Source organism: Haemorhous mexicanus, chromosome 9 (assembly GCF_027477595.1).
Source record: "Haemorhous mexicanus isolate bHaeMex1 chromosome 9, bHaeMex1.pri, whole genome shotgun sequence".
NCBI lineage: Eukaryota > Metazoa > Chordata > Aves > Passeriformes > Fringillidae > Haemorhous > Haemorhous mexicanus.
In genome coordinates this window covers 28,997,179-29,280,019 of record NC_082349.1, presented here as the reverse complement: position 1 = coordinate 29,280,019, position 282,841 = coordinate 28,997,179, and the positions used below count along the sequence as shown (strand labels likewise).

General features: G+C 50.3%; 1 protein-coding gene across 3 annotated transcripts; it reads left to right on the top strand.

Moving 5' to 3' along the window:
- Positions 1–131,239: 131,239 nt before the first annotated feature.
- Positions 131,240–263,469, top strand: PBX1 (PBX homeobox 1). 3 transcript variants are annotated; one of them, XM_059854721.1, is made up of 9 exons: positions 131,240–131,694; positions 134,211–134,284; positions 233,026–233,270; positions 237,269–237,459; positions 239,743–239,878; positions 242,890–243,049; positions 250,309–250,421; positions 251,946–252,035; positions 258,970–263,469. In XM_059854721.1, the coding sequence occupies exons 1-9, from the start codon at positions 131,504–131,506 to the stop codon at positions 259,060–259,062; spliced, it is 1,293 nt and encodes a 430-aa protein (XP_059710704.1). In that variant the 5' UTR covers positions 131,240–131,503; the 3' UTR covers positions 259,063–263,469. The 3 variants fall into 3 exon arrangements, with proteins under 3 accessions (XP_059710704.1, XP_059710706.1, XP_059710705.1); XM_059854722.1 differs by lacking the exon at positions 250,309–250,421 and having other exon boundaries at positions 131,241–131,694; XM_059854723.1 differs by lacking the exons at positions 250,309–250,421; positions 251,946–252,035.
- Positions 263,470–282,841: the final 19,372 nt, after the last annotated feature.

Below are 282,841 nucleotides of genomic sequence, written 5' to 3'. Positions count from 1 at the left end.
CCTGCTTGTTAACTCTGCTGGGAAAGGGTGTAAATAAGACCTCAATGAAATGATGTTTGCCTCCTGATTCTGGGGCTCTCCCCATGCCTCTATCCCTAGCAAAGGGGCTGTAAATTATTGTTTCCCACCATTTGTGAACAGCCTTTAATTGAGAGTTAGCACAGGACCAGTGGCTTGTCTCAGACACTTCTCTGCACAGAGGGATGCTATGCACTCCAAATTCTGACACCCTTTCTATATAAAGTCAATGAAAAAACCTGGTACAGCAAAAAGGCAGGAGGACTCCAGTCTCCTAAGAAAGAGGCATTAATTGGTGGTGACAGAAATGTAGTTTTTCCTGAGAATGGTATGTGCCTGACAGTATTCCACTCACCAAAGCAAACAAGCAGAAATTAGGACTTTCTGTCTCTTGTCCATGAGCCTTTTTGACTTGATATCTCCTTGTCTCTCCTCCTTTTAATTGCTCAGCTATTGTCCTATTAGTGTCAGCTCTTGGCGGGCGCAGGGGTTAGAGCTGAGATGCTCTGGCTGGTGCTCTGTGAAGTGTCAGCCTGGATAAATACAGGGCTTCTTTCTGTTCTCTCAAATTCCCTTTCCCACTCCCTCCTTACCTTTCAGATGCTGGAAAAAGCCAGGGAATGTTGGTGCAGGCTGTAGGTGCAGCCTTCCCTCCAAGCCCTTGGCTTGCTCGTGCTTGCAGCCCAGCTCTGTGACTCTCTGCTGCTCCAGAGCTGAGATCATGCTGGAAAACCAGCACAAGGTTTTTGCAATGAGATGATACTTCTTAGTCTGGGATCCTTGCAGACATTGAAAAATGCCTGGAAAACTCTCCTGGTAGTGGTGCTGCTGTGCTCCTGCCTCTCTGCCTGGGCAGAGCTGCCGCCTGACCTCTTGGTCCTGTGCTTTCACCTCGTGTCTGTGTGGTGGTCCAGAGGGGCTGGCAGTGGCTGGCTGCGTGCTTTTTATTCCCTCTCACTGTCCTGGTGACTGCACTGATGCTCTCTTGCAGCAAATTAACCTGTTGGGGAAAGTTTTCAACTTATTAACTTCGTATCCTGGCTGCTGACACCTCCCAGGAGGCTGATGCTTCCCAGGGATCCTGCTGGGAATGCAGGGTGGAGCTGCCTTTTGGTGGAGCTGCGGATGCAGGGCAAGGACTGGGAGGCATCAGAGGGCAGATGTGCATTCCAGGTTGAGCAGTTTCTCCCTGCTGCTGCAGTCTGCTGGGATGTGCTACAGATGAGATCGTCCTTGGAAAACTCTTCTTGCCAGAAGCAGCACAAAAATACTTTCTTGCTTCCTGGAAGAAGCACGGAGGGTGTCAAACCCAGCCTGCCAAGGAGCAAGGCCCATTGCCCTGGTGGCCTGTGGTTCTGCTGCCTCCCTCCCTCTTTGCCCTGGGGGCCTCAGAGCAGTGCCTGGCTGACCCTCCCTGCTCTGTTGGGAGCTGGGGACAATCCAAATGGATGTGCCCTGACCCAAGTGGCCCCTGCAATTAGTGCCAAGCAGGTCTGGAGCTCAGAGCAGTGAGATGAGGTCGAGATGCAGCAGCAGGGCTTCAGGGACCCCTTTGCTCACCCCACAGCCTGGATGAGCCAGAGATCCCAAGGACTAAGCAGGATGCAGCTCTGCCTTGAGAGATGCTTTGAAACAAGCAAACACGTGGGTGGGAAGGGAATTTGTGTTGCAGGGTGGATTTAATGCCTGGTGTTTTATAACCTGAGTGCCTTTTACCAACATGGTTTTACTATCCCCTCCCATCTTAATAGCTATTTTATAAATATTATTATGAAGAAGTCTTGGTGGTAATGCTAAAGGGAAGCTGGGCTTTGTTTTATCTGAATAGCTCTTGCTTCTAGCTTGGGATAAGAGCTGTAACACTGCAGAATGAAGCTGGGCTGGAACAAAAGGAAATCTATTCATTAACTTAAATCGTAGTAATTTTAGCATGACCCAAGAGGAGCCTGGTGAATCTAACCCTCTATTTTCCCACATCCTTCCTAGCAAGTGCCTTTCTTTCTCACTGAGGTTTGAGAGCTGACTCACTTCCAGACTGGAGTGAAATCTGGGGTGGATATTTTTTTTTCTCTAAGATTAGAGTCAATGCTGTTACAACAATTACAGTGGAAAGAGAAATTATTGCCATTGTTGATTTTAATGCGTGAAAGGCGAACTTAAGTTGTCCACTTACCAACTTCCTAGATGCTGGATTTATTTTTCTTTTTGTTGTTATGTGCAGTCACAGGTTCCTGTAAATGCTGCTGCTCACCGAGGGGGTAGGAATCACAGCTGAGACCTTGACTGCTTGATCCCTTATCATGTGAATGACTCTTTTCTAGAGCTGCACGTCTGCCTTTTTTAGGACTTGATAATTGGTGGTGGGGGTGAGAGGTCAAGGCAAGACCTAAGGGAAGAGAGGTGTAAGTGTCTGTTTGAGGCACACTGAAAGGGTCCTGCTGGTACCAAGGCAGGTGAGGAGTCCTGGTCCCTGGCCTCCTGCAGTGTGATCAGGGTGTGCAGGGTGCATCATTCCTGATGCAAAGAGACCTGGACCTTTCCATGGGCCAAAGCCAGGGCTCAGCTACCCTTGGCAAGTTTTTGTTGTCGGATGCCGCTTTTATTTTTTTAATTTTTCATTTCAGATTCAGCTACAGTTGTGAAAATGAGTGGACAGAGGGTTAATCCAGAGCAAAAAGGAGGGAATTTTTGGGGGCCAGAGGGCTAGAGGGTTGGGGATGCAGGAAGTCACAGGTATCTCTGCTTTCTCTCAGCTCCCCAGTCTGTAAAACGGGGGCAAGAAGGTTGACAACTTACATAAGAGCTACTGGCACACAGCATTTTGCAAAAGCTCCCAAAAAACCTTCTGGATGGCAAAGCACAATGGGAGCACAGACAGCCTCATCACTCAGACAGCAAACTCCTACATGTGAGAAGGCGAGCCGGGCGTTTGACGTAGCTGCTACCCAAATGCCAGCAGGTGACGAGCAGATGGGGCTGCCGGGCGCTTGTCTGAGGTCTGCCTGAGCAGAAGGTGGAGGGGGAGTGGAGATCTGAGTGCTGGGGCTTTTTTTTTTTTCCCTTTTTTTTTCCCTTCCCCTTGTGTGTGTTGTCGAAAGCTGCCACGTGGTTCTCACCAGAGATGTAAAAATAGAAGCTGTTGGCTTGCGCGGGGCTGCGGCTTTATCTGGGAGCTGAGGTGTCATGCTCTCCTGGTTATTTATAGGTGGCAGGCAAACCTTGGCGTTGGGAAGGATGAAAGTTTGACAAGAAAGTCTCACAGATATGTGTGCTTAGCAGAAAGATTTTCGAATGTAAAATCTGAAAAAGGAATGGAGATGGAAGCAAGTTTTGATATAGAAGAAAGTCAGTCTTACTGGATAACCAAGGAGGCAAAGGGTGTGTTAGTTAGAAGGGGTTTTTATGGCTTAGAGCAAAGGATAAACCCACCCCAAACAAGAAGATGTTTTTACCAAGCAGAAAGATGGCACAGGCAAACAAGTCATCAAATGTTGCAAATGTTACAGCAAAAAGGTCTCAGAATTTTCCACTGCAAGAAAACTGAAAAACAACTTCTAGCTTAAACTGTGATGTACTGACTGTGAGTGATTGGAGAACAGTAACATGAATATGGTAATGATAGTAGTTATGATAGGCTATGGACAATAGTTAAGGGATAGATTGGTTTTATTGTATGAAGATGCTCAGCAAAGAAAAGTCAATAATGCATTGTAACCAAACCCAAAGGGTCTCCAGGCCTGCCTGCAGCTGGAGCTGACAGCTGTGGGCACAGCTCTGTCACCCACGACCCTGGACTGCTGTAAGGTCTTGGATGGAATAAACTGCATTTTGGAGAGCTGCCTGGAGTCCTGCATCCCTCACCTTGGGAGAAGGATGAGAAGAGCAAAATGAGGAAAATGTTTCACACAGTGGTTTTGGGCCGTGCTGGTGCCCACTGGGAACCCTGGCTTTTTTCCTGGTGGGTGCCTCCACCAATCCTGCAAGGATTGTCCCATCTTTAGAGGGGCTCTACTCTCTGATCCATGTGTGTGACCTGCCTTGGGGACAATGTGGATTTAAACACATTTTATATGATTGGCTTTAAGGAATTTACAGCATAGTGTGGCTAAAGCTGATAGGGCAAGAAATGCTTAGAGTGTGTTGCAATTAGGAAATAGTTGTTGAATAAGTTTTTCTTCCTTATAAATCTCCAAATCTTTTATAATTTTTACAATTATAAAAATGACAACTCAAATTATAATTAAAACCAAAACAAAATTACTAACTGTACTAACTAATAGCTCAATAACTATTATACACACAAGGGAAGAAAAGATGGATGGATGGATGGATGGATGGATGGATGGATGGATGGATGGATGGATGGATAGATGGATGGATGGTTTGAAGGAGCTAATGAAGAGCAGTGCAAAGGACAGAGGCAGTGAGCAGCCAGCTTGATGTGGTGTTTTGGGAGTGGGGATCTTCTGTTCTAGTGGGGGAACCAGCAGAGCAGTGCTGTACCAGCTGCAGTCTGTAGTCCTTTTGTCTTACAGCCTCTTTCTGTACCCTGAGTGGTCCCAGCCATCTTGCACTGTGCAATTTCCAATATTTCTACTGCTCCTGCAATCCCTACTGTGTGGCTCAATGCAGCCCTCAGCTTGGAAGGGAATTGGAAAAAATTAATTGGGTATTAAAAGCCTTGGTGGGCTGACCCTGGGTGGGTGTCAGACATCCACCAAAGCCTCTTTCTCACTCCCCTCTGCAGCTAGATGGGGGAGAGGAAAAATAACAAAGGGTTCATGAGTTAAGTCTGGGAAAGGTCACTCACCAAATACCATCATGGGCAAAACAGACTCGAATTAGAGATATTCATTGGATTTGTTGCTAACAGAATCAGAGCAGGATAGTGAGAAGTAAAAACAGAGACTATAAACACCTTCTTCCCACCTTATATGCTGAGCATGGTGTCACGTGGTCTGGAACATCCCTTTGGTCACTTGGGGTCACTTGTCCTGGCTGTGCCTCCTCCCAGCCTCCCATGCACCCCCAGCCCCCTCACCATGTAAGTGGTGGCCATATAAGATGCAGAAATACCTCAGCTCTGTGTGAGCCCTGCCCAGCCACAAGGAAAACATCTCTGTGTTCAGCACAGATCCAAAAAGCAGCCCAGCACCAGCCTCTGTGAGACAAAACCTCTGCCCAGCTGGAAGCAGCACAGAGGCACAGCCCTGAGACCTGTTCCCACCAGAGAGGCTTCTTGTTGCTTCACCCTGCTCAGCCCTGATGCAGGAGAGACCAAGACAAGAGGGTGAGTCTGAGAATCCAAACCCCCTCCTGCCTGCAAATGTGGAGAAACATCCTGTGCTTTCCTGGGAAGGCATCCCTGCCCATCCAGGGCTGGGAACAAAATCCAGGGTCCCCTTACAGACTTCCTGAAGGGATTGTCCCACTCTGTCCCTTTCCCTGTGAGAGTTTGTGAGCCTTTAAGGATGAGATGCTCACAGGTCCCCAGCACTGGCATTGCTGTGATGGAGACAGGGGCCACCACACCTGGTGGTGCCTGGGAATAGGAGGCAAACAATTACAGCTGGAGAGGTCGTACAGCATTGTAATCCCGAAAAGAAACATTATGATTCATCATTCCTGATGTAATGTCATCTGTTTAATAAAGCTGTAACTCACTCTGGGCTCATTTTTAATGGGGCTATTTAGGTAATGGTGTTGGGTTTTCTCTTTCCCAACCTCCCCCCACTCCCATACTAAGTAGGATTTGGAGCGAGCACTTGGAAAGAGCTATTGTAGCCAAAGACTTTTTTTTTTATATTTACAATATCTTTCAGGCCATAGCTGAATGGGGTATTATTTATGTCAAATCACTACTTACCCTGAAATATGGGGGGAAGGAAAGCCAACAGCTGGATATGGTAATGAGTGAATAAACCATGTGTCTCTTTAATGATAGGGACATGAATTCGTGCCGCATGGGGAAACGGCCGGCGATAAGATGCCTTTGACTGGGGCTGACCACAGAGCAAGGGCACCCCAAAATTTATGTGGCTGGAGGGCTCCCTTGGCAGCTTGCTGAGAAGAGAGATGGTCTGATGGCCTGGGGTTGGCTTTGCTGCCTGTTCCCTGCGGGGGTGTCATCCACATGCAGGCACAGCAGTATTTGCTACCTCCAGCCTGGTGGCACAGCATGATTCTTCCCACGAAGAGCTGGGTTTGGTTTCTGTGGATGTCTCGGAAACCCAGAGTTCTTAAAAATCCAGAAAGGTCATTTTAGGAAGAAGTGGTGGGAGGGGGAGTGGCTGTGATACCAGTCCAGAGGGAGAGGCTGTAACTATTCTTGTGGTCTGGGATTTCTTCAGGGTGATTTTCTGTGTGTGTGGAGAGAAGCAGGTCTGGGGATGGGCATTTAGAATGCCTGTTGTTTGAACACCCACCAGTGACATCAGTCGTCTGTGTCCTCTCTGGAGCAGAGTGGCAGGAGTCTTTCTGTCTCTGGGGATGTGCTACAAGGGCACAGCCAGAGAGTGGGTGATTGATGCAAACTGTTAAAGGAAAGGGAAGATGCCAAGGGGAATTGCCTGAGGACAACGTTGAAGTAGGTGTGACTACACCAAACCTCTTTATGCATTCAGCCTCCTGCACCAGGGGCAAAGAGTTGTTTTCATTTTGTGGCAAACTGGGGTTTGTGTGAAGTTTTGGTGTGGGGTAAAGCTTTTACCACTGATTATTCCAAAGCTGAGTTCCACACTCCTGGACATGCGCAAACGTGGTGGGAGCTCTCCAGGCCTTCTGTGCTGTGTGCAATGGAGACATGGGGCACAAATTCCCTGTCTCACAGAGCTGATGCTCCACGGGGTGAGCACTGAGCTGCAGCCAGCTGGGCCCATTTCTCTTGAAATCAGTTGTGTGCCTGGCTCTTCATGCCTGTAAGAAGAAACCAGAGCTGCCAGATTGGATGGATAATTTCTGATATAGCAAATTCCTCTTGACAGTGGGCAAGAGCAGATGCTTTGGGAGTGTGTGAGAGCTGGGCAGACCCTTCCCACTTTATCTACCTGGCTTTGATGTAGGAACTGTCCCAAATTAAGGAGTCTCTTAATATCAAAAAGGACTTGACTTTCTGTGTGCGAATTATGTAACCTTTCAAAATCAATGTGTTCATTGTCCATACAGCTTATTGAAAAACCAAGTCATCCCTGCCCTCTACCACAGTTGTCCTGAAAGGGAGCCAGAACTGTAACTGGTTAGAGCCCCTTCAAAGATTCTTTAAATTGGTGTGAAAGTGTTGTTAAAAATATTGCACCTTGCCACCCATAGATTGCTTAGTTGGCAACCACACATAAAGGCCAGCAGCGTTTTATTTGAGGACGTGTTGTTTCATCCACATCTTTTTTACTTAATTCAAAAAGTGAGGTCACTGGTTTTAAGAAGCCAGAAATTAAAATAAAAATAACCTCAATGCCTGTACAGCTTTTGTGGCTGGCTGCACTTTGTATTTTTCCCCAAACTTTCTAGATGGAAACTCCCTGTTGTTTATCTGTCTCTCCCTTTATCATATCAGGAGTAAGAAAGGAAACAAATAAGGAAACTTGGGGAAAAAAAACACCAAACCACAACAAAAAAACCCCAAAACCATAAAAGCCTTAAAATATCCCCCGCTCAAAGCAGTTTCTACTTTTGTCCCATCCGGTGGTAATTTATGGCAGTGGAATTAGACAGATGCAGGAGCCAGCCCTGTGCTCTTTGGAGGAGCCAGGAAAGGCTGGGAAGGTGAGTCCTGTCTGGAGGAGAAGGGTGGCTTGTGTGCTATGGGGTCACCACGTTTCCTGCAGGGTCCTCCACTGTTTCTTTACAGGCTGGGTGTCCCGTGTGACTGCTGCTGAGCTGCATCCTGTTGGGACCAGGGGACTTGGTGCTCCATGGACCTGAAAGGAAGGTCAGGGGATGTCACATGAAGGTGCTTGGACTCCTGCCCGGCCTGGGGAGGTGAGCTGATATCTGGTGATGAAATGGTGAGTGAGGTATCATATGCTACAGCTCTGGGACAGGTCATGGATTTAATATTATTTTCTTCTGCTTCCTTGTCCGTGCTGGTCCTTCACCAGAATGGGGGTGATGGTTTTCATCTGCCTTTTGAAGAATTTTGGATCTGACATGTTCAACAGCTGAGACTTTGGTAGGGGATTATTGCCAATTTCCCTGTAGGCCTTCAAAATGTTCTTTGCTCTTGGTCTAACTCGATGTAGCTTGGCCTGGACACCTGTGCTCATGTCAGACACCACCTAATTCCACCCACGGGTTTGCTTTGGGCTCTTTGGAGCAGAGGGCTGCTCTTCATTACTCCAGCCCTGTGCAAGCAGCTGCTAAGGCTGAACATCTTTGGTGGAGTAAGAGGAAATTGTTTCTGCCTGCCTTTCATGTCTGAACTATCACTTGAGGAGCCCATGCTGCGACCTACCAGGGCTGTGCTCACACGGCTTAGAGTGGGAACCCAAACCAGCATGTGTCTCCTGAAACAAATACCAAAAATCTCATCTCATGAATGCTGTCGAGAATGTGAAATTTGTGGGTAAATCATAATGTGGTTCATGGGGTCAGCAGAGAAGGATAAACCTGCCACTTACAGATGTTCCAGGCAATAAAAAGGGACCGTAAAGAAAAGCCCCTTGTTGCCAGGCAAAGCCACAAGCATAGAACTGAGCCGTGGCTGAGGCCTCCCGCTTTCCTGGGAAGCAGGGAAGGGGTTAAGTGTGGAGCTGAGCGCTCAGCTTGCTCTGTATTATGTCCAGGTGGCATGACGTGTGAACAGACGAAAGATAAAAATCACAGCGGATAAAATCACAGAGGAAATGGCTCTGTCTGAGCCCAGATCACGACGCCTTGTGCTGACCCCACAACCTGAGCTCCATCAGTCAAGTTGTCCTTCCCTTGACTTCTCACCCCATGCTCTGCTGCTGCTGCTACTCCATAAAAGAGGAGGGTGGTGGGAGGAGGGGAGAGGCGGCTCAGCCCGATGACTAAGAGGGTCCGAGGACACAGGTCAAGTTCTTTCTGCTGGAGTCTGGAAGGGAAAGCTGAGTACTCTACCAGACCCTGCTATAAAATGATCTTCCCCATAAAAGGACTGCAAAGTAACTGGGAGGCGAGTGTGGTCCTGTCCTGCCTTGGCTGGGGATGGGGAGGGGGGTGGTGGAGCAGAGCCAGGCTGTCCCAGAGCCACGGAGCAGTAGCAGTGTCAGGGCCTGGGGCTTTGCCTGGGGAGGTGTCAGGTCTGTGACTTGTCTGTCAGTGGGTCCCTTCCCACCCAGCTCTGCTGACAGGAGGCCAGGGAAGAGACCAAACCACCCTGGGTAAGGATGCTGCTGCTGTGCCCTTGGTGCTTGGTCACCTTCGAGAGAGAAAGAAAGTCTTTGAGGGCTTGGATCAACTCTGTGGGCATCTCCGGGGGGGATGAATCTCCTCAGTCTCCTTCATCGGAGACAGGTGGCATCGGTGACAGAAATGGTGTGCCACTGTCCCAGAGCCAGGCAGCCACAGCTGTGGGCACAGGCACTCTCCAAGCTTCGCTCTCAAAGGAGCCATGTTCGCCGCAAGGGCCGGGGGATGCTGGAATTTGCTCCCTTTGTCTCATCCAAAAGTGTCTCGTTTTGGGGAAGGCCTTCTGGGCATGCTGCATAAGACATCTGTTTTACAGGGTGTTTAGGACAAGGCACAACTCAGCCTTCCCAAAACTGGGAAAGGCTGGGAAGTGGTTCCCAGTAGTAGCTGGCTGAGTTCCCCTGCCCTAATTATCTTTTGCAGCCCTGGGATTTGAGTGTGTTACCAATGACACTGTGCTGGGGCAATAAGAAGTGGGAGGGAGTTTTTAGGTGATTAAGCTGTAAATTTCTCTGAACATTTGAAAAAAAGGCGCTTTGCCTGTGGTATAAAGATGCAGGAAACCACAGCTCTGGTGGCTTCATGCCTGTTAGCAACTTGTATTTTCAATTCACCTTTACCTAGTTCCCTGTGTATTTTAGTTTAGTTAAACCCAGCAGAGTTTAATTGGAATTTTTGCACCAGAATGACCAAGCTGGTTTAGAGCTGGCACTCCCTGAGCTGCAGGTGGGCTTTGTTGGTAGAGATGCCTGCAGAGGTACTGGAGGCTGTTGCTGTCCCTGAGTTGCTGGGAACAGAGTTATGGCAGGAAAGTGCTTGGGCATCAGGTGCTGGGAGGCCTTCAGGCAAAAGGGGAGTGTGGCTGAGCTTGGCTTAAGTGTCTGGTGAGTCTGCTGCCCTGTCTCTGTGAAAATGATGCTGAAGGACCCAATGAACTGAGGTCAACAATATCTCATGATGACCCATCCCAGGGCTGGGTGCACCAGTGGTGATGCCAGGGGAAGGTGAAGGTTTAAAAATCCTGCTCCCCTGAGTCTGTGATTGTGATCGTTGCCTGCTCAGAGGGGCAGGGTGGGCACCTCCAGACAGAGACGTGACCTGGAACAAGGAGGATGGTGATGTACCCATTAAAAAGTGATTTAGAGCTTAATAAGCATCACACCTCTGCCTCCCCTTGCTGTGAGGAAGGTCAGGGTACGATGACCAGGCCCTGTCTATGAGCAAAGGTGTGTCTTGGCTTGACAGCATCTCTCGTGCCTTTGACAGTACGTGTGGTTCAGAAAGTGCAAGCAGCTGTTGACAAGACTAGACTTCCCTGTCCTGGCCAGGAAGGGCTATCCCAGGAGCACAGGCTTCAGCAAGGACGTGGGGAATGCCCACACAAACACACACGACTCTTTTGGGAGGCAAGATGCTTGTCTGTGAGCAAAGACACCTCTGTGTGTGGCACAAGGGGCAGCTGCATTTGGGGTCCACAGCAGGCTCTGCAGGTCGTGAGCAGACAGGGCAGCAGCTCTTCTGTGTGTGTCTGCTCCTGGAGAGGCTGGAGAGCATCACCACTCCTCCTCCCCAGGGAAAGTAGCTCCGTGGCACGACCTCCCACCTGGGGAAACGAGATCAGCAAATGACTCCTAAGTAGCATGTCCATCACTGTCAAATTGACCACGGATGTCAAGCGTGAGCCGGCTGTCCCCGCGGCGTGGCCGGAGCCAGCCCCTTAGCTGGCTGAGCCGAGCTGTGCTGACTCCCTGTGATAGCATTTTAATGTGAGGGATGACAGAGGCCTCCAAGTTAATGTCTGCAGAGAGGTGACAGTTTTGAATGTCAGCCAAAGTGGAAGGCCTGCCTGGAATTTCGCAGAGAGGGAAGAGGATGGGCGTGAAATTAGCCCAGGCAACCGTGTCTGCCGGCAGCCTCGCGGCGCTGATACCTGGTGCTCCCAAAGCTGGCAGCCTGAGCAGAGCCTTCCCCTCGGACCTCAAAGGGCCACCTACGTGTGTCTCTTCCCAGGAGGGTCTCCAAGGGCTGGAGAAGGGATTTGAGCCTGGAGCTCCCCGTTGCACTCCTGCAAGGACCATGGGGATGTGGAGACGGAGGCAGAAACGCCGTGCTGGCTATAGGAGGTGGGGATGAGGTGGGAGCCAAGCTGGTGTCTGCCCACCATTATTAAAAATAAGCAGTGCATGTATTTAGATGAAGCCTGGCTCTCAGGAGCTTGGCTGGCTGCCTGAACAGCCCCATGGAGTCCCACAAGGAAGGCACTCCTGGTGATTAAAATCTGATGGCAAAGAGCATCCGAGTAATTCCTAAACAGCTCGTTCACAAGAGGGAGTGAAATCCTCCTGATGCTCCCTGTGCAGGTGAGGAAATGGCCAGTAGAAATCAGCCCATGCCAAATGAGCAGGTATTCCTGTCCCCTTCCCCAGCCTAGGACCAGGAAGCTCACTTTGCTGTGCCTCAGTTTCCCTCCTCTCCATGGGCGTACAATCTGGGTTTCTGTATGGAGAAATATTGGAGAAAATAAATGGCTTCAGGGTTGCAAAGGGCCTGAAGACTGCAGGTGGGAGGCATTCCTGAAAGGAGACGAAAGCAATGACAAGATACTGAGCACAGCCAAGAGCTAGGCTGGATTTATTAAAGAAAAAATGAGGGAGATGTCTGTGGTCAGCTTGATAAATTGTCTCCCCCTCACAGCCGTGTTTCTGTGTTATTGTTCGCCTGTGATGGGATCTTGACAAACTCTTCCCCGGGCTCAGGGGCTAATTGCTGAGTTCACAGAGTTGCAGATGGTCTTCCATGCTGTCATCTGAGCTGGCACTAGGCTGAACTGGCAGTAGACTGACCATTGGGAAACCATTAATGGGTTTGTTTGGTAATGCAATACAGGGCACAGTATTTCCTTTTAAGTCCAGTAGAGCCCAAACTCTTCCATTTGCTGGAGAAGAGTCAATTTCTGTTTGTGTTCCTTGGGAAATCCTGTCTGTACTATGCAAAAGGATTTTCAGAAACCTGGTGTTGGACAGCCAGAAGATCAGGAAGAAGATGCTCTGCTTCTCCTTACTGCAAAAGCCCAGGGAGGAGGAAAAAGTTTGGTTGTCTGTGTTCCAGCAAGGCCATGACTTGGGAGCTCTGGTGGCCTGCTGTCACCCTGTAGGGACACCCTCTGACTTGAGTATTTGGGAAATCACAGCTTTGACACAAGAGAGCTTTGTGAGAGAAATTGCCTGGTTCCCAAAGCAGGATTTTGACTGAGAGCTGTTTGAATAGAAATCTGTCTTTCTATTTGTGGGTAGATAAGGCTGTGTAAGGAATGCTGTCAGATAAATAAACACAGGTGGCGGCTCAGGAGCAGCAGGATTGTAGTGGGCAAATCTCTTCAGAAAATATCTTCTGGATGTTGGAAGGTCCTAGGGATTCCAGGAGCTGCTAAACCAATCCTGTGTTACTGGGGTGGCTCCTCAGACTAGGCTGAGGTGGCGTTAACAGAAGTGGTGAGTTGTGGCTGCTCTTCTTGCCAGGGTTTCACTCCAGCTGACTACAGCCGTATGGAAAAGGAGATGAAGGATTTGTCCACCCCTTGCCTGAAGATAAGAGTCCTGCTTTGCTGTTGCACTGAGGGCAGAAGAGTGGCTGCAAACCAGTTACACAGAAAACCCCACCAGAACTTCTCACAGATATATCAAATGTCCATTATATGTAAAAAACAAACAGACAAACAAAAAAAAGAAAAACCACAAAAATTCCCACCAAAAAGCCAACACACCCACAAACGAAAAAACACTTCCAAGTGGGAAAAAATTGAACTGTGGACCCCCTAGTTCTCAGCACCCCAGAAGTTCAAGTTAGCGTTGGCTGGTTTTAGCTGGATACTGAAATGAAATTGTATTGGTGCTGAAAAAGCCTCTTAAAATAAGGAGAAAGTCTAAAATGAATCCTAAATTCCTTACTCTAAGTTTAATTCTGTCTTTATAAGCCTGGGAAATTGACTGGAGAAATGCTGGCCTTTGTTTAACTATTTTTCTTGGCAGCACTTTGATCTTTAGGTATCTCCTGGCCTTGACCTCAGCTCTTTCCCAGCCAGGCAGCCATGGAGGAATGCTGCAATTTGCAGGCTCTTAATCCCAATATATCAAATGCCAGTCTTGAGGAGCACTGCTGGAATCTGCTGGAGCTTTGACCTGTGCTGTCCTTGTCTGCACTGCTCCGTGGCTCCTCTGAGAACCTTGAAGGACTCTTCTCTGCCCAGGAGGTTGTGGACCCTTCTCCTGCATGGGAGGGATGTCACAGGGAGGCTCTGACTCCACCAGGAGGGTGTCTCTCCTCACCTCATGGTGGATAACCCCCCTGCCATCCCTGCTGGCACGCAGAGCACTCGCTTTCTTGCCCACCAGTTCATTTTGCAGAACCTGTTTTCTCCCAAAGTGTGGGTGGAAGCACTGTGGGAGAAGAAGACCTGTGTGGATTAAACTCCAGCTTGCTGCCATCCCTGCCTCCTGTGCTGAGAGCTGTGGCTGAGCAGGTTCCCCCTCCTCAGACTGAGGCTGGAGCTAACTCAGGGGAGAGATGTGTGCGGTCGTTTATCCTCCTCCTCGACAGATGGGATCCGACAGCTTCTTCCCTTATGCAGTCACAGACTCCACAGCTTGCATCTTTTCCCCTTTTCTGCCAGGAATAACTTTAAGGGGGGCTTTAAAAAATGGTTCATTAATGTTCTGGAAATGTTGTTTTGTGTGTGAATTGCAGGAACTATTTACAGTAACTTCTCAAATGAACCTTGCGAAAGGGGAATAATTTTCCTGTGTGCAAATCTCGCAGCCTTTTACTGCTCTGATTTTTATTTGGTTTTTTTTCCCCTTTTCCTGACAGCATCTACATTTTAAAGTTATGGCCCCAGGCTTAAGAAACCCAGTGTCTTTTTGGACCAGGTGAATTATGAATCAGCCTTGAACTCCCTTCATAGTGCTGAGTATTAATGTGTCCATATTGCAGAGGGTTAGTGACTTAGCCAGTGGGTTGAGCAGAGAGCAAAGAGGGGACTTGAGGTCTCCAAGTGTTTAAGGCAGGGCACTATATTCATTCCCTGCTAGACAGATGGGAGACAGTGAGGCCCACGGACCTTGGAGAAATTAATGGGGCTCTCTGAAAAAAAAAAAATCCTGCTTAGAAATGAAATGTTAGCTGCACTTCTGTGTGCTCTGTGTGGCTGCCTTTATTTTTATTGGTCCCTCATCCATTAAAGTTGTCACCTCCTGATGTCATCCCAACTTTCTGTGTTGGGAGAAGGCTTGGTGGAGGAGCCCTTCAATGAAACATGGGGATATTAGCCAGTTGTGCTGCCTGCATCTCGTTTTAATGGGGGTCATTAACCAATTATCAGCTTAACTGAAGGTACTTGCTGTAAATTTAATTAAAACTGATTATGTGAGGTGAGATTTTTCTTGGATGGGAGCTTTGGTGTGCCGTAAGGTGGGAGACAGCTTGCCCAGGCAGAGGGTCAGTGGGCAGGCAGCTGGCCTGGATGTGTGACTGGAACAGTTTGGTCAATATTTTGGTCTGGTTTTGTGGATCTTTCCTGCAGAAAACACGAGTTACCTGCAGATCCGGAGTTTCTGGAGAAAGATGCTTTAGATAATTCTGCAGCCCCCCTTGTCCCCAATATCCTGAGGCTTTTTCCTACCTCTCAAACCCATCCTGCTGGCTTTGGGTTTTGACTTGCATTTTTTATTGTTCCCTTTACATCAGCCCCTCTGCTGAAGCCAAACCTTGTCTCGTTGAGCTTGGCTCCTTGGCAAGTCTAAATCTTGCAAATACGTCCAGGTTCAGAAGAAAAACAGCTGTTAAGAATTTAGAATTGAAAACCAAAAGGAAATACAACATTTCCTTCTGGATAATTAATAGATTTTTTTTGATAGAATAGCACTGATATTTTTGTTGATATTTAGAAATAAGTGCTGTCACTGAAATGCTTCTTTTCAAATATAATTTTAATTGAATTTGAAGCAAAAGGCATTTCAAGATGAGGAAAACTGAACTGCTGGGCTCAGAAATATTGCAGATAGACATCTTTATTTTGCAGAATTAAAATACTTCAGTGTGAAGAGCTTTCAATGTGAAGGAGTCCAGAGTGATTTGAGGAGTATTTCAATGTTCCTGAATCTGCATTTTCCCCTGCTTATAGACGCAGTATGTGTGTGTGGTAATGGAACATTTTTTACCTACTTCCACAGTAAATGAGTAGCTAGCAGAGTTCTTTGGTGAAAAAACTTTGAATTTAAATAGACAAGCTGGCAGGTTATTTAATCTCTGGATAATTTTGCCTGCCAGCAGAAGAGTGTTTTTCACTTGCCCAACTCAGTCTTTGGCCAAGCCAAGAACTGAAGCTGGGTTTTCAGAGTCCTTGTCCCATGTCCCAAAACAAGATCCCTGTCTTCTCTCTTTGTCTGCGCATTGTGATAGATCACCCAAGTCTCCTGATATAATTTCTCTTCTGCTCCCTGACTGTATGATTTGAAACTTTTATAAACAGGCCATAGCAAATGCATGTGACACACAAAAATATGGGTATTCATCAAAGCAGCACAGCTGCTCCTGAAACAATGGTGCTAAGGAAGCCCATTCATACTAATTACAGCAGCACAAAGAATTGTGTTGCTAAATTTGCTGGCAGGTCCAAAAAATGCTTTGGCTTGACCTGAAACAGTCTCTTTTGGGGGAGCAGCTTTTGGCAAGTTGAAATGTTTTAGTTTCACTCTAGGAGCAGCGTTTTGTTCTGAAGCAAAGTGTTGGCTTTGAGTGGAGACGAAGAGTTAGAAGATGGAACTTTGGTTTCAAGTCCCAGTGAAGATTTTGTTTGTTTGTTTTGAAGGAAAGAATGTTTTCTCTCTTACCCTTGAGTTTGATTAAAAGGGATAAGTGGAATGGTGGTTTGGGCAGCTTGTTCTCCCCAGTTGGAACTCTTCAGCTGCTGGAAGATGGCCTGACCCTTCTGTAAGCACCAGGAGAAACAGCTCACTGAGGCTCAGAGGCCCAGGTGACCTGTCCCTTCTCTGCTTTGGCCCCAAAAATGTGCCGAGCTGATGACTCAGGTGAAGCCAAGTAGCCCTTATGTTCTGGGGGAGGACAGAGCAGGGGCAGTTCCTCTCCCAAATCTCTTTGTTCTGAGCCCAGAAGGAACAGAGTGTAATTACACTCCACATACCGATATTTCTGTGTACTCCTCTGATGGCGTTCCAACCGCACAATAATATTTTCCTTTCTGAAAATAGCAGCCTGATTTAGTGAGATCCTTGAATGTTTAGAAAGTCTGAAAATGCATAATTAAGGTATCCAGCCAACTCCCCCTTTTGCCTTGTAATTATTGTGTGTTGATAATCACCCCGAATGACTTCCACCACCCGCTCAAGCTTAACTTTGCCCCGCAGATCTGTCAAAACAGAGACGTGTATCAACATCTCAATTTGCTATTACGACTGAGGGAACAAACTTCCTTTCCTCTTCAGATGAATCGATTTTCAACGTAATTTCACAATCGTGCAGTGGGTAGAATGCACAGGCACAGCCTCTGCATGCCTTTCTCTTCAAAATCCTACCTGCATGAACCTCCTGCTTTATCATTGGGGTTGGGTACCTAGAACAGCCCCAAAGAGCTGCCTGGAGGGAGGGGCAGTAAAAGGCTAGCAGCCTCATGCCAGACATCTGAACTGAGGTGAAAAAGAAAAATGTTCCCAGCCCACATCAGCTCTGCTGGCTTCAGCAGGAGCTGCTTTGTTTGTGTGACAGGGTGCACGCTGGAGCCCGCGTGAGTTGATGGCAAAACTGTGCTTCATGTTGTTTCAGTCCTTGCTTTTATTAAGCAGCCATTTGGATGACATATGGAAATTAATGTTATATTTAGGCATGTTGTCCACGAAGACAGTTACAAAACTATTTTTAACCCTAATACTTTCACTAATCCTCCTAAAACCCACCAAGGGGCACTAACTCTTCTCCAGCAGAAGAGGAAGACTCAGCCGAGTCTTTAGGGGCGTATTTCTGGATGGGAAGATGTTTGCTAGAATAACCCATTCACTTCACTCTGATTCTGCTCTTATCTCAAGTTGCTCTGCCCTCCTTGCCAGCATCCCACTGATTCCTTTGGCTTGCCATACCCACAACCTTGCTGTAGCAAGTCCCAGGACTTGGCAAATGCCTCAGGCTGCTCGTGGCTCTGGCAAGCCTCAGCAGCTGTGTTGCAGATCTGTTCCAACACACATCTGTGTGGGGCTGTTCCTGTGCTGGCCGTGTCAAAATCTAGGGTGCTGCTCCTCCTGCATGCCCAGTGTTGCTCCAGGTGCTTGCTCCCAGGAACCCTAACCCCAACCCTGCCCACAAAGCACACCAGCCCACCAGCAGCACTCCTTTTTCCTTTTAAAGAAAGACTTTTTTCCAAGCCTTTGTGCAAGGGAGAAGCCATAAAGATGGGGTTAACAGCTGACATTGTGGATGGGCCATCCCAGTTGCCAACGGAGATGCGAAAGCACCACTGAAAGCTCTGAGATTGATTTCTTCAGGAGCTTTTGCGGAGAGGCCAGAGGCAGTGTGCCAAGATCTCCCAGGATGGCTCCTGTCTGGGGTATTGCAGCAGATTCCTGCTCATGAAACCCTTGCTGTAACCCACTGGGGTGTTCTGCGGGATGTCTGCAGAAGGATCCGTTCCTGCTCCAGGCATGGCCTCCCCCAGGGGCCAGCGTGTCACTGAAATGTGACTCCTCTGCTTGATCCAGCTGGTGGTGGGGAGGGAAGGAGCTCTCCACTCCCTCTGTAGCTCCACTCAGCCTCAGATAATCCAGCCTCTATTTTTGGCATTTTATCTATTCTTTTTTTATTTTTTTTTCCCTTTTTCCTTGGCGTCTCCTGCTGCCCCCCATCACCTCTGGGCCTTGGGAGATGTGCGTGCCTCCTCCCGTGGCTGTGCTGGGCAGCGAGCAGGGATGATTACCTTGCACTCCTGCTCTGCAAGTGCAGTGATGATGGCAATTTATCAGGCTGTTCCCTGGTGGACTGGACTTGACCTGGACACGAGAGTCTCGGTGCTTCCAAAGAGCTCCACTCACGTGGTGCCCACTCCAGCTTTCCTGGAAGGCAGGCGGATCTGGCGGGAACTGCCTGACAAGCTGCCGTGGATGCAAAATAACCTTCAGTTGGGGGGAAAAGAAAGGATAATGAGAAAGAAAAGAAACAGAAAAAACAGCCTTCTGCCCACGATCCCGTGGTAACCCTAGAAATATGGGCATTAACGTCCAGAGAGCTTTCTCCTCGGGATGAGGGGGGAGTTAATGGGTTTGGATTATTTGTGGTTATCTGGATTTCAGATTGACACCATAAATATTCAAACTCTGAACCTGGCTGGATGCAGCCGCTGTTGACTTTTGTATGACCTAGCTGGAAACTTTAAATCAGCTGTCGACTTGACTTTCAAGGGAGTGAAATGCTCCAAATCCACTAGATAGCATCTCCTTGGTGTTTTATTACCTCCTGAGAACCTCACTTTGGTAGGGACCCAACTCCAGCCTCCTATCAGAAAGCAGGGCTTTGTTCAGCTTGCAAAGTTGTTAAACCTGCCATGTGGGAATAAGGGTGTCCTACCTTGTGGCAACACACAGGGCTTATTATACTGAATGTACATGATTAATACACGAGCAAAATGAGTCCAGATGCAAGCCTAGCATTGTGTTATTAATGGGCTAACACAGATCTCTATCAATGGTGCTCTCTGTCTGCTGGATCACACTGGATGCTTTCAGTGGGCTTTTTTTTGGGGGGGGAGTGGTTTTTTTAAGCATTCCTTTGTCTTTTGAAATGGAGGTATAGAGCTTTGCTGAAGGCATTGAGTAGGTTTTGCTGCCAATGTAGAGTGTGCTGTTATTTTGGTCAAGAGTCCAGGGCTGGTTTGTAAAGTGCTGGGCGAGTCAGAAGTGACACACGGTGAGCAGTTGTGAGGGTGGGCCAGCAGTGGTGCCTTGGAGTAGCCACCTAAAACAGAGGCTAGACAAGATTAAGAGAATAAAAGTGGGTATTTATTGAAGGTCTTCAAGTAGCTACACCTTGGGCAGCCAAAAGCCTCCAAGGGGCTACACCCAGGATGGACCCTGGTCACGAGTTTTTCAGACAATTGTAAGTTTGGTCCATTCACATATCGGGGGTTAATCCTCCAATTACAGTTTCAGGTAATGAAGTCATATTCCCCCAGCTTGCTGCCTTCCAATTCACTTTTTGTTTATACTTTTTGGGGCCTGAGGCTGTAGGGTGTCCTTGAGTTTCAGGCCTAGAAAGGAATTATTTTACTGACCAATATGTGAAGACAATAGCTAACACTCTGTATGGAGTTTATAGAGTTACACACTAAGGGAATACAGGATCTGAAAAATATAAAAGCTACATCCTAAGGCATCAGCAGTGCCACCTTGAAGGGCACTCTCTTGCCCAGTGACAGAGCAGAGCAGCCCTCCAACACTAGATCCATCACAGCAAGCAGGGTGTTCAGCACTGCCAGCTTAATGACTGTCACAGTGGCCACAGTGGTGGTAAAGGCTATGGCCTTTGCTGGAGAAAGAGACTCAAAGAGCATTTTGGTGATTGCATGGTGGCAGTGGGGAGGGCAGTGACATAGCTGACGTGTCCCTGCTCTGCAGAGCTGGGCAGTGCCTCCAGGGGTGATGCTCTGAACAGTCAGAGGTGGATAAGCTGGGGCTGGATGTTTTGCCAGAGTTGAGAGGGAACCTGCAGTGTGGCAGGAGTCAAACCTCCAAATCTTTGTAGCCCCGTGGGAGATACCAGAGAGCTTTTGCCTCTTCTTCCCTCAGTTCCCAGCTGAGGGCTAACCTTCCCAAAGACGTGGCCGGGTTTGATTGCCCAGCCCCAAGGCTGGTCTGGTTCACAGCAGTGTGGGGCACTCAAACACCAACAGTGGTGTGGCATGAAGTGGTTTCAGGTCCACACAAAGTATGATTTTGAAAATGCAGGGGCTGGCAAGACCAGGCTGACAGCTTTTAGACTAATTGGTTTGATGGTCTGGACCTCTAATGTAATGTTTTATTACGTCCAACAGATTTCTGTTCCAAATTCCCTAAGGAGATCCCTAAAATAGCTGTTCAATGAAAAGCTTTTCCCTGCGGCTAAGTGAGAGGTGCTGGCATTTGAGAGATTTTGGAAAACCAGCCCCACAACCTTATGGATTATCTCCCATCTCCTTTGCTCTTCTGATGGTGAATCACAGGCAAATGGCTGGGAGTTGTGGTGGCCAGTGCTCCAGGTCCTCATTCCATCCCCACCTCTGCTGGGAAGGTGCTTTTTCCTGCGGTTCCTGCTCCTGATGCTTTGAGATCCCTCTCTGCAGAAGTCCCCAGAGACACGTGGACACCACACACACAGGGGTTTGGAAATCCCAGCATGGCCACAGCTGTCCTCTCATGTCTCCAGCCCACATGGTGTCTTGTCCTCCAGCCTGCAAGGCAGTGGGTTCCTGTAGGGCCACCTTCCTCCAAGCTCACTCGTGGTTATGAAGATGTCTGGGCTCTCTGGTACAGCCCCAGGTGCCTTGTGCTTTTAATACCATCTATGAGTTGCTCTCTGCCACCTAAGATTAATTGAATATGTAAAACAATAGGTGCAAGGAATTAATACGAGGCTTTGTAATACAAGATGACTTTTATTCTAGTTTGAATACTTCACACAGCAGCTATAAGTGCATTAGTTTTATTGATCTATATTCACAGAATTATTTAAATGTACCCTCTGGTGCTGAGTGTCAGGGATTTTCCAATGCTTGCCACTATGCATTTTTCATTAGAGGCTAGCAAAGGTAGATCCAAACTTTGACTGCCCAGGCAAGATTAATTTCATCTTGACAGCCCCAGCCAAACACAAGCAGAGTGTTTTGAGAGCTGACCACTAACCATGGTCTCACACCACGTCCCCTGGAGCGGTTTCCTGGGCTGCCTCCTCTGGGCTCTCCTGCCTCGTCAGCCTCTCAGTGCTGCCAGGGTACACTGGCTCCCAAACATCCTGGCTCCAGCAAGGCTTTTCTCGTGCATTTTGTTTTAAAGAATGAAAATGGATGGGTTCCTATATATAGCTGAAACTCTTGTATTAAAACCCTGTCTGTACCATGCATACTAAGCCTGGCCTGAGCTTTCAAGGTCAGATGTTTGGCAGGTGCCAGCACTCTGTAGCTGGTAGAACATTTCTTCCATCCAAATGTGACTGGATTGCCTTGTATTTAATCAGATTTCCCCCCCCCCCCCACTTTTGTCTAAAAATGTTCAGTTCATTCTCTTTCCCTTCCCTAGTGAGAAATTTAAAGGGGGAAAAAAAAAAAAAAGAAGAAAAATAACAACTTAATTTCTGGTGAAAAGCATTCTCAAGTTTTTCTTTTAATGATATTTCATGGTTGCCTCTAGCCAACTTAACTTGTTCAGCTTATAGAAAACTTAGGATGAGAAGGACTAAGCTTCCCAGAGAAAAACAAGATGTGATGGGGTTTTAGTGGTTAGAAGGGAGGCAGGTGGGAAGGCAGCTTTGCCCCCCAGGTTTGTCGTGAGGTTGGGTGAGGAGTGGGAGCTCCAGTAACCCCCCTTTCCTGCACTGGGCTGCTTGTTAAGGCCATGGGGAATCTCTGGTGTCTGGTAGGAGGCTGAGCTCACACTGCAGTCCTTTCTCCAGGGAGGACACTGAGAAGGTGTCTGTCCTTTAGCTGACAGCCTAGTGAGACTAAAACTCTCTGAGTTTGCTGTCTCTCTGCTAAATTGGGTTAAAATTAGCTGACAGGTTCCAAAGCGATTGAAACACAGAAGCCTACGGTGTAATTGCATAAGCCACTTTCCTTGGGAACCAAGCTCAAAAGCAGCTGCATGTTTTACAGCACTTATTATAACAATCATTCTGTGTCTGCTTCGATGTGCACGGCCCTGTCTTGATGTGAACTCCAGGAGTGCTGGAGGGGTACACAGCCTGTGGGCCTCCTTGGGAGGATGTGTGTGGATGCATGCAGCAGGAAAACCTTTGGGATTTGGGATCCCAGCCCTGCAGAGGTGCTGTTATCAACCCTGCTAGTGAGGCGGTGCCTGTTACCATCTAAAGTCTCCTCTGAAGCCAGCCTTGCTCCCCCTCTTTTGTCCTTGGGGCTGGAGGAAGGAGCTGTCAGGGGATGCTGCTGCCTCTGTGCTGTTTTGCCTTAGGGCTGCTGCTTTCCCATGAGAAGGTTCAAACTCCAACTCTCATCCTTTCAGGATCAGGGAGTGGGATCTCCTCTGGGCCTTGCAGCAGGGAAGTGCTGCCTGCTTCCTTGTCCTGTCCCAGCTGAAGGTGGCTGCAAAGCTGTCCCTGGAGAAGGCTGTGCCTCAGAGCTGGAGCAGGGGCATCGTTGCTTGCAGCCTTGCTGTGCAGGCGGCCCTCAGGTGTGTCTGCTCCTCCCAGGTGTGTCCTGTGCTCCAGAGCAAGGGCAGAGCCTCGCAGGGCTGTACAGTGTGGAGGGAGATTGCCTCTGCACTCTACAGACACCCGGAGGAAGAGCTTTGCTTTCAAATTTTAATGTATTTATTTCTTAATGAATGGAGGGGGTAGGATGGAAAGGTTGGGGTCGGATGGGCCCTGGCATCACCATGTCCCCGTGGCTCAGCATCCTCCCCGCAGCGGGGCCAGGAGGTGGAGCCGGGCTGGACATCCCTTCTCTCTTGCTGGTCCAGAGCCCTGCCGGGGCCAGCTGCCCCCAGCCCGGGGTGCCAGCCCCCAGAGCCTGCCAGGAGGCTGTGGCGGCGAGTTCGTGAACTTGGCTATGTTTTATAGCCACTAGAGGGGGGTCAGAGACTGCTGCCTTGGGCTGCCGGCTGCGGGGAAGCCCGGCTGGGGGGCTCGGGCTGTGCCCCACCCGGGCACGCAGCCCTTCCCCGGCTCTCAGCGTGTTCCCAGCGCCTTTCCCAGCCTTTCCCTGGGGAAGGACGGGCTGGCTGCCTCTGCTCCGCTTTCTCCCCATGGGGATGTTGTCGTGTGAGCCGCGCTGGGTTAGCCGGGAGCCGAGCTGGGGAGTCCCCGCAGCCCAGCGAGGGTTTGTCAGCTCAGCTGCAACAGCACTCTGTAACCCCTGAGCCAGCTGGTGTCCCTCAAAGTCTCCTCTTTGAGCCTCAAACCACCTGAGTGGTGTCCCCCAAAGTCTCCTCTTTGAGCCTCAAACCACCTGAGTGGTGTCCCCAAAATCTTCTCTTTGAGCCTCAAACCACCTGAGTGGTGTCCCCCAAAGTCTCCTCTTTGAGCCTCAAACCACCTGAGTGGTGTCCCCCAAAGTCTCCTCTTTGAGCCTCAAACCACCTGAGTGGTGTCCCCCAAAGTCTCCTCTTTGAGCCTCAAACCACCTGAGTGGTGTCCCCCAAAATCTTCTCTTTGAGCCTCAAACCACCTGAGGCTGCTCTGGGCAAGACCCCTCCCCCCCCCCCCAGCTCTTCTGGCCTTTCTTCCACCTCTCCTGGGTGGACATCCCTCCACTGAGCTGTGCTCCTCCGTGTCCCAGCAGGGAGCAGTCCCGTGGCTCTGCCAAGTGCCACCCCAGTGTCACCCCGGGTGCCCAGCCCAGGGTATGTGATTTCAGCCATTGCTGAAGGGCAGGCAGTGAGATTTGCCCAGGAACATCAGGCCATTGGGATCTCTGGAGCAATTTCAGCTGGCCAGGAGCAAGTCTGTTTATTGTCTCTGAAACCAGGCATTCGAGGTGCTCAATTTCCTTTGCTAGCAAAGCCCAGAGCAGTGTTTTGTGCCAAGATGAGAAGAGATGTTCAGAACACTTTTATAGCTCATTGTTTTCCCTCGTGGGCCCCTATATGTGATTTTTCTAAAGGGGGAGGAAGTGCTGGATTTTCCATTTCAAGGTGCTGCTCTCCAAATCCTGAGTGATATGAGCCATAACACTTGCAAACTTCTCACGGACATCTTGGCAAGGCTCAGCCAGCTTCTGAAGAGAGAGGAAAGGACGAAAAGAGCTTGATTTCCCTTTGTAGAGCCTGGCACATCATCGAGAGGGGCTTTTCTCCCTGGGAGCAACACACCACACGTGTGCTGCTGTCACATGGTGGATGTTCCTTGTGGCTCTGGAGCAGGATGAAAAAGCAGGTAACTCCTGGATGGCATCAAAATGATGTTCTAAGGTCTCCCACACTTGTTGCTGAGAGCATCCAGTCCCTACCACACCACAGGAACAGCCTGTTCTCCGTGTCCCTGGGAAGTGATGAGTGGTTGCATTAATGCACGGGAGGGATTTGGCCTCTCTACCCCTCGGCCTCCCCACAGCTCCGGGATCGTTTTAAGTGCAAGGCTGTGGATTATAAATTATACAGCATTTTAGAATCAGGAAAACATCTGCTGGGTGCTCTTTGCAGTGGACAGGGCCAGCCAAAGGCTCCAGGACACGACGCGTAGGGGTTGCACCAATCGCCACCTGTCTGCTCCTATAATCGAGTTGATTTTTTACGATCTTGACACCAGCTTTCAAGATGCATGATCTATGTGTTTATTTAGCTGTCTTTCCTGGCGTCCCTTAGTTTTGAACTCCTGTAAATCCTCCCACAGTTGGATTTCTGCACTTTTCAGAGATTACATTTCCTGACAGTACATTTCTCCTTCCCCCTCACTCCGTTGACAGCTCAGGCGAGGCTCCAGGGACCGAAGTGTTCAAACCTGGCTCTAGAAAGCTGAGCTCTGACACAGAGTGGGTCTAACTTGCCAGGGCTGAGGAACTGGTGCTGGTATAAGCAGGAGAAGTGACCCAAATACACTGCTTTGAGGTTGAAGTCCCCCTCCAGGTTCAAAATTGATCCAGGGGCTGTGTCAGCCTCTGAGACTTGTCCATATGTGGCCTCTGAGAGGCCCTGCTCATGTCATGTCTCCAGGCCATAAAGGTAAGTGGACTTGATGTGGCCAGAACAGCAACTTTTTATTAAAAAGCCCAAATTCTGGCTGGCAGGCAGAGAATTTTGCAGTTTGGTTTGTTTGGGTCCCCGTGGCCCTTGCTCACTGATGTTCTCATTTCAACAGGAGTTAACCCACTCAAGAGCTTCCAAGAGATCCCAGTTCCAATGATTCCCTGAAGGATCTCATTATAAATGCCCCTGTCCTCTTCTTTGGGGAAGTACAGCTAGTGCTGAACTCCACCAGCTTTCAGATGTTTACAGATGGATGAATACGTGCACACTATTGGAAAACAGGCAGAAGCCTTTGCTTTTTGTGCTTTCTTCTTCCAGCAAAGCAGGTGTTGTTGAGCAGAGCTATAGCCAAGAAACCTCTGAAATCTGTGGTATGCTTCCTACAACCCTTAGCCTCTGACTGCAGCAGCTGGAAACAAATCTCCATGGAAAACCTGTGTGACTTTTAAGGGTTAACATGGGCTCATCTGGCTTTCCAGGTGTGGTTTGCAACCAGCCTCCCTTTCCCAGCCTGTCCCAGCACCTTTTGTTCACTCCTTGTCCTCTTTTGCCCCCTCTGGCCCTTTTCTTATCCCTTTCACAGAGCTTTTCTGCCTGGTCCTCAGCCCCTGTGCTGCCTGCCACAGCCCCTTCCTTTCTCTGCTCCTTTTGAGAAGAAGAAGGGGAGACTTCCAGGATCCAGAGCCATCCCGGCTCTGCCCCATGTCCTGCCTATGCCACTTGATCCCTGACTCCCTCCCCAAACTTCTGAGCCACTAGTGACATGTGAATTAATTTATTTACAGCTTTAATACCTCTAGAAGGAGTTTTCTGCTTGACTGCATGCTGAGGGTTTCCCCATCTCTCAAAGAGGACTTCTGGCTCTGGCAGGTACTGTGCCTGATATTTTTCTGAAGCCAACATGAACTTATCCCAGGTACAAATTCATGTTTAAAGCCCTTGCACTTGTGCTTAGATCAAGTGGCATTCCCACCCACTGCTTCTGAGCTCCTCTGCTGCCTGCAGCAGCACTCAGAGGTGTCCAGATAAAAGGGATTTGAACATTCTGTGTATCTCAGGACAAAATTTTCCAGCTCTGTTACCAGGCCCCAGCTGTACCTGCTGTTTCACTCATCCCTCAGTGGTGCTCCCTCCCGCTCTGTGGTGCCATTTTAAACACCCAGCAGGAACAAAGCCCCTGGTAAAAGTCCAGTTTCCTCTGGCTTTGGGCTAAAATCTTCAGGTTTTCACCCACTAAAGATCTGTCTGGACAGTTGAACCTGTGGGTAGGTGACAACACACCAGTATGTGTGTGACAATGTCACTCTTGCTGCATCCTCACGCTGTACCTGACAGCAGCATGCTTTGATGCATTTGTGGGGCCATGACTGAGAAACCCACAGAGGTAGAAAGCATGTCCTGACCAATGTCTCTGCACTGGCTTCTTTTTCCCATCCTTTCCAGCATGATCCTCAGTGCCAGGTCCTCTCAGCCATCCTTGTCCAGTAGAGATGAGAAGAATTGATGACTCACTGTGGCATAATTTACCCCTCTGCATAATGAGATGTTGGAGGCTTTCTTTCACACTAGGCTGGAGTGTTGCCTTTATGGGCATCCTGAAGTCTTGGGCTTGAATGGAAACCCATCATCTCCCACTAGCAGGAGATTGGATACACCTCATCGTCACTTGTGAAAATTTTTGCCCGCCACGCAATTGCAGGAAAATAGGTGAGGAAAGATTGATCTGTAGGTATTAATTTTATGGGGTTGTGTGGAATCCACCTCCCATCAATTTGCCAACAGGTTAGGAGAGCCAATGTCCTTATCATTCCCCTCATTCTGGCAGGGAATAACCTGCCAAATGAGGTGTCCCTTTATAAGAGTGTTATCATGTAGAACAGCAAAGAGGATTTGCACCTCTAATGGCTCTGTGGTAATTTAGATGGCATTAATGCCTAGCTGAAGCCTGGGTCTTCTTGTGTTGCTCCTTGGGAGAGAGATCTGCCTGTGCTAAACTGCTCCAGGTGGGACATGGAATAGAAACGTGCTGGGAGCAAACAGGCTTCATGGTGAGGCAGCTGCAGGTTGAGAGCAGAGCCTGCCGCACCAGACTGCCTATATCACAAATAATTGAAGTCATGTTTGCCCCTGCAGGGCTGCTTGGGCTGCACCAAGGCCGTTGTGATCTGCCCACGTTGCATGTGTGTGCTCCTGGAACAAGTGGCTTAGATGGAGCTCCATCCCTCAGTGAATTCCTGTTGTCCCCATCCCGTTTTCCCCATGGTTCAGTGACCACCACGTTCAGTTCAGGGCTGATGAGCCTTGCCCAGCCCAGCTCTCACCACCAGCCTGTGCCTTCCCATCACATTTAGGCTGGAAAGGACCTTGCTTGGAAACTCTGCCTGCCACCAAGAGCTGGCAACGTGGCTTTCTAATGGTGTCACTGTCAGACTTTGCCCTCTAGGTCACATCTTTGGAGCCAGCACCCTTATTAGAAATACAACCCTTCTCTTCCCCCATATTTTTTTAAAAGTATCACTGAAAACTAAGGCACAGAGAAATGGAGCCCTTTGCCCAAGGTCATTAAGCAGCTGCAGAGTCTGGAGTAAGAGCACCCTGATTTCCTGGTTTTGTGTCACAAGTGTGAGCAGCTCTGATGACAGCAAGGGCTTATTTCAACATGCTTCTTGCTCTGTCCCTGAGTGCATCCCCCAGGGTGAGAGTGAAGTCAAGAGGCTGCTGCGAAAGGGTTATAGCCAACCTCTGATCACAACCGATTAATGACAGCCCCAGGGAGCGAAAGCCCTTGAGCTGCCAGGAAGGAGGTGAGCGTGGAAAAGTGGAGAAGGTTTAAATGCAGCAGTCAGAGTCCAAAGTAGAACAACAGCCGAGGAAACAGCTGTGCCTGGACACAGTGCAGGAATGGAGGGGATTCATCTATCCCCAGCAGGCTGGATCCAACCCTTCAATCCGCTCTGACCAGACTTGTTGCTCTGAACTTGCTGGTGAGAATTTGGGGCTTTTAAATTTGTTAGTTCAAATTAAGCAAAAAAATTTTACTGTGAGGGTGGGTTACTATTTAGCTGCAAGCAGACTGCAGCAGCATTGTGTGAGGGTGAGGAACACTTGTCAAACCAGGGAAACTGAGGCAGAGCACCAGGATGGAGTGGGCAGAGCCAGGACCAGGAGGAACACCTGCTTCTCCCCGCACCACCAGGCATCCAGCTTTGTGCTGGGCTCAGCAGAAATCTTGCCTTAATGTAATTAATGGATGAGCAGAGGTGTCTGCAAGAGGCTGTTTACGGGTGCAGAGGAGGGCATGCCGAGAAGATGCTCCATTCCCAGCTCCAACTGCTGCACAGCAGCATGACCCTGGGCCAGGATGTGCATGGCTCGGATGCTCTCCAGCTTTCCAGCTCTTCCATGAAGGGCTGAGAGCAAATTGGCTGCTAATCCAGACAGGGGCTGGCTGGACTCAGCACTACAAACTGCGGGATGGGTGAGGAAGCCCATGCTCCTGCTCCAACAGGTCCAATTCTGCTTGTTAGACCTTGTCAATAGTTCCCTGTCAAAATCAATTCTCTGCCAAGCAGATGTAGTTTTTTTGGTTGGTTTTTTCTTTTCTCTCTTTTTTTTTTTTTTCTTTCTCAGCCAAATTTTTTGCTTTTGGTGCTTGGGGCTTTTTTTACTATTTGCTTAAAAAACAACATTGAAAACAGGGTTGTCAGCTCTCGGAGTCTGAATCCGAAGGCTCAAGCCAGCAAGGTCTCCAAGTATATTTTTGATTTTATGTCAAAAGAAAAAAATAAAGAGAGGAAGGGAAGAAGTTTTTTAAGAACTGATTGTCATGGTGGAAAAACACATGTTAAAGAATGTCAGGAAAATTACTGGGGGCCTTATTTCTGTAAGACTCTTTGATGGCTTGTAGTTGTGAGTCTGAGGGTGGTTCAGATGGAGCAGAGCTTGTGGTTTTTGAGGTGGTCTTGTGGAGGAGTTTCACTTTGATGATCCTTGTGGGTCCATTCCAGCTCAGGATATTCTATGATTCTGCGAGCTTAGGGACAGGCAGCCCAGCTCTGGTGACATCTGAAGGTCCCTGTTAATGTGTCCCACTCCCTGTGCACATTATGAGGCCTGCTGGGTCTTCTCTGCTGGTTCAGCTCAATGGGCAAAGCTTGCACTCAACATTAAACACAACAGCTCCTCAATATAACAAAAAATGGTCTGGCTGGAGAAACGCTTCTTTCGTTAGGAAGCTTTGGGTAGAGTCTGTGCTCGGTCCCATGGGATTTGGAGCAGACAGCCTGGCTGGCAGAGGTGACAGGGAGGTGCTGTCCCACCCTGAGGGAGCACAGTGATGATTTTTGTCCTTCCCTGGCCCACTGGATGCCCACCTGGTGCTGGGTGAACATCTGTGGTGTCTCTGGCAGCACCATCCATGGTTTCATGGGCTGATGCTCTGGCTCACTGATCTCGGAGCTGCACGTGGACGTAGCTATGACTTGCACAAAGGAGGACCACACTGGGACCCAGAGGCTGGAGGGTGCCGTGCTCTGTGAGGATGCACAGAGGTGAGGGAGACCTGAGGGGATGAGCTGGCCCCAGGCTTGCCAAAGCTTTTGGGTGTTGCCAGAGCTAATGCAGGGCGCGCGTGCGCCTCTGGCGTGTGTTTATGCATGCAAAGAAGTGCCTGCTGGGGAAGGAGTGGAAGGCTTGTGATTTATCATTGCTCTGTAATGGGTGCCTTGCTTCTAGTGAAAGAGGTCAACATCCCTGAGAGATACCAAACCCCCTCCTTATTAACGTCCTGTTACAGCTAATGGCTTGGGGTAGGGCAAGCAGGTCTTACAAGGAAGGCATTAAAGAACAGCGCGACTTGGAAGGGAAGCCAAAGAATTTACAGCAATATTTACACAGAGGCTCTCCCCAGAGATAAGGAGGTACACAGTCAGCTCGGGAGATAAGCACAGCTGTGGGACCAGGCAGAGCAGGCACTGTTGTTTGTGCATCCTGAAGTTCAACGGGATCAGAAGCCAGAGCTGTGTGGTGCGGGAGAGGGGGATGTGAGCAGGACCACACACACCAGCTGGGACCTGGCCTCTGGAGGCACAGATGTTGTGTTTTCTCAGGGGCTTGCAGTGAGAAATGGGGCCAGCAGTGCTCCTTCAGACTCCTAGACCCAAGCCCCAAACCTGGGCTTGAAGGTATGGATTAATGCAAGTTAATGAGTGCAGTGTCCTGTCCTGGTGAAGATGTGGAGATCTGGCCCAGGTTCATGTCCCTGGCAGCCACCATCTGTCCTGTCCACCACCACATGTCACAGGTTGACAGCTGTTTCTCCAGCGGGTCCTGCTAGTGCAACCCAACTCCATCTCCAAGAGTTCACCTTCATTGAACATGGGGAGCCCTAGGGACACTTTTCACAGCCCAAAGGGAAAGGCAAACCTCTACATTTAATTTGAGGTGAGATACAATTCCTAGACAAGCATGTGTCCCAGGACAGGTTGTAAAAGGTCCCCCAACCTGGGGAGCAACTGAGTAACTTCATCTCTTTACTGTCCAGGTGATGTTGCAGTCAGCTCTCCCCTCCTTGGTTCTTTAGCTCCTCTTTTCCACCTTTCCTGTTGGCTCTGAGAGATGTGCAGTGCATCTGTGTTCAGTTGTCCCTCTGCTGTGCCGGCTGAAGATCCCTTAGACCATTCTCAGTCTTCTCCAGCCACTTGTTGCCAAACAATCCAAAATCTCATATCCTCATCTAGCAAAATCTCCTGACCCAAACCAGGCTGAAGGCAAAAGGAGTTTCCCTTGATTTTTTTTCCCATTGACAGCACCAGGCTTTGGATCTAGCCATGTGGAGAAACCAAATAAACCCTGTGCATAAGCCCTTACAGGAGAGCCCAGCCTGCTCCTTGTCCCCTTCCTGCATCAACCAGACACCTCCCCTCTCACTCCTTGTTCCTTTATGTGCTCAAATCACCCATGGCCACCACGTCATCCTGTGCTAGACAAGGTCTCCACAGTCCTCCCCAGCCCCTAATAGCACTTGGCCACTGATCTCCGAGCACTCCATCCATCATTTGACTAGCACATTATTTATTTACCGTGGGGGAGAGAAAGGAGTTGGGTTGTCTGGAGAAGTATTAAATTTTCATTTGTTCTCATTGATTCCTGAAAGGAAATTGCTGAGTTATGCCATCAGGTTGGACAATATGGAGAGCATCTACTGGAGGGGGGTACTGGGTGTGAAATAGGGGCAGAGTTGAGGTTGTTTTGAATATTAAATGGGAGTTACGGTGACCATTTAGCTGAGCAACCTGATGAAATACATCATCTGCTTCCCTCAGTCTCTGCTCTAGCTGCTTGCCCAGACTCTTCCCGTTTTCTCCTGCCATATGGGACACACGTGGTGCTGTTTCCTCCTGGCTGCTGGGTGAGGAGCTCTCTCTCACTCACAGGTTTCCCCACCGGCTCTGAAGCACCGTGCGTGTGCGTGGGAGTGACTTCTGGCGAGGGCTCCTTCCCCGTCTGCAGGAGCTGCTCGGCCTCTTCCAGCTCATCCCAGTCCGTTTGGAGACAGTTGCCTCACATATTTCTTCTCCAGGCATGTCTGTGCTCTCTCCCTCTGAATTTCCGCTGTGGTAGTTAGCACGTTATTTATGGCAATTTTTTCCTTTTTTTTTTTTTTAGTATGTACTAATATTGTAGGTTGCACAAGAATACTGGCTTTTCCATAGGGCTCCTTGTCATCCAAAAGCTGCTCATTTTTTCTTTCCCAGCCAGAACTGGCATCCCAGCCAACAGTGATGACTATGGTTCAGGTTTTCCATGCTTCAAATGATTACCATTCACGTTTTCCGTGCTTTGATGCCCAGCAAGGACTGGCTTGGAGTCTCAGCTGAGCACTGGCTCACATTACTTCATCTAAGTCCCATTTTCTAACCAAGTTAAACAAAAAGTGTCGTCTGAACCTCATCAAGAGACCAGGGTTGCCTTAACTTTTGGAGAAAGTCTTCAGTGAAAATGTTGAAATCTCATCTGAACAGGCTGGAGAAGAAATTCTCCTTGGTGAAAAGCCTCATTGCTGGGATTTTTGAGGACAGACACTCTTTTCTGGGTTAAAATGGTGACCTGTGTCTCATGCTGCCTGAGGATTGTGGGCTGGGGAAGTCCCCACATCTCTGAAGAGGTCACATCCATCTCCAGCCCCTCTGACCCTGCTTGTGCCTCAGGTCACAGTAAACCCTTAATTCAGGGAGCCACAATGTAGAAGTGGAATGTTTTTACTGGGGTTTTATTTTTGCAGTCTGGAGGATAATCAGGGGTCCTCGGGTTTCTGTGGGAGTTGAAAGAAAGGACAGAGCAAACTGGCACTGTTCCCAGTCCAAAATGTTTTCACTAATTGCATGCAACCTTCCTTACAGGAGAGAGAGGCGGCAAATACCACCGGCAGTTTAATTACCACTGTTGGTTCACGTTGATTTTATTTATGCTGCTCCCAGAGCTGTGTGTGAGCAGAGTGTGTGTGTGTGTGTGTGTGTGTGTGTGTGTGTGTGCAAGGTGGGATGCACAGGGAATCGTGGATGGCTTGAGGCTTGAGGGCAGGAGCTGAGGAGCATGTGTGTGTATATTTGGGGGTGTGGAGACTTTCCAAAGAGCCCTGAGGTACCAGGTGGCCGCACCCCAACACCCATGGCTGGTGTGGGTTGGAAAGGGACGGTGTGAAGATGGACACAGGTGTAAGGCTGAGACCCCTGGACTTCCAGGCCTGTTTCCCAGAACTGTTTGGCTTAGCCAGCAGGCTGACTCAACTCTGAGCCCCGTGGTGGTTGAGCTCCCCTTGCTATCCCTCCCCTCCTGGAACGCAATGCGCTTCCTCCCCATCCCGGAGGGGGGGAGAGAGCGGCACGGGAGGAATCCGACACGAGCAGGCTGATGGCTGCCGTCCCAGTGCAGGCTCAGCAAATGGGGCTTGTGATGGATGAATGTGCAGGGCAAGAAGTAATAAAATGGGCCCCAGTCATGTAATCTTCCATTAAAATGAAATGCATACCAGAAATGAGGCATTTCTGCAGCTTGTACCATCTCCCACGGAAGATCATGAATAAAAGAGGCAAGTGTACTGTTGACAGATGCCGGCATGCATAAAGGACAGTTCCTATAAAGGCAAAGCCCCGGCTAACAGATGGACTAAAGATGTGAGATGCAGGAAGATTTACCAGTCTAAATAATTCAAGGGAATGTCGTATGGGGAGGCAGTGCTGGAGAGGGGAGCCGGCAGAAGGTACAGATGGAAAGGCAGGCCAGGCCTTTCCCACAAACCCATTAAGAACATCGCTTGTCTGAGTGACAGTGTGTCGCACAAGGCACCAGCAGAGATGGGTGGATTTGCCTCCAGCACTCCTTCTACAAGGTCAGGAGAAGAGGTAATCTCAAAGGTTGCATCTATTTGAGGTTTGCCTCCTGCAAGGCTGCTTTCTCCAGCCTTCCTCCTCTCCCACCTCTTCTACTTCATCCCTTCCTCACCTGCTGCTGGGCAGAACACAAGCACAGAAATGTTTCTGTGGCCACAAGCAGAGGGTAGATATGGCAAAGGCATTCAGTGCTCCCATTGCTCTTCTCTGCCTTGCTCAGGTCCCTGGACATCCTTTGGACTTGGAAGGGGCCTGGGGGCTAATGCTGGGTGCCCTGTGCCCATTAGGGGCATTTGGTGGCTTTACAGAGCTTGGTGGACAGACATGGCTGTTGAGTGGCTTTTCCGTGCCCTGGCAATGGCAGCTTGAAAAATTTTGTGAATATGCCTGGCCACTAATAGGAAGCCTGAGAAGGGCTGGCTGGAGCATTGCAGCGTGCTGGGAGGGCTTTGGCAACGTGGGATGCAGGGATAAGCTGATGTAGGAAATGGCATAGAGGATGGGGCATTGTGGTGGCTGAGAGCAGGGCAGGGACTGCCCAGGGCCCCTCTCCCAGTGTTCCCTGGGAGCCTGGGGTTGGCTTTGGCGAATGTGAGACATTCTGGGAGAAGAGGGAGGATAAAGGGCAAGATGCAGAGGGTTAGATAGAAGTCAGTGGCAGCTGCTTGGCAGAGATTGTGCGCGCTCTCCGCTCGGAGAAGACGCCTTCCCCGGGCTCGTCAGCCGTCTGCAGCACGGCGATTAATCATTGGTGTCAGAATCCCTAATCCTATTCAATGGAAAACAAACAGCACGGCATCCAGCCCTGTGCTGAGCCCAAGCAATTAGCATGTTTACATGGGCTGGGGAAGCTCAACAAAGAATGGCCAACGGGGGCCACGGGAAATGAACCCTTGTCAGCCCCTGATGTTCCGAGCGCCTGGGATCCCCAGGCTCTGACTCAGGCCCAGGCTTGGAAATGTGGCTCCAAGCAGTTGGATGCAGCTACTTGCCACCAAAAAATGATTTTTCTTGATTAGGGCTCAGGTGTCTGTAAGTGTGGGCAGCTGCTGAGGTGCGGGGATGTGTCTGGTATGGATGGTCAGCTGGGAAAATGGGGATCTGGAGGAGATTAGGGGTTTGCTCCTGCTTAGGCTCTGAATCAGTAGCAAAAGTGGCAGCCAAAGCCTTTGCAATTCCAGCAAATTCATCCCTGATGCCAAGCCCTTATCCCCATTCCTCCTGCGCCTCTCAGGCCCTCCCCACTGGAGCTGCATCTCTCTCACTGGAATTTTGTAATCTCTTTGGATGCTCTGGGTTAGGATTGGGCTCTGCAGGGCCAGGGATGTGCAGGACCAACAAACCTGCTGTGCCGGCCCTGTCCCTGGGGGGCTCGGGTCCCTCACATTGGCTTCAAGGAGATTTGAGAGGTGGCTTGCAAGGAAAGATGCAGGACTAACCAGACATATCTGTCCCTTGTGTGTTCTGTCCCCAGGGCCTTGCAGCAGCTGCCTCAGAAGAAAACCTTTCCCAAAACCAAGAGAAACAAAAAGCTTCCTCAAAGTGGATGGAGATGCTGCACGGACTGCCCTGCCTGAGCATCTCTGCCCTGCTCTGGATTATTTAAGTGGGTTCTGCAAACACAATTTCAAACAGCAAACAGCTAAGCAAGGGGAGCAAGACATAACCTTTGTTTCTGCAGGACCTACCAGAAGCTGACAATGTGGGTACGTGGGCAATGGGAAAAACAGTTTATGTTTTAAGCTTCATGTGACCTCTGGAGCTTCTGGGCTTTGGAAGGTGAGAGTGAGACAATCCTCACAAGCACTTGATCCCTCTTGAAATGAAGGGGCTTTCCTGGGTACACAGCTTTCCCCCTTCCCTCCCAGAAGTGTATCTGATTTTTGGGGGTGGAAAAAAAGAGGATTGATTCAAATAAAAATGTATTTGTATGAGAAAAATTATTTCCTTCCATGAGTAAACACATAGTTTGAGGCAAATTTATGGCTTTGGCCTGGTCATTAATATCTGGTTGTCAAAAAGTATTGGTTTGAACAAAAATATGTTGTAATAAAAATGCATTGTTTTGAAGAAATTTATTGTCCCCATGAAAACCTATTCAATTCAGAAAGATATGTTGATTTCAATGAAAATCTATTTGTTTTAAGAGACAGAGAGAGGGAAGTTGCACTCAACTGAGAACCAGGGGCTTCTCTCAGTACAGATCTCCCTGCAGTCCCTTGGCTATTAGGATGGGGAAAGCTGGAAAATCAACAACTGGGCAGCAAAGGAAACCTGTAGGTCTTTCCTGTGCTCAGTGACCATCCTCCCAGGTGAAGAAAAGTGCCCCAGCTCCCCTAGGGTAAGGAGTGAGAGGTGGTTGTCTCCATTCCTTATGGATTGGATGGCTTCTTCCACAAACAGCTCCCCCCACCCTGCAAATCTAGTGTTTAGGGGACTTTTAAAGGTCCTTTCCAATGCAAAGGGATCTGTGATTTGCCTGTGAGGATGCCCGGGAGTGGCTGCTCATGAGAACCCACTAGAGCTGGAAAGGTGCACATCTTGCAGGTGACCTGGAGACCTTCATTTTCTGCTTCTTGTCTCGAGCCACACATGAGCAGCAAGAATGTGTTGGTGAGTACCTGAAGGGGAGATGGCTATGTCCACACTGATACCCAGAGCAGTTCCCCTTGTGCTTGGTGGCGCGAGGAAAGGGCTCCTTTTGGCTCAGGGCAGCTTTGTGGTGTGCCTTTGTGGTTCTCCCAGCCCTGCTCCGAGATGGGACTGAGGTTTGCTATCTTGCCTAAGCCTCTTTCCCTGCCAGCAGGGACTGGATGAAATTCACCCTGAGCTCCAAATCCCTAATGCTGTCTTAGCTGGGATTATGAGAGAAGCCACCGTGGTATCACCTGAAATCCACCTCCCGGTGCCTCCCGTTTAAAACAATCAGCAGATGTTTGCAGTGGGCTTTTTCTTTCATTATGCTCCAACTCTGCTATTTAATCAGCTTCTTCCTTCCTCTGTTTGTACAAGGTATCGCTCGCCCATATTAAAGCGGGGGAAGGGAAGGTGCGAGAGGAAAAAAACAACAAAAAAAATTAAAAAAATTAAATTGCCTACCCAAGAAATGTCACTGCTGCGGTGTTATCCCCTCCCTGCCAACACACACACGGGTTCTGGTGTCAATGGAAAGGTTGCCTCTGATTAATATTAATAAAGAATTAGAGCCGTGTTTGTCATGATCACTTGGTTTGGTATTGCTCTGTGTGGCAGGTGAAAGCAGAGGAAGGAAGGGAAGAGGTCTGCACGGCATTCATTAATCATTTCATCAGGAAGGAGTTCAAAGCAGAGGCCGGCCTTAACAAGGGCTGCAGGCAGGGATGGGGCTGTGTTTATTCAGATGTTCCTCCTTATGTCCCTGACCTCCCGCCTGGTCAGCTGGTGTGGGCCTCCAAAGCTGAGATGCCTTTCTGGGACCCAGGCCATCCTACCCCTAAACGGGGCTGGCCTGGTCTTGTCTGGGTCAAGGTGATGTCACATGGAAGTCTGACATAGGTCCACTCTGGGTATCTGCTCATCAGCTGAAAAATTACTCCTCAAGAGGTCCTTGTTTCCCCTTTGGGTCAAGAAGGTTAATGAAGAGTGGCATGATTGTCCTTTGAGAAGCTGCCTGGTGGTAAACTTCCTTCTGCATGCTGGGATTCCTCAGAAGAACAACTCCTCAGGCCAGGTGGGCAGTGGCCAGGACCTGAGAGACACTTGTGAGACAGGGTGGTGTCTGGGAACTCTTGGAGTAAACCCTAAGGAGCCGTGTTCCATCTCCAAGGCAAGGCAGTAGGGATACACTTGAATTTAAGGGGCTTGAATTCAGAGGGCTCCTTGTCCTTCCCAAAGATGGTTCCTCCCCCATAAAATAGATGCCTAGCCCCACACCCCTTGCTCTGCTGGCCAGAAGACCCTACAGGTAACCTTATACTTAACCAACTATTCAGTGGTTCAAGTCCAGAGGCCTAAATCACATTTTCAGAGCTGCTCCTGTAGCAGGCCAGCCCTGCCCTTGGCACGTGGTGGTGTTGGGAACACAAAGATGAATGTCACAGGAGTTCGGGTTCTGTAATTTATGCAGGCTGGAATTCAGAGTGAATATTTGAATTAAGAGGAATAATAAAATATGAAGAGTGAGTGGCTCTGACTGAGGCTGGTACCTTGCACTGGGTTCATGGCACACAAGTCAGTCTTGGCTGATGTTTGCATGCAGAGCTTAGCGTGGGCAATTTATGCAGACTTTTAGTGGTATTTGTTTCTTAAAAGTGTGGAGATTCCCGTAAATCTTGGCTTGAACACATCTGTGTGTGGCCAAAACTGGTCTCTGCTTTCTTTATAATCTCTATTTTCTGGATCCAAGACCAGAAGGCGATACACACATACATATGGCAAAAGTTCTTTGTATTAAGAATTTACAGCTCAACCTTCTTGTTCCTTTTTCCATCTTTTTCCTCCTTTCCTCCTTTTTTTTTTCCTTTTTTCTTATTTTGGGATGCTATTTATTATTCAAATGTGGGGAGAGTCGAGCCAAGTCGTGCATTGCTCTCATTAATTATTCTCTGGGATTAAGGAATTGGTTAAAACCATATCTCCCTTAATCCTGTTTTATTAATTTTATATTCTTGGCAAAAAAAAAGAAGCAAAACAACAACCACATCCCCCCCCACTACGAAGGGATCAGGCAGCTTTCTGCTGGGACCCTGAGAACAGGAGGTCTCTGGTGTTCCATGGATGCTTGTTTTATAATTTGATAAAATAAATTAGCACAGGATTAGAGCCTTCCTGACAGCACAGCTCGACTGCAGTTACCACCTTAAGGGAGGCATTAAGCATCGTTTTAAGCTTGGAGGTGAAGTGGGAGTGAAGTTCCTCGGAGAGAGGGAGCTTTCCTCTCCCTAGAAGCACAACTGGTGGCCTCTCCTCCCCTCCCAGACACAGCCAAAGGAGCCACCTTTCTCCAGGGACAGGTTTTAGGTTGGGTGAGGTGGACACTGCTTGGTCAGACACACACATGAGCCCATCAGCTCCTTCCATACAGCAGCCACAGCTGATAACCGTGATCACCCTCTTCCTTTTGGGATATTTTGGAGATGTAAATGAAATCTTTTTCCCTAAAACAGCAGAGACTTGACTCCTGAGAGTGATGGCTTGGTCTTGGAGGGAGAATGGGAAAATGGGAGTGGGGTTTTGCAGGTTTGATCTCCTTTTTGTGACAGAGAGGCTCCAGCTGGTGCTGTCATCAGATTCTGCTGGCATGAGATGTGTGGAGGCCGGGCTGGGAGGGAGCAACCTGTGACTGCACTGCAGATGTAGTGGCCTCCAGACTGCTTGTGTATGTGGATGCCAGAGAGGAGAGAAAGGACAGTGGTGGTGTGGGGCTCTCTGGCCTCTTCCTCGGACAGAGAGGAACCTGGACTGGGCTTCCAGGAGCAAGACTGATCCCAAAGAGTTTGCAAGGCATGAGGATCTGGAGCAAGACTGAACTGATCCCCAAGAGTTTGCAAGGCATAAGGATCTGGAGCAAGACTGAACTGATCCCAAAGAGTTTGCAAGGCATGAGGATCTGGGCTCTGAGTGCTAGCTAGGCTCAGCATCTTAAGGCTCATTTTGAGCCCCATGGAGGGAGAGGCATTCGGTCCCTCAGCTAAACGGGATCTCTTGGTTGGCTTTTGGGGAAACCCGTGCCATGGAGACATTTAAACTGGAATTGGTGGGAGAGTTCTCAGAGCTCTGCAGTGCAGCATTTGGGACTGGTGACAAGGGTTATAAAAAAAAAGAGACTGTGATTGCTGCGTGGTTGATGAGTTCTTGTCCTGTGCTCATCTAGAAGCTGAGGACAACAGTCCCTATCACTGAGCTGGGTGCTGGGGATGCATTGCTGTTTGCCTTTAATCATTCTCTAAGTCAGGCTTTTGTAAGGCCTTCAAAACAGAGTCGTGCCTGAAACATTGCTGTGTGTTTTCTCCCTGGAAAAGGTGTCTGGTTTGCCAATAATGGCAGTGGCTTAGCAATGAGTCTGCAGAGATGCTGGACTGTGATGGAGGGAGATGTGGGATCCACCCTCAGCTTCCCTGGGAAGGGCTGTGAGGATTAGCAGGTGTCAGCAGAGAAGTGCCCCAATGCTGTGTTGGCCTCAGGGTCACTGCTGAAAGCTGCTCCCTCTTTTGAGGGTGTCTTTGACCCTTTGCCTGACCTCACCTGAACACCTTTGCTGCAGAATCAAGGGTCACACTGGAAGCCTGGTGTTGGTTTTGAGGCAGTTGTGGAAATTCCCCCAGTTCAGGCACCTGAACAGTGCAGAGATTTTTGCAAAATATCTTCCATTCAGTAGTCATTCATACAAAAAGGCTGCACAGACCCTTCAATAATAGAAACACCAGAAAACACCCTCAGGGCCTGATTTGTCAAACATCCCAACCCAAGGCATATCTATTTCCTCTGCCTTTTCTCTACCAACCAGGGATTTCTTTTCTTCTGTAAGGTGTGTGTAACGATTTCTTGCTTGTGAAAAGTCACAAAGCAGGGAAAGCAGGGAAGTTTACTTTTATAAAAAACACAGAGTTCCTTTGGAGGAAAACTATAAAGTGAATGGCTTAGTTTGCTTTATTCAGTCTAGGAACCATTTCTTAACTTGCTGTGTAGGAAGAGCCAGTTCTTTCTTGTCCTTCTGTTACCAGAGCTGGCATGGAGCAGGAGCACCATTCCCAGGTGCTGGGTATTCCCTGTGCAAAAGGCTTAGGCAGGATTTCATTGCTTGGTAACTCAGTGGGCTATGGAAACTCACTTGGACCCAACAAGGTGCCAGGCTGGTGCCAAGCAAGTTGTGTCTTATCTCAGCCTGAGAGCCCCCAGAGTGGACAGATGGTGGGGTGGGCTGCATGGAACTGGTTGGAGGTGGGTTGTGCTCTGGTCCCAGGGATGTGCCGAAAATCCTCAAATGATGCCAACAGAAAGCTGAATTGGACTCCATCCTGCTCCTGAAATACTGTGTTAGCTGAGGTGCAGCTCACAAAACCAAGCGTTTCCAGTGGTGTTTGGGCAGAAAAAGTCATCTGTGCTGATTCCTGGGCGAGCTTGGTTGGACTGGAGGGGTCTTCCCTGTTGTTGGAGAAGTGCTGTGGCATGGCTGGAGCAGCCTCCTTCTCACAGGGGTATGTGCCAAAGCAGGGTGTGGGCTGGGAGCACTGCTGGAGTTGGCCTTAGTGGCCACTGGCTTTAAAATAGCTGAGAAAAAGCCAAAAGCATACTGATAAAAATGTCAAACAGCTGCCTTCAGGTGCCCTGGCAGTGTTTTGATCTTGTTCCCAAACTTTTGGGTGAGGGAAGAGCTAATTTAAGTTAATTTACATCATGGAGCATTGCTGATGTGCCAGGGAAGGGGACCTCACAGAGCCACTCAGAAGGCGAGCCAAGAAAACAAAGGCGTGTATTCCCAGATTTGAGGTAGGAATTATATACACTTAGAGTCATGAACTCTGGGTAATAATTGAAAGGTCAGATTGATGAGAGCAGCCTCTGAGATACGATTTCTATGACAGCTTGATGGATGCTCCACTATCAAGGTGTGCTTTTAATCATAATCTCATTACTCCACTTCTTATGGTTCAACTCACCTAAACTCATGGGAGGAATCAGGGGCCACCTCTAAAATGTGAATCGGCTTTTATTTGGAGGTAGAGGAGTTGAGTGGTTGGGAGAAGAAAAAGGAAAGAAATGGGCCAGAAGAGAAAAAAAGACTTTCTGGGCCGAGGATGAATCAAGAGCGTGTGTGAGAGCAACACCCCCATGGATCCAGAGCAGGGCTCTGGGTACCTTTCTGCTGGCTGGGACTGGTACAGGTGCTCTGGAGCAGAGGAAAGAGACTTGAACCTCTCCCAGCATCAGCCTCAGCCATGAATCTCACAGCATTGCTGCCCCAGGAGTCTGGGCATGGGGCCTGTGGAGGGATGGCCATTACAGCTCTCCCAGGCATGAGCAGAGCTTTTTTGTGGGGGAGAGATCCAGTGCTGGCTGTTCCTGCACTCTGGTCTATCTGTCCATAACCCATGAAGATTTCCTGATGGCCAGCTGTAAAATGTGCTGATGGACAGCACTGGCTTCCACAGCTCCTGTGCCTTGGAAAAGGGAAGAGCCTTCTTTTTGGGGCTGTGGTGCACAGGAGCTGAGAAGATGAAGCTGACCTTTATCCCAGCTAGACCCCAAAGAGCCACTGAGGGGACACCGCCTCTTCTTTTGCAGTAAATACCAAGAAGCCCAGGAGATCCACCACATCCACTGGCCCAACCACTCTGGCTGTGTAGAAATGGCAGCGTGGGCCATGTAATGGAAGTGGACATGGCCCTTTTCCTATGTATTTCCACTTGCACTGCTACATCCAGCTCTGGAAGGACAGGAGGGACATTGTCCCTGCTGGGGTGAGCCCAGGGAAGGCCACTGAGATTATTAGACGGGTGGAGCACCTTTCCTACGAGGAAAGGTTGAGATAATTTGGATTGTTCAGCCTGGAAAACAAAAGGATTTGGGGTGACCTAATTTTGGCCTCCTGGTACTGAAGGAAGCCTACAGGAAAGATGGAGAGGTACTTTATACAAGGGTGTTAAGAGAAAGGAGAAGTGGGATTTATTTCAAACTGAAAGAGAACAGGTTCAGGAAAAATTCTCCCCAGTGAGGGCAGTGAGGCCCTGGCACAGGTTGCCCAGAGAAGCCATGGATGCCCCATCCCTTGCAGTGTTCAAGGGCAGGGTTGGATGGGGCCCTGAGTCTAGCAAAAAGTGTCCCTGCCCATTGCAAAGGGGTTGGAACAAGATGATTTTTAAGGTCCCTTCCAGTCCAAACTATTCCATGATTCTATGGTGCCATCAGCAGCACCATAACCCACATCTGGCTAGTGGGGGCTCCCAAAAAACATCCTCATGAGCTCCTCTCTGAGAGCTCGCTGCCAAGGCTGGAGGAATTAATTCTCACCTCCCTGGAACCTCCTGGAAGAGTTAGTATGGAAATTTCAACCTATTTTTAAGGGTTATTTTCACTCAAGTGAAATCTATCAAAGAAGGAGGGTTATTTTTACAGCACGCAGCAACTGCCGGTTGCCATGGCAGCGGCCGGGCGAAATGCAATAAAGCATCCCTGTGTTATCGTAAACACAAAGGGAACCACGGGCACCAGCAAGAAAGGAGACTGTCGTGGGGGAAACTCCATGGATGCCTCACCAAGAACCTTGTTTGACTCAGGGAGTGACAGCCAGGGGGATTTTATGGAGCCCTCTGTGCCTGTGCAGGGCCTGGTGGGCCAAGAGGCTTTCGGAGGGCCTGCAATGAGAGTTAGCAACACTGATATGTCAGCCTGGGATGGACTTTTTCCTCTGATTGTTTGGAAACACTTGGAAGAAGTTTAGAAAATGCATCATCCAAAGAGAGGGGACACGCAGGACTCTGTGTTTGGTTTTGATCTGACTTCCAGGACAAGGAGCAGTCATTTGTGCAGGGCCCGGTGGGCCAAGAGGCTTTCGGAGGGCCTGCAATGAGAGTTAGCCACACTGATATGTCAGCCTGGGATGGACTTTTTCTTTTGTTCATTTGGAAACACTTGGAAAAAGTTTAGAAAATGCATCATCCAAAGAGAGGGGACCACACAGGACTCTGTATTAGTTTTTGATCTGACTTCCAGGACAAGGAGCAGGCCTGTGCAGGGTCTGGTGGGCCAAGGAGCTCTCCCAGAGCCTACCATGAGTGTTAACAACCCTGATATGTCAGCCTGGGATGGACTTTTTCCTCTGATCGTTTGGAAACACTTGGAAGAAGTTTAGAAAATGCATCACCCAAAGAGGGGGACACACAGGACTCTGTGTTTGATTTTGATCTGACTTCCAGGACAAGGAGCAGTCATATGTGGAGGTCACCTCTTTTAAATGTTTTCAAACTGTGAAAGGATTTTGCCTGTGGGTTCAACATCTCCATCTCTTCCAAGTGTGCCCTGTCTCTCCATTAACTCAGCTGCCCTGTTTCACCTCAACAGCTGAGCATGTGTGAGTAACTGGAGTACCCAGGAGAGCCTTGGGGTGAGTGGGTGGGACCCCATTTGGGATATCCCTCATGAATGGTGGCCATCCCTCTGTCCCCGCTGTGTCAGGGACACAACCAGAAGCTTCATGAGCCCTTTGAGGTGCTTTATCCCTGAAGCTTGTGCTGTTCTTGGGCTCTGTGGGAGCCACAGGGCTGTCCCTCATTGCTCTTTCCTCCTAAGATGCAGAGTGTCCTAAGGTGACACATCTTGGCTCCACAAGGGCTGGCTGGGCTGGGGAGACCCTGACACAACCCTCAGTGGGTGTTTTTATTTCAGTAATGTCAGGAAGACCAGAAAGGCACAGGACTTGGCTTCTTCACCACACAGAAGCCTCTTTGAGAACCTGAGGGAGTTTTTTTGTGTGGGAGATCCAGGTAGTCAAAGCACTTTTGCTCAGAAGCATGTTGAATCGGGTACCAAAGCCCAGACCATCCAAAATGCCTTGCCATTTGGCTCGCCCCAGAGATGTCACTGAGATTTTGGGTTCGTCACTTTGCTCTGACACTGGAAAAACCACTGCCAGTAGTTTTGAATTTCATGATGTGGGGCAAAAGCCCAGCAGTCGTGAGTTTGGCAAGCGCTGCTGAAGACCAGGATATTCTTCATCCTTGCCCCATGAGTTATCCCTAACTGAAAACACCCTCTCCCAACCAGCCTGAGGTCAGTCCCACCCCAAACCAGATAAATTAAATCCTTGAGGACATGCACACAGTTTGGTTGTCCCAATGCCACTGAATGCCAGGGGCCAGATGGGTGTGAAAAAGGTGAGTCCCTTGCACCAAGCAGAAGTCCCACTCCTGCTTTCTGCCAAGATCCTGCTGCAGGGTTTGCAGGGCAATGGCTTTGAAGCTCTGGGGCTTGCTTTTGCAGGGAAAAGGAACAAAGGCAGGGCTTGCTGTGCAGCAGTGTGAGTATAAATAGATCCCTGGGAGGGTGAGACCAGCGGGAGGGGAGAGATTGAGATGATTTCTCTTTCCAGAGGAACAGTCTTGACACCACTTTCTTTTATGGCTCTACCTTGTAGTATCGAGTGATTGCTCCTTGTGCCCCTATCCAGGCAAGGCTTGTGTAAAAACCCCAGCTAATTGCCAGGGGAAGCTAATTGCCATTTGCTCCATTTAAAAAAAAAAAAAAAAAAAGGTTCATTTTATGTGTATTGAATAATAAGAAAAAAATATGATAATGCTAAACTGGAGGTGTATGTCACCTAAAAGGGTTCCTAACTACTGGGCTTGCATTGAATGATTAGAGAGTCAATAAACAGTATATATGGCTCTCTGGGATTCCCTCTGAGGAAGAGCTCAAGCTCTGGTGGTGCTTAGGCAAACTCTTCCACCAAGAACTTCTCCAAAGAAAAGGCAGGGAGGGTTCCCCAGGGGCTGGGATCCCAGCCCCCCTGCTGCCAGCACACAGGGACACACTGGCAGAGCTCTAGATGATCTCCCTGAGATTAAACTTAATTCACAACTCTCTCACCTACGGTTCCGTTCATAAGTGTTTCATTATTCGGGGGTGAGTGCGTGGCAGATCCATTCTTTGATAGCACATCCAGCATGTTGCACTTTACAAAGCATTAGCAATAAATGCTTAATGGAAGAGGCTATATCAAGCTGTTAGAGAGAAAGCCTATTATAAACGTGGGCTCCTGCTAAAACAAGGCGTGCGTCTGTTTAACACCTGATGTTAACTCTGGGAGCGTGTTAGAAAGCTCTGCTTTTTGGCACGGAGAAAATGGGAGGCACTTTATGTATTAAAGTGTCACCAAAATTTCTTCCCTTTGTTTAAAGCAATCTTGAGAAAGTGTTGTCTGAAAGGTAGCTGGCTGAGATGGGAATTCTGGAGGAACTGAGACGTGCAGCAAGGAGACCTCGAGGTCTTTTAGCATTTTTAGCACAAAACCAGGCTGGTTTTGGTAGGGTCTGGGTGCCAGCCTGAGCTGTGTACTCCATAGCCCAATCCACCAAGGAAGTTCAGCTCTTCATCTACAACAGTGCGGAGCGACAGGACAAGTGGCATTGTTTTTAAACTGAAGCAGGTCAGGTTTAGATTGAATACTGGGAAGAATTTTTTTCCCTGGGAGGGTGGGGAGGCCCTGGCATAGGGTGTGGCTGCCCCTGGGTCCCTGGAAGTGTTCAGGGTCAGGCTGGATGGGGCTTGGAGCAACCTGGGATACTGGAAGGTGTCTCTGACCATGGCAGGGAGGCTGAATCAAGGTGATTTTTCATTTCCCTTCCTACCCAAACCATTCCATGATTCTATTTGCAAGGTCCAGCCTCGAGTTCAACACCACTGAGGCTGAGTCCCAGCAGTGGGACTTGCTCACCTTGTCTGTGTCCACACAGTGCATGGCACGCCCTGCACAATCCATGATGATTTTGGGACCAGCATAGGTGGACTGGGCTTCTCAGACTTCCAAAACAGACCTGCTGTTCCCCACTCTTCACACCTGACCCCTCTGTCTCATTCCAGTGCTTCAGCAGTTAAATGGAAAATGGTGTCTGAGAAGATTAGAATTAAGTTATTAAAGCATCTGGACACTTTTAAGAGGATTGCTGAGCATCGTAGTACTCAAGATTGACTTGAGAATTTGGGGGTGGATTTGCAGCTGGAAGAAATTCCTCATGTACTGTATACCTGCCCCTTGTGTATATGTTAGCATACTTGGCACAGATGTCTCTTTGTTTCCGTACAGGAAACTAATTGCCTTTCTTGTTTCAGTCTGAAGTTTTCTTGTGTCATTCTGTAAATAATGAGAGGCATTTCTCAAAGTTTGCCAGTGCCTTTGTCTCTCCTGACAGCGCCTCAGCTGCTTGCCCTGCGCTGGAGGAGCATCCCCCTGGCTGGAAACCTGGTGTCATCTCAGCAGGGTCCATGCTGGCCGAGAGGTTTGTCAGCTGGGAGATGTCCTGTGGGGAAGCCAAAGTGTGGAGAAGGAGGTTTTCTGTGAGTGACAAGCTTTGCCTTTGAGGTCACCCTAACTTCCAGCTTTTGGTGTGAATTCCAGGAGATCAAAATTCCTTATTTATCCCCAGTGCAGTGGGGGCAGCAGCACCAGCCAACACCTCCTGTGACCCACGGGGATGTGGCCCCCAGCAGTGCAGCTCTTGCCTGGAAGGGGGGTTTTCTCAGCCCCCCAGTGCTTCTGACCCTCTCTTTCCTTTCATGTGCCTTTTAGAAGCTGATTTTTTGGGTAGGCAGCCTCTTCTTGTCTCTAAGCTGAATCTCCCGAGGCTTAAAGAAGAGCAGAAGTTCAGGGTTTGTGACAGAATTGGAAACAACATTGTGATGGAAATCCAGCTCCTTCCTCCTGGTACCAAATGGTGGTTTGCTACAGACCCATGGAAGAAGTTCCCTCAGAGCTTTCCCAGGAAGGAAGAGCAGAATGAAAGAGGGATGAGAGAGCCTAAAGCCAGCCTAAAAATTTGTGTACTTCTCCAATTTGATGTGAAAGAAGAATTCAGGTCAGTGCTGAGAGAGCAGATGTGAATGCTTGGTGCAGGAGGCTTTGCTGCTGTGAGGGCAGCAGAGTTTACAGGTGTTTGAGCAGCAGCAGGGGAGGTTTGTCCAGTGAGAAAGGGAGGATTAGTCCCAGTCATGGTCTGTGGCTGCCCAGATCCACCCAAATCAGGAGGAAAGAGCATTTCCCTGATCTCATGGCTCACACAGACAGCCCTGTGAGCAGAGGGAATACAGCTGGGGCACGGAGCTGCTCTGCATCCCAGCTGGCATTGGGCAGGATTTGGCTGCACAGAGCAGCCAGGACCCTCTGCTGCTGCTGACCTCGAGGCTGTTGCCCATCCTTCCCCCATCCCTGAGCACCAGCTGCTGAGCTGGCAGGGCAGCTCTAGTGACCCCATCCCAGCCACCTGCAACTCGATGCTGTTGCTGCTTTTTTATTTGTGTAACCACCACAGCTCTGCTTTCTGTGGTGGAATCTGGGCTATGGAGGAAATGAGGGATTGCAGTCAGCAAAGGAGCACCAAGGAGGGCTTGTGATGGGAGAGAGGTTTGGCTTTAGCTGGCTGAAAACTGCCTGGGAGGAAGACTTGTGGCCAGAGGATGCTGTTGGACATGTCTGAGGCAGGCTTTGGGCTCTGTCAGTGCTCCAAGGCTGGCTCCTTGTGCCTGGCTGCAGAGATGGGGTGGCTGGGAGAGGATGCTGAGCCCTGCCTCAGTTTCCCCTCTGAGAATGCAGGAGATGGAAGCCTTTGGGGCAGCTGAAAGGAAGAGAGGAGGGAGTGTTGGGCTCTCTTGCCAGCACCTGGGGGCACGTTCTGGCTGGCTGCCCTTCCCACTGGGGTGGCTATTTACCAGAAAGGAAGCTGGCAGGGAGGGAAGAGCATCCTGAGTGGGCTCGGGCCATCAGATTTCTGTCAAGGACTTGGCCTGGACTTTTATTACCTGTCCCACTTGTCACTTTTGTGTGAGAGCAAGCAGGGACATGGTGAGTACCTGGTTACTTCGGGGCTGTCACATCTGCTGCAGGGGGGACAGCAGAGCTTGTGACAAGCTGGTGTCATTAGCACCGGGCTGCCAGTCGGGATTTACTGTCCACCTCCCTGGGACCAGCCAAGCCAGCCGCTCCCCGCACGGCAGCCCCTCATCCGGAGCGTGGCTGGGACAGGAATCCCGGCGGTGCTCAGCATCCCTGCGCAAGGATGGATGCTGTCTCCTGTCCCCCCTAGCGCGGGGAGGGGGAAGCGCTCCAGCACCGCTAATTGCGGACGGCTCCCGCTTTGGGCACCGCTGCCTCAGGCTGCCAATCACCCCCTGCTCCCCTGCATCACGTCAGCGGTGTCACGGTGTGTGTCACAGCTCTGTCGCGGTGTGTGTCACGGCTCTGACACCGCCCGCACCGTGCCGGGGCCCTGACAAGTGGTAATTGGGACCCCCTTCACCAGCATCACCTGCCAAGGCCATGGGGAGGCAGGGAGTGACTTTGTTCAAGCAGCTCGCACACTGTCGCTCTAGGACACGAAATAAAGCGACGTGGACACTGGACTCTCCAAGGTAAAAAAGAGGGAAGTTTAATTTCTGACTCCAGCATTTGTAGATTTCCAAAAGTGACAGTGGATTGGAGGGTGACAGTGCCACCTCTCCAATGACACTGGACAAACCAACAGTCTATCAAATTTCTCCTCCTCCATAAAAGAATGCAAAACAATGAGTTATTTACAGAAAGTGCAAGAGAAAGTTTGTTACAAGAATGTAAACATCAGAAGGCTTAGAAAGTCTTAAAAAATCAGGGTGACAGCACACCGAGACTTTTCGGGTGCCTCGGACCCAGCAGGCATTGACTAATGCTTGCAGTGGGGATGCTCTGCAATCACAGACACACTGAGCTGGGCTAAGGGGGTGAATTGACAGCACTGCCAGCTTGCACCAGCCACAGGAGCCCTGGGATGTCCCTGGGCATGCCCTCAGGAGCACTGAAGGTATTGCTCCTTATGCCCCCAATCTTATGTAGAGATGCTTAAATGCACTTGTGGCTGTGAATGCTGCTGCCAGACGTGCCCCAGCAGCAGGGCTGGGAGGGATGCTCCTGCTCTGCCAGGGTGTCCCCTCAATCCCAGCAGGAACAAGGTGCTGTCTGCAGACTCTGATTTTTCCAGGATCTGGTCTGGCCTTGCTTTAGTTTGGGGGGGGGCTTGCAGCCCAGCCAAGTGTGTCTGGAGTAAGAAGTTGCTGCAGAAAGTTTATTAGATTGGGTGATTGCAGCAGGAGGAGCACTGCAGCTCTGGGTGTGCCAGCCCTGTGTCACAGCTGGAGTCCACCCCTCCTCATCGTTCTCCCTGTGAATTTCTCCCAGTTGGTATTTTCAAGGAGCCTTCCCGTATTTCCCCCAGCCCCTCTCACAGCCTGCTCTCTGTGGCTGTGTGTGGCAGTGCATTTCAGCACTGATTACAGCAGTGATGAAAGCCCCTTTCAGTGGCAGGGCTGCCCTGCGAGGTGGGGAATGTTGATTTCTCCATCACCAGTGCAGCAGCACCCCTTCTCATCTTCCCATCTCCTGGGGGGCTGATGCTGGTGAGGGCTGCTGCTGCTGCTTGCTTCAGCTCAGCTGAAGCTTGTGTGGTATCAGGAGCAGTGCATCCCCCCGACAGCACATCTGCAATTACTGGGAGGCTTTTTTGCCTCTGGCTGCACATCCCCACTGCATTTTCAGCAATAACTGCTGCTTTGTGTCGGGTGTTTGACCCAACCTCTTGAAATCAGGGGCTTAAGGCAGCTATTTTTGGCAATGAATCTGGCCATCAAGGGAAAGCATGATAATTTGTCCATGATTTTTGCTGCACTGACACCACTCCCTGTGGCAGGTGCTTTGGGCTGATGCTCGGCCAATCCCAGGGTAAGGGATGCTTTAGGATCTTTGTGAGCTTTCAGGTGATTTCTCCTCAGCTGTGATGCCTTCCACGATGGTTTCCCCACCAGCGGGCCCTTCCTTCCCTCAAGGCCACCTAACATCAGCTTTGTGGTTGTTGCCCTTGTCCCCCTTCCACAAGGCAACCTCTGGGACAAACCACAAAAAATGGCCTGTATAAAAGTGCACACCTTGCACGTCTCGGGGTCCCAGGGGGACACCAGAACCTTGCTGATGCATCTGCTCTGCTGAGAAACTTGGCTCATGCCATCATGGCTCTGTTCCCTGAGTGAGTGGAAGTGCTGCTGGGCTGCTTCTCCCTGGGCCTAGGGCTGCCAGGACTCAGCTCCCTGCCTCACACATGCCTCTGCTAGCACAGCATTGCCCTGCTGCCTTCTGCCAGGTAGATTTTAACCTCTTAAAGTACAAGACCTGTCTCATCTGTGCTCTCAGGCTGCCCCAGGAGTCTCTCTCCTGTGAACCCCGAGCTGGGCTCTGGCATTGCATGTGGATGGCCACACGGGGAAGAAAAATGGCTTTAAACTGACAGAGGAGAGTTTAGGTTGGATGTTAGGAAGAAATTCTTCCCTATGAGGGAGGTGAGGCCCTGGCAGAGGTTGCCCAGAGGAGCTGTGACTGCCCCTGGATCCCTGGCAGTGTCCAAGGCCAGACTGGATGGAGCACTCTGGCCTGATGGAAAATGCCCATGCCCAAGGCAGAGGGTGGAAACTGGATGAGCTTAAAGGTCCCTTCCAAACCAAACCATTCCATGATTCTAGGAAAAATATCCTAGAATTTTTTTTCCCTATCACAGAGGCCTGTGATGCCAAAAGCATCCTGCAAGACACTCAAGTCCAGCATGCCCCTTTCCTGGCTGTTCTCATCCATGGGGTAAGCAAAGCCTGCTGCCTGCCCACAGCTCACTGTTATCCACCCTAAGCACCACTGGAATGACTGCCATAAGTTTAAGGCAACACCAGGAGGCATTTATCCAGCCTCTCTTAAATTCACCCAACAACCCGCAGCAACAACAACAAGAAGTTGTTTTGAATTTAAAAAATTAATGAAAACAGTAAGTAAATAGATAATCTGAGGCAGTAAGCTGTGCATTTTTTGATAAGTACTTATTAAAAGCTTTCCCAAAAGTCCTGCTGATGTCAAGGGAGGCAACCTCTTCCTCACAGTCTGGTGATGTCATCCTGAGGGAGCTCCCCAAAACTGTTTCCTTGAAGGTGTCCTTTCTACCTCCTTGTCACTACTTCATACTTTCTGAACACTTTTTGACCACATTAATGATTACAGTGAAGCAGGATTCTTATTGGCAGCACAAATCACCCTTTCAAGATGATACCAGCACTTATAGTCTTATTCCTGGCATTAACAGAATTATTATTATGACTTTGCCACGCTTCCCCTTCCTAAAGAAAGCAATTCAAATCCAAACATTCTGGCTTAAAAATATCCTATCCTCATTTTCCTCTCTAACCCAAAAAGAGGTCACACCAACCCTTTTGGGTAACAGAAGATCATCTTTCTCTGGATGTACTTATGCTCTGCTTTAGGTTATGGAGCACAATTCTCAGGCCTGAGAATTACTGTACCTCCTAATTGCACATCCTAATTGTACATCTGCTGAATTCAGCTGCCTCTGGGCTCAGCACTGGGCTCAGGTCTTCTGCAGTTTGTCCCTGCTTTGCTGTTTGGGGACAGAGCCAGCAGCTGTGGAAAGGTGACACTACCAGATGTTGGCCAGGTGTCCCCTGGTGTGACTTGCCCAAAGGACCTGAAGGTGATCCAGGGGATTGATCCCAATATCCCATTTTAGATGAGGTGCATCTCTTCTTTTCCTTGAGCTTCAGGGCACTTCTCATCCCATCCATCTAGCGGGTTGGAATTTTGGCTCCCCTGAAATTAGCTGCCAGAACAGTAAAACAGGGAGCTGACAGGGTGTTTGTCACAGCTGGGACTGTCCTCAGCAGGCTGAAGGTAGTTGGATGATAGGATACACAGGAGAGGACACATTGTTCCCAGTCTTGGCCGTTATGGCTTTGCAAATGACTATTCCAAGCTTAGTTCCAAAATGGTGTCGTGGCTTTCTCTGCTGTCATCAATTGCCATCAACACTGCATTTAGCTGACATAATTACTTATTGTTACAATCAGTGCCCATTAGGTTAAAGCTAAATTACAGTCTCAGTCCTTGGGAACTGCCTATTACATCCATATGAATACGCAAAGTTCATCACTCATGATTAACGTTGCTACAGTGAATACAAAAGGAATTAGTGAGGACCTGTCACTTATTGTAAAGTGCTGCCAGATTATGGTATCAGAAATGATGTGTCAACTGTTAAAACTTAATAATCCATGCTGGAGTGCTGTATCTGATTATAACAGTGATCAAAGGAGAGGCCTGATTGACACTCGGAAACATTACTGGACCGATAACCTGCGAGGGTCAGGAGTCGTGGACTGAATGCCAGGGACACAGCTCAGGGTGCTCACCCCCAGCTCTGGGCACTCTGAGGGGCTGGGGACACTCCTGGAGGCATCTGCCCGGGTGCTGGCACGGTCAGGAAAAGATCAATGAGTTTGTGGTGCTTGGGCAGTTCCCTGAGCTGCAGCTCCTGCCTGGCACCTCACTTTCTGGCAGGAGACAGCCTGTGGGCTCCAGCGTGGGATTCTGTCTCCCTCCTCCATGGCTGATGGTGTAAATCACCCTGCTGCAGTCAGGACTGGCATTTCCAGACCCTTCTCTTGCACTGGTGAGACCTGAGTGAAGTGTGGGAGCACATCTGAGCTGGGAGGACCCAGGAGCTCTCCTCATTTGGGTGGGATTTGCTGGGTCCCTTCCTGTGGGGTAAAAGCAGCATCAATAAGTATGGATATGTTCATGTGGGCAGGGATTTAAAAAAAAGTTCTAAGATTTTATTTCTACATTGCTTAAGGGGACTGCCTGATTTTTCTAATTTGAAGAGACTTTTTGTTTAGAAATTGGTTGTTTTGCATTTTTCTTTCAAACTCTCAAGACTGAAGAAAATGTTTTACTTCGCTCCCCTGAGGGGTGATGTTTTTTCTTTTCCATTTTTTTTTACTTTTCCTTTTTCTTATTCTTTTTTTTTTTTTCTAAAAACCATCCTACAAGCAAACATAAAGATCTGTTGTTGAACTCTGCTAACAAAGTCCTCTTGGGAAGAAGAGCTGAACCACACAGGCTGAAGCACATGGGCTCAACAGAAGTGGGGGCTATAAATCTATGTCTGGCCCTTGCTAATCCCCCAAGACAGGCTCTGGCTGAAGCAAGGAATGACGTGGCCCCTCCAGATCCATGGCATTGTGCTCCTCATCCAGCAGAAAGCCTGGAGCCAGGATGTGGGGAGGTCCTCATCCACAGCAGAGGTTTGTGTCAGGCCATTGATGGATGGTGAGCCCTGCCTGGGCTCTGCCCCACAGCCCCGTGGTTTTGTTTGTGGGTGTTGGGTGCACATCACAGAATCACAGAATCACACAACAGCTTGGGTTGGAAGGAACCTCAAAGGCCTTTGCATTCCAGCCCCACCACAATGAGCAGGGACATCTTCAATTCATAAGGAATCTCTGAACGGTGTCTAACCTGGCCTTGAATCTTTCCAGGGATGGAGCATCCACCACCTCTCTGTGGAATCTGTATTAACTGCAGTTTACTACTGGTCACAACTTGATTTGGAGGTCAAAGCTCTCTGCTCCATATCAGAACATTTCCCCTATCCCTTCCTCAGCTTAGGTTTGCTGGCAGCATGCTGCATCCCCACCAAAGAGCATTCAAAGCTCCCACAGGTTTCTGCCCAAAGTTCTTCTGAACCTGTTTGTGACTTGTGGCAAGAGTTGTGCTTTCTGCTGTAGCTGAAAGGATCCCAATGCTCCAGCACATGCCAGAGGCATGATTTGTCATTTGGATAGTTGCTGCTCCTACACAGCCCTTGCTTTCTGAGCAGCCTGCAGTCTGAGCCGTGTCTCCTCTGCCTGTAGCAATTCCAAAGCCAGGGAAGGAAAGCTGTCCTCTAGAGATCAACAGCCATGGAGAGAACAGGGCAAGATCCATTTGCCAGGGGTCTCAATGTCCTTGCTTAAGACCCCCATGCCAGGGTAGTGGGGGAAGGTAAGCCAGGCTGTGGGGAGCTGTGCCAGTGCTCCCCACAGCTGTTCAAACCATGGGCTGTGAAACTAGTCAGAGCTGGGCTGCTCCACTTGGATTTCTCTACCTGGACTCGTGTGTCCGCTGTAAAGCCACAAACAGGCCACGCTGGAAGGTGGTGGGAAGTGTGTTGGTGCTGCTTCCAGGTGTCTGCCATGCTGTGGATGCTCCAGGCTGTGTGCCCAGGCTTCTGCATGCCCACCACCAGCAGCTTTTCCTGAGGGCTCATCTCCAGTTTCCTGGAGCTGTTTTGGACTATGAATTCTTGTGCATCTCCTGCTGATGACACGAAGAAGAACCACTGCTATATTCAAAAGTGTGTTTGTATCGTGCCTCCTCTCCAAGTTTGTTGTGTTTCCCAGACCTCCAGGCACCCTCACCTCTCCTTTCCAGGCTTGATCCAGTTGTGCTCCATCTTCTTTGAGGAGCAGTGGTATTTTTTGCACCCATTTGACTCTCCTTTGCCTGTGATCCAGTGTGACCTTTGGTTGCTTATCTCTTCCCAGCTGGTGCTCGTGCTGTGGAGCTGTTGGACAGCTAAGGAGGAAACTTCATCCCACCCCTCTTGAACAGTATTCTAGCTTTTGTTGATCATACCTTCTCCTTTTCCCTGTTTTTCCCTGTGCTAGACACACCTATATATGTATACATGGCATCACACAGGGACTGTCCTCTCCCATATATTAGAAGACCTGATAGCAATACCAAGGATCTAAAAAACAGAAGGGTTCAAGCAAGCTTTCTTTACACGCTAAGACCTTTCTTTTGCACTGACTCTTAGGGTTTTATTTTTCTTCTTTGGTTGCTTAACTGCGATGGCAAGAGATGGATTTCTTTCTTTTCTGCTGCAGCAACAAAGCAACCTAACTAAAAACATTTGTTTGGGCTAAGCTGAAAACTTGAAACATCTTTGGTGTGAACCTGCAAACAAGACTTCCTGAGTCCCGCTCTGTTCTGGTTCAACTGATATATTTGATCTCTGGAAAAAATAATGAAACATTTACTTATCCTTGGCAAACAAAGCTCCCTTTGGAGGACCTGAAATGCGATCTTGTCATTTCCATTTCAAATAACTTTAAAAGTCTGTATAATTTTTACCATAAAATGGAAAGTGTAACTGGCCAGCCACTGTGAATGGAAACGCTCCCTTTCAAAAGCATTCAAATAAAATCTTTCATCTATTTTCTTTAAGCTTTCCTGCCTGTTGGCTGGTTTGAAGTTGGCAATTCATCGAGATGAAGTTGTGCAAAGTTGGCTGCTGCTGAATTTGCATTTTTTTTTTTCCCCCAGAGGAGAGAGATTGAGAGTGACAAATATTGCCATGCTGCACCACCAGGAGCTCTGTCCCCCTCCGTGCACACCTGTGGATTCGCAGGTCTGCCCTTCCTCACCTCCTCCCTCCCTGCCCAAGTCCTTGCACGGAGATTCCCCTCGTCCCCGCTCCGGACACGGGATTACAGCTCCGGCTCCTCTTCCCAGCGCATCATCAACATGTTGTTTCCAGGGTCATAAATTTGCACTGTGATGAGACACAACCAGATGTTCGGGTACGTGAAGCGACTGGCGAAGCAGCCTGCCTGGCGCAGCCCCCGCCTCCGGAGTCAGCCGCCCGCTAATGAGAAGCAGGGCTCTCGCCTCGAGCTGGGCCAGGACAGACGGAGAGCGGCCCCAGGAGCCACCACCGAGCTGCCATCTCGACCCCCTTCCTGCTCTCCGTGCCCTGGGAGCATCTCCAGGGCTGGATTCAGGCGCTCTGGTGGTTATTGGCTTCTGGCGGCCATCTGGAGAGAGAGTTTGGGCCGGTGCAGGGGGGGAATGCCCAAGGCCATGGTCCTCCTTGCTAGCGAGGAAGCCGGATGCAATGCTGTGGGATGCTTTGTCATGTAAAAATACTTCTGAGATGCACGTTTTGGATCATTTGTGTGGCCGAACAGGCTGTTTTGTAATGGAGAGACTCATGGGGAAGAGAGGTCTTAGCTCGGGATGCTGAGCTGGTTCCCTCTGCCAGGAGCCACAGCTGGCTGGGGATGCCCCTTTCCAGGTGGCTCCAGCCCACGTGTCCCCAAGTCCCCTGGATGGGCAAGGAGCTGGGACAGGGGAAAGTGGCGCTGGAAAGCAGGTGAAGAGCTGTTTGCATGCCATGTGATTCTTGTGAGGAACCTCAGGATGGCTGCCACTCTCCAATGTCCCCTCCACACCCCCCAGCACGCACACACTGCTCTTGCAACCCCAGTCCTTGTGTCCCTAGGTGCACTTTCACTGCTGATGTGTTGAGGTACACACTGAGCAGCAGAGAATCCACACCCTGACTGCAGCCCCAGTGTGGAGATTTGGTCTCGCAGCTGCTTCTTACAGCTATGAGGGGCACAGGCCATAAACTGAACCACAAGAAATTCTACCCCAACACGAGGAAAAACCTCTTTACATTGAAGGTGGCAGAGCACTGGAACAGCAGCCACGCAGGTTGTGGAGTCTCCCTCTCTGGAGACATCCGAAACCCACCTGCACGTGTTCCTGTGTCACCTGCTCTGGGTGACCCTGCCTGGGCAGTAGAGATGGATTGGATGATCCCCAGAGGTCCCTCCCAACCTAAACAGTTTTGTGATTCTCTTTCCCTTGGCTCTTCCAATGGCTACTGTTGGTATTTCCTCATCTGCATGCTCACGGCACAGGGCTGGGTCTGCTTTCTCCCTCAGCATCCAGGTAAGCATAGAGGGGAGAGAAGCAGAAGTGTGTTGGTACCACACCCAAGGGATGCATGTTGGCCAGGACGTCTTCAAGAGATGCTCCTCAGCTGGAGGTTCAGCAGCAGCCTCTAAACTGGAAAGGATGGAGCTTGGTAAGTCCTTGGAGGGGAGAAAGCACCATGGTACCTGTAGCCATCAGCACCCCTTGCAGCCCCAGCTCCAGCAGAGGGGAAGTCCAACCATCCCCAGCTGTCTTTTGCCATCAGCCCACGGATTTTCCTAAGGCCAGGCTGGAGGGATGGGATCAGGCAGCCTTGGATGTGTTCCCAGCAGCCCTTTCCAGGGGCATAAGAGGGAGAGTGAGTGCTTTGGGCTCTGCTCAGCCCCTCGGGAGGAGCAGCCCCCAGCCCCAGGTGACTGTGAAGGGTTCCACCGCCCTCCCTGAGAGCTGCTGCTGTTCCCGTGGGAAGGCCAGGTGAAAGAGGGCTGTCTGCCAGCAGCTCCAGGGGCTGCCCCAGCGTGTCCAGGGGAAGAGGGGACTGCCCGTGACAGGAGTGTGGAGACCTCTGCATCCCACAGTGCCGCAGAGCACCCACCCCATTGTGCTGCAGAGCTGCAGGGAGTTTGGGTTAAAAGGGGTTAACAGCTCTCTGCTGTAACACATGATTGGTCTTTATGAGGTTGAAACTCTTGTCTGTTTGAGGCCTACAGATGATGCTAAAGAGCACAATAATGACAGCAATTCAAAGCAATCTAATTATGCAAACGGGAGGCTAAACAATTTCATCATCCTTAAATTAGATTGTCCTAATGAGATAAAGACACCAATTAATCCTGAATTAATTTCAATAGCCTATTTCAGGCAAACACTTTAATATGCAAATGTAAATGAGAAACAAAGCCTACTGTAGAATGCCAGAGTTCAAAACCTCTCTCTGCACAGCTGCAGCGGGTGTAAATAGTGTCTAATGAGTTTGCATGGAAAGACACAACCAGTTGAAAATTTTAGACTTCATAAAGCACAGCCGGTGCCTCAGGTAGGTCGCAGTGCTGAGGCAGGCAGGAGGAAGAGGGAGGAAGAGGGAAGAAGAGGGAGGGCTCACTCGGGAAGGGCATCAGCCACTCTCCACAGGCACACCGGGATGGGTCCAGCCGCTGCCACCACGGCTTGAAGGCTTTTAACAAGACACTGCTCCGAAAACCAAACGCTTCATGCTGAGTACCTGGCCAGTCGCCTTCCGAGGACACAGAGATGATTTTAATTAGCTGTTGCGTAATTGTTTTAAATTAGCCAGTTTGCTATGCACTCACACACACACACACACAAAATCCACACCTGTTTCTTTTTTCTCCTAAGCACTTGGCAGTGAAAAGGGCAGGGCCTGGGGTTTAGATTGCAGGCAAATCAAAGATCATCCCGAGTTTCTCTTACCATGTTTCCCTGCTGTAACAAAGTTCCAGGAGACATCCAGGAAGCAAGGCCCAGCCCCAGGGTCTGGCTGAGGTCTGTTTTCCAGTTTAGACTTTGTTTTACTTCCAGCCTTGGGCAAGGGAGCTGCGTAGGACTCTTCAAAGGTGGCTGTGGGAAATGATGGCATGGAAGGTGAGGCTCAGCTCTGAGTTATTCCTCTCCAGCAAGTCCCAGGAAAGTGCCCTGAAGGAGGCTGTTAAAAACAACCAAAGGAGGAACAAAACCAAACCACCCCAGAATGAGAACCTCTTGTGTAATTTATCCCTCTACCCACCTCCTTCTGCCAAATTCATCCTGGGCTGCTCTTATGGGATAATATCAGAATCACAGAGTGGTTTGACTTGGAAGGGACCTCAAAGATCACCTCATTCCAACCTCTCTCCCAATGGCAGGGACACCTTTCACTGTCCCAGGCTGCTCCAAGCCCCGGTGTCCAGCCTGGCCTTGTCACTTCCAGGGATCCAGGGGCAGCCACAGCTTCTCTGGGCACCCTGTGCCAGGGCCTGCCCACCCTCACAGGGACAAATTTCTCCCTGATATCTAAACTAAACCCACCCTCTCCCAGGTCAAAGCTATTCCCCCTGTCCTGTCACTCCAGGCCCTTGTCACAAGTCCCTCTCCAGCTCTCCTGTAGCCCCTTTAGGTGTTGGAAGGGGCCCTAAGCTCTTCCTGGAGCCTTCTCTTCTCCAGGCTGAACAGCCCCAACTCTCACCCTGTCTCCATAGCAGAAGTGTCCAGCTCTGTAGAGTAACCCTGAGAGGGCCTGTGTCCTTCCAGAAAGATTTCTTCACATGTGACAACCCTGGATGTTCTTCCCCCTTAAAATGCCTGTTCTTTCTTTGAATTCCCCTGAGGTTTATCCTCAGCCTCACCTGGTGGCAGCTCATGCTGCAGGTGAGGGGGGCAGCCGGGGAGGAGACGGAAGCCCAGGGACTGTCCTGCTTAAAGCTGGGGCTTCTCTGTCCCTCCCACATTCCCCTGTAGCCTTTCCACCAAGTCCTGAAGAGCTGCCAGCTGGGCTGGAAAGCAGATACTTTCCTTCTGGATTTCTTTTCAATGGGACAAAGCTGAACACCACCTTTACCAAGCAGACACCTGGTGTCTTCCCCACGTATTGGAGGAAATTCCCTCTTTTTTCTGGCACCACTCAGTTTTCCAGGTATTTCCTGAAGCAGTGAGATCCTGTCTTGTTCATGCCACCTCTTGCAAGGGCTTTCTGGTTGTAAATAATATTATTGTCTCTCCTGCTTCTCTTAGGAGGGCAGCATGTGTTGCAGACAGGAATTCCTGCATTTCTACAGGGAAATCTTGGGTAACCATCATTTGTGCAACAGGGTGTTTAATCCTTGCTGAGTGGACCACGGACATCCCTTTCCATTTCTCCAGCCTTAATGGGCATGGTGGTTTCCTGACAGATGAATTGAGACAGTGAAAGGGCTGATGGCCCAGAGCTCACAGCGTGCCAGCAGATCTGGAGATCTTCTATCACACATGTTTGTCCTTGGAAAAAAGACAATTGACTCAGTAAATTGCTTAATCTCTGGCACGCTGGGTACCAGTGCTGCCTTTTCTGCTGGAGCTGGGAGATTTTTTCCCAAAGCACTGGGCACTGCCTGGGCTCTTGTCTGAGCCATCAGCAGGGCAGTGTGAGCTTCAGCTCATCTGGAGATGCTGTGCCATGGATGGGGACCTGGGCAAGGGCTCGGAGAGGCTGATGCTCCCAGCCAGAAGAGCAAATCCCACGGGGTGCAGACATTCCTGGGAGCAGGAGCCCAGCTTTAGTGGCTCTCAGAGAGAAGGCACTGGGTTATCTGGGTCTTTGGTCTGACATGGGAGGGCAGGGGGATCCCCGGGGCTGGGGTGGTGCCTGTCAGGAGAGAGGGTGGCGGGCTGGGGGAGCCCAGGGTGGGGAAGCTGTTAGCAGGCACGAGCAGCCTCCAAAAGAGGATGACAGATCACAGCCTGGGGCTGTGGTTTCCCGCTAATTAATACCAGATCTGCACATTACCCCGTCACCCCATGGGAGGAATTGGGACTGAATCAGGGTGAGCACATGATCGCGTTTTTGCCAAATTACCCGGCTCCTACAATATGGTGTGCACCTGGCTCCCTGCCAGAGGCAGGAGCACAAAACAATACCTGATTCAGCAGAAAGTCTTCTGGCCCCTTTGGAGATCTTGTGAAGCAGCAGAAAGAGTTTATATCTGTTCAGCGCTTTGCATTGTTTTCAGCCTTGGACTGGGTGCCATAAAATCGGATTTACGGCTGCGAGGAAGCGTGGCCAAAGGAGCACAGCCTCTCATGCCAGTGCAGTTTAAAAGCAGAGGTGGGGATGGGTCCAAAAGCAAGTCCTGCTGGGTTTCCATCTAGATGTGGGCTTTGTTGCCTGGATCCATCTGTCGTTGAAGCCTGGTGATCCCCGGAGGAGCTGGGCGTGCTGCTGAGATCCTGAAACCAGGACGCTCAGTCATGTTTTAGTTAAAGGGCTCTAACAGTCAGCCAGGGGACTTGTAAAAATGTTACCACAGGGTCTCCTGTTTATTCTGCCACTCTCTGTACTCAGCTCACACATTAGAAGATGGTATTTTTTTAGCTGCCAGTGCTGCTCTCTGATGAATCCAGCTGTTTTCTTTCCCCCTCTGAAATCATGACATTTATAATCAGCATTTAGTGGGAAGCCTCCCAGGTGTCATGCTCTGCCCTGGTACTCAGAGAGGTGGAGTGGGCCTCTGGGGATGGTGGTGTGTGCACGTCCTCCACCTCCTCCAGCCTGAGCTGCTGCTCAAGCTGCTGTGCTGAGGTGAGCTCCCACCCAAAAAAAGCCCTGCATCCCCAGCTGGGATGACAACAGGCTGTCATTTGGCTTGCCAGGGGCACGGGTGTGAAAATCATCCTCAGACTTCTTGTTTGAATCATCCTCAGATTGTCCTTGTTTTCTTCATGCACCCCTCTGCCAGGGGAAGGAGGTCCAGAGACCAGCTTGGGTGCCCAGCACTGCCTGTGGCTCTCTTTGTGCCTGCCTGGCAGCTCCCAAAGGGAAGGCAGAGAGAGCTGGGATGTTCTCTGTCCTGACATGGATTTTGGGAGGAGAGTGCTGGGGCTAAAACTCTGAAGCAGAGTAACAGGAGTCTCCTGATCTTCCTGTCTTCCAGAAGAAAAAAAAATCCCCATCTTTTTCCAAACCAGCTCGCCCCAATCCCTCCCAAAAAGCCCCTTGCACACAGCAACTCTTCCTTGCGTCAACCCAAGGGTAAATCTTTACATTCCTTGCATGTGGATACTCACGGTGCTACACCTGTAAAAGTGAGGCTGGGCTGGGGAGAGGCAAAAGGGTGGGCTCAGAGGAAATAAAGCCACAGCAGCAGGGTGGTTACTGATGAGCCATCTGAGGTGCAGCAGAGAATCTGCATAAAATATTCCTCATGGAGCTCAGGCAGCCGGTTCCAGCCCAGATAACAGTCTGACAGTGGCTGAGGAAGGATGCCTTTAACCTTCACAAAAACTGAGAGGACAGCAGAGAAATGAGCCAGGCAGTGGTGTCATGAAAATCACAGCCTCAGCGCTTTGGGTGAGTTTTGCTCTGCAGCAGAGTTTTGGGAGGCAGAGGGGAAATGAGTGAAATGCTGGGAGGAAGATGAGTGGTGGGCCAGGGGCGTGCTCATGTCAGAGAGACAGAGACAGACTGGAGCAGTCCCTTGCAGAAGGAGATCTGTGAAGAATTTGGCTCCTTGTGGTCCTGGGGAGAAGGAGATGCTGTTGCTGCTGGATATTCGGTGCCACACAAATGAGTTTAGTGAGGACTACCCAGCAGAGGTCCAGATTGTGGTGGTGCAGCCCCCATGGGATGACACCCACCAGCTCTTCCAGGTCTTCAGGTCCAGCTCTCACTCACATGAGATTTAAACCTTTTTATCATGAAAAAGGTCTGTGCTTTGGGCTGCAAGTTTGTGGTTCAACTTCTGCCTGGTATAACCTGCCCAGGCTGGTCTGCAGGCACCTGTTTGCAGCTCAGGGTGGCTGTGGTGCCTCCTCCTTTCTTATGAATAACCCTACAGTTTCCTACACCCTGTTTTCTACCCTCCTCCAACCAGTTCACTAGTGGAAGGCAAGCCTTTCAATCCAGTTTGGCTTTCTAAGAGCTTTCTACTCCCTCTGTCGTTATGAAGAGTGGGAAAAAAGGGAAAGCAGAGTATTTTTACAGCTACATGACCCATATTTGGATAACTAAGGCTAAGGACTTGGGGATCTTTCCTAGCTGGGGTTTTATGGAATGGGGAACTCACGTCAATATTTGGGAAACACTGTTTTGTCATGAGTTTCAATGCAAACAACAACCCTTGTAGCAAAAGATTTTACCAGGCTTGTAACACGGAGATAATTTGACACCCAGTGTGGGACACCCAAATGCTGCTCAGGAGCCAAAACCCTCTTCTGTCCTCACAGCTTTCTCGGTTTGCCAAACCACGTATTTGGTCCATGCCTCAAAACAAAACTGGCCAGGGCTGGCAGGCTGGGCAGCTCCTGCTCCACAGCCCTTGTGCTGAACAATCCAGGGTGTACAGCCAGCTTCCAGCCGGGTTTTTCCTGCAGATCCCTGGCAAAGTGGCATCTGGCTGTCCCCGGGCAAGCTGCTTCCCACCAGCACCGGTGGCAGGCAGCGCTTCAGAGACACTGAGACAACAGGGGGAAAAAAAGGAAAAAAAAAAAAAAAAAAAAAAAGGAGGAGGATCAGCTCTTCATCTAGGCTCGAAATAAAGCTGGTGAAAGGATGGATGTTTTCTCTTTTGCCTTGAGGTTAGAAAACAGCAGGAAACCCTTGCTTGAAGAAAAGGCACATGGCCACCAGTATGACTTGTGCAGGCTCTGCTGCCTTGAAGTCGGTCTGGAAACAGGGTTTGCGGTGGATAAAATTTCACAGGCTTTCCATGATTTCTGACTGCAGTTTCTCTTGTGCCTGGCTTGCAGCTAAAGTGTAATTTTTGCCACATTTGCACAAGCCTGGAAGGTAGTGTTCATGCCATCAGGATCTTGGAGCTGAGTGAGGCAAATACTGGTTTATCTCTATGGCTTTCCACCTTGGCATTCCAAAATGGGAAAGAGTTTGTAGGAGCAGCCAGAGCTCCTGGTTTTGTCCAGGCACTCAACTCCACAAAGTCTTTGGGAAGTAAGTGATCCTTTAACCAGTGACCCCACAGCCTGCAGGACTAACTTTGCCTTTCTAGCTTATTACTTAGCACCTTTTGTGAGTAACCAAGATGTATTGAGTTGGGACTCCCTGAGTGCGAGCAGCCAGAGATAGCTTTGACTTGTCCTTTCTTTAATTTACCTTGTGGGGCTGTGGGAAATGAGAAATCCTTCTGGCTGTCAATATTGCCAGCAGTGCTACCACTGCCATGACAGGGAAAGGGGGGTCAGTGGGGGCTGCAGGAACCAGGCACCCCTGGACCTGCATCTCAGCCTTGCACCCAGCCAGAGCTGACATGGCCAATGTGACAAGACTTGGCTTGATGACCTCTTGAAATTCCCAGAAAATGTCTTTTTCTTCAGCTCTTGCTCCTTTTCAACTTTCCCAGACAGATTATTCCTGTTATTAATCCTTCCTCAGCCCTTCTCCCTGACTGAAGGCTCCTCCTTTTGCAGAGGGTCTCCTCTTTGTGTCTTTGCAGGGTAAACCTCCACATTCTCAAAACACTGATGGTAATGGGGAGCAGGGTGACCTGAGAGGGATCTGCCCTGCCCAGTCATGCAGGATCTGCTGACTTGCTCTGCAGATCCCTGCCTCTCCCACCATCTCTCTTTCCCTTGCAATAGCAGCCAAGACTCTCACTGGGAATGCTGCTTTGGGGTGGCCTGGACTTCCCATGCTTCCAGGACATGGAGAAGGCAACTTGGGCTGCCAGGTGACCAGAGAGAGAAGGGAACCACCTGGATCTCAATTAAGTGATACTGAAGTGATATAAAGCAATTCAGCTGATGTAGCTGGAAGGAGGAAGGTGATATAATGAGCTCTTGGCGTTTCCCTGTTTTTTTTCTGCCTCCCTTTCTTTGTGGCAGTGAGGAGTGCCCTGAGGGTGCTCTGTGTGCTGGGAGCTTCTCTGTGCAGCACTGGAGACCTGGGGCAGCAGAGCCACTGGCCCCATGGGGACCATTTTCCTGCTTGTGCATCACAAATTTTGAGTGGGGTGATGTGGGGATGGGATGGGGGGTTGTTGTGGGGTGCTGCTTTTTTGGAAAGGGGGATGTTCTGGGAATGCTGCCTGGGTTTCTATTGCTCTGGTGCATGAAGCTTGACTACTGTTTTCCAAGCATGTGATATTTTCCTTGCCTGTTGGAAACTGTTGGCTTCCCTGCTCAGACATGGAAGAGCATTTGGTGTAATTCATGTTTCTCTGTCTGGGAGCAGTGTGCGAGCCCACTTTGCTGGCACTGAGCTGGGCTGGGCAATGGGGGCTGCTTTAGCTGGGGCTTTGAGACCCCCAGAGTTGAGGGGCAGCTGAGGTTTGGGAAGAAGGACAGAGCCAGCCTGGTTTGCCAGGTCAGCTCTGGGATATCATTGCAGGCAGGCTGCAATGTGAGAGGCTGATTTCACATTTATTTCCCATCCTGGTTCTGCTCACCCAGCTGCCAGAAGACACCTGGGAGAACCTTGTCACCACAGGTGGCTTTGGTCACCTCCTCTGGTGGCTCCTGGAGGGAAAGGCAACACATCCCTTGGTTGCTTAATCATTCTGTGCGACCACCACAGAGGGGTCGCTGCTGTCTCGTGTCCCTCCTGTGGCGGGAGGCTCTGTCCTGGTGCCATTTGTCTTCCATACATTCCATTAATCTCCGGTGAGAAGCTTCAGACCCAAACCATCCGAAGTGATCTCCAAGAGACAGTGATAAGTACCTTCCCCCATCATTACGGCTCCATTTTATCACGGTGGTGATAGCAATAATGGCGCTTGTAACCCCCATCAAGTCCACTTAACATGGTTCATTTTCAAAAGTCACTCAATGCCTGCTGACAGTGCGGCTGGGCGGTATGAAAAGATCATTTAACCCTGATGATCTGAGGGAGCCGAGGAGCAGGAAAAGGAGCCCCGGCAGCCGAGAGGAGCTGGCACGGGGCGGGCCAGGGAAGGCCATTGATTTTGTGACAAGGGGCAAAGCCACTGTCAACGCGGAGCGGCGCGGTGCAGGGGGAACGTTTCAATTAGCGCTGCCGGCAGAAATCCCAGGGAAGGCAGAAAAGCCTGGGCTGCCTCACCTATTATTTTAATTTTTTTTTTTTTTAAAGCGGTGGAAAATGAACCCAAAATTAGAATCCCTATTAACAATTAGCGTAATTAAAGGCGACACGTTGTAATTTCAGCAGAAAGGCGCTTCCTGATGATACGGGGGCCTGAGATAATTGCAGCCAGCGCGCGGGAAATGGACGGCGCGCTGGCCCACCTGCCACTCAGCCAGCCCTGCTATTATCCTGCCTGATGCTGCCTCACCATCAAAAGTGAAGCCATCCTCTGGTGACCTCGGAGTCACTGGGAAATTGCCCCTGAAGCATGCTGGGTTCCAGAGGATGGGGAGGGGAATGGGTGCTCTGCTCTGCTCAGCAGCCACCAGTGGTTGCTGCTGTTGGGGCTGTGTGGTGGGGAAGATGAAACAGGAAAGCCTTATAAATATGATTGCCTGGCAAAAGATTTGAGAATATAAAAACTATAAGCGAGATTGAAATGAAAGCAAGCTCTGAGATACCTTAGTTACTGAACGACTGGAAAACAATGGTATGGCTGGCTGAAGGTAATTCCCTTTTGATGAAACAATATCCTCTGCTTGCAGGCAGCTCCAAGAGTCAGAGCAGACCCTGCTGGCTTGGCAGGAGGGGTCCAAAGAAGAGTTTTTAGGGTTTAAAATGTAACACAGTATGGTAATGTAATGATTCTTACAGGCTGTATGTAAATGCTATAGGATTTGTATCTTAGATTGGTTAGTGAGAATAGAATGTTCAGCACAGAAGAAAATTTATGGTATTGTAATGGGAACTTCTCTCTCTTTACTCTTTCATCCTCTCTCTTATCCTCTTATCATCCTCTTTACTCTCTCTCTCTCTCTCTCTCTCTCTCTCTCTCATCCTCTTTACCACTCTCTTCTCTCAGGCCTGCTCTGAGCTGTGGCTGGCAGCTCCCAGCAGGGCCCTGCACCCAGGCCCTCTGCAATAACCCACAAGTTCACGACCTGGCTGCAGAGATCTCTGGTCTCCATCCCTCCTGACCACCCTACCCGCCATTGCTCCTACAGCTGTGCTGATGGCTGGGTTTGCAGTGGTGGAGGAGACCCCATGGCAGAGATGAGCCTCCCTTTTGCCTCGCTGACTCTCCACCACGCTCAGCACAAGCTTCTCCATCCAGCCCTCTCACCAATGCCAAATCTCAGCCCAGCATCCCTCCCTGCCTGTGCTGTTCCTCGCCACATGGAGAGGGGGTAAAGCCAAGCCCTAGGTTATGAGCTGTCCCCCTTTTTCGCCACCCCACAGGCCCTCACTGCCCACAGGGGACACCTTGGGGACGTGGCAGCTGTCACCTGTGACAGGGGAAGTGCCTACCAACGCTTTGAGAGCAAAGTCGCTCAGATTTGGCAAATGACTCGCTCACGCTCCCGCTTTCAGGTTAGCTTATCTGAATAATTATATGAGAGAAGCTATCCCAGAGTGTCTTGGAATATGCAGAAATGCATTCCATCTGTGTATGCCACAGCATCAAAGTCAAAGAGATCTCTGAAAGGAGGTCAGTCTCACTAACATCTTAATTTGGGGAGGAGAATGGGGAAAGAAACACTAAAAATCAGAATTGTATGCTGCCAAAATGACCCATTTGGGTCTAGGCCCAAAAGCTTGAATTTATTTTGGATTTGGGATCATTTTGGATTATACAATGAGAAGCTTGAAAGTGTTCAGCTGGAAGCAGAGCTGTCAATTGCATGGCAAAGAAGTGCTTTGATCACCGGGAGAGGAATCGTTTGGAGTTTTTCCTCTACTGCAGATCTAGAACTTGCCGGGGAGATTTCACCCCTGCTTGGAGGAAAGTCAGGAGAGTGGATTTTTTGCAGTCTTTAGTTGCATTCCCTGGGCTGCAGGAGGATAAATACAGGAGCTCACAGGAGAATCACTGCTGCATCCCAGGGTGGGGAGTGGGGCTGGAGCAGTTTGCTCCTGATGGAAGGCAGTTACTGGCAATTTACAGCACGTTCAGGGAAGTCCCTCGGAAGAGGGTTTAAGAGTTGTTGAGTCAACACGAAACAATATATCAGTTAATGAAGTTTAATAGCACTGAATAAGAACTGCACTGCGGCTCTGGGATCCTCTTGCAAATGCAGTTAGGGTCTGGAAAAGCCAGGCTGGGAAAGCAGTCCCTTGCTCCTGTCCATATGTTGTTCCCTCCGTGCTTTGCAGCTCAGATGCCTTTAATCGCAAGCCAGTCCCACGGAGGTGATAACAGGAGCTGGCTGGCATCTCTCCTGCTCCTGCAGCATCAGCAGGATGAGGAGCCCTGGGCATTTCAGCCAGGCCTTCTCCAAATTAGCTCCAAACCCCAGCTTTTCCAACTGTAAGGCCCAGGGCGGAGCTCTGCTCTCCTCCTTTAATCCCTCTGGAAGTCTTTGAGTTTTGCAGGAAAAGGATTTATATGAAATCGAGGTTTCCCCCAAGCACATGTGCTCAGGAATGAAGGTTTTGGCATCACAGACAGAGATTTGCTGGTGGTAATTTTTTTCTTTTTCTTTTTCTTTTTCTTTTTCTTTTTCTTTTTCTTTTTCTTTTTCTTTTTCTTTTTCTTTTTCTTTTTCTTTTTCTTTTTCTTTTTCTTTTTCTTTTTCTTTTTCTTTTTCTTTCCTTTCTCCCTTCTTTCTCCCTTCTCCCTTCTCCCTTCTCCCTTCTCCCTTCTCCCTTCTCCCTCCTCTCTCCTCTCCTCTCCTCTCCTCTCCTCTCCTCTCCTCTCCTCTCCTCTCCTCTCCTCTCCTCTCCTCTCCTCTCCTCTCCTCTCCTCTCCTCTCCTCTCCTCTCCTCTCCTCTCCTCTCCTCTCCTCTCCTCTCCTCTCCTCTCCTCTCCTCTCCTCTCCTCTCCTCTCCTCTCCTCTCCTCTCCTCTCCTCTCCTCTCCTCTCCTCTCCTCTCCTCTCCTCTCCTCTCCTCTCCTCTCCTCTCCTCTCCTCTCCTCTCCTCTCCTCTCCTCTCCTCTCCTCTCCTCTCCTCTCCTCTCCTCTCCTCTTTCCCCTTTTTTTTTTCTAAAAATCTAGAGATGTCTCAGGACATCTGCAAAATTAGGGTGTGGGAGGGGAGGAAAAAGAGAGAGATGACAAAGGAGCCACAAAAGCATTTCCAGGATGGCAGATCCTTCCTCCATATCCCCATCCCCTTGTCCTGTGCTGTCACACACAGCTGGTGACTGCCACGATACTGAAGGACAGGGGTGGGTGGCACCTCCTGGGGTAGGAGGGCAGGGATGAGCCCTAAGCCAGCCTGGGAGTTTTCCAATCTAATTATTTATTTTGAATTTAAAAAATAAAACATAAACAGCAAAGGGGTTTCGGGGTGTGTTGGACTGTGGAGCTGGGCAGGAAGGGAGCATGCCTGTGTTTCTGGGAATGGCTGGGTAGGTGGTGGCTTCCCTGGGAGCACCAACCATCCTTGGAGCACCTCTGGCTGCAGAGAGGAAGAGTTTATCCCATCCCCTCTCCCACTGCTCCCCGTGTCTGGCTGTCCTGATGGCAGAGCCCCACCACCCCTGCTCACCTCTCACCCTGCTGGGATGCTGCTCCAGGAGCACTGAGCTCCTGCCTTTGGACAATCCTGACCCAGTTTTCCCTGGAGCACTGGGAGGCAGTGCCTGTAAGGATTGCTGTGTCCCTGCCAAGCTCCTCTGCCAGTCTCCAGAAATCCCTGCAGGAATTTCTCTCTCTTGAGGAGGGCATTGCCTCTCCCAGCCTGGCCTTGGCTGTGGCAGGGCTGGGCTGTTCCTGCAAGAAATGCAACCAAAAATATCTGTGTCAGGCAGCTCTGGTGGGGGTGGGAAAGCCACAAGGAATGTTTTGGGTTGCTCTGGTTTTGGAAGTAGCTGGTGCATGCAGGTGCTCTTTCCAAAGTCTGCAGCTTGTCCTGAAGTTCTTTTTTCCCCTCTCATTGCTCCTGTGACCTCCCTCAGAAGGAAAACTGGGCCTGGTTCATCACATCTCTGTTCAAGAGCTGGGGAGGGTGACAAAGCCAGTCCCCTGAGCAATGTCCTTGCTTGGGAAATGCTGCCTGAGCAGGTGCTTGCAGGGCAGGGGGGCTCAGGGGAGCCTTGGGCAGGGCAGCTGGGGGCTGACTCTGCTGCTGCCCTTGGGGTGTGGGTGAGAGCAGCACCTGCTCCAGCACCACCTGACACCAAGGCTTGCAGAATCACCTGGCCATCCCCTCATCACCAGGACAAGGATCCACCTCCAAACTCACCTGGCCATCTCCTCACCACCAGGACAAGGATCCACCTCCAAACTCACCTGGCCATCCCCTCATCACCAGGACAAGGAGCCACCTCCAAACTCACCTGGCCATCTCCTCACCACCAGGACAAGGATCCACCTCCAAACTCACCTGGCCATCCCCTCATCACCAGGACAAGGAGCCACCTCCAAACTCACCTGGCCATGACCTTGACCCCTCTTCTGCCTTAGGCAATGCCTTCAGTTTCCCCTGAACATCTGCAGTGGGTGTCCCTGCTGCAAACTGGCACCAGTCTGGAAGGTAGGGTGGGAGCCCAGGAGGGCTGAAAGGCCCTGGAGATGTTTGGCTGGTGCTGCATGGGCTGTGAGAGGGTGGCAGAGCCAGGGGAGGCTGTGGCACGTCCAGCACCCCAGCAACTTCAGGCAAATCCACAGATCAGAGGGGGAAAACACCCTCAGGCGCTCTCAAAATTCAAATATTTAGAATAAATGATGCCTGACCCTTTCTCCCTCTCTTCCCTTCCCTCTCTCGCCTTCCCCAGTGCCAGTTCCCAGTAACCCAGGTCCAATAATTTGGCTGTAATAAAATGTGACTGCTGGGGCTATTTTTACGGAGCTGGCACTCATTTGCATGCCGGCTCTGTGTGGGGCCCCAGGCAATCTTTTTTTTTTTCCCTCTCTCTTCCCCCTCCCCTTCCCCCCCACTTCCCTCACCCCGCTGGCATCCCTCTGATCAGAAGTGACAACAGAAACACAGCCGTATTTCCCGGAGATTTACAGAGTTAGGAGATGAAAGCTCAGAGGAGCACTTACAATAGGAAGGGGGACTCGAAGGGAAGCAGCGGGGGAAGTTCCTAAACTGATCGTTTTCAAATGTCAGCTCTGCTCTCTGGGGCTCTGGCGGCTCCAGGAGCCAGCCCGTGGCTTTGGGAAATGCCAGGAGGAAGATGAGGATGGAGGAAGCTGCTGTGGGTGTGTCAGAAATGGCTACTCACTTTTCATAGTTTAGGAAGGTTTATTAAACCTTATCAAAAACACAACAAAAGACTGAATAAAGAAAAAAGGTTATGGTACCAGGAGCAAAAGATTTTCCCCGCCGTGTGCTCAGCCCTCTCACCATGGAGGTTTTTCCTTTTCAACCCTTTAACCCTTCCTAAAGTTCTGTCCATCAACCCCTTCTTCGCTGTCCAGTGGTGGAGATCTCTGACTGGAGGTCAGATGTCACCACAGTGACAGCCAGCCCTCCCAGATGTCCCAACCCCAGCTGTCCCAGCGAGGGGGTACAACATAACTATAAATCTATAGACTGTTTTTAACCTATATACGTGATATTTGTCCATTAATTGTGAGAGTCAATCATCCATCACAGGTGGAGCAGGCCAGCCCAGTCCTGCTGGAGAGCCATTTCTGGCTCTGGGTGGCTCCATGGGGTTTTATCCTTGGCCCTGTACTGGTGCTGACCCCCCATCTTTTGGGGTGCCACTGGGGGCTTCTGGGGCTGCTGCCCCTCTTCCTTTGGATCCATCAAACAGCCCAGGAGCAGCTCCTTGCTCAGGAGCTCTGGCCTCCCTCACCCTGCTTGGCTCTGGGGCACTGGGGGAGGGAAGGTGCTGGGGACCAGGTTGAGACATGGCAGGAGCAGAAGCTACAGGAGAAGACAAGGGCTGAATTTTTGGAGAAATTCACAGTTTGATGTGATTTCTCCCCTCCCAGCCTGGACAACCCTCTTGGGCTGGGAACCAAACAACACCCAGACAGCCTTGGGAAATAAGTGCTGCTCTCCTGATGCCCAAGGCATCTTGGAGCAGGACTTCAAATCCACTTTTAAGGGTGCCAAGAGGCTCTCTGAGGTGCTGCTGTCACCGGGCTGCTGGAGATGAGAGGTGGGGAGGCCTTTTGGGGGTCCTTGATGAGGGCTGTGGCCAGGAACCAGCTGTGGTGGTCAAACCCTGCTGGTGAGTGGGGCAGGGCACACAGTGCTGGGCATCCTGAAGGAGCTGGCTTTGCCATGCCCTCTCCTTCCACCCCACCAGCTGCACGTGGGCACCCAGCACCCTCACACCAGCTGTTTTGGCCAGCAGCTCCACTGCAGATGGGGACAAGTGGGACCTTCCCAGCTGGGGGCTGCAGTGCAGGTGCTTGGTGCCCCCTTCCTCTGGGCTGTCCTCACTCCCTCTCCCCCCACCCCCATCTCTCTCTCCTCTCTGTTTCTCTCCTCAGCGTCACTGTCAAGCAACTTGATCACCTGCCAGCCCGTATTGATTTTTGCTTCCCAATCTCCAAGCTGGATGGAAGGAAAAGATTAAAAACAGTTTGTCAGTTTGAAGTTGAATAAGAATTCAGCACAAGGGATATCACAGCAGTTTTTTGGGGGGGGGGGGTGGGCCAAGGGGTCAAGGCCAGGGATGGTATTGGGGAGGGCGGAACCCTCTGCTCTGGAAGGGACCTGATCCAGCATTCCTAAAGCCTGGATGTGACCTCCTGCCTGCTGCTGGGGGGCTGCCTGCATCCCTGTCCCTCTGGGTGTTTTTCTGGGGGTGCCAGCAGCCCCCACAGCAGCATGTGGGACGCCTCTCCTTCCTGCTCTTCCTGGTGCCCAGCCCCAGCACTCCTGTCCCCACGTGTCCCCTCACTGCCATTAGTATTCATGTGCTGGGTCCCCTGCTGTCCTTGTCAAGACTGAGTGGGCAGAGAAAGGAAATTTGCCCTTCAAAAAATGAGAATCATTTGAGGCAGGGAAGCTCTTCCCTCGTGCACGTGTGGTTTCTTTGCCAGCCCTGGGGATGACGGATGGCTCACAGACATCCCCGAGAGGGGATAAAAGGGCTTTTGGTGGGCACTGGGAAGGGCTGGGGGTGGCACTCACATTCTCTGAAAAAATTCCTTCACCCAGGGTTTTTCTCCTGGGAAGCTGAGAGGCAGCAAGAGAGGCCTCAGAGTAAAGGAAAACAATTATTACCTCATTTGCTTCTCCTGTGTTGTGCTCACATGGAATGTGTTTGGAGATTGTTCACCCACAGGTGATTGTTTCACTGGATTCTGCTGGGAGTTGTTTTCACTCCTTGGCCAATCAGGGCCAGGCTGTGTCAGGACTCCGGAGAGAGTCAGGAGTGTTCATTATTATCTTTTTAGCATTCTGTAAGTATCCTTTCTGTGTTCTTTAGTATAGCATAGTATAGTATAGTATAGTATAGTATAGTATAGTATAGTATCACAGAATCACAGAATCATGAGGTTGGAAGAGACCTCCTAGGTCATCGAGTCCAACCTGTGCCCCAACACCTCAACCAGACTATAGCACCAAGTGCCATGTCCAGTCTTTTTTTTAACACATCCAGAGATGGTGATTCCACCACCTCCCTGGGAAGAGCATTCCAGTGCTTTATTATTCTTTCTGTGAAAAACTTTTTCCTGATATCCAACCTCTACCTTCCCTGCCATAGCTTGAGACTGTGCCCTCTGTGTATAGTACAGTATTCTTTAATATAATATAGTATCATAAAGTAATAAATTAGCCTTCTGACAAGATGGAGTCAGATGCATCATTCTCTCCCCTTGTCATGCATTTACAAAGGTTGGGGGTGCCCTGGCATGGCTGGGCTCTGGGAAAGGGACAGTGTGTGCTTGCCCAGGGTATGGTACTCCAGAAGGTGATGGAAAATGCTCTGAGGTAAGAAAACCTCTTGGCTGCTTGGTTTCCACAAGCTCAGAGCTGCACTTCATGCCAGAAATCTCCTGAAAATTCCCCACGGGGTGGGACAGGGAGGGAGGTGCAGTCCTTGCTGATGTCCAGACAGCCACAAGCCTGTGCTGCTGCCGTGGGTGAGAGCTGTTGGCCCATCATTGCTTTTCCTCCCTGGTGAGAGCTGGAGGCTCAGGAGCCTCCTTGCTGCTCCTATTTCTGGTCAGTGTCCAGTAAGGAGCTGCTGAGATATATTTGCCTACTTAAAAAGGAAGGTGGATTTACTTCCGTTTATACCTGCAGGTGTATTTTCCTTACCTAAATAATGGATGGTTATGTGCTCAGCCAGGCTGGGCTGGCAGAGCTCCTCCAGGGCCAGCAGAGCTGTGCTGGCTGGCATCCAGAGGAGAGGGCCTGGTCCTTCCAAGGACGATATATGGGGAGAGGATGGAAAGGAGAGTGGCTCTGTTCATAGAGGTCTGGATTGTAGCTCCTGCCTCTGTCCCAGGAGATATGGGACAAGTTATCTCAGCCAAAGCTGTGGTCTGCACCTCATGATGGAGGACATGGATTTGGTAGTCAATGGGCAGAAACTGGCACATTCTGGAGGCCATTGCCTGGGCTGGGTGGTGTGGGAGCTGCTGTCTGTTCACACACTGATGTGCTCTCTGGCTAAATCAAGGTGGTCTTTGGGGAGCTTGGGGCAGTGGTTCTGAGGACCAGGTCTCCCCTGGTCCCATCTCTTCCCTGGAACCCCTGGATCAGTCACCCAGCTCCTCAGATCTGAGTCCCAGGGATCCTGTGGCATCTCCTGGGCAGGGGGAGAGCAAAGGAGAAGCCCTGCATTTGCCAGCATCCCAGGTGAGCACGTCAGCTGATGTGCAGTGACAGGCTCAGGGATCCCTGGGCTGGCAGAGCTGCAGGGCATCCTTAGCACTCAGTGCTGGCACCTGGGAAGGGGCAGCTGGACCTGCTGCTGGCCTTGGCCACCCTCTGCCTGCTCTGGGGGCTGGCTGATGGCCAGGAATGGCCAGGGGACACCAGCTGGGCTCAGGCTGAGCTGAGGAAGGCAGGCAGTGAGGCGGTGCTCCCACCACTGGATCAGGGAGGCTGGCTCATCCTCTCTGTGCTGCTGGCTATCCACAGGTAAAGCTGGGCCCCAAAAAGCCAGGAGTGGCCTTGGTGGATGGATCCTGTGCTTGCCCTTCTCCTCGGGGTGAGGGCAGGGTGCTCTGGGGGCGGCAGGCAGGAGATGCCAGAACGAGTGAAGCACGAGAGGCTCACAGGGAAAGGTCATGGGGAGTTTTAAGTAGAAATGTCACTGCTGTTCTGTCACAAGGATCACAGAGCCAGGGTGCACGAGGCTGGCTGAGGGCAGCCTCACCCAGCTGGTGTCCTCTGGCCCTGGGGAAGGGGCTGGGGTGGATCCCCTCCACCCAGCACCTCCCTGACTTTGAGCTGCCTTTTCCCCCCTCTCCTTCTCTCTTTTCCCAGTGCTCATCTGCTCATGGCTTTCCACTCTGGTGCTATTGAATGTGAGATTGTGTGGAAGGGCAGTGGGGAAATCCTGCATTTGCCAATCCCAGCCAGGCTGTGCCTGCACTTTTTCCCCCTAAAAAGCACGGCCAGGTGAGCCATTGCCCTTTGCTGTGACTGTGGCTGCAGGTGCCAGCCTTTTCCTGTCCCTCTGCCCGTTCTGGAGTCCTCTGTGTGAGGAGAAGATGCCCCAATCCCACCACCCAACAGCAAGGAGAGGATGGGGCTGTGGAGCTGCCACGTGGCCAGCACCAGCTCTGGAGCCTGCTTCTGATTTTTTTTTTTTTTTAATTTTTTTTTTCTCCAGCCTTAATTACTGAATTTCCATATCATCAATTCCCTGGGAGTCAGCACTTGACAGGGAGGGCTGTGGCTACTGTCCTTGCTGCTGCCATCAGAGAGCACCCGCTCCGTCCAGGGGACAGCTCTCAAAACGTTATTTTTATCTCTGTCTCATAAAGCCTGTTCTGTATAAATATATTTTAATTAATTAATAAATGGGACGTAATGAATTCTGGCAGGGTGACATTTGAGCATAAAGCAAGGCTTAAACAGATCCTGACATGTGTTAGCTGGGAAAACACAACACACCCGCGTGTGCACCACACACACATAATAGATACATACAAATATATGTATTTGGGGGTTTTTTGGCTCATTGGGATGGTTATGCAATGTAGAGGTTTGTGAGGGTCACTTTTGGGAGAGAGGTGAGTCACAAGGGCTGCCTCTGCCAAAGACCCACATAGGCATTCCCCTGGGAGAAGAGGAGGGAATGGATTGCTTCCTCTCCCAGAGACTGATGAGATGGCTCCAAAGAATGGAGGAAAAGCTGGAAAAACCCTGTCTCATGCAGCCTGTGCCATTGGCTCTGGAGGGCCCTGTGGCTCTGCTGCACACTGGAGGAGGGGGGACCTAAATTTGTGCCAATATCTTGGGTAGGATCCTTGTGTTCCTGCTTGCTTGTGGTCACGCTCCAACCCAAGCCAGAAACAAAACCAAGTGGTGCCACGTTGGCCTGGGGAGGTGAGGATGGTGATGATGATGCTGTGGTGCACTGAAGAGTTTGTTTTTTTTTTTTTTTTGTCTCTCTAAAATGTAAGATAGGACAAGGAGTAATGGATTCAAATAGAAAGAGGGAAAATTCAGGTTGGATATATGGCAGAAATTCGTGGCTGGGAGGGTGGTGAGGCCCTGGCACAGGTTGCCCAGAGAAGCTGTGGCTGCCCCATCCCTGGAAACATTCAAAACTAGGCTGGATGAGACTCTGAGCAGCCTGCTCTAGTGCAAGGTGTCCTGGCCCTTGGCAGGGAGGTTGGAACAAGATAATTTTTCAGGTCTCCTCCAACCCAAACCATTCCATGATTCTATGAACACAGGGAAAAGCACAGAGCTCTGCTGGGGCTCCCTGCCAGCTCTGGCACTGATGGGAACTTGCTATGAATCTGAGGGGTGGGGGGCCCTCCAAGGGTGGCCCTGGGATTGGAAACCTGAAAGAATGAGGAAGATCCCATGGCTGATTTTGTGTTTTGGTTCCAGCTTGGTTCCAGTGGCACCCACTGGGGGAAAGATCCATCATGAGAAGTCCTGTGCTTGCAGGATGGGTACAGGATGTGTGACATGGTGGAGTAATGGAAACCTCACCCCTTCCCTCCAGCTCCTCTGTGCATGTGGGGGCTGCATTCCTGCACAGAGCCAGGAGCAGGTCTGCTCTGCCAGAGCTGGGATGCAGGTCTGGATCCAAAAGTGAAGAACCTTCTCGAAGCCACTCACTGCTGTCTGAGTAGAGCCCACCTGGTGGAAGAGTAGGGTCTAACAGTGAACAATTTCCAGTCTCAGGTCTTTATGACAGAAATCTTCTCCCTTCCTAAATTTGGGGCAGTGAATTTATAGCCCTGCTCTGCTGCAGCTCAGGTCAGAAAATGATGTGAGTCCCAACCACGTGTGCTCTAAAGCAAAGACACCTACCTGCCTACACCTACGTGTATCAGAGTGTGTGAGGAGGTAAATGCAGTGCAGAGGAGCCTGCAGCAGCACAGAAGGGTTGGCAAAGACCCACAATCCTGATAAAGCTCACAGTCCCTTGGGATTGTGTCCCCACTGGCTTTTCCTTCCTCTGCCCAACCCACCAGGACACCCAGTGGGCTTTTTCTCAACTCTGCCTGGGGCTTTGCAGCAACTTCCCTCCATCCTGGGCTATCCCAGCACTGTATCTGCATCCTGATCTGCCTTTGGGGAATTTTGGGGGATGAAAGGGCACGTCCAGGACTCTTTGACCCACTGCAGTTGCATATGTACACGTGCTTGATCAAATAGGATCAAAATTGCTGTTTGATTTTCAGCTTTAGTTATGAGTTTTGGCTGCTGGAAAGATCACAGAGAAGCAGATTTGAGGCTGGTCTCCATGTGGGAGGGGGTGGGTGGGTAGGCTGGGGGGTTTTAGTGTTTTTCCTCAGTGGAATGGGTCAATATTCCTCCCCTCTCCCTGGAGTAGCTAATAATATAGTGGTTGGCTCTTCTTCGCCCAGCAGGGTTATTGTCATCCTTGCTAAAGTTTGACATTTTACACTTTAGCTAAGCACAGCCTTAGGCTAGAAGCTGCTAAGAGACAGATTTCCTTATTAAAAGAAGATGTCACCAAAAGAGCAAGTCAACAAATATGCCACTGCCCAGAAACAGCCCTGTGACTGGGAGAGCCGAGGAGGGGCGGAGGGGCTGTGGGGGGACAGCCCGAGCCATCTGGGGACACGAGGGGCCTTCACCCACTGCTGGAGACTCCCCAAGCTGTGACACCCATTTGCAGTGAGGCTCTGGGCACCTCATGCACAGTAAGCCATTCCCACCGTGGTCTTGTAGCTTCAGGGTGTTCATCCGGGTGTCTCTCCGAATCTGAAAACATTTACAGGGATTTTTTTTTCCCCCTCAATATTGCAGTCACAAAAAATGCCAGGCACAAATAGAAAGCTGCAGGCAGCTCCTTTTTGTACTTTTATTTTTTTTTAATGTATAATCTGAGCATGCCTGGTCATGTGCCTCTTTCCCTGTGCTGCTGACAATGGGGTTTTTTCCTCCCCTTTATGGAGTTTAAGGATAATACACTTAACAGCAGTTAGTGATGTCAGTGCTCTTTGGTATAGCAAATCTCTGGTGTGAGATAATCCTAGTTAATGATAAGCATTAAACAGATAGAGGTCAGTATTTTAGCATGGCTATAAATCCCACATTTACTGTGATCCAGCCAGCAGGAGACGATCCCATTAACCTTTCCATTGTATTGATAGGACCTGTGTCCTGCCCTGGCCACTTGGGGTGGAGGAGCTGTGTGCTTCAGACCTGCTGCCATCCTCCTCCTCCTCCTCCTCCTGCAGGGCTCAGGGTGCTGTCCAGGGGGTGGGTGCCCCATCTGCAGCCTTTTTTAGGGTGGCACTGTGTGATGGGAGAGCAAACTCTGCCACAGCAGGAGAGGGCACAGAGGGGCTGGCAGCTTTTACCCTCTGCAGGTCCCACCTTGGAAAGAACAATGGGCACCCAAGCCAGGCATGGGGGTGAGGGTGGTGCCAAAACTGGGATCACCACCAGCTGGCAGGCCCCATGGATTTTGGTGGGTCTGGACAGCTGTGAGCCCACCCTGGCTCCAATAACCGGGAGGTCCAGGCAGTGGGGGGGGGAAAAACAAGATAAAAAAAGTCAATGAAGCATCGTGGTTAAGAATCAAATTGCATAAAAGTCAGGAAATAAAATATTTAAAGCTCCTACAGGGCTGTTAAGTGGGTGAAGGCTGCACTTATGTTCATGGGCACAGCTTTCCCTTGGTGGGGGCCTGATGGGCAGTGCCTGGGGTGAACCCACTGCTCCAAGCACCACTGGCAACCTCGGGGTCCATGCAGAGGGGCTGGGGTGAAGGGGTCTCTGGTGTGGAGATGACCCTGAGGTGTTGGAAAGTCTCTTTTTCCCAGCCCTGAGGCTGAAGAAGAAGACAGGATTCCTTGGCTCTCATTCTCAAGGTTGTTTATTTTCTGTTATCTGTTCCATTCTTTCTCTGACCTGCTGAGATCTGTCCAGCAGGTCGGGTTGTGGCTCAGTGACCACCTTCAGGGCAGAGTTATCTTTTTATACTGAGAACTACGTGCACTTTATTTACAATAATTTTCCAATACCTATCACCTATGTTAGACTGTCTCTGCTCTAAACCAATCCAAAAGTGTCACCATCACAGCAGAAGATGGAGGACAAGAAGAAGAAGGAGAGGACATGCCCAGATTCCTCCATCTTGCCTCTTGAACACCCATTCTAAATCCCCAAAATTCTGCTTTTTCACCCTGTGACAAATTCACTGTCATTCTACTCCACTCTTGTGCCTTGTAACTCTTCACACAAAGTTGGTAAGTGTTTCCAAGGGCTAAAATCAAAGGCACAGGTGTCTTTGACTCCGTGCCAAGGTCTCTGAGCCCCTTGCCAGGGTCTCGAGCCCTCCAGGCAGCCAGAGGAATGTCCTGGGTCCTGACACTTGGGGGAGGATGGAAAAGACCTGGGGGAGGATGGAGGGATGGCCACGAGGGTCCTCCCCAGGTTCCCTGCAGCACCATGCCCTTGCAAACCCCATCCTGTCTCCCCTGCCCTCTCTGCTCCCAGGCAAGAGCCAGGATTTGTCCTGCAGCATTACTCAGAGCCCCGGGGTTTTGATGCACTTCAGACCACACCTTCTCCCCTTGATTAGTTCCCTTGGTTGTAGGGTAGCTCTAATTTGATCAGCGTTGGAAATCAGTGCAGGGCTGGAACCTTTTTCCCTGTCTTTCAACTGGATGGATAGAGAGGGCAGAAATAAAGGCTCCCTCGGGTTCTGGTTCATATGTCACCATGAACTGCATTAATGAATCACTGGTCCCAGAGCACATTTGTGGCTTGTTACCAGCAGATAATCCTGCACTGTGACCCAATTGCTACTTGGCTGCCCAAGAGGAGATCTTTCTCCTAGGCCCTGAGGAGCAAAGATGGGCTGGGCTGGAAGTCGCCTTCAGCTTTGGAGCTGGAGCTGATGCATTCATTAGGGAGGTTTTTCCTGGCTAGTGCTTGGCTTTGGGTTTTTTTTTTCTTTTTTCTTTTTTTTTTTTTTAATTTATTTTATTTTTAATGGGGAAAGCTTGGAAAACTAGCCCTGGAAATCTTGCTACCATATCATCCCTGCCACAGGAGGATGTCCCCTGCGTTACTGTACAGCCTTGCTGGATGCCTTATGCCTTTGGTCAGCTACTGAGAGGCTCCCAAATTATAATTTTGAAATTTATTGGCTCTCAGACAAAGATATGGGAGTAGGAATAACAGTTCCCAGTTGCTTCAGGCCTCTGTGGCGTGGGGAGGTGGGGCTGGCACAGGGAGGAGGACGCTGAGCACAGGAGGGAGGTGGAGGTGGTGAGGATGCTGAGGCGAGGAGACCATGAGATGTTTGAACTCCAGAGTAGCTGAGGGGACACCAGCAATGGCAGCACAGCTCACCTGAGCTGTCCCCAGGCTGTTCTGCCTGGGAGGGAGCTGCCATGCCTGGTGGCACGTGCCCAAAATAAATGGGCTCTGGTCCCGGAGAGCTGTCAGATAATCCAAGGCAAGTCTGAGTGCTGCTCCTCCTCCCTGCCCTCCAAAAACCAGCCACACACATTCTGCACAGAAAAGAGACAGTGTTTTCAGCTAAGGCAGTCCTAATCCTGTAATTAGATGGTTTTTATCTGGCTCCTTTTGCAGGGAAGGATGATGTTATCTCCAGCCCTTACAGGGAGCTCTGGGTGCATTTCCCAGGTCTCAGGCTTCTTCTGTGACCTTGAGCAAAGTCACTTCATCTCCTCTCGCCCCAGTGTCCCACCTGAGAAAAGAAAAGGGGCTGTGGATGCTTTGTTTCACCCACCCCTTATCCTGCCTGGCTGATCCATGGGCTCCCCATAAACTGATGCAGCTGGTCCGTGGTGGCCACGGCTCAGGGCAAGCTCCTCCAACCCTGTGGCCTCCCTTCAGCCCCACTCAGCAGCAGGAGCTGGGCAAGAAAGTCCTGCTCAGCCTTCAGGGAGGTGACTTGTCCAAGGAAACTCATGGTCCACTAAAACCAGGGGACCTGTGAAGACATCAAGGTGTACAAGTGAAGATTGACTCACTGGCAGATAAGTTAATGCTTTCTTTTACAGGAAACATCTTCATGAGTGTTTTCTCCATGCACAGTGGAAGTTAATGTTTTCTTTTATAAGAAACATCTTAGTGTTTTCTCCATGAACAGTGGAAGTTAATGCTTTCTTTTACAGGAAACATCTTCATGAGTGTTTTCTCCATGCCCAGTGGAAGTGACGGTGCAGGTCAGGAAAGTCACCAGGAGCCAGCAAATACCAGCAGCCCTTATTTACGGAAAGTAAATTTATCTCTGCATTAAATTTTCACCAAAGAGGGTTTCATTAGGCCCACCAGGCTGGTATAAATGGGGTGCTGGAACAGTGTTTCTCACAACCCCAGAGCTAATTTCTCACTCTTGTTTTTTTTGTTCCCGTTGTTTTTGCACTCTGGTGCTGCCAAGTGCAGTGAGAGCAAAGCCTGCATTCAAGTCAGATTTTTTTTTTTATTTCCTGCATTTGAGCAGGCCAGAATTTATACTGCTCAGGTCTCCTTAAATTAGTCCAAGAGGATTTCATTTTACAGGCCTGCTTGACTGGGATCCTTTTGGCACGATGGGCTCAGCTTTGTATACAACTGAGATTCATATTTTATGTGTGTATAAAAATCCCAGCCATGAATCTAGCAGCTTAAAACTTCACCTTCATTCTTTACAGCTCAATTCAGAGCACTTGCACATTCCCAGCCACTTGGTCTTGCAGTTGGCTGAGCTGCAGGAAAGTGGCAGGAGATGCAGAGAAGGCTCCAAAGGGATGCTTCACTCTCCTTGGTCACCAGTTGTGGCCAGAGAGTCCTAAAAGCCTCCAGCTGCAGCAGGCCTGCAGTTCATGATGATGCCTTCCCTCTTTTGGGAATCCAGCTCTGAATCTGAAGTGAGACCTGGGGGATATTCTGGGGACTTAGGGCTATGTCAGCAATTTAAGACTTTAGGGCACTGGGTCTCATCTGTGTCTTTGCTGCATTGGGGGATGAGTGGAGATCACCTGGAGCTGCTGTTCTCTGCTGGTGCCTGTAGCAAATACCTTGTGGCTGCCTGTGACCCACCAGAGCTGGGTGTAGGTGGTGCAGCAGTGCAGGTGTGGGTGTGGAGAGTCCAAGCACCAAATTCCAGTCAGGGGGAATAGGCCAGGCTGAATGTCCTGCCTGGAAACAGTGAGCTCCTCTGCTGCCCAGGGCCACAATGGCTGGGAAAATGCAGGTCCAGAGGATATGGATGGTGAGAAGTGCCAGGCTGAGATATTTGAGTAGTTCTGTGTGCACCCAGCCTAAATGCTGCTGGGCTGGTCCCAGCAAAGCTGGCTGGTTTGGGCTGAAGGCAGCCAGACTGTGCCCAGCCAACACCACCCTGCAAGGCTGAGCTCTGGGGAAGCTGCACCAGGGCAAACAGCAGCTGGGCTGCTGCCAGCTGCATCTGGCACTGCATGGGTGGTCCTGGTGCCCATTTCCCTGTTCTCCTTGTCCTTGGATCCAGCCTTGGTTTGGAACAGACAGGTGTCTGCTAAGGAAGGCAGGAACCTCTCTTGAAACAGAAAATGTAAACCCCTCCCCCTGAATTATTGTAATTTTGAAATTAAGGGGCTCTAAGGCAAAGATATGGGAGCAGGAATAACAGTTCTTTATTAGGAAAAATAAAAGTAAAAATAAAAGTAAGACTGCAGTAATACAAAACCCCACTGCCAGAGTCAGAGCAGGCCCTGTCCCCCTGTGTGTCAGGGTGGTGGCACAGTCCCATCCCAGGGGGGCTCAGGGTGGTGGCACAGTCCCATCCCAGGGGGGCTCAGGGTGGTGGCACAGTCCCATCCCAGGGGGGCTCAGCCCCCCTGCAGTGCCAGCTGTGGTTCTGCTGGAGCAGGGATCCTGCACAAGGGGGGAGTTTTCCTCTGGAGCTCCAGGGCTGCTGGAGATGGGCCTGCTCTCCCTCTGGGAATGCAGGGCAGGAGAAAGCTGCTCCTCTGGGAATGCAGTGGGCAAAGGCTGCTGTGCTGTTCCCAGGGCAGATTGGATCCAGGTAGGAATGCTTGGCTCCTCCCCTGGGCGGAGCATCTCCCCATGGGATGGTGGAATTTGATCAGCCCTGCAGGGACACTCACTGGCCATGGACAGAAGATAATTAATAATTAATGGCCCATGAACAGAAGAGATCTCCTGGAGGGAGCACTGGCTGTGGGAGAGATAAAGAAAACTGCCCAGTGAACAGCAGAGAACTGCCCCAGCTCTGACAGATGGTGACAGAACACACACCCCACCCACATCTTGCATTTGCAAACTAAGACAGACAGATCCACACACAGGGTGCCTCTACCTTCCCCCTTGATGAGCTCAGTGGTGCAGAAGGACCAGGCTGGTATTCGTGGCTCACCTCTGGGATGATGTGGCAGGGCTAACTGGATTGGGGAACAGCAATGAGCTTGGTGTGGGGATAGCAAATTTCCTTCTGTGTGCAGACAGCAAGGATCTGCAGGGTCTGTTGGGGCACAGTGATGCTCCAAGTCTGTCTCTCTATGGGATAACAGGGTGCTATGGGATGCTGCTCCACAGCTCTTGCTGCTGAGATGGGGAGAGATGAGTCCTCATCAGTCATTCTCTTCAAGGTTTTCCTCTTGGCTGTGACTTCCAGCAGGGTTCAGCAGAATTAAATTTTAAAGAAGAGAGGATTTAAGAATATGGATGTCCAAATGTTGGGTTTTACTTCAGGCTTTTTGGCAGTACCTGGTCTGCATTTGGTTGGCAAGCTCCTCCGTGGTTTGCCTTGGGAGGTGTGAATCCCCTCAGGCTCCCGTCAGCCTCGGCAGATCCTTCCTGGTCCTGGGAGACTGCAAAGAAAACTGGAACAAGAGTGGAAAAGGGATAGGCAGCAGGTCCCTGGTGCTTGGTGTAGGATGGTGTCAGAATTCAGGACATCCCTCTGGCTGTCCTGGATTGCCAGGACCCCTGCCAGGGGGCTCAGAGACCCTGGCACACAGCCCAAGACACCTGTGGTTTTGATTATGACCCATGGAGCAAATTACCAACCTTAGATGAAGATCTGCAAGGCACGACAGTTTAAGTAGAATGATGGTGAATTTATCATGGGGTGAAAAATAGATTTTTGGGGTTTTTAGAATGGGGGCTCAGGGGGCAAGATGGAGGAATCTGGGCATGTCCAGCCTTTCTCCTTCTACTTCTTGGCCTCCATCTTCTGGGTGATGGTGGCACTTTTGGGTTGGTTTAGAGTAGAAGTTCACTGTCTAACACAGGTGATGGGTATTGGGAAGGTATTGTAAATGTTGTACACATAGTTTTCAGTATAAAAAGATAACACTGCCCTGGGGCAGGCAGAGTGCCTCTGTCTGTCCCGCTGAGCGACCTCGGCTGGACAGGAGAAAGGATTTTATAGATAAGGAACAATAAACAACCTTGAGACCAAGAACTGAGGAGCTCTGACTCCTTCTTCAGTGCTGGGCTGGGAAAAGAGACTTTGTGACCCACCTTGGGGTCACTGTGAGCAGCAGAGACCCCGAGAGGATGGCTGTAGCAGGGATGTCACTGCCATGTGCTCTGGGACCAAGCAGTCCATGGCCTGGGAACGTTTTCCCACCATGCTGCCTCTTTGGCTGTGAATCCAAAGCACAGCCAGTCCCTCCCCAACCCATGTTTGGTTTTCCAGTGGTTGGGTTTTATCGAGCAGTTCTTTATTGGATTTATCATGCCAGTTGTTAAAGCTTCCAGCTGCTTAAATTTACTTTCTTGTTTTCTCATTTTCTCATCTGTCTTTTCTGTGTTCTTTACAACAAAATCCACACGGCCCCCTATATCATTAACTCCACGGGCAAGTTAATCAAATTTACTGTCAGGCACTGCTATAGCTGCTGGAATGTTTCTAATTTCTTCAGAGGGGGATATTGGGCTTGCAAAGAACCAGACAGCGCCTCCACTTCTTTCTCCATAAGGCACCTTGGAGCTGCTGCAATTCCCAAGCCAGCTCAGACTCAGCCAACTCTGTGTTTCCCACTGCAGTCTCTCTAGTCTCTGCTCTCGCCATGCCACAGCCAGCTCCGTCCAAATTTGGGGTTTGTGTGATTTTCCATGGGTGCCACATCTCGGCTGGGGTGATCCAGGAGACCATCCAAACTACAGACCAACTTTTGAGCGGGAGGGCTGGGAAGTTTATCCAAACCAGAGCAACTTCCACGGGTGCAAAGAGGCTCTTCAGCCTCATCCTAGGCCAGCACTTGCTGGGCAGCGGCTGCATGAGGAGCACTGTTGCATAATTCCCATGGCATCCTTGGGCAGCTGTTTTTTTGGGTCACAGTGGGGTGCAGAGGTGGAATGGAGACTGTCTGGAGTGCTTGGCTGTTTGCTGCTTGCCTGCCCTCAGCATCCAAGGCTGTTCTGGAGCAAGGACTCGCTGGGGTGTTGTGGCAGTGGCAGAAAATGTGGGGACTGCTACCAAGGCATGGATTAGAGGGACCTGACCCTGCTGCTGCAGGCTGCACATCCCTGGGAGCTCCTGGGGATGGCTGCTGGTGTTGGGGAGGGAAGTGTGCTCCTGCACTAAGGCTCCACAGAGATTTGGGCTGTGCTGTTTTGCTGAGTGTGTCACTGTGGCTGACGTGATGGTGCCTCACAGAAAGAGGCTTGGGAGACCTTATGTGCCTGGGGCAGCTGCCCAGGAAGAGGTTACCATGAACTCACATCTGCAAACGCTCAGGAGCGAGGTGGTGGGTCTGTCCAGACAGTGGAGCAGGAGCTGTGTGGTTCAGCTGGCTGCTGGACACTGCCAGCCCCTGTGGAGGACCTGTGGGCCCCCAGGCCAAGCCCCATCCCCGAGAGAACCAAAGGCAGGGAAATCTCCTTAGGTGCACGGGCTGTGGGGGTTCAGTGGGATCATCGAGGCACCCCGTGCACGTGTGGAGCTCTCACACAGGGAGAACCTGGGACCTTGGGGCATCTCCTGCCTGTGACACAGCTCCTGTAGGAGTGACACCTCCCAAATCACCACGGGACAGTGGGCAAGGGAGCAGAGAGGGGCTGGGAGTGGGGGAAGGAACAGGGAGGGAGGGAAGGGGGAGCACGAGAGAGAGGGCAAGGGGAGGAGGGATGGGGAGAGAGGAGTAAACAGGGATGGAATTGCAGGTAAAAATAAAGCCGGAGAAGCCCAGGTGGAATTCATGCAAAGTCTCCTCATCAACACTGCGACTCCCTCCTGTCACGGGAACTGTCATCCGGGCTCGGCTCGTAATGAAAGGGAAAATATTTTATTCAGATTTATTAATTTGAAAATGAAGCCCGCCTGTCGAGAGGGGGACAGTTCTTCTCAATCTGTCATCGTTGAACCACACGCTCCTGACACCGGGATTCATTTGTCTTGTCGGCTCTGACAGTCGGATTCTCCCAGAGCTGTTCCTGGTGGATCGCCCTGGGATTTTAAACCGGATGAAACACATTCCGACAAGGAACAGCCTCTTTATTAATGCAAATTACACGAGGAGGAAAGAGCGTGAGGGAGGGAGAGAGGGAGGGAGGGTGACGCCAGCAGACGCTCTGGTTCCTCTCCCTGTATCAGTCATTTGTTATTTACATTTATACACATTTTTCAGGTTTAATAAAAGGAGATCGGGATTTTCAGTGACATTTATGGATGGATTGTTTGGGAGGGGGGAAAAAAAGGGGATCGTCACAAGAAATGTGTGCCAAAAAAAAAAAAAAATCGATGTATGTACATATACTCACAGAGGCATGTGTGCAACTCTGTTTCCCACGGGCAGAGCTGGATTGGGGCAGGGAGCTTTCCCAAGGTGCAGGAGAGGTGGCTCTGAGCTGGGAAGGAGATGGATGTGTGGCAGTGGCATCAGTCTGGTGACACTGCCCAGGTGGCCGATGGCAGCAGGGCTGTGGCATCTCCCTGCGTATCCATAGGACCCACCCTTGGTTCCAGGTGACAGGAAGGAGCTTCTTTGGGGTTTGTGGGGTAAGGAGTGCTGCCTGTGCCTGTGCTTGAAGGGCAGGGGCTGCAGGCAAGGCTCCCTCACACCCATGGGGGATGTCACTGCTGGCACTCCTGGGCCACTCAGAGTGACTGCCCAGGGCATGGCTGTCCCTCCAGCCCCTGCTGCTGCTCTTCCACAGGGGGGACAGCACTCACTAGACACCAGCACCTCCCAAAACCCTCCTGCCTCCCTCCTGTGGGCAGCAGCAGGGCTTGCAGGACAGGTTTTTGCTCACAAGCCGTGCCTGCCCCTGGTGATCCCAGCTGTGCAGGGGGGGCTGGCTCCAGCCCCACCCCCGGGTTCCCCCCAGCTCATTGGAGCTGCAGAAAACAAATGTCAGAGCCGGGAGAGTGGGGAGCCTGAACGTGTGTGTGTAATGATGTCTCCACAGTCTATAGAATGAATATTTAATAGGGCTTGTCAGCAAGACCTTATAGAGGGATTTCTGTCCTAAAATGCTCGTTAGCTCTCGCCATTTCCACCGCAGCCTCGGTGCTGATGGGTGGCTTCTGGCTGGTTTGTCACCTTCTGCCTGGGATCACCATCCCTCCTCAGCCAGGGCTCAGCAGAGACCCCCGTTGTCACCATTGTCACCACCCCTGGTGAAGGCACAGGTGTGAGGCAGCAGGTGAGAAAGCTGGAGCTGATGGACGCCCTTCTCCCCAGGGGCAGGTGGGACTCCCTGGTTTAGTGTCCCAAAATGTCACCAGAGGTGACTCTGTGTGTCCTGCAGCCCCTGTGGGTCCCGTTCCCTTGTCCCCAAATCCCCCCACCCTGCTAAAGCTCTGTCAGAGATGTTCAGGCTTGACTTGAAGGCTGCAAGTGATGGAGAATCTACCACGTCGTTAGGCAAATTGTTCTGCTGGTTAATTAGCTTCGCTTTTAATGTGCTTGGAGCAATGAGAACAGTAATTCAGGCTAGGAACAGGGATGTGCAGTCAGGGCCTGGAGAGGTGTGGGAGAGGAGAATGGAAAGCCAGAGAAAAAGGACTCAAAATTAGAGCAGGGACATTTTTCAATGAGTCTTTAGTCTGTGAGAGAGACAATGAGAAAAGAGAGGAGGAAAAAGAAAAGTGAAGAGAAAAGGGAAAAAAAGCACTTCAGAGGGACCAATGTTATTTTTGAATTTGGGTTGAGTTTTGTGAACACTATTTTTATGACAGAAAACTAAAGAGCAGAAATTACAAAATGCCATTTGGTAGCATCCTAGAAATGCACTCATGCACTTTTTATTCTGAAATGGAAAGTTTTGAAATCTAAATCTTGGTCTAAAACCATTTTCTTTTAAGGAAATGGGGGGAGGTGGTCACTTGATGCTTGAAACCTTCCTCAAAGGTTTTCCTGGAGTTGTTGGACTCCTTTTGGCTTGCCTACCCCTTGCTTGAAATGAGGCATGGGCCTGCCCAAAGAGGAGCCCATAACAAAGAGGTTTTGGCTTCTGCAAGTTCCTTTCTTCAGGTGGACCCACAAGTGGCTCTGAGAACAAACTCGGGGTTCATCCTCATGGTGAAGGTGCTTAACCCAGCACGGTGGCCACAGAAAAAAACAGATATTGCTGTCTAGGGAGCACAGGGACACTCTGGAGCTGTGCCTCACCCGTGCTTCCCAAGATCTGGGTCCAGGAAACAGCAGGGATGTGTTTGGTGAGCCGTCCCCAGAGCTGCTCACTTGCAGGAGAGAGCCAAGCTGGGGGTAGGGAAATGTTTCTGCAGCTGCCACAAGGCTGGGCTGATCATCAGCTGCCAGAGGTGACAGGGACATGACACCAAGGACAACCTTGGGAGCACCTTGAGGAGCCACCTGGAGCCCTGGCCCACGCCTCAGCCCAGTCAGAGCAGCTCTAGGTGCTGCTTTCAGGGACCTCCCCACCTGGTCTGTGGGGACTGTCTGAAAAATCACTTCTGCCCTTGAATTCCCATTTCCTTGCAAACCTCGTGGCTAGGGCTCAGCCCTGGTGTAATAGGCATCTGCTTGTAGTAATCTCAACACCCCTCCCCAAACCTACTTAAAAAATACTGCACCTTGCACCAATTTTATCTGTGGCATCGCATAAAAAAAAAAAAAAATCCATTAAAAGAAATAAAAGCAGGTGCAGCCTGGTGCTGCAAACACTCCTTCACTCTCATTCTCTCCCCTTCGTTCTCCCTCTCCTTCACTCCCCGTGTTTGCTAGTTTGTATGATTAATTTTATCAATTTTCCTGACCTGCTTTGCCACTGAAATAAATATGACAGCTGCAGTGCTGCCTCAATTCGTTCTCTTGCCAAGTGAGCTGCTGAGATGTGTTTTCTTGTTGATCGCAGACTTTGGTAAATATCAAGTAAATAGACTGAAGAGGATTCATTTCAGCAGCTTGGATTGTCAGGACTTCAGCCCGAGAGCACATCCTTCACCAGGGAGACAAAGGGAGAAGGAAAGCTCCTGTCCCTCCCCAAAAAAGCAATCAAGAAACCCTGGTGGTGCACCAGCCTGGCCTGCAATCAGCACTGTCAGCAGATGTCTTGGAGGAGGCTCCTGAAGGCTGGGTCCTGCAAAGTCTCGGGGTCTCTGCTGCTCACAGTGACCCCAAGGTGGGTCACAAAGTCTCTTTTCCCAGCCTGGCACTAGAGAAGGAGTCAGAGCTCCTCAGTTCTCGGTCTCAAGGTTGTTTATTGTTCCTTATCTATAAAATTCTTTCTCCTGTCCAGCTGAGGTCACTCAGCAGGACAGACAGAGGCACTCTGCCTGCCCCAGGGCAGTGTTATCTTTTTATACTAATACTTACATGTACAATATTTACAATTACCTCCCAATACCTATCACCTGTGTTAGACAGTGAGCTTCTACTCTAAACCAATCCAAAAGTGCCACCATCACCCAGAAGATGGAGGCCAAGGAGAAGAAGGAAAAAGGACAAGGCACGCCCAGATTCCTCCATCTTGGGTCCCCAAACCCCCATTCTAAAAACCCCAAAAATCTATTTTTCACCCTGTGATAAATTCACTACCATTCTACTTAAACTCTTTTGACTTGTAATCCTTCATATAAAGGTTGGTAATTGTGTTTTCCAAGGGCTAAATCAAAGGCACAGGGTCTTGGGCTGTGTGCCAAGGTCTCTGAGCCCCCTGGGCAGGGGCTCCAGGACAGCCAGAGGAATTTCCTGGGTTCCAACACAAAGGAGCCCCATGGCCACTCAGCTGCTGTGGGGCGTGTGGGTCAGGGTGGCAGCAGAGATGAACATGTTGGGCACTGCCATCCCAGTCCTTTCCTACATCTCAGAACCATCGTGGAGACAGCTCCTCACCTGATTTTCCACTGTGGCATTGTCTCCTGTCCCTGGGTGGAAAAAAGACATCCTGTCCCTCCTCAGCAGAAGGTGGGCCATGGGTTTAGGGAGCATCAAAATCCTGGCTGGTGTGGGTGATGTGAGCAGGGAGTGTTGGTGACAGGGTGACAACCTGCCTTCAAATGAACAGGCAGTGTCCAGTAGCCTGATTTATCTCTCCCATTGAAATTCAGCCAGGAGTGAGCTGAAGGCTGCTGCCTTCCAAGGAGTCTCTCCTGGAGATCTCCTTCGATGGCCAAACAAGCCTTCCAGCCTAATCAGATGTTACCTGTGAGTGCACACCCAGCATAGAACCCTGGAGAGGACACTTGAATCCCAGAATCCCTGCCCTTGCACGTGGCTTTTCACGTGCAGCTCCGGCTGCTGCAGGGCTGTGACAGCACCCAGGCTCTCCTGAACTCTGGGGGACCCTCCCTGTTGGTTGTACATATGGTGCATTGTTGTGCACATGGAGAATTTAAAGCATTAGGAGGGAAATGGTTGTGTTAGCATATCCACCATATGGCCCCTTTAGCTGTTGTGGCAGCAGAGAGAAAGGGAAGGACTGAAATATCCCTGCTCAGGGCTGGTCTCTCAGCCAGCAGTGTTTCTGGTGCCACCATCTCAGCAATGGGGGTCTTTGCCCTCAGGACTTTTTGGTGCCTTTCAGAGAGATTTGGGATCCATCTCAAAGCCAAGCTCAAAGCAGCTGCATCTTCCCTAAGTGGTGGCTGTGCATTTTTTTGGGCAGGACTCTCCTGTGTGAGTGCCTGGAGCACCAGAAGTCAGGGCCAGAGCATCCAAGCAGATTAGAGCAATGAGGATGTGAAATGGGGGTAATTTCTGGAGCGATTCCTAATGGTGATTGTGGACAGGAGTGATGCTGCTGGGACAGCATTCAAGCACTGAGTGCTCTGCCCTCTAAGAGGGGCTTTGGCTCTTTGAAATTATTTAAGGCCATGCCTGTGGAAGAAGTGGGCATACTCCCTCAAGCATAGGAAGTATGTTTTTACAGGTATTTTACTGTAAATACCAGTTTTCCTCCCAAAGCAGTGCTGCAGAAGAGTGCTGAGCAGAATTTACTAGTATGGAAATCCTTGCCAACATTGTCCAAACACTCAACTGCCCCAAAAGTCCCTCATCAGTGGGATGATGTTCTCCCAGTGTTACCAGCCCCAGCAGTACAAAAGCCTCAAGTGTGCCTGCTCTTCCCCAAGAAATCATGACACTGGAAAAATTTAAAACATCACGAGGGAAATGGTTGTGTTAGCATTGGAATCATGTCAAGGACATCAGAATAAAAACCAGGTGCTGTTTTGTGCCTATGCAGACTTTGAGAGCAGTTTATATATAAACTTTATTCCCATAAATAAAAGCCTTTTGCTGATTTCTAACAATTCTGTATCTTTAGAGACTCTGCAAGCAAGGAATGCTGCACAGGAGGTTTTGCAGTCTGATGGAAGGTAAGGATGATCCAGTTAACCAGCAAACAGTAATTAACCAGCACAGCCCACAGCCCAGCCCTCTGCCCGCTGCACATCTCAGCAAAGCTGCCTTCAGTTGTCACATCCAAACACAGGGAGAGAGGGGAAAAAATAGAAACTCCCAGCCTCCAAAACCAAAAAGAGAACTTGTAAATGTGACCCAGATAAACACGGTGCAGGATGGCATCCTTGAGTCAGCAGAGAGCCTCAAACACCTGCTCATGCCACCACCTCCACCCTGGAGGAGCCTGCAAAGGCTGGGGGGCTGCTGCAGCATCCCAAAATCATCCCCCCAAACCTGCCACAGCCTCCAGCCAGGCTGTGAGTTGCTGAGCTTTGGCTCAAGAGCTCGGAACCAGACGGCAGGAGGAAGGGGGCACCGTAAAATACCTGTAACTGAATATAAATCCAGAGACACAGGGCTCCCCTGCTGCCTCTGCTCCAATTTCCTGCAGATTGACTGTGCTCCCATAGCTTTCCCTTTCGGAATTATTGCATTATTACCATTACTAAGGTGATAATTTTCATTAATGACTTGCTGCTGGAAGCTGCAGAGTCCAGGACTTTCCGTCAGCACAAAGGTCTGGCTGGCTGCAGGGACTCCCCTCTGCTCTCTGCACCAGCTGGGGCACTCAGGAGCCAGGGAAAAACACATCCCTGCCCTTGCTGCCCTTGCACAGGGCTCCAGATGTGTGGTGGTGCTGGGTAAAGTGGTGTCCCACTGCTGTCACTCCCTGGATGTGCTCATGGACAGAAAGCCCAGGCTGCAGGTCCAGTGTTTGGTGCAGGGCTCTGTGCTGCTGCCAGACCCGGGCTGTCCCTGGTAAAGCCAGTCTGCTAGGGAACATTTCTTGGGAAGGGGATGCTACAGCCCACTGCCAGGAGTGGTTGGACCTAGGTGGGCTGAGCTGCTCTGGGAATTGTGCTGTTGTTCTCCTCTCTCTCTCTCTCTCTCTCTATTTTGTAGAATCGTTTAGGTTGGAAAAGACCTCTGAAATCATCGAGTCCAACCAATAACCTAATGCTGCCAGGCCCACCACTAATCCATGGCCCTAAACACCACACCTATGCATTTTTTGATCACTTCCAGGGATGGTGAATCCACCACTTCCCTGGGTAGCCTGTTTCACTGCTTGCTCAGCCTTTCATGGAAGAACTTCATCCTAACACCTAATACCTAAGAACTTTAGCCTAAACCTACCCTGGCATAACTTGAGGCCATTTCCTATTTAATCCAGCCAGGTCTAGTGCTGCCCTGACCAGGGCCACAGAGCCCAGGGAGTGTCCAGCACAGAGCTCACACTCAGCGTGCCTATGCCAAAGGTCTCCAAGCCAGCTCCAACCTTGCCCAGGCCCTGTGAGCTCCAGGGTCCCTTTTGGCTGCTGGTGGAGCAGCACAAGCGGTGGCAGCACCACGGTTGGTGCCTCCCAAGATGGTTCAGCATCACCAGCCCTGGGCTGTGATAGCCAGACAGAACTGGGGTCATGAATGCCTGGGAAGATCAGCAGTCCAGCAGGGAGCAGAGGGCAGCAGCACTCCCTTCCTTCCCACCAGTGGCTGCTGTGTTGACTGGGCATATTTTTTACTGATGCAGATCACCTTGGTCCAGCAAGGAGCTCCCGCGGCAGCCGCTCCTCATCAATTCAGATACCCCCCTCCCCTCTTCTCAAGGACTCCTGAGAGCAAAAGGCTTGTGGCTACAAAGATTTACACCCCCTCAGCAAGGGTTAACCTCATCTGGCAGCCACTATTGTCTCAGGACAACTTGTCAGTCTGTGAGAACGTGCCGTAATGGATTTGAAGTGGATTGCTTAGCCCACGGAGAGGGTGATGCTGTATTTATTGAATAGACATTAAAAAGAACATTTCTCAATTTCTCAGCACTGAACTCGAGGTCAATGGATCTTTTTGGCACTGACATGCTGAGTCAACTCCTAGCTTAAAGCTTTTAGAAGGACCAGGGTTAGATGAAAGGATTAGACTCCGTCTTTAGCGTTTCCCTGGCAAAATCGTTGGGTGCTAAATCATTTATGTTGCTTTGCAGTGCTCTGCTTGGCCTCTCACTGTTACCTTGGAAAAGAAAAAAAAAACCAACAAGAAACCCAACATTCTTCCCTTTTTTTGGATTGAAATGACACAGGTAGATTATTTCCCCTGTGCTGCACTGAGATGAGGTGGATACCAAGTGAGTTGGGCTCCTAATGCTGCTGGGCAGCTGCTGAAGGGGCTGCAGAGCCCTTTTCCCTGGAGAAGGAGGTGGCTCTGTGGAGAGATGTGGTGCCAGCCCACCCACTCGATGCTGAGAGGGCCCCTGGCTTGCTGAGTGATAACAAATTCCCTGTGCACCAGCAAGAGAGACTTTTAATAATGAACCAGGGATTGATCACAGCAGCCCTGACAGCAGGGCTGGCCTGGCAGTCAGTCCAGAGCTGGTCCCTGTGGGAGCAGGAGCTTTCCTCTGCCCCTGCCTGTGGGGCAGGATCCAGCCAGGGCTTCCTCAGGGGTCAGGGAGGTTTTGCCTGAGTGCCTGGCAGCAAATAGGAATAATTCCAGGGGTTTGAAGAGGAGGGGATGAGGCTGTGCTCCACTCACAGGGGTTAAGTCTGGAGCGTGGCACTGGCTGCAGGAGGTGTTTCCATAGATGACAGTGGCACTGGCTGCAGGAGGTGTTTCCATAGATGACAGTGGCACTGGCTGCAGGAGGTGTTTCCATAGATCCCAACCTCCCTGGGGTCATCCACATCTCTGCTGTTCCCCCCTGGCTTCAGGCAATTTTGTTTAGGCCCATTAGTGTCACACTAAGGGCAGTGCTGGACAGGTGGGCTTGGTTTAGCCTGTCTAGCCTGAGAAAACTTCGGGAAAGGCATTTTTTGGAAAGGGTGCCAGCCACAAAAAGGGTGGTGAGTGACAAGAAGCTGCTGCTGTGCTCCTGCTGTGCATCCCTTGTCAATCATGCTGGCTGCTGGGCAGAGACACGCTCCTGCATCGATCCCAGCTCCTCTCAGCAGGAGCTGGGAGGACCACGGGGTGCAGGGAGCAGCATTTCCTGCAGCACAAGAGGAAGGCAAAGCACTGCCAGATCCAGCTGAAGGTGTCCCTGCCCGTGGCAGGGGGGATGGACTAGATGACCTTTAAAGGTTCCCCGCAACCCAAACCATTCTGTAATTCCATGAGTCTGTCTCCTCCTGCAGCCTTTCTGCCTGCAGACAGTACATCCCACGCTGGCAGCTCGTCCATGCTCTGCAGAGCCCATCCCTCAGCCCTTTTCCCAGGCCAAATCCCTGCTGCAAGCAGCACTTCCCAACCCTTCCAGGCCTTCTGGTAGCGGTGCAGCAAATAAAATGCAATCCGCCCGTATCATAAAGTCCAATAAAAATGAAACTGAACATCCACTTTGCAGACAGCAAGTACACTGTAAATTTATGAGATCATATCTCGTGGAGGACAGGGTACTTAAGGGGGGAAGGAAGGGGCTGGCAAAAATGGGAGAGAGCGGCCGAGGGGTAGTAAATATGTTTTCAATAATGAAGAGGCCCGATTACCCTCTTTGCAATAAAAACGTGCACAAGGCAGAGCTGCCGTAAAAATTACTCCCAAGCAGCCTGGCGTATTTGCACCTTGTCATCTTGTCAGCTCCGTGCAAATTTCCAAGGCGCCGGCAGCGGGTCGGCTCTGCGGGGCTGCCGAGGAGCGAGGGACTCGCTCCTCCCTCCCTCCCTCCCAAAAAAAACCCAAACAAAAACAAACCAGAAAAAAAAAAAGCCATTTCCTTGGCAGCCCCGGCACCACAGGTCCTGTCCGCCGCCCCCTCCCACCCTGCCACACGCACCGGCTCGCCCGTAACCGTGGCAACCAGCAGGATGCAGGGATGCAGGGATGGAGGGATGCAGGGATGCAGGGAAGGATCCCCAGGGTGCCACGTGTCCTGAGTTTCTCTCCAAACAGACGAGGGCGGTGGGAAGCACAACGGGACTGGGGATGTGGCTCCTTGTGGGCTCCACGGTGCATGGCCAAGAGCCTTGCTCACATCAGCAGGTGACATTTCACTTTTTTTGGGATGTATGACATGCCCTCCCTGGGGTGGATGGCACCACGGGCTCTCCTGGGCGCACCAACAGCACTGGGTGCCACTGAGCTTCACGTGTTTAAAGCAAAAAATAAGTATTTTGTCCTGTCCCAGAACCAACCAGAGCAAAGGCTGAGGCCTGACCTCTTTCAAGGTGCTTTCTCAAGAGGTGAGTGTTTACATTGATTGAAAGGAGGGGATATCAACAGCACAGGAGCAGCTTCAAGCAGTCTGAAAATCAGCCTGAGCTGTCCTCAAATAAACCATTGCTGGGCCCAGAAGAAAGCAATTATACAGGGGCTTAGCTGAGCTGATTTAACAAAGCTGCAGTAATTAAACCTCATACACTTCAGGCAGGGGATTCAGCTCCGAGTGCTATCAGGATCCTGTCTCGGAAGGTAAATCTTTTTGGTGTGAGCAGCTGAGAGGATTTAAACCGAGGTAATTCTCCTTTCCCTCTTTCCTGCCTCTTGGCTGAGGCACTGCCCTGGTGGATGTCAGCAGGGTGAGCAAGGATTTCTTTTGTGGAGCAAAGACAGAGCAGAGCAGAACTCCCAGCCTGGAGCAGCTTTAGAGGACCCAGCAGGCACCTGACTGCTGAGGACAATTTACTGACTCGACTCTGGAGCCTCAGTGAACAAAATCCCATCCTTTGGGGTCCACGACTATAGGAGCGACAGTGGGTAGGATGGTGGGGACGGACGGAGAGCAGAGATCTCTGCAGCCAGGTCGTGGAACTTGTGGGTTATTGCAGAGGGCCTGGGTGCAGGGCCCTGCTGGGAGCTGCCAGCCACAGCTCAGAGCAGGCCTGAGAGAAGTAAAGAGAGAGAAGGCAAGAACGTGGTAAAGAGGATGAGAGAGTGAGGAAGAGTAAAAGAGAGAGAAGCTCCCGTTACAATACCATAAATCTTCTTCTGTGCTGAATGTTCTAATTCTCACTAACCAATCTAAGATACAAATCCTATAGCATGTACATACAGCCTGTAAGAATCATTACATTACCATACTGTGCTACATTTTAAACCCTAAAAACTCCTCTTTGGACCCCTCCTGCCAAGCCAGCAGGGTCTGCTCTGCCCCTTGGAGCTGCCTGCAAGCAGAGGGTATTGTTTCATCAAAAGGGAATTACCTTCAGCCAGCCATACCATTGTTTTCCAGTTGTTCAGTAACTAAGGTATCTCAGAGCTTGCTTTCATTTCAATCTCACTTATAGTTTCTATATTCTCAAAATCTTTTGCCAGGCAGTCATATTCATAAGGCTTTCCTGTTTCATCTTCCCCACCACACAACCTTGACTGGGAGCCTGCTGAGCTAATGGGATCCTTTCTCCGGCCTTCAATGGGCTTTGAGCCGCGCTGCTGAGGCAGAGAGAAAGCCCAGAGAGTGTCAGGGCCCCTTTAGGGCCAGGGGTGGCCAGGGCTGGGTGTTCCCCCACAGAGGCAGCCCCACAGCCCTGCTGGGGAGCACGAGCCCTGACCCACTGCTGGAAGCCCCATCCAGCGTCCCCAAGGGAGCCACGGGCTGTGGGGACGGAAAAAAGGAGCTGTGGTCGTGGAGCTTGACCTCTCCTATTCAAACTGAGATCAAAGGAGGGCCAAGAAAGAGCAGAGGAGGCTGTGGTGCCCAGGAGCTGAATGGAAGATGAATGGGAAAGGGGTGGGGGGGGGAGCTGGGGGCTTGGGATTGCAACAAAGCCCCGGGATTCAATTAGGGGAGAAGTTGTTTGTGGAATTGTGGCACTGAAGGGATGCTGGTGGGGCAGGGAAGGCAGGCAAGGGGTGTTTTCCATGTCAAGGGTGCAAGTGTTTGTGTGGAGGGACAGGAAATGGTGGGATTGGGGTTCCTGGAGGTCTCCAGCTGGTGGTTAAAGGGGAAACACTGGTGAGTGTCCAGAACACCAGGTAAAGGAGGCTTTAGTGAGGAGTTGGTGGCATCATTGGATCAATGTGGGATAACTGTTCCTGGGGAAAGAAGAATCTTGGAGGTGTGTGGGTGACCCATCTCCGTCACCAAGGGGGGAGAACAGGGAAGAGCCTTTTTCTGATGGCTGCTCCTGCAGTAGAAGCTGGCTAGGGATGTGGAAGGTGCCCTGTTGGAGCTGCTGGGAAATGACTGACCTAGTGCAGAGGTTCAGGAGGAAGGAAGGAGAACTACATAGAGGCTCCTGGACTCCAGCACTGGCTGACCATGCCCAGGTGAGGCCCCAGGGAAGCTGATCTGGAGAGGGGAAAGCTGTAAATGAGAGGAGAGCCTGTCACAACTTCTTGCAGGCACGGTGTTGCAGGAGAAAGGGAGCACAGGAAAAGAGCTCAGATCTGAGAAAGAAACCTGGGGGAGATGAAAAGTAGGTCAGGCCATGAAGATCAAGTACAGAAGTGCAGCATGCACACGCAGAGACAAGATCAGAGAAGCCAAGGCACATGGTGAGATGCAATTAGCAGGGGACATCAAGTGTAACGAGAGGCTGCTCTAGCAGTACCTCAGCAGTTGCTGGAAGACCACAGAGGTGTTGGTTTGGTATTTGGGGACAGGGAGAGCACTCAGCAGACAATGCCAAAAAAGCTGCACCACATTTGTTTTCCCCTAAGAAGGTCGGCTGTGATCCTAATTAAGTACTAAGGGAAAATACACTAAGGAAAAATACACTTATCTTTAAAAAGGGATACACTTATCTTTAAAAAGGGAGAGGAGTAGGAAAGGGATAATTATGAAGATTTCAGACTGCAGTTCCTAGAAAAGTACTGGGGTCTGTAATCAAACTTGTAAAAACCTAGGAGAAAACACGGCTATGAGAACAGGTAAGGGAAATTCAAGGGAAATTGTCAGATCTGTAGGCTCCAATTGCCTTTGTCCAGAGCAGCTGTGGCTGCCCCATCCCTGGAAGTGTTCAGGAAAGGGCTCTGAGCAACCTGGGATAGTGGAAGGTGTCCCTGTCCACGGCAGGGGTTTGGAATGAGGTGATCTGTCATGTCTCTTCTGACACAATTGTTCTGTGACTCTGAGTAGCAGGTCTCAGGAGAGAAGGCAAACAGCAGAAGCTGAGCATCCTGGGTTTGCCAGATGTTGTTGGCAGGGTGGTCTCATAACTTTCTCATCCTCATAAAATTCTAGAGGCTGAAAAAGTGGCCAGAAATTCAAACTTGGACTTGCAGAGAAAGGATCTTTCGAACAAGTGTGCACAGGGCAGCTCTGGTATCTGCTGGTGCTCCATGTTTTCATTCATGACCCAGGATGGTGGAATGGGGCTGCAGTTATTTCCAGCTGACACAAGCCTAGCTGAGCTGGAGAACCAGACTAACAGGCAAAATAACCCAAATAAATGGGAAAAAGGCTCTGGGGAAAGAAGAATGTGACTGGAGCAGTGTTGGTTTGGGGCTTTTAGACATAAGCTTAGTGGGAAGTTTGGTCTGGCAGGTGAATGGGTGCTGCTTCCACACAGGTGAGCAGAATGAGATGATGGACTAAAATACATAGAGGAGGGGCTGGCTAACAGAAAAAGGGAATTCTGTAGGGAGAGGAGAGCAGGTGGGAATGGACATGGTTAGCCAGCAAACAGGACAAGGAAAATGGCTCAAGTATCCCACTTCAGGAAGGACTGGGCAAAAAAGGTGAAAAACATGCAGAGCATTAGGAAATGTTCAACAGGTTGTGCCTCATACCAGAGCTGCAAAAGCCTGGGCCAGGGGGAGCGCTGACATTTTCTTAAACCAACGTGGTGCAAGGCTAAGGGATGGAATTCTTCCTTTTCCCAACCTGTCAAGTGCAGGTCCACCAGAACTGATGGAGACACTGCAGTATAAATCCAGATCTGGGAGTGAATGACCCCTTTGGGAAACTTTGACAGGCCAGGAGCATTTTGGGGGGAGAGAAAGGAGCAGAAGAAGCAGAGGCAGAAGAAGGAGCAGAAGAAGCAGAGGCAGAAGAAGGAGCAGAAGAAGCAGAGGCCGAAGAAGGAGCAGAAGAAGCAGAGGCAGAAGAAGGAGCAGAAGAAGCAGAGGCAGAAGAAGGAGCAGAAGAAGCAGAGGCAGAAGAAGGAGCAGAAGAAGCAGAGGCAGAAGAAGGAGAAGAAGAAGCAGAGGCAGCAGAAGGAGAAGAAGAAGCAGAGGCAGCAGCAGCAGAAGAAGAAGCAGGAGGCAACCAGTTACTGAGGTGGAAGGACAGCTTTGTGATGGGCTGTGTTGGCATCTGGGCTGTGTCCCTGCTGGGTCACTGACCTCCTGCACAGCCCTGGCCTGGTTCCCTGGTGTTTTCCAGTCCCCTTGCCTGAGCAAATAAGGGTCTCTCCTTGCAGCGAGGAAAGGACCTGGAGTGAGACCATCCCTTGCTCGTGCTGCACCTGGAACCAGAGGGGTCTCAGCCACTTCCCAGGCTTTTCATTCCTAATGTGCTGAGCAAGCCCCAAACCCCACGTTGTGGGAGAGCCTGGAGAAGCAGTTTCCACCAGGACACAGCTACTACACTTTTGTGGGGAGAATATTTAATTTCAAAGCCCACCAGATCAAATGCAGCTGGGGGGGTGGAGCTGTGCTTATCTCTCGCCTTGTCCAGAAGTTTGAACAGCAAAACAAACGATCTGATGGTGGGTTTTTTTTTATCGTGCTTCTCCCCCTCCCCTCTACCAGGGAGCCATAAACCAGAAGAAGAGGTAGAAGGGGCAGAAGAAGAAGAAGAGGTAGAAGGGGCAGAAGAAGAAGAAGAGGTAGAAGAGGCAAAAGAAGAAGAGGTAGAAGGGGCAGAAGAAGAAGAAGAGGTAGAAGATGCAAAAGACGAAGAGGTAGAAGATGCAAAAGACGAAGAGGTAGAAGGGGCAGAAGAAGAAGAAGAGGTAGAAGGGGCAGAAGAAGAAGAAGAGGTAGAAGATGCAAAAGACGAAGAGGTAGAAGGGGCAGAAGAAGAAGAAGAGGTAGAAGGGGCAAAAGAAGAAGAAGAGGTAGAAGAGGCAAAAGAAGAAGAAGAGGTAGAAGAGGCAAAAGAAGAAGAAGAGGTAGAAGGGGCAGAAGAAGAAGAAGAGGTAGAAGGGGTAGAAGAGGCAGCAGCAGAAGAAGAGGCAGAGGCAGCAGAAGAAGAAGAGGCAGAGGCAGCAGAAGAAGAAGAGGCAGGAGAAAACCGGTTACTGAGGTGGAAGGACAGCTTTGTGATGGGCTGTGTTGGCATCTGTAATTCTCCCTGCCTAATTGTGCTGCCCCGCCACCTGAGGGAGGAAATTCCTTCCCTGTTCCCTGCAGGGACACGGGGCCAGCGCCGCTGCCCTCGTGGCTGGCTGCCAAATCCCGAGATCCAAGTGTTCCCCGAGGTGATCATTTCCCGGGATGCTCACTGGGCTGGCCACAGAGTGCATTAAAAGGACATTCCTCCGCCGCCTTGGAAGCTGTGGGAATCCTGTGGCTGTGCCCAAAGGGAAGGGGGGGAAGTCACAGAGAAGTAACTGGAGCCTGGGAGCCTGTTTGTGAGGAAATTAAACTAAAAGTGTGTAGAAAAACAGCCGTGGGGCTTCACATTTCAAACTCAGAGTGGTATCCAGTAGGTCTGAAAAGCTGTTTAGCATGTGAGTGCTGGCTCACAGACTGCAGGTTCTTATTTTTGCTAAAATATCAGTGCTCTTCCCTCTTTTGTTATAGCAAAATGGAATGGAAAAGTGACCATTTGCTCTATTCAACACAACTAAAAACCAATTGCAAACACCCAGTGCTAGGCAAAGCATTTCTTTCCCCATTCCTTTCCCCCCTCCTCTCACAAAACATCTATTTTCAATAGGTTTAACCAAGAACTGCCTCTTTTGCTATGAGTGGAAGAAGAAGAAAAAAAACCTACCAAACAAAAAAATACCCCAAACCACAAGAATTCTAAAATCAATACTTTATATTGTCTGGGATTTTTTTTTCTTTTTTTTTTCTTTTTTTTTTTTTTTTTTTAATAAAAAAACTCAACACTTTTGATGAAAAGGTGTCAGCCCTGCCCGGCTCCCCGAGGAAGCTCCCTCTACGGGCGATGCTGCGGCAGCGTTGCTCCAGCTCCGCGCCACATCCTGCTCCGGAATCCCATGGGTCAGCCCTGCACAATGGGCACTGACACCGCAGGAGCAGGACTTCCAGACTGTGAAACTTTTAGATTAAATCCTCGCGTTTATTTTATATTTTTAATATATAATATAGAAAAATAATATATATAATTATTTTGTATACATTAAAATAAAACATATATACTTTATATATATATAATTATATTGAAAATTTTCTATACTATATAGAAAATATTATTACACATTACATAATATATATTATATATAATATATTAAACTATATATTAATATAATATATTAAACATTATATATTAAATTATATTAATATATAGGTAATTATATTAACTATATATTAATATAATATATTAAACATTATATATTAAACTATAACATATGATTACATTATATAATTATACTATAGATAATAAAATATATAGTATATAATGTTGTATATTTATAATTTATAATATCTAATATATAATATGTATTATATAAATATATTATCTATATTAAAATATAACATTTAATTATATAATATACTAAAATAATAATATCTAAAAATATATAAAAATATATATTCTAATTATATTATATATTAAAATATAACATATAACCGTATGATATAATTATTTTATATACAATCTATATATTACATATTATATATAATTATATTATATGTATATAAAAATAACATATATATTATATATACAATATATAATGTCTAATAATATTTTCTATATGATATAGAAAAAATTTCTATATCATAGAGAAAAATCACAGAGCCCTTGCATTTTCATCTGGAGCAACAGGGTGCTCTGGTGCCACCAGAAATGGCCTCAGCATGGGTGCCAGGGGCTGTGTAAAGGGGTGGATGTGCTCAGCTCTGAATGAAAATTTGTGTCTTGTGATGAAAATCTGCCTTTTTGTGTTGGGAAAGTGCTTCTGTATTTCTGCTCATGAAGGGAACGGGGGCAGGGTGCCTTGGTGGGGAAAGCAAAGTCATTTGCACATTTTGCTGTCCCTGTTCAGTCCAAATTTAACAGACTCATGTGGAATACACTGGATTTTCCACCTCATGTGCTCCTGTGATCTCTGTTAGTGCAGGTCTTTGCTAGGCTGTGATGGACAATGTTGGATTTTAACCCCATGTAAAGATTTGGGAAATGCTTCTACTCAGCAAAGCCAAAGTTTCAGAGCCGCCATCAGAACGGGCATAAAATGCTACAAAGATATTTTGATTCTGAAATATTGGCACGTCCTTAGAGCAAGTTCAGGGTCAAAGGGAGAAATGCTGTAGCTGTGAAATCAAAAATTCCCTGCCTTTGTGGAAGTCTTGGAGTTTGCCAGGGGCAGGAGATCTGCCAGAGAGCACTTTGCAGTGCAGAGCTGAGGCTCAGCAAGCTGGAGCAGAGCAGTTGGTGCTGGGGGCAGAGCTTTGGTCCTCTAGGGGAAATCATCACTTTATAAGTTTGCTGGTTCTGAAAAGAAAATTTGAGTGTGTTTTCCTGGTCTGTTACCCTCCTCCAAGAGATGATGTGACAGCGTGGGCTGGACCAGAGCTTCTCCGAAGGGTAAAACCTGATCGTGGACCACAGCAGGGTGTGAAATAAATCTATGACTGCCAGTTGAAATCTCCCTGAATTTCTTGGGGTGTTAAGGAAGGGATGTTGAACCCCAGAACTCCCATAAAAATGCTTGTCCCCTGCTGTGGCTGGTGGTCTGTGGCCCTGGAGGTGGCAGGACAGAGCAGAGGGTATCTGGGCTCAGAGATGTCCCTGACAACTCTGCAAAGCTGAGTTGTGTGGAGTCCTCACATTAATGTACAACCAGGGAGAAAGGGAAAGATACTGCCATGCACAGATCCATGTTTTTCTCCACAGATCCATGCTTTTCTCCATGTTTTAAAATACTGTGTAATTTTATCTAGTTACTTTAAAACAGTTTATACTCCTTGTTTATTAAAACAAAAAGCAGGGGGGAATCCCCCATATTTCATTTCCTCTACTGACAGGCTATGGAGGAAAAAAATTGATGGTTTCTTCTGCATTTAACATTTCAAACCAAGTGGATCTAAAAAGAAAAGGCAGCAATTAACCACAAGTACCAGCAACGTGTTCCTTGTGTTTCTTCTCTCTGGATTTGGCTACAAAGAATCAGTTCAGTACAAACTTATTTCCAGTCGTGTTAAACCTTTCAGCAATAATTTTCCAAGTTAGGCAGGAAAGCAGTGCAGCCATGCTCGTCTTCCAGACTTCTGAGGTGGGACCTACATCTCACGTTTGCTCAGGTTTTAAAATCCTGTACAGGATGTTTAGGAGATGCTCAGCACATGTCGGACCATGTGTTGGAGTAAGCTTATGCACATACACAGGGAAGGAAATTGATAACCCTGGCAGGAGCCAAAAAAAGGGGCCAAATGGTAAAATGGGCCTTGACTGTGATGGAGCTTCTCTAGCTATGGACATCCATATTTTGTACATGCAGGGTGATGTGTTTTCCCTCTTCCCACTGTAAATTCCACGTGAGCCCTGCCCTGTGGCTCCTGAGCATCATCTCGCCCACACCCGAACCACTCTGCCATCACTGCTGGCTTTTTGCCACCTAAACAGCAAGGCTAGCTGAATTCCCTCATCAGGAATGCAGCAAGGACAGGGAGCTCCTTGCCTTCCTTCTCCACACAGCCAGCACCCAGGCTGGCAGCATCCTGTGACTAACTCTTCTAGACTGGATTTCTCCAAGGGACGACCGGCGCTTAATTTGGCTGACTCCGCGCTCTGCGGGAGCTCTCATCCATGCCAGCTTGAGTCCTAGCGAAAACCCATCATCATTAGCCCTCCAAAGGCACAGCTCAGATATTCTCCACCCCCGTTCCTGCAGGCTGGGCTGCTGTGTGCATTCCCACAGACCGAAATTCCCCTGGTGGGCTCAATTACAGCAATCAGCCTTCATGCTCTTTTCCATGGCACCGCTGCCTCCTGCTCCGCACAGACACCCTGCTGGAGCAGCGGCTTTCCCACAGGTGCCAGGGGAGATGACACTGCTCATGCAGCTTCACCAGGCTCTCTGCTCTTTTTGGGGCTTGTCCCTAAGGGGGTTGTCCTAATTGGAGCCATTTGGGATGTGCCCTGGCTCTGTACTCCAAGGAGTTGGTTGGAGCAGAGCGCCGAGCGCAGAGCTCTCCGTGGGCAGGGTCTTTGCTCCAGCTTGCAGCAGTTTTTTTTTCTGGTGCAAGGCAGGGCTGGGCTGGGGAGGATCTGGCCAGTGTGCATTTCTCTTTGCTAACACTTTGGCAGCCTCTCAATGAACAAACCACTAGAAAACAAATCTGGAGCAGCCCTCGGCTGCGGTGGCCAGACCTCGGCTGTTAACTGGGCTGAAGAGTACCAGCTGCTCTGCTCCTGCCCCGGGGAGGAGAGGCCCTTCTGCTGTGGTCTGGGGATGAGAAACACGCCTGAACCAGCTCCTGCAAACTGGGATGGGTTTTAGACTCCAGCTCTGGATCCAAATCTAAATTTCATGGCTTTACATGCTGCCTGAACCAATGTCTTGGCTCCAAATATCTCTCTGCTCTAAAAGGGCAAATAATACGGTGGTGACAAACTCTTTTTCTGCCTTTGGCTCTGTGTAATGCCGACTTTGAGGTGCTCTGGCTTGGGCTTCCCCAGCTGCACTGCTGCAACCAGGACAGGGCTTGAATTTAATTCCCTTTTTCCACCCCTCTGGCAGTGGGTGCTGACTGGGCAAAGTGACATGCCTGGATTTGTGCCTCAGGCTGGGAATGTGTGGGTCCTGTTGCTTGAGCTGTGGGTGCTTCCCCGTGGCAGGAGCAGCTGTGCTGAAGGGGGACAAACCCTCTCTGGATGGGCATGGAGAGCCAGGATGGCTTTCCCAGCTCTCCCTGCATTGCCCATCTGACCAGCTTATTCCCACTCCCCTCTGATGCCTGTGGACCCCTCCCATACCTTGCTGATGCTCTGTTCCTAAGCTTGGCCCCCTCCCAAACCCCATAACTTGTGTCTGTCAAGCCTGAGGATGTCGTGGAGTCGACCCGTGTGGAGATGGTTTCTGGTTTGTGTGTAGGGTGGGTGATGCTCCAGTCCCAGGAGGGGCTTGGCAAGAGGAGGGAAGGTGTTATTTTGGCTCTTGCAAGGCACTAACTTTTCATTCTCAGAAAAGGACTGAAAAAAAACCTCTCACTCTGCCTGTGTTTTCTAGCAGTGCCTGTGCAGCAGCAGGGTAATGCTGGTGCTCAGACACCAGCTGTGGTCATGCAGGGCTCTGCATCTGTTGGGTGAAAAAAGAGATATCCCTGTTATAAATGGGGGGGATTGGGTAGAAGAAGTGTATTTTCCTATTTGCATAAATTTTACTTTTTAATTTCGCTTTGCCATGGGTTGAAGAGTGAGGGAGGAAACTACACTTGTGTCACACAAAATCTTCTCCATCCTCTTCAAACGGGAAGCACGGGGTAACAAAGCTCAGCAGCTTTGTCCCAAGTTTGCCCTTTGTGCCAGTGGCTGCGGTGGTCCCCAGCTCTTGCTGGGCTCTGATAAGCAGCAAGAAACATTCAGGGTGTCACAAGAGCCTTGCCTGGGGACACGGCCATCCCTGGACAAAAGGGTCCAGCAGCACTGAGCCATGGCAGGGTAGGATATTACAGATGTGTTGCAAAACCCGTGGGTGGGGAAGGAGATGGGTCAGCTGAAATCCTGACCAGTCCTTAGCAGCATCTCCGAGGGGCCACCACGACCCCAAAGCTGCTGTGGGAGGTGGGCTCGTCCCTTGAGCTGTGTTCCCTGGTTTGGGGCTCAGCTCCCACCCTGCTGCTGGCTCCCACCTCTTCTCTCCTCCTAGGATTCCCCTCCTGAAGCCTCCTCAACCTGCTGTGGCACCTTCTGTCAAACGCTTCACACGTTTGTCACCAAAATGTTTTGGCAGCAGCAGCATCTCTAGGTTTTGACATAATCCCGACAGGAGACTTTCTCAATTATTACTAATGGAACATTATGCTCCTCTTTGGGAACTCCTGCATGAATAAAAAGGGTCATTAATGACATCTGCACAGAGCCCGGAAATTATTAGTCAATGCTGATACAGTTTTATTTTATTTTTTTAATTTTTGCACATATATTTTCTTAAGCTCCTGCTAATTTCCCACCTTGCCTCCCACCCCCTTCTCCGAAGTCTCCTGTTCAAAGTGGAGCCGAGTGGGTTATTGTCAACGTTCCTGCTTTTGTGCAGGTAAGTGCTCTTCCCCTCCCACCCTTCCTTCCCTTTTATTCCCTCTTGGTTTCTTCAAAGATTGTAGCTCTTGTTTCAGTCCCAAGAGATCCCATCACACCTTTCTCTGGGCTAGATTTTATTGCCAGTCAAGCTCAAATATTTCTTGGACTTGGAGAAATCAATATTGCCCTGGTCCTACCAAGGCAGTGCTGGAGAAGGAGCTGCAGCTTGTGTCCTGCTGCCTGTGGACCTCTGGGTGGCCTGTCCCCATTCCTGCAGGAGGCTGGTGGCACACAAGAAATGCTGGGAGAGGGCCTGGACGTGTCCCCAAGTGCCACACAGCGTCACAAACCAGCTCAGCTTGGATTGCTTTAGAGGACTTTCTAGACAGCGAATCATTGGGGTTTTTTTCTGTCCTTCTGCCAGGTATTCCATTTCCTCTGCTCAATGCCCCTAAAAGCCACCCAGAGAAGGCTTTTTCTTTGCTTTCCCCCCCAGATTTCTGCAGCAATTTGAGGAATTGGGACAGAGCCCCATGGAGATGTGACAAGCAAAAGGTGTCTCTGCCCTGAGCCATTTCAAATGGCTCTGCAAGTCATGGCTGCTGAGGAAGTGACAGGTACAGATGCAGGCTGCATCTGTCCCTTGTCCAGTGTGACAGCAGTGGCACATCCAGCAGGACAAAACCCTGAGGTCACTCCTCTTGCTGCATCACTGTGCCAGCATGTGAGGTTTGGAGGCACATATAGGGCTGGATTTTATTCCCAGAAGGAGGAAAGGGGAAGTTTAGGAGGATGGTTAGGCTTTTGGTGGGATCTCTTATGTCCTGTGAGGAGAAAACTGATGTCTTCACTGACTCCAAGTTTTTCTTTCCTGAGTTGGTATCAATCAAATACAGAGCAGAGAGGCTGAAGGTGGTGTTGGTCTGTACCCAGCAGGGAGGATCTCAGTGTCCTGAAGCCACTGCAAGATCCCCAACTCCACAGTGAGTGTGTCCAGTGCTGCTGGGTGGCAGACTCTTCCCAAGCCATCGGCTGTGACCTCGGGAAATGTGGCTGCTGTGGGGCTTTGCTTGCCCACCAAGGCACACAAGGACCACAAGCCACAGGATGGGGTGGGAGATGAGGCAGTTGTCCCATGGGGCCTGGACTCACTGCAGAGCTGCTGCATGTCCCTGGGGAAGGGCAAGCAGGGCCCGCCAGCATCGTTCACACCTGGCGCCTGGGTTAAAAGGTCGGCGCGGCAACTCTGAGAAGAAAACAACTAAACAAGAAATAGACTCCTTCAAAAGAAAAAAAAGAAAGAAAAAAAGTCCCTCAGAGAAAAGGTATTTCAACCCCTTTTTGATTTATGAGCTACTATAGGATATTGAGACGTTATTTACAATCGATATACGCTCCTGCAAGGCTCCCGCCGGAGCCATAGACCCCGCCTGCCAGAGCGGAGCCCGGTCAGCCTGCTCCTCTGGAAGTGCCAGCCATGTCCTGCTGGAGCAGGCTATAAAGCTGCACACAGCTGTATATCTTTCAGAAAATGGACCTGGTTACACGTGTCTTTGGGCAGCTGACACAGGGATATAGTTTAGGGCTAAGGCAGTGGTTCAGTAGCAGAAATCAGCGCTCCTCAGCCTCGCCAGTGGTGAAATCTCTAGCGCTCCATGGAGCGCTCCGTGGCCTTAAAGGTGCAAAATGGACTCGTTCACTTGACTTATAATGGAATTGGGCCAATTTTGAAGCAAGCACTGGGTTTTATTCTGGGATTTTATCTCTAAAGGGGGATTTGCAAACACTTTACGGAGGTAGGGGGCAGGGGGGGAAAATTCATTCAGCATAAAATTGCATCCTGGCCAAATTCCAGTTTGGGTAATTACGTTCTCTCTCTGTAGTGGCTGCAGGACAAAGGGCCATTCATCACGCTCCAAAGTGCTGCAAAAGGCTCCCATGTTCCACCGGAGAAGTGCCCGCGTTTGAATCCAAGCGAGAAAGTTTTCTTCCCGTGCTCCGGGCCACTCTGGAGGGTAATGGAGCTTGGCTCTGCTTTTTAGGATCCTTTTGGGTGAGATAGAGGGGCAAGGACCTTGTCAGGAGCTGCTCAGGCTCCAGCAAATCTGGGTAAGTAGGGCGCCGAGCAAAATAGATTCCTCGCAGCCTCCCGTGGCTCGCCTTTCACCCCAAGGACATGTTTGTCTTTGCAGAGTGCCACCAGAGCTCCAGGGGATCCCGCTGGAGCAGAGGAGCTGGATTTCCTCGCTGCAAACCTCCCGTTTTGGAAAGGCCTATAAGCAAGAAACTGGGTCGCATCCAGCTGAGGCAGGGCTCAAGGACTTGGGGTGCATTCAGAAGTGGTGCAGGGGAGTCTGGGAGGATGTGGGTGCTCTGCCTCCATCTTTCCAGGTCTCCACACAGCCAGAGAAGAAATATTTGCAACCCTTCCTCCCCCTTTCCGGCTAGAGACGGCCATGTTTAAATAGTGCACCACGGTTTTCAGTGGAGCATTGGATATTAGGAAGGAATTCTTGACTTTGAGAGTGCTGAGACACTGGCACAGCTTTCCCAGGGAAGCTATGGCTGCCCCATTCCTGGAAATGTTCAGGGCCAAGCTTGGAGGAGCCTGGCCCAGTGGATGGTGTGCCTGCCCACAGCAGAGGGATTGGACTAGATGGTCTTTAGGATGCCTTCCAACACAGACCTGTGATTCTGGGATTCCTCAGCTCCCTGGTAGCTCTCTTTGCAGCCACTCCCTGTCCAGGCAGAGTGAGCCCCATGGTGGCACTCAGGAAGAGGCCAGGTGAGGAGGCAGCAGCAGGAGCAGCAGCATCTCCACGGGGTGAAGGAGCCGTGTCTGCATGCCCCCCACCAGCTGACCTGCCAGGGAGCATCCTTGGCCTATGTGCCTTGAGAGTGTCCCTTTAAAGCAATTTGTAGACTGTTATCCTGTATCATTAACCTAATTAGTGTAATTGCCGCCATTTATGTAATGAGTATAAATACTGGAGGAATCCCATAATTAGGAGATGTAATTAGGTAATTAATAGATGACATGGTAACAAAAATCCAGGGGAAACTTTGCAAGGTGGACAGTGCCTGCGTGTGCTCTGTGCATGAGCGTGTGGCTGCTCTTGCCAGGCTCTGGCACAGACATGCTCTGGGCTTGGCCTCAGCCTGGAGCCCCTCCAAAACCCCTGGGCAACGTAAAGGGAGCTCCAGGTGACGTGAGAAGGCTCTCTTGGAGCTCTACAGACCAAGGGGAAGAGCAGAGCTGTGGCCATTGCCTTGCCACACGGACACAGTTTTCCTTTTAGATCCTGGGAAAAGCAAGGTGAATTTAGCAAGGTCTGAGATGTTCCTCAGCCCTACTGGAAGGTGGTTGGAAGTCCCTAGCCTCTCTGCTAGGTGCACTGCTGGGAATAGCATGACAGCCAGCTCCTGCACCAATAGCCCAGCCAGAGGGATGATAAGGAGCCCCAGGGTGAGCTCGGCTGCCTAATAAACTCTCATTTTAGTTCTCCTGTGGGTTTGGCTTAGAAAAGCGATTGGAGCTGGAAATCATGTTTGTGCTGTGAAGAGCTGATAAAGGAGCCTTTTTTTAGAGTGTCATGAGTTGTGAGTGCTTGAGCTGGACCTTTTCTGGCTGTTGAAATGTTGGCTTTTTCCTGCTGCTCTCTTCTTCTTGCTCCTCCCAGCCTGTTCACACTTCTAGAGAGCTTACATGTCCAGATGCATTCAAAGAAAATAAGTTGCAGATAAGGGAAGCTCTTTTCTTTGTTGTTTTTTGGTGTGCTGTTGTTGATTATCTGGTTGGCACCTGCCAGGAGGAGTCACTACCACCAGATTTCAGTACCTGAAGGGGGCCTGGAAAAAGAACTGGAGGGACTTTTGGGAAGGGGCTGTAGTTGAGAGGACAAGTGGTGATGGCTTCAAAGTGACAGACAGCAGGGTTAGATTGGATTTTGGGAATAAATTCTTTATTCTGAGGATGATGCAGCACTGGAACAGGTTGCCCAGAGAAGCTGTGGATGACCCATCCCTGGAAGTGCTGAAGGCCAGGTTAGATGTGGTAGTGGAAGGTGTCCCTCCCCACAGCAAGGGCTTGGAACAAGACAATATTTATGATCCCTTCCAATCCAAACCATTCTGTGATTCTGTGAAAAGCCATAAGTATCTTGGTGTAGGATGTCTCCCCTGCAGAGTGTCCTGGGCTCTGCACACCACCTTGACCAGTGTACACTGGCTGATTTTGGAGAAGCCACTGACTTTGTGGCTTTTACAGTTGGCCTCTCCACCTCCCTTTTGCAGCATGTTCTCTCCAAAGGATGAGCTATCTGCCCTCCGTGGAGGAGGAGCACTGCAGCCAGCAGGAAGTGACCCCAAGATGTGCGTCCCTGGAAGTGCCAGCCCGCAGGAGAGGCCAGAGTTTGTGCAAGCTTTGGGTGGTCAGAGGCTGCAGAGTCCCTGGGACCAGCAGCTAGAGGGAGATATGACCTCACGCTGAGGGCCAGCCTTGCCTATGCCGTGGATTCCTGTCGTGGTGCCAAAGAAAATCCTCCCTGCTTTGGAGTGTTCAGGGTCCATGTAATGAACAGCCATAATGCAGACTTCATTACGGAGCATAAGTAATTCTTGGGATTAAAGACTTTGAAATGGCTCCTGCTGCAGTTCCTGCCAAAGTATTTCTTGGTCCCTGTCTACCTGGGAAGTTTTATCAGGTGTATCATGATCAGTGGGTGTAGGTCCAGTTACACTAGAAAGGGTCTGTCTAGACATTTTAATTCCTGTATAAAAAGGGCCTTTCTTTCCTTTAGCTTGAATTTGCTTGCACACGCCCTTCACAAAACCAGGGCCAACTCCCTCAGTGGAAGAGCCTCCATGTTATGTTTAAATACCCACCCTGGACTGCATCAAAGCCCCCTCTGCCCTAGGCCAGCTGTTCCAGCTCCTGCAGTTTCCCTGGCTCATGGATGGGGAAGTGGATTGGTGCTTGGCAGCTGCTGGGCTGGAGGTGGGTCTTTGTGTCCAAAGCAAGCACAGGGTCTTGCAGGACACTTCTGCAGTCTTCCAGCTTGACCTTCCCCTGACCCCCTCTGCTTCCCAGTCCCTTGTTCTGTGCTCCCCAGCCTCCCACTCCAATGGGATGTGTCCCATGGGCACCATTAGCTGAAGTCTGATCCTCCTCCTTTATCCTGTCTGGGGATTTGCCCACTGAGACACAAATTTGCAAGAACAATGTTGTGTTTTGGCTCGTTTTCCATGTAGTGAGCTCTGAGACTCTTGTGATCTCACCTTTGAACCTCTTTGGAGCCTTGCAGCCCCTGGCCCTCTGCAGAGCTGAGTGAAGGTGCTGCAACTGATCCCTGTGATTATGGAGGGTGACTTGGCTGCTGGCTCTCAAATGTGAGGAATATCTGCCACCCTCTGCCCTGGACCACCACATGGGTGAGGATTGTTGCTATTTCTACATTTTACCCTCATTTTGCCCTTGTCTTTGCCCTCGCCAGGCATCAAGCATTGGTTTATTCTTGTTGCCCTGTCCAAACTACTTTAACACAGACCTCCACTGTGGGTGCAGAGGGGCCACGCTTTCTCTGGTTCTCCTTTCATGATAAAACCCCCTTTTGCTGTGTTTCTGTTTCCCCTTCAAGGTCTAACTATGCCTGAGTCCTTCCAACTTTCATTTTGTTCCTATATTTCTTGATTTCAGATGTGTCTTCCTTTGCTGATCTCTCCCCCACCTCATTTTTCCCTTTGTAGTCCTGATGATGTGTGAACACACTTTTCCTATCAAACATTGTTCCAGGCTCAAAGCCTTGTTTGAGTGGTTGTCCCACCTGGGTTTCACACTCTAACTAAAAAAAAAATTAAATTACATTTCCTCCATGTTAAAGCCCTTTAAGCTCTTCAGTTGTGCCGAGTGCATTAATAGTTGCAGTTCTGCCCTAAATTTGTGCATCTTCTCTAGTGAGCTTCATTCATCTCTCCAGGATCAATCTGAATTTGTCTTCTAGGAATGACCAGCTGTTCTCCAAAGCTGTGGCCAAACAGGCATCCACAGAAAACCACAGGTGTGAGTGGAGACCTGGGTGAAAGTAGCCTACTGGGAGCAGTTGTCTGGAAGAGGGAGCAAAGCTTTCACTGGGAGCAGTGAGTTATGTCTCTCTTAAGATTTCTCCTGGTTCTGAGCAAAATGGATCCAAGGAAGTCACGTGGCTCATTGGTCAGGCAAGAAGATTCTAATGTTGTGATTTTTTGTTCCCCCTCCTAACTATCTCTTTCTACAGATTTCTTGGAAGACAGATTGCCAGGACAGAGTTACCAAACAATTATCCTGTGCCTCCTTAGAGTAACCTCTGCAAGAAAGTGTTTAGATAGAGAAACCACGTGAGCAAGTCATTAATATCTTATAGGTCAGAGTTACGGATGTTGCATTGTGATGAAATATGTATTTCTTCCTATTTCTTAGGAAAATGGGCTTGTGAGACAGAGCAAGATTTATGATGATCTTAATTAGTTATTTCCTAGCTTTCAAAATGTTTGGGTTTGAGAGATGATATGATAGATAATTAACTTGTTGTCAGACAGTGACTTCTGAAATGAAATGTTTGTTCTCTAAATATTTTTAATCTCAGTGTGCATTGTATGCATGCCATAGTGCACACACACATGTACATATAGATAAATATGTGGCTAAATGTGATAAACATGTGGATATGCACCCCTGCAGCCAGAGGAGCTGGGAACATGGGTTAATGCTTCTGTGGAGGGCATCATTCCTGGCTCCCTGTCAGGCTGAGGGAAGGACACAGAATCCCAGCCCTTCCATGGGGGTTGCTGCTCTTCTTGCCGTGCTTGTCCTCACCCTCCTGCTGGAAAGGTGACCCACAGAGAGAAAAGAGCCTGTTGTCCTGCCCTGCCCTTCCTCTGGGGGGTTGTGGGCTAAGGTGAAGGCCAGAGGGGCTTTCACAGGCTGAGAGATTTGGGGTTGTTCAGCCTGGACAAGAGAAGGCTCCACGGAGAATTTAGAACTCCTTCCAGCACCTAAAGGGGTGGAGAGAGAAACTAATAAAGAGCTGGTGAGAGAAACTGAGAGTGATAGGACAAGGCTGAATGGCTTTAAGCTGACAGAGGGCAGGGTTAAATTAGATACTAGGAAGAAATTCTTTCCTGTGAGAGTGCTGAGGCACTGGAACAGGTTGTCCAGAGAAGCTGTGGCTGCCCCATCCCTGGAAATGTTCAAGGACAGGGCTTTGAGCCACCAGGTCCAGTGGAAGGTGACCCTATCCACAGCAAGAGGGAAGGGAATAAGATGGTCTTTAAGGTCCCTTCCAACTCAAAGAATTCTATGTTTCTAAGAAAAGTCCTCCAAACCAGTAAGTTCCCAGTACAACTGCCACTAACACAGTGCTTGTTAAGAGGTGGGGACTTGTGATATTTTTTGCTAAACTAGTAAAGCTTAAATGAAGGGAATTCTATCCTTCGTTGCTATATCCCTGAAGGACAGAGAGGGGGCTGGGGAGAACCTTCAGGGAAGGCAGAGGGCAGGATTGCATTGACCCCAAAGGATGCTGGATGTGCTCCCTGAAGCCGTGGCTGCTGTGATGCCTTGTTGCTGCGGGGGAGCAGAGCTGCTGCAGAAGAAAAGAGGTCACCTGGAAGCTGATTTTTTTTTTTTTTTTCTCTTTCTCTTTCTTTTGCATTTTTTCACCAGAGCTTTATAAATAACAGACAAAACCTCTGGGGAAAAACCTCCCAACCAGCTGCCTGTTGCAAATACTCCAGGAAATGGGAGGTGGCGGGGGAAGAGGGAAGGAAGGCTAAATTTGGTGGCTTTTATTTTTAACAAGGGCTTTTTAAATTGGCTTTAAACCCACGTAAAAAAAAAAAAAAATTAAAAAAATAGAGCCATGGCAAACTTTTTCCAGCACCAGAGGGGCCTGTGGAGCCGAGCACTTGATCTGGCCAGCACGGCACAGACGTGGGGTCTGTGCCAGCCCTTGCTCCAGGACTTGACAGCTCAGACACTGCCAAGGCCATCACAGGGACAGGGAGCTCAGCGACAGAGATGAGGAGATATATTTCAAGGCCTTGCAAGATTTCTCCAGCAAAGCCAAGAGAGGGTCAAAACTTTCCAAAGCTACCAAAGGAGGCATCTGCAAGTCCTCGCTTTTCTGCAGGACTGCTGTACTTGGGTCCCTGGTGCAGCACAGTAAAGCTCAAGTGAATGAACCCAAACAGCCAAGCAGAAAGCAAATCCTTTCTCTTATTTTGCTTTATAAAAAACATTCTGTGACAACTCTTTCCCTCCTGACTGGCCCTTGCTAAATCTCAAAAGAATAAAGAATTTATTCTCAATTATTTGCAACACCTGAAGTCGAGACGTATAAAATGACTTGGCATCATCCCTCTGATGTTCCCCTGGCACTCTCCAGAGAGCAAAGGTGTTAACCTTGGTGTCCTGGCTGCATGCCAGGGTAAGTAATTACATTTGGCCTCTATAAATTAGCCCATGCTCACAGCCAGGGAGCTGCAGTGTCATTTCCTCCTGGCTGTGCCATGCCCCACACGCTCCACCTGGGCACTGGTTGCATCTCAGTGGAGGACAGGCACAGGGTTTGCTTGTGCTAATGCTCCCTTAGATTGCTCTGAGGTTGCAGGTGTGGCTCTCAGGGGTTTGCTGGTGCTAATGCTCCCTTAGATTGCTCTGAGGTCACAGGCCTAGCTCTGAGTGCTCCTGTGGAAAGGAGAGCACGGTAAAATCAGGACCCCCAAGGCAGGAAATGATTGGCATCTGACTCCAAGGCTTTGGAATGCTGAACACTCACTTTATTAAAACTATATTATATTACACTATACTACTATTACTATACTACATCATACTTACTTCTAAGTAACTACTGAAAAACTCGTGGCTGTCTGCCGACAGTCCTGACACACACACGTGGATCCAGCTGGTCAATGGATCAAAGCACCATCACCAGAGTCCTATCAGGCAATCCCTTCAGGTAAATAATCTTCCAACACATTGCACATGTTCACAAACACAGGAGCAGCAAATGAGCTAAGAATTGTTTTGATCATTCTCAGCTTCTCTCTGTTCAGAGGGCATGTGAATACCACAGAGAGCTGAGTGGCATCAGGCTCCCCACCCCAAGAGGGTGACCTGAGAAATCACCACCAGTCAGCTGAACCTCAGTGACTGCCTCTGGGCTGGCAGCTAAAATTAGCTGAAATGGCATGAAGAGAATTGCTGAAACCTCCAGGAAAGTGATTTAAGGCGAGGCACGTGACCGTGCATTTGTCACAGGCCGCAGCACGCGCGGGCTGCTGGCACGGCCAGGTGATGTGCGGGTGATATTCAGCCCCCTAAGTCCTGAGCTGCAACTCCGTGGTTGGATTGCACACTCCACCTGTGACCTCGTCCCACTGTTCCCCAGCACTGACTCAGTTTAACCCCTGCAGCTTTAGGGATCTTCGGCTGGTGTCTGGTTATAGCTTTGGAGTGGACTTTGGAATGCAGTTAATTTATTTGATTTTTTTTCCCCCAGAATGAACTATGTTGGAAAAGACCTTTTGAGGTCACCAAGCCCAACCTATGACCTAACACCTCCTCATCAACTAAACCATGGCACTGTGCACCACATTCAGTCTTTTTATAAACACACTCAAGCACTCTCTGGTGACTCCACCACCTCCCTGGGCAGAGGATACCTGATTTAAGATTAGGTACAATGTGCTGGTCAGCTGTGTGTATTTCCCACTGCAGACACCAAGACAACCCTGTCCAGTCTGGGCTGAGATGGAGGGTGCCTTCATGAGGGAGATGATAAAGCAAACAGGGCTGGAAGGTCTAAGCAGGAGGAGATGAAGTGCCATGTTCCAGACTCGTCATCATCTCTTTCAAAGGCTGTCTCTTGGTCTTTAATTTCTGTGGAACTGCTGGATTCTGCACTTGGGATGGGGAAATGCTGGGTGTAGGGGAAGACTCTGGAGTGAGATGCTGGAAAGCAGTGCTGCAGGCAGGGACCTGGAGGTGCTGGTCCATGGGAAGTTGAATGTGAGTGCCCTGGCAGCTAGGAGGGACATCCTTGTCCTGGGGGCATCAGAAAAAGCACTGCAGGCTGGGCCAGGGAGGGGATTGTCCTGCTCTGCTCTGCTCTGCTCTGCTGTGCTCTGACATGGCCTCACCTTGCATATTCAGTGCCACAACATATGAAAGATGTTAAGTTGTTAGAGAGCATCCAGAGGAGGGCAGTGAAGATGGTGCAGGGCCTTGAGGGGAAGCTGTATGAGGAGTGGCTGAGGGCACTTGGTCTGTTCAGCTGGAGAAGAGGAGGCTGAAGGGAGGCCTTATCACAGTCTACAAAATCCCTGTGAAGGGAAGAGGAGGGGCAGGCACTGGTCTCTTCTTCAGGGTGACCAGTGACAGGACCTGAGGAAATGGCCTGAGGCTGTGCCAGGAGAGCTTTGAGTTCAATATTAGAAAAAGGGTTTTCCTCCAGAGGGTGGCTGGGCACTGGAAGGGGCTCCTCAGGTCACAGCACCAAGCCTGACAGAGCTCAAGAAACATTTGGACAGTACTCTTGGGGATGGTCCAGGAGTTGGACTCGATGATCTTTGTGGGTGCCTTCCAATGCAGGATATTCCATGATTCTGTGTTCCCTGTTCTCCTCTGCCCTGGCTGCAGCTGCCCCAGTGTGGGTACCCTTTCCAGGCTGGCAGCACAGGCTGTGGCTCCCCTGGTTGCCCACAGTGGAGCAGTTCCACCTTTGCATGGCTGTTCTGTGTGTGGGAAAGGATTTCAAGACACAATTGACCAAATGAAACCTCCGTAATGCTTCTAAATACTCAAACACATTAGACATGCCTGCCCAGCTCAGAGATAAATTAGAGCTATTATCACTAGAGCCCAGACAAACAAACGGAGGGCTCTCTCCAAACAAGCCATTCACTCAAGAGACTGGATTTACAAGGATCATGGAAGCAGCATGAGCTGCAGGCACCTGCTTTCTGCAGAAACCTGTTTAAATTGGCCATATTGACTGGTGCAGTAGGAGGGGAGAAAGCACACCTCTGCCCTTTGGGATGTGGGGAGTCACCTCCAAGCAGGGGCTGTGGTGCTGGGATGTACTAACTGGCATTTTGCTGTCTTCAGTCAAAGCTGGAAGTCAGAGGCTGATGCATTTTGCTTTTCTCCTGTGTGATGGTTGGGAGATCAAAGTGTGCAGGAGCACGACAGGGATGCCAAGGCTGCTTTGCTTTGCCCTTGGATTTCTGTGTCTGTTTCCAAGGAGGGATGGAGAGCCAAGCTGGTGGTGGGGTGGCATTGAGAGAGAGGTCAGTTCAAATCAGCACCTTGGGCATCAAGGAGAATGCCTGAAAGGGTAAATGGAAGCCAAAGCATGTATTTTGGGCTGGGGTTTGCATGGCAGCTACAGGAAAGGAGCAGATGCAGGGACAAAAAGGAGTAAAGAAAGAGATAATGGCTGTGATGGGCAGGCAGTGCCCTGGAGCAGGGTGGCCAGCACAGCTTGCCACGGTGGCCAGGAGCACCACGCTGGGGCCGAGCACGACCGAGACCGTGACTCGGAGCCTGGCCCAGGCAGGGTGTCTGGAGAAGGGCCATGGTCAGTGCAGGGTTTCAGGGCTTGGCTGGGCCCCCAAATCAACCTGGGGGAGCCTGGAGGAACCAGGCTGGGGGGAGAACCTGGGCTGTGACTGCAGCACCTCACCCACCCGCCTGGCATCTCCGGCAGCCAGCCACGGAGGATGGGATGGAGGGTGGTATTCTCTTCTGAGGGATGCTCTTGAACACAAAAACTTGTTCCTCCACCAGAGTGGTGCTTTTTGGAAGACATCCAGTCCCCATGCATGACCTCTGACTGATGATGAATTTGCCATTTCCCTTGGTAACTGGAGCTCCTGATTAACTATCCTCCCTGCTCAAAATTGTCTTTTATTTCCCATGCAAGGTTCCCTCGCTCAGTGTTGTCAAGCCTCACTATTTATTTTGGGTTTTGCTGCTTACTGTGCCTTTTACCTGTGAGCCTAACGAACATGCCAATCTCAGCTATTTTCACTCTGTGGGTATCTGGGATCAAGTCACGATGAAGATTTTCTTTGACTGCTGAGCAGACAGAGCCCTTTCAGTCTTTTGCAGGGTTGAGCACAGGCAGAGCAGAAGCTGTGCTCGCCACTGCCTTGAGCATCTCCCAGTGCATGGGATTTTATTTAAAGTCCCAGCCTCTGGACTTGCACCATTACAAGGACCTTGCTTTTTTATCTTTTTTTTTTTTCTTTTTGTCTTTTTTTTTTCCCCAGAAACCTGAAAACGCAACCTAAAAGACAAACAGAAATAATAATAATTTGGGATTTTTTTTTTTTTTAAAGGCATCAGGAGTTCTGTGGGGTTTTTGTTTATTGTGAGCAGAAGAAGGAGTAGATGCTGGCTTGGTGACTAATTTGCAAAGATGCAAACTTGCTGAGAAGACACCATGGGGCTCAGGGGTGTCTCCTTCTATCCTGTGTGGTTCCTGCAGGCAAGGCAAACACTGACCTGAAATTCCCACAGCTCTTCTACCTGCACAGTACCAGAGTAGGTTTAGTTAATGTGGGTGGCCTATATGGCCTTGACAGCTCTCAATTTCTAGCCTTCATCATCTGCAGGTTCTTCTGTGTTGCTGGGCAGGCTGAAAGGCACAAGTGGCCTCACCATCAGTGTCGTGCACATGGAGAGAGATGGAGTTTATTTTCTGGCTTCCTTCGAGGGTCAGAGGTGCACTGCACTGTGTCAGCCTCTCTCAGCTGAGCTAATGTGCTTCAGTAATCCCATGGATTCGGCTTGCTCTGTCCTCCACTGTGTTTGTCACCCTCCCCACGTCTCCTGGTACAAACCAGGAATGTTTCACACCGAAACAGCAAGATGTCTTCCCTAAAAATATTGAAATTATGTCTTCCCCCTAAATTCATTCCTCTCTTTATACCTCTTCAAAGGAAAGAAATTTGTGAAGCTGGATCCAGAGCAATAGTAGCTTTGGTGGCTGAACCAAGCTGGTTTTTGGTTGATTTAAAGCAAGTCTTCCTAATTGCAGCCTGCCCCTCTTAAATTTCTCCAGCCCTTGCAGTGAAGATCTACTTCATTGACCATTTCCAAACTTCAAGATTTGGGTACCATTACCTGTCATTTCTGCTTCTGAAAGGACTCTGGAGACTTGGAGTTTGGGAGTTGGACTCTCCAACCCCCTGTAGATTTTGTTATGTGTTATCCCTCCCATAAAAGAATCAAGCTGGTGGTCAGGCCCTGAAATGCTTGACTATGTACTGAATTAAAATAAAAGCTGCAGCAAATAAGGTTTTTTGATATTCTAGGGCCTGGAAAAAAAAAAAAAAAGAGGGAAGGATGTGTGTGTCCATATGTTCCATGTGTACAGGTTCATGTTTCCTAGGAGGTGAAGGAAAATCCTGTTTGTAGCCTGTGGTTATTGTATTTCCTTCAAACTTATCACATGAGGCCTAAATGAGGGTGTCAATAAAATATTCCACGGTGGGCATGTAAGACAGCAGTGACTTGTGTTCTATGAAATGACCCAAGGAGCAGAGAGAAGATGGGTTTGTCCATCTGGCACACCTTGATGAGCCATGGAGAGGCTGCTATGCCCTCACTTTCAGAGAGGAATGCTTGAAGATGCCCAGCTCTGCTCCTGTCCTGGTACCCAGGTGCTAAGGGGCAGGAGAGACACTGGTAGGGGCTTAGCTCCTTGGAAAATTATCTTGCTTATTTATGTGATGGCAAGGGAGAAGTTTCTGTTTAGAGGCCAGTGAATTAATGAATTAGAACACAAAGAATCAAACTTGTGTTCATTATTTTCTGCAAAACAAACACAGCCTTGACTTTCATTTACTGCAGAAGCGTCTGAGAGGTTATCCAAGCAGAGATCAGAGCTCCAACCCTGTTAGTAGGAGTCTGTGCCTCAGGCAGGAGACAGACAGACAGACAGTGTAAGGCAAACAGAAGCAGTGACTGGTGTTTGAGCACATTTAAAAGAGCCAAGGAACAGGGCTGGGAACCCCAGGCCATGGAACCAGCCTCCTTCCTCCCGCAGCAATGCTCCTCACATTGACCAAGACACGATCGTTCATGTGTTGCCCCTGGAGTCAGTGGCTGGAAAGCACTTTATGAGGCAGCAGAAACACAATGGGCTATTATTTTTAGGCTAGAGCCATTCACACATTTTCTCTGCAAAACGGGTACCCTCCCTCTTTGTTGTGTTTTTGCTTGCCTAACATTCCCTGCCCACCCAGCATCTAACAAAATGAGATGCTGGTCTTGTCTGGGGAGGTAAAATAGTGCAAATTACCCTCATCTGGAAACCTTTTGGGTCTGAACCTGAGCATTTCTGCTGTACCTTGGTGTCCAGAGCAGTGGAGCTAATGACCTGAGGCTGCAGGGAAGTTTGGACACACACTGCAGCTCCTTCTCCCGGCAATGCTCTCCTCAATGGATTAGATGAAGCTTCCCTGGCAAACTGGGAAGGAGTCCAAGCTTGGGAAGCTGGTGTGATAGGAACTGACAGGGCTGGAAATTTGATTTCTGACTCTTTGTGCGTGTGTTTCTCGTGAAAGAAGAGGGAGAGGGAGCCAGGGGTACTTTGAATCCTGCAATCATTAAAACCAATTCCACTTTTCCTGCCCCTGCCCACCTCCTGATATGTGTGTGAAACAATCTTTACAGCTACACAGCCATCAGATGGTATCGACCCTGCGGTGGAAATTGCTATTGACTGCTGCTGGTGCTGCTCTCTGCACTTCCGTGGCTTTTAAAGCGACACTCTTCAGGTGATTTCACTTTGCACTTGATACAGCCCGAGAAGCACTGCCTGAAACGGGATGGGAAGAGCCTGTGGGGGATTTGTGTGAGCAACAAACACCGTCACTACCCTGTGGCCACAGGAATGGTGTTTGAGCAAGTGGCAAGAGATGTTCCTGCAGAAGCAGCTAGTGTAATGGGAAGATTCAGAATTTTGATTTTTTTTTTTCCCTTAGTCCATCATGAAAGGATTTCCATGTCCCACTACAGATTTTTTCTGCTGCAATGGTAGCACAAAGCCAAGACCATTTTTCTACCCCTGTGAAGGATCCATCCACTTCTACATCTGCTGGGGACTAGATTCACTGATTTCTTGTTTTAAGGGCCACCTCTGATTCCATATTACAAATCAAATTCTCTCTCATCTGCTCTGGGTTCCAACAAAAAAAAAAAAAGTTGGAAATAATATTTACCTTTGATGCACGTGTTTTGTGCAGCTTAAAGAGGTCCTCTCTCTCACAGAGCTCTGCCTTTGCTCCCTGACTTCAGCCACACGGCATTGCCCAGGAGCAGCAGCTGGCCAGATGTGTCCAGGGCATGTGTGCAAGAAGTTCCCTTTCTTGTTATCTGGAACAGTGACTGCCTAAAGCTTCCGAGCCAGCCCCTTAGCTTGAATGCAAATAACCACTGCTATTAGCTCTGAGCACTCCCTGACAGCCTTGATTTCAGGTCACAAGACTGGCAGGCTGCTGAGGTGTCAGGAGACGTGCCTGGCATTTCCTCACTCTCCAGCCCAAACCCTAGGAACTGCTCTCACTGCTTTACACTGAGCCTTAATGTTCATGTGGGGAGTGTGGCTCTTCTCAGCCTGGCTCTGCCTCAGCTGAATGGGAGGAAGAGGTGGGAATAGAAAAGACTGGATGTTGAGAGCATTTCCTGGTAGGACAGTTTGTATTCCCAGCCCCAAGCACTGAGCAGGCTGGGAAGGGAGATGGGCTTAGCTGGAATTCAGCAGAGCTGGGCAGAGCTCAGGGATTTGCTGTAGAGGCAGTAAAAAGCCTGGCCTAGGAGGGGTTTAACATGCCAAACACTGCCCTGCATGCCTGGGGAGAAAGTACAGGACACTTGGGGTGAGCACGTGGCCCTTTGCTGCTTTTGCATCTGCTGCTCACCCCTGGGATGGCCACAAGTCAGGTGTGTCAACTGTGAGAGGGACTGATGGCCTTTGCCTGTCTCATGGCAGGTTGCATCTCCCAGCACACTGCTCCCAATTCTCTCCTCCCACCCTGTTCCCATCCAGCTCCTGGAAGCCTGGTACTGCCTCTTCCATGGAAACAGTGGGGACCTGGGATGACTGTTCTCCTTTCTGCTCCTCCTTGGACTCTGTCACTGTCCTTCTCTCTGTCCTGTTTAATATATTGCTCCAGACGCAGATTATCCAACCAGGGAAAGAATACTTGGCAGGGAGAAGGGGCTGGACAGCCTGGAACAAATGAGTTGTTTCAGCTCTTTTATTTGAGGCCAGGGCAATGTGAGCCAAGTGGGATCTTCCCAGCCTGGACCTTGAAATCCAGGTCTTCTGTGAGTTAAATTTGGACTTCTAAAAATTAGAAAGCCAGGTTTTTACTGTGAGTTAAATTGGTTCATCTTCAAATGAGATTTATTAATTTACATCCTTTGAGGACCCTCCCCAGTATGAGACTGGGGGAAAAGCAGCATGTTAGAGTTGTCAGTAGCTTTTTGATTGTTATGGGTCCTTTTGTCTTTCCCATTGCCAGAACCACAATGCCACCGTTGTCTTTCCAGCCCTCTGTCCCCATCCCTTGGACACCTTGACTTTTGTGCTTGCTAAATGGAGGCTGGGAAGGCTGAAGCTGCTGCTAAATAGGCCAGTGTGGGAGGCTGAAGGCTCATTCCCGAGCAGTGTCCAGCAGCTCCACCTCCTTTGGTTCAACAGGACCTCCTTCCAAAGCCACAATCCCAGGGAGCTGGCCTTTCCATTCTCAGGGCTGTGGCTTTCCCTGCCCAGCAGGTGCTGAGCTGATGGGGCTGCTGTGCCACCCCTGGAAGGTGAGTGTGGGTGGCGTTGGGCTCACTTCAAGATGTGAACAGTGTTTGCTCTGCAGGCTTTGCTCAGCCTCAGAGGCGGTGACAACCTGTCCCTTTCTGGCTTCCCCTCTGGAGAACAGTGCCTAGGAAGGGCAAGCTGCTCCCCCAGTCCAGCTTCCAGCTCCACATCTCCCACAGTAACCAGGTGCTGCTGGAGTGTACGTGTGTCCTAATCAAACAAGCAGCCTTTGATAGTTTCTCTTTCTTCCGGGCTTAACCTGCCTAAGTCTTTTTGGGGTGAGATACGATATGCGACTTGACAGCAATTCGAGGTGAGATTTTTTCCTCCTGGGAAAGCATGGCAAGAAATTAAGCTTTGCAGGTTTTCTGCCCAGTCGACCAAGCAAAGAAAAGTCCTTGGTGAACTTGGGATGGGTCTGGGGACAGGAGAGCTACTGCTGTGATTTGTGGTTATTCTCTCCGCAGCACTGCCTCCGTAGTCACAAGTGAGAGGCAAGTGGTTTTGACACCTCTTTATGACCTGGGAGCCACAGGGAAGTAGTGGTGACTTGTGTTCTGGAAAGACAAGGTCATTGACAAGGGTGGTGCAAGCAGCTTTGGGTCGTCTGACCATGCTATAATCCAAATATTTTCAATTCACAGGAATTAAAGTGAACTTCCTGCTTTTAGGTTGCTGGGTATTTGAAAGTGGGTGCTTCCCAACGTGGTGTGCAGAACAGGGATATTACAGGGAAAGCTGTTGATAAAAGCAATAGTGAAAATGGATGTCTGGTTTGAAGCCTATCTGTCCTACAACCTTCAGGGCCTGCCAGGGGACGTGTTTCCTGGGCTGTGAAAAACCAATATGGGACACAATCATATATCAGTGATTATATCGATCACTGTCTCAGACCCATTCAGTCCAAGGACACCTGCACCTTTTGGAGGAGGTGTTGCTCCTACTCCTGCTCTGGGAGTCTGGGGAGGATGTGGAATGTGTGGCTGGTGTGTGAGGGGAGGTGACTCTCCTTTAGAGGATGCTGGGTCCATACTCAAACCAATTAGTAGAATGGAGCTGAGCAAAGTACAGTAGGGACCTGACTGATAATAAGCAAAATGCTCAAATATGGGAAGTTGGGGAAGAAGCCAAATGAAAATGAAATGAAAGGCTAAGGTCCAACTACAGCAGTTGTGCAAAAAGGATGGGAGAGCTGATAATAGGAAAGCCTGCAGGAACAATGGGTCAACCCCCCCAGGAGAGAGGCTGAAGGAGTCTGTGAAGAAGCCAAGCAGGGGCGGGGGGAGGTTTATGGAAAAGTGTTTCAGCAAATTGGAGCTGTTGGCTTGCTTACCCCCACGGAGAGCTGTGCCTCTCACTGTGACCTCTTTGCTCAGTTCTTTGTGCTGATGGCCAGCTTGAGAGGAGCAGGGGATAGTAGGGACTATGCTCCTGACTCAGGGAGCAGCAAGGGGCTCCTTGGCAGACCTTTGCACGGGAGGACGCTTCTCACCAACTGTGGTGCTGCAGACGGGCCAAAGGTGTTGGTTTATCCCTCAGCCCAGGGCTGGTGAGAACTGTCTTTGGGGACTGCCTCAAACCCCTGTCTTATGAAGGTGACACCAGAAACCTGTGGCCGAGCCTCTCCAACAGCAGCCTTTCTTAGTCTGGGAGATCCATGGAAAACTCAGGAGAGGAAAAACAACTTCTGACTGCAGATGAACTCCATAAAGACCATTTGAAGGGAGATGATGGTGCAGTGGAAAATATATCCCAAAAAACATGAGTCTGCACCTGAAATGCAAAAAAAGTAATTCTGGTTAGCTCTAGCTCACATGAGGCAGCAGGGATTTTCTTCACAGACGCTGTGCCCAAGGCAATTCCATGAGACCTTGGAGTGAGAAACTTGGCTCTTGCTGGTGGTTCCCAGAGGTAAGGCCTTAATTTCTCTTGGCTCTCCACATCCCTGTCTGTACAAGAAGTCTGGGGATAAACCTTCTCAGTAAATCATCTGAAAACAGGCTTCCCACAAAAGAGAGCCCATCCTGATGGTGGTGAATAGGTCTTGAGGTCTCATTAGGAGGCTTGACTTGTGGGAGCTCATGGACAAGCTGTGGAATACAGTCATGTGTTCGTACCTCTAATGTGGCTTTTTCTCTTTTTTTAAGCACTGCACAAATGTGAGACTCTCTAGATAAAAGTGAATTTAACAGCTATTTGTATCCTTTGAGGAACATCAGTACTGGTTGAAAGAGGGTAAAAGACCTTTTTTGTTGAGTCTGGAATGGACCTGCTTTTATTGGAGGACTCTATGACTGCTTTTGTTGCTATTTCCACTGACAGCTTTTACCTGACTTGTTTTCAAAATCCTTCTTGGAGGTTTTTTTATCTGTCTTGAAAAACTGCATTTTCTTGCTGAAATTCAAGTTTGGGGTCTGGAGAAATGTCCAAAATTATTTTGCAGATGGCTTGCTGTGATATAGAAGTCCCAGAAATAGGACATTCCGTGGGGGAAGTCACCTGTTTATTTCCAGGAGGGTAGACAATTTATTTTAAACAATGCCATTTTCTTTTCAATTATAGACGTTTCTGTGGGAAAAAATTGCAGCAGTCTCTAAGAAGGAGCACGTGACCACAATTAAAGGATGTGCTGTGCTGTATCAGAAGGTAGCATTTAAACCAGGGAAAGTCTGAATATTGGCTATAACTCATTGTAATTATACCATCTATTTCAAACATGTAAATATGTTTGGTAGCACTTACATGTTTATGTCAGCTATTGGGAAAAAACGTTTTTCTTTTTGGTAAACTTCTGGTGGTAGGAATTTTGTTACTTGTATTTGAATAAGTAACAAACAATTTATATACCAGAAATTTTTGCGTGAATAGAATTTGTTCCCCTCTCTTGTCATTTTAGGAGTTTGCCTGTGGTCAGTTTATTTGTGATAAATTCATGAAGAGATAACATTAATAAGCAATGTATTAATTAAGATATGTATTTCTTAATAGAACAGACCATGGCCATGGCAGAGTTGGTGTGACACACGGGTCGAAGGTGAGGCTGGGAATGGAATGAGTGGGAATACATTCCTGGCTCTTCCCATCTTTGCTGGGATCAGTGGTATTTAGCTCATTTTGAAAGAGCTTTGGGATCCCCAGGTTGAGATCCCTCCAGAAGACCTAAAGTCTAACACATAAACCCTGCAAAAACCTGAAGGCTGATTTAACCTGGCACCTGGAGTGAAGCTGTGTCTCTGCTCAAATTGATGAGAAAACTCCCTTTGCTGCTGGGGACTGAGATCCTTCACCAGGGAAATCATTCTGAGCCTATTTCCCGTCCCTTTGACATTTTCTGTCTTATCAAAAGCCAGAGGAGTAAGGAAGAAGGTTAATTACTAAATTGACAAATAAACAATCAGTTCAAAGCAACAAGACATTTCCAGGAAAATTTTAGAATTTCCCCTGGAAACCAGTTAGGAATGTAAACACTGCCACGCTTCAATATAAAGGAGACCATCTATATGGCACTCATTGTGTTACAGGGACTGTTTCTGGGAAACAGAAAGGGCTTTGGGTTTTCCATGGAAAATTTTCTGTTAGAGGAAAATTGCAGAAGAGAAAAAAATTAATTTTTTAATCATGGTGAAGGAAGAAGGGCACGGCCAAAGCAATGTCTTAGGTAGAGCCTCTCTGATGGTGTGAGGTGTGATCTGTGCACTGGCTGGCTCTGGGAGGTCAGGTTTGGGACAGCAAAGCAAAGGAGTCTCTCTTCAGCAAAAAGGAAATGTTTAAGGAGTCCCAGGCCAGGAAATTGCTTCTCATCCTGGTGGCTTCGTGAGTGTTGAGCGATGGTGACAGTGGGATGCTTCCCTCGCGCTCGGAGAGCGAGAGAGAGTGTTTGGCCTTCATTTCCAAGGGCTCCACTTTGCCACAGTAATGGTGCATTTACAACAGCTTGATTTTCATTTAATAAATAATAGGAATTACGCTGTGACTTGGCCAAGATTTTAAACAAGAGGCTCCCATAAACATTTTCTGCAGGAATCTGTGATAAACCAAAGATAGCTCAACGTGACTTGGGGGGAGTGGGGACGCCAGACTTGGACGCAGTCCATCTGCTACGCCATTGAAACAAAACCACTTTATAATAACCACAGAGGAGAGGAAGCGAGGCAGCTTGGCACATACACTTACACTATGTGTGGTGGAAATGTTTATTCTTTATTTCAGAAAGATTTAGTGGGTGTAGAGATAATAGAGCATAGTGCTCACTTGTGTCTTGGGGAAGGAGGGGTGATGGTGTTTGGGTTTTAAGGGAGTCCAGTGTCGGCTCCCATGGGGAATATTTTTGGTAATACCTATTGCAATCTCATGCACTTGGAAGGCAGGAGGAGACAGAGGAATGAAATGTGCTTTTCAGGAGAGGTGTTGTAAAGGCCCCAGGATTAGTTATCTCTGACAGGAAGGATTTTACAGACTCCAGCAGACAGCTGAGGCAGAATCCTGGCCATTTCTGCACTGGCACGTAGATCCTCCAAGGTCCTGTGCTGGAATGCTTCCCTTGGAGCAGCTTGGAGGGTCTCCTGGCTCCTGCTTTCTCCAGCCTGATGTGCTGAGACATCACACTGTGACTCAGAAAATAGGGAAGGATCTTCAAAACAAGGGTCAGGAGGGTCAACAGGCCACTGCACCCTATAGTCCCCAACGTCACTGTTATCGCGCTCCCTTTCCCGCGGTGCATGCTCAGCTCTGCTGCACTGCCTGTCCTTGGAGCTGCTCAAAATCAAGCCCAAAAGACCCTGGGCTGACCTGTGGGGGTGGGAGAGTCCCTGCCAGGGTTTGAGACAGCAAACGTCTAGACTTGGTATGTGAGCAAGCAAGTGGAGGGATGACTAAGTGTCTGAAAGTTTGGACCTTTGGAGAGGAGTCCCTTGGCTCTTCGTTTCTTGGATACAGTTTTGCTTCCTGTGGAGCCATGGAGATGATAATATTTTTTCTCCTCTTTTTTTTTTTCCCCCCTTTTCAGTAAAGTAAAAAACATACAGATATATCTTGGGCGAGAAAGCAGAAACCTTTGAAAAATTTTGGCAAATCAAGACACGTGAAAAACGTGTTGAGTGAAACATTTCAGAGCGACAAAAATCAAAACATCTCACTGCGCCTTCAACCGCTTTAAAACATTTTAATGGTTCGAAAGGAAATTTCAAAATGAAAAGTCGTGTTTTGCTTAAAACACTAGAAAGTGTTTCATTAAAAAGGAAGAGTGGAAGCAAAACAATTGCCTTATATATTTTTTTCTCGCCAATGAATCTGACGGGTCTTTCCCCAGCCGATGGTGAAGTCAGGAGCTGGGACTAGACACATCTTCCACTGTGTTAGAAGGTGCCTGGAGCTGGCATCCTTGGATCTGAGAAAGGGAAGGTCTGATGAAGCCATTTGCCATTGAAGAAATTCTTGAATCGCCATAACGGTTTTATTTATTAATTTTTAGATGCAAATTTGCAGGCCAGCCCAGGCCCAGGGCCATGCCTGCTGATCAGCTGGTGTCTACAGAGATCTTTCCAGACACAAGACAGACTCAGGATGCTAGGGAATGAAGAAAGGGGCTGAGGAAGTCCTTCCTCGCCAGAGTGCTGTGCCATATAGGTTGGAATGGTGGTCTTGGTGGTCTTGGGATCTCTGCTGGCTGTTGCTGCACTGTTTGGGCAGTTGAGGGGCCATCAAGTGTGGGATGTGGCACCGCTGGTCTGCGTAATGTGCTTGGACAGGCTCCCCACCAGGAGAGAATCACAGGAGCAGTCCTAAATTGGAAGGGACCACAGTGGGTCATCCAGTCCAAGGTTCAGAGAGAGAAACAGCACCATGAAGACGCGCTGGTGGCTGAGATGAAAGGATCTCCCTGCGGGCTACAGTGGCCGGCGAACCCTGCTCATTCCTGGGAGATCTGGGGACAGCGTAGGGAGTCAGAGCCAGCTGGACGGCACGGGGGCAGTGGGGAGGCACAGAGGCTGCCTGGGGGGCACCAGAGGGCCGAGGGGATGGGGAACGCCGACAGGAGGGGAGGAAGGCTAAGGGGAGGTGGGATGGCTGGCTAAGGGGAGGTAAGGAAGGCGAGGCTGAGAGGAGATGATGAAGGCTGAGGGGAGGCAGAATGGCTGAGGGTAGGTGGGGGGCCGAGAGGAGCCGGAGCAGCAGCCGGGGGGCCGCGGTGCTCCCGAAGGGAAGCGGAAAGGCTAAGGCAGCGCTCGGAGGGGCGAGGAGCGCGGCTCGGGGCCCGGGCGGGGGCTGAGGGCCGGCGGGAGGCCCCGCATCCCCGCCGCCCCTTCCCCCCGCAGCGCCGCGCTCGGCCGGGCTCGGTCGCTTTAAGGCGCGGGCGGGGCGCGGCCCCGTCCCACCTCTGAACCCGGAGATTGACGGGCAGGCGCGCAGGGGGCGGCGCGGCCTGCGGGCCGTCCCTCCCGCCGCCGCCGCCGCCAATGGGGCCGGGGGGGCGGGCGGCGCCGCTGCCCCTTCCTCCCCCCGCCCCCGGGCTCCTCCGTGCCAGTTTGAGGAGTCCGGAGCCGAACAAAAGCAGGCGGCGAGGGCCGGAGCGGTGCGCGCAGGCCCGGCGCAGGGGGGGCCTAGCCAGCCCCGAACGCGGCCCCAGGGTGGGGGAAAGTTTGGAGCCCTCCCCCGGTGCGCGGGGGCTCCGCCGCGCTCCGGCCGCGGTAGCTCCGGCGCTGCCATCGTGGACGGCCGCCCTGCCGCGGCCAGCGCTGCCGCCGCCGCCGCCGCCTCCTCCTCCCCGCCGGGCGCAGCCCCTGCCCCCGGCCCGCCCGCTGCCTCCCCGGCGCGGGGCTGAGCTGCCCTGCTTTTGGAGTCGCCGCCGTTTCCCCTCCCTTCCCCGGAACCCCCCCCCTTTCCCTCCCTCCTCCTTCCCTCCCTCCCTCCTCCCTCCTCCCTCTTCCCTCCTCCTCCTCCTCCTCCTCCTCCAGCAGCCAAAGGGATTTTTTCCCCTTTCTTTTTTCTCTCTCTTTTTTTTTTCCTTCCCCCCCCCCCCCCCTTCATTTTTCTCCTCCTCCTCTTCCTCCCCGCCGCGGAGCCGGGCGCCAGCGTGAAGGATAAATAAAAAGCGAAGAGGAAGAGGCTGGGGAGGAGGAGGAGGAGGAGGAAGAAGGGGGGGGAGGAAAGAAGAAGAAGAAAGCGAGCAAGAAAAGAAAGCGAGGAGCCAGGCGGCCAGCCCAGCCGCGCCGCTCCCGGCAGCCAGGGCAGGAGGCGGCGGAGCGGGGCCGGCGGCCGGCGATGGATGACCAGCCGCGGCTGATGCACACGCACAGCGGGGTGGGGATGCCGGGGCACCCGGGCCTGTCCCAGCACATGCAGGATGGACCAGGCGGGGCGGAGGGGGAGGCAGGCAGGAAGCAGGACATCGGAGACATCTTACAGCAGATCATGACCATCACGGACCAGAGTTTGGACGAGGCGCAGGCCAGGTGAGAGCGGCGGGAAGCGGGTTTGGGGGGGGGGGGCAGGTGCCGGGAAGTTTCCCCCGCGCTCCGGCCCGGCCTTTGTTGTCCGGCGGGGGGAGCGCGCCCGGCCGCGGGAGCATCGGCGGACGGGGGTGCTTGCTGCTCCTGCTGCGGAGAAATGTGGCGAGGGAGGAAGGGGGAAAAAAAAGGGGACCGGTTAATACCCCCCCCCCTCCCCTCCCCGTTTATTATTTCCTTTCTCCCACCTCCCAACTTCGGGGCGGTTTCGAGGGGTCGCCGCGCCCGCAGCCTCCCCCTCCCTCCATCCACAAACTGGGCCTGGCTTTTTCCAGCCTTTTTGGGGTGGGGGGGTTTAACTGCGGAGGGCCCTCGTGGTTGGGGCTCCGCTCCGGGCTCCTCTGAAGGAGCCACCAAGTGCTGCCCCGCTTTCAGGGCTGCTAATAATGTTCTTTCTTAGGCCCCTGTAGTGGTGTTATTTTTTCAGCGCGTTTCTGCGCTTTGAAGATGCTCATAGAAGCTTTGCCTTTTTTCTTTCTTTTTTTTTTTTTCCCTTAATTGCAGATGTATTTGAAAAGGAAAAAATAAGGCTGTAAGAGCCGGTATCTGAATTGCCCTGAGCTTCGGGGAGTGCAAACCTAATGCGCACCTTCAAAGGCACTACCAAAAGTTCAGGGAGGGGAGGAAAAAAAAACCCAAACCCCAAATGAAGGGATTGGAGCAAAAAAGTTGCCCTGAATTGCCTGGGTTACATTTGATATTTCTTCTGGGCTGCAAAGCTGCTTGGTGTGTTGTCCTTCCTCCTGGTATTTATGCCCCGAGTTGAAGCAGATTGCTAGAATACATTGTTCCTGGAAAAACGCACCGCACGGCCCCAAAACTCGCTGAAGAACTTGCAGGAGGATAAAAGTACCCCAAACCTCAGCTTCCATCCTCCCTGCCTCCACAGTTTCTCTAGAGCTCCTGCTTACCAAAAAGGCTCGTTGTAGGGTTGATCTTATTCATTTTCTTATGTTCTTGCAGGGCCAGAGTAGCTTAGAGGAGGAGGAAATCATTTACTTTCTCCCCGGCCAGACCCGGGGCAGTGAGGGGCTCTTCCTTTGGAAAGTTGCAGGAATCGTGTGTGTTCCTGCCTGGATAATTTAGTGTAGTTAATCAAATCAATAAAACCAAAGCAGAACAGAGCTAGGAGAAGGCTTTGTGGGTTTGCCTTGCTGGTCTATTTCAGCTGCTTCCTCACAGTGCTTTTTTTTTTTTTTTTTACTTTATTATTATTATTATTATTTTTAATTCTGAGCTGGCAAACACGGTCTATTTATCAATAACATTTGGCTTTGCATTTCCTCCTTCCGTCCTACTATTGTACGGTTGTTTTGCTGCCTCTTTTGTTTGTTTGTTTTTTACTTTTTTTTTTTTTTTTCTGAATTAAGTTTTTTGGAAGATGCAAAGTGCCAGCATTATTTATAAGAGGGCCCTTACAGCGTATGTGTGTGATTTGCGTATGCCCAAATGTCTGCGCCAATCTGGGTGTGCTGATAAGGGAGCACTGTGATTCTGCAAGGGTATATACCTTTGAGAGACTTCATCAGATATATAAATCTTTTTAACATGTTGTGGGTGGTGGGGTAAGTAGTGTGAATGTTTGCCAGATGTTCACATCATCTTTCGCGTGTAATTTTGGTTGGTAAACAGAAATCCCCGTAACCGGTGCTGGATAGCAACAGCCCTGTGTGCAACTGAACCCTTGGCTAAATCACCCTCTGGCTCAAGAGAAAAAATTAAATCACGCTGTTTCTTTGCCTCGGCGGGCGCGTGGTGGGTTTTAAAACCAGCCAATTAAAGCGCCCCCTCCCCAAAGTCTCTCCTCAAAACCCACAGGAGAACGGTCAGCTCTGGAATAACAGCAGCAGAAAGGAGCAGCGTTGAATAGCATTCCCTCCCCTTCCCAGAAGCAGCCGGCTGTGATTTTTTAATGTGTTTACCGTCCCTATTGTAAAGAATTAAATTTTAACACCTGCAAATAAGCTGGATGTAAGTAGCATGGAGACAGAGGAATGGGGTTCTCTCTCCATGTGTCTTCCTTTGCTCCACGTTGGGCACTGAAATTCCCTGAATTGACAGCTCTAAGCAGGGAATGTTTCCAGCACTGGGGCAAGGAGGAGTTTATTTCCCCTCTGCCTCACAAATAAAGCACATGGCCTAGTGTAATGTTGGAGGTGGAGGACAGGGAGAGCCCAGTGCTGTGTATTGAACAAGACAGTTGATCCGGGCTTGGCTCCCAAAAGCTGCTGGCTCTGCCGTGGAGCATCGCCTGCCTCGCGCCGGCCGTGGAGCTGCTCGGTGGCAAAGGAGCTTTTCATTCCTAAACTGGTGACATTCATGTCCCCTGCCTTGGGTAGGTGGCTGTTTGCAGCACTGGGGGCTCAAAGCTGCCCTCCCTGCACCAGCCAGAATGAATTTGGAAAGTTGCTCCTCATGGTGACATCCTGAGCTCACCCTCCCCTCTTTTCTTTTTTCTCCAGAAAACATGCTTTAAACTGCCACAGGATGAAGCCGGCACTTTTTAATGTCTTGTGTGAAATCAAAGAGAAAACAGGTAGGAAATCAATGCTGTTGGTTTTGTGTTGTTTTTCTTTTTGTTCTTTGGGGGATTTTATTCCCCAAGTTTGTGTCCCCCCCCACCCCAATGCAGCACTATTTAAGTGGGGAGAAATAACTCGTTGGTATTTAATGCTTCTGGCAGTGGACTTGCATGATGTGGTTTGTGTCTAGAAGAGAAAATATCGTGGTTTAATTTCTATTGTATAGCCTTTCTTTATTTATTGCTTTTTCTGGGGAGAAAAAAAAATAAACCCCCTTGCAATTTCTGTCTTGCTCTAGTTTCTTCTTTAAGACATGGCACTGCTTGAAAAACAAAAACCAAAAAAATCTGAATGCAGAGTGGGTGTGTGGGAAATAATCCCAACAAAATGAAACTGTGCAGTTTTATTACCATTAGTATTCAGGTAAACACAAAGGTTTCTTACTTTTTTTTTAAAGAAAGAGTTAAAATGCTCTTGTCTGCCAATCATCCAGGCTAGCTCATGTAAGAGCGAGTTGTCAGTTGCCTTTAGTGAAAGCAATATATTAGATTGTTAGTTACTTTAGGGTACTGTTGTTTTATGGCATGGGGTGTTCTCAGGCTTCTTTAGAAGCTAATGGCATGAGAGCGTTGGTTCTGCTGTTTCCCACTTTCCAGACCTCCTACCATGTACTAACACACTTATAACACATCCCAGGGGGGCATTTAAATTTTAAAAGCAACAATTAAAAAATAGCAGTCATCAATCAAGGGTGATCTTAAACAACAGATGCTCAGGGAAGGACATTTAGCAACACACACCACTTATTTATGTGTTTGTTGGAATCTTTTTCTTTTTTTTTTTTTGGATATAAATGTAAAAAAAAAAAAAATGGGGGCAATGATGGAAATTTGGGGGGTGGTTCATCTCTCCTCTTGGCTTTCTGAGCTGACCAGAGTTGATCTGTGGGCTTTCCCAAGCCGCCGTAGCTGCCTTGTTTTAGCACGCTGCAAAGTACTTGACTTTTCCCCCCCTTCCCCCCTCTTTACAACAAGGACTGAAACAGTCAATAATTCATATCTAAGCCATATAAGCAAGGGCATGACATGAATGAAAGTGACAATAAATATGATTGCACACCCAATTGATATACATTGATAGTTACACATAAAAGGGGAGCAGCTTTCAGAAACCTGAACTGGGTCTTATTTTTTTTTTTTCCCCCCGTTCTTAAATATATATATCTAAAACCTCCCAGCATGAGCAGCTGATTGAAAATACAATTACTTGACTCCTGCGATATATATAAAATGACTAAGAGGGCCCTTTGTTAAGCGTTGTTTGTGCAGCGTGTAGCCCAGACAAAGCACCTACCGATGGCATTCGGCTCTCCCGAGTCCTCCCGGCTGCGGGGCCGCCTCTGACCTTCCCAGGGAGTCTTTCCCGACAGACTTCCCACGAGAGCCAGCAGTGGGTTTGGTATGGGAACCTCCAAACTTTTCTTTTGCTGTAATGTGAGAGAGTCTGTGTAGAGAGAAAGGTTCAGGATTTTATAGCGCTCCCCAACGCACCTCCACAGAAAAAGGGAGCTACCGAGTTCCTTTCTCTCTTCTCTCTCTGCTTTAATTTTGTGTGAGCCAAGGAACCTTTGCCTGTCTCTTCTCTAAGTGTGTTTGATGCTGTATTTGATGCTCCATGTGTTGCCTGTGCAGGGACACTTTTTGGCTGGGATAACTGTTTAATCCCAGCTCAGCTTCGCTACCAGCGCAGTGGCAAAGTTAGGGAACGAGGAATCTGCTGGGACCAAACTTGGTGGGGAAAGCCAGGTAGGCTCAGGGATGCTGTGAGGTCCCGGTGAGCTGGGGAGGGATGAGGAGCTGTGCATAGCCACAGTGACAGGGTGTGATAATTCCTGTCTGCTAAGGAAAATGGAAAGAGATGATACAGGGTGAAGCATGCTGCTGGAAATAAGGATATTCAGGTGTGAACTGCGCCTGTTATACATTTTTATAAATGCTGTTTGTTGGTGTTGTGCCTGGATTACTTGGCTTATGGGGCTGTGCTGTGGAGGTCTCCAAAGAGGTTGACTCGAGATGGCTTTTGGAGCGTTGTTTATCTACCCTCGGCTATGTTTGTGGTGAATTCTTTCACTTTGCAAATTCAAAGACCTCCTCCCCTCTCCCCCCCATCTGCATCCCCAAAAGTCACACTTCATAAGAAGGCAAACAGCCAGATGGTTTCGGTTTATTTTTATTATTTTTTTTTAATCATTGCTTTGTGGGCCCAATGCTAGGAGGAAGTTTGCCTTGTTTTTCCTGGGGCCGAGGGTACCGCCTGCATCTGTTTGCTTACCCCTTCCTTGTGGGCAGTGGCGTGAAAGTTGAGCCAACTTCTCGCTTCCCACTTTCCATTTAGCTTCCCAGATTTTTGCATGTGTGGCGTTTGAAATTCCTGGTGATTGTTTGTGGTCACTGGTGGGTGTTTGAAAGTGCGTGCGTACATCTTCCCCCCGGCGTTATGATGTGCAGAAATGTGCGTTCGGTTACCCCGCTGCCTGATTTAAGTGACTCCAGAGCCTTACAGAGACTTTACCACCATCTCTCGCAACATTATGGCTACTATTTCATAGTGTTAACCTTGTCTTGAGCAAACCCAAAGTGTCCATAAAGTTTCTTACAAAAACAGGTCATCTCTACTGGTCAAAGAGTTGCCTTTTGCATTTGGGCTCTTCGGTTATTTTAAAGTATTTATTATCACTTTTAAAATTTATAATTTAAAAAAAAAACCTATATTAAAAAAAAAACCTCAGGGGGTTGCTTTTTGTCTGTAGACCTTTAGTGTGATATCTGTTTAAAAGTAATAAAAGTTGAGAGTCTGATCCGGGCAGGAATATGTAGGGGAGGAAAAAAATTGCTGCTTAAATATACATCGAAGTTGTCGGCGTTCATTTGGTGTGTTTTCACTTGCTGTTGGTCGCTTTGTTGCGAGGGAAGGGGCAGGACTGCCTTCAAATGGCTGGCTGGCTGGCTTTTTGGAATAATAATTATGGAAATGGGAGGCATTGTTGTCCTAAATACAATTGATTCCTCCATCAATAGGGATTGAAATCGGAAATTGCATTCCTGATTTATAAAAAGTTTGAAGGCAGGGGTAGGGTCTCTGTCTTTATGGCTGTTTATTTTTTTTTCCCCTTGTTTTTTTTCCCTCTCTCTTGGTATGTTTTTTTTTTTTTTTAAGCTGTTCTCTGCATGAGCAGAATAGCTAAGCAGAAGAATCAGGCAAGGCATACGCAGACGTGGGGTCCTTGGATGGCAAACTGGAAAATATCTGCTGTCAAAATGCAGCAGCATCTATTTCAGCTGTGAGCCTTTCCCAACTCCCATCTCGTTCGGCGGGGACCGGTGGGGAGAGGCTGAGCACAGGATATATGACCATTTAATCTGATTCCTCCTCCTTAAGAGCTTTTCCCATCGTTTCACTTTCTCTGCTCATTTGGGGGAGGTGAGGGCATTGGGCAAATTCTACTTCTTAAGAAGACCCTGACTTTGCATTTGAAATCTCACAATTTTTATTTTATTACCCTGCTCTCCCTCCTGTGTTGAAGGAATTCAGGATTGAAAGAAAAATGTACATAGCACCAGTGAGGGGGGGATTTACAAAGTGGAATATTTATAGACAGGAGTGATTAGCCGTGCAATTGTTGTTGAATAATGGGTTTGTTGTTTTTGTTTTTCTTTTTTTAAATTTTAGAACATAATAGCTATATAAGGTGCCTCTTAGCTACCTTTCCCTGTGCATTATCTTCACCAAACTTAACTCAAATCAGATCTTTGGAGGAGGTAGGATTTTTCCCCTTCTTCTCTTCCTTAACACCCCTTTGTTCTCTCCAGCTCTGTGTTCAATTAACACCCCCATCGCAGAAGTGTAGTCTATTTTTTTTTATGTCTGTTACTGTATTTCACTTCTGACACCTCTCTTATTATTCTTGCCTGCTATTTCTCTTTAATATAGCAATTATGATATGGGGTTTCTTTTTCTTCCTCCCTCCCTCCCCTCTTTTCCCCATGCCCCAAGTAAAACCCCACCAGGAGCAGTATGGGGAGAGGAGGGGCAGATGTGGTGTGTGCAGTGCTGGGATTTTTGGGGTGTGGGGCAGAGCTTTAACAGGGATACACTGGCAAGCCCAGTGCCCCTTGACTCAAGCATTCTTCCCAGCAGGATGGGGCAGCTTGCTTTCCTTCCCTCCAGCCCTTCCCCAGGGTATCAAATCCTGCCTTCCTCCTTATCCTGCCTTTCCACTAAGGAGGTTTCCCAAGGCGCAGGAGAGAGTTCAAAACCCCGATTTGAATTTCAATGCAATTCTTGCACCTAAGGCATCATTCTGCTGCTTGGAAAGAAAGCTCATCAGGAAAGTGCTCTGTCCTCCAGCCCTGCAGGATCCGGGTCCTTGCTCAGCTCTGGGCAGGTCTAGCCCTCACCCGGCTGCTCTCCCTCCTGCCCTTCCAAGGGGAGGAAGCCTCTGCTTTGATATTTGTTATTACTGATTTTTTTTTTTTTTCCTTCCAGTTGAAAGGCTTTGAAGGCAAAAGTGATGTTTCTCTCTCAGTGCCAGGCAGAGTCTGCAGGGTCCCTGGTGTGGCTGCCCTGGGGGGAAGTGAAACATTTTGGGAGAGCGGGGCCTCCAGCCTGATCCACACTGCCTGAGGAAGCCTTGCTATAACTCACAATTAAATTGCTTCCAGAAACCTGATGTCTTCAAGGGAAAGGAGGGGAGGGAATGTGCAAGGGACTGGAAGATAGGGATGGTTTGGTAGACCTTATCTTGGTGGGGGAGTGGCTACCTCTGGGACTGGAAACCAGTCATCCTGATGGGAGGTGGGACATGTCCCAGTAGGACCTGGCAGCTGGAAGGAGCAGGGTCTTCAGGGCTGGACCTGTCTCTAGAACAGTTTTCTGGGCTTTTATCTTCCAGTATGGTGGTGTCCATCAGGACTCTGCTGGGGATGGGTGGCTTTGGAGGAGCATGCTTGCGGGCAGGTTTCTCTTTTTTACTTTTAATTTCATATTTTCTTCTTCTCCCCTGGTAGCATGTGGTTGGAGCTCTTTGAATGGAGCAGGCTTAATTAGTTTAATCAAAATTGGCCTCCTGCAATCCTCCATGGGAGGAGGTGGGAAGAACAGGGCTTCCAGTGGGCTCTTCTTCCCACCTCCTCTCCCTCAGCCCTGCCATCAAAGCAGAGAAACCAGGGCTGGTTCTGGCATAACACTCCAGCTCCTGAGGGACTCCCCACGATTTGGGGTGTACAGGAGCAAACCTTTTGCTTTTTATTTCAAAGCTTGTTTTTTATGGGTGCCTGATGTTGAGCAAACTTTGTTGTGATTGCAGCAGAGGAGGAAGGTGCTCTTGGAGGGTCTGCTGTGTCCTGTTGTTCCCAGCCCTGTCTGTTTTTTCCTGGGAGATGGATGTGCCAGTCTTCCAGCTCTTGATCCTCATGCTCCCAAGTTTCCAAGCCTTTGCTTGCACTGGCCTCCCAGGTTTTGGGTGGCTTTGGGTCCAGGGAAGGAGGGTTCCTGGAAACTGCCCACTCCTTGGGTAATTCCTGCTGACAGCACTGAACCAGGCACAGAGAACATATCTGCGTTCACTATTAATGCGTCCTGGAAAAATACCTGTATTAACCAGATGTGGGCATAAACAGCAGCTAACCAGAGCATTCTCTTCCATAAATGTTGGGTGTTTTCCCTGCTACCATGGGTCTCTTTGCAGTCCATATCCCCTTGCCTCTGCATGATCCTGGCAGCAGTCAGTTTGTGGGTGAGTCCAGGGAAAGAGATCCTGTTATTGGGCCTTGTAGCTCCAAATGAGAAACTCAGAAGATCTTTCAGACCTAAATTTCTCCTGGGAAAAGTGGTTTAAGTTCCCTTATTTGAGACCTGCAGAGGGATTTCCTCCTTGGAGCGCTGAGTGTCTGCAAGCAGAGCTTTTCTAAATGCTCTCAAATGTGAGATTTATTCTTGTTAGCAGGACTGGTGCCGGCCGTGGGTTTGAGGGCAGCGGTTGTAAACAAAACACAGAGAAACTCTGAGAATTTCATCATGGTTTGTTTTTTTTTTTTTCCCGTCACAAGGAAATTACTGCATGCAGCAATCCTTGAGGGGAGTAGGGTGGTGGTTTAAACCTAAATGGGTTTGTTTGCAGTGAGATATAGTAGGCTGTGCTGCTGCTGGTGCTTCTGCTGAATCAGAGCTGTGGATTTTGGCAGGGAGAAGGGAGGAAGACGGGATTCCTTGTCTGCCTTTGCTTCGGCACCTTATTCCCCAGTTCCTCCTTTAATCCTGGAACTGCTGCCTGCTCTGCAAAGGCTTTTGTGATCTCTTGGAAATCTGCTGAGAAGCATTTTACTACTACCTTTTTTTCCTTCTTGTGCTTGGAGCTGGAGTGTTTTGGGAGACAGGAGAGCCTGTCTTGTCTGTCCTGTGCGCTACAGGGGTGGTTTGTAGTTGATGCAAAATATGAGGAGCCCAATAGGAGCAGGGGCTGAGTTTTCCTCTGAATATGTGCTATTATCTGTTTTCCACCTTTTTTATTATTTGAAAATTTTTTTTTCCTTCCTGCTTTGCATTCCTATGGCAGTGAGTTTCTCTGGTAACATGTTTTGCTTTGGGAGTTGCTGTGGGGAAGGTGGGCTGCACAAAACTGGCTCCATGGCCCCCAGAGCAGGATGCCCACACTTTTGGGCTGAGTCTTCAGGCGTTTGGGTGCCGTGCAGGGAGAAGTGATGCTCCCTTGTGCTGCAGGGATGTGCCCTGTACAGCGCATAGCACAGGGGGACTCCGTGCTGGGTCGGGGTTTAGAAGGAGGTAATGTGATTTACAGCAATGGATCTGGTTAATAATCTCCAGCAGCCTCTGTATACTCAGGGGCTGCTCGTATTCCCAGCCAGGTGTTTGCAGACCAGATCAATATGGCCCTATTTGCATGGGGCTGTCTGTAATCTAATAAACCAACCTCAATCTGCATCCTTTGCTTTCCCCAAACATCCATCGGGTCCTGGTCTGGCAAGTGTTCCCCGTGGTGGGAGAAGGTGTTTGTGAGCGCTGCCTGGCTCCTGGGCTGCCATCCTGGGGTCACACGTGGCAGCCCAAGGCTGCACCCTCTGCCAGAGCCCAGGCTGTGCGAGCACCCCAGATTTTTGGGTGTGCATGATGCTTTGCAGCATGACCACCTCCCCAGAGTGCCCCCAAGGCATCAATATTGGGGGTTTTCAATGTGAAATCCACATTGCCTTTGGGGAGCATCTGCTGGGAACTCCCTTGGAAACCAAAGCTGATGGTTTTGTGGGCTGGATGGTCGGCAGCTTCTGGTCAAAACTGCCTCGGAGGTGCTGCATCCCCCGGTGACTTAAATAATCCAGGGTGGCGGGTGCTATAGGGATAAATTACAGAAAGCTGTGGCCTGAGGAGGCTGTGGACTGAATACATTAGTGTGTGTTGTCAGGCCAGGCTCAGGAGGGACTCAGGTGATGCTTTCTCCCAGTGCTGGGAATCGCTTGGCCTGGAATTATTGATTTGCAGCTGTGTCAAGTGAAAAAAAAAAAGGAATAATAATATCTCTTGGCCTTGCATTGGTGAGCTGTGCCCCTGTATGTGTGCATATATATTTTTTTTTTTTTTTTTTGAGCTGGAACAGAAAGCCACTACTGGCTCCTTTTCCTGTTGGGGAAGGCAAGGCAGCCAGGGAATGGGCAGCCCAGTGGAGGGTTTGGCTGCCCGGGAAGCAGTGCCTGCCAAGGAGCAGAGTGCTGCTGGTGATGCTCTGCGTTTTGGGGAGCCACCACGGCTAATAGAAATCCCCTGTGACACCTTGAGGGAGCTGTACATTGCTACTGTCCCCTCCCTTTTCAGCCTTTTATTTGTAGGAGAAGCCTTACCCAAAATAGCTTTTTTGCTTGCCCTAAGCCTATGGGCTCTTTCCAACCCTCTCCGTCCTTTTTTTCCCCTTAAATCTACTGATAAATGGAAAACCCTCGGAAGAGCCAGTGCTGTGAGGAGCTGCTCTAATCTAAAATGATAACTTTGCCATTTTACTTCAGCCTTGTTGAAAAACGAGCAGAGCTGCCTTTGCAAGTGGGATGAGCCTGCTTAAATGCTGATGCCTGGATTTTTGTTTCTCACCCAAGTAGAAGCCTGGAAACTCAGTTCATCATTTCCACGTCCCATTTTTGGTTTTGCACAACCTGGCTGGCCTGCTCATCCTCGTTACCAGAAGAGGAAAATCAAGTTTCTCTCCTGGTTGGATAACATTTTCAAATTCCAGTGTGATGTTGATTAGCAGAATTAGCAGTGGCAGGTTACCCAGCAAAAATACCCTTCCAGTTGTGAAGTGTTCCTTGCTGGTTGCTGCTTCTTTGCTAACTCCAGCGGTCCCAATCCCAGATATGTCTGCACAGCATGGAGATTTTTCTCTCTTAACTCAGTGCAGTTGTTTCCTTTTGACATTTGATATTTACAAGGCTGGAGCCAAACTGAAAGTGAATCTGCCCATAACTCTACTAAATGTGCCTTTCTAATTTCAACATTAATGTTTCAAAACCCAAGCTGCTGGTGGGTGTACCTTTGCTTGTTTACACACATCTTTTTTTTTTATTTTTTTCCTTGTGCTGTGGTTCTCTGGTGGAGCATTAGGAATGATACAGTACCTGGGGCCTCTGCATGGATTGTTCTCTGGCTTTCAGCTGTAAATTTGGCTTTTAACCCCTAAGTCTCTAATTTTAAAAGGTTGGAACTGTTTTAGGTTAGTGGTTTTATTTTGTTTGTAAGGAGCCTGCTTATATGCAAAATTATTATTGTAATGTATGATTCATTACAATAATATTGCACAAATTTTCAATAATATGATTGATTGCAATATTGCAATAAATTGCAAAAATATTATTTCAAATACTGTGATAACGTGGTGAATTTGCAATACTCTGATTATTGCAAATCTCTAGACAAAAGGCTAGAGATTGCAGTTCACAGGGTAAAAGGAATTAGCTGGAAAGAGTTGTGGCTGTCAGTCCTGACTTGATAGCATAGGACACAGCCCTTCCCCGGTAGCTTTAGTGTGGAGCTGGTGCTTTCCAGAAGAGTGCTTGTTCACATTTAGGAGAGTTACAGGCAGTGGGACACGCTGCATGGTTGAAGTGTGTTTTGAGGGGCTTTTGACCCTTGCTTTGAAGGGGTCACCTCTTTTTCTGATACAGATTCACGAGGGTGCAGCGTGGTGCTGTGCATGTGCCGCAGAGAGCGAGGAGCCGCTCCCGGAGCGGTTGCGTGTTTGGGGGGAGCAGGTGGCAGGAATGGTGTTTTCACTGAATGTATTATTCCCCCGGAAAATCCTGGCTGTTAGATCTGGTCAGCAGATGTGAAGTGTCGATCGCTATCGGCGGTGGGAAGGCACTTGCAATATACTTTGCTAATGGAGAAGAACCCGAGGAGCAATTCCCTGATTTACGCTTTCGACGATGTGAAATGAAACCGTCTGAAGCGCTTTGCTCGGCGAGCTCGTAGCAGACCACTTCTTCCTCCCTACTTGATGCAGATTTTTCCAAAGAGGCTGTTTCTTGGCTGTGTTGCTGGGTGGGCAGAGGTGGCTGGGAGGCATGGACCCCCTAAATGCATCTGGAGGCACAGAGCATCCAGCATGGGGGAGCAGGGAGCAAGCAGCGCCCGCTGTAGCTCAGTCCAAAGCCCCGGTACAATTCTGTCCCCAAGTGGCTGAAAAGGTCATTTAGCGCAAGAGCAAACGTTTATTTTTTTTTCATTCCCTCAAATAGTGAAATTAGTATCCCTCCTCTGCCACAGGAGCTGCTGGAGGGGGCATCCTGAGAAGGATTATAGGTAGGAGCGCCTGGGCCTGGGCTGTTCCTCTCCCGAAGGTCCCCGGCTGCTATTTGCACATCCCAGTGTCTGACTGCGGCTGGCATTTCCCCCGTTTGCTGGAATTTACTTTCTGCCTGGCGAGGGCATTGGGTAACATTTGCACACCTGGGCTGCTTAAGCTGCAGAGGGGCTGGGGGGATGTGTTGGAGAAGGTCAGGGGTCTCTGCTTTCCTTATGGGCAGGAGGGAGCAGGGAGAGCAGCTGCTGGTGCTGTGTCCTCTCCAGAGGCAGCAAGCAGGAGGGGGAAAATAGTGTTGTGTAATGTCACAATATCTCTGCCATCTGGACCTGCTCTGATGTTGGGTGGCTGCAGGCTTGGCCCTGGCTCTCAGGAGCTCAGACCCCGCTAGGTTTCCTCTTGTGGATGGATTGGATGGGCAGTGGGTGCCTGGTTGGTTTTTATTGTGGTGGAGGGAGCTGTTTCCTTTTGGATAGGATTGCAGTGCATGTCTGGCAGGTGCACAGCCTGGGGTGGGAGTTTTTCTTAGAAATAAACTCTTCTGCACCAGGTCTAGAAAGTCATGGGATCCTCACGTGTGGGCTGTTGAGGGTAAGGATGTGCAGCAGCACAACGGCATGGCTGGAGGTTTAGAGAGGCTATCCCAAGGGCAGACTGGAATTGTTTACCACGGAAAATTCATAAGTAGCATGGAAGGAGGTGAGGCACAGTAGAGGGTGCTGGAAGGGGAAGTCCTTGGTCTTTCCCTGTGTCCTGAGGCAGTGGCAAATCCACAGAGGTAGAAGGGCACATTTTTATTTCCCTTTTTCTGTTGTTTTTGGCTAGGCCTTGCAGATGTCTTTCTGCACAGGCAGCATATTGAGGGGTCTGAGAGCCAGGGGCCAGGACAGAAGGTGAAGCCCGTGGTGCCACAGTGCTCCAAGACCCTGTTGGGAGCAGTGGGCACGGCTGGCAGAGCACGCTGGTGCTGCGGGCAAGGGCAGCCCATGGACCTGCTGCATCATCCTGGGCTGGGATTGGGAAAGGAGCTGTGCAATTAGGTGAGGTCCCTGTGGTTTGTGTTTGAGAGGAGCTCCATTAGGGTAATTTTTAAGTTGCTGTTTAATCAGAAGGCGGTCTGCTAGTAAGACAGGGAAATGCGGGGTGGGTCTGTGCTTGTGCTGCGTCCCCTCTTCCTGGTTCCTTTTGCTTTTTTATAATTGCTTTTGCTTCACCCTTTGGGAATGCTACCCCAGAGGCACCCAGGTGCTCATCAGCACCATTGGGTAGTGCTTTCCAAGGATTTCCTTGGCCTCTTGCCTATTGTGTGTAGTGTATCCTGCTGCTTTTCTCTTGCTGCATCTCCTCCCTGTGCACAGGCACCGGTGCTGGGTCTGACTCTGATGAGGGATTGCTCTTGTAGGTTCCTGAGGGAAGGCAGTCCTGATGGTTCTGTGGAGGGCTCCTAAGAGTCAGCAAAGAGCATGGAGAAGACCTAAATGAAGAACAAATGAGAACCATATAGAGACAAATGGGAATCAGATTTAGGAAGCAGATGAAACAACCCTTGGAAGGGGAGGGGGGATGTTTGCTTTAATCAGTCTCCTTGGGTTTCAAGCAATAATAAAGCAGATTTGTTTTCTTTTCCCTTCTTTTCCCCAGGCCCCACTTTTCCCCTCTGTTTCCTCTTGCTCTTCTCAAAACAGCCCTGGATTCAGCAGCACCAACATCTCCTTCCCAAGCTCTCACTGTCTACAAATAGGATTGCTGGCCAATCCTGTCCATTTTTCCCCCCTCCTTCTGTCTGGTTCACACTGGTGGGAACTTACTGCCTTGAGACAGGCTACCTTGGCTGAGCTGCTGGGTGCAGGTCCCTCCCACTGCCAGATGAACTTTTTGGGCTTTCTGAAGCGAGCAGGAGAACAAACTCTTCCAAAAGGGCTGTGGTTTTCTGTGTGGAGTCGATGTGCCCTGGCATGCTCTGCTGTGTGCTTTAGAGGCAGTCCCCAGGGACTGGCCGTGCTTGGAGGAGATCAAAGTTTCTCCATCAGAGGTCTTGGGCAATGACTCTGAGATGCTTGAGTGACCTCCTCACATGTGCTCCTCTGGGATGGCTGCAAGGGAGGACCGTGCTTTCCCAGCCTTCCCGGGCAGGTTGGTTCCCTGAGAAATGTGCTGCCTTTCCCTTTTTCTTCCATTTTTCCCTGGTCATTGTCTTGGTGCAGAGCTGGTGGATCTTGGGAGGGCTGGGGCCATGTGTAGCTGTGAATCAGTGAAGCTGAGCCTTTGATCTGTTCCACTTGCTGGTTTTGGTGGTGAGTTATTACCTTCCCAAACAGAGAGGCCTGACTGGAGCTGGGATTAGAGGTTGCTGTGACCATCTCTGCAGCTGTCCTGTGCTGGGCACCACAGAAGGGATGAGATTTCACCCACCCTGAAAGGGAATGTGGGCCCTGCCTGCTGCTGTGTACCTGCTTGGAGAGATCTCACCAGTGCCTTCTGCTGGGCTGCTGTGTTTGTTTTCCAGGTAGAGCTTTCTTGTGCAGAACTGTATTTCTGTTTGCTGGTGTTTGGTTGAGAGACAAGGCATCCGGGGTCATCTCCAGCATGTTCCAGTATATTGCTTTCAACTGCTCTCCTGGGTTTTGTAACCCACATAGTCTCTGTTTTATGTAGGATTCCCCATCCTGGAGAGTACTTTAACCCAGTCTGCTGGGATTTCCAGGGAAGGCTTGTGTTGAACAGCCTCCAGTATATCCCTCAGATTCCCAACTGCTCATGCCTCTGGCAGAGACTTCCAAGGTGGCAGAGCTGGCATTCCCAGCCAGCCTGTGGGCTGGGAGTCCCCTCTGGTGTTCAGTGGGTGATGCTGGTGCAGCGTGGTGGGGTGGTTTGTCTGGGACACCCTTCACCCCAGCGCTCAGCAGGTCTCTCATGAGTTGCAGAGTTGCCTGTGCAGTTGAAATTGTTTTCCTGCCTGACTTGGCACATCTTGTGCCGAGGCTTTGCCGGTCGATAATCCTCCACGGAGGCAGTGTCCCATCCCAGGGCAGACACCTTGGCTGCTGGGCAAGAGCCATTCAGGAGAAGCTGTGTGGTGGCTCTGCTGCCCAGGAGGGGCTGATTTACCTAATGTCTGCAAGAATACCACAGGGCTTTCCAGTTGCAAACTGGTTTGGCTTAGCCCTGAAAAGCAGAGTGAGGCAAAGGAGCCAAGTGTGCCCTGTGGTGGCTTTTCCAGGTCCCAGAGATCGCCACGAGGGAAATCACTTCTGCCCCAACACAGCCTGAGCCTCCTCCCTTGCTCAGAGCAGCAGAAATCGTGGTTGTAAGCCTTCACTCTGGTACGTGACTGTGCTGTAGGCAGTGTTCTCTCTCAGCTCCTCCAGGTGGGTGCCAGGGGAACTCGCGGGTGCTTTGGTGCCCTGGCCCTGGCTGCATCCCAGAACTCCCTGCCCTGCACTGTATTTCATCTTCCCATGCTTCCCAGAGAGCTCTGTGTGCAAAATACTTCATGTTGCTGCCAGCAAGCTTCCCTTTACCCGTGCCACGGTGGGGCTTTTTAAAAAATTTTATTTTATTAGGAAATTCCCATTTGGTTGCTTTAAAAAGCAAGCCCTTGTGGCTGGCCCCTGGCCCGCCGCTAACAGATTTGTTTGAGAAAAGGCTGCGCTGGCATCCTGCTTTATTGAACATGCCTCCTGGGAAGGCGGTTTGAATATCCTTCTGTCTCCTCGGAGCAGGGAGCTCTCAGGACTGCCTGCCGCCATGGGGATGGGGAATTCTCTCCTCTCCCTTTCCCTCCCACCCCTTCCCCTTGTTCAAGCCTCCCTTTTCTTTTTTTTCCTCTTCCTTTTTTTTTTTTTTTTTTTGAGGAGAGAGAGCGCTGTGCATGGTGCGTCCTGCTCCATGCGGCTTTTCTCTTTCCCCACGGAGTTCATCCAAAGTTCGTATCCAGACGATGAACAAAGTAGCTCAGACCTTTTCCTGACTCCTCACCCTTTGTCCTCATCACTTAGTGACAGACAGGAATCAAATGCCACAGACAGGCTGACGGGACAGGGCTGTGTGAAAGTCCTTGGAGGAGGAGGAGTGGAGCTGTGCTGCCTAGATGGGGGAACTCATGTTTAAACTCATCTCCCCCTCCCTGGGGAAACACCAGAGTTACTTTTACTTTGAAGGGCAGAGGGGAGGTGCAGTGTTTTATTTTTTTTTTTAATTTTTTTTTTTCTTTCAGAAACCGGATAAATTTTTAGCCACAATAGTCGTAGGGAAGGAGGACCGGATGGAGTTAGGCTGAGTGTTTAGCACTGGGTGTGCCTCCCGTTGGGAGCAGGGGAAGGAAGGGGCTACAGGCCATTATGGATCACAGGGATGGAGGCTGCTGGCCTGCCTACATCACCTCTCTGCCCTGGGAGCAGCCCTGGGGAGGAGGGGGTGTGTGGTGCTGCAGCCTGACTGTTCCTAAAGGCTGGCTTGATCGTCATTTCCCTGGCTTTGGAGCTCTCCTCTGGGTACCTCCTGAGGGGGCAGAGAGTTAGGCAGCTGCCCAGGGTGGGCTTTTTCTTGCTGCCAAATCTGGGGAGGGACCAGACCTGGTGTTCTGGGTGCCCTGTGACTTACTTTGGCCTGTCAGGGAAAGGAGCAATTTAGCCTGTTTGTTCATTAGCACTTGTCTAACTCATTCAGCTGTCAGGACTGGGATGACTCCTGGTAGGTATTTGTCCTTCTTCCAGATGTCCTCCCCAGAACTCAACCTTTTTTTTTTTTTTTTTTAATGGAAAATAATGACAAGTCCCAGACAAGGAAATGATGGAAGCACCTCATGGCAGAGATTTTGTGGAGGCTTTTATGGAAGCTGGGTTGGCTGTAGCCCAGATCTGGCAGAGTTTTGGAGGGTAAGACTTTTAAGCATCCAGGGAAAGGAGGTCTCTACAAAATGTGTGGTGACCCTTTGTTCAGGCATGTTCCTCGAGAGGTGCTGTGATCCAGCAGATGTGCTGGTGCAGGGGCCACCCTCTTGTCAGGGAGATGTGAATGTCCCTTGCATAAACCAGCTCCATGGTATGAGGCATGAGTATGTCATTGGGAGGGAGGGGAAACACTGCTGTCAGTGAAGGACTTTGAAAGGACCGTTTGCATTTGGTCCTTAGATCCTGGGAAGTGCTGTGGGTGAGAGGAGGTTCTCCTGAGTTCACTTTGCATGTGGAGAGACAGACTGCTCATGGTTTAAATGAGCAAGGTTAACCTTGTCTTCCTGTGTTGGCAGAGGAGAAACAAAACTGCTCAGCAAGCCCCAGGACTGTGTTCCTGTGTTCCCCAGGGAAGTGAGACGACCACCTCCTTGCCCCAAGGCATAGCAGGCTGAGCCTTTATCCCAAGCCTGGCTGCAGCATTCTACATGCCTCTGGCTGCTCTCCTCAAGCCCACACTTGTGGGGGTCATCTTGGAGACAGCAGGAAGGGGCCGGGGTGGTCCTGGGTTTGCCCTCTTTTGTTTGCTGATGTTGCAGAGCTTGCTGATCTGGGTCCTGGCCAGCGAGGCTGACTCACAGAAATCCTCTCACGAGTCTCCTACACCCTCCATTACCTGATCTGAGTGCTTCCTGGCGTGAAGGGAGCTGTGCATTTGTGCAGCTCGTGTCTGCCTCGGGCTGCTGTGGGCAGGGACCACAGCCTGGCTGGCCCTGTCACCCTCTGCACTGCTCGCTCCCATCAGTGATGACCATCTTCCTGACCCCGCAGACAGTCCCTAGGTGTCTTTAGAGAGGCATTTGCTCTGCTTGAGAGGTCAAAGGAAAGACCTCCTTGCTCCTTTAGGAGGGGGGTGTGTGCGGAGTGGAGTCCACTGCCTCTTAGTTGGTTTTTGTAGGGCTGCTGCCTTCCTGTTCATCAAGAGAACAAGTTGGACCTAGAGGAGGACTGTAGCAAAGAGGGAGATTTTAGCATCCACAGGCTCCTTCCAGCATTCCCTGTCTCTGGTAAATGGCAGTGGGTCAGCAGGAGGTGACCACAGTCGAGTCAGAATTCCCACGTTGGGTGCCGCAAATGCTGCGGTCCCTGTTGAGCAAAGGCGGGGGTGAGACGCTCGCAAATCCCCTGCCCTGCAAGCTGGGCAGTCTCCTGGAGTTCCTGCCTTGCCAGTCGTGCTGTGAGGCTCTTTGCACGCAGCTTTACCTTCTCAGGGAAGCAGCTGGGGCACGTTCCCATCTGAAGCTGTGCCCCTGTGAGCTGCTCAGGTTGGCAAAGCGCTGCTGTTGCATCAGGCTGGGCTGTGCCCAGTGAGCTTCTCATGCCTGTGGCAGGAGCATCGCTCAGAATAGTTCCATCTTGTGTGGCTCCTCTGGGGGCTTGGGGAGGTCTGTGGGTTTGTGGCTTGTTTGCATGTGCTACACGTGAGTTTCTGTCCCCTGGGTCCTGCTGAGTTTTGGGTGTTAGGTGGCTTTGTGGCCTGTGGCTGCTAAGCTGTGTGTGATGTTGTGCAAGTGGTTTGCATCTTGTGTGAAGTTTGCAGGCACTCTGTGGGGAGCTGAAGGGCAGGAACGTGTTGGTTTGGTACAATCAGGGAGTCACATCCCCACTGAACTATGGAGCATACCTCTCTGTGTGTTCCAAGGGGCAGCCTGACCTGGTTACAGTGACAGAGAGGCATTTTTGGGGTCTTGCAAGCCATGTCCAGAGGCTCCCTGTTGTGTGATGGGGGCCATTGAGGGGCTTCAGTTGACTGATCCCTCACAGAGAGGAGAGTCCTGGATGTCCCTGGCGCCAGAGGAGGGGAGCAGACCTGTGCAGGATTGGAGATGGAGAAGCAGTGCTCTCCCCTCTTGCAGTGAGGTCATGCCAGTGGGGGCGGGGGGGGGGGTGCACTCCTCTAGGATGGTGGCTGAGGTTTAGGTCTCCCCTAGCCTGAGCTTCCCACTTGTGGGGCCTTGATGCAGCCTGTTGCAAAAACAGGGAGGTGATATCCTGAAAATGCTCTCCTAGGTGCCTTAAGCCCTGAGGTTTTGTCACCTTTTCAGCACAGCTGGAGTCCCACTGCTGGTAAAAATTAGCCACTTGTTGGGGTTGCGGGCTCTCCCTTAGGCAGAATTCTGCGTGCATGGGTACAGAATGAAATTTGGGCTATTGCAGGGGAGCACTGCTGTGTGCCTTGATAGATTCCCCATCCCAGTGAGTGTGGCAGTGTTCCCTGAGGTGGATGATGGCTTGCTGAGCCAGCCCCGAGCTGAGCTCTGCTGCCGTGTCCCCCTTGCCCGTTGTCTCCTCTCAGCAGAGCCTTTGTCAGGCGGCCAGGACCCCGCAGCCAGCCTCCCTCCAGTGCCAGCCATGCGGCGCTCAGGTCCTGGCCCCACTCCTCGCCTCTGCCCCAGCATTTATCAGCAACCTCCCTTCCCTCCCAGCCGCCAAATTCTTTCTCCGTGCCGTCATCCTCCAGCCAGAAGCCGCCCCATCCCACTCTCTCTCCCCCCCCTCCCTCCGAAACCAGCCCAGAACTGCTAGGCAAACATTTTGCCTGTTGTTATTACAGTATTCCCATCTGCATACTTAGTCATAAACCCCTTTTAATTCCAGCCTTTTTCTGGGGCGGGGTTAAGAGTTCAAACCCATCATTTTTCTTTTGGGGCTGGAGGCTTACAAAAGCAGCCCGTGGCGAGATTGTTCTGTAGGATGGGGCCGAGAGTGAGTTTAGGGAGAGGGATGGGGGGAGGGGGCTGCACACAGAAGTACTGGCTGTGCAGCCCCTCATCCCCAGGGAAGGCTTTGGATGAGGTTTGTGTGGGGCTGGCTGGGACAGGGGGTGCTCTCTGCCAGCCCCCCCTTTTCCCCTTCCAGCAGCTCCAAGCCAGAGGTGGATGTGGCTGGCCCCTTGGCGGGGAGGCGTCAAGTCATGCTGCTGCTGGTCTTGTCTCCTTTGCTGGAGTCTTTGGATAATGGAATGCCAAAAGGAGAGTTCTGACTGTGCAGGGAGAGGAGCAGCCCTGGATCTGTGCAAAGGTCTCTCCAGGAGAGCTGCCCAAGAGCAGCTCGATGTTGCTGATCCTTTAGTTATCCAACAAAGATTCAGAAATCAATCAGGTCAAAATCATTCTGCCATGTTCTCATTCACCTCCACAGACGCACAACACCTGCAACCTCCAGGAAAAACCTAAATAAAATCTCTTTTCCTCTTTCCAGAGCAACAGGCAGTGGGTGATAGTTGTGAGCACCGTATTTGGCCTCACGTTCAAAGATAAAATCCAAGGAGAGAGGGTTCTGAATGGTTTTCTTGGGAGCAACTGAGGTAGCAGAGCTCAGCAAAGACCTCGGCAGAGAACACCGAGGTGCTGGGAGTGGGTTAGCTTGGAAAGCATGATGGACTTCAGGAATTCTGATACAGGTCTGGAGGGGGAAAAAATAAAGGCAGTTAATAATTAGCACTAAGAACTCTGACTCCCTTTGTCAGACTCCCTTTGCCCAGCTCTCCATGCCCTTACTTGAAAAAGCTGTGCCCTCCACACTTGGGGTAGTGTGGGTCCTGCTGCACACACTCTGGCTGTTGCTGTGCTCACCTCCCACCCTGTGCAGGCACCTCCAGGCTGGATGAGCCCAGATGTCTCTCCACATCTCCCAAAAAACATTGGGGTCCATTCCTTGTGAGTCTACCTGGACGTAGGAGGTGGCTGTAGTAGCAGTTCCCTATTGCCTGTAGGGTGTGGCTGCTTTTAATTCCCTCTGTGGCAAGGGTTCCTAAGTGCTGGCACTTCCCAGCAGCCCAGTGCTACCCCATGGTGAGGAATTCCAGCCCTCCCTTGGCTTCCCTGTGGCCTGGGTGGTGCAGGGAAGGCAGAGAGCTCCTAAGGGCTGTGATTAATTCCTGTGCATGGTTTGGTGCCTGCATCCTGCCCCTAGAGCTGCTGCTGGACCCTTAGACTGTTGACTGTCTGTTGATCTGGGTCTGGTGGGAGATAATCCCTCCTTCCTCTTGTCTGTTGCAGGTACAACACTGCATCCCAGTGGGATAGGGTATGGACCAGTTATTGGATTGGGGCTTGAGAGACATTGGTATCTCCCTGTCTTTAGGTAGGACAAGGTCTTTCCCTGCCCCCTTCCAAATTAAAAGGTCTCAAGGAGGAAAAGAAATAAGAATGTGCATTTGGGTTGACAGAAATGTTGTACAAATTTGTGCAGCTCAATTTCCCAACGTGTTTCAGTAAAGAAGATTTTCCTGCTTTGCTTTTGAGAAGCGTTAAAAAAGATGGAGGCGTCTCATGTTTACGTATTTGAAATTAAGCCTTTGCCTTCTTTATTAGAAGTATTTCTCTGAAATTTGACTTCAGTTTTAAATTGCAAATACCTTTAGTGACAAATGCAGCACTCAAGTGTCACTGTTAAAAAAAATCCTGAAAGAACAGGTATTTGGGTAATTGTGTTGGAAAGTTAGTCAAAGGCAGGAATGAAGATACAACTTCCACTTCTCTCTACATCTCCCACCATTCCATCTGTGGTTGTTACCCCACATGGACTATGTGATGGTTTCTCATTGTAGTTTTCCTGCCCCTTCCACTGTTTTCCTTAGATGCTGAGGGTTTTATCCATGACACTGTGGATATTGAACAGCCACAAGAAAATAATCTAAACAACATGCTCTGATTTTTAGTGGATCAGGTAGGAGCTTTCTTAAAAAGTCCTGTGATCTTGCAGCTGTACCCAGGTGGTGGATCCCTGGCAGGATGAGTGTTCCAAATTTGCGTCTAAATTATCTTTGCTGCTTGATCCCCTAAATTGCACTTCTAGGTGGAGAGATTTTAAGTTTTCTTCCCTGTGTGGATGCTGAACAGTTGTTAAGCTGCTGTAGAGGGAAGGAAGCTCGTCACACGAGAAATTTGGTTTTAGCCCCCATTAATCTCGGAGGCATTCATTCTGCTGGCCTGAACACTTGGGTCTCTTGATGTGATAAGCCTCAGCATGTGTTAGATCTGCACTTTTCTCTTTGAAAGTGCAAGGGTGGAAGGGGAAAGGTCCCGCTGTGAGCCAAAGCAGCTTGTGAACCTTTCCACACGCCTGTGCCTGTGCGGGGAGCAGGAGGGGGGCCTGTGGTGGCTCCTTCCAGCTTCCAGCATGCCTGGGATTGTGTGCTTGGAGCACGGGGCTCTGCCTACCTGGCCTCAGCCTGCCTGGCAAGCCACGGCTTGCAGGGCATGGCAGGTCCTGCACACAGCCTGCCTTGCTCGCTGCAGCCTCCCCCAGCTTCGGAGGGAAGCCGGGCAGCTCACAGCCAGTCACCCACTTCACAGCCTTCTTTAAGGGGTGCTGCTCTTCCCCTGCTGCCTCGTGGAGGTTTGGGAAGCAGCTTTCCTCTCCACAAGCAGTGCTGAGCTGTGCTGGCTGCTCAGAGATGCCAGAGGAGAGGCTCTGCAAGGTGCAGGCAGCGTTAATTAGACCTGTTTAACAGGAAGCTCTCATCTCCACAAAGGACTGGCTGGGCTGCCTGGTGCGGGGCAGGAGGGTGGCTCAGCCCTTGTGCAGGAGCCAAAGGAGGTGTAGGTTTGGTTTCTGGGCATGCCGTGCTGCTGAGTGATGCCGGTCAGGTCACTGTGCTCCCCTGCTGGCCTGCCTGTGCTGCAGGGACATCCGTATCTGCAGATCCTAGGGCTCTTTGATCGATTACAGCAGCTCGGTTGTTGCAGAGGAGGGAGCCCGCCTGTTCTCCTCTGCCTGCAGCCTTGCCTTGTGCAGTGAGGGTTTTCTGGCAAGAGGGGAGCACTGCTGGAGTTGGTTTTGAGTTTTCTTCAGGGGAACAGAGACCACTGATCCCAGAGGCGTTTGAGATCTTTTCTCTCTTCCACATCTCCATCCTCAAGGTAGATGCATCCTCAGGATTTGGATGCTTGCAGGCGTTGCTCCCTGCAGGTGCCAGAAGGGACATTGCAACACCATGTCCTGCCTCCCACACAGAGCTGCTCCAGCAGGAGGGGAGCTGCTGCATGGAAGGGCACTGGGGTTACGTGATCCGTGTTTGAAGATTTCATTAAATGAGGATTAATTTAGAGCTGTTTCTGTGTACAGTTTCACATTCTTCTGCAAATGGGCACCTTGCCTGTGCCAGGAATTGGAAACATGGAGTATGCACACTCTTCCTCTTCCCGTCTCCTTTTATTTGAAAATGAGAGGGCTTGTGAGATTTTTTTTTTTTTTCCCCTCACTCTGTGCTCACCTGTGCCTTTTGCCTTTCTGCTGCCTAGTGCCTTAGTTGCAGCTGAGGAAATGACGTGCCAGTAAATCTTGGGAGAGGTTGGCCGTGCCACATGCCAGCCCCGGGACGTGGACGCGCCATCCTGGCTCCAGCTCCCTCCCGACCACGAGCACGTTTCCATCACTGCTCCTTCAAGCTCTCCCTCTCTCCTTAACGTGCTGCTTGTGTAATTGTTGGCTGTTTGTCCGCTAATGATTATAAATTAGCAGCCGAGTGTATAAAAAGTTAATGAAGTTCTGTTGGTGGAACCATTACGCCTTCCCAGGCTGGCACGTACAGGTCGGCCGAGCCGGTAAGAAAAGCCAGACACCGAGTCCGGCCTTTCAGGGGATCAGGTTTCAGCTCGCTTGCTCTTTCCTGCTGTGTTTTTTTCTTGCTGGATAGAGCCAAAGTTGAGCGCTGGGTATGCCAAAAAGGTGGCAGGTGATATTTTCTCTGCTGTGGATTGCAAAGAAACACCACAGTGCTTGGATTCCTCCTGCCATCACTTATTTCCACCCCTCTTGTTCCACTGTCCCAAGGGCACATCCTCTGCTTGTCTCCTTCCTGGCGATTTCAGGACAGGGGTCTGAGGAAACCCTGGACTCCTCAGTTCTGGCCTATAGCACATGGGCTTTTTGGGTTGAACCCAAATATCTCAGACCCCTTCAGCTTCTGCTGCTTTGCCTCTTGAGCATCTAGCCATGACCTGGCAGTAACAGTTTCTTCCATCACAGAGCTCATGTACAAGATGTAGGATGGGTGTTGGAGGAGATGGCATGACCATACAGGTATAAATCTACCTGCTATAAACCGCCCACCCCCTTAGTTTTTTTCCTCAACACTCAGAACTTGGCAGGACTTTAAGTGTGTGCCCTGGCATTTCTCTGGGTGGAGGCAGGCTTGGCATAGGGCTTGCTAAAATGAGCCGAGTGGCTTTGGGAAAAAAGTGCTGATAAAAAAAGAAAGCATCCTCCTTGCTGTGGTGAGATTTTTTGGAGGTGTCTCTTGGGCTCTGGCACCCCTTCTCTGAAAGAGCTGTGGAAACTTGGCAGGAAGGCTGTCTTGTGTCATCCTCATGAAAATTCAGTTGAATTGGGAGCAGATACTTGTCTGCTCGGCAGGTCTCCGAGGAGCCCGCACAACATTTTGGCAGCCAAACCCTGGAGAGTGGCTGCCAGCCCCATGGAGCTGCAGGAGAGGGTCCCCTCTGGTCATTCCTCAGTGGAACTTTTTTCTGAGCAGTGGCTGCTGTGGAGTGGGAAGAGGGGGGAAATGCAGCTCATGTAGCTCCTTGGAGACAGAGCAAGGTCTGCAGGGACGCAGAGACTGTGGGATCCTGCAGTGGATGCATGATCTGTGGCATGGCCATGCCATGTGGTGCCTGAGTGCCTTGGAGAAAGTGCCATCTTCTCTGCCAGACTCTTTTTCCCAGATGAGATGATCTGTGCTCTTGTGGTGCTCAAAGTGTGAACACCAGTCTCCTGGCCGCCTTCCAGGCTGAGTGATCGCTTTCAGCATCCCTTATTTTTCCCCTGCTGGGCTGTGCTCAGCAGGGCTCCTTCCCGGGCCTGGTGGGTTTCCCTCCTCCTTCTCCCAGGGAATGGAGAAGTTTGCAAGGGTGCTGGAAGGATGGCAGGAGGAGCATGAGCCTTGCCAGGCCTCCAAGGGGTGTTTTGGGGTGGGCTGGAGCCACTGGCCAAGCTGCCAATGTGGATAGCCAGCACAGGGCTGAGGAGAAGCTCCTTGTCATCAGCAGGAGCCTTCCCTTTGACTTGGCTGGGGCTCAGAAAGGCTCCTGGATTTTGGGAAGGACTCAGCGAACCTCTGTGTCCAGCTGCTGGCATGGGGATTAGCGGCAGGAGGCGTGGGTGAAATCTGGAGCTGAGAGCGGTGTGGCAGCAGCCCGGTGGCCTTGGGCACGTGGTGGGGATTAGGGGCAGGAGTCCTCCCTGCTGGCTGCATCCCTGCTGCTGGCTGGCTCTTTGGGGCTGGGCCGGCGGCTTTGGGGTCTGCAACATCCCTCCCTCAGCAGAGGAGACCCAAGGATTTGGTTGGAAAGTGCTCCTCCTGTGGAGGAGATGACAGCCAGGAGCTGCTGCTTGTCGCTGGGGAGCTGCCAGTGGTGAGGAGGGGTGACTGGGAGAGCCCCCAGCCCCTGCTCCCAGGGCCCATGCCTGCCTCTGCCCTGGGCTGGTTTTCCGGGGCGCAGGCATTCCAGGAATTTGTAAGGAATTAGGGAGCGGGTGGGGAAGAGCGGGAAGACTCCTGCAACATGAACCATCTGGCCTCTTCAGTCTCTGCGCGCGGCAGTGTCTGGGATGAAGGAACTGATCGAAACCAGACATTGTTTGAGACAATAAAACCGTATTACACGTTAATGAGAAAATACATCGGGGAGCCGAGGGCCTGGGGCAAGCTGGGTGTTCTCCTCCCTCTCCCCTCGACCCCTGCGTGGCCGGGTGCTGTGCTGCCCACGGGCAGGGGCAGCTTCTTTTCCTCTGCCATGGGGTTGCTCAGCAAACCAGAGTGCTGCAAGCAGGCAGGGTTTAGGCAAGGCCTGCTTGGCTGGGGTACATTGTCCTGTATCCCTGTCTTGGAGGGGAAAGCACCATGCCAGCAGGAAGGCAAAAAGCAGCCCTGCAGCGTTAGTGGTCATGGGGGGCTCCATTTGTGCCTCCTTCACTCCCACTGGCTTTGGGCTCCTGCAGTTCTTCTGGCAGTAAATAGAGTGGGTTAGGGCTTGTTCCGTGGCTGTGGGGTGAAGTGGCACAGCCTGCTTCCCATCCACCCAGCTCTGCACTTCCCGAGTGCTGTGGGAGAGCCCCACAGCCTGTGTCTGGCCCTGCTGCACTCCCAGGCTCGGGGAGCCTAGTGCTGTGCTGGTTATTAGACCCTGATTTCCTTCCCATTCTTCAACTCCTGCCTTTTCCTGTGGGGTGGGCAGATGCTCTCTGCCTCAGGATGTGGCGGCTTGGCAGAACCTCTCTTGGGTTCCCTTCTCACCCTTCAGATCCTGGGCTCCCTCTGTTTGTATCCATGCAGGAGCTGGGCGTGGGGCTCTGCATGTCCTGTGCTCCACATCCCCTCCTGTGAGGGAGTTAGGTACCCTTGGGAAGAAAGCCAGGATGCATCCTCACCTGGAGGAAGCTATTGACTCATCCTGGCTTAAAGTAGTCAGGCTTTAGTGATCCAGTGGCTGGGCTTTCAGGCTTCCTGCCACCATTTTTTTTTTTTTTTGGTGTTTTTTGTTTTTAATCCTAGTAATGGCCAGAATTTTTAAGTAAGGGAGAAACAAGAGTTTTGAAAGTGGGCATGAAGAAGCAGAGGGGTTGTGGGGGGGTGGCATGCCTGGAGTCTGCACCTCCCAGCCGAACATTTTTGGAGATCTTTCTTCACCTCAGGCAGGAGCAGGAAGCTGATGGTCCATGACAAAGGCCCCTTTTCTTCTCAGGGCTGGTGTTTTCATAGTGTTGGGTTACATCCCCCTCACTTTGGGGGTGGGCGGGAAGGGGGCATTGATGGATCCTGACACAGCTACATGATGTAATGTTATTTTTTTCGGTACCAAAACGAGGCAATTTTTCACTCAAGGTCAGCAGAATTTATGTCAAGCCCTGCTGGAGGGAGGGAGCCCGGGCTGGGGGTACAGGATGGGGTGTCTGACCCAACCCTGCACCCCCACACCCTCTCTAACCCTGCCTCAAACACTGCTGCAGAAGTAACAAGGACATCACCCCCCGACTTTTCCCTACTCCCCCTACCCCTCGTCTCGTGCTTGAGCTAAAATATTTTAATTAAAACGGATTCTGTTGGGAGCGTGGAGCCAGGGAAGCCCGCTGCAGACCCTGCTTTTGGTCACTGGGCCCTCAACATCTGTTTCCTATTGAAAGCTCCTTTGGAAAGGAGAGCTGGCCCCTCCTCCCATCCCCAGATTCAGTCCCTTTGGAGACCAACATGCAGCCCAGCTTTCTAAGGGTTTGTCCCCCTCCCAGCCTTCTTCCAGCCTAGCCTAGCTAAAGTTTAGCTGAAATAAAAATAAACAAGCAGAGTTGATTGCAGGCAGCAGGGAGGCTCATGTCCTGTTATCGATGTGATCCCCCCCCGTGTTGCTGGGGGTGAAGGTGGGGTCTCTACACTCACCCAGCAGGGAGGGAGAAAAAAATCAGTAGCTTTGATGCTGGGGGACTGAAAAAGTAGGATTGGTTGTGGGGATGGTAAAAGCTGATCAAGAGCTCTGCCTGTTCCAATGATGCCACTGGTGTGAGCATTTCTGCTCCTTGGTGTGGTGCCTGCTCTGGCCATGGTTTGCATTTTGGGCATCAGTTCAACTTTCTGTTTGCTCTTTCCAGCTGAGATGGTCCCAAGATGTGGGGAGCTCTGGAGCAGCTGTGGTCTGGGTGGGAAGATGTTAGGAAGAGCCACCCCAGGTGGGTGCAGTGGTTGTTTGTGGGTCCTGCTGGGGTGAGGTCTCCTGTTTCTCAGGACCATCACTGCAGTCTTCCACAATATGTTAAAATTGTTGGTGTTTTGGGAGCGGCAGTTCCTGTGACGAAATGTGGCTGTGTGAGTTTTGGGGAAACTGGTGCAGATGGGGAGGGAGCACTTGGACCCCCATATGTAGGAACATGGTGTGATATCAGTGACCATCTGGTTTGGCCCATGCATGGCTTCAAAAAGGCAGAGCCTGGACCACGTCATGCTGAACTGTCTGGGGAAGGCTGAGGCTGTGTCAGGCAGTGTTCTGTCAACAACCTGGTGAGATCTGGTGGACTTGGTGCAGCATGAGAAGGAAGAAAAGTCACGAAGGCTTTTCCAGAGATCCAGCAGAGATGGTCATAGGTCTGTAACCTCTCTGGGCTGGTTGCATGACTGATACACTGGTAAAGACACTCTTCAGGGGGTGGCAAGTGAAATGGATGTAGGATTTGAATGGATTTGTTGATGTTGAGGCTGTTTGCTCTAGTTATTTTTATTTTATAGCCAGCCAGTTTGTAGTCTGAATCCTCTTCTCCTTGACCCCCCCTTCAGTCTCTCGAACTGAAACACCCTGGGCTGGGGGCTGTGGGAGCTGTCAAGGCAAGGCCTATCTGGAGGAGCTGCACCCCTTGTGAGACAGTGCCGTGTCCCTAGCGTGGCTGGGAGGGAGTTCAGCAGAGGGACAGGAGATGGGTGGGTCGGAGAAGGGAGGTCAGAGGACCACGATTCCGGGAAGGTCGCCGCACTGCTGGCGTTCGCCCTTGAAAGCCGGAGGTTGCAGGCATGTCCAGATGTGGAGAGGTCAACCCAGTGCCCTCCTGCACAGGGAGGGGAGAGGTTCCTCCCTGGCCATTTTAGTGGAGTGCTGCCGCCATTTGGAAGCATAGGAGAGGGGGGTAATGATGATTGGAAAACTAGAGGGGAAAAAATATAAACTTGTAACCTGTGAGAGCTGATTCTCACCATATTAAAGGGTTTTAAAGAAGGTTGTTTCCCTTCCCTTTCCTGGAACTTTCTCCTGACCTCTTTCAAATTGAACAGCTTTATCAAATGTTAGTGGTTTTTCTTTTTTGTGGTTGTTGCTTTTGGCTTGGAAGGCAGGAGGCCAACAAAAGCAGTTTGTGCTGTGCTGACTGCCATAACCCCACACTCCCCAAAACAGCGGATGCTTTCCAGTGTCTGTATTTGAGTGTAGTGTTCTGGTTGGGGTGGCAGGGCAGGGAGTCTGCTTGGGACTGAACAAATACATCTGCTTGTTTAGGGAGACCTCCTGGTCCTTCTCTGGGGTGTTGCTGACCTCCTTGCAAAATGCCTGGATGTGGGTGGTACCCAGTTATGTGGTGACTGAAGAAGGGAGATGTGGCTGAAATGATGCGATGAGCAAGTCTTGGTTCCCTGGTGCCATTCCATCTCCCAGCACAGGTCAGGCTCCTCTAACACTCTCCCGATGGCAAGAGATGAGGCACGGACACCCTGTGACCTTCCCAGAACCATTCCCAGACATGAGTGGTAGGGAATTAAGCCCCTTTCCTAGGATTCCTGCTCCTATAGGCTACCATCCTGCACTCTGCTGCCCTGTATTTTATCTTCTTGGTGATAGTTTCCTGGCTGTGATGCTCCTCTGATATCGAGACCAGCTGCCGCGTGAAGGCGCGCGCATGTGCGGGACGCAAAGGTTGTGTGTATGAATGAGTAAAAACTTGGAAAGAGTCTTTAACACCGCCTGTATCTCATGGAAGAGGAATTTTTTGATGAAGACTCACAAAATCATCCATCTTCCCCCTGTTGTTTTGGCAGTGGTGTTGCCCACGAGGATGCGTTCTGCGCGTTCCTTAGGGACCTGTGGGGGTCTCTGCAGATGAGTGCGTAAAAGCCCCCAGGCTGCCTTTGCCGAGTTTGTTTTATGTCTTTGTTCTAATGAAAGTTGTGTTTTTCTTCCCATTTCCAAGCTGTTGCTGTGGTGGTGGTGGTGTTTGCTCTCAGCAGCTGAAGAAAAGCTCTTGGTTGTTTCCTCCTCCCGCCCCCACCTTTGCATTAACATCTGGACAAAGATAAATGCACATGCGGGCTGTTTTCACTTGCTTCGGTGTCTTTGCAGCTTTAATGAAAAGATCATTTCTGCCGTGGAGGAGCAGTGGCCCAGATTGCAGAGGGGTTTGCTCCCCACCTCTCCCCAGACAGCGAGGGAGCAACGTGTTGGGAACAAACTCTGCAAACTTGGCGCAGGCGGGGGGAGCGTAAGTGAAAGCTAATTGGAAGCAGCCCTGACTTGCACTCTGCTGGAGCTATTTACAATATCTTTCATGCGGTGACTTATTGAGTTATTCTCTCAAAGGGGAAAAAAAAAAAAAAGCCCCTGCTTATTTATAGCAACGGTGGTAACCACTGATACATGAGCTGGCTTGGGCATGGAAGCATCTGTCCTGGTCAAAGCTTTGTGTGTTAATTCACATCTCTACCCTGGATGCACTGGAGCACCTCTGCAGATATTGTCCCATCTGAGCACTGGAGATCTCTCAGGCTTTTCTTTTATGTTCTTGACCAAGGTCCTGTGCCTTGTACCATCCCAGGCTGTTGTGTCTAGCACCCTTCATCTCCTGCTGTGTGATGCTGGTGGGTGGTGGTTTTCCATCCTCAGGTTAGCTGAGGTGGTTGCTGAGCTGCTGGGGTGAGGCTGGTGCTTGGTATTGCCTCAGACCGCCTTTGTCTTGGGGCTGGGGAGAGGGAGAGCTTAATGCTGGTTTCAGGAGGGAGGAATATGGGTGTTTTGCATTGGATTTTGGGTGCAGGGTATCCTTGCAGAGAGCAGGGCTGACCTGAATATGTGTGAAGGGTGTCCTGGAGTCAGCCAGATGGGAAGGGTTCAGCTGGGGCGACAGATATGTGCCATGGGGCTCCTGTGGACCCTGGCCACGGCTCCCGTTTTACCCAGATCCTGATGGTAATGGTTCAGGTCTGTGATCCTGACTCATCCTTGTACCTGTGCTGTATCCAGATCATGGGAATGTTACCTTAATCTGTGAAAGACACACAGTGTGTGTATTTGCCCACCTGGAAATGCTTGTTTCACCTTCCACATCACCCTGGTTTCCCAGCAATTGGCTTCTGCCCCTGCTTCTTGCTGATCTTGTTGTTATTTTTTTTTAAGCCTGGCACTGATGCTTTTGATGTTCCCAGCCTCCTATCTCTGCACGGCTCCTGCAGTACCAGCCCCGTGCCTTTCATTACCGCATTAACAAACTCGAGTCGTGCCTAACGAGGACGCCTCATACGTTATGCTAATGATCAAGAGACATGTTAATGATATTTTAGAAGCCTAATTAGTGGAATATATAACTATATGCAATTTGGTAATGGACTGTGACAAGAAGTTGTTAAAAGGGGGCTTGACAAATCCAGTTGCATGTGGCCTCAGACAAACAGTTGCTGAGAATAGATGAAGAGGAGCGGGGTCTCTGCATGCGTGCGGGTGCTTGCGTCTCTCTTCCCTATGCTAAGGGGTGTGTTTCTTGGCGCCTGCACTCGTCAGCCTGACTGACACAAGCTGGTTTCTTGGCTCTAAATTTTCTATTCTGCTTCTTGAACTGACGTGACCAAAGCTTCAATTTATGGGCACAGTAATTTTCTCGCTCCATCTGTCGATATCTGCACGAATACATATAAAATACAGTTGGTCTGTCTGCGCTGAGGGTGGCCAGAGCTGTGGTTCTTCGCTGCTTAGGAGGAGGCAGAGGAGTTGTCAGAGCCAATCTCGTGTGCTGAATGTGCCCTCTGAACATCTCATTTAATGGCAGCTCTTCCCAAGATGGGTACACAGCTGTGCTTGAGGGTACATGACTGTTGGGCTGTGGGGGAGACCCACAAGTTGTGCAGGACTTGTGTTACATGGGTCCTGAAAGCACCACCTTTGATGTGAAACTCAGCAGGAGGTGAGCTGCTTGATTTCTCTTCCCTGAACAGTGGAGAGAGTAGTCTGGCTGTAGAAACCTCTCTGTGGGCAGTGCAGTTACTTCTCAGATGGTTTTGGCTGACGTGCTTTGTGCAGACTTTGAAAGCTTCTTGCCTGGTTCAAGGCCAGTGCTGAGTGCTTGGAGATCTGAAGTTCAGTCTTGGCTGGACCAAAGGTAGTTTGAACCTTTAAAAAAGCCAGTCTGGATATAGTCTTGAAGAAGTGTCAGCTGGAGGGTGTGATTTGGTGGCATCTGTGAGAACTGGTTCATGGGGTCTGTCCAGTGGGGATGTGAAAAACACAAATCTGTGTCTCATGCTTCCCGTGTCATGGATGGGAGCAGAGACAGCAGCCGGGTGGTTGTTGCCCATCCCAGTGCAGACTTCCTGAGGTTGCAGGCTGCTTCTTTGTGTATCGGACATCTCTTCTGCTTGGCAGAAAAGGAGCTGCCTTCCTGCATCCCATGGGAGAGGTGAAACCTGGTTTCTCTTCCAGCCTCTGCTCCATCACTGCCGCATGACCTGCGGCAACTCATGTTGCTGCCGTGCTGGAGCCTCTTGTGTGGGGGGGTGGTGACTGTCCTTGTCTGACAGCAATGGGGGCAAAGGGTTAACAGTATTAATTCCCATTGCTTATGAAACAGTGCCAATTATTAGATCTTATTTCATGATACCAAGCCTAATTTTTGTCTGTCCTTAATGACTTCCCAGTTTTCCCAGCTGTATCCTGAGACCTGCACCGTTTCATTACTTTGTGCCTCTTCACATGTCTGAGTTATGTACCTGCCCTAAAATCAAGACTAATAAGATTAAATTCCCATTAAAACTCTCACTTTCTTATTATGTGAATATATGCACTGTGCCTCTCTCTGGGAGGAGGTGCTGATCTGAAGGGACAGGGAAAGATGTGCGTGGCCTTTCAGAGGGTTTCCAAGTAGAGGGCTGGGTGAGAGGAGTGGGATCACTTGGTCCTGCTCTGAGTGGAGGCGTGCTCCCATCCCAGGTGTCTCTGTGGTCTGGGGGACACTGCCTGTTCATCCAGGAGCACTGATGGATCTGTGATGGGAATCTGACCCCAGAGCAGCTTACTGCCGATGGGGCTGCCTGAAACATTTGAATCAAGAATTTGCAGCTGCTTTGAAGCTCAGAAAACTTTTGTCCTGTTGATTTTTCTCCTCCCTTTAAAATACATTTTTTCAAAAAGATGTTAAATTTCTTTTACTTATTTGGTTTCTTTTCCCCCTGCTAATAACTAAATTATAATGAGGCTCCCAGTGGGATTTAAAAATATTAAGGAAAAAAAAAAAACAACCCACATAAAAACCCCTGCAGAAATTATTCTCCCCCTTTTTTCCTTTTTTTTTCTTTCCAGTGCAATCCGTTCTGCATAATAGCTCTTTGTCTGGCTGGCAGATAGGCACGGGGGAGGCCAGGAGCTGCCGCGATGCAGCAGAAGAGTTCCGTGCCATCCTTGGCCAAATGGCACAAAGTCCCCTTTGGGGGGACAGTGCAAACTCTGCACCACGGGGGTTTTGTGCCCCGGTACCCCCCTGCCTAGTCTGTGCTGAGGCTCAGATGAGCTCACCTCACCCAACATTCCTGCCACGAGACAGGTATAATAAAGCAGGAGAATCTTTACACTCCGCGATTTCATTCCACGGATCAAAGATCAAAGCAGAGAAATACACAGTGACCATAAAATTAACTGCTTTTTCAATTTTACAATGCTTTCGGTGATAAAGAATCATATAAATTTAATATTAATTAAACACTTAGCTTTTAACCTCCTCCTGCATCTACTTTTGGCTCCTTGTTGGGGAAAAATTAATTGGGCATCTTAAATCTTGTGTTACTAAATGCTTTGACAGGGGGTTTCAAAAGCACTTAGAACTCGAGCAAAATGTATTTGCTCCATTCGTCCTTCCACTCACCTAATTGAAAATCTTAGAGGGGAAAGGGAGGGGGCAGGGAAGAAGAAAGGGGAAAAAGTACCATTTTATGGGTTTGTTTCTTGAAAGGCAAAAAAAAAAAGGAGGGGGGGGAAGGAGAAAGGCATAACTTATAGCTGCTCTTACGTTCTTGGCTTTAATTCAATCCCCATCACACTTAACACCTTGCAAAATGGAAGCCATTGATCTCCTATTGCAGATGGCCTATTGATCGGGAGCTGGTGCTCGCTCCCGTGCCTTCCTTCCCTCCATCCCCAAATTCTCCTCTGCAGAAACCTCTCCCTGTGGCACATGGGTCGTCTGGGCAAGACATAAACACGAGTCCCTGAGTCCCTGCCTCTCCCTGCCGTGTGGGAATGTGTATGATCAGCTCCCCACCATCACAACGCATCTGCCTTTGGGGGAGAGCCCAGCAAGTGGCTTTTTAGTGGCAAACGGCAGCACTTCATGAATGTGTGAGGAATGAATTGCAAAATACTACCCTCACGATCCAAACCGAAAAGATTCAGTGGGAGGAAAGCCCTTGGAAATCAGTAATGTTGCACAAGACCTGAGGAGCACAGCGGAGAGCAAATTAGATGTGTTACTTGCAGTGTGGTTTGGCAAAAAGGGTAGCAGTGGGCTTTCTGGGCTGCAGAGGCCACACTTGATAGAGCAGGAGAGATCTTAGTTCCTTTTCCTTACTGGGTATGGCATGTGTCTCCAGACATCTTACTAATGCAGCAATACTGGTGAAATGAAGGGAGTTATAAGAACTCCAGATGTATGGAATCAGAGCTAGGAAGTTACAGAGAGCAATTCTGCCTTGGTAGTGGAGCCTCATTAATTTCCATGGCAGAGCAGGAGACCCACCAGCAGCCACTCTCCAAGGGAGTGGTAGGTGCTTGTATGTGGTAGGAAACGCCTGGATCAAGAGAAACCAAGAAAGTCAATTGATGAGCAACAGGATGTTGAGTAGAAGCTTGTTGGACAAAGGATGCTTTATCTGTTTGTACTGATTCTTTGCACAGCACCAAAGTTACGTAGGATTTTTTTGGAAAACAAAAGAGTAACAGCAATAGAAGGCCTTCTAGAGGCATCTCTCTCATGGTCTTGGCTGCAGATTATGGAGAGTCTCTGAGTGCACATTGATGGAGCTGCACAAGCATGATGCAGTAGCTGGTGCTCTATTTGGGATTCTCCATCTGAGTTGGAACCCAAAACTCCCCCTTGATTTTGGGGATGCTTGAAGAATTTCTTTTCCAAAAAAAGAAGCAGCTCCCCTTTTGCCAAGTTCAAGGAGCAAGTATTGCTGCTTTTCTTCTCCCTGAGTGAGCTTGATGGGGTGTCAGATGGTGAGGAATTATTGAATGAGTAACACAGACCTACCCCTGCACTAGGAACTGGGTGGTGAAATTCTGGGTGGACAAAGAATGATTGAAAAATGGGGCCAGAAGCAGGGTCTGAGTAGAATTGCAGAGGATTATACTGTGGGGGGCAAAAGCTGTGAGGGGCTGGAGATATTTTGCAGCACACTGAGTGGTTGACTCTGTTCTACATAGCTCCTGTTCTGTGTCAAGATCCCAGTTCCTGGCAAGGTTCATTTTAAACTGGGGAAATGGAGGGAAGCAGAATAACCTGGTGCAGATCACCATGGGCAAATCCCTGGAGGATGGTCTGTTGGTGTATTTTTTTTTCTCTCTCTTTTTTTTTGTTGTTTTTTTTTTTTGTTTGTTTGTTTTGTTTTTAATTGTTAGTAAATTTCTTTGATCATTTTCCCATCTCATTCTTGGCTGGTTTTACATTTTTAAGAGGGGATCTCACCCTTGGTGCTGAGAACCATGTGGTCCAGCAGAGCAGTTTTAGGACTCATCATTTAAAGTGTGCAAGGCTTTTCACTGGAGGCTTGCAGCCTCTGTGTCCAGCAGTGTTAGGATAACAAGGTAGGGCCAATAGGATCTCTCCTCTGCCTCTTTAGGCTGTTGGAAAAGCCACCATAGTCATGGCACTGGTTCTTTGTGGCCAAGCAGTGACCTCTTGCCTCTCTCCCAGGCCATATGCCTTGGAGAACAGGAACTGCACCTCGTTTCCATGATCTCTCTCTCAGTTCAGCCCTGGGAGAGTGAGCTGTGGTGTGTGTGTGTGGACTTTGCCTGACAGGGTCTTGCCCTTTACTCGTGAGTGGAAGGGCTGACACTCAGACCATGTTTTCATGGATTGATTTGCTCTGAAAAATGTCTTGGGTTAGATGGAAGGCATTAGTGGAGGACTGGGGAGTGTAAATGCTGCAGTGACTCCACGTGAGCTCTCACAAAAGGTGTTTGGAGGGATAAGGGACATTCCCATCTTGAGGTGTGTAGACACATCCAAGTCTCTTTGTATTAGGGATGTGGGACTCAGTCCTTACTTGCAGACTGATTGTTGGTCTGTTTAATAAACACACTGCAACCCAGCATGTGTTTTCAAACAGGACTAGATGAAGAATGTGGCAAAGACACCTCTGAAGTTTGGTGCTAAGCATCCCTGTCACTACAGGCCCTTGCTTGCTTTTGTCTTCACCTCAAAAACTACCAGTGTTGGGCTGGAGGCTGTAGTTGCTTAAATAAAAGGTTTAGGTTACCCCAGCTCTCTGCATGCAGCTGTGGAAATGCTTTGATACAGCTTATCCTCCAGGATCCATAAGAAAAGTCATTGAGAAACAGCATTGCTCCAGCGAGGCTTTTCTAAGTAGTCCTTTGTGCTTGGGAGTGTGAGATAACGTTAAGGGCAGAACACGGAGCACTGCTCGCCCGCCGTACCCAGCAGCAGCAGCACTGAATGCAGGAAAGTACTGCTGGGCCCTCCTTTCTTCCCTCTCCCCAAAAGCTCCAATTTAAAGTTTCCCATGTCTTCAGGATTGTTGGCAAACGAGAGAGGTCTCCCAGATTAGAGGTGACCTCAGGGCATAGGTGAACACCTTGCTGTACCCTGCTGTGTCATAGAGAACATGAAAGAACCTGGCATGAAACCTCCCACAGCTTGTGTGGGAACTTTGCAATGGTCAGAGGGGCAGTGCTGGAAAGGAGATGGGGGGAAAATACAGTGAGGGATTGACAGGGGGCTTAAACCAGGCTGTTCCTGCTGGTGGTGGAGTTCTACCCATTTGTACTAGCTGGGACTCTTGTTTTTCTGCCATGTGGCCACAGCTGTGTGCAGGGACATCAAGCACAGAACTGCTGGGTTTGGCTTATAAAACCCCTTTGGTAATATTCCTGGATTTCCCAAGTCTTGCTCTTTGGAGAAGCTGCATTCCTAGCCAGCTTTGAAAAGGAGGTTTGAGGTCTTGGACATCTCAACTGCTTTTAAAAATGTTGGTGTTTCTTCAGGATCTTAGTTCCTGATCAGAGGTGTGCAGAGTGTGTGCCTATGTGCACGTGCAGCCTGTGGTGGATGTAACTCAAGCCTTGTCAAAATGATTTCATGCTTTAACAAAACTTTGACTAATTTGGAGTTTGGTAAGAAGAGGAAACATTTCAACTTTGGTTGGCGCCTGAGGCAAAGCAGCTTTGGGTGGTGGATTGCTGCAGTGCCAAAGAGGCTGTGAGCAGCATGGAGATGTTCAGGACATGTTTGCAGATGCAAAAAAGGTAGACTGCATTAAGGTTTATTTAAAAACCCCAAACCTTTGGAGTTCAGCAGGAGTAGGACATAGACCAAGCCTAAACCTTGTCATCCTGTTTATCCCACGGCATGCAGTGCTTGGGATGAGTGTTTGAAAAGATGGCATGGATCACCCTCGCCTGTACCCCGGATGGGAGCCTGCCATCCTGGCAAGGCTCTCCTGGCTGAGCATACCCCCACACATTTTCATTCTGGGGGGCAATAATGAACCCTCAAGTGTTGAGTTTCTGCCTCCTGTGTTCAAGCTCTCATCAGTGCAGCACAGCAAGGGCCTGAAGGCAGCTACAGCTCAGCACCGGTCACTTTGCCAGTGCTGGCAGGAGGAAGAAAGTGTTTGAATTTGGGTCAGTCACTCACCAGTGCTCCTCAGGGAGACTCTGGTTTCTGTTCATACAAGAGTGGGATTGCCCGGTTGTGTTCAGAAAGGCTTGAGAAACATGCAGGAGTTCTTGTTACCTGCTCCAGCCATGGAAAATTAACTCTGAGCATGCATTTTGCTCTGGGGAACTTTGCAGTCTTTTGCTCTTAATTCATGGTATTTTCTAGCTAGCTTCCCCCTCTAGTCCCTTTTCCATAAAAGTAAGTAAAAGAAAAAAAGGCAGTCAGTGGAGAGAAGAGAAGAAAGTGGCTGCAAAAAGGCTGATCCACCAGCAAGGGGCATAAACCTGTTTGTCAAGCCCTCGGTCCTGCTGAGAGCTGGAATGGGCTGTTCAGTCCTCTGAGGGGGGGTTGAAACCACCCTTGTTGGGGCTGCCCTGCCCCTTGGCTGTTCTGCATTTCCATCCCCATCCACCCGAGGCCCATTTCTCTGTGGCCCCAACACGTGCAGCATCATGTCCCTCTTGTATTCTCATGCCTTTGTAGGGTGTAAAAAGCTCTGTTCTGTGACCAGGCACATGGAGAGGAAAGGAGACCCTGCCACCCTTCTTGGGCAGCTCATGGGGACATCATCTGGCCTCCCCTGTCCTCTTCTTGCCCACCACCCCCCTGCTCCTGCCATCGGAAGGAGGGAAAGAAAAGGAGAAACAACCATATGAAAAAAATGTTAATTTATTAATCACGGAATATATAGCAGTTCATCTGAAATGCTGTTGCTATGCCAACACCCTGGGAGTTTATTTTCTTAATCCAGGAGCGAAGCGTTTGGTCCCCCGCTCTCCTGCTGAGCTATTTGAATATGTTGCTGCTGCCGCCATATCTGTTTAAAAGGGAGAAGGAGGGGAAAAAAGGAGGAAAAAAAAAATAAAGTAGGCTAAACCACCAAAGCAGTCAGATGCAAAGCAGTAAGAAGCCTTTCTCAGTACGACTTAGTAAAAATGACACAAATTAATATACTCTACTTAAACCAGACCAAGATTAATGCTTCTCTTTCAGAGCAGCTTAGTCCAACTGTCACTCGACAAGCGTTCGTCGGACAAAATCAACACTAATCAACATTTATTCCTCTCTTGCCCTTGGGTCTGAGGAGCGTAGAGCGGGCTGCGCCATTCTCCGGCTCGTCTCGCCACGCTTTTCACCCTCCATCCAGCTTCGCCATATATCACCCTTCCTCTCTGTGCTTCTGCTTGTACGGATCCACACGCTCACATTAGAGGCATGATAGATTTTCTGTTTTAATTTACATCTATTATATTACAACATAACAGATCTTGATTCAGTGGAGACCGGTGTCTCCTATAGCCAGACTCTTTGGAAGGGTTTCTGCATGAACTTTTTAAGGCCGGTCTCAAAGTGGCTTCAGGTGGACTCTTCTTGCTCTTCTCACTTGTGAGTGCTGAGTGAATGTGTTGGGCACCCTGCTCAGGGAAGCCTGTGGCTGTGTTGGCTGGCTTGTCATGTTGCTGGGAGGTGGTGGCTTTGGAGGGGACAGGCAGTTGAGTACTGGATCCTTCTTTTTCTCTGAGCTGGCTGCCAGGCTGCTTTGTAACTAAAGCCTGGAGGAGCTGTTGCCGATGCCCTGTGCCACAGACCCCCTAATGGGATGGAGGGGAGGAGGCTTGAACCCAGCTGTTGATGTTGGGAGAATAAGGTCGCAGCATACCCAAAGGGCATCCTCCCATTTCCTGTGCAGGGATGCTGAAGCCGTGAGTGTCTGGCACATGTAGGGTGGCAGGGTTTTGTGACAATTCATGGCTCATTTCTGATCACCAAGGTGCTGCTTCCTGCCATCCCTTTGGAGCAGGGAAAGGACAGGTCTGACCTGAAGTCTGGCTGATTTCTCAAGATGTTGGTGTGGTAATGCTCCAGCTGGCTTTGCTGTTGAGCATTACATTTGTCTTCTCTGGTTGTCTGGAGGGTCAGTGGGGAAGAGAAAAAGGCAGAAGAGTGGAAGAAACTGGAGCATGTTGGATTCATTTCCTCTCCGATGAGCGGAAAACCGGTGAAGGTCATGATGCTGCTGTGCCCAGCTCAGTGTGATTTTGAAGAGCTCTTCCTGTCCTTGAAGCACTGGGTTATTAAAATGGGAGGAAGGGAGTCACTCCTCCACCTTCCCATTTCTGCACTTTGTGTTCAATGGTGTTTTTGGTTTTTTTTCCCTGATTTGTTTAGTAGAGCACTCATTTGCGGTTTGGGTGGTCTGTATTTGACTTTTTTCCAGGCCCACATAGCCACAAGCTTGGGTAAGACTTTGTCTTGCAGTCACCTAGATGGAAGTGCGTGAGGTTTCTGGGCAGACTAAAATCAAAGCGGTTCTTGCTCTCCTTAGTAACCTGTTCCTTGGGTTGTGTGCAGGTGTAAATCCATCTGGGAAGGTGGTAGACTCAGCTTTTCAGTAGATGTCTAATAACAGTTTAAAATATCCATCAAGGGTGCTCCTGTTCCAGTGGTAGATAAAGAATCATTCTGCAGGTGTCTGCCCCAGCCTTTCCACTGCTGATTGAGGGTGTGAGGAGCCAGTGGGGTGTTGAGCATCCCAGTAAGTTGGTGCTGATGTAGTTTCCATCCATTCTGCTCCTGCCAGTCGTGGGTAACATGCTGAGGTTGCCCTTTATTTGGATGGTGTTACGGTTAGTCCTAAGTCTAGGGGTTATTAGAGGTTTTGGATTCATTGTCTGGGGGTCCAACACATAATATCTTGATTGCTATGGCTGATCTTGTCTCCATAGCATGGTGTGGATGATGGATCAGCAGTCTGAGGGATGGGATCCATTTAGGAAGTTGCTGTCAGGTCTCCCAAATCAAAGCAGAGCTCCGTGATCTTCCCGGGAATTCTGTGTTCCTCTTCTGCTGTAGGTCCCTTATGCCCTGTTGCTACAGTCTAGTTTGGAAAGTTGTGATTTCTCCTTTTTTCCCTGGGAACACTTAGGTCTGTGCAGGCTTTGACACAGAGGCTTCTGCTGCTCTATTCTGCCCTCGTGGCACCAAGCAGAGGCTGCTGGCTGGCAAAGCACCGGAGCGCGTTCCTTCCCAGCCTGGCTGCACTCAAGGCCGGGCTCAGGGAGCTGGTGGGATCTCCCTCTGCCTCTTCCCCTCTCTCTCTCTGTGCTGGTGTGAATGAAGATTTGATTAATGCGGGCACTTTAGCACAAGTGCCATTTTCCAGGCTGTAGCTCTTGGCACGGGGAGCGCTGCCGGGCCGGAGCGGAGGAGAGCTGCAGCAGCATCTGCGCGCGCCGGGCGCTTTACGGCCTGCCTGGAGAGGAGTGCCCTGCTCCCCTCCCTGCTCCTCAGTGCCGAGCTGTAAAGTAAATGGTGCTTGGTATAACTTTGCACTTACAGGACTGCAACTTAATTTAAAAACAGCCCCAAACTCTGGGAACAGGAGGGGGCTCTGTAGCCAGCTTGTCTCTTCAAACCCACCTCGTTAATTTTAATGGTGGGAGAAATTCTCCAGCCAGGGAGAGAGGAGAGGCAGAGATGCCGAACTTGGAATGCCAGCAGCCCTCAGGGATGGGAGGACGGCATTAAGCCCCAGCCCGTGGGAGATTGGCCAGGGACAGACTTCTCTGTCAAGTCCTGGCTCTTCTGATGACTTCTAAATTATCCAGGCTCCCACTCCAGCTCCAAACAATGGTCTGGAGCAAAGGCATGGTGGCACCACGAGCCTGCCTGGGGGACTGGTTGCTCCAAGGCTGCTCCAGGCTGTGGGGCTTTGCCAGCTCCTCGGGGAGGTTTTGGAACGGAGATAACATGTACGAATTAATGGTGTTTGTAAAGCACTTGGTAGATGGGAAGAGCTATAGGAGAGCTGTAATTAATAGAGGCTGGCTAATTTAATGTTCTACCTTGACATCATCTCAGCTGATATATATGTAAAGAAAAGCACCTCCATTAGTGCTGGGGAAAATCATTCCCCCTCCAGTACTGAGGCTAAAGCAACCAGATTTATTTCTCTTTATTGTGTCCAGGAACTGAAATTCACACATCTGAGTCTTGGGAGAGGGTGTGCCTGTGAGAGAGCAAAGCTTTGCAGAACATTTTTGCTTTGGAGAGATGCTCAAGTGTCCCATGGCTGAGGTGCTGCCACTGCAGTGGCAGAGGACAGCCCAGGTCAGGGCTGGGGGAGAAGTTTGGGGCAATTGTGATCAGTGAGCTCCTTATGAACGATGCATGGGTCTGCAACAAAGTGGTTTTTACTGGGAAGAGGGGGGCAGATTTTTTAGGGGGATGGCTCTGTGCCAGCCAGGATGGCCATGGGATTGAGCCTTTTATTTGGGTCCTAGGGAAGCTGAGGAAGAGGGCATTTCCTTGATGGCAGCATATGAACTATGAACTGAGGGATGATGTTTCTGCTGCCCTCAGTGGGATGCCCAAGGAGATTTGGAGGCAACCAGTATGAAATGAGTGAAGCTGGTTCTATCTGCTGTGCATGAATTGTTATTGTAAAACTGAAAGATTTGGGTGCTGGTTCTTTTCCTTCCAGGATGTCTTGTGTTAAGGCTGGGCTGTTGGGAGTGCCTGACGCTGCAGTACTCTTACTGAGAGCTGTGGTGTTCGGTGACATATTTATACTGCAGAAAGTCTTGCTTTTGTTTTGTTTGAGGATCTAGTGTAAGCTGCATCTCTTTAATCCATGCTCTCATTTACTTTGCTGCTCTGGAATGGGTTGAAGTGGAGGAAATCTCCACTTTTTGCTTTTCTTTTAACTGCTGTAAACTCATTCTCTAGTTTTCTGGTAGCATGCCCTGTAGCTGTGTCTCAAGAGCACTGGTCAGCACAACCCTCCCACCCCCTTCTCCCAGGGTAAACCAGAATCCATATATAGCTCTTGGAGAGGCTTTCTGTGATGCTGGCTGGTTTCTGTCCAGCTTTGGATGTGCTAGGCTCACTGGGAAGCTGGGCTATTTCCTGCACCTGAATATGGCATTGGGGCCTGCCCAAGTCTGAAGCCATTGGCCTTATATGCATAGAACAGGCAGCTTCTATATAAATGTTTTTATAAGGGCTATAAACCGTAGTGCTTTGGAGTGTGAGCCAAGTTCTGCACTCTGAGCTTGGAAGAAACTTCTCTGTGAGCATCTCATCCTGAGCTCCTTCTCCATTGGGCTTGTTGTGATGGCATGTGCAAACTGGGGAGCTGCCTGCACCAGGACTGGCATGGCAGGAGCAGGCAGAGGGGATGGGGAGTCAGGGCAAGGCTTACCCTGCTCCTGTTGGACGCTGCTGGTGTAGGAAGCAGCCCTGTTGGAGCTGGGGTGTGAAACCAGACACCTCGCCTGGAAAGTTTGTGGGTGTCTGTGTGTGTGCACATAGCCACGGCCCCCCAAGGGCATCAGCTCTCTCAGTAAGTGACCTTCTCCCAGGTCACTGCCTGCCAGGGTCACTTGGCTGCTCAGCTGCATGTCAGGCATGCTTTTCCCTGCTGCTGAAAGAGCAAAGGAGAGATCCTGCTGGAGGAGGGGAGGGCTGGCATCCCCCACGGGCCGGCTGTGTCTGGACCTGGTCCAGAGGAGGTGTGAGAGGAGCTGGGGAAGGGGGATGGCTGTGCAGCTATCACACTGGTTAGTGCAGCATTTCATGAGCCTGAGCTGGCCCCCAGGGCTGCCCGTGCCTCAGTTTCCCCAAATATAAAGCCAATGATCTTGCAAGCCAACTCACCCCTTTTTCTTGGTACAAAACACCATTGAGACTTGGTTGAAAAGTGCCAAGGGAGCATGTGCAGCAGATAAGCTGTGAGTGATGGTCTAGGTAGAAAGCCTAGTTGCCAAGGCTGACTTTTTCCTGATGGAGATGCAAAGCCACTGCTGGAGCAGGTCTCCCTGCAGGAGGCAGTCCGACCCATCTGTGTTTAATGGGGACCACACAACACGGCAGCTGGCCCTGGGCCCAGAGATATTCTTGTAACTTAATAGCGCCCTGCAGAGTCAAACACTGCTGTAAAAGGGGGTACAGATTTTTTAAAAGGTATTTAGAAGCCTGGGGCTACTGAGAGGGGTCCTGTGGACTGTTTAAAAGCTGTATGCTGCCCACCTTGGTTGTCTGTCCTTACGTATTCCTGAGCCACAGGGATCATGTTCCTCCAGTGAGTGCCTGGCTCGGGGCCGCAGGGGTAACAGGTGCTGTCCTCTGCTGGGGCCTTGCCTGCAGGCAGGGATGACTCAGCCTCGAAAGGTCTCCTAAATGAGTCAAAGTGATTGGGGAGCTTGTGATCTAGGGTTTCCAGCAGGACAGGCGCTGGATGATTTTGTGTGAGATGGATAGAGGTGTTGGCCCTACACAAGGTCTTCTCCACAGCAAGCGTACTGTGTGTGATCTTGGAAAAATTAGGTGATCCATGGGGGACTTTGCTCAAGGCCACTCATTTCTCCTTTTCAGTAAAGCAGGGTACGGGGACAAGCCTTCCTTGGCTGAGGGATCCGTGGAGAGGGTTTGACAGTTCTCCGCAGTGTGCTTGGGGTGTGGAGGGGAGCTGACTCTGCCTGGTGGCCCAGCACAGCTGCTGCAGGCCGTGTACCCTGAGTGTGAAGGGGTAAGCTCTTGGGAGGAGCTGGAAGGAGATGTGCTCAGCCTGCCAGGTGGATGTGAGGAGTGCTGGGGCTGGGAGCTGCAGGGACATCCATCACCCTGCCCAGCTGGCTGCTGGAGAGGTGTCAGAAGGCAGCAGCTTTCTGTCGCCGCTGACCTGGGCTGGGGTTGAACTTCTGACCTGGAGATAAAAGCCTTTCCCCTCCCTCCCTGGCTCCTGTGCCCTTTTCCTCAAATTGCCCAGGCTTTCCAACCCACATCCTCCTAGGCTTAGAATGGAAAAAGATGACTTATTGTGCTGCTGCCCTTCTGCATCCCATTCCCCTGGTACCTTCACCATGAGACCATCTGGCTCTACCAAAAGCCTACCTGCCTCCTGCTTTCCTTCCTCATCCTCTGCTTGCCACGGCTTTAGCACTCATTCCACAGAAACCTGAAGCAGATGTGGTGTGCCAAGGTGAAGAGAGAGAGGCTGGTGGTCCATTGGCTCTGGTGGGAGCTGTTGGAGAGTGCTGGTGGACAATGTAGTTACATGCTGCAGAGGCAACTTGGTGAAATCTGTAGAGATTTTGGCTTCTGTTGGGTCCTCAGAGCCCCCAGAGCTGGACAGACATAATAAGCATGAAGGTGGGAGAGGTCTCCCTGTGCTTCCCCTCCCTCTCCATCCTGCAGAGGGAAGGGATGAGCTGGGGAGTGAGAAACAAAATCCATGCAAATGTGCATTATGTCTGCCGCTAATTTTGTGATTGGAAACACAGCAACAAAGGGAGGTGGTGCAGCATGAGGATGGTGGTTTAACCTTGATAAAACAGTGATTTCACCAAGGATGATGTTCTCCCATCTATCTTCATCCATCAAGGCGCTGCTGAAATATGCTGATGAAGCCTGTGGATAGGAGTACAGTGCAGTTAAATGGGGCGTTGCAAACTCTCTCTGTACCCCCGTGACAAGGTGGCGTTACTTAGTGTCCAAATGTAGGGCTGGGAACAGCATGATCCACTGCCTTTTGCTCCATGGGTTGGGGTGGGATGCAGCCAGGGCTGTGTCCCCTCTGTGGAGAGTCAGAGATGGCAGTGGCACCTCAGCACACGGCTTAATTTCCTCCTTTCCTTTAGTGCCACGGAGAGCCAGGAGCGCAGAAGCAGTAAATAAATTCAGCTTACTGTAAAAATGCCTTCCCCTCCCTAGCAGAGGGAGACATTCATTCATGAGCGGTACCAGGTGTGCAGGTAAGGCAGGCAGTGGTCCTGTTGGCTTCAGCAGAACATTAACTGGTGGGTCTGGTCTGTGGGGGAGTCAGGAAATCCCAGGGCTTTGCTGTTTGTTCGGCTATGGCGCGTTTCGCCTGCGCGTGCTGTGTCGGAGGAGCAGCAATTAAGCTTTATTTATCTGGGGTTTCCCAGCTTGCCAGCTGGGAAGTGGTGCTACGTGGGTGTGAGCACCGTGTGTGAACTTCTCCTCAAGTTTGGGGATTAGCAGCATGGGCCAAGTGCCACAGTCTTTTTTGGTCAGGTATTTGGGGGTGGTTTGCTGGCCATGTGCGAGTGTAAATGTTGATAGGTCAGTGGTAAACTGAGCCCTGTAAGCCAAGCTGCTGCTGTGCCCAATCCCTCTGGGATGATGGCCATGGACGTGGCTGCAGCACTTCCAGCTTGAGTTTCAGCAATGGTGTCCCCGTGTCTGAGCTGGGCTGTGCCAATGCTGAAGTGAGCCGGCATGTCCTCGCCTTGGGAAGGTGGAGCTGGCAGGGAGAGTTGTGCCATTCCTGCCATGCTGCAGAGAAATAATCTGGTGCTGCTGGTGGCATGGGCCCATCCTGAGTCTAGGAGGAACTGAGGGTTCAGAGTCCTCTCTGAGTACGGGCATGGCTCATCTCCAGCCAACTTCTCCTTTTGCAACTGGATTTATCTTCCTACGTTGTGCTTTCAGGAGCTGGCAGGGTGTGAGTGCTACCTCCAGGCCTCCTTCCAGACTTGAGCTTGCAAGAAGGTAAAGCTTTGTGCAATGCTTCTGCAGTCAGCAGGGCTCTGACACCGCTCCAGAGCTCTCCTCCATAAATAGCCCAGACAGGCAGATGCCTCCTCACAGACCAGACGTGTGGTGAAGGCTGGAGAGCTGGTTCTGGACCTGCAGAAGGGACATGTCCATCCAGAACATCACAAAGCTGGCATAACCTGTCGTGAGAGGGTAGATAGCCTGAGCAGAGCTGCCAACCCCCACTGAGGCAGCGACCAAAACCCTGTGATTTCACTGCTGAAGTTCCCTCTGTCTTTGATCTTTTGGGCATCCTGGCTTCCCTGCTCCATGCCAGCCTTGGAGCATTCTTTGGACTCTCAGTTGTTACTCAGGATGCTGCCCAGCTACACTGAGACCATCCTCAGCCTGACTGCTTCCAGGTACAGGCAACAACATAGGCACAGCAAAGACTTTGAGCACACAAGGCCTTTATCTCACTAGCAAACTCACTGCTTGTTGGTAGCTCAGAGTTTATGGTGGCCTCCCTCCTCCTCAGCCATCTCGTGAGACACTTTGGGAGTTGGAGTGATGTGCTGGTCACCTCTAAGCAAGGCTGTTTCAGCCTCCTCAGCCTCTTGTGTTCCCATTCTCCTATTGCTGCTTCCACTCCTGGAGCATTTGGGGGGAAAAAAAAAAGTTGACAAAAGAAATGAATTATGCATAAGGAATTAATTTCCTTGATGAATAGGGACTTACAAACTCAATTGCCATTCGCTTTCAAGGAATGCTTGGGGGAGGGGGGGGGCAGAAGGAATAAAAGCAGAGGATGGAGCAGTGGCTGAGTGGCTGAGCCTGGAAGTGTTCCTGGCCTTTAAGTGGACTTTGGGAAACAGCCCTGGGTCATTTAAACCATATGATGGGTCTTGTATTCCCATCAACGTGGGGGGTTCTGTGCTGGAGTGAAAATCAGGGTGGCAAAGATGCAGCAAATCTTGCAGTGCATTGGTTGGTAAGTGCCATTTTTGATGTGGAATGGAAGGAGAAGAGGGACAGATGAGGATTTGGATATTTTAATAGATGGAGAAACTGAGTCAGTTGTGCACATGTGACTTGTTCAGATAGGATACAGGCCAACAGCCAATACAGGAGTGGTACTCAGTGCTCTTGTTTTCCAGAATTTTGCCTTTTTTCCCTCGTGTGCCCTTCCCTCCTGCATGCTGCTGTGTCCTGGGAGCAGAGCCAACAACTGGGAGCACTAAAAGCAGTGGAGTGAAAATGCTGTAAAAGAGCCTTCTGGAAACTTTGCTCAGCCAGAAAAACTTGCCCCCAAACCCAAGCAAAAAATTCAGATTCCTGATGGGAAGAGAGCATCTGTCAACCCAAGTGATCTGCTGGGCATTAAGCTCTTGTGCTATGTGTCTGTGTTCATGGGAAACACAGAGGGATGAGGCAGGTCAGTGTTTTGGAGGATGGGAAACCCTGGTGTTGCTCTTGGGCTGAGAAGTGTTTCAGCTTGCAGGGCATCAGGAGCATTGCAGGAGAGTCTGACCTGGCTGGCTTGTGCTGGCAGGAGAGTCTGGCCTGGTTGTACTTGCTGGTGCATTGGAGAAGTGATGGGCAGAGCAAATGCACCAAGAGGAGCTGTGCTGGGCCCTGAGCTAGACAGAGATCCTTCTTCTAGAGCATCTAGAAGCTAGAGGATCCTGCAGCTTTCCTGCCCTTTGCAACTTGCATGTTGCCCCTCAAACATGACAGTCTCGGTAGGAATGATGTACCTGAGTACTCATGGACTTGGGATAAGGGTTTGCAGGTGAGCAAAGTAAGGCATTGCTCAGCTGCATATCGCGTATTGAACACTGCCTGCATGCTGCCAGGATCAAAGAGGGCAGTGAGTGTTGGCAGAAGCTGTGCCAGAGCCATGGATTCCTGTAGCCAGGACACCAACCCCGTGACACGTTTCAGTGTGCTCCTCTTCCCCTTTGGTTGCTGCTGTGATGAGCCTGGGAATTTGTGCCATACTTGTCTCACCCTGCTCCCCCTTCCCTGGGCTGTCTGGAGGAGGGAGAAGGGTACCCCAGGCATAGACAGCACCCCCAGAACCCCCACCCAGTGACCAGGCACGGAGTTTGGGATCATGCAGGCTAGCTGGGAGGAGGTGTGACTGCCTGGGGAAGGATGGTTTAATCACGGGAAGTGTGGTTTAATTGCTGCTTTTCTTTCCCATCCCCTTCTCAGGCGCCCTCCCCTTTCCTGGGTTGAGGGCAGAGGGGATCCGCGGGCAGGGGGCTTTGGAAGCTGTCGCTTTGCATTGCACGGCTGGGGAAAGGTCTCTACCTGCCTTATTTTGTCCCTTTTGCTGTCAGTGCTGACAGTGCTCATGTTTATTTCATCCTGCGTGGCGGCTGTCTCGTTTCCCTATCCTCCGATGTCATTAGCGCGCCGAGAGCGGGCCCTGCAGTGCTCAGCCTAATGAATTCCGCTGTGGCTCCTCTCTCCCCACCTCGTTACCAAAGCTCAAGGTGTCAAATTAAACCTGGCCGGGGAAAGGAGAGAGGGAAAAAGGCGCAAAAGGAGGAGGGGAGGGGGAGGGTGTGTGCTGTAGGGGTTCCTTTGATTCCAGGGTTTCCCCTTTTTCCAGCTATTTTTCCCTTTAAGCTGCTTCCCTTGCAGCTGGGGTTTCTCTTAGGGGTTGGATGTGTTGTCACACCTGAGGTGGTGACTTTGTCCTTGGTCCTGAGTCCTCTTCTGTGGGGGTGGAAGGAGGGATGGCCTCCTCTGCAGAGTACATCTTGGCTTTGAGCAACCTGGGCTAGTGTAACGTGTCCCTGCCCATGGCAGGGGCTTGAAACGAGGTCATCTTTAAGGTCCCTTCCAACCAAAACCATTCTGGGATTCCTCAGGCCCTGCTCTGTCTTGTCCTCACAGGAGACAGCAGTGAGTGTCAGAGTGCTGTTTTAAAAACCAAGTGGCTGTTTCTCAGCTCCTGCTCCACCTTCTGGGCTGTGCCCTCAAGCTGGGATGAGTTTTGCAAGTGGCTGTAAATGAAAGCTGCCATCCCCTGTCTCTGTGAGCTGGTGAATTTGAAATGAGCTCCTGTCTGCCTTGAGAGTAGAGGTACTAAAAGCCACACTGGCAGTCTCCCATCAGCTCTGAGGCCATGCTCTGCTGGGTCATGTTTCACTTTTCTTTAATATTGCTCATACCTGGTTTGCCCAGCCCCTGGCACAGAAAGCTTGGGGATTCCCTGCCCTCCGTAACCAGGGCGTCCAGCCCTTTGGAGATGACTGGACCATGGAGGACACCTGGAGTGATGGCAGCCTGTCCCCAGCACACACCCCCCCCCCCCCCCACCTCATCCATCTTGGCTCTCATTGATTTAAAATAGTTTTGTAATATAATTATCTCCTCGTGGATGAGCTTTCTCATTATGTCGGCCGCTTCAGCTGTGGGGAGCATATTAATATGGGATTAGTGCCATGGTGGAGCGTGTCAGCAGGGGCAGGGAGGGACAGCCCTCTCCACTGTGACTGTTCCTGTTGTCCCCCCAAACTGTGGGGTGACCACAGGCTGTGCTGAGTCTGGTATCTGCTGGGGACAGAGGAGCAGAGCAAGAGCCAAGGGGGACAGGGCCTTTCTAGGATAGCTGGGACCCTTTTGCAACCGAGGATTGTCTTCTCAGGGCCACTGGTGGATGCTGCTGGGAGGATTTGGCTTGGAGAACACCAGCTTGGGTGACAAAGTGGCCCTGGGGTCCGTCCAGTGACCTCCTGCCCTGGTGCCCTCGCTGGGTGTGAAGCTGTGACAGACTGTGGCATTTGTTTTTGCTTTGCCTCGTTTGCTGGAAGGGGAGCACATGGTGAGAGGGGACAACAGGTTTGTCCCTCTGCATGGGGTGGAGCACTGTCACCGCCTGCCTGAGGAACCTGGATCTTGGTCCCCCAGCCTGGAGAACAGAGGAGGGACCCCAGACCTCCTGTATTGCCTACAGCAGCAAATTTTGGGTGAAAGGAATGAAAGGAAGAAGGCTCAGAGTGGGGAGAAGGCAGACGTGTCTGTCTCTTTGTCCTCACAGCTTGCTGGACACGGGACTGTTTGAACTGGTGGGCTCAGGACCCATGGCCTGGAGCTGTGGCTTGTGGCAGTGGCTTTTAACCCTGTGCTGGTGTCCAGGGCACAGCTGGGTGTGCCGGGAGGTGAGGGGCAATTTGACGTGCAATTGGAACTGCAAAGGGACAGTGGAGGGAGGCACGATTTAATCACCTCAGCTGGCCCTGGGCCAGGACCACCAGGGTTCAAACACCTCTCCATTGCAGGAGATGCCAGGGGAGTATTAATTGGCATAATTCATCAGCTGTTTGGCGCTTCTTGGTGTGTTGTCCCTGCAGTGCCTGGGTGCTCCAGACTGGGGGGGAGCATTTTGGGGACCTTTGAGGCTGTTTAGGAAAGCAGGTGAAAGCCAGTGAGCCTGGGCAGCTCCTGAGGCCACCATGTATGGTATTTGGGGCAGTGGAAGGTTTTCCAAAGCTGCCTGCTGGTGAGGAAGGTGTTCTGGGATGGATTGGGCCGTGGCTTCTGGTACACTGGGCACTTCTTCAGTAAGTTGGTGCAGGAGGTGAATGGATCTTTCGAGCCCAGTTCAGACTCTCCCCATGCCTGCTTCTTGAGAAGGATTTGGACCAAAGATGCTGTGGAGGCCAGACAAGCCTCTCTGGCAGCACCTGGCTTGCCAGCTGCCGTGTTTAGTTAGTATGGGCCTTGATGGGCTCCCTGGACTGGTATGGCACTGAAGATCTGAAGAGGAGTTAAGTGATGTGAGAACTTGCAGAAGGTGCAGTCTGAGATAAAGCAGAAATGTTTTCCCTGCACTATCCTGAGAAAAGGCAAGAGAAAAAGAAAAGCAATCATTCAGTCTGATTTGCCTCTCTGGTTAAAGCCTCAGCCACAAATATTATGAACATACCCCTTTTTACTATGCAGCCAAAAGGGGTAAGTGTGGCCCAAGCTGGACTCAGCATGACTGTCAACCTGGTCATGGAGGTATCGCCACTTTTCCTGGCCACAGGAGGCATTGAAATGCAGCCAAGTCATCTTGATTTGAGTAGCTCACGTCGTGTCCTCTCAGCTGGCTGGTAATGGTGCAACTGTCTCCTCCTCCTCTGAAGATGTGGAGAGTGAAAGCTCATGAGGTCTGAACAGCATCATTTTCAGGGAAAGCCTGAAGGTGTTGCATGGCAAGTACCTGTGTGGTGTGGGTATCTCAGGGTGGCTGTTCCACCAGGCTGAAGGTGGACCCACCTGTGTCAAAGCCTGGTGGCAGCTGCCTGAGGAAGAACCAAAAAAAGGAGAGAGCCAGAGTGAAGTACCCCTTTGCTGGTGTACCTCCCAAATCCCAGCAGTGAGCAGCAATGTGTTTGGTGATGCTCAGCAGAAATTCTCTCACCCAGCTTGGGTGGCTTTTGTTTTGCTTAGTGTGTAAACCTTCTTGTGTGGCTGGGGACAGGTCCCTCTGCACTGTGCCTCAGTTTCCCCATGTGTGCAGAGGGGTTGGTATGGGTTTACTTCTGCTGTGGAGTGCAGTGGAGACAGTTCAGTCAAGCACTTTGAAGTCCTCTGATGAAAAGCACCGGAGAAGGACAGAGGCTTATTAATTGTTGTTGAGAATTATCTGTCAGTCCCACGTGAGGAGCTGCTGGCTGAAATTCTGCTGTCTGCTCTTCCTAGCAGAAGGTACTGACAGTAGTGAGATGATGAGAGTGGGGCTGCCATTCTCACAGAAATTGGTCCTGAAGGCTGAAAACCTCCAGATTTCTGGGAGCAGGATGTCCAGTTTGTGAAGGGAGACATGGCTCTGTCCTGGCACACCACTGTGAAGACTTGGCCAGCATCTCCTTTCAGGTACCAGTGGAGCCATGAAAGACACAGGTACTTTTTGGCTGTTGGTGGCCTTCCTCTTCTGGGATGGAGGTGCTGCCTGGCTTTTGGGTGCTTGACACTTGTGTTGACAGCAGCCCATGGGAGACTTTGGCACAGGTCTGTTGGCAAAAACAGGGAGTTGACACTGCCATGTGCAAAACTGATGGCTCTTTGGAAGGCTGGAGTTGTGCCTTACTCAGTGACCTGATAAACTTCTCCAGAGTGTTAAAACACAGCATTCTCTGCAGCTGTGAGGCCCGTGCTGGAGCAGCAATGAACCTCTGGGCTGTCTCACACTCTGGTTGGATTCATGTGCATTGCAGAGTTCGCAGCGCTGCTGGACAGGCATTTGGGGTGGGAGCTGCAGGTGCTGTGTCTGCATTGGTGCTGCTGCCCAAAGAACCTGTCCCTTCCATCTTGGGGAAGGAGGCACAGACTCCTCTTGGAGAGCTGTGGAGGAGATTGCTGGGGGACAGAAGGCCTTTCTTCCCTCAAGCCAGCTCATCGTCACCTCTATGCTTTCACCCTGTTGAAAGCCTGGGCCATCCCCCTGGCTCTGCTGAAGCACCAACTTCCTCCCTGGTTGTGGTGGTGCTCGTGTGCATTCCTGTCCACCCACTCCAGCCAGGCTCAGGGGATCTCTTCTGCTGCAGACTGGGATCTCCCAAACCTGTCTCCTCCTTGGGATCTGTCTCCTTTCCCCAGCCCTGTCCCGTGCTTTCACACCCTACCATGACGCTGAACATCTTTCTCATGGACAAATTTGGCAGTGCCAGGCCCAGCTTTCTTGCCAGTGTGGCAACAGACACGGCTCTCAGCTTGTTAGACTGAAAGAATGTGCCGTTTTAATTAATGATATGTAAATATCCTTGAATGGGCCGCATTTGCATATTAAGAGAGATTTGCGGAATCTGCGGAGTAATATATTTTAATTAAGGATTAATTAAAAATAATGGGAATTTCATTTCGCCTGGCAGAATCTGTTTAGATCTTCGCACACGTCTGCTCAGGAGCCCGGCCGGCGCGCGCCGCCGGTGCCGCGGTCCGCGGCTGGGGCCGGCCCCGGTGCCGCGCCGCTCCTCGCCGGGCCCGGCACCGCCGGCACGGCCCGTGGCCGGCTCCCCCTCGGCCACACGGCTTTTGGGGCTGCTTTTTGATATTCTTTATGGCAAAATAAGCAAATGGCTGTGAGACACGGAACACTAGTTGTGTTGGCAATTATGTTAATAGCATGCTATTAGGCTATGATTCTATATGAGCAATTGGGGAGAAGAAATGCCTTACTGAGAGAGAATGATACAACAGACGTCTGTCTTATTGATATAGCTCCAGAGGAGCTTTCTGCGTAATTACACTCGGCCACTTTTCAGAGGTGGGAGAGAGGCTGTGGCCACAGGGTGGAAGGGAGAGTGGCCCCCCTGTATGTGCCCGCATCTGAGGCAGAGATGCGTTGGGATGCCCTCATGATGGTGCCAGGAGGGATTTGTTACCCAGCTGCACTGGGCTGGGTGTCTGACACACCGAGTGTCCAGTGAGCTGCTTGGTGTTTTGCTCTGGATGGTCTTGCAGAAAGGGTTTGTCCTGCATCAGTGGCCAGAGGGTCACAGGGGTGCTCTAGGGACCTTGGCTGGACACTGTAGTTTGGTTGTTTCGATGCCTCAGGTTTTAGCTTCTTTATTTTTCAGATTTTATATTGCTTTAGTGTGTGGGTCTAAGCTTCATATTAGGGGACGGTGAGCTCTCTTCACATTGTAGGGAGACAAAACAATTCCTTCTCTAGCTGGGAACCAAGGACAAATGATCCTAATCTCAGGCCCAAGAGCATTAAACAACATGGGCTGAAGAGAGGAAAACAAGGATGGGACTTCATGGACTAAAGCTGTAATTGGACAATTGTACTGCCCAAGGTGGATCTATTGAGGCTTCCAATAAATACCTCCTTTATTCTTTAGCTCCGTCTAGTCTCTGTTCTAGGTCAGCCTTCACAAGGTATCACTTTAAACCATGGTCATGGGGAGCATCAATGGGGAACCTTGTGGCTTCTTTGGGAAAGTTGGCTGCCAAGCCAGGCAGGTAGACAGGTGGCTCTGGTGGGACTGGCATGGCTCTTGAGGGCTTGAGGTAGGTGGGGAGCAGCAGAGGAGAGCGGGGAAGGGCTGGGGTGCTGCTCCCTCCATCCCACCCGCCTTTTCCCGGCGCTAAGCCGGCTGCAGCATATCGAATGCAAATGGAGAAAATGCAGTTTGTGGTAAGTGTCCGCTAATAAATAACCTCCGAGTCTTCTCCCTATCAGCCGGTGACATCCTGCATTTCTCTTCCCCGCCGCACCAGCCCAAGACATTTAATGATGTGGTGCTCCTTACGGGATGTGCCGCCCATGCTAAATACCTCCAGCCTGCACAAAATGGTGGGCAGGGAGCCGGGCCGGGCCCCGCGGCGCTCCCCCGCCGCCCCGGGCACGGGGGTCAGCGGTGGCGGGCCCCTCCCGGCCCCTCCTGGCCCCTCCGCTGCGCTCGCCCGCGGTCGCTGGAGGATTTCATTAACTGCGCCAAGTAAAAAATAATCAATTTCAGATGTTCCCAGTGTTTGTGGTAATGGTCTCTCTAACCATTCTGATTAGCTGAGTGAAATGGAATTTTTCTTTTAAATTACAGCGCGTTGACATTAAATATAGGGAAACTTTGTGTGTGCAGGGGGAGGGGACAGGCTCTCTACATTCATCCCTGTCCTTCTCCCCCCCTCTTCCATCACTCCCCTTATCTTTCCATCACCCCCTCCCCAATCACTCCGAAATCTCCAGTGACTTCTTTCTGCTGCCCACCAGACTGGATTGTTTTTCTGCACTGGGCTTTGTGAAATGTTTTCTGGTATTTCAAACTGGTGGGGGTGCATTTCCCCCTTTTTTTTGACATTTATATTTTTAATTTTTTTATATTTTTCACGATGCTTTTGGACTGGGGCCAGTGCTATACCACCAGGCTGGGCTTCTTCCCTCCGTCCTCCTGGCTTCTTCCCTCCATCCTCTGGGCTGTGCACACAGTGTTGCTTCATTGTTGCTGCTCTCCCTTTTTGCTTCCCATTTTCCTTTTGGATCCTGAGCAGTGCAGTCCAGAGTGAAAAAGAGAGAGTCTTGACCATGTGCCTTGGGGATGATGCTGGGCTCCTTCCTCCTCGCCTCCCCTCCCTGCACCCCTTCTCTCTACCCCAGGCTGCATTTTTCAGACTCCAACCAAGCCTGCAGCAGCCCTTCCATTATTAATTCTGTTTTTTAAATTTATTTTTCATGTCTTTTGCCCCCACCTCCCCCTGCTGGCCCAGTGGGCAGCACATGGTGGACGCCAGTGTGGCAGGGCTTTGGACTTCTCCTTTTGATAAGCTGTCACCCCCGGCCTCGTGCAGGGATTTGATCAGAGCGCTCTCTCGACCCCATGGAAGACATTAAACACCCTCCCAGACCCTTTTCTCTGTCTCCATCTCTGAACCTTTCACTCTCCTTTAATGAGAATTTCTCCTAATTATTTCAGTGGCTGCAGCACAGGGACCGCAGTGTAGTTAGATCTTGATACCAGGACGTGACTGTTATGCTGATAAAGGCAAAAGATCAATAATTTAGGCCCTAGCGTTAATGGCAGAGCTGAGAGCTTAAGTGTCTGTATTCAGGTTTAGTCCTGAAGGTTCCTGGAGTATTAATGATTTCCAGAGGAATTCCCCCCCTTCCCCTTTCCCTGTGCTGCCGTTGCTTTTTCCCTAGTCCTGTCTTTAAACCCCCTTTCTCCTCATATTTTTATTTAATTTTGTTTTGTTTTTCCTCATTGTTTCCCTGCTCTGCAGCCATTCTGCTTTACTCTTGGGTCGCCCCTTTCACAGTTTATCCTCTGTGTTAGGAAACCAAGGAAAGGGGGTAACCTCAGTCAGGAGGGGCAGTAAAAAAATGATCCATTCCTTTTCGTTTTGCTTTGGAGACTGCATGATTGCCGTCTGGAGGTCTCTGTGATGGAGGTGGTGGTGCAGGTGGGGTTCTGCCTTCTTGCTTGCTGGATTTTCTCCCCCAAGCCAGCATGTCTGAGCAGATCCAGAGCCTACTGGAAGTGTTTGGAGGCCCAGGGTGGAAAGGGGGAAGTCTGAGAGAAGAGAGAGGGGGTAGGAAACATAAACCAGTTTTCTAGTGGTTCGTAAGCACTTTCCTCATAGTTTCTTTTTTTTTTTTTTCCCAGCCTGTTAGTACTTGAGAATTCAGGAAATACTGAGTTGATTTGAAGAAAGATGACAAATGATGAAGGGAAATTGGGGGATAAAGACTGTAACTTAGCCATGAGGAGCCCTGCCTGGGAAACACTGCTACATGCATTAGCTGGTTAATAGGAATTTTGCCTGGGTTATCTCCATCCTGATTAGGGAAGTAAGGCTTAGGAGTGTGTGGATGTTATGGTTTTTTGGTTTGTTTGGTACTCTGGGGTGTCCTTTGCTGCAAAGGGAATGGGAAAGATTTCTTGAGTTGCAGAGCATCCCTCTCCTGCAGTTCTCCAGGTCTCTCCTGAGGACCTCTCCTTCTCTGCCATCCCCAGTCCAAGATCTGGGCAGGAAGTGGCAGAGCTCCCTCTGTCCTAGCAGTGTCAAGAAGCATCTTGTATGTCCCGAGTGCCACAAAGCAGCCTCCCCAGAGGAGCTGGAAATACTGGTTTGTGTTTTCTAAGGGTGTCTTGAGCCATGGGGAAAACCTCACTGCTGAGTCCTGCTCTTTGCTGAGGATCAGCACTGCTCTGTGTTGTGCTTTCTTTCCTGATACCGTATGTTGTGATTCTTATGGAGCTTTGAAGGGGGGAAAAAAGTCCAATAATGCAAGTACTGCACTGAAGCTGGCAGCACTGCCAGTGCCACTGAGCTCTTTGTTCCAGCTGCAGAGCTGGTATCTGCTCTGGTTTGTTCTCTTGCTCTTTGCTGGCAGCTGAAGGGTCACTCTGGCATCCTGGGCACACAGTGCTCCTTTGCATTGCCACCAACAGGCAGAGCAGGCTGGGCCTTGCTAAACACTCCTGGAGCTCCACGGTCCAGCTGGCTCCTCCTCGCCAGCTCGCCTTGGCAGGGCAAGCCTGAGTATAAATTAGTTTCAACTTATTGTAGTCACTGAAGTATAGAAATATAGCTGGGGACATGTAGGGAAAACATCTGGGCAGTGCAAAAGGGCTTGTTGGCTTTTATGGGATGGCATTAGTTGGGGCTGGGAGTGAACAATCTCAACAGCACGGGGTTTTTTTTTCAAGGACTAAAAAAGTGCTTGAGTGCTGCCTAGTTCTATGCTGTTCACAAAAACACATTTATTTGGTTTTGTGCACACTCATAATTGCATGTGTGGGAATACTGATGTGGAATGAGGGGGAATGTGAGCTGTTGGCCTGGTGTACAAGAAGCTGTGTTGTGGAGGTGTTCCAGGGAGTAAAGGAACCTCATTCAGGGTAGGGAGTCACATGTTACATGTCCTCATGGATGGTAAGGGGTGATGTGTCCTCATCCCAAATACTTCCTTAGATTACTGATAAAAGGGACACTGACCTCGTTGGGAAGTGACCACTAGGGCCAGTTCCCTGGTGTCACAGGAGGTCATCTCCTTATTGATGACAATATCAATAGTTTGTTATCCAGGCAAGAAACTTGAGCACCATCTTCAGTGTCACCTTGTATTTCCTCCTTGTTTTTCCTAGCAAGTCCCCATTCTTTCTCCTGGGCAGGAGGTACAACAGCCACCTGATGTTCCTGCTTGAGTTAGGTGTTAACCCCTAGATGTTAGGTAGCCAAATCCAGTTGACTTCAGTAGGAAGGTATCTCAGGCTGCCCTAGGTGTGTGTTGGATTTGCCAGACTCACTTAGGAGGTTGGTTTTTGGATGCTCTGGCCATAGGTTGAGTATTTTTAGCAAGCCTTGGAGAGAAGAGTACTTCTAGGGACAAATACGAGTAGCTGTAGGCTTTTCCAGCCACCAGACTGGTGGTGGAGTAGGGGGAGGATTGCCCAAAGCTCTGCTGATATTTGTGGTGGGTAGCCCTGGGGAGCAGGTATTTGTATCAGAAATGTTAATAGAGAGGCTGAATTGAATCGTGCATGCTGTCGGGGGAGCAGTAAAAGCCATTTACAAAAGAAGCCAAGAGAAGATCAGTAGAAATGCACACAAACCCTAAAAATCCCAATGTGACGCCTGAATAATCGCCCATTTGTCTGGGGAAAGAGATTAATCCAGCCAGGGTTCAGTTTAACAGGATTATTGAATGGGCTGGGAGGGAAGCAGAGGGAAAAAGGCTCTGGGGTTTTTCCATATGACTTCAGACCATGGATCTTACTTCCCCATCCTGCTGGGGCCATTGGAAAAGAGTCAGGAGCTGGGCTGGCTTTGCTGGATGTCAGTGGGTGAGCTGTGGTGGGACAGTTGGGATCACAGAGGTCTGGCCTGGTCCTTCCCTCCGTGTTGCCTCACTGGCCAGTTTGGAGCTCTTTGGGGGTGTCTGATGGAATATGCTCCTTGGGAGGAGCTGAAATTGGCAATTCAGCAGGTTTTAACCCTACCCAACCAGCAGTATGAAGTCCAGCTGTCTCTCTGTGGGGGCTGACATCTGGTCATTTGTGTCTTTTGCAATGCTACTGAAAGTGTTTGTCTTTGGAGAGGTCAGGACAGAGAAATGGGGGGAGGTTTTGGGAGGAACACGGACCCTTCATCAGCCTCTGCTGAAGGGTGTGGAAGGGTCTTCTGATGGGGCTGGAATAGCCATTCAGTCACCAAGGGACCATCCTTCCTCATGAATCACCTGGTGTTGATGAAAACCCTTTCAGTGGGATTGGGTCCTGGAAGGTGTTTGGGAACAAGATGTTTTCTGCCTGTCAGTGCTTGGCTGCCTTGTGCCCCTGATCACGGCAACTCTCCTGTCATAAACTCCTTTCTAGGCATTAATGTGTTTTCTTCTTAAAGCAGCTTTTTACCCTTAAATACAGAGAGATGCATGGATGAGAAAGGAGACAGTGCTGCTGCCTCCACCATGTCCCCACAAAGCAGATCACACAAAACAAAGCAAAAGGAGAAATGTTCTTGTGTCATTGCCAACATTTATGTGTGTGTCTGTGTCTCTTTGTGCATGCTTCATATTAAACATCTGCAGTTGCTCTACAGTGCTCCCAGAGAGCTGTTAATGTATGTCAGGTACTGAAACTTCTTTAAAGCATATCTTATGTGTAGGATATCTGGCATATTTGGTGATCAGGAAAAGAAGCAGGAGGTTAAAAGTGGGAGGAAAAACAAGGGGGCAGCTCTGGCTGTTTGTTGTGCAGCATCTTCCTCCCTGCCCTCCCCTGTCTTGGCTTTTCAGGTGAATATCTATTTGTAGGTCTTTTGATGGGATCTGTCTTTTTTGGAAGAGGGAGAGCTGTGCTGGAGTTCCCATCCTTTGGGTGGTGATGGATGTGTTTAGGGTGGGGTGGGATAAGCAAGTTCCATGGCACTCACACCTCACTGTTCCTTAAAGGCATCATTTTCCTGTTTCTGTGCATCTTAATCCACAGCTTACTTTAAAAAAGCCTTTCTGCAAGCAGCATCTCCTCTTACAGATGTGTGAGAGGAATAATGTGGTGTTGCCTTCCAGTCACTCTTTCTTCAGCCTGTCCTGCTCTCCTGTGCTGTGCAGCAGAACCCTGTGTCCTTTTCCAGGACATACTTGCTTCTCATTTTCCCACTCCCAGATGGCTCTGGGACTTTGACACTTCCCACTCTTCATGCCCACCTTGCTCCCTCCACTGCTCAGTTTTTGCCAGCTCCATTTATTCAGCCATGCCTGCAAGGATCTGAGGGCTGGGCGTGGAGAGAAGACACAGCCATCTGCATCCATACCTGCATTTCCCTGGGGAATGCTGTGAGCATTTTCTCACAGTGTCGCCTGTGTATCTCCAGAACCCCATTGACCACAAATCTGCCCAAATGCTTGAAGCTGGGAGCTGCTTGAGGTGCTCTTCCTAGAACAGTGGTTGTTCTGGAAGGAGGTAGGTGTGGAGGAGCCTCAGCAGCACATCTGGTGCCCTGTCCCTGCAAGGCCAGCCCTGTGCACTGGGCAGGGTGTTTGCTTTTGGTACCACACTGAGAATCCTCTGTCTTCAAGATGGGGATACAGAGGTGGAAGGCTGAGGAGTCCTGCATGATTCAGGAGTCTTCCAGCACTGATACTGTCCTTCCACCTCTGGCACATCCTGTGCTTCAGTGTAGCTGCTAATACTCCTCAGAGCCTGTTCCTGAGGAACAGTGTTTCCCTGCCTTGGATGGGAGCTTCCTTTCAATGATTCTGTGGGATGCCTGAAGACTGCACCCCAAGGCAAGCAGCCAGGTGGGGCTGCCTCTTTGCTAATGTCTGGTCCTTCTTAAGTCATTTAAATAGCAAATGAACTCCAGCATTCTCTGCAGAAGGGTGAGGCTGGGCCTTTGCTTGTCCGTTTTTTTCCCCATGCCAGGGATGTGCTGAGCCAGGGATGAATGATTGGGAATCAACAAGGTGTTTAAACACCAGAATTGAAATTAATGTCCCCTCATTGCTGGTGAGGTTGCCAATACATTACAGCAAGCACCTTCCCAAAGTGAAATGAATGTTTGTTTATCCTCATGAAATATACATCAAAACATGTTGGTGGGAGAGGCTGCTAACGAGAACTGGACGGCTTTCCCTTAACTCCCATCTGGGAGCAGGCACTGCTCCTCTCCTTTCCTTCCCTCTCTGGGCCTGAGTTTTGAAGCCTACCCCATCCACAGCTGTGTATCCAAAAGCATTAATACAGCTTTAATGAAAACTCTGGTTGATCTGTCCAAAGATATTGATGAGTGGTCCTCAATGGTATTAATCTTCTCATTGCGGGAGGAAATGAAGGCAGCGAGCGGGGCCGTCAGGTGCTGCAGGAAGAGGAGGGTGAGCCAGGAGCAGGGATGGTCACAGCCAGCCTGGCCCTGCCTCCAGGGCTGCACCTTCTCCTGCTTCTGCCTGGCTTTTTCTTTTATTTTTTTTTTTTTGGTTCTCTCAGAAACTGGAAATGAAGGGTGGACGGCGCGACGCAATTCCAGGCCGGTATTTAACATTCAAATCATTAAATTTCCGCCAATAAATCCATTACCGTTAATTATATTGAAGGGGCTAACGATCCGTCGACAATATTCCGCCATCGATTCCCATTCCCGTCCAATGGCTGCCTCACCTCCAGCCCCTGCCCAGGGTGTGTTTTTGGGAGGTTCCCCCCCTGCTTTGCAGCTTTCCCCGTGGCACGGTGCTCCTGCCATCCCCTTCTCCCCGAGTGCAGGCTGCTCCTCGATAGGAACACGCTACACTTCTTTATGGCTTATGGCAAACTGCCTTGATTACTTCTACTGTTGTACCCATTATGTGAATTAAATATGTATTCAGTTGCATGCTGCTTGCGTTGTTATTGCAGGGTGACATATGGTAGTGACTCAATTAGAATGAAACTAGCATTAGATAACCCTTCTGATTACATGCATCCCAGCCCGCTCGGCAGCCTGGCTGCTGCTGCCTCGCCTGATCTCCTGTTAGCACCCGGCTGCAGGTTCCATTAGCCATCAGCAGAGCCAGAGGTGGGCTTCAGGCAGGAGGAGGCTGTGCAGGATGAGTCTGTGGCCCGTGGGTGCCGTGGTGCTGCCTGCAGCAGGAGGGATGCTGGCACTGATGCTCACAGTGATGCTCACAACAGTGCGGCGATGCATTGCTTGCACACTGGGCTTTCCGTCCCAACCTGCTTTCCCTTTCCTTGGCAGCAGTGCCTGTGTGTTTCAGAACCCAGAAATTCCCAAGCACAGAGTCTGTCCACTAATGAGAAGCAGTGCCACCCCTTCCAAGTTGGCATCAGCATGAAGCTCACAATGTTTGATGTTGTCCTCAAAGCAGCAGCGGAAAGCACCTAAGTTTGGTTTGGTACGTGGCTGCTTGTGGCTGCTGAATGGCACCAAGCTTTCTGTAAAGGAAAGGAATCAAATGGTCAGTGGTGGTTTTTTCCTGCCTTCTCTCTCTGTGTGAAAGTGTCTGGAGGCAATGTCTTGGCAGGAACTGGTGTATATGGCTTTCAGCAGGGCAGTGCTGGGTGGCTTTGGCACTGCTGCCCTCTGGTGCCACACTGGCTGCTCCCTGGGGAGCTGTGGTGCACCTTCATTGGAACTAGAGCATCTTCTGACTTCTCAGTTTCCTTGAGCCCTGCAACAAACAGCCTGTATCTTAGATGTCTTGAAGCAAGGAAGGCTGGGTTTCCCTGCACGCTGCTTCCATCACTTCTGTCCATTGGAGGGCTCTGCTGCAGGCACAGCAGAAGATGCTGCTGGTCCTGCAGGCAAGTCTCCAGCCTTGAATTTTGGTAACCAAAACCTGGAAAGTTTGGCTATTCCACACAACAGCCACACTTGCTGTGTCTATCCACAGGGCGTTGGGTCTCCCCAGAGCTTGGAGACTGAATAAAACAAATTGTGAGCTCTCCCCCTGGCTCCAAACCCACTGATTTTGCTTTATAGTTCTGCAAATTGTTTGTCAGCAAATCCTGATGCAAAAGTAAATAGGAAATGGATTAATTGTATAAGCATGTGTGGGTTTCAGAAACAAATCCCAGCCTGTTTGCAAACATTTCTCTCTAGGGGTTGCTCTCTGGTTAGTCCCAGCGCCCAGTTTCCCCTCTCGTGTTGGGCAAAGGAAGGGCCTTTTTTTTTTTATTTTAATAAAGCAAATAATGGCAGCAATCAATGAGCAAATAACATACTTCCCAGTGACAGGACTGAGCTAAATACAAATTTTATCTGGGTACATATATAGCTATTGAGAGGGATGTTTATGAATGGGAAATAATACAGCTCGACAAAAAAAACCCCAAACATTTGTGCATTTTTCCACATCACAGCTCAAGTGTTTGGTTTGCACCTTTCATTCTTTGTATTTCTTGTGCCTGTTCCCTGTGAGCCTGTGTGGGGGTGTGTGTACACAGGGGCTGCACACACATTATGCTGTCAGACCACTGCGGGAAGCTTCATTCTTGCTTTTGCCAAGTGGGAAGTTTCTTTTCTCAGCGGAATAAAGGCCTTTCCCAGCAGAGAACCAGGAGGCTGTGGTAAGGTGGTTGCTCCTGGAACCCTAATCCTTTAGCTCATTTCAGACAGGAGCCCAAATCCCATTAGCACCCTTCCAGGCTCAGGGTTTTCTGAGCAGCTCTGGGGGGCTTTGCAGCATAGCAAAGCTCATGGTGCAGAGGACAGGCAGGGTCTGGCCTGTGAACCAGAAGTGTGGTGGGTTCTGCATGAGCCCTCCCAGCTCTGGGAGAATCCTGGAGAGGATGCTCTTGTGCAGACATTGTTTCTGTTTTGAGGTCGTCAAATTTTGGGTGCTCAGCGGAGCTTGGTGCTGGTGTTACTGTGGGGTCCTGAGGTGATGCTCTCCCTTACCAGGAGTAAGAGCACCAGCTTCAGTTTCCAAACCCTGGTTGCTGGGTGTGTTTTTCTCCCCAGGCAGAGGTGGCAGGGTGAGCTGGGGCTGGTGTGGAGCTCTCGGAGCAGGATCTGTCCCTTTGTTGCTTGCCTTGCTATTGCTTGGGTGGCTTTGGGCTAGAAAACCGTCAGCTCATACAAATGACTGACAGCAGCCAGCGTCAGCCCTTGGCAGGTATGTAAACAAAAGAGGGAACTGTTTTCTGCTTGCTCTTTTATTTTTTCCTTTTTTTTTTTTTGTTTTTAATTTTTTTGTTTGGTTTGGTTTTTGGGTTTTTTTTGTTTACTTGAAAGCGATCTGGGGTGATGTCACCCTCTGCATATCCCCATTCAGGGCTGATTGAGGACCTTGCCTGGTGTCAAGCTGCAGGGTATCAGCTTGATTTTAAAGCTGCTTTACACAAAGGAGTTGGAGAAGCAGGTGACTGGGGGGCTGCAGGGACAGTTACCTGCTCCCCATGTTTTCTGAGCCCTCCAAACCTCCCTTTCCTCTGAGCATCCCCTCCAGCCTCATCCTTTGACTGCTGGCGGGTGCATCCCTGCTGGTTTCTGCAAAGCTGCCTGGTGAGCACTGCTCCCAGATCTGCAGGCTGTCAAGGGCCATGTCTCTCTCCAATTGATTGGAAAAGTTCTTGTGCATCTAATTATTTTTAAATTCTTTTTTTCCCAGTGAAGAACACCACCTGAGCAGGTCTCTGTCAGGTTGGCGTGGCTGGTGCAGAAGGGAGGTGGGGTTGAAAATAGGGACTTAAAATAAACACCAATGCAGTCCTATCAAGGAAAAGCAAAAATACTGGGAAAAGTGCTTTTTTTTCTGCTGGACTTTTGCTTTCTAAAGTGCTAGGCAGTTTCTTAAGGTGGTATTTATTATTTTTGAGTTTGTTATTAAAAGCTGGCAGTACTTACTTGGGTGGGTTCCCCACTGCCCTTCCTGCTGCTGGGTGCTGGGGTCACCTGTGCAGCTGCAGAAGGGAGTAGGCAAACCCCTGGCATGGCAGCCTGGTTTCAACCCCAGGGAATTTCACAGGAGTGAAAGGAGATGGAAAACACTGTGAGGCCCCTAAGCCACGAGCTGGAGTGGATTATCTAAGTGGATTAGGGATTCCTGACTGGGGCTGGTGTGGAGCAGATGGGGTTTTGCCTGCTGCTGCTGTGGGGTTATGGTGGCTAGTGGTGGGTTGAGTCCTTCATCTCCAATATCTGCAGCCTCTCTCCCCTTGCTGCCCAGCCTCCACTCCCCCCAGAGAGCTTTTGTGACTGCTGCCCAGCCCGTTCCTGCCCTTGGGTGTGGGCTGCTGCCTGCACTCACTCACCCTCAGCTGGTGTCGAGGGGAAGCTGGGCTATTTTGCCCTGTCCCCCTTTTTTAAGCCATTGTGTCCCCAGGGAATCTGGGCACGGGGTGTGGGCAGCAGGCTCCCTGGTCCATTGCACTGAAGCACCGTGCTCACCTCTGAGGATCTTTTAGGCCTGTCTCTCTCCACATGTAACATGCCTGCACTTTTTCCCCTTATTTCTCTCGCTCTCCTATTTTTTCCCTTCCTCAAAAAAAAAAAAAAAAAAAGAAAAAAAAGAAGAATAAACTAAACCCCCAGCAGAAAGCAAGCTGTGATACTGTCGGGCCTGGCGTTGATGTTATTTATTTTCCTCAGTTGCTGCTCTGGAAGCCTGGAGTTGACAGAGCGGTTTTGTAGAATAGAAACATTATAGACTGTTACTGTCAGAGTGTTAAATGTGATGGATAGAGAAATACAGGGGAGGGAGGGGACTTTACACTAGCCATGTCTGCCAGCGAGGGTGCTCATGGGAGAATAAACCATCCGCATATAAGAAATGAATGAGGTAATGTGGCGGGAGGTAATGGACTCTTGCAACAGAGATGCGCCTTGCCGGCTGGACTTAACCCTTGCCACGCCACTGGTGGCACAGGGTGCCGTGAGGGTGCCTGCCCTGCTCACCTGAGGCCCTGAGATCCGGCCAGTTCTGGGCCATCATCTCAAGGTGTGGTGGGAAGAGCTGGGTTGTCCCTGCGGAGCAAGGGGAGCGCTGCCTAAATCCATGCAGACCCTATAGCTGTGTTGTGAGGGCTCCGACAAAGGAGGAATGATAAGGACTCTATTGATACTAGAAGGTTGATTAATTATTTCATTACATTGTCTTATTTTATACATCTGAAGCTGAATTTGTTAAGTATTTAATTTTGTACACAACTGCACACACTGCACTGAATTTTGTGGCTGTCACTCAACAGTCCCGACACACACACACACACACACACACACACACACTCTTGGCCCTGATAGGCCAGGGAAACAAAACACCATCACTTTGGGTAAACAATTTCCATATTGCATTCTACTTTTGTACAAACACAGGTACAGCAAGTGATAAGAATTGTGTTTTCCTTCTCTGAAGTTCAGAGAATGCAAAACCCCAGAAATATTTTTGGGAAGAATTGAGCCTTGCTTTTCTCTGTGAAGAGAAATGTGGGGCTGCAGACCCTGCTCCCTCCCAGCAGCTTGTCACAAGCCCAGGATGGAGAATCTTTGGTGAGCACCAACAGATGTATTGATCACCCATTAGCAAAGGAGCTTGTGCTTCTTGGGAGGTGCAGCTGTTTTTCAGCAGCAACCCAGTGGCTGGCTTGGGGTCTGTCTGGGTTTGGAGTCCTCCTGAGGGTGGGTTTGGAGGTCCTGGAGTTCAGCCAGTAAGGTGAAGAGCACAGGGTGGGAGAACAGGTAGCCCTTGACTCTTTTGGCAGTGGAGAGGTGCTGGGAAGCTGAGGGGCTTCACCTGCATTCATGGTTGGCTGTGCTGAGTGGGGATCCAGAACCAAAGCCATGGTGTTTGTGTTTGAAATGTCATTTCTTGTGTTTGGAGGGATGGGTTGGGTGGGGAGAACCTGTGGTGGTTGGTGCCCTCCAGCTCTGTGGTTATGTCGTAGGAGGGAGGGCAGGCTGTGTGTATCTCTGGCCTCTTTTTCTGGTTCACACTGATGATTTTTCCAGTCATCCACTTAGCTGACAAATTGTGTTTTGAAGGTTGATGAGTGCTCGGTGCTTGTTTGCTGCGCTCCTTCTCACAGCGTCTTTCCGTAGTTCTCCCTGTGAGGAGTTCCCATGGATGGAATTTCCTCCTTCCTCAGGACCACAGACACAGAGTGGTTTGGGTTGGAGAAGGGACCTTGAAGAACATCTCATTCTAAGCCTGCCCCAGGCAGGGTCGCTTTTCAGGAGATGAGTCTGCTCCAAGCCCCATCTAACCTGCTTGGACACTCCCAGGGATGGGACATCCACAGCTTCCCTGGGCAACCTGTGCCAGGGCCTCCCCGCCCTCACAGCAAAAAATTCCTTCCCTGTACTTAATCCAAACCTACCCTCTGTCAGTTTGAAGCCATTCCCTCTTGTCCCAGCCCTGGAATAAAGCCTCTGTCTTTCTTTCAAGGCTGCTGGGCCTGCAGGGGGTGAGGAGCCTCAGGGCGGGGGGCAGCCCTGGCAGCTCTCTGTGCCCCTTCCCTTCACGCCTGGCTGGGCATCCGGCCTGACTGCGCAAAGTTTGTCGTAGCCAGAGTGTGTGAGTAATCCAATTACTTCCTTGTGCATTTTACCCTTGCTGACACCATCTTATCTCCAACTCATGGAGCTTCATTCATGTCCTTGAAGGAGGCCCTCAGCCTCCACGAGTCCTTGCTAACCCCCGTTGCTCATGTTCTCGTCAAAGCCAGCGCTGCTCACGCTCTGAGCCTGGAAATAAACTTATTAAACAGCAGTGGGCAAACCTCCTGCATCGCTGGTCTTGTTGAAAAAGCCATTTATTTCTACTCTCTGCCACCTCTTAACCAACCTTTAGTTCTTCCTTCTTCTGAGAGGAGAGGTAAATTTGTCAACTGATGGAACTTTGTGGGGGCTCCAGACGATGCCAGAGGTGCCTCCTGTTGCTGGGTGCACAGCAACTGTAATAGATTAGCCAGGTACATTTCTTCTTCCTTACGGGCACTGCTAGTTAATCTCGGTGGTAGCATGTCCATCTCAAGGTTTTATCCTATCTATTTATCATCTTAGCCTGTACTGAAGTGAGACTCAGAAGTCAGTGAATCTGTGGCTCATCTCACTCCATTTTTTAAAAATAGGGTATGACACTTTGTGTCCTCTAGTGTAATGAGAGATTGAGCTGCTAATGAAAATATGCAATCATTTTATTTCTGAGTCCCTGCAGAACTCTAAGGCAGGTATTATCTGGTCCTGGTGACTCCTCATTTTTCATTTTCCAAACGTGCTTTACCATCACTTCTTCTGACATCTCAATCTCTGATTGAGCCTCATCTTTGCCACCTGAAAGATGGCCCACGCTTGTGGATCCCGTGATGTTGGGTTGCTGAAGGCTGAGGGCAGGGTTCTCGTGCATCCTTGCACCCAGTGGCCACTGCCACAGCCCCTCCTGCAGCAATAGGCCCTACATGGATGATGCCAAGGTCCAGCCTTGCTGTTGTTTTTTTGGCAAAATTTATCCTCATGTTCATTTGTGAGCTCCTAGCTAGTTAAAAGAGTAAAACTGGTTAAAGCATCATCTGTTTGTGATATGAGTGAGTTTGAGGATTTCCCTTGTATTTGCCTGCTACTTCTTTGGGGTCTGGATCAGATTTCTTCGGGGTTCAGTGGGAATCCCCAGAATGTTTCTGTCCAGGAGGTGTCTGTATACTCTGTCTGCAACCACTTGAACCTGGAGATACTGGTGCTGGACCTGCCCTTGCAGAGAGGCAGGAGGAGCTGATCTCAACCCAAAGTCTCTTTCTTGTGAAGGAGCAGTGAAGGCTGCCTGCCCTGGCCTGCAGCCTCAGTGGGAGCCACAGGGACATCACCATGGATTGCAGCTGCTCTTACCCCAACAGCCAGTCCACAAATCCCTTCTCCTCTTTTTTTTTTTTTTTTGGGGGGTTGGGGGGCTGGCGCACGTTTCTTGAGTTTTGCTCTGCAAATCAGCTTGATTTGGCAAAAGGCTTCCATTGCAGCACGTCACAGGTAATTTATTCCCGGGTGCTGTAATCTGAAGGAAAGCAGAGCGAGGGACCTCCAGTCACAGCCGCGCGCGCACGCAAAAAGTTAAGTATTCTTGCTTTCGCTGACAGTACAAAGGTGTCATATACGAGAAGGATTGACACAGACCAAAGGGTCTTGTGGGAAATATGATAATAACTATAAAGAAGACAGATTATTCCCCAGTTGCCAACATTCAAACCTTTTTACAGTCAGTTCAAACATATAAAACTTTATTGCTGTAGCAGAAAGGGGAACAATTTCTGGTTGCACAGCTTTCCCAGGGCTGGGTTTATACTGTCTGTGTTATTGCTCTATAGTGGCATTTTAAAGTTTATTGAACAAGACTTTTACAATTGAAGGAAGTATATAAAACTGTAAATTTATTAGATTTTTCAGGATAAGTGCCCTTTCTAGTTGTGCTCAAGAATTCGGAGCTACAAGAAACTGCTAGTTACAAGACTTATTAATATTAAAGACTGAGAGAGTGCACATTTTATACCTTAACTGATCTAAAAAATAATATTATGATATTACTGAAAATCTGAGCTGTCACCGAGCAGGGTGCGTGGAGCATTTGTATGGTTTGTGTATGTATAAATAGTTGCTACCTACATGCAGATAGAGGTGTGTGTGTGTGTCTGGATACGCCTCCAGGGGTGTCCCTGCTCCAGGAGGGTGTGTGCACACACCACCTGGAAGCACACAAGTGCCTGTGTGTGTTTGAGCATATATGTATATATAAATCTGTGTGTTTCTGTGCTGTATTTTATTTTTATACGGGTTTATTTCCCGTATCCTGCAGTGCTTTCCAGTATGGAGCCTTGGTGTGCACGTAAGGCTTTAGGTGATGCATAAATACAATTAACGAGGTGCCTGGGTGGGTTTGATGGTTTTATCATGCTTGGTTGATGTGGTGTTCACAGGAATCTCTGTGTAACTCGGGGATGAAGGCCTCTAGTATGTAAAACTCCACAATTTATAGCATGTTCAACCATTCACCTGGTCTTTTGTGCCTAAAATCAGTGAGTACGCAAGTGACAGTGGGGCAGTATGTTCCTGAAGGAATGCCTGCCCCCCATCCCTTCTCCTTTGGGCTGTGGTTGAGTAACACTGATCATAAATTTGCAGGGACTGGATTCTCTGGTCGGCACATTTGCTCGGGGCTGCTTATGCAGCAAATCTGGGCTGCAGTGCTGCCAGAGACAGCCTGGGAGAGCTCAGTGCGGTCTGAGGGGAAGCCTCCTCTTGAGGGGTTCTTGCTGTAAGCTTGGAGATCATTTCACCTAAATGTGTGAATCGAATCAAAATAACTCATAAATCTGCTCTTCTGCCTGTGGTGCATCACCTGCCTGGTGTGTGGCCAGTGGAGACATATGAGAGGAGTTTGCTGTGAGCTGGGGACGCCTTGCTGGGGCAAAGACCCTCTTTAGGTCCCTCTCTGCAGGGCTTGGGGCTGGGAATCCATCCCCCAGCTCAGGAGGAGAGCTTTCCCCCACTGCTCTGCACAGAAGTAGACTCAACTTTGGCATGTGTGGTGGCAACTTGCAAGGGGCAGCAGCGGATGCTCTGAGGCTGAGCAGGAGCAGGAGCACCACGAACTGGCAGCGAAGGCAAGGAAGTCAATAAGCCCTGAATCTTTTATGAGACCTTGGATATTCTGATCACAGCTCTGCTGGCACTGAGATAGGAATACAGATTATCTGAGAAAGCATCCGTGACTTGAAGCTCAGTCCTGGGTCTTCCTAAGGTTTTTAACTTGTCTCCACAACATTTTGCTGTAAAGTTGTCTTTTTTTTAGGAATGTTTCCCCTTTTCTCCTGCTTTTTCCTGCAGCAGGAATGGAGCTCAGGTGTGATTTCTAGAAACTAGGTCTGGCTGGAGAAGAAAAGAAGGTTAGTGTGGCTAATGGGGCTGTAAGAGTGTTATCTCTGAGTATTGTTAATAACAAAACTGAGCAGCAGCACCGCACGCCAGGAATTGGAAGAAAAGGAAACCCTCAGATCCCTTGTAATCCCGTGTTGCACAGCGCTGGAATTGCAAGGGTTCTCACTGAATTCATTTCAGGTTTGGAGAGAAAAGAAGGGAGGAAAAAAAGGAGGATGGGGAGGGGGAAAAAAAAAAAAAAGACCCCTGCACTGAGATGAATTTATGCCTAAGCTTGTCTTGGGAATGCAAATGTGTTTAAGACTCTCTGAGCTAAACCACCCCTTTTGGGAAGAGGGAGGGAGGAAAGGGGGAAAAAAAAATAAGTATGACACAGAAGGGACACTGGGAGAATATGAAATGAGGGTTTGCTGCCCCTCCTCCCATGCCCTGCCTGCCGCTGAGCTGGCATACGGGCAGGCAGCGGGGGGATGTGGCACCCAAGGGGGATCCAGGCCCGTGGGTGCTGTGCCCTGACCTCCATCCTTTCAGAGAAATGGGCAGGGAGGTGTCACCCCTCCATCACAGCAGCCTCGAGCCCCCAGCCTCTTGCTGCCTGGCTGTGAGGTGTGACAGGGCCATGCTGGTGTCACCACGTTGCACCTGCAGAGGTGAGGGTGCTGCCCGCCCATGTCCCACGGGAACTGGGCAGGGTGGGACACCCTTCCAGAGCTGCTCATCCAGGCTCTGCACTGGCCAGGGGAGGAGCAGGGAGCAGCAGGGAGAGGAGAAAAGCAGCAGCAAGCGGGAGGGAGGAGGGCTGCAGAAGGAGATGGAGCCCACTGCCAATTGGGCAGTTGTGTGTGTTGTCTGGAGGCTGCTGCTAACCACTCGTTACAATTAAAATGAAGTGTCCGTCAGCGGCTATCTTCGCTGTGTGGCCCATATGTTTCTGAGCTGATACTGTCCGGATTATTCTGTTTGGGAGAACGATAATGGCTGTTTATAACCTTGGCAAAGACTGAGCCCTAATCAGGCTGGAGCACATTTTCACCGACTGGCTGATAACGGGCTGTTAGCTGCCTTATCGCTGGGGAGAGATAGGCCAAAATAAGCAGATCTGTGAGCACAGGAGCCCAACCAAGAGGCACATACCCTGGCCTGGCCTTTATTTTTAGATGCTCTTTTCTTTTTTTTTTTTTTTTCTTTTTTTTTCTTTTCTTGGCTGATTTCAGAGAGAAGAGGAGATTATTTCAGCAGAAGGGGAGGGAGGTGATGGGTTTTGTTCACTTCAGTAAATGAGGTGGCAAGAAAGGCATGAAAAAATAACACAGGGGTGTTGTATGGCTTTTCATGTGCCCCTCAATTACCCTGTGGTGCCCCCAAGCCCCTGAGGGAATCTCCTTCTTTGGGAATAAGAGTGGAGTACATCCTTCCTCGCAGCATCCCTCCTTCCCTTGCTTTCTGATTGCTTCATCCTCTTTTCTCTGGGGCTGCCTCTCCCAAACGGAGCAATGGCCTGGTTTTGGGGTGGAATTGGTTTTGTGTGGAGGAAGGGAAATTTGAAAGAGGGCAGTTCTGCTGAGTTTTTTCCCCAAAACAGGCATATGCATAAAGGATGATTTATAGCAGCAAGACCTGTGCATTCCTGCTGCAGACACCACGTTGGGCCAGAGCATCTTGAAATCATGGGTGATTGGATACCTAAAGAGCCAAATTTCCCTGAAGGAAGCCTCACATTGAGGCTGGAGCATCTTCCCAGTCTGCGCTGGCTATTCCCAGCAGCTGGATTAACCCAGTGCTGTTTGTGGGGCAGGTGCTTTATCCCAGCCATGCCATCTCTTCCTTGGCATAGCCCGAGTCTTGCTCCATCACACCTGTGTCACTGCTCTCGAATCTTCCAGGGAAAACGGTCCAGATCTCCCAGTGCTGCTCCTCCCTCCCTCTCTCCACTGCTCAGGCTCCGTTCTCTGCCTTGAAGTCTCAGGCAGGTGTTCAAATAAATAATGCAGCTAAAAATACCTTTTGGCAGCAGCTGGGAGTTGTTGCGAGTGGCGCTGCCGGAGTGGTGGGAATACAGCATCCCTGCTCCACGGGCAGGTGTGTCTGTGTGCTCCAGAAAAATGAGAGCAGGCACTGCAGGACAAGGCTCCCTTGCCTCCTGGGCCCACTGTGGCCCCACTGACAAGGGAAGGTGGCATCACCTTCACTGTGGTTGGCTTCCAGGGGAAGGAAGGGGACCCAGCAGCTCCGTCCCAGCTCCTGGAGGAGTGTCGCACCAGCCCCGCGCTCTGGCTCTGGCAGGAAGAGATAATTTGCACAGTGGTAGCATCTCAAACCATTTCCCCTTTGGGGAGCACCTAGCAGGCTGGATCATGCAGCTGGCTCCAGGGAAGGGTGCTGAGCCCTTCCCAGTTGCCTCCAGGTGCTGAGAGAGAACCCAGCACTGCAGGCTTTTAGTCTGGTCTGCTGAAATTGGCTGTTTAAAAACCTCCCCCCAAAACTCTTTGCTGGCTGCACTTTGCTAGGAAGTCATCCCAGCTGAATGTAGCTCCTGGTGGCTTTTCCTCTGCCCGTCACCTGCCTGGACCTTGATCTGGCAGCCCAGGGCGGGCAGAGGACTCCACGTCCACTAGCGCTCATCTCCTGGCACTGCTTGGAGACCTTTTGAGAACTGCCCTGGCAGCAAATTGTTGGACGACAGATTTAATTATTGCAACAGAAATGTTGCTGGGGGCAGTTGGCCACAAACAAAACTGACCTTGGTTTTTCCTCTTGCCCAACTGGTAACAAACCTTCACTGCTCCCGAAGGTCAGAGCTGCTCCCGATGCGCAGACGAGGAGGAGGAGGAGGAGGGATGCTCAGCTGTGTCCATGCATTTTTGTTGAGGGCTGGCCACTTTCTGCACCACTTGTGGGCCTTTTTTTTGGGTCACCCTTGTGCTTCTCATTTTGTAGAGCAAAGTGGCGTGTTAATGAATCAATCCCAGAGAAGTCATGCAGGAGCGCAAGGACAGGGACTGAAAAAGCTGGGGTGCTCCTGGGTTTCATGCTGCTCTGTGAGGGCTGAGACCTGCTCCTGATCACCCTTCAGAACTTGCAAGTGCCCTTGCTTTTCTAGAAGCAGGGGAGCTGCTGGTGGGGCTGACGTAGTGGCTGAGGGTCACTGGTGATCTGGGCAGTGCTGGAGTGATGCTCGAGTCCCGCAGTGCTGCCGCCTCATTGCGGCTTTGGCCGCAGCTCCTTTTGAGATCTGAAAAGATGAAGCCAAATGGCGTGTTGGAAAACCTTCCCGGCTCTGAGGGAGATGCTGTCTAGGAATTGCTGGCTGCTTTTCCCTGCTTCCCCATGCTTTTTGGGTGTATTTGACCTGTTTTGACAGCAGAAATGCAATCCCGGTGCAAAATCAGCTCAGGGTTGGACAACTTTTGGAGGGAAAACATGGTCCAGCTGTGGCATGGTGACCCAGCTGTGGTGTGGTGGTCTGGTGCGTGCCCCCCCAAACCTGTCTGCTGTGACTTATCTCGGTCCTCAGGGCTGGGGGGTTTGCTGTGGCTCTCCAGCCTGCTGCTGGCCCATGAAATGCAGTCAGAACTCCACAGATGCCATGAGCCAGGGCAAGCTGACTCTTCCCATCTCATCCTGCAGAGAACAAACAGAGCTCAAGGTAAAGCGCTGAAATTTCACCGTGACCTTTTCTTAAAGCATTATAATCAAGTTGAACGTTTCCAGTTGTCCCACTAATGTTTGCCCCATGGGAGAAGGCGTCCTGCTTTGAGGGAGGATGTTTGTGGCGACGAGCGTGCCGGCCCCGGGAGCTCGTGGCGCTGGATGCCAAGTGCCTGCTGGGGCTGGGGAGGCGGGGGGCAGAGGGGCTGCTCCCTGCCTCCTGCTGTAATGCAGCCAGGGGAGGGAATCTGCTGAACGCTCTGCATCTGCTCCAGCCTTTGCTCAGGGCTCTCCAACACATGGATTGTAAAGCACGCAGCGCCTGGCGTGTCGCCGGGCACCCGCCAGGCCTCCCACGTGTGATTCCCGGGCTTGGCTGGGGCTGGGGGCTTGGCAGCTCCTGCGTTGGGGGGCAGGTTGGGATTGGCTGCTCCCTGTGATTTGAGCGGCACAGACACTGGCGTTTCAGTGCCCCACAAGTGAAGAAGGTGACTCTGTCTTTCTCCATGATGAAGTCTCCCAGAGTGACACAAGGGGTGACCAAAGTGCTCCCTGAAGGTTGCCCTCCAAGCACAGCAGTGTTTCCTGTAGGACTGAGAGGGGAATCCAGCTCACACTGTGGAGAGAAGATGTTTTTGCAGACCCTTCCCCATCCCAGATTCTCTCACAGAGTTTGGCTAAAAACGTCCATCACCACCTGGAATGGTTTTCAGGTCCCCACCTAATTTTTGAAGGATATTAGAGGGATGAAGGATGGAGACAGTCATCCCACATGTGTGGGAGTGTTGATGGCTTGAGCAGCAGCACCGGGGGAGTTGAACAGGGGCTTCTAGACCCACCCAGGCACCCATGGGGCTGCAGACTGCCCTTTGCTTTCACCAGCCTCCCCAGCTTGCAGCTGCCCCCTGGAGCAGCTGGGTGCCCACAGCCCCATCCCTGTGTGGGGTGAGCCCTTCCCTCCCCTGCACCTGGCCGGGCTGTGCCTGCTGTATCCCAAAGCACCTCCCTTTGTCCTGGGAAGCAGGGTCCCCTCGGGCTGCCTGGCTCTGCTGACATTTAGCTTGCACCATGCATATGGATGAGAAGAAGGAGGAGGGTGATGGGGGGCTGGCCCCACGACCCCACAGACACCAAGCTGCTGCTGCTGCTGCTGCATGTGGCTCCAGGGGCTTTGGTTTTATTTTTGAATTTTCTCTTTGAAATGTTCCAACAATCCCCGTTCAGATTTGGCCGGGAAGGAAGGCAGGCTGGCTGGGTGGGGTGCTGCTGCTTCCCAGGGGCTTCCTCCAGGCAGCAGCTCTGTTCACACAAGGCATTGGATGCAGCTGTAGTGTTCCCAGCAAAGCTCTGTTTTAAGCATGGAAAATCGAGTTCACCACAGTGTTGAAGTCTTGTCTGAATCAGCTGCCATGCAGTTTTTTAGGGTTTTATGGTCTGGGCAATGCTTGGGACCTTTGGGAGCAGCATTATCCTGTCTGGTTGGTCCCAAATGGTGGCTCATGAAGTGCTCGTGTTGGGGGCTGCGTGCTGGGGGCTTTCAGGGTGGCACTTCCTGGATGATCTTGCTTTCTTCTCCTCCTGTGCATACTCAGAGTGTCTGAAGACATGATTGTGCCCTACTTGATGGTTTCCAGAGGGTGGATGGTGCTCCTGAGCACAGCCTTCCCTGCTGCTGCCCTTGGAGCAGAGTCCAGCCTGATTTTCGGGGACAGGTAGCTTCACATCCTGGAGCTGGGCTGTGGGCACAGCGATTTGGCAAGCCACTGCCATGGCTCAGATGCAGTCACCCTCTGGGAGGTGGGATGGTTGGGAAACCAAAGCTTGGGGCTGCTTAGTGAGCTAGGGTTGAAGGCAGTAGTCTCCGTGAGAGCCCACAGCAGGGCAGGGAGGTGAAGCATGCCCTGGAGAGCCCTGTGACAGGCAGGCAGGCAGGTCTGCTCTGTGCCTGTGCCTGCTTGGGTTGTTCCTCACGCTCAGCCACTAATTGCTGATGGAGCAGCAGTGTCCCCTCCCCACATCCCTGCCCACCCCCATGTCCCCGCTCTGGCTCCGGGTGCCTTCCTCCCCGAGGTGACGCCGCTCCCTCCTCCTGGGCAGGTCTCCCTTGCACAAAATGGCTCCCTCCGAGCTCCCCCCGCTTCCCCTTCCTCCCCTTCCCCAAAACTTTCTTGCTCTGGGGCTCGCCGCAGAGCTGTCCTCCGTCTGAGTTGTTCCTGGCTGTCAGAGGTTATATATATCCGCTCTGCTCATGCTCATCCTCTGTAACCATTTTCTGCTACAGAATCTTCTGGCTGCTCGTTGAAGCCTTAATCCGTAATGCAGCGATCAATGGGTGTGCGCCTTTACCACTCGGATGCTCATTTTTTAATCCCCACTGCCTCCTTCAATGTCATCCCTTCCCATTTTTCTTTATAGAATTTCAGGTCTACTGTACCTGCTGATTACTTAGCGGAGACCGCTGGACATCTCCCTTAATTAATTCCATCGATTTCTCAAATCCCACAAGGTTTGGGGTCCTTAGATTTCTGAAGCAGCTAAATGGAATGTCTAAATTCCGACATTTTCCCTCTATAAATTGTTTTGCCAGGGAGACGCTGGGAGGCAGCGCTCCAGCTTTATTTATTTGGAGGCGACGTTAGCCCCAGAGCCCTCCCCGTCCTTGCTGCGGGCGTTGGGAGGGGGATGCTGCTCACCCTCATCACCCTCATCCCCGGGGTGCTCCTGCAGAACCCCAGTCCTCTGCTGCCATGCATCCTTCTGGTGAAAGGAGCGGGGTGGGACCAGCCTCAGGAAGGGAATAAAGCTCCTGGAAAGGGCCTATTAACCAGTTGGGCCCTCGCCGCGTGCGGCTGGGGAAGACTCTGTTGCTATGCGCAGGGAGCTTAATTTTATTATTACTCTCTGCTATTTAATGTCTGTCTCTCAGGCAGCTGGTGATGTTTTAATGAAGCTGGAATTGCGTAGTCTGTAGCGCTGGATAATCGTAAGCTGCCGAGTCAGAATCAAATTAATAATTCATGAAATTAAAGTGTATAATTAATTTGAACCGTGCAGATGAGTAGGGACCCGAGTCTTCGGCCGGAAAGGAGCACACACATGTCTGTGGAACGTGCGTGTGCTGGTCTGCAAGGAGGGGCAGATCTGCCACGTCTTAGCTCCCCAGCCCAGGGCCTCGGGCCACGCTGCCCTCCTGGCCTGTATGGCATTGGAGGCTCAGTGTTAGTTGGTTTTATTTGGGGTTTATTTATGTCGGGTTTATTCCCCCCACACACATTTTATTTTCAGGTTAAAATTTCTACACTAGCATTCAGTCCGAAATAAAAGGTGATTTATTGATGGCTGGGGAATGTCATTGGGTATGGCTGCGTCTCCCATCCCCTGGAGAGGAGGAGCAAGATGTGCCTCTCCCTTTCCTTGGTATTTATGTGGTTGTGTTTGTTTTCTCTGGAAATGGAGCAACCACTGGGTCGCTTTTTGAAGGGCTCCTGCAGCAAAAAGTCCTGAGTGACTGTTTGGGGTTGAAAAGATGGAGAGGGTCTACTCAGTGTGGTTCACAGTTCCCCAGCATGGTAGGGATGTTTCCCATGGATGGTTTCCGAGTGCAAAGAGCAGCTATATATGTTCCCAACGCCTTAAGTAAAAGCCAGAGGGACTCACAGGGCCACCATGAAGGATGTAGGCTGGGAATTTTGGAATGTACCAGTTGCAAGCAGGTTGGGGCAACTGGGCTGAGCAGCGCTGGGTGCTTTGGGAGCTTTTGGCTCTGTGTTTTGTTGGATCCCATGGCAGTGTTGTTGATCCACCTTGCAGGAGGCACTGACCCAGTCCTCACATTCCTGCAAGTCTTTGCTGGCAACCAGAAGATGTTTCACAGCTTCACCCGTGTTGTCTGCTGGGGAGAGGGGTCTTGTTGCATCCTGATCCAACACAGGACAGTTCATAACTGTCTTGGGAGCCATTTCTCTTGAGCCTCTCAGTGCACAGGGAAGGGTTTTCCATGTGTGTGCAGAGCACCAAGTAAAATTGGAAGAAATTTGGATGTAGGACATGCACGAGCTGAAATGGAACATCCACTTGGGTCTTGGGAAATGCCAGTCCTACCATGAGTGTTGAGTTGTCCATGCACTGAAAACTTGATTATTCACCCAAGCTGAGATGTTAAATATTTTAGCATCCATGGTCTGAGGAGAAACAGGCCCAGCCAGGCTTTCCTGCCCTTACTATTAAATCATCCAAGGTCATCATTGCTTCTTTAGCAGAGCAACGTACTGCTCTCTTTCTGCCTGGCCAGAGCAGGCTTTGCCCATTCAGTTACAGCTTCCCAATTTATGTTATTTTTGTGCAAGGCAAAATGTTGGCACTGTGGATTTGGGGCTTGAATTTCTTGAAGACATTTGTGAGGCAATCTTTTATTCATATGAATTTAATTTTTTTTTTTAAAGCCAAAAATCTGGCTGCAGCAAGATAATGTGATTTGCTGTAAATGCCATGGCTGTGAAGGATCTCAAGCACAAAGCTGATGGAATATCTACTTAGAAAACTATTGAATGAAAGCAAAATTGCACTGAGAGGGCAGTGCGAGTTCATTTTGGAGGTGTGAATCAGGACCCCTCCCCACTTTTTTAAGTTGGTTGCAAAGTCCTTTTTCCCCTGATAGGAACACAATGTTCTTGCTCCAGGCACAGCCATCTCGAGCAGTATCCATGTCTAGGGACCTGCCTGGGTTGGGAAGGGGAGATTTGGTGCAGCATCACTTCAGTTTGCTTGATCTTTCCTGCTCTGTTTGATAGCTGGTGGCCATAGTGGCTGAGAAACACCACATTTCTTCTCAAAAGGGGAGGAAAGCTGTGAATTCCCCTTTCTCCAATCCAAACAGGGACAGCAGGGTGTATTTCTGTCCGGGCAGTTGGTAGACACTGACTGATTTGTAGCTGTTTCAGTGCTTCAGTGGTACAGGGCAGTCCTGCCCAGTGCAGAGTAAAAGCAGAGGTGGAGAAACCACCTTTCTTTTTTTTTTTTTTTTTCTTTTTTTTTCTTTTCCTTTTTTTCTTCTAGGCTCTTGTGCAGGCAGGAAATTCAAAAGGTTGCTTTTATTTTGCAGTCAGAAGCGAATGTAACTCTTTTTCATGTTTCATTAAATGAGGTTCTTCTGATCATTTCCAGGGCCTGTTGCAGCTGTTGGCTTTGGCAATCCTGAATGGTTTTAGTTCCAGAGGAAAGACAATATTTCAGTATTGAAGGGGTTTTTAACACTGCCTGTCTAGGTTTCAGGAGCCTGGGAACACCAGCCATGCACCCTGTATGATGGAAAGGCAAGATACACAGCACCTTCATGCTCATTAATTGCATGCAATTAAGCCCTGAAGCTTTTGCAATACCTACTGAAATCAGGCAATTGCTTTTGGACCATCATGGTTGCAATTCTGCTTTTGAAATCCCATTTCTGCTTTTGAAGTCCCCGTCTCCCTGCCTTGATGGAAATCCCAGGGTTTGGGGTGCTGGTGAGTGGCGTAGTTTGAGGTCCAGGAGTGTATAAGATATTTTTATGAATTTTCCCCAGTATTTTTCTAACAGCTCAGAGTCAGCCATACATCCTGACCATGTGGGAGGAAGGCATGAAACCAAGTCAGGCCACCACAGCTTGCTCCCTGAGCTTTTGTTAAGTGTTCCAGCACAACAAGCCGTAGCCTGTTTCACCTCTCTGTCTTGTGCTTTCTCCATTGTAGGAAGAAAGGGAAGGGCAGGATTTCCCCCTCCCTCTGAGCTTGGCTCAACATCAGCAAAGGCACTGGGTAAATGCTGATTGGTATTAATAATAACCTGCCCATTTTTTGCTAATGTGCTCCCCTTTGGAGTTCTGGTCTTCATTATTATTATTATTATTATTATTATTATTATTATTATTATTATTACTGTAGCTATTACAACACAAGATGCAGGGAAGCTGAGGAGTTGAGTTGAGCTGGCTGTCTCCATGTCTCTGTCTCCATCCTGCTCCATCATCCCCTGCCTATGGGGTGGGTGGTTTAGGTACCAAGCCCTGAGCAGTCCTTGCTCCCTGGAGGATGTGAAGGAGCCCGGCAGCTCCCTGGCCCTGTGCTGGCTCCCCACCAGGTGGGGATGGTGGGAGGCTCTTGGCTCAGAGCTGCTGCCTCCTCCTCCTCACACATCCAGGCAGCTCTGCGGGGGCAGCTGGGGAGGGAGAAGGGGGCAGGGGGAGTGAGTGTGGGAGGGGTGCCCGGCAGAAGGGGTTAGTGCCAAACACAAACAAAAACACGATGCAAATGAGCTGCTTGCAACAGGTAGCCTTAATCAGATGCTGTCAGATGAATTCAGCATCTCTCCGATTGTCGCCTGCACTAGCCTCCCATTCGGAAGCCCTCATCTGCTCCAGATGTGGTTTAATTTACTGCGACTTGGCTAATTACTGTAATTAAGGATTAATTACTGTTAATTACTTTCACATAAACTCAACGCCAGTCAAAGAGCGGAGCCTTATGAAGCCTGCCACAGCAGCGAGCGCAGCCGCGGCAGCCTGGGTGGGCCCGCCGGCTCCTCGGGGCCATCCCGAGCTGGTGCCCACCGTCCCTGGCACCGACCCCTGCCCCACAGATCACCCAGCCCCTGCCCGGCCCTCCCGAGGCTGGCAGGCAGGCATGGCAGGGCTCCAGATGGCATCCAGCGAGCCAGCCACCGTTATTATCGTTAATAATTAGATCGAGCGGGGATTTGCTGCGCAAACCCTGCTTAGGAAGGGGAGGCCGGCGGCGTCTCCGGCAGGCTCTGGAAAGATGCAACAGATTAATACCTTTGCCATCCTCAGCCCTTCCCAATGCTCCCACCTGCTGGGTCTTCCACCACCCTGTCCCCAGCCAGGGCCTTCCTCAAGTCCCTCAGTAGGGACTCCCCTTCCTGAGGTCCTTCAGTAAGGGATGCAAAATTTTAATGTTCCTTCCCCCAGCGTCACGCAAGCAAAAGGTGCTCTAGCAAACAAGGGAAGAAATCAGCCCTGTATCTAAGGGAACAGGAACAGGGAAAGCCTGTGGTGGGTGAGGGAAGGAGCGCCAAAATGATTCATGGACAGTGCAGTGTGTAGTGTTCCCATGGGGAACAAGTGTCTGCTGGTGCTGCCCTGCTTCCCTGGCTCACTTAGACTTGTTAGGCTCCATATCTATTGGCCTTATTAGTTTTAAAAGTCCTGGGGCTTTTTCCATTACAGCAGAGGGAGGAAAAGCCTTGGAAGGTGGGATGTGAGGTGTGATGGTGGCAGCAAAGGCAGGAGTGGGCCGTGCCCCATCCTCACCCGTCGCCTGCAGCCCTGGCCTGGTCTCGTGGCCACGCGTGCAATATGAAGGCAGGATGGGAGAGAAAAATCGGCATGATTAGATGGGTATTGTTCTATTAGATCTCTGCCTGCTTGCTCTTGTGTCTCAGCATTTGAAGATGAAACATATTCATTTAGCTCCCAGGATGAATGGTTTTAATAAGGGGAGCAAGATGAGGTGGGGTAGTCCTGATGACTTCAGAGACCCATCAGCTCTCCCCCTAAGGCCATTTTGGTGATGACATGGGCCACACGACCATTAATGCTGCAATCAGGACAAGTTTTCCGTGTCCATGTGAATCCTTCAGCTGGGAAGAGCGTGTTTTGGAGCCCAGGAGGAGATGTGTATCAGCAGTAATCAGATTGAGCCTGCAGGGAGGGCAGGAAGCAGGGGCTCCCTGGATGTGCTTCCTAGGGGCAGGCAAGGGGAAGCAGAGATGCAGGCAGACTGCCCAGCTGGAGTCTGCTGGATTTTCACCTTGCCAGCATCCCAGCACTCCACTGATGCCATCCTGATTAGGGGCTGAGACCTGGCAGTGCTCATTAGTTATTTCAGCAGCACCCAGCCTGTGCCATCCCACCCGGCCCCATCCCCTCCGCTGCCATCCGCCTCCAGGCTGGCTGTGGCCTGCTTAAGCCCCAAATCAAGATCATTCCCGTTATCAGGAGCATGTCTAGGGGCAGGGCAGGGGACACCAAGGGGGCTGTGGTGCCCACACAGCCTGACCTGGCTGGGTGGGAGCCGGGGATGGGGGAGCACGCTCCGGTGAGCGAGCGGGGGAGCCACGGCTGTCAGCTCTGCTCAGCCCTGCTGTCAGGCACAGGCATGCCCAGGCCCTCATTGCTTTAATTGACACCTTCCACTGCCATCCCATGCTCCCATCCCCATCCTGGCCATCCCAGCCCCATCCTGGCTTCCTTCTCCTCTCCAGGAGGAAGCTGGTGTGTTGTTGTTATAGAGCACGAAATAAAACGACACGCACGCTGGAACTTCTAAGGTAAAAAGAAGGGAAGTTTATTTTTTGATTTTAACATTTATAGATTTTTTTTTTTTAAGTGGCAGTGGATTGGAGGATGAAAGTGCTACTTCTCCAATGGCACTGGACAAATCAAGAGTCTATCAAATTTTTCTTTTTCTAGAAAAGAATGTAAAACAATAATTATTTACATGAAACTGTGTGAGAATCTTCATTACAAGAATGTAAACATCAGAAGGTTTAGAAGAACTTAGAAGAACGTGGTGACACGGTGTGGTCCAGCCCTCTTCCTTGTCACCGTGCCCCTGGAGCCGAGGCTGGGGGAAAAGTGAGGAGACCAAGGGCTGGACCAGGATGGGTTCAGGAGGGTGGCCACCATCCCTCACGTGACAGTTTTGTACATGCTGATCTTCCCAAAGGTTGGAACATCCCCTGAGGATTTCCTTGCCCCTTTCCTTTACCAGGGCACTGAGAAACGTCTTGTGGCAGCACTCTCAGGTAATTGCTGCCTATGGAAGGACCAGAGCCTGAAGAAGACCCATAGGATCTCTGGTCATGCTTTGCTGTTTTGGAGATGTGTCATAAGCAAGGAGGAGCAAGGGCTGGTTGCTCTGTGGAGCATATTCTGGCTATGCTGCAAGGCTTTGTGAAGCCCACGGGAGGAGAGGAAAGATGGAGGTGGAGGAGCTGGGAGGATGGCTCCATCTTCCCCAGTCATCTCCAGTGCAGATCGTGCCAGACACACCAGGTTGTCCTGCTGAAGGCCAGGAGAGTTGGCCACTTTCTGGGCCAGGAGCAGGGCAGATGGCTATGAGGTACTCGTGGTTTGGGGGTGGTGTCCCTTTCCTGGAGGGGACAGCAGAGGCATCTTCTCTCTCCCAAATGAGCCGGAAGCAGCAGAGCTCATGTTGGTCAGGAGCTGCAGGCACAGCCTGTGACACTGCTTGAACAGGACAAAGGCTTCCTCTGGAAAGTTGCTGTTTAGGGGGAAGTACCTGTTTGGAAAATGCCACCTCAGAAGCTCCAGGTGCAATGGGTGCATTGGTTCTGGGGAAGATGAGGTGTGCAGTGCCTGGAACTGGTGCTTGGACCAACCATGATGGCAGCCACTCCTGTCAGGTGTGTGGCAGTGAATCCTGTCCCATCCTTTTCCATAACTTGACCTCTATCCAGTGCCCCACAACTTGCCTACCCCAGACAGCAGACAGATTCCACAGCTGGTCCTTCTGTTGAATGCAGGCTTCAGAAAGCTTTGCTGGGACCATGGTTGGTCCTGCAAGGAGCAGCCCCGGCTGCTCCTTAGCCTCCCCCATAGCCTGGGCCTGCTATGAGCCTGCCATGCAAATAAAAACTGTGCCCCTCTTCCCCGTTTCTCCTTGCTGGGGGGGCCTTGTGAGCTGAGGTACCTCCAGCATTCCTCCCAGGTGACCAGTGCAGGCAACAGGGAGAGATCTCCCGTGGACTGCTCTATCTTTGCTCTCTGTATTAAAGTTGGGAGCCCTTTGATGTCTGCTTCTGCAGCTCAGATTCTGCCAGGAGGCTCAGAGCAGCCTGTGTAATTAGCCCAGAAAAATGCCTCTTTCATGTGGGTCGGGGAACCCAAGCAGAGAAGAGATTTCCAAGGGCTTTGTTCTGCTGCAGGGAAATGGTCAGGCTTTGGTGGGTTTCGACAGAGCTCTTCTCACCCTTCCCTTTTTCTCCCACTGTGGGGTGGAGCTCGGGGTTTTGGCAGGGAAAGCACATGTGGCAAGCTGCTGCTCCATGGGAGACAGGCCTTTTGGTGCTGGACTGCAGTCTGGGTACATGCAGAAGCAAGGGATCAGCCAGAGCCGTGCTCCAGCTGGCCCAAGGGAGGAGAAAAAAAAACCCCAGATATTGCAGGATTGCTTCCCACAGCTTCAGTTTTCTTCCTTATTTGCCTAAGAAGCACTCAAGGCAGGCACTGCTCTTCCAAGCCCTGCTGGTCCCTGCCTGCCGGCGTTGCTGCTGCACCAGTGCAGGGGTGTAAATCTTAGGGGTGTGAGTCAGAGCAGGGTGATCCCTCTCTGGCAGTGGGTTTGTGCTCCTGATCAGCTCTCCAGCTGGTTTTTGCCAGGGGTGGGTGGTGTTCGAGGATGGCAGCTCCATGTTTGCTGTCCTGCTGGGGTGTGGGGAGCCATCGTGGCTGTGCTGTGACTCCAGACATCCTTTCTCACACCAGGAGTTTGCTAAAACACAGGAGACCCTTCAGGGTTGCTTTGGCACAGCAGGTTGCAGTTCTCAGCCTCATCTTTTACCTGCCTTTCCCTCTGCCCTTAAATCAGCACCAGCAGATCCATGGTAAACAAGCCATGGGCTTTCCCCTTGCTTTTGGTGCAGGTAGGGCACCTCACTTCCTCCACCAAACCTTTTGTGCTGCCCTGGATGTGCCTTTGTCCCTTTCTTTTTTTTTTTTTTGTTTTTGTTTTTTTTGTTTTTTTTTTTTGAGAGAGGCAAATACATTGCTTTTCACACCCGTTAGGGGACCATCCAGGTTGCAACAGGAAGTAGCAAAGAGGTGCCAGAGATGCTCTGGCAGCAAAGGTGATGCCCTCCTGCCCTAGGAGGAGGATTCATTGGCAAAGTGGTTTTCAGGATCCTGAGGACTTGGTTTGGGAATAAAAACCTATATCAAGGTGATAGTAAGGGTGTGCTCTAATCACCCTTGTGTGACAGGATCTCCCTGCTATAAAATCAGCAAAAGGCACAGACATACTGAAAACTGAGCACTTGAATGGATTTTATTTTCCCCCTGCATTTTCTTCCCTGGGACTTAAAGCGACCCCATCCCACCTCACCCAACAAACCCAAAACCAACAGATTTCTCCTCACACCTGGGCTGTGCCATCTGCTGTGGCTGATTCTCCCAGTTATTTCTCACATATCTCTTGCTTAAAGACCTTGTGCCATGTTCCTGCCTAGAAGGGAGCCGTGGGGCCTCCCTGGGGATCCCCCTTCTCTTCCTGGGTCTGATTCCTAACAGCTTTTTCTCAGGGATGAATGGATGCAGTGGAGCCCCCTGCACGTGGGGTCCCAGCACTGTGCATGTGAACATACAGGGTGTGGGTTATAGATGGGATTCTGTTATTTAGATCACATTAATGAGCATACAGGAGAGCAGAGAAAATGGATCATTTATGGTTACGATCTGGCTACTGTCAAAATAGGGTGTTATTTTGACGGTTGCTTTGTCTTTGCTCTCCGAGCAAAATGAAGATAGTTTCTTAGCAACAAAACTGTGTTCGCAAACAACACCGGTGAAAAACAACCCCCCAGGAAAAGAGGAGGCAGCCTCAAAAGCACTGCTCCCTGGGTGTGTCCCCTGACCATTAATTCAGTGCAGAATGTCCTACTGGACAGCCGGTACGTGTCCATGGTCCTGGTGTCATGCCAGCACTGCCCTGGTCCCTGCTGGCATGGGGTATGATCACGGTTCCTTTGGCAGAGGGGTAAACTGAGGCAGCTTGGCAAGAGCATTACAGGGTGGTCTTTAGGTGACATGGGAGGGTTTGAGCTTCTGCTGGGTTCTGCTTGCCACGTGGCAGCTGGCAGGCGCTGCCTCAGACCTTTCTTGGTCAAGGTCTTCTCCAGGGTCTTGTCCCTGCATCTGAGATGGATTGCAGAAGGAGGGTGGGAGGGAGCTGCCCCGAGCCATTTTGGCAGCAGCTCTCCCCTGCAGTTTGGAGCATCTCTCCTTGGAAGGAGGCGCTGGGCCTGGTGTCTGTGCTGACGTTGGAGTCCATGAGAGCAGGCGGTTCCTCCAGCCAAGTATCTGCCAGGCTGTGTCGGGAGAACTTTTATCATTTCTGTCACAGACATCACAACTCGCTTGTCTTACCATACATCTTCCTAAATGTGACAGAATATTCAGCTGTTATTAATTGAATACTCTCTAATTTAACTGCTTAGCAGGACAGAGAGCGACTGGTTTGTCTCAGCACCGAGAGCTGCTGTCAGGCACGCAGGAGGTTTTGGGGTGCAGAGAAGTTATTTTGGGAGTGAAATGGGGTTTTTTTTTTTTTGTTAGTATCTCCCCCCAATGCCACCTTGCATGGGGCTGATCCTCATCCTGCCAGGGAGGGGCTCCAGCATCTGCTGTGGCTCCTGGTCCTGGGGCACGTGGCCAAGCCCAAGATGGAGATGGTGATGGCATTGCTGCTCCTCCATCCCATCCTGACATTACCATCCAGGGTTAGAGAGGAAGGGACATCCTGGGAGCATGGCCAGGAGCTGGTGATGCTCCTTGGGTGCCCAGGATGGAAGAGTGATTTGGACTGGCTTGTCCCAATCTCCATTCAGGTGGGTAAATACCTTCTTCTCTGGAGAGCTGCTGGAAGCAAAGCTCAGTCCTTCCATGTTCTCCTTGATGGAGTCACATGCCCACTGTGGCCTGGCCGACCCCTCGGCCTCTAGCAGATCCCAGTTTCGACTCCTTGTCTTCCTCTTCCTCCTCCTCCTCCTTCTTTACTTCCATAACCAGAAATGTCAGATATGGCCCATATGCAGACTGGATGTCTTGTTAGGGTTGCTGGGATCCTTTGGAGGATGCAGGAGGCAGCTCTCTTCGCTGTCACCTTGGCAGCAGGCTGGTGGGGGACCATCCCCTCCACCCTCCCCAGGCCCATGCCTGCTTGCACACACACACACACGTGTGTCACATCTCTCTACTGCTCTCCCAGAAAGTTCAAACCCAGAGTCAAGTTTATTGTTTCTATCTCGTTTATTTTAAGTATAGTTTTACACTTTATTATATGCTGTGACATCTTAAATGGAGCCTGTCACTCTATCTTGACTACTGCTAGGGGCTACAGCCACTTACTGTGTCAGGCTTTTCGGCAGCCCTGATTAACGATATCAATGGATCCCAGCACAGGCACAAGCACCAAAATCAAGGGGTGATTTGCATACTCAAATGGTGCAACACATCAAAAGGCTGCAGCCTGTGCAGGTATTGCACTGGCACAGCCCAGGGATGCACATTCTTGCTGTCCTGTGCGGGGGATCTGTACGTGCTGGTAAGTGCTGTGCACACCTAAGTCTATTTATTCAGTGTCTTCAGCCTAAAGGAAAAGCCTTGCCCTTTCTAGCAGGAGTTTTTTCATCTCCCTGGACAACATATCAATTAGGATAGTGAAATGGAATAATATTGTTTTTTCTCATGCGCCTGTTGGGATATGTTCCAGAATTACCCATGCAAATGCTTTTTTTTCCCTGAAAGTAACATTTTGTTAGGTTAATTCATGCACTGGAGAAACAAACTTTCTGTTCTTCCAGTCCAATCTCCACTTACAAGTCAGGTTTTTGTAACCCTGTCATTGAAATGCGAGGTAGCCTACAGTAATTTGAATATTTCATTCTGCCGGCTGCTAATGCACTCTGCATTACAGATGGTACTTGCTCCATCCTTCTGGACTGGGTTCAATTATAAATGAAAGTAGGGAGCTGAGATTTGTCTTTTTGTCTGTGCTTAGTTGGAATAACACAATAAAGCTTGATGGGTAAGAATTCCTCAAGCTGCCTCTTCTGTGCCCGCGACGTCTCCCGTGTAGCTTTCTTCTCTGATAGCGGATCCCACTTGCCTTTCAAGTCGAGCTTGGTGCATTAGGCTTGGCAGTGGTGGGGTTTTTCACAAGGAATTTTTGGCTCAGACGTCCCCTTTTTGGAAGTGCTTAGTTCAGTCCTCTTTTAGCTGTTTATTTACCAGTCTCTGCATCCCCCTGTGTGTCCCAGGCCAGGAGTGGTGGGAGGAGATGCTTGCTCTAGGCTGGACAAGAAGGGTCATGCGTGGCTTTTGGGGTGGTGGGGTTGTCTTCCCTCCCAGAGTGTCCCTGTTGACAGGGTTAGCAACCTGGTCTGCAGCCACAGAGAAGCAGTGGGGATGCAGAACAGCCTTCCTCCATTGCAGGGTTGCTGCCATGGACTCTTCCCAAAGGCTCTAGGAATAAAAGGGCCCCTAGAGATCCAAAGAAAACATTTACCTCTGCTTGGTGATTAACAGAAAGGGGGGTTGGAAGCCTCCAGCCCAGCTGCACGAGGGCTCTCTATTACATACAGATGCCTTTTGCGAGCTCCTTGGCCATCCCGGCTGGTAAAAGCAATATTGCCGAGGGAGTCGGAGGAGGTGAGGGCAGGGCTTTCAATTTGGTTTTGCATTTACAAGGACCAGATGGCCTCGCTGGAGATGATCTTTGATCTGGGACACAGCCGGAGTTGGGCAAAAAGATTTTTTTTTTCTTTTTCTTTGCTCCCTTTTTAATTTCGCTGGTTCTGGCGGGGCCTCTCCTGCAGGAGCAGGGGGAGCTGCGTGTCCGTGTGTCTGTCTGGTGGGGCTGGGTGTGAGCCCCCTGTGCCCGTGGGGATGGCAGAGTCACTGGTGAAGCCCTGAGCGGGGTTGTCCAAGGTTGAAGGCAGAGCTGGATCCCGTTACACCACCGCCCCACAGCACGGAAATCTGCGTCAACAGCCTCTTGCATGGAATATAATTAAACACACGCAGGCGCCTCGGAACAGAAATGCCACTAATTGATCATTTTTTAATTTTTTTTCCCCACTTTTTCTGGCGTCTCGCACCCTCCCCGCCACACGGGCTTGTGGGGGCTCTCTCCTCCTGCCTTGCCTTGCCTTGCCAGTTCTGGGTTTCTTTCTTCTCCCCACATGTTTTGAATGGAGCGGGAGCGAAGGCAGCCGATCCTATTTCACAAGCGCTTGGACTCGCAGCACTCTCCCTCCTGTCCAAACAGATCGTTTACAGAAGGGGCCTCTATTTAAAGAAGGAACTGAACGTTCAGAGCTGTTTTCTGGCCCTAAAATGCTGCCGAGCGGCTGTTGCCTCTCAAAGAGCCGGGCTTTGTCTGGCATGCCCGAGGACCGGGTCCGACGCCAGGCTCAGCAGGTCGGCGCGAGGGACCGAGCATCGTGCAGAAAATGTGCTCCTTTGTTTGCTGCCATCACTGGATGGCAGCAGACTTGGGTTCAGGATGGCATCTTATCCACGGGAGCTTGGTGGAGTGTCTAGGTTTGGGCAAACCTCGCCTCTCTGTGGTGGTGTGGCTGGGATAAGCTTGGGAAGCAAGTAAATAGAAAGGGAGTGTTCAGATGGGTTTGGTGGGATGTGTGTATGGCATGGAGAGAAAGACCCAGAATCGTAGAATCATTGAGGTTGGAAAAGATCTCATTGTTTTTGTTTGCTGAGTTGGGTTCAGGATGGCATCTTATCCATGGGAGTTTGGTGGAATGTCTAGGTTTGGGCAAACCTCGCCTCTCTGTGGTGGTGTGGCTGGGATAATCTTGGGAAGCAAGTAAAGGGAAAAGGAGTGTTCAGATGGGTTTTGGTGGGATGTGTGTATGCATGGAGAGAAAGACCCAGAATCGTAGAATCATTGAGGTTGGAAAAGATCTCATTGTTTTTGTTTGCTGAGTTGGGTTCAGGATGGCATCTTATCCACGGGAGTTTGGTGGAATGTCTAGGTTTGGGCAAACCTCACCTCTCTGTGGTGGTGTGGCTGGGATAAGCTTGGGAAGCAAGTAAATAGAAAGGGAGTGTTCAGATGGGTTTTGGTGGGATGTGTGTATGGCATGGAGAGAAAGACCCAGAATCGTAGAATCACTGAGGTTGGAAAAGACCTTCAGGATCATTGAGTCCATCTGTTAACCCAGCACTGCCAGCTCCACCACTAAACCCTGCTCCTAAGAGCCACATCTGCCTGTCCTCTAAATACCTCCAGGGATGGTGACTCCACCTTGTGTGTAAGGGAGGCCTGCAAGGAGCTGAGAAGAACATGTAATTCTGGAGAGCTGTGCTACTTCAAAACTACCCAGAGGTGACATAAATACAGGCTCCAGGGAGGCTGGGTCTGGTCCTGTCATTTTGGTGTCCTCTGTAACACTGAAAGTGGGTGCCTGAAATTGTCCAGTGGTGAATATGTTGCATGTAAATGAATGCAACAGGAGTTGGGGCAGGATTTCTGATGGCTTTGGTTGTAGTTGCTTCTCTTGCGTTGCACTTCACCTACAGATGTATAATTTATTTTCACATTTTTTGTGGAGAAGGCTTTGAATTGCCTGCTGCCATGGCTGGCAAGAGGTGCAGGTGTGGAGAGTTGGTTTCTAATGCTTCTGGAACAGGAGACCCTGCCTGTCAGGGTTCAGCAGTGTCCAGCCTCTCCTCCACAAGGCAGAGACCCTGGGCCATGGCTGAACCTCAGAGGAGACTGTGACCCATGGTTACACTTCTGATCCACTCATACTCAACAATGGTCGCCGTCTCCCCTTGTCCAGGGCCGTAGGTTTCCTACTGCAAAACCCATCCCTGAGGTTTTACACTAGGTGGAGAATCCTTGCTTAATAGTTGCTTCTCCCTTCTCCTTCATTTCCCTCTTGTTCTCATGCACCAAAAGTCCCCGAGGATACACTGCTCCTGCAGCCACATCCTTCAAGTACCGGGGAATGAGGCTGCCTTCAAGTGAGCAAAATTGTGGCAAGGGCCACACTCATCTCCTGTGATGCATCAGAAGGTTGCTGCTGGAGATGGGAAGGTGTTCTGGGCAGAAAATGTGCCTGTAAGTGAGAGGTGGGGAGGTCCCTTGGCAGTGGGAGCAGTTCCCTGTCTGTCCCCAGCTTTTGTAAAGATGTCTGTTGTGGTTCTGTGCTGCCCACTTTGGGAGAGAGAAAGGGAGGGGAGAGTGTATTCTATGCAGTGCCTTGGCTCCAGTACCTGGAAGATCTTTCCAATATTGCACAAGATCCTGAATCTCGCCTATGGCAAGGCCATCAGTTTGGCAGCAGAGTGGCAGCACTCTTGGAGGTGTGATGGGCAGCAGGTACCTTCAGGGTATTTAGCAAACCTGAGACTTGAGTGGGACATTGCCATCTGTGAGCTCCAAGCCAGCTTTCCTTGGATGGAGTCTCATGGGTCATCTTTTTTGAAGGATTGCAAGAGAAAGGAATCTGAAACTCAGCTTTTCAACCTGGGCTTCTGTCATTCTTTCCACTTAGGACTTTCATGCCCCAGCCACTCTGTGCATGGAGCAGCCTTTTGCAGACAGTGCATCCAGGGAAGATGACCTTTGGAGAGGGGAACAGGCTGGAAGGGCAGCTTCCTTCTGGGATAAAACCTCTCTTTGTTTGTTCTCAGTTTCAGGGCTTTGCCTGGGGCGGTTGAAGTGGGAGCCTTGTCCTCAGAGGAGCTCTGGAGGCCCCAGCTTCTCATTAACAGATTCAGCTCATTCAAAGAACCCACTTCTTTTCAGTGAGGAGAATTCATATGCAAAGCACCTCGCAGATCCCAGCCCAACGCTCCCTTCCGAGGAGGGGTTTATGGCTGGACCTGACCTGGGAGCAATCCCATCCTTTGTTTGTGATTTGTTCCTGCAGGGTTTAGGCAGCCCCAGGTCCACGCCTGGGATGCGGCTCCAGGTCCTCCTCATTTCCTCGAGTGAGGACAATGGTTTACTCTGTCCCTCAGAGACCATTTGTTCTCTTGGTGCTGCCTTGGGGACTCAGCTCCATTTCCCAAACTCCACCAGGAAAAGGTGAAGTCCTGGCACAGGCTGTCTTGGAGGGACTGAAGCTTTTCTCCATGGTTGGTGCTGCTCCCCTGAACCAGGCCAGCCTGTGGTCAGTGAGCTGGGTCACATCTTCTGCTCAAATCTGGTCCAGCAGCAGAGCAGTGGTGAATCTCACTCTGCTGTCCTTTCACTCCTGCCACTGCTGGCTGCTCTGAGCAGCTGGAGGTTGGTCCTGGCTGTGGTGGGGTGGAGGACGCTGGGTGGAGATGGCCATGCACCATCTGTCCCTTAGGGTGCAGTCAGTGCAGCTGGAGAGTTTGGGATCTGCTGGGTTTGCCCATGCAGATAAGGGATTGATTCTGATTCAGGACTGTGGCTGGAGCCTGCTAATCCTGCCCTGCTTAGGAAAGGGAAAACTGTTTTGTGAGATCAGAGTGTGGGATTGCTCCAGGCAGCTTCAGCATCACTGCCCAGCATCAGCCTGCTTCCTCAGACCATGAGCCTGGCCTGGGATTTATGGGGTGCTCAGAGGGCTGGGGAGGGGACCTGTGCAAGGCCAAAATTTATCTGTGCTCTTCCAAGCACAGAGTGTGCCAGTAAGACACATTGAGCCCCCAGAGTCCAGAGTTTGGCTCTGGGGTGATGGGTTATTTGCAGTGTGTTACTGGGGGAAGCAGATGTGCTTAATTAGGTGGAGTTGTGAGGGTTTGTGCTTTGTGGGACACAGCAGGGGCAGGCTTGAAGCTGCTGTGAGTGGGAGGGGAGGAAGTGGTTTGTCCACTGGTGGGGTGTTAGGCTCTGGTTGCCTTGTCTTTAATGTGTGGAAGCACTTCCAGCCAGCTTTCTGCTGCTGAAGGCTCTGTGTGTGGTGCAGAAGGTGTTACCTGCCCCCAAATATCAGCTTTGAAAATTCCAGCTGGGGAGTTTTGCTGCCCAAGCCCACCAGACTGCAGCAATGCATCCACGAGGAATGTGGATTTTGGCATCAAGACTGCAAGGAGAAAACCAGAAAATACATAAATTTGAACCACAGTCATCCATATCAATAACTGAGAGTGTGGGGCTGGGGTCAGAAGTTTCCATACCAGGCTCAGTCACTGTCCATGGGCTAAACTGGTCAGCAGGAGCAGGGTACAGGGAAAGACTGGAAAGCTGAACTCATCTGTGTTCATTCAGCTTCCCCATGGAGTCACATTTCACAGAGAGTCTGCTTTTCAGTAATCACAGCAACATTTTGCTTGATTTTTTTGGCTATTTTAGATCATTGTCCACTTTGGGGGGGAATATTTTTTCCACAGAATATGTTAGTAATAATTTTCCAGATCTTTTGATCATTTTGCTGCCAGATCCTCTCTCACTGTGGCAGCTCATTTGGCATTTGGGATGGGGTTAGGAGAAAACTGGTGCAGACTCTTTGCCAGCACTATGAAATAAGTGTCTCTCTTCTGCAGCTTCTGTGGCACATCCAAGCTGCACCCTCCTGAAGTGATGGAGAGCTGCTGCTGGGAGCTGAGAAACTTTTTGGCATGTGATAAATTCCTTTCTCCTGTTTCCTACACCCCAAAGTTAAGATTTGAGGGAAATGCAGCTCTTTTTTTTTTTTCTTTAAATGTTGTATTCAGCAAATAATTTGGACACTTCCACCCCAGAAAGATGGGGAGTTACTATTTTTCAAAGTTACTTTTTTAAAGCAGTTTGATTGGTTTGAAATTGACCCAAATTTTTATTTAAATGAGAAAGAAAGAGAGAGAGAGAGAGAGAGAGGGGAAATTGATAAAATGAAGTGGGAGGAGATTTCATTTTTGATTCAGGAAGCATTTTTGATTGATCTGAATTTGAGTTGTGATGCAAGTTTCCAAACTGGTGGTGGGTAGGAGGGATCTGGGGGAAGTGCTGCTGCCCTGAGCATCTGATGCTTCTGTTGTTGGCCTTGGCTGAATCTCCACTTGAGCTGGTTGGCCATGGCTGGAACTGACCTCTAGGACTACATGGACCACTACTCTGAACTGATGTGACTTTCTCATGTCTCGGTGGGAGTATCTTATCACGGTTTTATGGACTGCAGGAACGTTTCTGCACCTTTAAAAGTATCTCTGCTTTGTTTCCAAAGAGCCCTGAGCACTCCTGTGCTGGGAAAAGAGGTGGGTTTACAGTGATCCAGGGTGCCTTTGCAGTGCTTATGGGGTACAAGCCTCTCTCTTGATTTGTTGCTGGGATTTTTGGTTTATTTTATGGCTTTACACAGGGAAAATTGGTGACAGAAATGGCCCATTGGTTTCACAGAGTTCCTCTTTTTGCTGGGAAATAAATAAAATAACTAGATGCACAAAAAGCTGTTTTGCCAGCTGAATTTTTCCATGCCTCATCTCACGGCAGCCTGTTTTGGAAAATTTGAGCAAAAATCTGTTCATCCATTTGTAAGTTTTGGAAAGGTTGAAGTGAGGAGGGGAACTTTTAATGTCAATTGTAAGAAAAAAACCATGAGCTTCTCTTAATTCCTGCTCCCTGGAAGGGCGTGTGTCTGTGTATTTAGAAATTCCAGCTTCTGGTTATTTTGGAAATAGGTAATTGCACTTTGACCTTGATTTTCTCAGTGGCTTTACATAAAAATGGTGAACATATTCAACCAAGGTTTAAAACTGCTGTGATTATTTGACATTGAAGTGCTCCACCTTTGTTACAAAGACTGTGATTCCCATTGAAGGTGGACACTTTGCCAAGAAGGGATTTCTGTTGTGTCCCATGGACCTTTGACCTGGCAGGGTGAAGACCCAGCCAGGGGTGCTTCAGTAACCTCCACAAAGCTCTGGGAGTTCATTTTTTCTGAGCATTGGATATTGAAGGCAACTTTGTGTTTAAAGAGAGCACTGTGAGGGTGGTGAGGCCTTGGCACAGGTTGGACAGGGCTTGGAACAACCTGAAGTAGTAGAAGACATCCCTCCCTGTAGCAGAGGGTTGGAATGAGATGATCTTTAAGACCTTTTCCAACCTAAACCATTCCAGGATTCTCTGGTAGGATCTAGGACTGGATTTTCCTTGCTGTGGGGGATTTGCTGCTTCAGAAGAAAGTAGGCTGCAGGTACACTTGGATAGGAGAAAAAAAACCCAAGAGTTTAGGTAGGTGCATGGAGTCTGGCAAGTCCTCTGCACAGAGAAGGTTTGGGAAGAGCAACTCAAGCCCATGGCATCATGGATCAGCCAAGGAAGCAAAGCCCAGTTCTCCTGACTTGGTTGCTACTACACGTAAGGAAGATGCAGTCCCTGAATGTATAATTGTCCTCCAGTACGAGGCAGGTGGGAGTATTCTTGTCCCAGGTTCAGTCTTCTGATCCTCAGCCTTCACAAATGTAGTTTCAGGCTCGAGGGAATGTTGAGATAGGATTAAAGTGAGGTGATTAGTTACTGGGTTTGTTGGGGGAGGTATTTGTTGGCGTCGCAGCTGTTCCTGTGTTTGCTGGCTTTTGTTTAAACCTGGAGCTGTAAAAAAATATGTTTGAAAAAACCAACATTTTCAGTGATCTTGTGTGAGTCCTGAAGCTGCATCTCCCCAAGTCAATGTTGCTGATCCTAAATTCCAAAAAGCTGGAAGAGAGCTGATGTCCCAGGTGTGTTTCAAAGCCAGGCTGTTTGCTGCTGGGCATGTGCAGCAGTTTTGGGGTTCCCAGGGGGAAACTGCCACATCCTCCTTGTCTGTACCACCCTCAGGGGCAGCCACTGTTCCAGGGAAGGATTTGGGCTACACCTTTTTGTCTGGCTTGGGTGGTGTTGGGGCAGATGAGTGCCTTGGTGCAGGGGGAGCAGACATCTCACCCACTTGAGGCCAAGTGAGAGGACAGAGAGAGCAGCCAGAAGTGCTCCACCAGCATGGACATCTCTGGTTTCCCCATGAGAAAGTGACACCTAAGGCCCCCTCACAGCCTGACAAGAGGAATTGTCTGTCCTCCTCTCCCAAAACTCCATTGTTGGGTGGGTTGTTCCTGCCTCCCAGAACATCTTAGGCACAGTGGAGGCAGGAAAAGAAAACCCTTCTGAAAATCACAACGTAATTACTCCCATCTGCTCCGGCACTGCTTCCCATTTCTGCCTGCCAGGATGCTTGTCTCCAATGCTAAGTAGCACATTATTTTCGATAAGTTGCAATCATTTACTTGAAATCTCCTTCTCCTTTAAAATGTCCCCCTGGAAAGGCAATTCAGCAAGTTGGGAATGGGCAGAAACAACCAGGATAAACCCATGCAGGAGCAGCCGAGCTGGGGTGGGAGGGCAAGAGCTCCTCCTGAGCTCATGAAAACCACCCAGCAGGTTCCTCTGTAGGGAGGGTTTGTGTGAATGCCCAGCCACCAGATCCAGCCCCTGGCTGGTGGTGTCAGCAAATGGGGCTGCAGAGGAACTGCCAGCTCGTGTCATCAGAACTCTCACACAGAAATTCACAGAATCACTGGGTTGGAAGAGACCTCCAAGATCATCGAGTCCAGCCCAGCCCCAACACCTCTACTCAACCCTGGCACCCAGTGCCACATCCAGGCTTTGTTAAACACCCCCAGGGATGGGGACTCCACCACCTCCCTGGGCAGCTATTCCAGAACTTTATCACCCTTTCTGTGAAAAACTTTTCCCTGATATCCAACCTGTATTTCCTTTGATGCAGTTTGAGGCTGTGTGCTCTGGTTCTGTCAGTTCCTGGAGAAAGAGCCCAGCCCCAGCTGAGCACAGCCACCTTTCAGGAGCTGTAGAGATTGATAAGGTCAGAGGGAATCTTAACCAGGCAGTCACAGAAATTCTGCAGGACTGTGCTTTTGACTGCTGAAGTCAGCAGAGGAAGAGCGACTGGCTCTGGGGGACCAGTTCCTTCATTGTCACAACTTGGGTTGGCATCTTGTCTCACTGCCACACTCTCTTGTGAGGGGTTTTATGGAGATGCTTCCCGCATCTCCTCAGCTTGAAGACACCAGCCACCAAGATAAATTGCCTTTCCAGAAGAAAGATGGAGCTGGAAGGTCCTTTGCTGTTGTCACTGCTCAGCCACAGTCTCCTGCTTAGCTTCTGCCATCACCCCCAGCATGTTTGATTGCCTTCATCATGTAGTTCTGTCTCTGTTGCCTGCACACCTCTAATTTGGAGAGTTTGGAAGGGGTGGAGAGGAAAGAGTTGCTAAGTGGAAGTATTTTGGTGTGGCCTTGGAGAAGAGAGATGACTGTGGGCTGAGCTCCTGTGCTTCTCAGATTCCTTTGGAAAAAATGCTCTAGAAAAATGGAGTAAGTAAGGTAGGGGAAGGTGGCATGGATACCAGAGGAGTCTGGTGCCCTCCTCTGTGGGTTTCTTAGGTGTCTTGCCCAGAGTGGTGTCTGTTCCCAAGGTGTCTGGCAAGTGCTCTTTCTCCTGCCCTGGCTGTACCTCAGACTGCACGACCTGAGGGGACACCAGGCACAGGTGCCAAGCTGTGGGGACATGTGGGGTGCTCCCTGCTCATGTCACATGAACATGAGCTGGCTGCTTTGCAGATGCTCCTTGGAGATGTTGTGTGAAGCATCTTGGAGCATCTGGAAGCTTTGGTGGCTCAAGGCACCTTCTGTCCTGTGTCCCTGAATCTCAGGGTAGGCATCGAGCCAAGGAGCTGCTTTTGGCTTTGTTTTCTCTCCTCCTTTCCTGAGGTCAGTCATGTCACCACTTCCCATGTCCTGCAGCCACACCACAGAGCCAGCCCAGGGATGTCCTCTGAACCCTGTGGCTGTGATCCCTTCCTCAAGAAGGGAGAGGGAGCAAGTGTGGTAGCTGGGAGCCCTTTTCCAGCTGCTGGAATGGGTCTCTGTGACCGTGCCTGGACCACAGGCTGGTGGCTCCATGGTTCCCAGGCTGCTGCCATCAGAGATGGTGACCCTGTGACAGCCACATTCCAGCTGGGGTGGACAGGGCACGGGCCTACTTTTAAAACACACCCATATCTCTATATATAACACACATACATGTGTATGTATATGTCTGTGTGTATATATTTTTTCTTTTAAGTTTTTTTTTTGTTCTGTGTATATATTTACATCTAAAAACGCATTTTGATCAGCAGGGGACCTAAGTGAGGGCTGAGCACCATCTAGTGGCAAGCACCACAGCTCCAGAGGCTGCCAAGCCAGCAGGAAATCAGCCAAGGACAGAAAGTCTTGCAGGAATTCTCCTCCCCCCTGTCTGCCAATTGCTATCTTTCTTTTTGTTATCCCCTTTCCCCCCCTTTCTTTAATCAGGAGCAGCAAATGGGGGTCCTGAGGATGCCTGGGTGCCTGCATGCCTGTAGCCCCTTGGACCACTGAGGACCATTCTGCTTCATTTATTCTGTTTTAATTTGGTGGGAGAGCAGGGTTCTTTTGCCACCAGCTGCCTGGGCACTACAGATTGGGTGCTGCCAAACCCATCCCAAACTCCTCATCCCATCACAGGGAGCAGTTTGGAGGCTGGGAGCTTCCAAGGAGCTCAACATCCCAGGCATCCTGGCAGGAGATGTGTCAGAGCTGGGTCCAGCACGGGGAAGATAAAAAAGGAGCTTTTAAATAATCATTTTGTCTTCTCCTCGGCTGAGCACAGCCTTTCAGGGATAAATAAGCAGCATCAGTCCTGCTTAGACACGTTGGCCTTTCCATTTATTTACTCCCAAGCTTTATTGTGAGTGAGCAGCCAAGCCCAGGCTGGGTTCAGGTCTCTGCTGTGGGGGATGCATCTCCTGCACTGGGTGCTGGTCTGTGTGTGTGGCACAGGAATAAAGCTCCCAGGAACACACAGCACTTTTCATCAGGAAGCAGCTCTCTAAACATAAACTAATTAATCACTCGTGCCTACCTGTCAGGTCAATGATTCCTGAGATTTTTAATCTAAAAATATTTCCCTTTTGAAATCCAGATGCGCCTGTTTTGGCAACTCTGCTTTTGATTTGTTTATTTGAGGTGGTTTTTAATATGTTTTTTATTTTTAACCTGTGTTGCTTTGCTTTTGTATTTGGGCTTTTGATGTGCTTTAATTGACTGATTTTTATTTCTTTTTTTGTCCTGGAAGAATAGGAATTTATTCTCTTAATTTTCATGGCAAGTCTCTCTCCCTGCTGCATCCTGTCAACTTTCCTCTTCTCTTTTTAAGGGATTTGGCTGCTTTTGCCTCATATTTCAGTTTATGGACCATAGACCCCAAACCATTTTCTTGATGAAATCTGCCCTCTCCTCTTGGATCTATTTATCATGGCTGGGCGCCATGGGAAGTCTCCTGTGGTGGGGAGAGATGCTGGTCCTGTCTCCTGAGGGCTCAGCTTCAAATTTGGCACTCAGCCCTCATTCCTCCATATAGAAATGATCCTCCCTAGCGTGGAATTATTTATTTTTAGTTCCAGTTTTACTGTCCTTAGGCTTTTTTCTGCCCACCTTCCCACCTTTGTTGACAGTGCATATTTTAATCACAAAAAATGCCAGTAAATGCATGAATGAGTAACTGGTCCAAATGTATGAATAAAATAAAATTAAATGAATGAGTGAAATATCCTGAAAATAGTAATTTTAGTAGGCTTTGAGGTTTTTAGAAAAGCTCTTTTTAGTCTTAACCAAACCTCTCAACAGGGTCTTTTACTTCAATTTTATACTGATAATAGCTGTATCTTTAACTTATTGCAGAGTAGGGAAGACCATAGCCGATGGTTGCTGGGGTTTTTTAGCTGCTGTGATTTTATTTCTTGTTGCTAACAGATCTTCCACTACTTTTTTATTTTAAATGACAGGAATAATCACTTGGTCTTTTTTTTGCCATGGATTGGGAGGGAGTCAAATTCATCTCAGGTGTCAGCAGGCATGGCTTTATCAAAATCCACACAGCATTTCCCAGCTCTGGATGTGCAAAGAGTGTGTGCTCGTGGGGTGTGTGTGCTCAGAGCCCCTGTGCCAGATCAGATGGGGAAATACCATTGTTTTCCCTTAGGAAATGCCTTTTTTTATTCTCTCATCAAGGATGTATTTTATTTATGTCGTTTATTATGCAGCTGTGTGTGTGTGCATGTGGAAATCTCACGTTATCATTCCATGTTCAGACCTTGGAGGGGGACACGGGGGGAGGAGCACATTGGGCACCTCTATTTTTCAGACATGGGACATCCCAAGCTGTTGGGTTGTTTTCCAGGAAAGCCCTCACAGGATAACTTTTACTTGGAACAGTAATTTAGGCAGGGAGCACAAAGATGGGAGGAAGATTCTTTTTTTGAAAAGTCACTTTGGGAGGATTAATTCATCATTGCTCCTTTTCTCAGCATCAGTGGAATGACTGGGTTCTTAAAGAAAAGGCATTTTTCCAGGAATAAAATTTATTTCATACATGTTTTTTACATGTTCCCAGTGCATGGCTGAAAGAATGGACTTCAGGCCCTCTCCACAGTCTGTATTTCAGGATGTGGAAACCAAGGCTCAGCTGCCCCAGGCTTTGTGCGTCTTTCTCTGCCATCTGGGGTTGATGTTAATGACATGTTGGGTGACATGAGAGGACCCCTGAGCGAGATGGAATCAGGGCTTCAGACTTCCCTTCCAACTTCCCATCTCATGCTTGAGTCTGGATATGGTCCCTATCGCTTCTGGCAGCAAGCATGGGTACATTTGTTGGATTTTTTTGGTTGCTGTTGCTGGGAGTTTCGCTGCTTGTTCAAGCAGAAAGTGTGGCTTTGTGGGCTAGCTCTGTGGTGAGCTCACTGCCAGGTCTGCCCTACTTCTGTACTGAGGGAAGGAGCAGGGAGAGGAGCAGGGAGCTGGAGCGCCAAGGAGTGTTGAGTGAAGCCAAGCTTGGTGCTGAGTACTTGCAGCATCAGGATGCCTGTTGGGGAGCGTGTTGGGGAGCCTGTTAGGGAGCCTCTTGAGGAACCTGTTGGGGAACCTGTTCGGGAGCCTGTTGAGGAACCTGTTGAAGAACCTGTTGGGAAGGGACAAAACCCCTGCTGGCGGGGTCAGTCCAGCTTGGGACGAGCTTCCCTGAATTAAAACCCAGGTGTGACTCAGGCTTTCCTCTCCCCATTGTGTCTCCTGCAGTGCTGAGCATCCGGGGGGCGCAGGAGGAGGAGCCCACGGACCCCCAGCTGATGAGGTTAGACAACATGCTGCTGGCAGAGGGGGTGGCAGGCCCCGAGAAGGGAGGGGGCTCGGCCGCCGCTGCCGCCGCCGCCGCCGCGTCCGGAGGAGCCGGCTCCGACAACTCGGTGGAGCACTCGGACTACAGAGCCAAACTGTCCCAGATCAGACAGATCTACCACACGGAGCTGGAGAAGTACGAGCAGGTAACAGGCTCCTTCGTGGTGGGGCTGGTGGGAGCAGAGCCTGGATCTGCACAGCCTGGATCACTGCTGACATCTGGTGTTAGGGGTGTACGGCCTCTGGGTGTTGGAGTGAGAACGTGGTTTTTGTAGGGTTGGCAGGGTTGGGGTTTTATGCTGGGATGGGTATTGATGCAGGGTGACCCCAATGTAGGGAATAGTGTGCTCTGACTCCATGATTCAGAAGGCTGAGCAATTGCAATTGCATATTAATCTATACTATATTACACTAATACTATACTAAAGTACATACTAAAGAGATACTATACTATACTGAAGAGATACTAAAAAATCTGTGACTGTCTGCAGGCAGCCAGGACACAGCTTTGACCCAGCTGGCCAAGGAATCAAAGCAACCTTCACCAGTGTCCAGTGAACAAATCACTTTGGGTAAACCATCTCCGTAACATATTCCACATGTGCCAAAAAACAGGAGCAGTGAATAGAGATAAGAATTGTATTCTCTTCTTTTCTGAGGTTCTCACTGCCTTCCCCAGGAAAAATCTTTGGGAAGTTGTGCCTGTTGCTCCCTGTGAAGAGAGCTCTGGCCACAGTATGGTTTGCCCCTTGGATTTTCACTTTTCACTCCTTCCCTGATATCTTACCCAGAATTGGCCCTAGGAGGGAAAAGGCCTCTCTGATATGATGGCCTCCGTGATGACAACTGTCCAAGCAAGACTTGAATCAGAATCTTCTTGAATATATTTTCTCCTTGAAATGCTCTCTTTCCAGGGCAAAAAAAATATCTTTTTTCTTATAGTAAATTACTGTTAAAAAAGAAAAACTACTTGGGTCATGAATACAGCTATTGGTAACACTGACAATTTCATGAAGAGCTTTGCAGGTCAGTGCTCAAAACCAGTTCCTTTCAAGTGCTTCCAGATGTTTTGCAGACCTCTCTTGGCTGCTGTGCACCTTGCCCTTGTGGTTTCTACCTCAAAGGTTATGGTTTGTGGATGTGAACAAGAAGGCATCACCTCTTTGGGTGCAGGACAAGCTCCACTGCCAGGGGCCCTGTGGGCTTTCAGATCTCTGGTTTAGATCCAGTAAAAGCCTCCACTTTACCTGGGTAACTGGATGTGTGGTAGGGCTGGGGGATGTCTCATCCTGTTGGCCAGGGTGGGGGAAGGATTAGAGCTGGAGTCAGGGTGGCCAGGCAGGGCTCTGGTGATGGAGCAGCCAAGCACAGTCGTGCCATGAGAGGCATTTTGGCAGAGCCTTAGGGCAGGCAGGGAGCTGGCAGAGGGCTGGTTGGAAGGATGGCCTTTGGTGGTTCTCCTCAGCCCTCGCTGTCACTTCCTTGAGGCACAGGGAGGCGCCTCAGCCATTCCACATAGGTGGGAGTGGAGAGCACCCCAGGGATCATCTTTCAGGCTGAAGGGGGGTAGAGAGAGAGATCCTATGTCCTCTGCTAGCCAAGTCCAAGGAGAGACCCTTGGCACAGACAGGGACAGGCTTCAGGGAAGGACCATCTGCTTCTTCCTTCCCTTGGGCAGGAGTTCTGTTTGTTTCATGTTCTGATTCTGGTTTTGCTTCTCTTTTGCTCCTCAAAGCGACACCCAGGTGAGAGAAGCCTTTAGCCAGGCCCAGAGGGTGGGATGGGCCACATCTTTCCTTCTCACAACCCACTGACAGGGTTGGGTTTTGCCACTGATTGGCTTTGCAAGTCGCTCTGCTGGTCCACCATCTCTGGTACCATCACTAGGGCTCAGGGTTTTTCCACCTCCTTCCCACTCTCTCCAATCCAGCTGTTGGGAGCTCAGCCCTTGGCTTCTCAGTCTGGCTGCTGCTGGGTCAGCACGGCAATCAGTGGTGATTCTGCCTTTAATGCTCTTTAGTTCATGCCAAGAGGAGATGATCTGAAATAGCTGCAGTGTCTGGGAGCAACGAGATGCCCAGCTGAGAGCTCTGATAGCCAGCACTCATCCTGGGAGATGGGAGTCATCAGTTGGAGCTGGCCTTGGGGATGTCTCCTTGTTGGGTCTGAGCCATGGTGGGAATTCAGCTTGGAAGGGTGGGGTAAGGCACAGCAAGTCAAGGCCATGTCGCCAGTCCACAAATCCAGTGTTTCTTTCCCCAGCAGTTCCTTTTTCCCCATCAGGGTGTGGGAGCTGCAGACACTGCCCCCAGAGCAGCCACCCACATCCCAGGAGCACCAAAGGCTTCTCCAGCCATCACTCTCCACTGGTTTTTGGGGCTTGGTTCTGGGAATCAGAGGATCCCATCATGCCAGTGGGGGGTGCTCAGGGGGATGAGGGAGAGGGAAGGGAGGTGGCCTTGATCTGGCCTCAAAATCCCCCCTTGTGCCCTGTCCTCAAGGCATAGCATGGGGACAGCAGGAGCAGCCAGCCAGTGCTGTGCCAGCAGCAAACTAATTGGGATTTTTACCTGCTTGCGCTTATTTGTCAGGACTCCTGCCTCACTCAGGCTTTAATTATTATCCTTATTTACTTCTCACCTGATGTGCCAAGAGCACGGAGCAGGGCCGTGTCTCTCTGGGAGCTGCTCCTGTGAAGCACGAGGGACTCTGCAGGACACATGGTAGTGCTGTAGGAGGAGGGGCAGTGGGTCAGAAGGTTCGTGGACCTCCTGAGATAAGTCTCTAGCTCCTCCAGTCACAGCCAGGAAAGCAGCTGGCACTTCTTCATGCTTTTTATGGATCCTAGAGCTTCATCTGCCCCCGCTCCATCCATGATCCCCCTGGGAGCAAAGAAATCAGCTCCTGTTTTTCCCAGGATGTTTGCTGGGTGTCTCTCACACCCTGTGCTTGGCAGACCAGGGGGATTCTCTCTCCCTGATGCCTATTTTAGACTTAGCTAGAAACAGAGGGCAGACAAAGTTAAAAGGATAAAAGTGGACATATTTAATGAAGGGCCTTCAGGTGGGGCAGACAAAGCCTCCCTAAGGGGCTACACCCAAACTGAACCATGTAATGAGTTTTTCAGACAGATACAAGTGTAGTCTATTTACATATCAGGGGTTAATTCTCCAAGTACAGCTTCAGGTAATGAAGTCAGGTACCTGCAGTTTGCTACCCTCCCAATTCACTTTTGTTTATACTTTTTGGGGCCTGAGGCAGAGAGGGTGTCCTTGGATCTCAGGCCTAGAAGGATTGTTTTGTCTGACCAAAACGTGAAGAGAGTTAACTAACACTCTATATGGAGTTCAAAATTATACACTAATGCACTATAGGATCTGAAAAATACAAAAGCTAAAATCCTAAGGCATCATTCCCTGAGCACCAGCAAGTTCTTGCTCTGAGCCTGCTCTGGAAAGCCCCAGCCAGCGAGGCCTGTGTGGGGGTATCAGTTGTTGTTTTTTTTGGGTTTGAGATAGTAATTTGCGTTTATTTTTTTTTATCAGTAAAACAGTCTCATTATTGTAGTTTGGTAGCTTTTCATTAGAAGGCATTAAATGGCCAACAATCTCTTGGTACAAGGTCTTTTAAGGCTAAACTATCCAATTAAGAACTGACACCTGGATTATTTTCCCTTTTAACCCAATAACTGATCCCAAAGAGCTGAAAAGAGGACTTTTCTGCCCAATAACAAAATGCCACCCAAACCCATGGAGAAGGAGGAAGAAGAAGCATGAAGAAGAAACCCAGGACAACACCCTGTGCTCCCCATCTTGCTTCCATCCACAACACATTAAAAATCCCAAACCCTCAATTTCTCACCCAGTGACACACCTACACTGCTCTCTATAATCTATTTCACACTTTTGTGGGTTCCAGCCTATCTTGAGGTCTGGGAAACTTTCTCCTTGAATGAGGGTCAAAGTCAGTGCTGCCCTGGGGGTCAGGGCACCCCAGAGCAGACAGAGAAATATTTCCAGTGCCCTAAATCTCCACAGCCTGCACTCCCATCTCCTCCCGTAGCCACGCTTCCTCTGCCCCGTCCTCAACACCACCGAATGACCTTCCCATCCTGGGGTTTCTTTTGCTTTTCCTGCCATGCCAGGCGTGCAACGAGTTCACCACGCACGTGATGAACCTGCTGCGCGAGCAGAGCCGGACCCGGCCCATCTCGCCCAAGGAGATCGAGCGCATGGTGAGCATCATCCACCGCAAGTTCAGCTCCATCCAGATGCAGCTGAAGCAGAGCACGTGCGAGGCCGTCATGATCCTGCGCTCGCGGTTCCTGGACGCACGGTGAGCCCACGCCCCACCAAACCTTCCTGCAGTGTCCTTCAGGGCGGGAATCCATAAAACCAGAGGGTTTGGGGAAAGCTGCAAAAGGCAGCCTCAGAGACAGCAGAACTGTGATTGGAGCTCAGCAGTAGCCATGAGATTGGCCAGCAGAAAAATTTTTTAAAAAGTAGAAAAGCAAGGACAAATAGAACAATGGTCTGGGTATTCAGGCTTGTCTAGAATAACTCCCTAAGCTGTAGAAAAGTTTATCTAGCGAGATATTAGGAAGTTCTAAGCTTAATAATGGAGCTCTATGCATTGTGTTATAAGGCTTACAAGCAGGTATTGTATCCAAAACAGGCAAGCATTGTTTAACCAAAAGTACCTGTGCTTATAGTGCTTGGATAGAACCACTGTCAATGTGCTTCTGCTTTGTGTGATTGGTCAAAAAGCTTATAAAGTAAGTTGCAACATTAAGTTGTTGGTCTGCTGCCCGGGATGTGAGCTGATGGCATCTTCCCATTGATAACTATGTAATGAGACTGATGCTGGAACATAAAACAGCTCAAGGCACGTTCCCAGCAGTCTCATCCTGTTTGTGATTTGTACACAGCCCCTGGCCGGTGATAAATGGTTTTGTGTGAGGAGGGGAGTGTCCGGGGGGTTTGTTGGGCAGGTTTGGTTCTGTAGTAAAGTGAGGGCCCAGCTGAAGGGCTGTGTCCTGAGTGCCTTGGTTTGGAAAGACAGGTGCCTGCTGAGGAAGGCAGGAGCCTCCCCTGAAATGGAGAATGCAAACCCTCCCCACCCCTCTGAATTGCTATAAATTTTAAATTAAGGGGCTCTCAGGCAAAAAATATGGGAGCAGGAAATAACTGTTCTTTATTAGGGAAGAAAGTAAAAGGATAAAACAAACAATGCAGTACACTAGAACAACACTGACCAAGTCAGAACTCAACCTGACACCCTGTGGGTCAGGGTGTTGGTAGCAGTCCAGTTGGAAATGTGGCTGCAGCCCTCCTGGAGTGTCAGGTGTGGTTCTGCTGGAGCAGGGATCCTGTAGGAAAGGGTGCAGTCTTCCTCTGAAGATCCAGTGGAAGAGGCAGCTCCTGTTCCTTTGGGAAATCCAGTGGAGAAGCTGTGCTGGTGTTCCAGAATCTCCAGATTATATCTGGGTAGGAATGCTTGGCTCCTCCCTCTGGGCTCCCATCTCCCAGTGGGATGCTGTAGTTCTTATCAGCCATGCAGTGACATTCAATGGCCTGTTATCAGCAGATGTCCCTCCAGAGGGAGGAGTGGGTGTGGGAGAGATAAGGAAAACTACCCACTTAATAGAAGACAACTGCCATACAGATGGCAAATAGAATACATCTTGCCTTGCCATCTGGACATTGAGCCTGAGGGGTTTTTGGTCTTTTTTTTGCCATGGTTTAGCTGAGGTGTTAGGGCATGGGTTGGACTCGATGATCTTTAAGGTCTCTTCCAACCTAGTCATTCTGGGAATTCTGTGAATTCTTTATCCCTTTGTGGTCTGTGGCTCAGCAGGGGAGGGGACTGCAATTCAGAACATCCATGGGTGAGGCTTCCATCTGTACCTTGAGAATTGCACATCCTGGCTTTGCTGTGGCAGAAGGAAATCCTGTGGCACATTGCAACAATTGCAACAAGCCTCTGTGGTGAAAACGTGCACTTCAGTTAGGGATGAAAGTTTATCCTACAGGCCATCCTGTCCCCCATTCTCTCCCTACTGTTTTTATGGTCCCAGATTTTCAAATTGCTGTAAAATTATTTCATTTCCAAGCTGGTTAGGTGCAGACTGCAGCTTGGGCTGTAGCTTGCTATGGGGAGGAGAGGCAGCTACACCAGGGGTACAAGGAAGGAGATGACAGACAGGTAATAATGCCTAGGTGTGAATGGAGCAGACTTCCCCAAGGATATATCCAGTTCTGCTTCCTCAGCACAGAGCTTGGCAGAGCAGCACTGTCTTTGGTCACAACAGCCAGGTGTCAGGAGTCACCTTCCCAGGTGGGGGAGCTGGATGCCAGTTTTCAGACTGCTGTGAGCTGGAGGATGCAGTGATAAGTTTGAGATGGAGGCTGGTTTGCTTTGAGAGGTGCTGAGAGAGCAGTCACCAGCAAAGAGCAGATCAGAAACTTCCTGGCCCTGAGTCTTGCACTCCATGCAAGCAGAGGGGGGAGGGAGGAATGTGGGAAACTCAAGAGTATTTAAAATGCATTCTCTTTTTGGATCCCTGGTGCTCATTCCCTTTCCTTTTCCTTCTGTTTCCCACTATTTCTTCACATGAAGGCGGAAGAGACGAAACTTCAACAAGCAAGCCACAGAAATCCTGAATGAGTATTTCTATTCCCATCTCAGCAACCCTTATCCCAGTGAGGAAGCCAAAGAAGAGCTAGCCAAGAAATGTGGCATCACAGTCTCACAGGTGAGAGAGCTCAAAGCCTGGACTAGTGGGAAACCTCAGCATGGGGAAGGGTATTCCAGACCTCAGACCAGTCAGCCATGTCCAGTGTTGAGCATTTAATCATTAAATCAGTTCAGTGCAGGTTAGTGAGAGTGGGTGGGAGTGCAGATGGCACTTGCAGATTGAAGCCATGGATGGAAAAGGAAAGTCTTAGGGTGGATTTAGGACGTATGAAGGCTCCATGGAGCTGTGTGTGCAGCTGAGGTGTTGACAGCCCAGAAATGATGTGGCAGCACCCAGAGGGGCAGAGTCTCCTGAAGGAATTAGTGCTGGCCTGGCCTGCAAGAAGAGCTTGTTTGATCTGAAAGTCCTTTCTTCAGGGGATTAAAAGCAGTAGGAAGAGTTGTGTAGGTTTTGCTTCATAAGATAAAATGGACAAGTCCAGGTGGGAAAGATCTGGGTGCAGCAGTTACAGTTTGTGCTCCGTGAGGGTGGGATTTCTCAGGGTCATTTCTCTCAGTCATTACCCTTGTGCTGCACAATATGACATCTCCCTGACTTGCACATCCCTCAGAACCTCGTGGTTAGTAACGACAAAATGAATTATTTCCATGTGTTCAAGGAAGCCACATAGTTCCTGGAGTCTGTAGCTGTGACCTGGGAGCTGCTGTGATTTGTGAGGAGCTCAGCCAGCCCTTGAAACGTTCAGCCATACATTGCCCTTCTTTATTTCCTCTCTTTTGGAGCAGGCTGTGTGATTGAGAGCCAGTCTTTGTGGCCTGTGGTAGGCTTGTCCTCACATGAGCTTAGCAGCCCCTCTAGGCTCCCATGGCATTCCCTGCCTTGGGCTGCTTCCCAGCCCCAGGCACGTGCCTGCTCGTCACTTGAGTAAACTGCAGAGAGCAGCAGCATCTGGTGTCCTTGTGGGAGCGTGTCTGCCTTCAGCAGGAGCAGCAGCATCCAGGGGAAGGTGTCATCACCGTGCTGAGTGCCTGCTGAGTGACTCCAGTTGCCTCCCCTGGGCTGGAAGACCCAAACGTTGCTTCTTCCCAGAGTTACCTACAGGAGACAGCACAGATTGGCTTGAGGAAAGCTCCAGCTGTCCCAGTGCTTCCCCTCTCACTTCTAATTCATCTCTTCACACTTACAACCTCTCCTTTGCAAAGACAAAATGCCCAGGAGAAGTGCTGCACTTAGGAGGGGGTTTTGAGCATGCTGTATCAAGGCTGCTTTGTGCCTGTCTCCAGGATCTGCCTCCCTTCTTCATCCAAGTAAGGCAGAAACAATCACACATCCAGGTCTGGATTTGCTGAGACTGAGTGGGAACACAGGTCCCATGAATGAGTGCAAGTCCTGAGCAGAGTTGATCTGAACTCGGAGTCTGACCAGATTAGGCAGGTGCTTCACAGATTTTAAAATGCCAGATAGGTTGTGGTGGCTGGATATTCCAACCCCCTGCCCTGTGGTGCTCAGGGTTCACCCAAGATGTGAAGCCAGAAGAGCAGTCATGAGGAGATGTCCATGTGGAAAGACCATGAAGGAGCTCATGGTCATTAGTGACAAAGCTGGACCAAGAGGTGGAATGGAGCTCCTTGCCAACAGCACCAGCTCCTGGTGGTGCCATCAAAATGTTTGCTCCTAGATCTGGGCTGGGTGCTGATCTGAGTCTCTGCAGGTTGGATACCTGTAGCTTTCTCTTTCCTGCTCTGCAGGGTTGGATACCTGTAGCTCAGTATCCATTAAATTGGTGTAAGAAGCCACTTCTGTGTGGAAGCTGCTGGATGCTTTAATAAGCATGGCAGATAGAAAGCACAGGAATAAAAGCTTATGGGTTTCAGTTATCAACACCAAGCCCAAGCTTTCCTTGAGATAAGGAAGAAATCATGGGCTTCAAGAATGAACATCTATTATTGTATTCTGTGTCTTTAGCTCTTGCTCAATTTATTTGGAAGAGGGAGCACTGATGTACTTTCTCACCAGCAAGCAAAGGGGGAATGCCCTTGGAATCTCATCCAAGGGGTTGGTCTTGCTAGCTCAAGATTGCAGCTCCAAGCAATCCTAGGAGTGTTGGAACTTTTTGGGAGAGCTGCAGCATCCTCCTCATTTGTCCTTTCCCTTTATCCTGATAAGCTCTCTCAAACGAAGTCAGTAGTGGGCTGGAAGTGGTCTTCTGCTTAGAGATCTGCACATAGGAAGACACTACACTGATTCTCTGTGTTCAGTGCTGATGAAGAGGAAGCTGAGAGCTGCTTCTCAGGCTGTAGGGTTGAATCTTTCCCATGTCTGAAATAGTTCAGTGTGAGATAGTGCCCATGAGTGAACAGGAATATCATCAGCATGTCTCTGGGCAAACACAGTGGAAACATCTTCCACCCCTTCCCAAGGCACAAACTTCTTTCCTGGGACCAAAGTTAGGTTTTAGGACAAGTCCTGTGCTCCTTCTTCATCCTTTCCCTGAAGTTCCTGGTTCATGCAGTGGCTCATGCTAAACCTTGCAAAGCCAAGCTCAGTTGGACAAAGAGCATCCACTTCTGGCTTTGTGCCCTGATTCCCCTCAGATGGATCAAAAGAGAGCTTTGCTGATACTGAGGCAATTTTGTGTATCAGCCAGGCCCCAGTCAATTCTCTGATCAATCAGGGCATCTATCCTATCAAAAGGATACTGAGGAGGAGGCAAATAAAAATAACATGCACCTGTTCTCTAATTCTGCAACTTTGGTGTCTTTGTGATTCTTTAAGATGGATTCTTTGAATCCATCTTAAGATTTTCGTGGGGTGGGTCTGGTGGTTCCTGTGGAGCATCCCATCCATAGCAGAACCAGCTACACCCACACAAAACCCAGTGTTCCCAAGGGGCTCCCATCACCTTTCCTGGGCTTTGTGTGGCACACACGGGTGGAAGGTGCTAGGAGAACTGAGCAGGGAAAAGTATCAGCACTGATTAACCTTAACTAATTCACCTTCCTCACCCAGGTGCACTTGGCAGAGCTGAAACCTTAACTTGTCCTTGTCTTCTCTTGTACTCGCTCTAGGTATCAAACTGGTTTGGAAATAAGAGAATCCGGTACAAGAAGAACATAGGTAAATTTCAAGAGGAAGCCAATATTTATGCTGCCAAAACGGCTGTCACGGCTACCAACGTGTCAGCCCATGGAAGCCAGGCTAACTCACCCTCAACTCCCAATTCAGCTGGTTAGTTTTTATTTTTCTTTTATTTTGGGTTTTCAGTGTTGGGGTTTTTGTTCGTTCTCCCTTTCTCCCTCTAGTCTCTCTCTCTTGTTTTCTCCTTTTGGTTGTTTCAGCTTTTATTCTCCAGGTCTGGTTTGCTCACTTTTGTGATCTTAAAAAAAAACCAAGAAAGGGGAATGGGTTTGGTGAGTTTTTCATGGGGGGGATTTACTTTATTTTCTTCGCTTTTTTTCCTCCTTATTTTCCCCTTTTTTTCCACTTCCCCTTATGTGTTCTGTTTTTTGTTGGAAAAAAGGATGTGACCATACTTGTGACTGGTGGTGCTGTAGTGGGGGTTCTATGCATGGATGGTAAACACAAAACCAGAAAAGTGGTCCACAAACCATGGCTGGGATTGCTTGCACTTTGGGGGGAGAAAAAAAGTAATTGAAAAATTATTGTGTAATGATTTTATTTCACTGGGGCTGAAAGCATGAGTGATCCTAATGGACAAACCCCAGCATTTCTGAGATGTCCTAGCTCATGCCATTTTGGGGGTTGTTTTGGGTAAATTTTTATCCTTTGATTTTCTTTCTGTTGTGGTTATCTCTTTGATTGCTTACATGACAGTGTCTGGATCACCTGCAAGAGTGTGCTCTGTGTGAATTTTATTTTCCCTTTGTGTCAATGCAATCCAGAGAAATTCATGGGTCCTTCCCTTCCCTTTGCCCTCTTCCTTCCCATTTGCTGTGGTTTCTATTTGTTTGTTTTGAGAGTCAAAGGCACAGAGCACTTTGCCCAGATTTCAACTCCTCTGCTAGAGAATGATGCTCAGTTCATGCGTGGTGCCTGCTGCAAGGTTGGCCAACCCAAAAACCATCAGGGGCTGCGGATCCAAGAGCAATGGAAAATTGGGATTTGTTTACATGGAGAGGAAAAAAAAATAACTTCATATGTGCCATATGCTTTGTAATCCATGCAAATATCTGTGTGCCTGTTTTCATTTTAGGGGTGGGAGGGAAAATGGGAATGTGCCACTCTTGAGCCTTTGAGCTGAGTGTTTGCTCACGGTGCCCTTCCCCGGGGATGTGACGCTTGGTGTTATCAGAGAGGCAGGAAGGGAGCAAAGAGGATGGTGGGCAGCAGGATGTTACACAGGCTGTGCAGATGCTGGCTGCCATCAGAGCATGCTTCTGTAGTGAGCACAATCCTGCTTCTGCAGGTATCAGAGGAATCACACTCCAGAAATACCCCTGGCTCTGGAGGGTTTGAGTGCCAGGGGTTAAACAAAGGGAGGAAGCAGTGACATGGGTCTCTGGCTGGGACAGTCACTCTCACCTCTTCCTCACCCAGGGCTGTCTGCTCTGGCTCAGGTGCTCTGAGGGCTTAGGTGAATGCAGCAGTGCTCTGCAGAGACAGTTTGCTGGAGTTTTGTTTGATTCTTTTTGGTTTGGGGATTTTTGTTCCCCTCCCGTTATCTCAGCTGATGAAGATTTAACTGCATTTTCAAAACTGTCGTTGTTTCCAAAGAGCTCACACAAAATACCTGGTCAGGTGGGCTTTCCTGATGTTAACACCCCTGTAGAAAAGGCTGGAGGGAATTCTGCTGGAGAGGGCAGAACTGTGTGTGTTGAGGGAGAGGCCTGCGGTCTGTGATGCTGTCCTGCAGCCCACATCAGTCTGGACCAAAGAGATGCAGCTTTCCTTCTTTTTCTTCAGCTGGAGTCAGAAACAAAGGTCTGGAATAGCAAGAGAACAGCTTCAGATTGCCAGAGTGGGTTTGGATGTGGGCTGCACATAGGAGAATAAGCATTTCCTCAGTGCCTGACCAGTTAAATAGTGCTCCAGAGCAAGGCTGTTTCCTCGCCTTCCCCACAGGCAGTAACGTGGTTGTTTCAGAGATAAATTGGCCAGTGCCCTGCAGTAAACAGCTGAGATAATCCCTGGATAACACTGCTCTTTCAAGAAAGGACAAACAGTCCTGTTATTAACAGGGAAAACTTGAGCTCCTGGGTCCTCTTTGTGGCTCACTTGTCTGCAGTCTGGAGTCATTGACCTCTTTTCGCGTGCCTGAAGTGTCAGCGGTGCTAAAGCAGTGTGAGGGGAGCTTGCAGGCCACAGGAGATCCTTCTTCTGCTTAGAAATAAAGTGTTCCTCACCTGGCCCAGGTCCCACACCCTGCCTGTGATGCTGCAGCAGTGGCAGAGCAGCGGGGAGACCCCGGTCGCTCTGGGTCAGCTTGCAGAGGTGGTGGGTTTGGGTGTCCTTGCAGGTCCTCACCTGAGAAGACAGCTGGAATTGCATGGGATTTTTATCTCCTGACAGTTGAGATCCTCCCAGCTGAACCACACAGATGTAACAGCTCAGTCAAGCATCCCTGCATTGTCACATTTTGGGACAAAGACACGTCCTGAGGACATCATGTAGTCTCCCCTGCTTCAAGTTGTCCTGTGGGTCCTCGCAGCAAGAAGCAAACCTGCACATGCTAGGTCTGAAATACCTGTCTGAGAAAGATTGGGACAGTTGTGTCCAGGACCATGAGCCATCAAATGTGCTGAAATCTCCAGGGAGGATCATGGAAGCCAATGAAGAGGTGAAGACCTAAGATGACCAATGCGTCTCTTTCTACACCGTGGACTTCTTTCTGTTCCCAGATCATTGGCTGAGACATTGGTGAGGAAGGAGCCTGAACAATGGTAGGACTTTCTGGGAATTTTTAGGACTTCCTGGTTTAAATACATTATAGAGCATGTGTAAAGACAGTGAGCAGAGGACAGGTCATGAGAAAGCAGCAGTGCAGTCCCTGGAGGGCCATGGTTTTAGAAGAGGAGGTGGAACTGGATGCAGTGGGACCTGGGACAGGAGCTAAATTCATTTCTGCTGTGGCCAGGCAGGCCCATCTGTTCTCTCATTGATGCCCATGTTACTGGAGATCGGTGAATGGCTACAGTCAGTCAAAGAGATTGGCCACACATTGACAAGGGCAAGGATTGCATCTGTCTGGCCATCTGGCAGGTTGAGAGCAGGGTCCCCCATCCTCAGTCACCCAGGCCTGAATGTCAAACACCTTTTCATCCGGAATCGCGCGGTTGGGCTTTATCGGCCAGATGTTCAAATAAGCTGAGAAGTCTGGTTCATTTGGGCTAACAACTCCCCATCCTCACTTTGATTTCCTGGACAATCTCAGCACAAAAACCACATGGCAAATGAAAGCTGTTTTATGTGGGCAGAGCCTTTTGACAGCTAGAGTCCTCAAGGGCCACGCACAGGTGATAACATCCAGTGAAATCTTGAATGCAGAGCGGCCAAAATTGTCCTGAGCTGTTTTTTTTACCTGCTCATCCTTTTGTTTTGTAAAAATCTTCTTGTGAAGCTGCTGCTGGGAAATGTACTTCATCAGGCACAGGTGTCTTCTCTGCCTTCCTCCATTTGTGTCTGGAACCCACCACTGGAGAGGACTCTGCTTCAGCAGAGATTGTTCTGGTCGTGCCTTCACTGTCCTCAGTGTTTGACAAGTGAAAAAGAACAAATGTCCAGCTGGATCATCCCCGGCTTTTGGGCCTGCACTGTGGCTTTGTCCAGCTAAGGAGCTACATAGTCCATCACCACATTCTTCCCTCATTTTTGGCCACAGTAGAGGCACCACAAAAAGTGACAGGAGGCATAAATCTTGTGCTCTCTATGCTTGTGTGTCATTGCTGTTGACTTCAATGAGGAATCTTGTACACATGACCAAAGTCACTTCAGAGGTTCAGCTGGATCTCTCTTGTTGGTGGTAGGTGGAATGAGGCAGCACATGAGGATGGCTTGATTTCAGCTCCGTTGAACACCATTGCCATGTTTGTTTGTTCATGGTACCATTTGAATTTTCAGATACTTTAGAGAAAAGTACTTACTGGGGGTCCTGGAAAATTGGAGGTGGAAGTTAAGACTGTCAGAACACAGAAGACATCAGAGAAGCTGGAGAAGAAGCTCTCTGAAGAGCTGAAAAAGTGGTGCAAGAAATACCAGCTGTCAAGTTCGTTAAGATTTTTGAAATAGAGGCAAAATTGAGGTGGGCTTTGCTCATCAGAGGGGTTAGGGGTGGAAGAAATCTCTTATCAGGCATTGTTTTGATGTAGGCTTTGACCCAGGGCAAGATTTGACTGCCAGAGTTTGCTCAGACATTTCCAGCACTCCTTCTAAAGCTGGTGCTGATACCCACTCAACACCAAGGAATAGTGGGGATAATTCTTGCCTTTAAAAAATATCTGGATGCTGAAGATGAAACACTCTTCCACACTGCTGCAGCTGTGGGTTTTCTGATAGGTTTTTTTATCTACCCACAATAATTCCAGGCACTTCCACACTAAGATCAGAGCGCTTTCCTCCTGGACTCAACATCTTCAGAAATGTGAAGAGCAATGGAAAATTGCAATTGAGAAGCTCAAAGATGAGCTTCTTTCATTCACAACCTCTCAATTCCTGAGGAACCCCAGACCAAATTACAACCACCCAAAAAGCCTGTGATGCATTCAGGAAAGGATCATTTCAGAGGGACAGGTTAGATTTACAATGGGGAAGGACTCTAGTGGAAGGACTTGACTTGTATTCCTGGATCTTACCTCTGTGGAGGATTTCCCAGTCTAAATTTTCAGGGCTCTTCGCTCAGCTGCCCCCTCTCCCAGCTGGGTGCATCAGCCCCTTTTAGCTGTGTCTCAGACTTGGGGCTGCTGTGATTTTGGGTGTGGTGAGGGCAGAGGCAGCCGAGTGCTGAAGCAGCAGCAGCAGCAGCAGTGTGGCAGTGCAGAGGGCTCTGCAATTACAGCTCTGATCCAAATGCATCCATACATGGGGGCCATTGGTATGCGCATATTTATCTCTGCATCCACATCAGCAGCAAGACATATTTACTGTTTAGATATGCACATATATTGTAAAAACACCCCTTGCCAATAGCAGTGTATATCTTGTAAGTGACATTTCCAGCGCTCCTCATGATTTCCAAGACACCGTCGCTCTTCAGAACTAGAGTTTGTGGCTGTTTGTTTATTTTTATTTCCTCCCTCCCAGTCTCAATTTTATGGCCAGGTTTGTTAAGTTTCAATAAAATATCAGTTAAGTTTATGGCATTTTTATTTGTTATTGTTGTTGTAATTTTTTTTTTGGTAGGGGAAGGTGGTATGAAATGTTGCTCAGCTGGGGGCAGAGTGATAGCAGTGCCATGCCAGGTGCTTAGGGATTCCAGAGTCCTCTCTCCAGCTCTGCCACTGATCATTTGTGTGATATCAAAGGTTTCTGCTCACCTCAAAAGAGGAGGAAAATATTCTCTGCTTCTTGTGAGTGGTAGCTGCAGAGTCTTTTGGTTCTCAGCAACAGAAAACGGGGTCGGAAGCGTCTTTGTGTGTGTGAAACGTGCCCATCTTCACGCTTTGAGTTGAGCACTGTCAGAGTGGGCTGGCCCCAGTCTGCCAGCTCATTTCTCTAGGTTTTTTGCCTTCAAAGTAGCAAGTAACCTGAGAGGTTGGGAAGTGACAGGAGCCCTTTGCCAGCTGAGCAGAGGAGGTGATGGTTACAGCTGCCTCCTGACTAGTCCCAGTTATTTTACGCAGTGCTGTGGGATTGCTCTCTGGAACAGGTTGGGCAGGTTGACAGTGAGCACAGACAATGAGCTATTGCTGGCTTCACAGAGCACCAGTGGGAGGCTCCAAGACTCACTGTGCTCAAGATGAGTCTTTCTCTTGACTGTCTTGGGTGTTAAATCTAGCAGTGATGTTTCTGCTTTCCTTGGATTCTGAGAACTGCCAGCTCCTGACAAAAGAGCTGGTCACTAAGAGAGCAGCAGAGAATGTAGTGAACATGAAGTCTCCAGCATAGACCTCCCACCTGCTCCCTGACCTGTGTCAGAGGTGGCTTCCTTCAGGGGAGCCTTCCTGGTCCACCTCCAGGGTGCAGCTGGGATCTGTCCCTGTTTCCTCCCTGTCCAGCAAAGGGAGGACTGCCAGGCATTTCTCAGAGCGTACGCATGAGCCATAGTTGGGCAATTCCACCAGGACTGTGGTTGCCAGTCTTCCAAGCTGGAAACGGCAGTGTAGATGATGAGAGTATATTTGGGACTGGAGCTGAAAGCATAGCTGACCTGGGCCCCTGAAGTCTCTCCTTTCCAAGGCTAACGTCATGTATAACTAAACCTTGCACGTTGAGCTGTCTCACACTTAACGCGCTGATCTGCACGATAAATTCTGAAATAATCCCATAAAACCTTTTTTATTTATTTTTAACCCCCTTGCTGCCTTCCCTGCCTTACAGTTACATGATGGGTTTGTTTCTTCTGTTAAGTGGTTGAGGAGGTGCTCAGATATCTCTCAAAGCTGGAGGCATAAAACTTTTATTTCTGCAAAGGCGGGATTTACTTTTTCTTTTCATTTGTGATTTTTTTTCTCCTGATCCCACCCAGTTGTCTTCACTGTTACAATTTTTTAGCGTAACACCGATGACTGGCGCATGCAGTGGGGAATTTGCTTACAGAGCTTGTTCTTCTGGGGCAGCTGGCCCAGGAGGGCTGTGACACCCTCGTGTTCTCTCACAATGAAAGGCTTTTGCCAGCGTGATGAGCACTGGGAGTCTAACCCAGGTGCCTTCACATTTTTGTGAGCCTTTGCCCCTGGTGCTCTGCAGTTCCCACCAGTGATGGGTTCCTGATGTCCTGAAGGCAAACCCCATGCATCACTCCCTCGCAGAGCCCCATGTGGCTCAGCCAAAGCTCCAGCCATAGGGCTGGATGGGCTCTGGATGTCTCACCCTGCAGGGAGCAGTACGGGCTAGAATTACCCACCCTGTCTGAGCTTCTCAGCATGGGCTTGGTTCACCTGCTGCAAAGGCTTCTGCTCCTGATAGCAGGGCTTGTCTGGGTAATTCTGGTCTCTAGTACAGTCTGCTGGGTGGACACCTCCAACAACCAAGATCCTTCAGAGCTGTCTGAAGGATTCTGATGCTGTCCGAGTCCTCCAGGCTGTGTTTTGTTTGTCTCAGTCAAAAGCATGAAGAATCCTTCCTCCAGCTGAGGAGCTGTTGAAGAATGTTCTTGGCATTGAGCTGTAACAACATGTGGCTTTGAATAACCTCAAGAGTGCATCCTTTTTTTTTTTTTTTGCTTGCTTGCTCTATTCTTCATACTACTAACCCTGACTGTGTGTTTTTGTTTTTGTGGTTGCTTTGCATGTTGTTCCTTCCTCTTGGCTGAGAGTCATGGGGTGGATCTTTTTCCTTTCTGTGATTCAGGTGCCTCACTCTTTCCTTTCCAGGTTCTTCCAGTTCTTTTAACATGTCAAACTCTGGAGATTTGTTCATGAGCGTGCAGTCTCTCAATGGGGATTCTTACCAAGGGGCCCAGGTTGGAGCCAACGTGCAGTCACAGGTAGGGACCCATCCGATGTACTGCCAGTGAATGCATTAGTGTTGGAGGAGCCTTTGATTGTATTGGCACTTCTCCCTCCCGTCTGAAAAGAGCAAATCTCAACCAGCACAAATCAACCAACCAACACTTAAAAAAAAGGCAAACCAAACCAAAAAACCAACCAACCAAAAAAAAAAAAAAAAAAGACAACAGGAACAACCACCAAAAGAAAAAAACAAACAAACAAACAAACAAACAAAACCAACCAAAAAACAATCCAAAAGAAACCAAAACCAAACACCCAACCAAACCAACAACCATGGTCTTGAGGAGACTTGCCCACACTTTGTGAATGCATTTGGCTCTGGCTTGATAGTCGTACTAGGAGGAGAGAAGGCGCAGAGAATAGGCACAAAGTCAAACAAAAGCAGCTCAGGTTTAGGTTCTGCTTGCTTTATTCTTCCAAGGGAATGGGCCAGATGTTTGGACTGGTGTCTCGTTTTCCAAGACTTCCACCTACTCCTTTGATGCCAAACTAGGTGTCTGCTGAAAGGCAATAAATGTTCAAATATGTAGATAAATTTTTTTTTTTAATAATTAAAAGCCACCCTTGACCATCTCCCCACCTCCCCAAAGCACAGGCACTCACAACACCCCTGTACATACAGGAGGAGAGAGCAAGGGAGCTTTGGGCAGCAATGCTGAAATATCAACCCATGCTTGGGGCAGAAAGAAAGAATTTAGAATAGCCAGGATCTCACTCAGATCTCCCACCTTCCATCTGATGTCCAGATATGCCGCGAGTCCCCTCTGTGGCATCTAAGGCTCTGTTCTGTGCTGAGAGACAACAGCCACTCTGACACTTCTGCATTGGGCAAGGAGAACTCTCTAAAGCTGAGGCTGCTCCCCCGTGGGGCTGGACGTGGAGCACACATCATCCATGGGTGGTGAGACATGCTCACCACATGTGCCACTGCTGGGACTGGGCTGGGGGTATGAGGGAGAGGAATGGGGCACACAAAGGAGAGCTGCTGGTGCCTTTGCCATGGTAGGTATATTTCCTTTCTGGGCCCTCCACAGTAGAGGTGCTCAGCCAGCTCCAAAGATCTCCTTCTGCTCCTGTGAGCAGTGCTTGGGGTCAAGGGTGGAAGGGGGTAGGGTAGGAAGCTGGGTCCTTGAACACGATGGTGGAGATGGCTCCAACAATGTGCTCCAGGAGATGCCACCGCACGCTTGTCATGCTGTTCTTCCTCCCCACTCTTTTTGTCAAAGGACATGGGACCAAGGAGAATGTGACAGGGCTGCTGGGGTGGGCAGGGGATGGTGAGTGGGCAGGAGAGGTCCTCTGGCTCATTTCTCTCCACAAGACCAGCTGCGGCTCTCTTTGATCCCTCTTCGAATGTCCACCTTTATTACGATGGTGACCACAATCATTGTTATTCGTGTTTGTTTGCTTTTATCTTGCCAAAGATGAACGGGAGCAGCTTTGGCCACTAACCTTTCCTTCCCTCTAATTTGTGTCTTTGTTGTTGTTGGTCTGTTTAGGTGGATACCCTTCGCCATGTTATCAGCCAGACAGGAGGATACAGTGATGGACTCGCGGCAAGTCAGATGTATAGTCCGCAGGGCATCAGTGTAAGGAAAAAAAAACAGGCTCGGGTTCTGGTCTTTTGGGTTGTTTTTTGTATCATTTTTGTTCTCTCACTACCAATTATTTCAAAGCCATAGGGCTCAGAATGCCACTTAGTGGGACTTGTCTTTGCTTTTACGGTCACCTAGTTTATTGCTTCTGTATCGGTCACGCCAGCGGCGGAGCTTTGCCCACAAAAAAAGTGGCAAAGCCAGGGCAGGCTGCGTGCAGGCAGCTGGCGTCTCGGACTGTCACAGCCCATCAGCGTCCGCCCGCCACCTGCGGCCACGCGCGCTCGCCCCACGGGAGCTGCTAAACAGGTGACACCTCCCGTAGCCATGGTGGGGAATGTCACCGCAAACGCCCCGGCGCGGAGGTGGCTCCATCCTGGCGGCACCATCCGGGATGGTTAAAAATAGCCCATCCCTGGCCAGGGTCCGGGAGCGCGGCGGCGGTGCGGGGTTGGCGGCGGTGGTGGTTGCGAATAAAAGGAGGAAAAAAGCCCACAAAGCCAACCGGCGTCAACCCAAGAAAACCTCGCCCAAGCGGGCTGGGGGAGGATGTGAGGGGGAGGGTGGTCTCTGGAGCATCTTCTCCTTGTTCTTGGGTGCGCTGGCGGGTTCTGACTAGCATGAAAATTCGTAGCGACAAGCTGTGTCGCACAGGGGGAAATCGATCAGACACACACAAGGAGAACCCAGTGTAGATTCGGGACAGCAATCCAACTTCATTTCTCAGATCAGTCGTCCACCATCTCAGCAGCAGTGACAGCAAGCTGGGAGAGGAGGGCAGCCTGGAAAAGGAGGCTGTGAGCGCTGAGTGGGTGGTGGCAGCAGTGTCCGGGGTGGCACAGAGGAGGAGGCGGCTGGCCCTGGACATGGGGACGCTGATGGGTGAGATTGGGTGGTCTTGAGCTGGTTGGAGAGGTGGTGATCCTCGGGGTGGGATGGTGGTCCTGCAGCTGAGATGCCAGCAAGGTGCCATTGCCAGCCAGTCCCATCACTCTCCAGTCCACGGGGCCATTTGTCACCTGGCGTGTGACCATCTTGCAGGACGGCCACCACCAGCATGCAGAGAGGGGTGCCCTGGGATGGGGGGCTCTGCTCCCCTCTCCTGCGGGCGCCCGGGCTTAGTGGGCGGCTTGACGTCAGGAGGCAGAGGCAGGGAGGATTTGTGAAGTAATGTAATTGAACATGTGCAGATAATTATGTCTCATTACATAAGCCCCTTGCAAAAACAGCACTTGGAAATGCCACATGAAAGAGCCTATCGTTCCGCATTAATTTCTCCGTGTGCTGAATTTATTCCCTTTCTGGCTTTTTAATACTTGGAGAGTAAATGAATCGCAGGCTGATCATGATAAGAGATGATACTTTTGTATAAATTAAAATACCCCCAAGGAAAGAGGCTGAGCTGATTACAGTTGCAGTTGGCTTGGAAAATAACAGTAGGCTGGGTTAAGCCAAAATTTGGGGGGGAGGGTTGCTGCTGGGGATTGTGAGGCAGAGAGAGGGTGATTGGGGAGAGGAGAAGGAAGAGAGCGCAAAAACTCAAAAGCTGACTAGGACAAGGAGAGCTGGGCTGGTGTTTCTGGCTGTGGTTCTCTGTGGGAGAACCAATGTTCTCATGAGTAGCAATGAGAACTGGTGAGCTGAGTGGCAGGGGCTTGGCAGTTCCCTCTGTACATCCCAACGGTGATCTGGCATGTTTGGCATCTGTTGTCTTCTCAGGCTGGTTTTCAGGGAGGGCAGGAGCCCAAACTGACCCATACTGGATGTTGTCAAGAGAGGGGCAGGTTGGCAAAGGGGCTGCACCGTGTGGGTGACTCCTCAATTCCCCACAAAGCTGTGGTAGGCATGGGGAATGAGGCAAGGAGTCCAGAGCTGAGCAGACAGTTTAGGAAGCACCTCCTGGATTGCCTGTTTCCCCTGTATCCCAGCCAGTGTCCTCCAGCCTGATTGTCACTTAATGTCTTCCGATCCACTGAGGTCCCTTGATGGATCCCAGTTTGTCCCCCCCTGAGGTGTGGCTGCCCTTTTGGAAGCATTGATGCTGGGAAACTCCTCGGTGCAGGCAGGGTGACCGTGTCCAACAGGCAGGGCTTCCCTGCCTTTCCCTGAACCCTTCCACGCCGAGGAGGAATGCGGAGCAGAGCTGATTGTGACACAGAAAGCTGCCGTCCCCACATCACCCGAGTGTCCCCGTGAGCTGCTGCAAGGAGATGAGCTGAAACCTAGTCAAGAGCCCTGTCACAATGATGTCTGCACGGGGCTGAGGTTAAGTCATCCCTGGAGCCCGTCAGCACCGGGAAGTCAGCGGCAGGTTGCCCAGCTCCACTGCTGGAAACCTTGGCAGGGGAGACAACGCTCGGGGTTTGCCTTCCTTCATGGAGGATGAATTTTTAAATGCGTGTAAGTCGTGACAGCTGAGAAGAGGGATCTACCCACGGCCCAGTTCCCTGGGAGGCTCTGCTGCTGTGGCTGACAGGCTGCTCCGAGGGCGGGAAGGGCTGGAGCCGGTTCTGCATCGTTAGCAGGATAATGGGCAACGTCCCAGCCAGCGCCAGCACTGTGACCCACGGCTGAGGCAGAGGCAGAACTGGGCCTTCTCCTTCACAGGTGGGGACAGCACCGCTCCCAGCAAGGGATGGGGACACTCTGACAGTGGAGGGGTGGTGGAGAGGAGCTGTCCTGTGGATGCCCAGGCTTGGGTCACACTGAGAAGAAGCAGAGAGCTCCCCTCCTTTTGGGAGGTTTGGGTTGTTAGCCACCCCTTTTGGCAGACTTTGAGGCTGTAGGGTTTTGCACCATGAGGTGAAATTTGTTAAATGTTAAATCCTTTCGGGAGGTTTGGGGGTTTGAGCAACCCCTTTTGGCAGACTTTGAGGCTGTAGGGTTTTGCACCGTGAAGTGAGAGTTGTTACCTGTTTGGTCTGTCTGGACAGTGTTTGTTCATGGGGGTCCACATGTGTATCTGGGAGGTCCCCCAAGGGCAGGGATTTCAAAGCATTTAGGAAAGCTCAGGTTCTGTTGGGTTCCAGTAGAAGTTGCATGTTTATTGCTGCAGTCCTCTGGAGTGTCCTACCCCAAAACATCACCTTTCCTGCCACTGCCCTATGGCTGTAGAGCCACCAAGTGTTCTACTTCCCCCATATGCTACTGAATGAATGAGCTATAGTCATCTTATAGCCCTTTCCGAAATTTGGGTTTTGGACCTAATTTAATTTAAAGATGATTTAAATGTGTAAAATGATGAGCTGTTCAAAGTTCATCAGAGAGTGAAAGTTTTGATTTAAAACTGCTGCTGTGCAGACCTGTGCCTGTTCACAGAGCAGTGTGTGTGTGTGACCTGGATGGTGGTGGCCAGTGGCAGGGAGTTTTGGATCCACTCTCATCAGCCAGGATTGGTACAGTAAGAAGCTGAGAGCTCCTGATTTGACCTGAGATCTTTTACTCTAAGAAGTTAAACCTTGGGAAAAAAGTTGTTGCTCTGTTCCTCAAGCCAGCTGCAGTTCACCATCATCGTCAAGTTTTGCTTCATGGTCCTGACCAACTGGGGTATGGAAGTTGGTCTGGCAGTGTTTCAGTGCACAGGCTTGGTGTGTTCTGATGGCCAGGGATGCCTGGCCATGACCCTTGGGAAGGGATGTCCTGGCCAGGCTGGATTCTCTGCTGTGTGATAAGACCTTCGGTGCATATTGTAAGGAGGCCCTGATAAAAGCTCTTAAGAGCTCAGAGGTCTGAAAAGGTGTTGAGGCTGCTGTCAGACTGGCTGGTAACTGGTGTGTTTGGACGCTGACCTGATGCCCTGTGCCATTGTTGGGGGGACAAGGATTTGGTCACAATGGGTGGGGTGCTGAGACAGCCTCCTTGCTAAGCAGAAGGAGTCTTTAAAAATTGGCAGAAAGTCATCCCCCAGCCCCACATAGGAGGCCCAGGCAGGGAGCCAGCCAGACTTGCTGGAGGTGACAAAAATGCTGAGACCTGTGGAATTGGGCATCAAAACCAGTTGCTTCAGCAGTCTTTCACTGGGGCTCCATATTTGGACAGTCACCAAGGCTTTGCCTGTGCTTTGGCACCAGAAGGTGACATCTGAAGAGATGTCCTGGAGACCACTGCTCTTTGGCATCTGCCCCTCCTGAAGAAGTCACAGGCATGTGCAGGGGCTGTGCAAGGAGGAGCAGCCTCCTCAAAAGACTCCCTTCCCTTATCTTTGAGGGAGATCCCAACTGATGTACTACAGTCAAACCCCAGGGCATTCCTTGCTCGGAAGAGGTGGAGCCACCTGGGTGGAACTGGATGGATCCCGCCTGTGGCTTTGTCCATGCAGCGATGGAGTGAACTGGGATGAGTGGGGATGGTGCCTGCATGCCCTCTGCCTGGGGAAGGATCCAGCCTCCTCATGGAGGACTTCTTCATACCAAAGGATGGTGTCAAGATGTCACAGCCAACCTTGAGTCAGAGCTAACCTTGGGTCCTCCTTTCTATCTTGACCCAACACTTACGGCCTTCCCAGGCCACACTGGCTTCTCCCCAGCATCCCCTTGACTTCCTACTGGTTGTGTTCAGCCACACAAACTCCAGAAGCACAGGAAGGCTCGTTCCCAATCTGCAGTACCTTCCAAGGATTTTGGGTGCCGAATGCGAAGCTGCCGCTCGATTGCTTCTGTGGCTGGCAGGCAAAAAATAAAAGGCTAAAAATAGTGGAGCACAATAGGGCCAGAGCCCTGCTCCTCCACGGGCCCCCACCGCTCTCCTCTCCCCCCTCCTGCTCCTGTAACGACCCTGCAAACACTAAATGGCATCTGAGTGCATTAAGCAGCAAACTCTCCGGTGACATAGCAATTACGGCTCTGAAATAGATTTGGTGCGTCACGCAAGATAAGGGTTTTGAAAGTTTCTGTTGTGATTATAGCTTGTAACTCCAACAAATAACAGGCTTGGTAATAAGAGGCTGCCAGCACAGCTATTGTGGTTCTCTCTCACTGATGGCACGTAAATTGCTATTAATGTCCTAAGTGTACTTGAATATGCCAGTCTCGGGGCGGCGGAGTTGGCTCTGTGTCTCTCTTTACGCGGCCTGTCATTGTCGGGCTGATAATCTACAGTAATTGCTGCCTCTTGCTGCAGTCCAAGATGTGTAAGGGTGGGTATTGCCTCTTGGGGAGCTCAGGGATGGTGGGTCAGGGCCCGGCTCTGGGTGCGAGGTGGTGGGGGCAGTGGGCATGGGACTCATGGGGCCGGTGATGCTCATGCATTGTCTGGTGTCACACTTGGACCCGAGGTGGAGCGGAGAGGGGTTTGCTAACCTGTGAGCAAGCTGAGGTCGTGATTCCTGCTTCCCTTGCTGTTGCCTGAGCCCCTTTCCTGCCATGCAGGTGTGGAAGAGCACACGGGCTCAGCAAGGGGTGTGCACACACCTCTTGTCTTGTTTGCTCAGTGCATGTCCCGCTGTGAGGTGGTGTGACTCCTCCAATGTGGCTTCTCCTGCTCTTTGCTTCCATCACAGCAGCCTCTCAGGCAGGCAGGGGCTGAGCAGCAGCACCTCGGTGGTGCCTTAAGGAGCTGGAACAGAGGTTAGATGGAGTTAAGAAGAATAAAGTAGGTATTTATTGAAGTGCCTTCAAAGGCCACACCCTGGCAGTACCAGTGCCACAGTCGTGGCTCTGCCCGGATGGCTCCAAGATGGAGGCAAAAGAGGTCTTGGTCACAAGATCTCACATTTTTATAAGTTTTACTCCATTTGCATCTAGGAGTTAACTAATTAATAGCTTCAAATGATGAAGTTTCATCCTCCTTGCTTGCTTGCCCACCCTCCTCTTTTCACAGTGTTTATGCTTTGGGCCTGAAGTTTGAGGAGATTCTCCTTGAGTCTCCAGCTAGAACAGGATTGGTTTGTCTTCACCACCCTGTGAAAAGATCCCAGTAACACTTAATATAAAGCTAAAAGCTGCACACCAAAGCAGAGCAGAAACCTAAGGTATCACTGGGGTGGGGAGTTTTCCTCCCCTCAGCCCTGTGGGGTGTGCAGGGTCCCAGCTGGCAGGGCCAGCCCTGGAGGAGGCAGCAGGCAGTGGGACAGGCCAGGCAGCCCGGGCGTGTCTACAGCGGGACAGCCACTGCTGCCAACTGGAGCTTGGGCAGTGCTCGGGAAGGATTAATTTGCCAAGCACTGAATCAATGTCAGAGCAAGCAGAGGAGGTTGGGTGCGACATCTGCTCCTCTCCAAAGGGGATGGCAGCAGCAGAGGAGCAGCTTCTGTGCGCTGCCGGCTCCTGCCCGCAGCAGCCGGGGCTCTCCGGTAGCTCAGCTCTGGAGCGCCCGGAGAATTTGGCTCTGCATCTGTTTTTAGGAGAAGAAACAAGTTGTCTGCCATGGTTTGCTGCGTGAACCCTCAGATGGGATAGAGTGTTGGCACCTCTGTCGAGCTGTGGCTCTGTTTGCCTCGATGAGACGGGGATGTGGAGCTTTTCTGGGGGACACAGCGCAGCTCAGCAGTTCCATGGGACCCTGTGTTGCTTGTTCTGCATATTCACAGCACTTGGGTTCAGATAACATTCAGGCTGCTGGTTCTGTTTGCTATTTTCTCTCTTCTTTATGAGGAAGAATTATAATCAGGGGTTAAAAAACCTCAAACCACCAGAGCTCAGGGTTCTGGAGAAATACATTGGGGTTTTTTTAAGGGATGAGCTTTCTGTGAGCACTTGCAGTTTATCAAAATCTGTTTTCAACAGAAATGTTTCTGCCCTGTGATGGAGCCTGATGGAGCCCTGTGGTCTGGGGTGGGATGGGGGAGTCAGAGGGGACATCTTTGCCTCCTACAGCTGTCCCAGCTGAGGGAGAAGGGGGCATATCTGAGGTGGACGGGTGCCTTGGGTAGGGCTGCTTGTGCCTTGCCATGAGGTGACTGATGTCCGTGTGTGTGTGTCCCTTCCTTCAGGCTAATGGAGGTTGGCAAGACGCTACTACCCCATCGTCGGTGACCTCCCCCACAGAAGGCCCTGGCAGCGTTCACTCTGATACCTCCAACTGATCTCCCAGCAAATTGCATCCCTGGCTGAGCCGGCCCCGGCGGGGGCGGGAGAGGAGGGGGCCTCTCCTAACACCGCAGCAGTCAGACTGGAGGTGAACCCAATCAGCACACACAAGAAGACTCCTTCTCTTCTCTTCGTCGGGATGCTTTTTTCAGCCAATCTGGACACTTCTTTATACTCTCTTCCCTTTCTTTTCTGGGTAGAAGCCTCTCTCCCCCTCCCCGCCACCGCCACAACACCACTCCCTTCCCCTCCCTGCTTCCCACCCAAGGTAGAAGGATTTTAAGGAGGAAAAGCAAAAATCCACCACCACCACACAAAGCAAGCCCAGAGCAGTGTACAGCCTCGTGCTGGGTGTCTTTCTGAGGAGCTACAAATGTACCTCAGTCACGTCTGGCTCCCTCGCTAGCAGGCAGCCCCTGCCCCCCTTCCTTTCACGCTACCTCTCCATAGGGAGTTGCCACCATAGGGAATCTGCTCCCTCCCCATCTCCGCAGCTTCCCTCGCTCAGCCCTGCCCTCCTGAGCTGTCCCCCGGCTGCTGCAGGCACAGGGCAGGTGGCACAGCCCCCGTGCACATAGAAGGAGCCAGCGTGCTCCCCCTCGCTTCCAAAAGGTACCAGCAATTCCCGTTGCCAGCCCTGGGGAAATTCCCAGTGCCAGCCCTACTCGGGCAAGCATCCCTGCCACTGGCTGCTGTGGTCTGGATGAGCTGTGGAACCCTGCTGTCCTGCCTGCCTGTTGTTGGAGGGGAGAAGAGGAGGGAAGGAAGGGAGGCAGAGGCAGGTGAGAAGCGGCCATGGCTGATAACACCTCCACGGAGCTGTGTGGGATCAGGCATGGATGGCTGGTGGGACACCAGCACTTCTCTCACAGCACCTAGAGAGGCTGGTGGTGGAGGGCAGTGCCACGGGGTGTTGGCTCCTGTTTCCAGGAGGAGCTGGGTTCCCCAGTTCAGGCAGGACCCACAGAGGTTTGTGCCACCCCTGCGTTCCCAAAGCCCTGCCAAGCCAGCAGTGAGGGATGGGCAGCAGAGTGCCAGGGGCTGGAAGTGCTGGGTTGAGCGTCTGGGATCTTTTGGTAACTCTTCACACAACAGGTTTGCTCTGTAGGATGGGTGGCTGCCCCACTGGGGCATGTCTGGGGGCTGGAGCTGCTGGTTTGACCCCAGGAGTTACCTGGGCAGTGGCCATGGAAGGACTCCCAGGACTTTCTGCTCAGCTTTTCTGGTCCACTCTTGGGACGAGCAGTGGTGGCTGGCAAGTGAGGCTTCATGCTGCCCCTTCAGGCTGGTGCTGGGAGGATGTGGCTTTCGTGGAAGAGCAGGAAGAGGCAGCACCAGCTTCCCTGGGCAGCAGGCTGAGCTTCGTGCCAGGGTGGGACTCGTGGCCGTCGGTTCTTTCAGTGGGCACAGGGAGGCTGAGCCAGCCTGCATCAAGACCCTGGGTGTGGTGAGGACTGGTGTGGGTGCAGGATGTCTGGCACCTCGTGGTGGATGCCAGGATCCCCTGGGATCAGTACCTCATGCTGTTGAATGTCCGTGCCCACCCTGCTTGTGCTGATCTCGAGGTGGGAGCTGCCAGCTCGGAGCAGCATTAAACAGAAACCATTTAAAATGAGAGCTCTGCCAAAAATACTTCCACCCTTCTGCTGGAAAAAATAATGGTCCTTGGTGGTGTGGCTGCAGCCCCAGCACGCTGTCACCTGGCAGCACAGGGGTGTCATGTGTCCAGCAGTGACACTTCCTGCTCCTTTTGCATCCATGCCAGGAGTGGGCAGAGCAGGATGCGACATGAGGGGTCTGGGGCTGCCTCCCAGCTGTGTGCTCAGAGCACGGAGAAGGTTGTTTTCCTGCAAGGACAGTCGGGAGGTGCTGCCCACCTTCCCCAGCTCTGCACCTTCCCACTTTCCTCCTCGTCTTCCCGTGGGCTCCCTCAGCGCTGCCTTTTGTCCACTTCCAGCTTGTTTTACATGAACCTGTCCTGGCAGAGCGCTCCAGGGACACAGCACTGGCTCAGGCCTCTCCTGCTGAGCCACAGCAGTGCCGTGCCTGCAGGAATGCCACCGTCCCTTTGGAAAGCACCTGGGAATGAGCCAAACCACAGCCTGCTGGAGCCAGCCCAGGCTGGGGCTGCCCCCCTGCCCCGTGCTCCCCCTGCCCAGGCTGCCCCTCGCTCCTCCACGGTACTTTGCAAATCCCCTCCTGGGTTCCCCAGCTGGTCTCTCCAGTTTGTGTTGGCTTGCCTTTTTCTTTGCTGTTTTATTTTTTTTTTAAATTTTTGAGTTTTGTTTTTCCTCCCCATTCTCCTCCCCTCCTCCATCTCTGAGTGTTGTGGGGTTTTTTCTTCTTTTTTTTTTTATTATTATTTCTCTTTTCTGCCCAGAAAAACCTGACTTCGATACCAAAAAAAAAAACAAAACAAAACAAAAAAACCACAAAAAAAACACAAACAAAAAAAAAACCTGCAGAAACTCAAAAAAAATAAAAATGAAAAAAAAAATCACAAAAAAAACTCGACGATTCTTTCAGCTTTATTAACATTTTCCATTGTTTCTTGCGATTTGTGTCTCGTTCTTTGTAGTATTGATGATAACGAACATTTGATAATGAATGTTCTTGTATATTCAGATAAAGGAGAAAAAAAAAACCAAAAACGCAGTCGGAATTTAATAGTGTTTATAATAAAAGAATAAAAAATGACCCTCTTAGCACGCAAAATTGAGCAGGGGGAAGGTCCCATCCCTGTTCTTTCTGTGGCAACAAGCGCTTCATTCCTGTATAGTTTATAACATCAAACTACCTACATTCATCCTCCTTTTTTTTGTTTGTTTGTTTTTTCCCATGGTTTGGTTTTTTTCCCATTTTCTCGCATTTGTGAATTAGTTCAAGAATGCTAGAAAAGTGTAGAGTTGTGCACACTCATTTCTTCTTACACAATGTTTAAAAAGTGACGGTAATTCATTTTGTAAAACTTTAAAAAGAAAAAAAATGGTTGGAATAGTGAGCATTAATAGGTACAGTCTAACACTTTATGTTTCTTAACGTTGAGACCCAGAAATGAACCTTTTTGTTGGTTTTTTTTTTTTAATTTTTTGCCTTGTTTGGGATGGGGGGGAGGGGGCTTTGATGATGATGATGATGATGATGATGATGATGATGATGATGATGATGATGATGCCGATGATGCCAAGTTTATTTTGACCTGTCTGAGACGATGGCCTTGCCACCTCCCCTGCGCTTTTGAGCTGTGACCAGAGTGATGTGAAAAGTGAGGGTGGTGTTTTTGGGGGAAGCGTTTCTCCCCGCTCCTTTCAGACCCCAGCTCCAGAGGATCCTCGTGTGGCTGCTCGGGGGCTGAGCAGTTGGGATTTCATCTCTGAAGAGAGGTGGAATTCCCAGGGGTTTTGGGCAGGAGGTGGCGGGGAGCCAAGCCCTGAGCCCCCACTGGGGTTCCACAGGTTCCACCCTCGGTTCTGGGGGTGTTGCTGAGCTGCCTGGAAGTGATGATGAGAGGGCAGGAATCCTTCCCAAAACGTGTGGATGGTTGGTTCTCTTCCCTGAAACCCAGTGTCCCAAAACTGAGGGATTCAGGGTAAGGAGTGTCCCAGCCTCACCTTGCCTGGACCTTGCTGGAGATGAGGTCTCAGAGCCTGGCCCCAAGCCCTGAGCTGGGACAAGGGGTGGCCAGAATGTCCCAAATCCAGCCCCAAATCCCAGTGGCTGCAGAGTGGGGCTCAAGGAGAAGCCCTGAGGAAGGTGCTGGTTGGCATCACTTCAGTTTTCTCCTAAAATATTTTCCTGCTCCTCCCAAAAAAACCTGAGCTTTTCACATCACTGACCAGTTTAGGGTTTGGGGTGTTCCTTTTAATCCCAAGGTTTCCTGGAGTCCTTTTGTTTTCGTACACCTTTATTATTATTATTATTTTATTATTATTAAGAGGATGTAAATCAGACATTGCCTGGGGGGTTGGTTTTGTCGGTTTGCTTTTTTTGTTCTTGCAAAGCCCTTTCTATCCCTTGTAAAGGTGATCCACTTTGGAGTTGCTTTTTCTTTTCTTTCTTTTCTATTTTTTTTCTTCCCATCTTTTTGGGTTTTTTTTTTCTCTTCCTAATGGATTCCAAATATTAAAAAGAAAAAAAAAGGAAAAAAAAAAGAAAAATCCTTAAAGAAAAAAAGGGAAAAAAAAAAAAAGACTCTCTGTTCCAACCTGGTTTTGAAACTTTTCTGCTTCTGTAAAGAAAAAAAAAGGCCTCTGTCTTTCTGATCCCAATTGAAACTTTTATGTTCTATGACGATACTAACAAGGTGTAGGTTTTACAGTTTCCTGATTTGTACTGGTAATGCATATTCCAAATAAATAGTTTCTTTTGTTGCAAAAAAAAAAAAAAATCAAAAAAACCCAAAACCCTGAAACAAAAGCTGGTGTGTTTTTTGGGGAGGAAAAAGAAGAAAATGAGATACCCTGGGGGTTTCCCCAGGAGGTGCAGGAAGGGTTTGGGGTGCAGAGGTGGAGGTGAACAAAGGCAATAAATATCCTGATGCTGGGATGGTGTGAGCCAGAGGGATGTGATTTGGGAGTTCCCTGCTGCCTGCCCCCCGTGCCTCAGTTTCCCTGGCCATACAGAGGTGAGTTCTGCTGGACACGAGGGTTTGCCCATGCGAAAAAAAACAAAAACAAAAACCCAAATACAAAAACAAAACAAAACAAAACACAACAAAAAAGAACAACAAAACAAAAATAATATAAAACCCACCAAACAATAAAAAACCCACATCCAAACAAACTAAAAACAAAAAAAAAAAAAAAAAAAAAAAAAAAAAAAAAAACCAATCCCTTGACTGCTTTTTTGGACTTGTGCACTGCTTTCCAAGAAAAGCTAGAAATGGGATTTTCTTTATCACAAGCTAGAAATGGGATTTTCTTTATCACACCAAGGTCTGGGGCAGGACTGGGGAGCAGGGGAGGGCTTGATAGCCTCTCCTGTTTTCCTGCAGTGGGGTTATTTAAAAAAGGGAAAAAATTTGAAAACATTTCTGGGAAGAAAAAAATAATCCTAAATTTTAAAATAATTTATACTTTTATAAAGGAGCTCGTGCATAGAATGAAAACCAGGACAGCTTTGCCTTGTCCATAGAGATTTTAGATGGACTGGGGGGTGGCTGGAGGGGGTGGCTGTGACTCTGTGCCCCAAAATCCCCCTGGCACCCCGCGGGCACGGGCAGCATCCCCTCGGGATGAATCCCCCGGGAGGTCAGCCGGGGATGCTGGAGCTGCCTCCCCATGGATTTCTTGTCAATGATTATTCAATCTCCAGCCTGACCTTTCTCTTCTAAATAACACGGCAATATCAGCTCGGGCCAGCCTCCAGCTCGGGCTGCAAATTAACTGTATCGCTCTCCGGCAGAGCCCCCCGGGCTGCCCGCCCCAGGAGTTATCTCCCTCCTAATTCCAGTTTAAATATCAGCCTGCTCCCAGCTGTTCCCTTCTCATCAAGGCTCAGCCCGGCTCCGAGCAGGGAAATGTTAAGTCTCGCCGGGCCCCGGTGATGCTGGAGGATGTTTTTGGGGCTGGGGGAGGTTCTGCCACACGTCCTTGGGTGGGCTCAGCCATACTAACAAGGTGTAGGTGTTACAGTTTCCTGATTTGTACTGGTAATGTGTATTCCAAATAAATAGTTTCTTTTGTTGCAGAGAAAAAAAAAAAAAACAAAACCAAAACCCTGAAACCAAAGCTGGTGTGGTTTTGGGGGAGGAAAAAGAAGAAAATGAGATACCCTGGGGGTTTCCCCAGGAGGTGCAGGAAGGGTTTGGGATGCAGAGGTGGGGGTGAACAAAGGCAATAAATACCCTGATGCTGGGATGGTGTGAGCCAGAGGGATGTGATTTGGGAGTTCCCTGCTGCCTGCCCCCCGTGCCTCAGTTTCCCTGGCCATACGGAGGTGAGTTCTGCTGGACACAAGGATTTGCCCATGCAAAAAAAAAAAACTCAAAAAACAAAAAAAACAAATACAAAAACAAAACCAACCCAAAAAGAAACCCCTAAAAATCCCTGGCTCCTTGCCCAGCTCGAGTCTTGGCCGCTCTCTGCCGAAACCAGGCGGGTTGGAGGTGGGAAAAGGGCACTCGGAGCCTCCCGGAGCCAGGCTGGGTGCAGCATCCTCCCTGCCTCCCTCCCTCTATTCCCCCTCGCTGGCTGCTTGTGGATGAAAGGGAAACCCACGAATGCCAAACTGGATTTTTGCCTCTTCCTCGCCATCTCCATCCCCCCCTCTGCATCCACATTGTTTTCCCTTCTCCCCCTGCCACTCACTTATCTGTAGGATTATTTTGATTTTATTTTCCTCTCTCTGTTTCCCTGGTTTCGGGCAACCAAGTTCAGCCAACCCCGAGGTGCAACTCCTGCACTTCTCCGTTTCACGTTGCAACATTTTAGACCAAGAATCACAGGGAAAAAAGACAGGGCAAGCACAGAGCCCCGTGTAATTCCCACAGCAGAGGCTTCCAAAGGGTTTTTGGTGAGCAGGCAGCCCAGGCTGGCACCCACACCCACATTATTAATAATCCTTCCCTCCTAACCGAGGGGCTGGGAGGTGTTAAAGTTACAGTTGGCAGTAAAGCCCCGTCTACTGGCAGGAGAATTTAATATATAGCAGAAGTTTCCCCTATAAAAAGCCAGGGTTATGTTTTCCTCCAGTTCACCAGGAGTCTATAACTTACGACCTCCATAAATGTGAGTGGGTCTCACAAGTCAGCCCATCAGTCTTTGGAGTAATTCTGCTTTGTAGTAAAATATTTTATTGTGCCTTGGATGCAGGCAGCCCGCCCTACCCTGCTCGGGGTGGGTGGCTGTCCCCACGTCCCTCCTGTGCCAGCACCCTGGGGATGGGGGGGAGGGCCTAAAAAAGAAAATTCAATATTAAAAATGTAATAAAATAAAACGAAATTAAATAAAATCACAACGCAGTAAAAGAAAAGAATAAAAAGATATTATAAGATAAAAACAAATGCAGGTAAAATAGAATTAATGTAAGATAAATTTAAATTGAACAAAATAAACCCAAACCAAAATAATAAAATTGGAATGGAATGGAATGGAATGGAATGGAATGGAATGGAATAGAATAGAATAGAATAGAATAGAATAGAATAGAATAGAATAGAATAGAATAGAATAGAATAGAATAGAATAGAAATATCCTAGCCCCCCCGGGCATGAGCTACGGAGAATGTGTGCTGCACCTTTTAATTATTGCTAATGAGGTAGAGTTTTAATCGCTTTACGGGGGAATTGTGGCATCTCTGTGTGTGCTGGCAGTGCTGGGGGTGGCGTGGGGAGAGGGAACGCAGTGCTGGGGGGGTGCTCGATGATGGGAGAGGAGGAGAAGGGCGAGGACGGAACCCAGAGGAAGAGGGGCAGATGGACGGCACAAAGGCAGGGCTGGACCGAGCTGAAGCAGAAGAAAAATATAACAAAAAACAGGAAGAAAAAATGAAAAAAGAAAGAAATGAAGGAATGTCACCGCTGCCTCACCAGCTCGCCCATCCTCTGGGCCACCAAACGCCTCCGTTCAGCCCCGGTCCCGTTGCCTGCAGCCATCGCTGACCCCAGGCGGGGCAGCTGAGGGGGCAGGGAGAGCCCAGGTAATTAAAAATGCAAATGAACGCTGGGGCCGCACGGCTGCCGGCGCCTTCGGAAGGTGCAAATTACAAAAGGGGTTTGTCCGCTCCCCCTGTGCCCTGGCTGGGTCTGTCCTCTGCTCCCAGGAAAGGGGCAGGAAAAAGGATGAGAGAAAAGAAAGATCATCTTAAAAGAAAAGAAAGAAGTTTCCCTGATTTTTGTTATGTTGTTTTCGGTTTGTTTCTTTATTTTTTTTCCCCTTTGTTTTCTTCCCAGCGTTTTGTGGGGAAAATGATTCCTTAGAATGCAAAGAGCCATCATCAGAAGCAAATAGTCCCTAAAATAAATTCCACAGGGGCTAGAGCAGCCCAGCCCCTGCCACAGACCCCTCAGTCCTGCTCCACGCCGGCTTGGTGCCGCTGCCCCAAAAATTCAATGTACGCCTGGAAACACGGCAGAACCCCAGCCGCAACGCACCCGGCGTGGGGAATAAAGTCAGGACGGCGGCTTTGGGGTGACCCACGTGGGCCGTGTCCAGACAGAACCCCAAATTGAAGCTGATCTCCCCCGACCCCTCCGAAAGCAGGCGGGTTTTGCCCGATTCCCGTGGATTTGGGGGCAGTTTGGCAGCGGCGCTGCAGGGACCGCGCCAGCGATTCTCGCACTCGCTGACTCAGCTCCAGCACAGCTCCCTTGTCCTGCTGCTAATTAGGCTCCAGCCTCTCATCTCGTTAATAAGCTTCCAGTTCATTTACATACAAAAAAAAAAAAAAAAAAAAGAAAAATAAAGGGGGAGTGGAGTGGAAGAATGAAAGCAAGCAGCTCGTTCTACCTTCAACATGTGGCTAATGCTTATTAAAATATTTAACCTTTTATTATGGCACAGAAGCATCTGTTCCAGCAGATCCCGGGGCTTTTCCTGCCCGCCAGCCTCTCCCAGGACACCGCCCCGCTGTAAGGGACACCTCATGGAGGGTCCCCACCCCTGCAGGCCCCCAGGGCCGCGGGGAGATGCGGCAAAACCCCGGGAATTTCAGCTCCTCGGGTCGGTGTCTGTGCCTTGCAGCATTTCCAGAGCCTGGCATTGAGTGGGTAAATCCCATGGGGCACCCCCGAAACTCTTTCTTTGCAGCTGTTTCACGGAACACCTTTCCCAGCTAAACATGAAGGGCTCTGCCAGCAAACCCCTGCTCCTGCCCACACCCCTCTCCTAGAAAAATCCCCTCTCTGAGATGCCCCCACAGAGACCCCTCCGCTCCTTTTGAGGCCCCTCCTCTCGTCCCGAGACCCTCTCTCCTTTCAAAACCCACCTCCAGCAAGATTCTTCCCCTCCTATGGTAACCTCCCTTTTTCCTATTGAACCCCCCTCTTTCCTATTGAAACCCCCATTTTTCCTCCTGAACCCCCCTCTTTCCTATTGAAACCCCCTTTTTCCTATTGAGACCCCCCTCTTTCCTAATGAAACTCCCTTTTCCTATTGAAACCCTCCTTCTATCAAGATCTCCCTCTCTTACTGAGATCCCCCCTCCCCTATCAAGTCTCAAGAAAGATCATTTTAAAAGAAAAAAAGCTTCCCTGATCTTTGTTTTTTTTTTTCTGATTTAGTTTTGGGGTTTTTTTTCCCCTTTGTTTTCTTCCCAGCGTTTTGTGGGGAAAATGATTCTTTAGAATCGTTTAGAATCTCTTTCCTGTTGAAACCCCCCCTTTCTATCAGGGTCTCCCTCTCTTACTGAGCTCCCCCCTCCCCCATCCAGTGTCCCCTCCTCTCTGTCCCTCCGGGGATGCCTTTGGGATTTGGCCCCGCAGGGATGAGCCCTGGTGAAGGTGCAGCTGCTGTCCCAGCTGTGGTTGTTTATTATCAATTAACGTGGTTATCAACTAATGAACCTGGGACTGAGAGGTTTGTGAGGGCAGCCTGGGGTGGGTGTGGGCACGGAGAGCTCCCAGCTGCCAGGAGTGGGACTCTGATGAACCCACCCTGCTTCCAGAGGTGCTGGAGGGCTGGCAGCTGCACAGCTGTGACCCCTGGATCCAGCAGGAGGCACAAACAGAACCCCTCTGTGATGGATTCATGCACATCTGTGTGGGTTTGGGTAGATTTGGGTCTGAGATCCCTGGGATCTCTGCTGCTGAGGCCGAGGGATGAGTTCTGTGCTGGGAAATGCAGGAGGGAAAGCACTGGAGGAGCAGGAGCAGCTGTGGGTGCTGAGCAGTGCTGGGGTGCCAGTCCCAGTCCCAGTGCCACCCTCGGGGGCCACACGTGTCCCAGCAGCCTCGGTGCTCTGCAGCACTGCTGGCAGTGCAGGTGGGGTGGCACAAGCCCTGCTGCAGCCTCCAGAGGGAGGATTTGATGGAAGGGACTCAGTGGGCTGGGAGGGCTGTGGCTGAGCGTTTTTGGTCAGGCACAGGGGGAAATGAGGAGGGACAGGCACAATCTGCACCTCAGATCACCTCAGTCTGGTTCTTCCATCCCCCTCTTTGCAGGCAGTGCTGGTGGCACAGAGAGACAATGTCCCCATGTGTCCCAGGCAGGCACCTGACATCTCCCTCTGGATGTCACGATGCTGTTCTGGTGCTTCCAGCAGAGCTTGGGCTCACAAAGTGCTTCTGCAGCTCCTCCCCACCAGATCAGCAGGCACTGCAGCCTCTGGGGTCACCCTCAGCTTGGTGGCACTTTCCTGAGGTCACCCTCATCTTGGTGGCACTTTCCTGCATGGGACAACCCAGCTGTGCTGTCCTTCCCCACCTCCCACGTTTGTACCCAGGTCTCAGGACTCATTTTCCTCCCAGCTGGAGGAAAAGGCTTACAAGGGGCCACCCCAGCTCAATGGAAAACAAAATAATTAAGTTTTTTTTTGCTTATTAGTGGAGACAGCCTTATTAGAGATATTTGGTGGTGATGACATGTGTGTGCTCTGCTCCTGTGGAAAACTGCCTCGAAATAAATGGGTGTACAGCTCAGCTGCTGCCATGCCTTTAACCAGCCCTTCCCACACATTATACAAACTTAATTGGCTCTAAAGTCCTGCTTGTTTTTTGCTTTCTGACATCTACTGACACAAACACCCCCTCCCCTTCATTTAGTCCTGGCCACTTACTCCTCTCCAGCACTCTGTGGGGAGCTGAACACGGGGGTGATGAGGCTTCCCCTGCCCTTGCAGACCCCCCCCAACACCTTCCCAAGGTGAATTTGGGCCAGTTTAAACACAGAGAGCAGAAGTGGAGCTGGGAGGTCATTTCTGCTTGTCTGCAGGTGGATTCTCACCACAGCATGAGGGTTCCCTCAAAAAGTTTCACTCCCAGGGCAAAAGGCAGGACAAGGATGTCACGCTTGGGTCCTGGTGTTCCAGAGCTGCTGCTGCTGATGTTGGTGCTTCAGGCTCCAGGGATAGCTCTTAATCTTAGTGATAGGAGGTTTTAACTGATAGAGGGCTGGGATTAAATATTAGGAATAAATATTAGGAAAAAATTCTTCCCTGTGTGGGTGGTGAGGCCCTGGCACAGGTTGCCTGCAGAAGCTGTGGCTGCCCCATCCCTGGAAGTGTCCAAGGCCAAATTGGATGGGAGTTGGAGCCAGCCGGTCTAGTGGAAGGTGTCCCTGCCCACAGCAGGGTTTTGGAGGCAGGTGATCTTTAAGGTCCCTTCCATCCCAAGCCATTCTATGATTCCCTGACACAGCCAGCAGACCCTGAGCCACTCTCTCAGGGTGAGAGCCCCAGCTCTGCCCCCCCGTGCCTTTAGTGCCATCACCTCAGTCTCCATCCCCAGCTATTCCAAGCAGGTTCCTTGCTGAGCTCTGGCTGCCAGGCAGGGCCTGGAAAACGCTGCTTTGCAGGGATGGATCCAAACTCCAGCACCAGGCTGGGGACTGGCACCTCCCAGCAGCTCGGCGCCGGCAGCAGCATCGCCTTTGTCTCCTTCCCGAGACCTGAAAGCTTGACATGTGCTGGGAGGAGAGAAATCCCACCCGGGCCAGGGGCTGCTGAGGAGATTTGAAGCTGATAGCGGCTGAAGGCTTGCGGGGAGCAGCCCGGGAGCTCCCGCCGCGCTGGCCAGGTGGAGGCGCGCCCGCAGGCGCACCTGTCTGGGGAGATCAGGACTCCGGCCTGTCTGCTGCACGTCCTGTGAAGGTCACCCGGGCTGTCCCTGTCCTCGGGCTCTCTCCCGGCTGTGCAGACGCTGCCTTTTGTTGGGAGGTAATAGCCGGAGTGTGACTGCAGCAATAACTCTTCTCCCCGGCGGGGCGGCTGCGGCCGGCTCGGCTGCTCCGTGCGCTCCAGCTGCCTGAGCATCTCCACCACTCCTGGTGGTGGAGGGAAGGGAGGGGATGTCCCATCCTGCTGGGGAACAGCGTGGGGAGAGCTGCTGTGCCCAGCAGCAGAGAGGTGGGAAGCAGCTGGAAACTGGAGCCAAATGCAAGGCAGGAGCAGCAGGTGTTGTACTGCACTAAATAGTTATTTAGTTATTTGCTCTGGGTGTTTGGTCATTTGCACTGTTCACATGATTTGTATCCTATGCACAGGCGCTGCTGCAAAGCAGAGGAACAGCCTGTGTCCTGCTGTGGCCCCTGGGGACGGGAGCAGCAGGAAAGGGCACCTTGCACCGTGCCACTCTTGCTGTGACACACTCAGCTCCCCACAACCAGCCTGTGCTGTTGGCAGCACCCAAAAAAGCAACCCCACCGTGCCAAACCACTCAACCTCTTGGACTGGTGAGACTGGGACCTCACCCAGCTCTTCCCTTCAACTCTTGGGAGGTTCCCAGAACATCCTGGCCAGGGCAGGAGGGTGCAGACACGCAAAGGCACAGGCTGGCACCCCCATGGCTGCACATCCAAGATCTCCCCTCTCAGCCTGGTTTGCTACACCTGGGCTACCTCCCTCTGGCACAGGGCACTGCAGAGCCCAGCTGACACCCTCAGCCTGAGCCCTCCCAACCCATGCCAGAGTAAAGCTCCAAAGCCAAAGAAAATCCTCGCCAGGGCTTATGGGATGGACCAGCACCCTCATTTCAGGCCCTGCCCGCACTGTCCCTGCCGTGGCAGGGTGATTTTGTGGCCACCGAGCCCCACGGGCGCTGCCACCACCCCTGTGCCGGGCACCTGCCCGTCCAAGCCTCGGCAGCGGCAGCGGGACGGCCGCTCCCCCTGCCCTTTGATCCTCCCCATCAGTGACAGCTTCCCCGAGGATGTTTCGTTGGTGGTGTCACCCTTGACCATTAGCTCTTCACGCATGACTATAACGTGACATCTCTGATGCGGTGCCGCCAGCAGCCCGCGACTTCAGGGAGCAATTAAAGCCGAATGAGTCACTGCGGGCGAAGCGGCTCTGACCACACGTCCCCATCGCCCTCCCAGCCCCAGCCCCCTCTGCCCAAACTTGCCCGGAATACCCTCTGCCCACCTCCTGGGTGGAGGGAGCCGGAGGGAAGGGCGGTAGGGTGGGCCAGATGGATTCAGGAGCCGGGCCAGAACCAGCAGAAGGTGACCCATCCCTGGCCGTGGGGTTTTCAGGGGCATCCCGAATGCTCTGTCCTTGGGAACATCCCATCCTGGTGGGCTTCATCGAGATATTCCCTCCTCCTGTGCCATTGTTATTTTAAGAGCAGGGAGGCCCAGGCAGTGGGGCTTTTATGCGATTAGATGCTGAGATGAACGTTAATTAGTTTTCAATTTCCATAAAGTACCCCACTGACAGAAAGATTAGTTAAACCTGCTCACGACTGCAGAGGATCACTCAGAAATTGGGAAGTGGTGGAGGAGGGGAGGTGGGGCAGGTAGAGGGGAGAGGATGGAAAAAAGGGTCTGAGCTGCATCACTGAGCCTTGCAGGGCTCGAGGAGGCAGCTGGACTCTGCTGGCTGCCCGTGAGAAATATCAGGTGTATAGATGTGTGCTAAGTGGGAAAAGAAAATCCGGGGGTATTTCTGGGGCCAGACCCGCAGAAAAGGTGTGTTCCTCTGCCAGGTCTCTGAGAGGAGAGGCTGAGCCACCTCACCTGGCCACAGCACCCACGGCAAACACAGCCCTCGAGCTCTGGGGGAGGGGTGGTGGTGTTTTGATGCTTTTGTGCGTGTCCCCCCCCTTCCCAAAGCCCCCTCCAAAGCAGCACCCCCCTGTGTGAGCCCGTGCAAGCCGGGGGTGCTGCAGATCCGCCCCGTGACAGCGAAGGAAGTCAATTGCAAATGACATTTCATTAACGGCTGGAATAAAGCTGTTCTCCCTCTTTTCTGCTTCGCCCAAAAGCCACAGTAACCTTCTGCACAAAGTGCTCTTCAAATCCCAACCCAAGCCAGCCAAGCCGGGGGCTCTTACGGGAGAGGTTTCGCCCCCCGTGTTCCTTCCCCATCGGTTTGCAGCTTTTGGGATGGAGAGGAAAACAGTGGGCGCAGAGGTGCGGATGCGCCAGGAGGCACGTCTGTGCTCTGGAGCCAGGCAGAAGGAGATGCTTAAATATTTTTGGGGCACGTTTGGGCTCCAAAAGGCAGGGAGAGCGTGCCGACCTGGGAAAAGGTGTTCAGTGCTTGGGGCAGGGTGGCAAAGCGGGGCCGAGCAGCAGCCCGGTGCTGCCGGGGGCGCTCCGCACGCCTTCGGGGCCGGAGCCCGAGCGGAGCGGGGACAGCGTCGGCACCGCAGCATCGCTGGGCGCCGTCCCCGCCGCCGGACGGAGCGGCGAGCAGCGGGTCCCGGGCTGCGCTGCCCTCGGCGGGGCCGTGCCCAGCTGCCGGGGGTGGCCGCGGTGCCCTTGGAGAGCGCAGCTGTGCCCCTGCCACGCCAGCTGCCACCGCGCTCGGCGGCGGGGGCAGCGCTGCCCGGCCCGCATCCCACCCGAAACACCCCAGAAACACCCGCAGTGGGGTCCCTCCAGCCAGCAGCGCGGTTTTCCCCCCCTGCAGGGACAGGGACCCCGCTCCGAGGGCGGGCGGGGCCGGGGCTCCTTTCGGGGCGAGCGGCCCCCGCTGCCCGCTGCCGCCTTTGACGTTATTCGGCTGGACAGAGGGATGTCTGCGCGAATCATTTTCAACGCTCTTCCATATTCATAATGGGCTAAATATAGGGGAGCAAAGTGGGACCTGGCGGGCAAAGCCCTCCCCGTGGTCAGAGCCGATGACTTCTCCGCCGAGATGAAATGCTGGCGTCAGCCCCGCCGCGGCCCCGGGGCCGGGGGAGCCGCACCCCGCCAGCCCCCCGACCCCGGCGCAGTTGTGCAGGGTTTTTTTGGTTTGTGCTTTCTTTTTCTTCTTCTTCTTCTTTTTTTTTTTTTTTTTTATTTTAGCTGCCGGTGGCCAAATTCAAAATCACGTTTTTGAGCCGGTCGAGGGAGTCGGAGGAGCAGCCTGGGAGGGGGTCTGGCAGCCCCGGCACCCCCCGCCCTGCCCCCCGGTCCTCTTCTTCATTAAGCGAGAAGGTTAATGATTTCAATTAGGGAGGAGGCAAGAAGCTAAATGAGTATAAATAAAGCTCTTTCTGAGCCGTGGCAGGAAATGGGCAGGAAGGAATGGGCAGGAAGGGTGCAGGGGGAAAAGAGGTTTATAGGGCCAGAGTGGGGCTCCCACAAAAAAACACCCACAGCAGGAGAAAGTGCTGCCCATCCCACTGTGCCGGGCCCTCCACCAATCCCAGGCTGAAGTGCTTACAGAAATATCATCCAAGTGGTGGCTTTTGCCTCCTCTCCTGACATTCCCCAAGGAATAAAGTCTCCATGAGTAGAGACCCTGGCTCTCCTTCAGCCCTGGCAGAGCCCCACTTGCTCGCTGGCTCCAGCAGTCCTCAGCCATGCCTGTGGCCAAAGCTGTCCTCAGCTTGATTAGCACCAAGAAAAAATACTGTGGAAAGTTAGCACTAGCCCCATATTATGGGAAAAGGTACAGGTTTCCTGAAGTTTTCCAGGGCCTTGGCAGCTGTGGTGAAACTGGCACCATACACAGAAATTCTGTGGGTGTCATCAAGCCTGGCCAACAGAATTTGCAATGTTATGGATAACTCCTAATAAATATATTCCAGAGTAAATCTGCTGGTTCCCCTCACTGAGGTGTCCCTGGTGAGGGCTGGGAAGGTGAGCCAAGGCAGAGCATCCCAGGAAACTCCAATGGAAGGAGCCTGTGGGCTGCCCCTCCCTGTTCCCACCGTGTTGAACCCTGCCAGGTGTCCTGGTTCAGCTCAGGATGGGTTTTTCAGCAGGTGCCCAGAAGCCTGTGACAGCTGGGGGGTGTGACGGCTCCTGGGGACAGTGGGAAAGCCCAGGCTGAAGCAGAGGTGTGTGGCTAAGTCCTGGGTAAAGTCACATTCAGGGGTATGACCACGGGAAGCAGGTTCAATTTCCTCCCCTGCTGTGAGTTTGCAATTCAGTGTGAGACAGGGTGAGAAAAGGAGCGGAGGGGGGTGCTGTTCTGGGGCTTGAATTTCCATATTTTGGGGCACCTGGTGTTCAAACTGCAGAGCGTGTCCCTTCCAGCACAAACAGATCAGCTGGGCTGCTTTAGCAGAATCTCGGAGTTTGTGTTTCATGTGAGCAGTTTCACTGAATGCAAAGCAGAACAGGCACAGGAGGTTTTGTGTGTGTGTGTCTGCTCCATGCCACAGCACAGAAACGCAGGCACCGATGTCCAAACCTGCAGAACCAGCCCATCAGCCCACCAGAGATTCAGTGCAGACACATCTCTTGGTGTCTCAGGGACCCCAGAGCATCTCTGCCCTCTCCAACCCGACCTGAACTCACCAGCAGGGGCTGGCTCCTGGTCTAGAGGTGAAGAAAAGCCCGGGTTCATCTCAGCAGCAGGGATGGGAATGGTCCATGAGGCTGGCACTGGCCAGGGCTGCAGGATGCCAGTGTCAGGAGGATGATGGTGCTGCTCAGCTGCTGCAATGACAAGTCATGCCCTTGGCGTCCTCCAGGACATTTTCCCTTTGTGAGAAACTCAGCACTATCTTTTCCCTGAAAGGGAAATTTTTAAAAAAGTATTCCATGACTCATGGAAAAGGTAAGATAAAGTACAGCCCCCACACTTGAATAGATGTGTGGCTATTTTAATTGATGAGGCAATAAATAAAACCTGGTAGAGATTTTTCAAGTTTTCATTCATTTTTGATAGAAAGAAATTACTCCTTTTCCTCCATAAATATAAAAAAAACCTTCTCACTGGGGAGCTGGGAGCTCCCAGCACAATTTCCAGGTCACCCAGTTTTACCCTAAGGCACCTGAAATGCTTTTTAAAGCCCCAACTCTGGGAGCTGAGAGCTCAGGTGTCAGTAACCATGACAAAGCTTCCAGGTGCCAAGCACACTAAAAGCCCCAGCCCTGGATTAATTTTAATTAGCTAGAATCACTTGTGTTTAAAAATCAGCATTTCAGGCTGATGCCCTCCCTGATTTCAGCAAGGCTGAGCAGCACAGGGTTCAGTGTCAAACACAGGGGCATCTCAAGAGGCTCAGGTAAGGATGGCTCTCTTCTCTGCCAGCAAGAACCTTCTCAGGGCCAGCCACAGCACAGCAATTCGAGTCCCAAAAGTCAGCCCTGGACCTCCCAAACGCCTTTGAGTTCACCTCTGAGATACATTTAGTAACTCGCCTTAATATTGATGCCCTCCACACAGGGAAGGACTCGGCCTTGGCCAGCATAATTATGTGTTCAATATTAACAGTCTCCATCTGTCACAGCTCCCTGGTGCCTGCCCCTCCTCATCCTGCAGGACTCAGCCACAGCTCCAGAGCTCTCCAGCCTGCCAGACCCCGGAGAAGAAGCCAAGGTGGGTTTTGAGACCATCTCCAAGCAGTTTAGGGGTGAGGCTGAAACAACAGGAGGTCCCAGTCTTACCCAGTTGCCCAGTTCCTCTCAATTCATCAGTCTCCTCCTGCCTGAAGCACCCAGGCCTGGCCAAAGGAGAGGGACACTTGATGGCCAGATGACCTGACCAAAGAGGATGGTGCCAAAAAGGACCTGCAGCCATGGACCTGCCACAAGGGAAATTCAGGTTGGATATTAGGAAGATGTCTTTTACAGAAATGGTGATGGTGTTCTGGAACGGGCTGGGTGGTGGAGTCCCCATCCCTGGGGGTGTTTAACAAAGCCTGGATGTGGCACTGGGTGCCAGGGTTCAGTTGAGGCGTTGGGGCTGGGCTGGACTCGATGATCTTGGAGGTCTCTTCCAAACCAGTGATTCTGTGAATATCTCACATGGCTTCAGGGAAATTTCATCAGGAGCTCCTTGATGTGGCATGCTGCAGGCTCAGGGCACTTTTGTGGGGCTGCAGATGGCCCCAGCTGTGCATCCCAAATTTCTTCTTCCCCAATACCAGGGGGAGCTCATTTGTTTGGACGCCCACAGGTCCACAGGCACGGGCTGGGCCATGTGGTGGCCACAGAGAGGGGCCCAAGGGCTGTGTCTCCATCCCTCTCGTGTCACACAGGGCTGGGCAGTGACCTTGTCCAGGGAAGTCACACCACCACCATCAGCAGACTGGTGACAGGAGCATTCCCCTGCCAGGCAGGACCCCCACCCACTGCAGAGAGTCCAGCAGCCCCTGCAACACCAGCCTCTGTGAGGATGGCAGAGAGAGATAAAAGGGCTTTTCCTGGCTGGTCCTTTCTTCTATCAGGGCCTTTTCCTCTGGGTAAGCATGAAGTCTGCCTCTTTCCTGGCTGTTATTAAAACTCAGGGCTAAAATCCCTTTGGGAATGGGGAAGGCAGATAATCCTCACTCTTCCTGACCTTCTTTCCCTTCTCGCTTTGCAGGCTTATTGCAGCTCCCCAGGAGTAGCTGCTCTGTTTGTTATAGTCCTTCTCCTCCAAAAAAAGACCCTCAAAAGCCACATTTGCACTGGGGATCAGCCAGAAGGGTCCCAGCAGCTGGAGCCTGCTGCTCCCCAAGCACCCAGGCTGGATGGGTGATGCCTTCACAAACAGCAGCCACAGAGCCAGCTGGCAATATCCATCTTAAACCTACTAGAAGGGCAAAAAAAGGAGGGGGGAAAAAATTTAAAAATAATAAAAAAGGGCCTCAAACCACCAAACTGCTCTGCTATTTCTCCTCTGCAGGATAAACAGCTCAGAGCAGTTGACTGTTCCCTTGCACAGAGTAGCAGATATCTGTCCCCAGGGCTGCACGATGAGCTGCAGCAGTGGGAGGGGGGGGGGTGTGTCTGCTTCTGCTTCTCCAAAAGCCCCCAAACTCCGGGGTTTGACCCCGAGAAAGCGCTGCCGCAGCCCTGGAGGGGCAGGGGATGGGAGAGGAGCCGGGCAGAGCTGCATCCCCGGCCCCTCCAGGGCTGGGACCGCTGTCTTTAATGGCAGGTTCATCGCTCCTAGGGGTTGGAATGTGGAAATCCCAGCACTGCCGGGCGGGTTTGCGTGGCTCCAGCTACCTCTAGTGGAAAGCAGGCAGAAGCGGCCACACCAAGGGGCTCAGCATCCCCCTGCCCGGGAGTCCCGCTGAAACATCCAGCTGCGGAAAACAAAAACACTTCACCCCTTAATTCTCAGCCCAAACACAGATTTTGTGACTGGATGTAGGAATTGTTGTGGGTTTGGGTGGCTTTTGTCTTCCAGGAAGATCCAGGAGCTGCTCATCCCACAAGGCTGGGCTGGCTGGAGGAGCTCCACGTGGTTCAAGGGCTCAGTGAGCTGCTCCCAGCAGGGATTTTGCAGGAGCACAAGGATCAGAGACCTGTTTTTTCCAGGGATGACTAGCTTGGCAGGGCTCTGAGACCTTCCTGTGAGGACACCCTGGGAGCAGAAGGATGGGCACCCCTCTCCTGGTGTCACCAGCCACTGAGACAATCCTCAACTAGAACAGAAACCTGGATATAAGTCAGGAAAAGCAGTGTTCAGGCAGGAACTCTTCACTGCAGAGGTGGGTGGTGGCAAGGAGCTGCCAAAACCACTAGGGATGAGCAGGACAAGCTTTCCTCTGCTTTTCCATGGCACATCTGTGTGCCCTTCCACTGGATTTTGTAGCTGTAACCCCATGGACACCACTTCTTGTTTCCTTCTAGCCTCGAAACCTCTCCTATTTTCCACAAGCCCCGAAGTGGTTTTATTTCCAAAAAGAAAAGTTACTTATTCACAGGGATGCAGGAGCTGACACTTTCCAAAAGGTTCCCCCTGAGTGCCCTTGAGAAGAGCAGAGCAGCAAGAGGAGGCAGCAGCTGCAGCCCCTCAATTCCACAGCCAGACAGGGCTCTGCACCCAGCAACAGTTGCTGTCCCCATGGCCTTCAAAACCTTATACACAAATAAAAGCACAAAGAAACAGGAATGGTTTACCTCCAGTAAGCTCTGGCTTTGCCAGGAAGACACTTATTAAAAAATAAAGGTGGGCCAGGCAGCTGGGAAGGGTGGCAGCCAAACCAGAAACCACTTTTTCACCTGAAGGCAAGGAAAGGAGGCTGTGCCATTCCCCCCACCCCTGCCCCAGGTCTAGAAATCCCTGAAAACCATTGCAAAAAAATGGTTAACAGGGGCTCCAAGTGTCAGGGACAAGTGGGGCTGATGGGAAGGATTAGGCATTAATGAGAGCCATCTTCCAAAGCATCCATCACTCTGCTTTCACGGGTTTCTTAATGTGGTGGGAACTCTGCCATGGCTGGGCTCTTTTTATTTAAAGCAGAGATAGAAAGCTGGAGATGCATTAATATTAATTAAGAGACAGACATTCACAGAAACTTTCTTTACCCCGTGTCACACCCAGCTCTCAGTCCCACTGCAGGGAACGAGCTGATTTTTTCCAGAAAGAATGAAATTGTTCTGCAGAATTTATGAGTCTTTGTCACTTCTGCTGGGACTTTTATCCCACAGGGCAGGAAGAGAAGGCTGCACCAGATGAAAGCTGCTCTGTCCTGGGGTGTCTTGCAAATATTTCCATTTTTCATGAAATTCCCTGTGGAATTTCTGAAATGGGAGGGGGAAAAAAACCCCAAATCCTTGTGCTGGTGCTGAAATAAGATCTTCGTTTTTGAAAAGTGAGAAGAAAGAAGTTGGATGGAAATGGGAAATGCTGTCAGTTTGCATGTTTCCCTCTTTAGGGAAGTGAGCTGAGGGTTTTAGGTAACAAAGCTGCTGGATGCTGGGAGGCAGAGCTGGTCCCTGGGCTGATGAAAGGGGTTGGAAGGAGGGTCAGGCTGGGAGAGAAGCAAAGGCAGAAGAAGCTCGTTTGAAACAGGGAAACTGAGGCACAGAGGCTTTCCTCACCCTGGGATGAACATGCCTCTCCCTACAGGTTGAAGGGATGAGAGAGCAGGAATGTTACAGGACACCAGGCTGGTGAACATATAAATGGATAAATGGATAAATGGATAAATGGATAAATGGATAAATGGCACAGGTCTGCTCCTGATGCCCCCAGCCAAGGGCCAGCAGAGCCCCTGGGCTGGGAGAGATCCCCTCTCTCATCCCTCAGCCATGGCCCAGCACCCCAAGGGTGCCCCACTGCCTAATTTTACCCTGCTGCCTCTTTGGTTGCCTTGAGCCCAGCCTCAGAAATTAAAAAAAAATTCATAAAAGAAGCCTTGTAACCTTCTGGAAAACTTTAGACTGCTGAAATAATGCATGCAGAGAAGGGATCAAGAGTGATAAGGGAAAATACCCAGCTCAGCTGGGGGGCCTCCATGGATTTGCAGAGGGGCAAAGGGGATTCTGTGGTCAGTGATGAATTCCAAGGAGGTGGCTGGGGGGGTTCCTCCCCTTCCCAGCCTCCTTGTCCCCAGTGTGTCGTTCGGGACTCGACCACGAGATGGAGGCTTCAGCCCGCCGAGAGGAGCAGGGCAGCTCTGTGAGTCCCCAGAGAGCTCTCCAGCCAGCTGCGCTGTCCCCAGCTGCTGTCCCCAAGCCCTGGGGACACGCCGGGGCTGCCCAGGCGCTGTGGGGATGGCTGGTGAGGGTTCCCAAGGTGAGCATTCCCAAAGGTGATGGTGGTGCATCCTGATCCTCCCCTCCTGGAGCTGGGTCACCACCGGGGCCTGCTGCAAAACCTCCTGGCTCAGTTCAGTGGAAGGCTGGAGGAAACAGGAGGGGACTCTTCACCCCCTTCCCAACACCGCTGCTCCCTCACCTGGCTCGGTTTTTCTCTGTAAAGAGTTTTTAAATTTCACCTTTTATTAGAACTTTTCTGTTTCCAGCACTGCCACAGAAGCCATCCTGCTGATTTTATGCCTTCTAAGGTAGCTGAGCTATCTTGAGTGTGATAAAAATCTCCAAGAGCTTATGAGACCTGGCTTGAAGAGACCAATGTATCAGGAGGAGCCCAGGAGCACACTGTGAGGGCAAAATGGGGCTGGAGTGACCCCACAAGATACTCCTGGTAGGGGGAAAACTGTCAGGAATTTCAGTCAGACATTCACAGTAAAAAACATAATGTTTCAACAAAATTGTGACACTCTCCACTTGTTGGTTTTTGTTGTTGTTGTTTTTTTTTTTTTTTTCATCTGGATAGCAGGGAAATTGGGGGAGAGCAGCACTGACAGAGCCAGAGGACACAGTCTCAAGCTATGGTAGGGAAGGGATAGGTTGGATATTAGGAAAAAGTTTTTCACAGAAAGAATAATAAAGCACTGGAATGCTCTTCCCAGGGAGGTGGTGGAATCACCATCTCTGGATGTGTTTAAAAAAAGACTGGACATGGCACTTGGTGCTATAGTCTGGATGAGGTGTTAGGGCACAGGTTGGACTCGATGATCTTGGAGGTCTCTCATTATTCTGTGATTCTGTGATTCTGTGAGTCTGTGATTCTGTGATTCTCTGGTTCTGTGATTCTCTCTGATTCTGTGAGTCTCTGATTCTGTGAGTCTCTGATTCTGTGACTCAGTCTGGGTGGATGCTGGAGGTTCTGGTTGCTGAGCTGAATTGGAGCAGCAGCACGGGCACACAGGACAACATCCCAAAGGAAAACAAGCCCTGCTCTCTGTGTCATTTAGAAGGTGCAGATCTTTCCAGGGGGAAGGGAATTCCCATTTCCTGTCTGTCTGAACCCCTCAGAGCTGTAAGCACAGATGCTGTGTGTGTGTCCCTGTCCCCTGGGGTCCCCGATTTCCCCCGGGTGCTCAAGCCATGGGGATGCCAAGGAATGACCCCACTGATTTATAGGGTGGCTGTGTCTGTGTGACAGGTGAGAATGGAGCTTTTCCAACCTCTTTCTTGCAGCAGCCAAAACCTGACTGCGGGATGACCCAGGTGGCAGTGGGTGTTTGTCCCCGGCGTGGCTCGAAGGGACACCACGGGGACAAACACCCGCCGCCACCGGGGCGGTGCCACCCGGGCAGTGCCACCCTGGCGGGGCAGGGCGCTGTGGCGGAGGTGATTAATTAGCGGCGTGGCGGCGGTGAACATGTGCCTGCCCGCGCATCTGCCCCTCGCCAGCCAGGTGTCACCGCGGTGTCACCGCTTTGCCGCTCACCTCCTTCCCCGACGTGATCGGCGGCGACATCCGCGCCAGCTGCTCCGAGCGGGCACCGCCGGCCGCTCCCTGCTCGCCAGCACGGCCACCGGCAGCTCCTGCCAGGGCGCTCCGGGGCTGTGTCCCCATCGGCACCTGCGTGGCACCTGCGTGTCCCTCCCTCTCGGGGTCTCTGCTGCTCACAGTGACCCCCAGGTGGGTCACAAAGTCTCTTTTCCCAGCCTGGCACTGAAGAAGGAGTCAGAGCTCTTCAGTTCTCGGTCTCAAGGTTGTTTATTGTTCCTTATTTATAAAATTCTTTCTCCTGTCCAGCCGAGGCCGCTCAGCAGGACAGACAGAGGCACTCTGCCTGCCCCAGGGCAGTGTTATCTTTTTATACTAAAACTTACATGTACAATATTTACAATTACCTCCCAATACCTATCACCTGTGTTAGACAGTGAGCTTCTGCTCTAAACCAATCCAAAAGTGCCACCATCACAGCAGAAGGTGGAGGCCAAGAAGAAGAAGGAAAAGGCTGGACACACCCAGATTCCCCCATCTTGCCCCCTGAACCCCCATTCTAAAAACCCCAAAAATCTATTTTTTACCCTGTGATAAATTCACTATCATTCTACTTAAACTGTTGTGACTTGTAATCCTTCATATAAAGGTTGGTAATTGTTTTTTCCAAGGGCTAAATCAAAGGCACAGGGTCCTGGGCTCTGTGCCAAGGTCTCTGAGCCCCCGGGCAGGGGCTGGAGCCCTCCAGGGCAGCCAGAGGAATTTCCTGGGTT

What these genes read in the sequence shown, in the direction of transcription:
- PBX1 (XM_059854721.1), top strand. Translation starts at nt 131,504, where the DNA reads ATGGATGACCAGCCGCGGCTGATGCACACGCACAGCGGGGTGGGGATG. An exon ending in TTGGACGAGGCGCAGGCCAG is followed by an intron (nt 131,695 to 134,210) that starts GTGAGAGCGGCG and finishes TTTTTTCTCCAG; the next exon opens with AAAACATGCTTTAAACTGCC. An exon ending in AGCTGGAGAAGTACGAGCAG is followed by an intron (nt 233,271 to 237,268) that starts GTAACAGGCTCC and finishes CTGCCATGCCAG; the next exon opens with GCGTGCAACGAGTTCACCAC.